The 288,358-nt window shown below is 45.3% G+C and overlaps 2 protein-coding genes and 3 pseudogenes across 6 annotated transcripts; 3 read left to right on the top strand and 2 right to left on the bottom strand.

Moving 5' to 3' along the window:
- Nucleotides 1-36,195: 36,195 nt before the first annotated feature.
- Nucleotides 36,196-48,840, top strand: SDR42E1 (short chain dehydrogenase/reductase family 42E, member 1). 5 transcript variants are annotated; one of them, XM_066349353.1, is made up of 3 exons: nt 36,196-36,252; nt 45,047-45,140; nt 45,681-48,840. In XM_066349353.1, the coding sequence occupies exons 2-3, from the start codon at nt 45,073-45,075 to the stop codon at nt 46,789-46,791; spliced, it is 1,179 nt and encodes a 392-aa protein (XP_066205450.1). In that variant the 5' UTR covers nt 36,196-36,252; nt 45,047-45,072; the 3' UTR covers nt 46,792-48,840. The 5 variants fall into 5 exon arrangements, with proteins under 5 accessions (XP_066205450.1, XP_066205446.1, XP_066205449.1 ...); XM_066349349.1 differs by lacking the exon at nt 36,196-36,252 and adding an exon at nt 36,343-36,443; XM_066349352.1 differs by lacking the exon at nt 36,196-36,252 and adding an exon at nt 36,370-36,388.
- A 6,962-nt stretch (nt 48,841-55,802) lies between these two features.
- LOC136381458 (pre-mRNA-splicing regulator WTAP pseudogene) lies at nt 55,803-58,023 on the bottom strand (annotated as a pseudogene).
- Nucleotides 58,024-79,289: 21,266 nt separating this feature from the next.
- Nucleotides 79,290-82,181, top strand: LOC136380685 (cold shock domain-containing protein E1-like; annotated as a pseudogene).
- A 13,820-nt stretch (nt 82,182-96,001) lies between these two features.
- On the bottom strand, nt 96,002-267,276 carry PLCG2 (phospholipase C gamma 2). The gene is made up of 33 exons (XM_066348717.1): nt 267,149-267,276; nt 256,786-257,022; nt 200,124-200,267; nt 197,568-197,661; nt 196,814-196,861; nt 186,885-186,969; nt 184,806-184,889; nt 179,799-179,842; nt 177,686-177,758; nt 172,021-172,122; nt 170,441-170,559; nt 168,529-168,614; nt 167,002-167,122; nt 166,078-166,246; nt 162,043-162,147; nt 160,544-160,633; nt 159,796-159,971; nt 157,730-157,930; nt 156,063-156,182; nt 152,421-152,601; nt 150,881-150,952; nt 147,315-147,424; nt 144,004-144,100; nt 142,498-142,564; nt 139,969-140,126; nt 134,638-134,740; nt 133,044-133,253; nt 130,416-130,561; nt 129,362-129,476; nt 128,299-128,466; nt 116,579-116,667; nt 97,679-97,863; nt 96,002-96,339 (listed from the first exon to the last, which is right to left on the bottom strand). The coding sequence occupies exons 2-33, from the start codon at nt 256,976-256,978 to the stop codon at nt 96,297-96,299; spliced, it is 3,798 nt and encodes a 1,265-aa protein (XP_066204814.1). The 5' UTR covers nt 256,979-257,022; nt 267,149-267,276; the 3' UTR covers nt 96,002-96,296.
- Nucleotides 267,277-281,875: 14,599 nt separating this feature from the next.
- Nucleotides 281,876-283,056, top strand: LOC136381171 (microtubule-associated protein RP/EB family member 2-like; annotated as a pseudogene).
- The last annotated feature ends 5,302 nt before the right edge of the window (nt 283,057-288,358 follow it).

Below are 288,358 nucleotides of genomic sequence, written 5' to 3'. Positions count from 1 at the left end.
TGATGGTGGCCCTGGCCATGCCTGCTGGCTTTACATTTGGCATAGTCTGTGGCAGGATTCGATACAGATCGGCAAGGAGCCTTTGAGTGGTGGAGTAGAGGACTGGCTAGTGTTAGGGTTCCCCATGGCTGTCCTTTTGGGGATCGTAGGTTGGCTGACTTTTCAGCCATGCGTGAGGAAACTGAGAGCTCTGTGGAAGAGGCTGCCTGGGACCTGCAAACAAAGCAGTGGAAGGAGCTGGAGCAAATGCAAGAGAAACCGATGCTGACCCTGGAGCTGGAGGAAATGCTGGAGGAGGGGGCCAACCAGGTGTTCGAGATTCACCTGGAAATGGAGCAAACGCTGGAGGAGGATTCAGAGGTTCGTGAGTTGCAGCTTGCCCTGGATGTTGCGGAGAGCCAGCAGCGGCAGGAGGCCGGGGCTGAGGCTGAGGCCAGGTCCGGAGCTGCAAGGTCTGCGGAGCAGAAGGTTGCGGCAGCCCAGGGTTCGAGACCAGCAGCGGGAGCTGGTGTTTTCAGTTCCTCTTTGGAGGATAAGGAGAATCGGGCTGGAGTTGTGATCTGCAGTCTCCAGAAGATGGAAGCCCAGCTGGAAGGAGCACCTACTGCGGCCCCGGTAGGTCTGCGATTTTGGGACATATGCTGGACACCATGTGCCTCTCTTTGGGACAGTGTAAGACCTGCCAGGATGGCAGGGATGAGGGGGGTGGCTGACGCCCTACTTGCGTGGACTGATTTCCTGGACTACGACTGGAGTGGGCACTGACTCCTTTGTTGGATGGATTTACGGATTATGATTTTGGACAATGTGAAATACCCTGATGGGGGTGGGGGGTGGCTTTTCTGGAAGCACTCCCCTGCCCCGGGAAGCTTTTCCCGTAGGCCGAGGACATTTTGCACTTTGGGCAAAGTGCTCAGAGACTGGTGAAATGTACCTTTGTAATTGTTGAAACTGTATGATTTTTGCTGTTGTAATCTGTGTAATGTTCTGGTTTCCTTGCACAGGAATGCTGGTGATGTCAATTGTGGGTAGTGAAGTGAGCATAGGGGTGGATTGTTGGGCAGATAAAATGTATTATGCTCACTTTGTTAAAGAGGCCGTTACCCAGGTGATATTAATGTGTGTTGAGAATTCTTGTAGCCTGGGGCTTGGTTTGGGGATTAAGCCTTTCCCACCCCATTTTGATGTGAGGTGGTACAATCCTATCATGCCTCAGAGAAGTGACTTTGTATTAGAGACTTCCCTATTATGTATATTGGATTAAGGGTTTGGATTTCTACACTATAAAATGGAGGCAGAACGGGACTTGCCTCTTGGTTCCTGAGGTTAGCATGAGAGAGCAGAGAGAGTAGAGCCAGCAGCGGAAGGAAGCCACGTGGAGGAGGCCAGGAAAAGCAGCCAAGATGGCGGAGTGCTGAGTGAGATGCCAGTTTGTACAGTTTGTATCTGGGATAAGGAAGGAGATGGGGAACTGAGGAGAATAAGGCTGGTGAGCTAGAAACCTTTGATTCTAGGAAACTCGGATAAGTCAGTGGCTTTGTGAGCACTGAATGTGATTGGGTTTTGGAGCCCAGTGTGTATTTTTTACTTGCCCGCCGGGTGCAAGCTAGGATTAAAGAAAATGGCCTATGTTGGGCGGATAAAATGTATTATGCTCACTTTGTTAAAGATAACACGAGGAGGCAGTCGCCCAGGTGATATTAATGTGTGTTGGGGTGGGCTAGGGGCAAGCAGAATCCTTGTAGCCTTGGTTTTGGGATTAAGCCTGTCCCACCCTTTTTGGTGTGAGGTGGTACAATCCTATCATGCCTCAGAGAAGTGACTTTGTATTGGAGACTTCCCTGTTATGTATATTGGATTAAGGGTTTGGATTTCTACACTATAAAATGGGGACGGAACGAGAGTTTGCGCTCTTGGTTCCTGGGATTAGCGTTAGAGAGCAGAGCAGAGAAAGGCCACGTGGAGGAGGCCAGGAGAAGCAGCCAAGATGGTGGAGTGCTGAGTGAGATGCCAGTTTGTGTAGAGTTTGTATCTGGGATAAGGAAGGAGATGGGGAACTGAGGAGAATAAGGCTGGTGAGCTAGAAACCTTTGATTCAAGGAAACTCGGATAAGTCAGTGGCTTTGTGAGGACTGAATGTGACTGGGTTTTGGAGCCCAGTGTATATTTTTACTTGCCCGCCAGGTACAAGCTAGAATTAAAGACTATGGCTCATCAGTTTTTGGCTCCACTGTTTCTTTACCGACTGTCCGAATCCAATGCGAACCTGCATAGGCCGGGCTGCTGTGATAGTGGCCCTGGCTGTGGTTTCTGGCTTTACAGCCTATCAGTTTTTGGCTCCACTGTTTCTTTACCGACTGTCCGAATCCAATACGAACCTGCATGGGCCAGGCTGCTGTGTTGGTAGCCCTGGCCCTGCCTGCTGGCTTTACATTGGGGTGATGCACTCTCATGAGGAATCCCATCATGCCTCAGATAAGTGATTTTGTATTAGAGATTTCCTTGTTTGTATATTGGATTAAAGGTTTTGACTTCTACACTATAAAGTAGGGCAGACCGGGAGAGCTCTCTCAGTTCCTAAGATTAGCATTAAAGAGAGCAGAGTAAGGCCACATGGAGGAGAGGAGAGGCAGCCAAGATGGTGGAGTGCTGAGTGAGAAGCCAATTCATGTAGAGTTTGGGCAGGGAAAGGGAAGAGAGATTACGTTGTTCAGGGAGAAGAGGGATTATGTTCTAGGAGGAGAGAGCAGAGAAAGGAGAGTAGAGAAAGGTCACATGGAGGAGGCCAGGAGAAGCAGCCAAGATGGTGGAGTGCTGAGGGAGAAGCCAGTTTGTGCAGAGTTTGTGTAGAGAGAAGGAGATGGGAAACGAATATAAATAAGGCTGGTGAGCTAGAAACTTTTGATTCTAGGAAACTTGGATAAGTCAGTGGCTTTGGGAGCCCTGAATGGAAAGGGAAGTGTTTTCCCACTGTGTGTATTTCTTACCCTCTGGGTGCAAGCTAGGATTAAAGCTGATGGCCCACCAGTTCTTGGCTCCATTGTTTCATTGCTGTCTATCCAAATCTAATGCGAACCTGCATGGGCCAGGCGGCTGTGATGGTGGCCGGGGCTACTGGCTTAACAGTAACACCATTATAAAGAGGAAAAGTCATGCTTTCTGTCCTATCCTTTCTTTGGAAAATGGAGGGAAAAAAATATGAAAGTCTCCTGACTTACAAGGACAACTGGATATTTAGTTTTAGTTCTCTGAAAAGATTAAGATTATCTGAAGAACTTCCTTTTCCTTTCAATAAGAGACAAAATTTACATACCACCCTACACTGATTTTAGCTCTTCCTCCCTTCCTGGAATCCTGAGATTAACCTGTACCTCTAGGCAAAGTAAGGGACATAGACACTAAAAGGTTTATGAGTGTATTTTGATATGTAAAATGACATCACCATTTTGTTACCTTGAAAGTTTTAACGTTTTTTTGTAAATCCCCTAGACAAATGTTATAAGCTTGTTAATGATTGTGTCATGCTGTCATGCCCACCCAATCAGTATGTGGTCAAAAGGTATATAACCAGCCTCTGAGATATATTTGGGGCTGCACAATTTGGGTCAGATATGCCCCTTGTTAGTCATATGTGGCCGGCATATTAATAAATCTTCTTTTAATAAAACCCTTCAAAATTCATCTGGACTTGGTGTCTCTATGTAAACCCGTGGAAGTGAGGTACAGGACTTTAAACATCTCCTCTTGCTTTTTCTACCCTAAGCCCTCTGTTGGTCAAATAAGTTTTTAAATATGACATATATATTTGCTCACTTTGGGTGTGGGAGATAGCTGTAAACTGGCAAAGTCGTTATAGCATGTAAGGCTGAGTTTTAAGACTAAGCCTTTCCCACCCTGGGGTGGTACACTCTCATGAGGAATCCCACTATGCCTCAGATAAGTGACTTTGTATCAGCAACTTTCTTGTTTGTATATTGGATTAAAGGGTTTTGATTTCGATACTATAAAGTGGGGCAAACCAGGAGCTTGCTCTCTCTTGGTTCCTGAGATTAGCATTAGAGAGCAGAGAGCAGAAAAAGGCCACATGGAGGAGTGGAGAGGCAGCCAAGATGGCAGAGTGCTGAAAGAAAAGCCAGTTTGTGCAGAAAGAAGGAGATGGGAAACAGAGGTGAATGAGATTGGTGAGGTAGATATCTTTGATTCTAGGAAACTCGGATAAGTCAGTAGCTTTGTGAGCACTGAATGAATGGGTTTTGGAGCCCAGTGTATGTTTTTACTTGCCCGCCGGATGCAGGCTAGGATTAAAGCTAATGGCCCACCAGTTCTTGGCTCCATTGTTTCATTACTGTCTGTCCGAATGTAATGCCAACCCTCATTGGCCAGTTGGCTGTGATGGTGGCCATGGCTACTGGGCTTACACCCTCCCTTTGTTCCACTGTCCCCAGCTTTAATAAATGTACTGTCAAAATGACCTGGACTCATGAAGTCTTTCCTGCACAAAGTCAGGAACCCACACACCACCAGCTGGCCTGAGGTAGCCAGGCTCAAGGCCTGCTCTCCTTCAATTGATGTTCTCAACAATGGTGAGATAATAATTTATACTTCATATTGATTATAAACATCTTCTATGTAAATGGTGGCATATTAGACTTTTCAATGGTGTTGGTGAAATAAGTTTGTAAATATAATATATATGTTTGCTCACTTATAGTTTGCATTGGGTGTGGGAGACAGGCTGTAAGCTGGCAAAGACTTTATAGCCTAAGGCTTAGTTTTAAGACTAAGCTTTTCGGCCCTGGCCGGTTGGCTCAGCAGTAGAGCATCGGCCTGGCGTGCAGGAGTCCTGGGTTCGATTCCCAGCCAGGGCACACAGGAGAAGCACCCATCTGCTTCTCCACCCCTCCCCCTCTCCTTTCTCTCTGTCTCTATCTTCCCCTCCCGCAGCCGAGGCTCCATTGGAGCAAAGATGGCCCGGGTGCTGAGGATGGCTCTGTGGCCTCTGCCTCAGGCGCTAGAATGGCTCTGGATGCAACAGAGCGATGCCCCAGAGGGACAGAACATCGCCCCCTGGTGGGCATGCCAGGTGGATCCTGGTCGGGCGCATGCGGGAGTCTGTCTGACTGCCTCCCCATTTCCAGCTTTGGAAAAATGAAAAAAAAAAAAAAAAAGACTAAGCTTTTCCCCACACCCTTGACTGTTGCATGATATGGGGTGGTGCACTCTTTTTTTTTTTTTTTTTCTTTTTGTGGCAGAGACAGAGAGTGTCAGAGAGAGGGAGAGACAGACAGGAAGGGAGAGAGATGAGAAATATCAATTCTTTGATGTGGTTCCATAGTTGTCCATTGATTTATTTCTCATATGTGCCTTGACCAGGGGCAACAGCAGACCAAGTGACCCCTTGCTCGAGCCAGCGACCTTGGGCTTAAGCTGGTAAGCCTTGCTCAAACCCGATGAGCCCATGCTCAAGCTGGCGACCTCAAGGTCTCAAACCCGGATCCTACACATCCCAGTTCGACGCTCTATTTACTGCACCACCGCCTGGTCAGGCTGGGTGGTGCACTCTTATGAGGAATCCTATTTATGCCTCAGATAACTGACTTTGTATCAGAGACTTCCTTATTTGTATATTGGACTAAAGGTTTTGTCTACACTATAAAATGGGGCAGAGGAGCCCATGCTGGAGGAGAGCAGAGAAAGAGGGGCAGAAAAAGGCCACATGGAGGAGAGGAGATAGGCCAAGATGGCAGAGTGCTAAAGAAGAAGACAGTTAGTGCAGAGCTTGTGCAGAGAGAAGGAGATGGGGGACAGAGGTGAATAAGGCTGGTGAGCTAGAAACCTTTGATTCTAGGAAACTCGGATAAGTCAGTGGCTTTGGGAGCCCTGAATGGAAAGGGAAGTGTTTTCCCACTGTGTGTATTTCTTGCCCGCTGGATGCAAGCTAGGATTAAAGCTAATGACCCATTGGTTTTTGGCTTCGTTGTTCTATTACCATCTGTCTGAATCTAATGTGAACCAGCATGGACCAGGAAGCTGTGATGGTGGCTCTGGCTACTGGCTTTACATTTGGCATAGTCGGCAAAATTCGATACAGATCGGTATGGAGCCACTACCACCTCTGAACAGTGGAGTAGAGGACTGGCTGCTGTTATGGTTCCCCATGGCTGTCCTTTTAGGGACCATAGGCTGGCTGACTGTTACAGCCAGGCATGAGGAAACCGAGAGCTCTGTGGAAGAGGCTGCCTGGCACCTGCAAACCGAGCAGTGGAAGGAGCTAGAGAAAATGTTGGAGAAAGAGATGCCAACTCTGGAGCTGAAGCAAGCACCGGAGGAGGCCGACCAGGTTCACGAGATTCACCTGGAAAAGGAGCAGCCACTGGAGAAGGAATCACAGGTTCGTGAGTTTGCAAATTGCCCTGGACGTTGTAGAAAGCCAGCAGCAGCAGGAGGCCAGGGCTGAGGCTGGGGTCAGGGCTACGAGGCCCGTGGGACAGAAGGCAGCGGCCCGGGCTTCAAGCCCAGCAGTGAGAGCTGATGTTTTCAGTTCCTCTTTGGAGGATGAGGAGAATCAGGCTGGAGTTGCAATTAGCAGTCTCCAGAAGGTGAGGGCCCAGCAGCAAGGAGTACCTACTATGCCCCTAGTAGGTCTGCGATTTGAGGACATGGGGTAGATGCCATCATGCTCTCTGGAGCAGAGATGGAAATGCTGACTGTCACTGCTATGTGTTCCTCCTTGGGACAGTGTAAGACCTGTCAGGACAGCAGGGATGAGGGGGGTGGCTGAGGCCCCATGTGCTTGAACTGATTCCTGGACTATGACTTGAGTGGGCACTGGCTCCTTTGTTGGACGGACTTACAGATTTTGGACAATGTGAAATACCCTGATGGGGGTGGTGGGCGGCTTTGTTGGAGGCCCTCCCCCTACCCCAGGAAGCTTTTTCCATGGCTAGAAAGAAGTCTGAGGACATTTTGCACTTTTGGCAAAGTGCCCCAAGACTGGTGAAATGTATCTTTGTAACTGTTGAAATTGTATGATTTGTCATATGGTCATAATTTGTATAATGTACCTAATTTCCTTGTGCAGGAATACCTGTGCTTTAGATTGTGAAGCGAGCAAAAGACATAGAATGTTGGTCAAATAAGTTTGTAAATATAATATATATGTTTGCTTGTTTATAGTTTGCATTGGGTGTGGGAGACAGGCTGTAAGCTGGCAAAGTCATTATAGCCTAAGGCTTAGTTTTAAGACTAAGCTTTTCCCCACACCCTTGACTGTTGCATGATGTGGGGTGGTGCACTCTTATGAGGAATTGCATTTATGCCTCAGATAAGTGACTTTGATGAGAGACTTCCTTATTTGTATTTTGGATTAAAGATTTTGATTTCTACACTATAAAATGGAGTAGAGGAGAACAGAGAAAGGAGGGAATAAAAAGGCCACATGGAGGAGAGGAGATCAGCCAAGAAGGCAGAGTGCTGAAGGAGAAGCCAGTTAGTGCAGAGTTTGTGCAGAGAAAGGGGGAACAGTGGTGAATAAGGCTGGTGAGCTAGAAACCTTTGATTCTAGGAAACGCGGATAAGTCAGTGGCTTTGGGAGCCCTGAATGCAAAGGGAAGTGTTTTCCCACTGTGTATATTTCTTGCCCATTGGGTAGGATTAAAGTTAATGGCCCACCAGTTCTTGGCTCCGTTGTTTCATTACCATCTGTCCGAATCAAATGCAAACCTGCATGGGCCAGGCGGCTGTGATGGTGGCCGTGGCTACTGGCTTTACAAAGGGTCATCATTATCACAAGAATCATTTTGGTCACAAGAACTCCTGCAATATAATTCTTTCAGTTTCTGTCCCTTCTTCTTGGGACATACAAATTGAGAAATATGAACTAAAGGCAACCAAGGCAAAATTTGGCATGGTTTCTCTTCTGTAGTCATGGCTCCCGGGCTGAAGGTTCACAGAAAAAAACACACTTCATCTGTATTTCCAGAAGGGAGATTAAATCTAGTATTAGTCTATTAGAAATAAGACATTTCAAAATTTGGGAGCACAGCTGAATACTCAAAGTAAATTACACTATAAGCCAGATGTCCCAGAAACATATTTTTCTTTTTTTTCCCCGAAGGAAAAGTTTTAGTTCATAAAGACAACAATGAGAAGAAATTGTCATTACAAAATTGTTCATCATTATTTAAAATGAGCCCATTTGAAAATAATCAAAGATGTGCACAATGATTTATAGAGAAAGTTGTTCATTTCAGTGTTATTTATCATATGCAAAGCATAGAAACATTCTAAATGGCTTACCATAAAGGATTTGTTATATAAATTATAGTACTTTTATTTGATGGAGTGCCATACAATCATTAAAAATCATGTTGTTGAAGAATATTTAATTACTTGAAAAAGTGTTTGCAATATTTTCTGAGCAAGGAGAGCAGGTTAAAAAATAGATTCTATAGTATGATCATATTTTATGTCATTATAACTCAGACATCAGCTAGAACTTCCTAAAACTTTGGGATTCTGATAAAATTGGCTCAGATTTTCAATCCATGGCTTGGAGACATCAAAGCCTTGCCAACATTTTTTTATGAATCTGGGACTTACCTTCCCACAATTTCTTCTGCCTCTTGTCAGTCATCACTTCTGCCTCCCATTTTGAACTCAGTGTGAAATTCAATCCCTCTTTTCTGTTTGCAAAACAAAATTTATAGAGGTAAAGTCAACTTTATCAAAATTCCTCTTAACTTTTATGGTTTGGGGTTGGAGGTAAAAGAAATGAAGCAAAAGGAAGAAGCATTTACATGACAGTAGCAGGGTAAATAGTAACCCAAAAAAGATATGTCCATGTCTTAACTCCATGAACCTGTGAATGTGACATTATTTGGGGAGGAAAAGGAGTATTTGCAGATGTAATTAAGTTAAGAATCTCTAAATAAGATAATCCTTGTAAAGCCAGTAGCCATGGCTACCAACACAGCCTCCTGGCCCATGCAGGTTCGGGTTTGATTTGGACAGACAGTAATGAAACAACAGAGCCAAGAACTGGTGGGCCATTAGCTTTAATCCTAGCTTTCACCCAATGGGCAAGAAATACACAGTGGGAAAACACTTCCCTTTGCATTCAGGGTTCCCAAAGCCACCGACTTATCTGAGTTTCCTAGAATCAAAGGTTTCTAGCTCACCAGCCTTGTTCACCTCTGTTCCCTATCTCCTTCTCTCTGCACTAACTGGCTTCTCCTTAAGCACTCTGCCATCTTAGCTGCTTCTTCTCTCCTCCACGTGGCCTTTCTCTGCTCTACTTCAGCATGGGCTCCTCTGGCCCATTTTATAGTGTAGAAATAAAAACCTTTAAGCCAATATACAAACAAGAAAGTCTCTGATACAAAGTCACTTATCTGAGAGATAATGGGATTCTTCATGAGAGTGCACCACCCCACATCATACAACAGTCAAGGGTGTGGGGAAAAGCTTAGTTTTGAAAATATCTTAGTATTAAAAGGGTGGGAAAGGCTTAGTCTTAAAACTAAGCCTTAGGCTAGAAGGACCCTACATAAGCCTCTCCCTCACACCCAATGCAAACTATAAGTGAGCAAACATATATATCATATATACAAGCTTATTTGACTGACAATCCTGGAATAGGATGGACCCTAAATCCAATGACAGCTATCATTATAAGAGATAAAAGAGAATATAGGCTGGACCTGTGGTGGCGCAGTGGATAAAGCATTGACCTGAAATGCTGAGGTTACCGATTAGAAACCTTGGGCTTGCCTAGTCAAGGTACATATGGGAGTTGATGCTTCCTACACCTACCCACCCCCTCTCTAAAAATAAATAAATAAAATAAAATAAATTAAAAGAGAATATAGAGGAAAACATAATGTAAAGGTCGGGGGGGAGGGGAGATGGAGGCAGAAAATTGAGTTATGATTACAAAGCCAAGGAACACCTGGAGCCACCAGAAGCTGGAAGAGGCAAGAAAAAATACTGTCTTAGAACCTTCAGAAGGAGATGGCTTTGCCACACCCTAGCTTCACACTTCTGGCCTCCACAACTCTGAGAGAATAAATTTCTGTTGTTTGTAGTAATTTTGTTATGGCAGCCCCAAGAAACTAATGCAACCATCAAAGTGCATAGAACAGTAAAAGAAACTCTACTTACTAACAAGGTCCTTTATTTTCTCCCAGCGCTGCCACTATGAAGTTTTGCTGACCTTATTGATGCTTCCTTGAGAGTCTCTCACTCTCTTTCGAACCCCCTCGTCTTCCTCCTTCCATTATTGTCCCATGGACTATAACTTTTCTTCCTCCTAGCCTTCAAAGATATCAGATCACAACTCACTCTAACTCCTATTCCCCAATTTACATGTTCCAAACTTAACTTCACCCACAGCCTTCCCCATCTCAGGGAGCGCAACTTCATCCTTCTAAGAGCACAACATATAAGCATTGAACTACCCTTGACGCTGCCATATGACTCAACCCACATTCAGTCCATGGAGAAATCTTGAGGGCTCTACTTTCAGAATATATTCACTAATTGGCCACTTCATTGCTACTAACCTGGTCCAAGCTACCATCACCTCCCACCTGGATAGCAGCAATAGCTTCCTAATAGATCCTTCTAATTCCATCCTTATAGCCCTACTGTTCACTTTCAACCCAGCATCAGAAAAATCCTTTCATAAACTTAGTCTTACCACATCACCCATTTGCTAAAATCCAAAGACTCTCCATCTCACCCAGTATAAAAGCTAAAATCTTTAAAGGGCTTCAAAGGGGGGTGATCTGACCCCTGTAGCCCTTAAACCACATCTCAGACTTCTATCACCTCATTCACTCCATTCTAGTCACCAGAGCTTTCTAGCTGCTCTTCAAACACTCCAAAGCTGGGCACACACAGCTGCTCTAGCTTTTCCCTTTATCTAGTACATTCTTATCCATTTGCCCAATTCCCCAGCCTCCTATAATTCCTTACTTAAAGGTCTCCTGCTCAATGCACTCTGCTCCCTTTTCTTCCTCTTTAACATTATTTAAATTTTTCCATAAAAATAATCTAAGTAACAAATTCATGGCAACAACAACAACTTCCACAACCATTCTATCTACCAAAAATGAACTAGTTGTCATAAAGTACTTTTATATTTATGTGAACTGAAATATGAAGTCATATTTTTTCTAACAACTGATCGTTAAATATAATTTGAAGCATATGACTCAAAAAGAATAAACATCACTTGATCTGGCTAATTGGTTTGACAGTGTAGACTGACTTGGTGTATAGCCAGTAGCCACAGCCACCATCACAGCCGCCTGGCCCATGCAGGTTCGCATTTGATTCGGACAGACAATAATGAAATAACGGAGCCAAGAACTGGTGGGCCATCATCTTTATCCTAGCTTGTACCCATTGGGCAAGAAATACACACAGTGGGAAAACACTTCCCTTTCCATTCAGGGCTCCCAAAGCCACTGACTTATCTGAGTTTCCTAGAATCAAAGGTTTCTAGCTCACCAGCCTTATTCACCTCTGTTCCCCATCTCTTTCTCCCTGCATAAACTCTGCACAAACTGGCTTCTCCCTCAGCACTCCACCATCTTGGCTGCTTCTTCTCTCTTCCATGTGGCCTTTTTCTGCTCTCTTTGCTCTCTCCTCTAATGCTAATCTCAGGAACAGAGAGAGAGCAAACTCCTGGTCTGCCCCATTTTATAGTATAGAAATTAAAACCTTTAATCCAATATACAAACAAAGAAGTCTCTGATAGAAAGTCACTTAGGGTGAGAAAGGCTTAGTCTTAAAACTAAGCCTTAGGTTATAATGACTTTGCTAGCTTACAGCCTGTCTCCCACACCCAATGCAAACTATAAGTGAGCAAACATATATATCATGTTTACAAATTTATTTGACCAACACTTAGTCATTTATATGAGAAATATTTTCCATAAGTTAAATGAAATAAACCTTCAGTTATAAAGTTGTTTGAAAATATATTTAAGACACATGATAATATTGAAGAAGGTTATCAAAAAATGCATTCACAAGACTGTATTTGTACTAAAATTAACATTTTGATTTACCTAGGTCTCAGTATTCATAAACAAGATGCCTCTGAGTGAGAGAATAACAGCCATTCCACAGGGCCACCCACTGACAGAAAGGAAATCTTTCCCCTGGTATTTTTTTCTCTCTCTTGCTCCACATTGCCAAGACTCTGTGGTCCACATTATGTGTTCAGACCCCCAGTGTGGTAAGGTGCCAGAGAACTGTAAAACTTAGTATTGGCAATGCCATTTTAAAGAGGAAAAGTCAGGCTTTCTGTCTCGTCTTTTCTTTGGAAAATGGAGGGAAAAGGATATGAAAGTCTCCTAATTGCAAGGACAGCTGGGTCATTCAGTTCTAGTTCTCTGAAAGAATTAGGGTTATCTGAAAAATTTCCTTTCCCTTTCTTTCTTTTTCTTTTTTTTTTCCTACAGAGACAGAGAGAGAGTCAGAGAGAGGGATAGATAGGGACAGATAGACAGGAATGGAGAGAGATGAGAAGCATCAATCATTAGTTTTTCATTGCGACACCTTAGTTGTTCATTGATTGATTTCTCATATGTGCCTTGACCGTGAGGCTACAGCAGACTGAGTAACCCCTTGCTCAAGACAGCAACCTTGGGTCCAAGTTGGTGAGCTTTGCTCAAACCAGATGAGCCCGCACTCAAGCTGGCAACATTGGGATCTCAAATGCATCCCAGTCTGACATTCTATCCACTGCGCCACTGCCTGGTCAGGCCTTTCCCTTTCAATAAAAGACAACATTTACATACCACCCTACACTGATTTTAGCTCTCCATCCCTTCCTGGAATCCTGAGATTAACGTGTACCTCTAGGCAAAGGAGGAAAGATAGACACTAAAAGGTTTATGAATGTATTTTAATATGTAAAATAACATCACCATTGTGTTACCTTGAAAGTTTTAACGTTTTTTGTAAATCCCCTAGACAAACGTTATAAGCTTGTTAATAATTGTCATGCCCCCCCAACCTGTATGTGGTCAAACGGTATATAACCAGCCTCTGAGATATATTTGGGGCTGCACGATTTGGGTCAGATATGCCCCATGTTAGTCATATGCAGCTGGCATATTAATAAATCTCCTCCTTTTAATAAAACTCTTCAAAATTCATCTGGACTTGGTGTCTCTGCATAAACCCACAGAAGTGAGGTACAGTACTTTACAACATGAGTGAGGTACAGTACATTACAACATTTGGGGGCTTGTCTGGGATCTGGTATTTCACGTCACCAGGTAGAGACACCTGAATCGGCTGGTCTCTCTGGGGAACTGCCTAACCCCGCTGGAATCTTGAGGAGAGGTGCCACCTGAGACATTTTCAGGACTCCCCGTTTTCCTGTAGGGTTGGACAGTTCTTCAGTAGACACCCCCTACTTCCCAAATTCGATGATTTGGACAATTCAGCAGAGAAATCAAGGAGGTAAGTAAAGCAAATCTTTTGCTTTGCTTTTCTGTTTGGGACTGGTCAATTTGGACTACCACATGGGGATTGGATGCAATCTTACTCATGCAGTAGGCTCTCCAAGACCGACATATTAGTGGAGAGTTTTTTGGTCCTGCCTTGAGCACCTCTGGGAGACATCTGGTTGTACTCTGGAGGGATGATTAGTGGGGATTAGGTCCTGTCTCAAACTCCCAGGGACATTTGTTTATACTCTAGAGGAGCATTAATGGGGACCAAGTTAACCAGGTTAAGTCAGTCTTGCCTCAGACCCTCAGAGATATCTGCTTAGGGAGACAATTAATGGGGACTTCATCCTGCCCAGAACTTCCAGAGACATCTAGTAGTGCTCTCAGAGGGAGACATTAGTGGGGACATTTGGGGGCACTCTCAGGAAGAGACCTGAGTAGGGATTGAGTTAACATCAGTTAACTAAGCACCTGAGAGGAATGATTGGTGTGTGAGTGGAAATCTTTAGTGTCTGAGCCTAAGTTCCAGAAATGCAGCTAGGACCCCTGAGTGATTGGTGTGTGTGAAAATCTCTGGTGCCTGAGCCTAAGCAGTAGAGCACCTGAGAGGAATAATTAGTGTATGAGAGGAAATCTCTGGTTCCTGAGCCTAAGCCCTCTGATCAGTCCTGTCTTGGACTTCTAGGGACACCTTTGTGTTTGTTGAGATCTCATTCTTTGTTTTTAATGTTTCTGTCTAAACTCCCTGAGTCATTGGTGTGTGAGTGGGGAATCTCTGGTGCCTGAGCCTAAGTTCCAAGAACATGGCTAGGAGGGCATCTGATGAGTGATTGATATGTAAGTGACAGTCTCTAGTGCCTGAGCCTAAGTTCCAGGAGCATGGCTAGGAGAGCATCTGATGAGTAATTAATATACAAGTAGAACTCTCTGATGCCTGAGCCTAAGTTCCAGGAACATGGCTAGGAAAGCACCTAATGAGTGATTAGTATGTGAGTGGCAATCTCTGGTGTCTGAGCCTAAACCCTCCCTGCTGGGATGCAGCTGAGCAGGCACCTGAGAGGCCCCTAATGGGGGAACCCCTTCCTTTGTCTATTGAGCTGTGTGAAGTGATCTGTTTTGTCTCTTTGTCAGGCAAATCTCTGGTATAATTTTAATTGGAATAAGTAAAGCGTGCTCATTTAAATTTCTTAATTTGTGATTTGTGTATGTGAAGTCTTTGTTTAATGTCTAACCATATCTTTTTTAAGGCCTGAATTAAGTTCTTGCATGCAAAAATTGGAAATTTCTGGCTTAAAACCAGAGGGCAAAAGTGAAAGGAAATTTGTAAGCTTCATTTGGGGTTAGTGGCTATCTACTGAACCCCACAAAATTAAACTAAAAAATTCATAGAAGTATTGAAAATTCTTAAATGGTGAATTGTCTGTACTGTAGGTTCTCTTTGTTTGTTCAAAAAATCTCTCGTGACATTTCATGGTTTGGGCCTCTCTCTTCAGAGCCACTACATCTCTTTTCTTGGATCCAAGACCTCTGGCTTCAGGGTACTCTGTCAGACTTCTCCCCTGAAGATATTATTCCCTTCTGTTGGCTCCTTCCCCTTGTCTTGTGTAATAATTAATACTTCTATAGTCAAATATCCTTTATTCTGAGTACTAGTTAATTATATGTCTTATCTTTCTTGCTTTTATTGATGTGCTAATTCCTGCCTTCTCCTGGATAGTTTCAATTTTGTAAATCAGCGCCCTAGACATTAAATATGGGAAAAGAAGGCTGGTAAGGTAGAAACCTTTGATTCTAGGAAACCTGAATGAGTCAGTGGTGTTGGGAGCCCTGAATGAAAGGGAAGTGTTTCTCCAGCTTCTGGGGGTGAAGAGCTAGCAAGTAAGTGGTTGGGGGGAGAGAAGAGTGGAAGGCAGGGCCAGGATGTGCTGTGTGCAGAGCAGAGGGGGAAGGGTGCTGGAGTAAGAGTGAGGTGACTGGAGGAAATATAGAATAAAAACTATATAATTTCAGATATTCAGATATCCACCTACTTACCAAAAGAAATTTTACCCATTTGGAAGATACAGGGTGGAAATAGTATTGAAAATTAGAACCTTGCTTTAGAAAAATCTTAGAAAAAGAAAGGAAACAGGCCAGGTAAAAAGGTTTAGAAATTAACAAACCATGGGTGTGGACCATGCTGGTTATCAGTTTCTTGAAATAAATTGCAGCTCCAGAATGAGTAATAGGATCATAAATAACAGGATTATGGGGGGTGGGATTATCAGAGACAAGCCCCTCGGCTGCCTCTCTCCTTCCCGTCCATAGGACACAGGGGTTGCTTTGGCCCTCCATGGGTTGAGATTAATGGCTTATTGCCCTCCACTGGTGTGTAGGAAGTTCTGGAAGGGAAAATAAGTGTAAAATGTACAAGACTAGCACTGGGAGAAGGGTGCCGACCCTCTCCCATGGGGCCGAGGTGGGTATTGGGTCCTCTCCAAGTTTCCCCTACCCTTCCCCAGTTCCTTCATGTGGCATGGTTGTTGTCTGACATGGGACGCATGGAATTCATAGGGAAAACCCACTGTTTTAGCCATAATAGTAGAAAATTGTAAAAGAGAATTTTCAGGAAATTGCAGGGAAATTAATAATCTCATGTGAGCTAAAGCAGCCCACCGTTGGGAAAGTAAATTTATAAAATTTGTATTTCTTAATTTGCTGCTTTTGTTTTGGGAAATAGTATTGGGCAGCTGCTCAGAGCAAGGCACTTGGCTGCAGGTGGCAGATTGGATAAAGTTCCTGCTTGAGACGAACCATTGTTTTGCTAATGACTTTAGGAAAAACAGCAGAAAAAAGAGAAAAAAAAAAGTGGCAGGCTCCTCTCACAGCTCCCAGAGCCTGCTTCCCCTTAGGTACCAGGAATCCCAGGCACCCCAAACCTTATGTTGACTTAATAATATAAAGCATTATAGGTCAAAAAGAGGGTTAGTATCTCTTTGCCAGCTGGGTAGTTACAAAATAGTGAGTGCATTTTGACCATTCCTTATTTTTCTCAGTCAATCAATAGTTCATTGGGGTAGTAGTTTATAATCCTTCTATTGTAAACTATACTAAAACAGTACTAATAATAAGGCATATAGAATTGTATATCCTGCCAAATTCAAAGACTTCTTTTTTGTACAAATGATCCCTTATTGTGTAAAAAGTATTTTCCATGTTAGAAATGTTGTTGGGCAGATAAAATATATTATGCTCACTTTGTTAAAGATGGCACTGCCCACATGGAAGCCTGTTGCCCAGGTGATATTAATGTGTGTTGGGGGAGGGCTGTGGGCAGGCAGGATCCTTGTAGCCTGGGGCTTGGTTTTAGGACTAAGCCTTTCCCACCCCTTTTGATGTGGGGTGGTGCAATCCCATCATGCCTCAGATAAGTGACTTTGTATTAGAGACTTCCCTATTTTGTATATTGGATTAAAGGTTTTGATTTCTGCACTGTAAAGTGAGGCAGACCAGGAGCTTGCTCTCTTGGTTCCTGAGATTAGCATTAGAAGAGAGAGCAAAGAGCAGAGAAAGACCACGTGGAGGAGGATCATCTGGTTTGCGCAAAAGCTCGCCAACTTGGACCCAAGGTCGCTGGCTCGAGCAGGTGGTTACTCGGTCAGCTGAAGGCCCACGGTCAAGGCACATATGAGAAAGCAATCAATGAACAACTAAGGTGTCGCAATGAAAAACTAATGATTGATGCTTCTCATCTCTCCATTCCTGTCTGTCTGTCCCTGACTATCCCTCTCTCTATCTCTGTAAAAAAATAAAAAATAAAAAATAAATAAAATAAATGTTAGGTCACCAAACCCAGAGTGAAAAATATTACTATTAATTAGTTATGAAATATTAGTCATTTCAGTTAATAATTGTAACTAAATCTTTAAAATTTGAGACATAAATGTAATAGAAAATAGTTTAAATCTTTTTTCCCAAATGGCCTATAAAATTAGAAAGCTCAGAATTCCCTTTATCAGGGAAGCCTCAAGCGCTAACAGGATGTTAGACAATTGAGACCACCTCAAGAAAATGTTTCCAGTTACCTAGCTTAAAAAGAATTCTAGCTCCCAAGCAAGTGAGGAAGATTTACGCATTTTCCCTCAGTTTCTGTTAGCCAGGATCAGAAAAAATACTGAGGCAGTCAACTTAGTCTTTACATAGCAATCAGTTCTAGAAATTAGAAAATATATTATAAATTTTTTAAAGGGTAGCATCATCAGCTGCTAAAAATAAATAAGTAAATAAAACTAAGCATTTTGGAAGGGACATTGCTCCTCCCTCAATCACATAACTTTGCCTAGCTCCTAAAATGACTGGTTAGTCAACGACGGGTAAGATTCCTGAAAGAAGGAACAACCTAAGACAGGTGTAAAGCCAGGAGCCAGGGCCGGAGCCACTATCACAGCCGTCCAGCCCATGCAGGTTCGCATTGGATTCGGACAGTCGGTAAAGAAACAACGGAGCCACAAACTGGTGGGCCATAGTCTTTAATTCTAGCTTACACCCGGCGGGCAAGTAAAAAATACACATTGGGCTCCGAAACCCACTCACATTCAGTGCTCACAAAGCTACTGATTTATCCGAGTTTCCTAGAATCAAAGGTTTCTAGCTCACCAGACTTATTCACCTCTGTTCCCCATCTCCTTCCTTCTCCCAGATACAAACTCTGCCCAAACTGGCCTTTCACTCAATACTCTGCCATCTTGGCTGCTTCTCCTGGCCTCCTCCACGTGGCCTTTCTCTGCTATCCTCTGCTCTCTCATGCTAATCTCAGGAACCAAGCAACCAAACTCTGTTCTGTCCCCACTTTATATTGTAGCTTCACAACCTCTAATCCAATATACAAAATAGGGATGTCTCTAGTAGAGTCACTTCTCTGAGGCATGATTGGATTGTACCACCCCACATCAAAAAGGGTGGGAAAGGTTTAATCCCAAAACCAAGCCCCAGGCTACAACGATCCCCAACACACATTAATATCACCTGGGCGATGGCCTCACGTGGGCAACGTCATCTTTAACAAAGTGAGCATAATATATTTTATCTGCCCAACAATAGGCACAGTCGAAAAAAGGGCCATAAAAAGAAGGCTTAAAAACTAACAAAGGTGAGGCTCAGACCCTCACCCCAACAATACAGGTCATCCACTGACCAGGACACCAAAAGTAGGGAGAATCCCTAAGAACTCAGAAAAAACCAAGCGGGGTTTCTAGAAAATTTTAGTAACTTTACTAAAACCCTGATTGCTAAAGGTTTATTCACATCCAATTAGAAAAATATTTTGCCAGCAGGAAAGGAATAATTAAAAAACCAGACTTAGAATCTATTGCAAAAGATATAATATCTGAGTGTTTAGTTTATGTCCAAATAACTACGAAGCAAAGTAAGGAAATTGTAAAAAGAAACAGGGAAAGAGGAACTTTTCCAGGTAAACATTTAAAAATAGACTTTAAGCCTGAACAGGCGGTGGTGCAGTGGATAGAGCATCAAACTGGGATGCAGAGGACCCAAGTTCGAGACTTCGAGGTCGCCAGCTTGAGCATGGGCTCATCTGGTTTGAGCAAAAGCTCACCAGCTTGGACCCAAGGTCGCTGGCTCAAGCAAGGGGTTACTCGGTCTGCTGAAGGCCCGAGGTTGAGGCACATATGAGAAAGCAATCAATGAACAACTAAGGTGTCACAACAAAAAACTAATGATTGATGCTTCTCATCTCTCTCCGTTCCTGTCTGTCTGTCCCTATCTATCCCTCTCTCTGTCTCTGTAAGGAATAAATAAATAAATAAATAAATAATAGACTTTAATAAAATAATTGACAGATGAATAGAAGCTTTTCCTACTGGAAGTGGGGCCACAGAGACAGTTGTTAGAAAATTGCTGTGTGGAATTCTTTCCAGATTTTGCTTGCCCATTAAAATGTTAGGCCTGCATTTGTGTCTAAAATCTCACAGCTAGTAGGAAGGAAACTCAATATTAATTAGAAACTAATTTGAAGTTACATTGTGCCTACAAGCCCCAAAAGTTCAGGACATGTAGAAAACATGAATCAAATCATCAAAACCACTCCTTCCTTAAGTACTTGCAGGGTCTGCAAATTACTCAGCAGGCTGTTCAAACGACTGTCCAAGAGGCACTTCCAGCACTGCCAGGAGATCCGATACATCCTTTTCAGCCTGGGGACTCAGTCCGAGTAAAGAAATACATCACCCAAGGACTGACTCCCATATGGACGGGTCCACACATGGTGATCCTGACCACTCCCACTGCTGACAAGGTAGAAGGCATGCCTGCCTGTGTCCACCATAACCGGTTGAAACCTGCAGTCCCAGCAGAGACACCCTCGTGAACAGCGGAGACTGACTCCACCAACCCTTGTAAGTTAACCCTGAGAAGGACAGCATGCCCTGCTCCAACCACAAACCGGAAGCTGGTTGGTCTACGCACGGTTAATGCATGAAGAAACTCACTGAGGACCTCTTTTAATTAGACTTTGAGGAAGAAAGGAAACTGGGGTAAAAGAAAAGCCAGCTTGGTTGTCACTAAAGCTTACATTTTTTAAGAGTTCTGACTAAAAGGAATTGTATAGTAATAAAAGGTATAGGGTACAGCAATACTTTTTGAAAGAGAAAAAAAGTAAATTGTTATAAAAGCTAGTTATTTCTTGTAAGACCAGTATCCATAGCCACCATCACAGCCGCCTGGCCCATGCAGGTTTGCATTGGATTTGAACAATCGGTAATGAAACAACGGAGCCAAAAGCTGATGGGCCATCATCTTTAATCCTAGCTTGTACCCAGTGGGCAAGTAAAAACACACACTGGGATCCAAAACCCACTTATTCAGTGCTCACAAAGCTACTGACCTTATCCGAGTTTCCTAGAATCAGAGGTTTCTAGCTCACCAGACTTATTCACCTCTGTTCCCCATCTCCTTCCTTCTCCCTGCACAAGCTCTGCACAAACTGACTTCTCACTCAGCACTCCACCATCTTGGCTGCTTCTCCTGGCCTCCTCCACGTGGCCTTTCTCTGCTCTCCTCTTTGCTCTCTCCTCTAATGCTAATCTCAGGAACTGAGAGAGCAAGCTCCTGGTCTGCCCCACATTATAGTGCAGAAATCAAAACCTTTAATCCAATATACAAAATAGGGAAGTCTCTAATACAAAGTCACTTATCTGGGGCATGATGGGATTGTACCACCCCACATCAAAAGGGGTGGGAAAGGCTTAGTCCTAAAACCAAGCCCCAGGCTACAAGGATCCTGCCTGCCCACATCCCGCCCCCAACACACATTAATATCACCTGGGCGACGGCTTTCATGTGGGTAGCACCATCTTTAACAAAGTGAGCATAATATATTTTAGCTGCCTAACATTTCTGAATAATTAAGAAAATTTATAAAAATTAAGAATTTCCTCATGCACCTCATTAAAATGAGTCAAGGATTTGACTCAGGATATAAAACCAGTGGGGAATGTGGTAAGGTGCCAGAGAACTATAAAACTTAGTAGAGTGGTACCTTGAGAAATGAACAGACCAACATACAAATTTTTTTTTTTTTTTTAAGATACGAACTGTGACTCGGTTCGTATTTTTGTTCGAGATCCGAGTGAAATTCTGAGATACAAGTTGTCATATGGGAATGTAAAGCCAGAAGCCAGGGCCACCACTACAGCCGCCCGGCCCATGCAGGTTCACATTGGATTCGGACAGTCGGTAAAGAAACAAAGGAGCCAAAAACTGATGGGCCATTTTCTTTAATTCTAGCTTGCACCCGGCGGGCAAGCAAAAAAAACACACTGGGCTTCGAAACCCATTCACATTCAGTGCTCACAAAGCTACTGATTTATCCGAGTTTCCTAGAATCAAAGGTTTCTAGCTCACCAGACTTATTCACCTCTGTTCCCCATCTCCTTCCTTCTCCCTGCACAAACTCTGCACAAACTGGCTTCTCTCTCAGCACTCTGCCATCTTGGCTGCTTCTCCTGGCCACATGGCCTCTTTCTGCTCTCTCCTCTAATGATAATCTCAGGAACCAAGAGAGCAAGCTCTCGTTCTGCCCCCATTTTATAATGTAGATTCAAAACCATTAATCCAATATACAAAATAGGGAAGTCTCTAATACAGTCACTTCTCTGAGGCATGATGGGATTGTACCACCCCACATCAAAAAGGGTAGGAAAGGCTTAATCCCAAAACCAAGCCCCAGGCTACAACGATCCTGCCTGCCCACAGAGACACACATTAATATCACCTGGGCAACGGCCTCCACGTGGGCAGCGGCGCCATTTTTAACAAAGTGAGCATAATACATTTTATCTGCCCAACAGGGAAGCTGCCACTAGTTGGCACGTTGGCACACCAGTCCAGTATAGGCAGTTTGATATACAAGTTGACTGACTTACGAGCTCGGTTACAGAACGAATTAAATTCTTATCTCAAGGTACCACTGTATTGGCAACGTCATTTTTTTTTTTTTTTTTTTCATTCTTCTGAAGCTGGAAACAGGGAGAGACAGTCAGACAGACTCCCGCATGCGCCCGACCGGGATCCACCCGGCACGCCCACCATGGGGCGACGCTCTGCCCACCAGGGGGTGATGTTCTGCCCATCCTGGGCGTCGCCATGTTGCGACCAGAGCCACTCTAGCGCCTGAGGCAGAGGCCACAGAGCCATCCCCAGCGCCCGGGCCATCTTTGCTCCAATGGAGCCTTGGCTGCGGGAGGGGAAGAGAGAGACAGAGAGGAAAGCGCGGCGGAGGGGTGGAGAAGCAAATGGGCGCTTCTCTTGTGTGCCCTGGCCGGGAATCGAACCCGGGTCCTCCGCACGCTAGGCCGACGCTCTACCGCTGAGCCAACCGGCCAGGGCGGCAACGTCATTTTAAAGAGGAAAAGTCAGGCTTTCTGTCCTGTCCTTTCTTTGGAAAATGGAGGGAGAAGGATATGAAAGTCTCTTGACTTGCAAGGACAACTGGGTCATTTAGTTTTAGCTCTCTGAAAGGATTAAGGTTATCTGAAGAACTTCCTTTCCCTTTCAATAAGAGACAAAGTTTACATACCACCCTACACTGATTTTAACTCTCCCTCCCTTCCTGTAATCCTGAGATTAACCTGTACCTCTAGGCAAAGGAGGGAAGATAGACACTAAAAGATTTATGAATGTATTTTGATATGTAAAATGACATCACTATTGTGTTACCTGAAAGTTTTAATGATTTTTGTAAATCCCCTAGACAAATGTTATAAGCTTGTTAATAATTGTGTCATGCTGTCTGTAAAGCCAGTAGCCGGGGCCGCTATCACAGCTGCCTGGCCCATGCAGGTTCGCATTGGATTCGGACAGTTGGCAAAGAAACAACGGAGCCAAAAACTGATAGGCCATTTTCTTTCATTCTAGCTTGCACCCGGCGGGCAAGTAAAACACACACTGGGCTCCAAAACCCACTCACATTCAGTGCTCACAAAGCCACTGACTTATCCGAGTTTCCTAGAATCAAAGGTTTCTAGCTCACTAGCCTTATTCTCCTCAGTTCCCCATCTCCTTCCTTATCCCAGATACAAACTCTGCACAAACTGGCATCTCACTCAGCACTCCGCCATCTTGGCTGCTTCTCCTGGCCACATGGCCTCTTTCCGCTGCTCTCTGCTCTGCCTACTCTGCTCTCTCATGCTAATCATCCCAGGAACCAAGAGCGCAAGCTCTCCTTCTGCCCCCATTTTATAGTGTAGATTCAAAACCTTTAATCCAATATACAAAATAGGGAAGTCTCTAATACAGTCACTTCTCTGAGGCATGATGGGATTGTACCACCCCACATCAAAAAGGGTAGGAAAGGCTTAATCCCAAAACCAAGCCCCAGGCTACAACGATCCTGCCTGCCCACAGAGACACACATTAATATCACCTGGGCAATGGCCTCCATGTGGGCAGCGGTGCCATCTTTAACAAAGTGAGCATAATACATTTTATCTGCCCAACACTGTCATGCTCCCCCAACCTGTATGCGGTCAAAGAGTATATAACCAGCCTCTGAGATATATTTGGGACTGCACAATTTGGGTCAGATATGCCCTGTGTTAGTCATATGTGGCTGGCATATTAATAAATCTCCTCCTTTTAATAAAGCCCTTCAAGCCTGACCAGGCAGTGACACAGTGGATAGAGCATCAGACTGGGATGTGGAGGACCCAGGTTTGATACCCCGAGGTCACCAGCTGGAGTGCAGGCTCATCTGGTTTGAGCAAGGCTCACCAGCTTGAGCCCAAGTAGAAGCAGAGGAATAGAGAAAGAGAGAATGAGTCCAAGAGACTTTTCCAGGCAAAGTTATACTAATATGAGAATGAAGAAGAAGCAGTGGTGGGATTTAGCAGGTTTGCACCAGTTTGGCAAAACCAAGACCTAATTTTTGGTTGAGTTAGAGGTGAACTGGTTGTTAAAATGGCACTTGTAATCAGGGTTCTCTCTAAGGTGGACACCTGGGCAGCCGCCCAATGTGGAAATCACAAATTTACATTCCTTACTCTTTTTTAACGTTCATCTGCACAACAGCGTATTCTAAGCACCCATAATAATGTTCATTCTTTCCATAGGTGAAAAAAAATTGCAAGTGAAGATACCAATCAAGAAGCAATATGGAAATACCTTAAATAATGGTTTTACTGGTTTTTGTCAGGTATTATTTAATTTTTTTTCATTAATATTTTAAAACTCTTTCTTATAACCTAGTTTTGTGTGCCTCTTCTATTGTTCTTATTGAAGTATCAAATGCATGAAATAATAAACTATCTTTTGATATATCTCTTTTTATACTTAAAATGGCCATCAAGGCAGAGAACCAGTTGTTAAATTATTTGACTCCCACCACTGAGAAGAAGGGAGGCGTCAAAATGTACACAATGCCAGATATTGCTGAAGATAAGAAATCCACTTTGGACATTAGGCTAAAAAAAAACAGATCATCCCCATAAATAAATCCCAGTGGCAAATGTGTATATGTTTGGGAGTCATCAGCTCAGGGTTCAGAGTTGAAACCAAGAGAGCAGAGAGTGAGTCAGAGAAATGAACAGATAAGGACAGACAGATAGGAAGGGAGAGAGATGAAAAAACATCAGTTCTTCGTTGCAGCACCTTAGTTGTTCAATAATTGCTTTCTCATATGTGACTTGACTGGGGGGCTATAGCAGAGCAAGTGACCCCTTGCTCAATCAAGCCAGTGACCTTATGCTCAAGCCAGCAACCTTGGGCTTCAAGCCAGTGAACTTTGAGTTCAAGCCAGTGACCATGGGGTCATATCTATGATCCTATGCTCAAGCCAGTGACCCCATGCTCAAGCTGGTGAGCCTGTGTTCAAGCCGCAACCTTGGAGTTTTGAACCTGGGTCCTCCACATCTCAGTCCAATGCTCTATCCACTGTGCCACTGCCTGAAGAGTTCTTTTAGGTGAAGGATGTAGACAATGCAAGAAAAAAGGCTGAAAGTGGATTTTTTTTTTTTGTATTTTTCTGAAGCTGGAAATGGGGAGAGACAGTCAGACAGACTCCCGCATGCGCCCGACCGGGATCCACCCGGCATGCCCACCAGGGGCGACGCTCTGCCCACCAAAGGGCGATGCTCTGCCCCTCCAGGGGGTCACTCTGCCACGACCAGAGCCACTCTAGCGCCTGGGGCAGAGGCCAAGGAGCCATCCCCAGTGCCCAGGCCATCTTTGCTCCAATGGAGCCTTGGCTGCGGGAGGGGAAGAGAGAGACAGAGAGGAAGGAGGGGGGGTGGAGAAGCAAATGGGCGCTTCTCCTATGTGCCCTGGCTGGGAATCGAACCCAGGTCCCCCGCATGCCAGGCCGACGCTCTACTGCTGAGCCAACCGGCCAGGGCTGAAGGTGGAATTTTGGGTTTTACCCAGTTAGAAACTGGGGATAAAATAAAAATGACCCAAAGAAAGGAAATAGAGGAGGGGCGAAGTAAAAGGAGAAGAACGAGGAGGAAGAAGAAGAGGAAGAGGAGGAGGAGGCAGAGCAGAGCATAAATAGATGAATGCTCATTAAAGGAGAAGGAATTCTACAGGATCCTCAGTAACAGAGACATTCAAATACACAACTAGATAGAAAAGGTTCTTTGTGTTAAGATTAAATTAACCCTTGTAAAACTCATATTCCCCTCACCCAAACATTTTGTAAAGGTAGAGTTAATTTGCTTGCTATTCTCTCTCCTAAAAGCTGCCTGGCCTTCACTTTGAAATGTAGCAAAGCTTGCAGTGGGGACAGACATGACCATTAGGAGAGCTCTTAATCACAATAGTTGTTTGTAAAAGCAGGCTCACAGATTCAGTCCCCCCTCCCCCCAGCTATTCCTGGGAGACTGACCTCTTGGCTATCTTCAGAATTTACCAAGGACATCAAGTCTGTGCTATATCAAAAAACTTGTGTCTCTCTTCTCCCCCAGAGAAGTGCCCGGCAGGGTTCCTTTCTTCCTTTCAATAAAGCCTGTTACTCTGGTCATTTCGGACTCCCATGGATTCCAACATTTGGTGCCGAAACCCGGGACAGGGTACTAACTGCCTGGACGATCCCTCTTTGCCGTCCAAACTTACAACCAGGGAAGCAATGGGCAGTAGCAGCTCATCCTGGGCTTACTCCCTGATTCTGTTTGGACATGTAATTGTAGGTCAATTGCCAGTGGTCTGTCCCTGTCCTGAGCCCCTGCAGGACCAGAGAAAGGTTTTCCAAGACATCACATGGTTCAGACCTTACAGCACAGAAATTGACAACCTCCTTAACTGGATGGGGAACTTGGCTTGGCAAGGTTCTATCCTTGAGTTCTCTCCAGAAGAAGCAATAATTTTCCAATTTCTTTTTCCTTTTTCTCCTCATCACCCCTCACTGTATATTATAAAATTAATAATTGCCTTTCTTTTATATGTAACCACAGAGTTGAGAAATGATAGATATGTGAATTTACCAGGAATTCCAAACTGCCCTCTTGATGTTCTGCTTATTTGTCAGACCTCACCCTTACTGAACTATCACCCCTGAGACAGAGAAATTCCAAGAAACTGGCAAGCCCCCCAAGGAGGAGCATTCCGGACATACCAGAACTTTTGCCTCGGTATCCCCTCAGGCTCTCCCAAACACTATATAATTCACCCCTAGTCTGTAACCGATGCTCTTCTCCCCCAGAGAAGTGCCCGGCAGGGCTCCTTTCTTCCTTTCAATAAAGCCTGTTACTCTGGTAAAAAAAAAAAAAAAAAAAAAAACCCAAGAAAAAAGTTTGTGTCTCTGCAACAGATTCCCTGTGTTTGGTCAGTAACAAAGGCCACAAGAACCCCAATATTCTAATTAAGCTTGCCCAGGGGCACAAATCCTATGTCAGCTAATCCCCCATATCTAACTCCCCCTCTCACAGCCCGGGACTGACACTTGCTGGTCTCAGCCCGCTTGCATGCCTGCATCCAGGTGTTTTAAAATAAAATTTCCCTTTGGAACACACTAGCCTCATGTTTTTGGTTGCTCCTGTGGTTTCTGCCTTTCACTTCGCAAAAAAGGAAAATCCAAACAAATGGTAAATTTTAATATGCCTTACATAACTGAATCCCTAATGAAACACCTGTGCAAGAATTGTATCTAGTACCATATCATGAACTCATAGTATTCACAGCACTACCTTTAGTTTTATAGTTGCTTTTCAAGAAACACCTGAATGTTCCTTACAAACAAGGATGGAGAAATTAAAGCAGATTTATCTCTATACTATGCACAACCAATTCATATTATATTGCACTGCCATGGTCTCTGAGGGAGGAAAACATTTGGGGATGCTGTGGGTTAAGTAAACACCCCCTCATCAATATTGATGTATGAATAATTAGAATGACTAAAATACTCTTGGCATAAAATTACCCTCACAGTTAGAGGAGAGACAAAATGAAGTAATTTGATCATGAAAATTAATACAAGTCAACTCTCAATTTTCAATGCAGCTAATTGAAACCAATTATTATTCATACCGTACTTTCCTGGTTTGTACTTTTTATACTTTCCCTGGGAAAGAGCAAGGTGAGAGGAGAGTCCCAGGGGCAAAGCTGTCATATTGAGATGGTGGAGCAAGAGGATTATGCTTGTTTGTTTGTTTTTAAGGCCGTGGCTCCTAAACTTTTACCTGTATTGATTTTGCCAACTTCCGTGGGCATGTCCGGAGGTGATGGCTCATCCTGTCCTTTCCCACTCAAACAACATTAAAATTACAATATTATCATCAGTGTACATAATATATTTTAATAACAATTTTATTGAGATGTAATTAATATATCATACAATTTACCCATTTAAAGTATACAAATCTATAATTTTCAGTATTCACAGAGTTGTGCAACCATCACCATATTTCATTACCCCATTATCAGTCACTACCCTTTTCACCTGAAACCCCCAAGCCACTGGCAACCACCAGTTTGTCTTCTGTCTCTACAGATTTGCCTATTCAGGACATTTCATTTAAATGAAATCATGTAATGTTAGTTTTTAGTAACTGGCTTCTGAAACTAGCTAATAAAAGTATGTACATATTGTTTTCTAGGCCCATTCATTGTTGTAACATGTATTAGTACCTCATTGATTTTTATGGCTGATTAAACCGGAGTTGTATGGCTATATCACATTTTATTTATCCGTTCATTCATTGGTGGGCATTTGGGTTATTTCTTCTTTGGAGCTATTATTAATAATAGTGCTGTGAACATTCCTGTACTAGTCTTATTGAGATGTAATCTTGAACTTGATCTCTAACAAGAACAGCTAACATTGCCCAGGGGGTGTCTGTGGGAGATGCAGGCATCATCTTATTTCATCATTTCAAGAATCTTCTGTGCAGAGCCATGGTTCAAATATTTATTGCTCCAACTCTTAAATCCATGCTTTTAATCCCCTTGCCATACTTTCTCCAAGTCTAAAGATTAGAAAAGTAAGTCATTCATTACTTCAAGTTAACTACTATACCATAAGTAAGACATTAGTTAAGATACTTCTTAGCTAATCATAGCACATCCTATTTGAAAACCACCACCCCTGAAAGTGTGGCTCCCTAGAGAAATTTCAGGGACTGATGGAGGCCCCTCAAAGTGTATCATGGCACTACTTTCAAATACTGCAGTTCCTCCTTACCACAGTAAAACTCTAAAGAAGCTTCCAGATGCAGTCAAGTGAGTTATTCAGAGAAAGAGGGTATGTCAGAAAAAAGGTGGCATACGGGGATCCAGATCATGAATTCTCCCTTCTGTAGGTGCCTTCCATCTTGCTGCAGTCGACTGGACAGTCCCAACACATGGACATGGTCTTCTCCTTCAGGTAATTAATCTGAGCAGTACAGAGAACACTGTCTCCCTTTTCCTCCCAACATAGAGCTAGCCCTTCAGACATATTACACTCAATCCTGACTATGCTTTTGCCTATTACTTCTTCCACCAAAATGTCTCTCTGGGCAAACTTTTTCACTTTCCATAGGACTCATGTCACAAACCACTTCTTCAATAGATATTTCAGGAGTTGTGCCCAAGGAAATGACTGCAATAGGAGAGACACTGGATAACAACCTCAATATAAAGGATACTAAAAGGCAAAGCATTATGGGATTTTAGTGGCTATCAGATGCTAGTGGTGCCCCACTGCCACCCCCTTCCACTTGCCACATCAATGCCTGCCCACCCAGCTTCCAAGTGCCAGCATCTGTATTGCTTTGCATTGCTCTGCCATGGGAAGACTGGAAGTAGTAGGGAATAAGTACACCTTCATACTAGCACTGTAACATACCCTCAGCAAATAATCAAAGGGTGTTAGTAAGTAAATAGTGAGCTGCCTTGCCTCTCTAGATGCGAAAACTCAGAGAGTTGTTTACACTGAGTTCCAGAGTTTCCCCAGGAGGAGTAAGCTCCAGTTATCCTGGTAAGAGCTGGATTCCTTTTCCTTCCTGTCTTATTTCCCCACTCCCCTTACTGGTGTTTCCTAAGGCCACTTCCCAAAGAAACTACTTTCACTTGACTTCTTGCCTCAAGATCTGCTTTGGGGTAAACTCAATTTAGAATGTAGTGGTTATCTCTTAAAATCCAATCAACAGAATTTCTTACAAAGCTTATTCTGAGTTACATCACCTCCACCTAAGGAGAGGAAGCTCTCCCTCCACATAAAAAGGAAGTATTAATGAAGTTTGCTCTTCATTTCCTGAAGGGGGTTCAAAAGAAGCAGGTCCATAGCAGATGTCTCCTGGAGGAGCCAGTAATCATGGGGGTGAGTGTCTTATATCCTAGTTGTTGCACATCAGTAGGGAGTAGGCAACAGAACAAATTCCTGCTGGATGATGAACACAACCATTGTGGTTGTTGTTCCTAAGACCGTCTTAACTTTCATTGCGTTGCCTCAAACTTGACATGATGCTTGCTGCGCAGCCAGTGTGTGGGATACATGCTATTATTTAATAAAGATATTTTTTTTGCAGGCCAGAAGGAATGCAAAGAATATGACTCATAAGGTGCACAAGACAAGAAACAAATTCTTCTCTAAAGTCTACAGAAGGAACCCGATCTGCCAACATCTTGACTTTAACCCAGAGAAATTTATTTCAGATACATTTCAGTATCTCCTGCCTTTGAAAACATTATTTTGTCTTGGCACATTTTGTTCATCTGTCTTGTATTAGTATAAAGGCTAAGCTGCTATAAAAAGAAGAAGGAGAGAAATAAAGAAAGGAAGAAAGAAAGAAAGAAAGAAAGAAAGAAAGAAAGAAAGAAAGAAAGAAAGAAAGAAAGAAAGGCAAACTTTAAAATCATAGTGTCATGATAAACAAACTTACACATGTGATAAAATTGTAAAGAACAAAATACGTAAAACACATACATACACACAAATGAGTACATGTAAAACTGAGAAAATATGAATATGATCTGTGGCTTGTGATATGAATATGAATATGATTTGTGATTGTGATATACTATAGTTTTGCAAAAGGTTACATGTGACTCTACAATTCTTTTAAATTTTTTAATTAGGCCCTGGTCAGTTTGCTCAGAGGTGTGTGGAAATTTTGGGTTTGATTCCCAGTCAGGACACACAGGAGAAGCAACCATCTGCTTCTCTCCCACCCTCTTCTCTTTCTCATTTTCTCTCTCTCTCTCTCTCTCTCTCTCTCTCCTCCCCCTGCAGCATGGCTCAAATGGTTCAAGCAAGCTGTCCCGGGCACTGAGGATGGCACGTGGTTTTGCCTCAGGTGCTAAAATAGCTTGGTTGCAGAATAACAAAGCAGTGGCCCTAGATGGTCAAAGCATCATCATGTAGGGAGGTTGCTGGGTGGATCCCGGTCAGAGTGCATGCAAGAGTCTGTCTGCATCCCTGCCTCTTGCTTAATTAAAAAATATATATATATATATTTTCATTTTTCTGAAGCTGGAAACGGGGAGAGACAGTCAGACAGACTCCCGCATGCGCCCGACCGGGATCCACCCGGCACGCCCACCATGGGGCGACGCTCTGCCCACCAGGGGGCGATAATCTGCCCATCCTGGGCGTCGCCATGTTGCGACCAGAGCCACTCTAGCGCCTGAGGCAGAGGCCACAGAGCCATCCCCAGCGCCCGGGCCATCTTTGCTCCAATGGAGCCTTGGCTGCGGGAGGGGAAGAGAGAGACAGAGAGGAAAGCGCGGCGGAGGGGTGGAGAAGCAAATGGACGCTTCTCCTATGTGCCCTGGCCGGAATCGAACCCTGGTCCTCCGCACGCTAGGCCGACGCTCCACCGCTGAGCCAACCGGCCAGGGCCCTAATTAAAAAATATTTTTAACTAAAATATATATGATAGCCCTGACCAGTTGGATCATCAGTAGAGTGTCAGCCCAGTGTGTGGATGTCCCAGGTTGATTCCTGGCCAGGGCACACAGGAGAAGCACCCATCTGCTTCTCCATCCTTCTCCTTCCTCTCTCTCTCTCTCTCCTCTCCTCCCGCAGCCAAGGCTCCATTGTAGCAAAAGTTGACCCAGGTGCTGAGGATGGCTCCATGGCCTCTGCCTCAGGCACTAGAATGGATCTGGTTGCAGTGGAGCAACAGGCCAGATGAGCAGAGCATCATCCCTTAGTGGACTTGTTGAGTGGATCCCAGTTGGGAACATGTGGGAGTCTGTCTCTCTGCTTCCCTGCTTCTCACTTCAGAAAAATACAAAAAATAAATAAAAATAAAAAAATAAAATGTATAGGACATAAGTAAGTAATAGTACAGCTAATCTAGTTTGGTGCGTCAATCAGAATATATCACCTCCCAGCTACAATGTTTGGTTGATGATCACATGACCCATGACTGTCCAATCAGACTCTTCCATGGGACTTCTGCTGGAAGTAATAGGAAAAAAAATAGTTGGTCTTAAGGATCCAAGGTATTAGGAAGTCGTTGACTTTAACTTCAGTGAATCTCATCTTGTTGCCACAGTTAGAATACTAGCCAAACAGTAGCAAGGGGAGCTGAGAGCTGGAGAGACCGAGCTCTGATGATGTTTGGGGATCTGAAGCTAAAGCCACCTTTTAAGTTTCCAGTTACAGGAGCCAATCATTTCTTCCTACCTTTGATTTACCTATATTGGGATGGATTTCAATGATTTACAACCCAAAGAGATCAGACTAACATAATTAGTATCCACACTCTTCATTCTATGAAAATAGTAAATAGCAAAAGAGGCAGCAGTAAGCTTTATTATCTCAGCAGGTTCTATGTGTCCTTCTAATAACTCTCCAATGAGAAAGCCTTTGGCCAAGACACTCAAAATAACATTTAGTTTTAATCAGCACTATTTTAACATTTAGTTTCATCAGTACTGAGAAAGGCATGGCTCATAATAATGAGATGTGTCAAAAATTTTAAAAAGAAAAAGCATTGACCCAAATATGATGCTTGATAATTCTGAATCACTGCTATAAATGATTATAAAAGAATGATAAGATGCTTAATTCCTGAATAAATGAAATAGAAACATTCATTTTGTTAATATGTAATGGGGAAACATTTTATCAAATGCACTGTAAGTGATAAATGCTAGTCTCCCTTTCTAAAACAAATCAGTTACTGAAACCATTAACCATGAATTAAATGTAACTCTATTTTTTCTATTTATTTCTCCTTTTTAGTTTTTTCACTAATAGAAGAAAACAGAATTATCCAGAAGATAGAATGGGAGAGTGGAAGGAACATGGAGCATAGAGGGATTTGGAGTCAGAGGCCTTGGCTTTTAATTCCAATTCTGTCCATTTCTAGTTCTCTGACCTTGGGCAAGTCATTTAATTTTGTTTGGCTTTCAGGTGTAGCATAGGATTGCTACAAGCAATCTCTTACCCATCTTAGGAGTTGTAGTAGTGGTAACCACCTTTTAGGGCAATATCTTTCAGCCTTTACTGTGCACTGGAATTGCCTGAAGAATTTCATATTGCGCTAGAATTTTGTAGATTCTTGTTAAGTTTGAAGTGGAACCAGAGATCTGCCTTTCTAATAAGCTCCCAGGTAAGGATGATGCTGCTTCACACTTTTGAGTAGCAGCACTTTTGAATAAGTTTTAGGATGTCCTCCAGGCATGCAATAATTTTCCTTCTCTAGAAACAGCTTCAGTTTATAGTAGCAGTGAACCATTAATAGCTGTTCACGCACCCCCTTGCCATAGCTGACTATAATAGATGTGATTTCTGATATAACCTGGGCCAAAAAATGGTCTCACCCGCAAATCTGTTTTTGAATAGAGGTAAACAGAGATGTAACCTTTAATCACTTGCTCATTCATTCAGTAATTCTTTTAAATTCTCTATGTCAGACACTATAATAAAAGTGGAGATGTACCAGTCAATCAAGCAGGTCTCTACCTTTATGGAGCTTTCACTCTGGTAATATACAAGATAATCTCAGATGGGCTAAGTGTCGCGAAAGGGCTGGAGAATTTCAAAGGTTTCAGAAGACCTGGTTTAAATGGGGATGTTGGGGAAAGCCGAGCTCTTGCCTCCCTTTCTCCAGGAAACTTGGAGGCCACATGTCGAAGAGAATGGCATAACAAATGAAAGAAAACTGGGTCCCTGTGTGATTGTGTAGAGGACAGCCACTCTCCCCACTCTCCCCTTCTCTGAAGACAAAATTGAACTAGGATGAGAGTGAGAAATAAACTTTTATTGTACTAAACCATTGAGATTTCAGGCTTTATCTACATATTACAGAAGCTAGCACTACTTACTGTAAATACAAAAATTGTTCAACTCTTTCTGAAAAAACTGCTTCCTTGTTTTAAAAAAAAACTTAAATTAGCCAGAGCTATTTTTTATTACTTGGAACCCAAAGAACCACAATGAATTTCAAGAGTTCCAGGAGACCTGGTTTAAATGGGGATGTTGGGAAAGCCAAATTCTTCCTTCCCGTTCTACAGGAACCTTGGAGGCCACATTGTAAATTTTTGTAATAATCCAATGAGCCAATAGGTGTGAAATTACTTTGTAAAGAACAAAGTGTACACCAGTGAGGAATTATGACTGTACATACTGTCATGCAGTGTACCCACTCTCTGGACATATTAATGGGAGAATAAAACCAAATAAGCATTGATATATAAACTCACACTGAGGTCAGTATCCTTCTCTGGTCATTTCTATCTTTGATTTCTTGTTCAGACCTTTACTAAATTTCACTAAATTGCAGCAGGAACTAAGGAGGTAATTATAAAGTTTATAATTTTCCTTTAAAACATAGGTACTTAGATTTTGAAAGAGTCCTTGGTGGCACAAGAATATTAACTGTTAAATTTACCACACTTATTTTCATGTGCTCTCATCATGCAATAAATCTGGGCATCTCCTGGAGGAGGTGAAATTCCCAAGGGAAATTGGTCTTCAGTCTTCTGTATTGCATCCTCCATAGAGTCTTTTATTTTTTGACTACTGGTCTCAAGAGCATGTAGCTGGTTCCCCAATTACCTCACTAGCCTTCCTCTTTCTCTCTTCTATCAATAGTTTTTGTGCACAGCCAGAGCTAAAGCTGTTCCTTAAAACTACTTAGTATAGCCATATCTCAGTCTCCTAAAATCTATGGCTGGATTACAGTTGAGGACAAGACAGATGGACAAGATCAGAAAGGCCAATGCTGGGGACTTAGCTTTCCTCCTTTGGTCTTCATTAAAATTTTTTTTAATGTTTTGCCTGACCAGGCAGTGGCACAGTGGATAGAGCGTCGGACTGGGACCCAGAGAACCCAGGTTCAAGACCCCGAGGTCGCCAGCTTAAGTGCAGGCTCATCTGGTTTGAGCAAAAGCTCACCAGCTTGGACCCAAGGTCGCTGGCTCGAGCAAGGGGTTACTCGGTCCACTGGAGGCCTGCGGTCAAGGCACATATGAGAAAGCAATCAAAGAACAACTAAGGTGTCGCAATGCGCAACGAAAAACTAATGATTGATGCTTCTCATCTCTCCGTTCCTGTCTGTCTATCCCTCTCTCTTACTCTCTCTCTGTCTCTGTGTAAAAAATAATAATAATAATAATTTGATTTTTATTGATTTTGAGAGAGAGAGGAAGGGAGAGAGAGAAGGAACATCAATCTGTTCATGTATGTGCCCTGACTGGGGATTAAGCCAGTAACCTCTATGCTTCAGGACGATGCTCTAACCAACCAAGCTATTAGGCCAGGGCATGGCCTTTATTAATTTTTATATTGAGGTGTCCTTGTGACTTTGTGTTCTTAATAGAAGCAGCAGTAAATGACATGTTTTGTATGAGCTTCTTTGATTCTGAATGCAGCAAGAGCAGCATATGAAGTCAAAATCTCCACCCTTTGAACCACCAAAATGAAATCTTCCCAGCCAGGGTTCAATTAGTGTGTGTGTGTGTGTGTGTGTGTGTGTGTGTGTGTTCACGTGTGCACCCTACATGCAACCTTTAAGCAAATTCACAGAGCCTGCAACTTTCCATAGAATCCCACTCCTAATGAGGAGACAAAAGATGGGAGTCTCAGGAAGACCTTTGAAAAAGGATGAAAACCTTCCTGTTTACATGGCTTTTAAGTCTTTAGTTCCTTCAGCAACAAAGGTTAGTCTAGGGCTAGGCCTTCTTGCCTGCTCAGTGACCAGAGTGAAACTGGAAAAAAAAATAGTGAAAATCAGAAACACGGGAAAACATATGGACACACATAAATGTAAAAACTCGGAAATAAATACATAGAAACGTAAAAAGGTAACAGGGAGACTTTAAAAATTTAGGAGTCCCAGGGAGCCTCATCCATCGCCCCTCTGTCGGTCCATCCACTTTCCACCCATCCTTCCATCCAAGCAATCCACACTGACTGAGCTGAGCCCCTATTTATCAGGCATCGTGCTCAGCAAGGGCGAGGGCGGGGGCAAGGGGGGGCGGTAGAGAGAGACACACAGAGGTGGAGGTGGAAGTCTAAAGGCAGAAACTGGAGGTGGGAATATCAGTAGATGTGACTGTAAGGCAGTGGTTCTCAACCTTTCTAATGCTGTGACCCCGCAATACAGTTCCTCATGTTGCGGTGACCCCAAACCAAAAAATAATTTTGGTGGCTACTTCATAACTGTAATTTTGCTACAGTTATGATTCGGAATATAAATACTTGATATGCATTACGTATTTTCCGATGACTTTAGGCGACCCCGCCGGGGTCGCGACCCACAGATTGAGAACCGCTGCTGTAAGGTCTCCCACCAAGTTGAAATATAGGGGTTGGGCACCTCCGGAAGATTCAAGGAACCAACCCGCCACCACAGCACAGGTGAGAGCAGACGAGAAACATGCACATCATAGAGATGCCAAGACCGCCAAGCTTCCTAGAGAGGTCAGGAAGTGGCTCCAAGAGGCCCGTCAGAAGGCTCGGAGGCGCCGAGCTGGGCTGGCCCCGGGCACTTGAGGTCTGTCCTCCCTGGTCTCGTGTAGTTCGCTGTCGCGACGTGGTCTGCCGCCGCTGTGAGTGGGCTGGGGTCGAGAGGACAGCCCCTGCGCGGGGACCCCAGCCGAGCTAGCGGGAGCGCCGCGGCTCCAGCGCGCTCCGGGGGCCGCTGAGGGCGACCCTGGCTGTGCCTGGGCGGCTGGTAGCCCAGGGAGGATGAGCCCCCTGGCAGGTGGTACACAGGCGGTAGTGAGTAACGCTGACGGGGGGCGAGAAAATCCTCCCCTTTTCAGTTCTTCAGGATTCCAAGCAGTCGGGCTCAGCGTGCCTTTCAGGAATGTCTGTATGGCCTGAAACGCTGGCGAGCCGCTGCTGTTCTCTTTTTTTTTCCCTGTTGATTTTTAAAACAGCAGTCCCCCGAGCTCAGAGCTTTCAGCAGGCATCTGTATCTAGCTAGATTTGATTCACATCTTTCGTTTTCATCTCACTTTTTGGGGAAAGATTACCCTCTCTTTATGACTAATAATAGTGGTTTCCCATTTAAAATGGCAGTGTAAGTTTTCCATTTAAAAATAGATGCATTTTTTTCATCCCGATTTGCCAAGGTTGCTGGTTGGATCCCCGGTCAGGGCACATACAAGAATCAATCAAATGCGTAAATAAGTAGAACAACAATTAATGTATCTATCTCTCTATCAAAAATCAATTAATAAATTTTAAATTAAAATGAATGTAGTTCTTGTAAAAAGATTAGTAGATTTAAATAAAACAATAGGTAAGTCATAAGACCAGAAGTACCAGTTGTGACAGAAATTGTGAAAGTACCAAGTGAACAACACTGCATTGTCCCAACCCAGTTGGGAGTGCTGCAGAACTGGCTTCAAACCCTGGGTTCAGCTCAGCCACTTATGTGTGTCATTTGTGGGCCAATTTCTTTTCTTTTTTTTTTTTTCCTTAGATTTTTTTTTCTTCCAGCATTATTGAGCTATAATTGACACATAATGTGTAATTTTAAGCTGTACAATGTGATGTTTTGATATATGCATATATTGTGAAATGATCACAATAAAGTTAGTTAACATCTCCATCACCTCACATAATTAGAATTTTTGTGGGTGATGAGAACTTTTAAAGATCTCTTGGCAACTTTAAATCATGTATTGCTAACTGTAGTCACCAGAATTTATGCTGTTTATATAACTGAAAGTTTGTACCTTTTGATCAACATCTCATCCCTTCATGCCCCCCACCCCACCCACCCTGGTAATTCTACTGTTTCTCTGATCTTAACTTTTTTTAGACTCCACAAATAAGTGATACATAGTGTCTGTCTTTCTCGGTCTTACTTTACTTAGCATAATGCCATCAAGTTCTGTTCATGTCACAAATGGCAGGAATTTCTTCTTTTTATGGCTGAATAATATTCCATTGTGTTTTTTTATTTATCCATTCACCTACTGGTGGACAGTTCGGGACACTTAGGTTGTTTCCATGTCTTGGCTATTATGAATAATGCTGCAGTGAATATAGAGGTGCAGGTATCTTTTTAAGATAGTGATTTCATTTACTTCAGATATATGTATGGGCAAGGTTCTTAACCTTTGAGCCTTTATCCTTGTATCTGAAAAGCTGAGAATAGTTCAGGGTGAGGCAAAAATAGATTTACAGTTGTGAGTATGTGGAGAAGTTTATTCTTGTATTGTTATTTATTAATTATTGTATTATTTTCCGCACAAACAACTGTAAACCGACTTTTGCCCTACCCTGTAATAACTACCTCAGAAGATTGTTCCTGAGGCTGCAGTGGTAAGTCTTTAAACACCCTTTCTACCTCATAAAAAATAATAAATGTAGCTGTAGTTATTGTCGTTTTTATTTTAGCAAGGAGGAAACAGGATCAGAGAGATTCAGTGACTGCCCAGGGTCATCCAGGGGATTGGTGGGAGATCCAAGTCTAGAACCAGATTTTCTCATTTCCAACCTGAGAAGCTTCACCCAGCATCCCCATCACCTCATGGGAGGGGGTGAGCGTCTCCACCCTTCCCCTCCAGGAAACGGAGAGGTCCTGTGAGTTTGCAGAATATGATAGCTGTGAAAGCCCCCACACGACTCAGGTCAGTAAATTTGGGATTAACAAATTAGTACTTGTCTCAGAGGGTTGTTAGGAGCATCAGGAGAACTAACTCATGGAAGGGGCTTAGTACAATGCCTGGCACACAAGTGCTTAATAAATGGCAGCAAGATACTATATACTTGGATATGATGAAATGGCAGACTGAGCTAGAGAGGGAAGTACAAGTGTAGCACTCCTTGCAGATATGGCAGAAAGAGGCATTTGAACAGGTTGCAGAGCACTCGTTCCTTTTGGACTTACTGGTTCTGTGATCTGCCAAATACTCCTTGTCCCTGCAGATATTCCTGCAGAAATGGCCTATGCCTGCATGGACTTTGGAAATCTAATGGGAAATACCAGTTATAAAATTATGTAATTACTTTTGTCATAAGCATTGTAAAGAATTGCAAGAATCTTTTGTGCAATAAATATTTGGGTAAAAAGTTTGAGTGGGTAGCTGGACAAGAAGATTTGGTACACCCAAGGTGACAAGAATTAGACTCTGTCCTGCCACCTTCAAAATAGTATCCTCAAATACTCTTACATTTTATGAATATATCGACTTTCCACTTGATAATTTCCTCCCTTTTTAGTTTTGCAGTTTATATCCCTTTTACCTGCACCAGGGTTACTCTTCTTATCATCTCTAAATACTTCTCGTTTTTATTTTTGTTGACAGAGAGAGGAGAGGGACAGATAGGGACAGATAGGAAGAGAGAGATGAGAAACATCAATTATTTGTTGCAGTACCTTAGTTGTTCATTGATTGCTTTCTCATATGTGCCTTCACTGGGGAGGCTATAGCAAAGCGAGTGACCCTTTGCTCAAGACAGCGACCTTGTGCTCAAGCTGCTGCGCCCTCACTCTACCCGAGTGAGCCCGTGCTAAAGCCGGCGACCTCAGGGTTTCGAACCTGTGTCCTCTTCATCCCAATCCAATGCTCTATCCACTGCGTCACTGCCTGGTCAGACAATAACTACTTCTTCATCTTTGTTGCTTTGACTGCTTTTTGATAAACACAAATAATTTTCAGATCATGGATGGAATTTGAACAGCATTATTTATTTATTTATTTATTTATTTATTTATTTATTTATTTATTGACAGAGACAGAGAGAGGGACAAATAGGGACAGACAGGAAGGAAGAGAGATGAGAAGCATCAATTCTTCATTACTGCACCTTAGTTGTTCATTGATTGCTTTCTCACATGTGCCTTGACCAGGGAGCCACAGCAAAGTGAGTGACCCCTTGCTCAAGTCAGTGACCTTGGGCTCAAGCCAGCGATCTTTGGGGTCATGTTTATGATCCCACATTCAAGTCAGTGACCTCTCACTCAAGCTGGTGAGCCCACGCTCAAGCTGGTGACCTCGAAGTTTTGAACCTGGGTCCTCCATGTCCCAGTCCAACCCTCTATCCACTGTACCACTGCCTGGTCAGGCTGAACAGGATCATTTCTAAGCCCTCTAGAATCGGTGCGACTTCCTACTCTCAATACCTGAGAACACTGTTATCTTTTGCATCTAATTAGTACTCGGGCAGTCATTTAAAACATGCCATCATAGGGTTGAACTACCTGGAATATTTTTATCTTCCTTAAAGTAAATACAGTACATTTTTATTTTATTTATTCATTTTTAGAGAGGAGAGAGAGACAGAGAGAGAGGGAGAGAGAGACAGAGAGAGAGAAGGGGGGAGGAGCTGGAAGCATCAACTCCCATATGTGCCTTGACCAGGCAAGCCCAGGGTTTCGAACCGGCGGCCTCAGCATTCCAGGTCGACGCTTTATCCACTGCGCCACCACAGGTCAGGCAGTACATTTTTATTTTAAAGAAAGCAGTCTTCAGTTTTCCTCTCTGCTCCATACTCTAGTGGCACCTAAATTTGTATATTGCATTGTGATACCAGAGGGTTAGTAACATCTAGAACTCAAGGGATGAAGGAACTTTGTGCATAATCTAAGGTTCTTATTACTGATCCTTAGTATTTAATTAGGTCTTTGTAAATCTGAAGCACTCCTAGTCATTTTTATGAGTTTCTCCTCATAACTTCCCTGTGAGATGTCAACTTTATTACCCTCACTTTATCTTTGTATTATCAAGAGGTCAGACAGGTTTTAAATTTCTTTTTTTTTCCTGTTTGTAATTAAGATTCCTTTTTCTTGATCATGTATTTAACTTGAACCTGTATCACCTGCAGTGACTGCTTGGGTCAGATGTGACCCTTCCCCACCACCTAGAGGAAAGCAATTACAAACACAGCCACGTTTGGGAAGAGCTGTAAAGCAATTGCAATTACAAACGTCAGTCTGAGTGCCCGGCCCCAAGAAGGAATTAGATGAAAACGAATTAATAAAACAGAAGGCACAAAGTATAAAAATATCAGGCAGCTGATTGAAGAAAATACATTCTTTTTAGCCCTTCTGGCTTAGTGTTTATGGAAATTGCTTGTGGTTTTCTGCAGACTGTATTTGCTGCAGTTGTTCTGTGCCTGTTGATGTAGGGAGCCAGCAAGGGAGGAAGCAGCTCCTGTGTGGTACCATTGAAACTGGTAATCTACAATCTAGAAAGGTTTCCCTGACCTGGCAGATAGGCTTCTTTTCATGGCTGTTTGGCCTGCTAAATCAATTTTCCTCACTCCTTGCCTTTCTCTTCTGACCCTCTTGATCAGGTCAGTTATGCAAGTTCTTGCCTCAGATCATTCTAGAATTTGTTGGAAGGTAATGAGGAGTGGCATGAATAGACCTGGCAGGTACTCTGAAGCATTAATAACTTGAACTTGTACATCCCCAGCATGATTAATGTGCACATGAGCCATGATTGACTTGTGGTCTTCTGACTGGGCTGGAATGTGCAGTTTTTAAAACAAAGAATAAATAGAGATTAAGAAAAATTTCTGTTGGAATTTTCTTACTTGGACTTGTTGAGGCCTTTTTCATTTTTGGAATTTCTTATAGTGGAATTCTTGTGGAGAGATTGAGAAGATCTTAAACTTTGTTATCTGGTATCCTATTAACCAAAGTTCTGTTAACCAGACAGAACATTTGTAAAATCTGTGTGTGTTTTCAGTTAGTGACAACACCTTCCTCAGACTTCACCTGGACGCTGCCTGCTGCCGCCTCATTCAGTGAGAGGCTTGCCAGCCCTCATCCCAATTTCAGTGCTCACTCTGGCATTTTGTCCTCAACAGCCCTCTAGCCCAGATCATCAGCACTCCTACATAGACTCTTACCTATTTCCAGGCTCTCCCCAACACAGGGAAATCTTGATCTTTTGCAAAAACCGAGTTAGTATACCAGTTCTGTAAACCTAAAAAGGCTTTTTATTGTCTACACAGAATAGAATTCAGACTCCTCCAATGGTGACTCAAAGCGGTCTTCAAGCTACTAACACAAGGTTACCTTTCCACCCTAACTCACTGGTTGCTCCACCAGCCACCACAGACTTGCCATATTAGTTGCCCAACATCATCAGCCTTCCCTGTTGCTATTTCATTCATTTATGATGTTCCCTCAACCTGTAGTAACACTCTGCCTCACCTCAGCCTGCCTGAGTCTTCCTCTGTCCCATTTCAACTCTAACGCTCACTCGGATGAAGTCTTCGCTGATCTGGCCTTCAGAATCAGTCTCCCTACTCCACCTCAGTGGTTCCAACATGATCACAGCGATCTTATTTTCTCCTTTACGACTTGTACATTAGATATTTGCAACAAAAGACTCTCTCCATCATCATCGCTCCAGGATGTAAGAAATCGGTTTCGTTTAACTTTATGTTTTTATTCCAGAGCTTTATGTGAGATAAATTAAATTAAAATGGCAGCCTTAACTGGCATATATAATAATGACTCTGACACTGCAGGGCCCTGCATGATGTGTGCCCACCGTCATTTTACTACTCTGGATATATTTCACAGTTCACAATCATCCATAAACTCAACAAATATTTGTTGCAGATCTACCATGTTCCAGGTTCTGGTGGGGACACATTAGTGAAAAAGGCCAAAGGTCTGTGTTTTCATGGCATTTACATTCTGTTGGAAGGAGGAAAATAGTTAAACCTTTGAGTAGTGAGTTTTTTTCATGCTCACTGACCCCCAGGAGTGAGTTTTTTTTTTTTTCAAAAAGTGAAATTAGTTCCAGTTACAGTTTTATTAACTTAAAATCATGTTTGTTTGATAACCAATTTACAGAAACAGGAAGAACATACATTTGCCTTTTTTTAATGTTGCCTTACACGTTGTTAAAATAAATCGATTGTACTCTGGATGATCAGGAGGCACGAAGAGGTACATGAACATTCGTACTACTCAAAGGGTTAAAATACAAACAAATCACTTTAGATAGTGAAATGTGCCATGAGGAAAACAAACAGCCTTTGTGGTAAGGGAGACTATTTTAGATGGAGCAACCAAAAAAGCCTCTCTGAGTTGAGTAAATGACACTTGGGCAGACCTAAACATTGAGAAAGATGCAGCCAGGCAATGACACTGAGCTGAAACAGAAAGGGATCTTCAAGGCACAAGTGAGCTCAGTGTCTTTAAGGCAAGAAAGTCCAGGTTGTTGGAGGGTGGAGTACTAAAGGCAAAGAGTGTGAGAAGAAATCAGAATGCCACCAGGTCACGGAGGTGAAGGTGGGAAATCTGGATTAAAAAAATCAATGACTGACGTCTAGGTACTGTGTTTTGAAACAGCATCTGTAACAAAGTCATGCAATTAAATTACGTACTAGAAATGACTACATTTAGTTTTATGGCTACTCCAAATCTAAAAGGGAGTGTTCTATACTCAGAAGATAAGAGAATCATAAGGTCACTGTTAGGTAGATTAAAGTGATGCTGGAACATTCATTTTTCACGACTTCTCTTGTAAGCTGTGGCAATTGTTTAGTCAGACCTTTGGAATCCGTCAGCCATCCCCCACACCATTTTGCTCAGTTTTCCTCATATTTCTCACTCTTCTGCATACCCTCAAGCCATTGAGACAATCACTTGCTGAATCTTGTCCTCAGCTGTCATAACAACTGAGTTCTGCATAAGTGATATGATTAGCTTTCCTGGCAATCTGACCCACTTAGTACACTTCGCCAGAAGAGCCTGTGCTTTTGAGAAGCCCAGTCATGGTCTGTGGGAGTGTAATAGGATCATTGACTCCCCATGCTCTATCCCAGTGGTAGTCAACCTGGTCCCTACCGCCCACTCGTAGGCATTTCAGCTTTCATGGTGGGCAGTAGTGGAGCAACCAAAGTATAAATAAAAAGATAGATCTAACTATAGTAAGTTGTTTTATAAAGATTGATTCTGCCAAACTTAGCAGAAATCCGACATAAAGTACTTGGTAAGTAATTATTATTATATGCTTTAACTTGCTGTAAGTCTGCTTTCTAAATTTTATAAAGTAAAGTTACTTCCCTACTTTATAAATCAGCATTACTGTGGAACCAGTGGACGGTTAGAAAATTTTACTACTAACAGAGATACAGAAGTGGGCGGTAGGTATAAAAAGGTTGACTACCCCTGGTCTAGAGCTTGAAGAAAAGGAAATTGAGAACTGACATTCATGGATTACCTACATTCTCTCAGGCATTTTGCTGGGTGTTTTTATATACTGTCCCATTCAGTCTTCATAAGCTTGTGAGCTTATTATCAGCACCACTTTTTAAAGGCAGCAACATGCTCAGAGGGACTAACTTGTCAAAGTGGGATGGTTCTTGGTTGCTTGCAGTCTCCTGCCTAACCACACCTCTCAGTGTCTCCACTGACTTGAGTGAGTGAGTGTGTGTTCCCAGTGCACCTGAGAACCTTCGTGCCTCCTGCCTGTCCATTTCTTCTTAAGTGCAAAGAGTCGAGTGGCTCACTTTTTGCTTATTCTCTCTTGTTCTTGACAGAATGGAGCCTTAAGAAAATATTTTTATAAGATATAATTTACAATATACAATAATAATTATTTTTATACAGATGTGAGATCCCCATAGGCCTTGACCACATACAGTACTTACAAGATGTCCGGGGGGGGGAGGGGGTAAGGTGAGGAATGTGGTTTCCTAGATGAAAGAAATTTTTGTTCTCTATTTTTTAAATATAGGGTTAATAAAACACTAGTATTAAACCATGCTGCAAGTGTGCTATTTTAAGTAAAAGATGTTAGAAATTGGCTGTAGGGTTCTGTCCTTGATGTTTCTGGTGCATGGGAGAAAACGCTTCTCCCTGCCAAATCTGAATGAATTCTTTTCCAAAAGGCTCTAATTTTTTCCAAGGATTAAGAATAATGCCTTATATTTGGAAAGCGTTCTGTGGTGTCCAAAGCACTCCCAGGTAATTATCTTATTGAACCTTCACACTGTTGTCTGGCAGGCAGGGCAGATATTTCTGGCCTCATAATACATAGGAAGAAATCTGAAGCCCAGGAAGTGAAGAGAAGAGGGACTTGGCTAACTTCACACGGTCGTGACTGGAACCTAGGTCTTAGCTTTTCTTTCCACTAGAGCTGACTGCCTTTTTGTTAACACCGAATTAGGGACAGTCGTATTTGCATTTGGCTCAGTAATAATACTGCATACTTCTTTCTTATAGGTCCAGTTTTCTTTTGACTGCCATATATGGACTCCCAAAAATCTCCGAAGGGAAGTGTCCTCATTACAGGAGGAGCTGGCTATTTTGGTTTCCGGTCAGTGCATCTAAAAAATATGTCCATGGGATTATTTTACTGGTAGTTGCAGAAAAAAAGTATAGTTTTCAACTATGACATTAATACAATATATACTTTTACTTGTTTGTATAATGTTAAGCCAGGAATGAACTATTTTTCCCACCGCTCAGATACTGAAATTGAGAGCTATAGATAAATTCCATGTTAAGAAAAATTCTTATAAAGCCATTTATTTGTAGGGGGGGGGGGGGAGATACTCACATCACCAAAACCAATTTAAAATAATAGGAGTTCTTTTAGTTATGTTGTGAATCATAAATATTTCAAAGGATGGATGGTAGGTCCTAGAATACAGAGGGAAAATGTGCCATGTAGATGCCACCATCACATTGTAATTTAAGTAGATGGGATTATTCTCATTTTTTAATATTTGCATAAGACTTACCCCAATAAGGAATTCACAATAGACCAAGAAGACTTGGTAAATTAGTTTACACACTTTTCCTAGGTATAGCTTAATAGTGATATTATATAATTTTTGCTCTTTTATTATTTCAGCCTAGGCTGTGCCCTGAACCAGAAGGGAGTCCATGTGATTCTGTTTGACATTAGCAGCCCTGCTCAGACCATCCCAGAAGGAATCAGATTTATACATGGAGACATTCGCCACCTCTGGGACGTAGAGAAAGCCTTCCAGGGTGTGGATGTCACTTGTGTGTTCCACATTGCCTCTTATGGAATGTCAGGGCGGGAACAACTGAATCGAACCCTGATCGAAGATGTCAATGTGGGGGGCACAGACAACATCCTCCAGGCTTGCAGGAGGAGAGGGGTGCCAAGATTAGTTTACACGAGCACTTTCAATGTCGTCTTCGGAGGTCAAGTTATCAAAAATGGAGATGAATCTCTGCCTTACCTACCTCTTCACCTCCATCCTGATCACTACTCTAGGACCAAAGCTATTGCAGAGAAGAAGGTGTTGGAAGCCAATGGTACACCCCTGGAAAGCAGCAATGGTGTCTTAAGAACTTGTGCTCTGAGGCCAGCTGGCATCTATGGGCCTGGAGAACAGAGGCACCTTCCCCGAATAGTGAGCTACATTGAGAGGGGCCTGTTCAAGTTTGTGTACGGGGATCCCAAGAGCCTGGTTGAATTTGTCCATGTGGATAACTTGGTGCAGGCTCACATTCTGGCCTCAGAGGCCCTGAAAGCTGACAAAGGCTACATTGCCTCTGGGCAACCCTACTTTATCTCAGATGGCAGACCCGTGAACAACTTTGAGTTCTTCCGGCCTTTGGTTGAGGGCCTGGGCTACCCATTCCCATCCGTTCGCCTACCCTTAACTTTTATCTACTATTTTGCTTTCCTAACAGAGGTGGCCCACTTTGTTCTGGGCCAACTCTATAACTTCCAGCCCTTCCTTACCCGCACAGAAGTTTACAAAACTGGCGTCACACATTACTTTAGCCTAGAGAAGGCCAGGAAGGAGCTAGGTTATGAGGCTCAGCCATTTGACCTCCAGGAAGTAGTAGAATGGTTTAAAGCCCAGGGTCATGGTAGAAGTCCTGGGAGTCGTGACTCTGAGTGTCTTACTTGGGACGAGCTATTGGTCTTACTCTTGGTAATAGTGGTTCTCACATGGCTGTCTTCTGTGATTTTGCCACTGTGAAGGAGGAGTTAAAAATAAGGAGCTGATGATCACACTTGCTGAGATAGTTTTCAGAAAAGACAAGTTTTAAAATATAGATGGATAGATATAACTATCTGGTGCCAAATTTTGGCTTTTCAAATTGCTACTTAAGAATAGATTCTTGGTTAAGTCTTTATTTCTTACCTCTTTGTGCTGATCCTGATGGGAGAAAAAAGATACATATAAATTAGAAAAATTTTTGTGTGTTTCCTCCCTCTTCAGATGGGTGCAATAGAAGTCTTTTTGGAGCCATGGAGATTGGGAATGCCTTACCTGAATTTGTCAGAAGCCAAAAACATATTTATTTTCATTCCACACACTATGCATCTATTTTAAAGGGACTAAAATACACACTGATAGGAGGATGACAAACTACTAACAGGCTTGAAAATGTGTGAAAAACACCAAATTGGGCCAGATCTCTACAGACCTACCCCCTGGGGACATGGTGGCCATTGTAGGGGAGGCATTAGCTATTCTCAACGTATGTCTTAGGAATTAGTTTTTGTGTTTTGTGATAAAAGCACATTATACCAGTGTGACCACATGCTAATGTTTAATGTTTAAACAAACAGACCTTTATCTGACCTAACATTCTTTTGAGGATTAAATTAAGCACAGCATATAAAGTTCCACTTATACTTAAGCCATTATTTTTAATATTATTATATATTTCTTATGAGGGTTTTCTTCCTCGGGGTATTCTGTTTAAAGGGTGCTGTTGCTACTAACCTTTCTGGAATACTTTTATGGTATGCTCTCAGAGTCTGTAACAAATGTGTTTGAATATACCCAGTGTTTTTAAACTTTTGGTCTCTGAGGATAGATTGAAGTTTAGGAAATAGCTAAAAATCTGATGATTAAGGAAGATAATCAAGCTAATGATGCCATTCGTAATTGAAAAACAAAGCATAACTGAAAAACCAATAGACTGGTTTTCTTACTCGGAAGAATTTTGGTTCTCTGAAGGCAATTTCCAGTGACAAATGTTTTGAACAATGGCAGCATTGTCTAGCCACCCACAGGGACTGCCTTGGAAGATATTCAAATTGTACCGTTGCATAGGAACTGAAGTGGAAAGAAGACAGAGAATCTTTACCCATTCCATGATTCTAACTACAGAGAGGACAGTATTAAAACATAAAACATTATAGATTGCTGTGGAGAGTAATGTTAGCATTGTCTTGTAAGTATTTGTAGACAGAGGCTGCTAAATGAACAGTCCCTGGTGAATGCTGCCTGGATGTTTTGGAAGAAGTGCTTGACTTCATACCAGAAAACCTGCAACCCTTAATATTTTGTGTGGCCTTAACCAAGAAACCAAAGCCTCATACCTTAGTTCCCTCATTTGGGAAATGGGAATGACTGTATTTTCCCTTTCTATAAACCCCCCTACCCACCTCACAGGGTTTGTTGTGAGCATAAAATAAGATGTGGTGAGAATACTTTTAATATATAAGTTGCAACAAAAATGTGGTAGTAGTGATTGTTTTTGGTAAAATATTTTTAGAGTCTTCTATCATCAGATGGCTTTTGCTTTTTAGACCGGGGTAACTTGTGTGAGCACCTACAGCATATCTAACACTCCAGGTATTATGGGGCAGGTTTCTCTGCCCTTCACAGTCTCGTAGTCTAGTGATAGCATGGTGTGTCCATATGAGAAGGTCACTGATAGTCCAGATAAGTACAGTAAAGCATTTATCCATTGCCATTGAGAGGTATCACAGACTTCCAAAATGTGTTTTTAATGATGTCCTTCAAAAGAATGATATATATTTCTCAGTTTTCTCAAACCCAGTATACCAAGCATAGCAGAGTATTGCTTTTGTCACCCCCACCACACTCAACAAATATAAACGAAATTCAGGATTATTATTTGGGTTTTGTTGTCATCCAAATATGAGATATTTTACCATTTCACAACGTTTGACATTGTTGTCCAGTCTCTCCTTAAAACAGTTAATTTACTTTTCATAAATTCATACTCTTCTGCTCTTTCTCCTTGTATAAATATTGCTACATAATAAATTACCCCAAGACATATCACCTTAAAGAAACAAACAGTATCTCCTAGTTTCCATGGGTCAGTTATTTGGGTACGGCTTGACTGGGTAACTCTTATTTAGGGTCTCTTGAAGGTCACCTCATGGTGTTGGCTGGCATTGCAGTCATCTGAAAACATGACTAAAGCTAGACAGTTCACTTCCAGGATGGTCATCCACATGGCAGAAAACCTCAGTTCCACACACGTGGGCCTCTCTGTAAGATTGCTTGAATGTCCCCATGACATGGCAACTGGTTTCTCCCAAAGCAGGTGATCCAAGAGCAAGGTAGAACTGCAGTGTCTTTTCTGACTTATCCTGAAAAATCACACACTATCACTCCATAATATACTGGCCACAGAGGTCTGTTCTATTCAGTATGGGAGGGAATTGCCCAGCGGTGTGAATAGCAGAAGATGGGGAATATTGGGGGCCATCTTGGAGTCTGGGCTCGGGCTCCACTCAGAGTCATCCTTCCTTTTCTATGAATGGTAGCCCCTATTTACAGCTACAAAGTTTCTCATTCTGCCTCCAACCAGTAGAATTGGGGCTGGGGGTCCAAAACCCTCTAGATTTTGTGTTGTATCTCTTTCAGTCCAAGTTGGTAGTGTTACTGTGAATATAATTATTTGGAACAATTTATGTGTAAACTATGAGTCTTATTTGCAGTTCACTCCATCAAGTAAAAATTATACCCACAAATTTCTTTGAAATAAGTCTGTCTCTACTTTGGGCTTCTGCTCAGACTGCTGAGGAACAAACAGTACCCTTAAGATTCTTTTTTTTTTTTTTTTACAGAGATAGAGAGAGAGTCAGAGAGAGGGATACACAGACAGGAACAGAGAGATGAGAAGCATCAATCATTTGTTTCTCGTTGCGCATTGCGACACCTTAGTTGTTCATTGATTGCTTCCTCATACGTGTCTTGACCGCGGGCCTTCAGCAGACCGAGTAACTCCTTGCTCGAGCCAGCAACCTTGGGCTCAAGCTGGTGAGCTTTTTTGCTCAAACCAGATGAGCCCGTGCTGAAGCTGGTGACCTCGGGGTCTCGAACCTGGGTCTTTCGCATCCCAGTCCAACGCTCTATCCACTGCGCCACCGCCTGGTCAGGCCCCTTACGATTCTTGTTGTGAGAACAGCTCTCTGAGGTAGTACCTTAGTCTCTCTAAACCTTAAAAGGTTTTCTACCCACAACCTTGGTCATGCACTGTCTTTTCTACACTATATTGGCTTCATACATTATGTTAGCCCTACTGCATGTGGGAGGAGACCACACAAGGCCATGAATATCAGGAGGTGGGGAATCATTGGAGGCCATATTGGAGTCTGCTACCACTCCCTGCATCTCATCAGTTTTCCTATCTCTTCCACTCCCATTTAAAATGGTCAATTTCTTCAGTGCTCAGAGCTAGTTCCCTTTCTAATACCATACCTTTCTCCTAAGTTGTCTTGTCCAAACCCCTGGCTTTAAATTCCTTTTCTAATCCAAGCATATAGTACTAAATTTATAGTTCTATCTCAGATCATTCTTCTGAGTTCCAGACCCATCTGTCCAACTACCTCTGCATCTTCACCTGAATATTTCATGTGCATCTTTCAGTCAACATCCAAAATGGAGATTGCAATCCCTCAACATTCTTACAGGCTTTCTTTCCCTAGTAAATGTCACCAGTACCCATTAAATTTCTCATGCCAGAAATCAAGGATAATCTTTGGTCCCTGCCTCCCCTTAACTTGGTATAACTTTTTTTTTTCTTAGATTTTATTTTATTTTGAGAGAGAGAGAGAGAGAGAAGGAGGGAGGATCAGGAAGCATCAACTCCCGTATGTGCCTTGACCAGGTAAGCCCAGGGATTCAAACTGGCGACCTCAGTATTCCAGGTCAATGCTTTATCCACTGTGCCACCACAGGTCAGGCAATGTGGCACACCTAACCCACCATTAGGCTTATTGATTCTACATGCTGCTCATGCTCCCATTGTACAAGTGTTACCTCTCTCCCCTGGACTCCAATAATAATCACTTTTCTACTTACATTCATTCCTGCCTCTCTTCAATCCATTCTTCACATGCCAAGCAGAGTGACACTATAAAGATGTAAATCTGTCACTTACCCACTCAAAACTCTTCCTAGGTTCACGATGAACATCCTAACATAACCCAAGAGGCTTGCCTGATCTGGCCCCTTGCCTACTGCTCCATGCACATCTCACACCATACTTCTCTGCCCTACTTGCACTGGTTTCTTGTAGATTTGTGAGTTTCAAGTTTCTTACAACCCTGCTCCTTTTTTTTTTTTTTTTGACAGCATAATGTTTATTTCATACTTGAGTCTCTTCTTCTAGAGGCCTTCCCAGATCCCAACAAGTCAGTTTTGGTCCTGCTACAAGTTCTTATAGCGACCTGCTTTTTTTCTGTGGACTTTATCACAACGTTTAATAGTTTGTAAGTATTTGTCTAATGCTTATAAGTTCCATGAGGGCAGGAACTTTGGCTTACTCTGATTCCTTACACAAAACAGAAGTCCAGTGAGTATTTTTTGAATAAATGTTTTTTTTTCCTTTGGCACACAAATAATTTACTGTTTTTTTATTTGTTGAATACTGGAAAAAATAGCCAATCCACTAGAATTGTTTGTAAACTAAGTCAAGACTAAATGATGCGGTTATTTAGCATATGATATGGTGGAGCTATTAAATGCTATAAGATCCAGTGAAGAGGGAGGGATGTAGGCAGAGTGGAAAGTTATTTGTGTTCCCTCCAAACCACAGCTGCAAACTGACCACTTTAACCCTTTGAGTAGTACAAACGTTCATGTACATCCTCGTGCCTCCTGACCATCCAGAGTCCGATCGATTTATTTTAAAAATCTGTAAGGCAACATTTAAAAAAGGCAAATATATGTTCTTGCTTAAATAAATTGGTTATCAAACAAACATGATATTAAGTTAATAAAACTGTAATTGGAACTAATTTCATTTTTTGAAAAACAATTCACTCCCAGGGGGTCAGCGAGCATGAAAAAAAACTCACTACTCAAAGGGTTAAAGAACTCAGTCTATTATCTGAAAGATAATGCCCTCTTTAAGGTCGGGTGATACTGCAGTTAATCTTGTTGGTTCTAGGGTTCCCAGCTGCCATCACCTTCTCTCAACCTTGGATTGAATCTCCAGAACACAGAAAGTTAGTGCATGTGGAAGCATTCCTAGACTCCTGGGCATAAGCCACCCGGCACTGCCACCCCAAGGTGGCACTTCCAAAGAGTAGACAGGCAATTGTCCATTAGCCTGTTGGAGGATAACATTGGACAAAGAACCCTGTAGTGGAACCCAAAGGTAATGCAAAAACTGCTCGTGTCTAAAAGAGAGAACAGACAGACAAAGAACCCAGCAACCCTGTTGAAATCCTTGATTTTCTTAGTGCTGTCCTGGTCATGGGTGTCAGGGGTGCTACGTTAGGAACAGTAGGCCAAATGGCCAATTCTGGCGTAACATTTTCCTAGGCTATAAGTATTTCTCAAGCCTGCAGCAGAGGTTTAAGGAGTCTTTTCAAGAAAAAGTTTTCTTTTCCCCAAGCACCTATCATGGTGATTATGAGAAAGCCAGTATTGCTTTGTCACAGAATTAATAAGCTCTGTGCTCTGGTGCTAATGGCCCCCCTGTTAGCTGGCCTTGGCAGCCAACACCAGTTAGCATCTTAACATTGTCACTGGTTGCTAGCATCCCTTGTTTGAGAGAATGACACTTCACTCCCCCCCCCCTTTTTTAAAGATTTTATTTATTCAATTTTCAGAGAGGAAAGAGAGAGAGAGGGGAGGAGGAGGAAGCATCAACTCCCATATGTGCCTTGACCAGGAAAGCCCAGGGTATCGAACAGGCGACCTCAGCGTTCAGGTCGACGCTTTATCCCACTACGCCACCACAGGTCAGGCTCACTCCCCTTTTTGATGAGAGAAACCCATTCCTAGCTAGCCCTTCCATGGGGCTGACCTCCATCTGCAAGGCCTGGCCAATCAGAAGATGGTCGTGCCTTCTGAGCGCATGCATTGGGATAAAGTGGGCCAATCAGCGTCCTCTTCTCAACTTCGGGTGCGGTTGGTGATGCTCTCACTGTGAGGAGTGCTCCTTCGTAAGGTTAGGCTTTGGGGCTGCCGTGGACTCTCCCAACCCAAAGGAGAGACTGAGTTCTAGTAATCTTGTTTGGGCTCCTGGTAGCAGCCTTGAGTTAAGTACAGCAGAGCCAAGAAACGCAGAGAGAGCAGGGCCTTGAAAACATCACCGGGGCTCTGCCACCCAGTCGTACCCAAGGCTAACTTCATCCTGGATCACCGTGTCATGTGAGTGTCGGTCCATTTTCTTTTCTGCTTCAGGTTTTTTGAATTGGCTTTTTCTCCATGGCTTGGAAAAGTTCCTTGTTTATAGTGTTTACAGACCACTCCTCCGCACAGGTGACCGTACTTTGTGGTTTCCAAAGGTACTCACTCTGCATTCACCTGTGTGTTCTCTTCCTTACGGAGGGGCGGGGCTCTCCTTCAGCCGCATTTGAATTTCTTCCTTCAGAATAGGACTGATTTTCTTTAGAATCATATATATCTGGGTTAGACCTACCTTTAAGCAGCCTCATTCAAACTCTCCCGTTCTGTGGTAAGAAACCTGCTTCACAAAGTGATTTGTTTCCCAGAATTTTGGCGTCCGGTCAGGGTAGGGACCATGTCTGTTTTGTCAACTTCTACAGAGAACACAGAACAGTCTCTCCACCCGCCCAATAAGCTGGTTGGCCGAATACATTTATCAGCCAGGTGATTTTTACCACTGATCTCCCAGCTACCCCTTCCTTTAAGCCTGTATTCCCAGCCCTACCTGAACATAGGAACACCAGAGGCCTAAGGTAAAACACACACACACACTGCTGACACACACACACAGAGATGCCACTGTTAACTCCAGTCATCATGCTATTTATTTTATTTCTAGATTTATTTCAGGTGCTCTCATCACAAAAGAAATAACAGAAATGTTAATCAGCTTGACTGTATAATCATTTCACTTTGTATGTATATCAAATCATGTTGTACACCTTAAATATGTATATACAATTTTTACTTAAAAAAGAAAATCGACTCCAGAGGAGTGATGTTATACAGAAGAGCAGAGTGGGAAGCTCTAGGGATCAGTCCTTCAGCTAAAACCAGTAAACTAGCGTGTGTGCGTGTGTTTGTGTGTGTTTGTGTGTGTTTGTGTGTTCTGAAGGCAGGGGGATGATTAGAACCAACATCTTCAGAACTTTTGATGTTATGTTTACTTTACCACAAAACAAAATATATATTACAGACTCCAAATTCTTCCCCTAGCAGTTCTGATTCAGAAGGCCTGTGTGGGTTGGGCGCCCTCACTCCAAGTGTTTCTTATCTTCTAACAAGGAGGTGAAATGCGGCCAGATACCAAACAGGTGCTGCCTTTGCAACAGCTAAATGAGAGGCTCCAGGTTCTCCCTGGCTCTCTGCTTCCCAATGCTTTGCAACACAGGTGCTCAGGACACTTTTGCTGAATGAATGGGGAGATGGGCCCCACAAAAGGGCCTCCCTCCTTCTTTCTGCAGGCCCACTTATTGTTTGTTGAGTGACAAGCAGAGTCACATCTCAGTGCTGACTTTTCCAGCCTGCCTGAAACCTGCTTCCTTTGGCCAAAGGGCTCCTTTTGAAACCCATTCAGCTGGGCCTGGTTACCCGATCTCTTAACACCCATTAGCCGTTTGCTATTGAAAATCTTACCTGAAATGGAATCAAACAACTCACAGCATCTCCAAACTGGACAAACTCATATGGTATTACCCTTCTGTATGTTAGGTCTCACACGCCAGGAAAGGTATCTTTGTCTGGACCCAAGTAATTATGACTGAGGTAAAATCTAGCTCACTACAAAGAAATGATCCATAACAAAGTGCCCTGGGCAAGTGTCTTTCAGTCAACAGGGGCTTAATCTGCAGTAACTTGCAATGCTTATTTTTAACAGAGCCAGTTAAAACATAGTAATTTAATTCGGCATCACTAAAATGTAGGATTTTAATCCTGACAAATATTCTAGATGTCTTTTTCCCCAGTCCTCCTGGGTTGTCTATTACAGATCTATTGAATAAAAGTAAAATACTTCCTCACCAATATAATGGTGGGCAAAAGTAGGTTTACAGTTATAATACAATAAATAATAATACAAGAATAAAGTCTTTCATGTACTTACAACTGTAAATACAGTTTATTCTTGTATTATTATTTTTAGTGTATTGTCCACATGAACAATTATAAACCTACTTTTGCCCCACCTTCTATATATTTAAAAAAAAATTTTTTCAAGGCACATTTAATTTAATATCAAGAGTGCAATAAAAAGGCCCAAATGCAGTAAAGGAACACATTCTCCCATTAACATTAATGACAGAGTTCTTTCAACAGTTGAAAGGAATAGAGTTATAGTACCTTTCACTACTAAAAAAATACCACAGTGAGTCTCATCACAGCCAATATTCTTATACATTTGAATTGAATGTTTATAATGCTTTAAACAGTTTAAACCTGAAATTTGATACCACACCTTCGTGTTTGTACAGTTCTCAATAAGATTATCTACAGTATTAACAACCAAACAACAAACCATTGATTAAAACCACATTGATTTAAGGCTCATTCAAGGACTATGAATGGTTAAATATATAACCTACTGTATTGATATCTATGATTTGATTTTCTCATACCTATTAAAATTTCTTAGCAAATAAACCCTGGAAGGGAAAATTCACTTCATTTGAGTTCCAACCCAGAGGTTTAATCACAAAGTCCACAGTCTTATCGGCAAAACTGATAGAGTATCTCTTAAGTAACTGTGCTCAAGTTTAAGAGTAATGCATATTCCATTTTTACATTTCACTGAAATTTTACATGTTCAATTCATGATTTTAACTCTGTAGGTCTTTATTCCTCCAAACTGAAGACACAGAAACATTTCTCAAGGGTCTACATGTTCTAGAAGGATTTGTTTTGTTTTGTTTTTTGCAGGTGGCCATTTATTTGGAGCAGTTTGATGTCATAAGGTCTCTGAAGTAAGGAAGGGGAAGAGAAAAAATCTGAAACACAAGGTTCATCTGGTAAGTTTTGCATTAACCATTACAAGTTAAATAGTATAAGAATGTGGCTATTATTATTATTATTATTATTACTCAAAACATCTGAGTCTTGGTGTGGAAACAAGTAGTTGGCTGTCCCACCACAGCTTTCGCATAGTGGGAGAGTCATGGAAGTCTTGGCTGGGGTGTATGATTTGTCTACCTATCGAGTGTAAAATTCCAGGTATTCAGTTCATTTTGGGCTTGTTTCAGTTTGTCTTTAGTATGTTCCAGTTTCCTTTTTAGGAAAAACAAGTTGATCACTGGGTCTACCGTTGTTGATCTCAGCTGGGCAACACTAGGCTGAAGGACTTACTTGCGGTCCTGGATTTGAGTAGTACACGCTGGCATCAGTTGCTCTTTGGTCACATTACTAGGGTGTTTTCCCTGCGTGCAGACTCTTGTTATTGCTGCTGCTTTCATTTTATTTTTCCGGTTCTCTTAAGCCCTTAAGTTATATCATTAGAGTTCAGATCTGTGTATTTGCCCTCAAGGCTTGCACAGATGCTTCATGCTATTTCCATCATAACATTAACTCTTCTCGTGCCATCATTTTGAAATCTGTTCCACTCAGTCAAACCTTTTTGTGAAGAGGTTGCTCACTGGGTTAGTCATCTTGAATTCTCTTCAGACAGAAGCCGAGGTCACACTGGCCACCCAGGCCACTCAACCTGCTGCTGGCCCCCTTTTATTTGCAGGTCTGGCTGCCACAAAATGATGCTGAGGAAGGGAGCGAGGCCACCATTCCTATATTTTAAATTTTTCTTATGAGGATGAGTCGTCTTGTGCTCCAAACCATTCGCTAAGCACTAGTGTCCTGATTAGCAGATATGGATCTGAAATGCTCCCCAGCTTTAAAGAAGAATGATTTGCTGTGTTGCTGGGGCAATCACAACACCCCTGCTTAGTTGTGATCAAGTAACTGCCACTGAGATTTTGCTTCTGAGTTTTTTCAACATTGGGATATGATTGATATTAGCCTGTCACTCTCATTTACTATGTTACTGAAAGGTGATAATTCTTTCTTTTTTAATTTTTTTAATTTTTTAAATGTCTTCTGGTAGATATTTTTTTTCTTTTTAGATTTTATTTATTCATTTTTTTAGAGAGAGGAGACAGAGAGACAGAGAGAGAGAAGGGGGGGCAGAAAGCATCAACTCCCATATGTGCCTTGACCAAGCAAGCCTGAGGTTTCGAACCAGCAACCTCAGCGTTCTAGGTCGACACTTTTACACACTGTGCCACCGCAGGTCAGGCTGAAAAGTGATCATTCTTCTACTACTTGTGTTTACATACTATGTTTGAGGCTTTTTCTTGAGCTCATTTAGTTCTCTAAATGACTTTAAGAAGTAGATATTTGTATTACCAGTTTACACATGTAAAAATGGAGGTTTAGAGAGTTGGAGAATCTTGCTCAAGATCACCCAAAATCATTCTGCTAGGAAGTGGCAAAGCTTGGATTTGAGCCAGTTCCACTGAATGCAGACACCAGACTCTTAACTACCATGTTTGAGGTGGCTTTATGGTTTTCACATAACACTCTCCAAGACCAAACATCACCCAAACTGCATTTGCAGTTAAAATAAACTATTTGTTGCAAAAAAAAAAAAAACCCATGTAACTGTACATAGTGACTTTTGCTGCACAACTTCTAAGTTATATCAAAAGGCAAAGCATTATTTTACCATGTGAACCTGTGTGTGGGGTGAGGTTGGTGTGTGTGTGTGTGTGTGAAAGAGAGAGAGAGAGAGAGAGAGAGAGAGAGAGAGAGAATCCACTAGAATTCAACTTGTTTAAAGTAAGGAGGATGGCGTGTTAGCCCTAATAACCCGTACTACGTTCTCCAAGAACAGTTGGTTTGCTTTTGTACCTATTTGTGTACTGACATTGGTCATATTACACATGTCCTAATTCTCTCTCCCTCAGTTAGCATTCTAAGGCACTATCTTGAGAGCAGAGCTCACCTAATTTTCAGCAGACTGATAATTGCCTCCCCTGCAGTCTCTTGCATCATTCTGAGCAAGGAGCACGGGCCTAATAAAAAATCTGCCAAAGTAATAAAAATGCTAAGTCTAACTTGTAGAAGTATTTTTAAATTATTTTTATTTATTTATTCATTTTAGAGAAGAGAGAGAGAGAGAGAGAGAGAGAGAAGGCAGGGAGGAGCAGTAAGCATCAGCTCCCATATGTGCCTTGACCGGGCAAGCTCGGAGCCCCGAACCGGCAACCCCAGCGTTCCAGGTTGACGCTTGATCCACTGCGCCACCACAGGTCAGGCTGTAGAAGTATTTTTTAGATGTTTGAATTCTCCCACAGAAAGGGAGACTTTCAAAGCACTTCAGAAGTTTCTTTAAACTCTGGGAACACCTTAAACCTTCAGCCCAAGTGGAAAAGAGTTCTTTGGAAGTGGCCGATCATGGTTCCACCCCGTGCTCAAGTCTCATGCTCTTGCTTGCCCTTCCTTATGCAGGATCTGTCGCTTAGCACAGTTTGACTGGGCAAATCTCCCCCTGATCTGCGAAGTGGAGATAATGCATTCCTCACTCATCTTGCAGGGAGATTGTGTGGATGAGAACGCATGGAGGCCCTTTTGTAACCCACAAAGAATGAATACATGTAGGTCCTTAATGGTGTTTCTGCCGGGACAGGCTGAAGGGTTTGGAGGGGAAGCTGGTGTGTCCAGGAAGAAATGTGACACGTGCTAGTGAGTTTGAAGCATTCAGGTGGAATGCTCAGTAAGGAGCAATGTAGGACTGGAGTTTAAATGAGAACTGGTTTTTCAGATAATGATGGCTGTAATGAAAACGTCTCACTGAGTCACAGCTATTTGAGAGGTGCTTGTCTTTTTACTGTGGTTTTAAATACTTCAATTTGAACTCTAAACTGAAAATGGGAGGGCTTTTTTGAAGTTACATGATGCTAGAGGGAAAAAAATTATAATCTTTGCCACTCTACTGTAAATTTGGATATATTTAATCACTCACCTGGTTTGTGTTGATTTTAAACCACACTGGGCTGAAAAGCCAACTCAAAATGACATCTCAGTCAAGCTCTTAATTCTATCCACTCAGAATACTTCTCTTTAGTTTTAAAAGTAACTATTTCAAATAATGCACTTTCCTTGTAAACAGTCAAACATGGCAGATAAGGCCAAAGAGCCCTTTTACCAACATGCCTCAAATTCTGTTTGTGTATATATTTGCATAGAGAATAGGGCTGGAGTGTTTGTTTCTCCCATACTATTGTCTCCTACCCTACATTTCCTTCTGCTACACAGTGCATCATGATGATCTACCAATATTAGTATATAGGTAGATATTAGTGTATCAGTATTCCTTATTTGCTAACGTAGGTATGCAGGTTATATAAATATGGTGACTGTATGTCCCAGTTTGCCCAGGACCATTTATTCTAATTTTTTTTTAAGTGAGAGCAGGGAGGCTGAGACAGACTCCTACATGTACCCCAACCGGGATCTACCTGGCAAGCCCCATACCAGGCGATGCTCTGCCCATCTGGAGCGTCGTTCCATTACTCAGCAACAGAGCTATTTTAGCACCTGAGGTGAGGCCATGGAGCCATCTTCAGCGCCTAGGGCCAACTTTGCTCGAATCAATTGAGTCATGGCTGCAAGAGGGGAAGAAATAAAGTGGGGAAAGGAGGCTGGAGAAGCAGATGGTTGCTTCTCTTGTGTGTCCTGACTGGGAATCAAACCCAGGACTTTCACATACCCGGCTGATATTCTACCACTGAGCCAACTGGCCAGGGCCCCATTCATTCCAATTTTATGCTTACAGTCCCACCCTAATTTTTAATAGTGCCCCTATCACTCTCAAATGTGTCTCATTTGCATAAGTTGTGTATGGTCACCATGTACTGTATATGTACTATTACAATAACATAAAGAATTAAGTAGTGTTCATAATTATGTGTTAGAAGTTACTGTGAAGTGGTTTTGAGAGGGAAATGTCATTTTGTGTATGTTTAGTAGGATCTAGCAGGAAATACTAAATTCTGAGTATGCAGCAATATTTTACCAATACTGAAATATCAGTATCAAAATACCTAGCTAAATTCTTTGTATAAATAAAATAAACCAACAAAATAGAAACAGACTCATAAATAGAGAATAGACTGACAGGTGTCAGAAGGGAGATGTGTCATGGGGCTGGGTTAAAAAGGTGAAGGCATTAAGCAAAAGGAAGGAAGGAGGGAGGGAGGGAGGGAGGGAGGGAGGGAGGGAGGGAGGGAGGGAGGGAGGAAGGAAGGAAGGAAGGAAGGAAGGAAGGAAGGAAGGAAGGAAGGAAGGAAGGAAGGACCCATAAGCATAGACAACAGTATGGTGATTACTATAGGGAAAAGGGGTGGGGGAGGTAGCAGAGGGTGTAGAAATAAATGGTGAGGAAGGAGACAACTTGGGGTGGTGAACACATAATACAATACATAGATGATATAGTATAGAATTGTGTACCTGAAACCTATATAATTTTATTAACAAATGTCACCCCAATAAAGTCAATAGATGATGAGTTTTTAAAATTACCTAGCTAAAGAAAAGAGTTTATGTATATGTGTTTGTCAGTGATCTTATGTAGCTCACAGCAGAACACATGCACTGGTGGAGGAGGAGGTGATCTGACATGTGGGAGCGTAAAAGCAAACACAGAATGCTGGTAACTAAAAAAAGGAAGCCATGATTGAAAGTATATTTGAAGGAACTCCTCTGCAGTACATGCAAAATAAAGCAAATATCAGTCAAAATTGGCCAAGCCATGTGGTAAACAATAATAATACATTGGAATAAACTCTGCCAGTAACCATTGTGTATGTGGAAAAATAAATATTTCAGTAAATATTGGTACAAATTATGCAGCATAATGGTACACTTGAAAGAATTCCAATATCAACCTTGCGGATGCAGTAAAAATAAACTCTCTCATAGAATACTGTATTATTCAAGCAATGAGGAAAACATTGCAATGAATTCAAATGGAACTTGATAGTTCAATAAATATAGCAACCCTTAAGTCCAAAAGGATTTGTAAAATGCATCATAAATGTTTTACTCTTTATTTTCTCAAAACCTAAAAAGCCTGAGTATAGGTAATTCTTTTTATAATTGGCCATCACTGCATTAGCAATAGAGTCAATAATAGCTTCAAACAATGTATTGTCTTGGTATTGTGGTGATTGTTCTAGTAATTCTGCCTGGAACTTGCAAAACAATAAGATACATTGTGGTTGAGCCAGCCCTTAGGAACAGAGGGTTCAGAGCAGCTGGAACCGTGGGCCCTGCCATCCCAAACTGCTCCAGAGGCCTGTAGCTCCCCAGGTGTGGAAAGTACTCTTGTGCTATGTGCACATTGGAACTTTCCTAACTCAAGTTGTCCACCTACCTCTGGTGGTAGTACATCTCTTTCCCCCAGCTCCTGCCAAACTCCCAAAGTCACCGTCATGACTCATTTACCTCCAGGGGTGAAGTCTACAAGCTGGAACATCTCATTCCTGGACTGCCTTTCTGTTCCCCTGCCTGTGCACACATGCTAGGCTGCAACCTGGCTCCAGGGAAAAGCCTCAGCATGTAAACTTGGTGACCCCAGCCTCAATCTTGCCTGGAAGGGTGATACTTTTTTGATACCATGATGGCAAGAAATGTGTTTTCTGTATGATCATCAAATAAGTAGATAAAACGAATTCTTTTTAACAGCTGCATAGTATTCTTTAGTAGAAATACACCACCATTGATTTAACTGTTTCTTTAGTGGTGTTTACTCACTTTTTTCCCTAGTTTTAAACTTTATCAAACAGCACAGCCATGATGCTCTTACACCCATCTCCAAATGGTAGACGCCCAGACGTGGAATTGGAATTTTAATAGTTCTACTGTATCAAACATGCATTTAAAAATTATCTCAAAGTAGCTTAAAGAAATGGGTTTTTTCCATTATGGAGGAAAGTATGGTGGGTCCTCAAAAAACTGCAAATAGAACTACCTTATGACCCAGCAATCCCTCTACTGGGTATATACCCCAAAACCTCAGAAACATTGATACGTGAAGACACATGTAGCCCCATGTTCATTGCAGCACTGTTCACAGTGGCCAAGACATGGAAACAACCAAAAAGCCCTTCAATAGAAGACTGGATAAAGAAGATGTGGCACATATACACTATGGAATACTACTCAGCCATAAGAAATGATGACATCAGATCATTTACAGCAAAATGGTGGGATCTTGATAACATTATATGGAGTGAAATAAGTAAATCAGAAAAAAACAAGAACTACATGATTCCATACATTGGTGGAATATAAAAACGAGACTAAGAGACATGGACAAGAGTGAGGTGGTTACCAGGGGTGGGGGGAGGGAGGACATGGGAGGGAGGGAGGGAGAGAGTTAGGGGGAGGGGGAGGGGCACAGAGAACTAGATAGAGGGAGGCGGAGGACAATCTGACTTTGGGCGAGGGGTATGCAACATAATTTAATGACAAAATAACCTAGACATGTTTTCTTTGAATATATGTACCCTGATTTATTAATGTCATCCCATTATCATTAATAAAAATTTATTAAAAAAAAAAAAAAAAAAAAAGAAATGGGTTTTGTGTTCTCAGGTAATAAGAGGTCCCAAAGTCAACAGATCTGGACAGTGATATCGGGGACTGGGCCCCATCTTCCCACATTCTCATTTTAATGATTCTTACCTGATGGCCCTGAGGTGGCTGCCCTTCTAGGAATCATTATAGGCAAGAAGAAAAGAGACAATAAGCAAGGTCAAAGGGAATTGCCACCTGCTTCTGTTCCTTTTAAAAAGCTTTCCTGAAAACCACCCAGTGATTTCTTCTTATACCCATTGGCCAGAACTTGAGACCCATAGCTACCACTAGACTAAATCCGAAAGGTAGTGAGGGAGCCAGAAGTGGGGGCGGGGGTTGGTCACCTTGTTCATTTGCTTTCTGAACTGGCTGTACCAACCTTCCACCAGAGTTCCTAGCTCCCTCACACCACTGCCAGAGCTTTCTCACATTGAAATGTTTGCCAATCTGATGAGTAAAACTGGAATATCATTTTTAAAAAGGGACACCTTTCTAATTACTAGTAGATAGCGTCTTGTCAGATGCTTGTTAGACCTCTGGGTTTCCCCTCAGGTGAATCGCATGGGCACATGTGTTTCTACTCCTCTCTGTTGCTCATCTTCTATGGACAGATTTGTAGGCTGTAAGACATGGATAGTTTCTCAAAAGCTCGCCTTTGAACTTTGTGTCAGTTGTCTCTCTAACTACATAGTTCTTTTTTGATTGTCATATTTTCTTTTTAAAAATATTTTGTTTCGTTTTTAAAATTACATTCAATATATTGTACTAGTTTCAGGTGTACAGCATAGTGGTTAGACAGTCATATACTTAACAAAGTGTTCCCCTAGTATTTCCAGTACCCACTTGGCACCGTACGGAGTTATTACAACACTATCGACTATATTCCCTAACTATTTTGTAACTGCCAATCTGTACTTCTCAATCCCTTCACCTTTTTAATTACATGGTACTTTAAATTTTGATGTCAAATTAGTTCATCTTTTTGGTTGCTGTTTTTGTTTTATTTTGTTTTTGTTTTTTGATGATTGTATATGAAAGTCTTTTCTGTCCTGAAGAAACAATATTGAATAGTTTCATTTAATAATTTAAAGTTTGGGTTTTTTTTTTTTTACCCTCTTTATGTGATATTTAGTTTTATGAATGATGTAAGCAGTGGTCCCCAACCCCTGGGCCGCGGACTGGTACCGGTCCGTGGGCCATTTGGTACCGGTCTGAAGAGAAAGAATAAATAATTTACATTATTTCCATTTTATTTATATTTAAGTCTGAACAATGTTTTATTTTTAAAAAAATAACCAGATTCCCTCTGTTACATCTGTGTAAGACTCACTCTTGATTGACACTTGTCTCGGTCACGTGATACATTTATCCATCCCACCCTAAAGGCCGATCCGTGAAAATATTTTATGCATTTAACCGGTCCGTGGCCCAAAAAAGGTTGGGGACCACTGATGTAAGGTTCTAACTTGGCATTTTCTAAGCGAACAGGCAATTGCCTCAACATAATTGGATTACTCATCCTCCTACTAAATTCAAATACTTTCCCTCCTCTTTCCCTGCCCTCCTCTTTTTCTCTCATTCCTCTCTCAAGTTGATCTATTTGTATCTTTCACTGTGAAGGTAACATAGTTTCAATTATTAAGGATTTATAAGGTCTTCTACGTTTGCTAGGATGTATGTCCTATCCAATTTTTTCCCCCAAATTGTCAGTCTATTTATAAACATTATCCATCTGACTTTCAGTATCAGCTTATAAAGTTCTATGAAAATCTTGTTTTTTAAACTAGGTTTGCTTTAATAGAATAGTTTAGGGATCATTAACACATACGGATTTGAGATATTTCCTTCACAAACATGGTCTATCTCTCCATTTATTTATTTATTTTATTATTATTTTTTTTTTTTATTTTTCTGAAGTTGGAAACGGGGAGGCAGTCAGACTCCCGCATGCTCCTGACCGGGATCCACCCGGCATGCCCACCAGGGGGCGATGCTCTGCCCATCTGGGGCGTCACTCTGTTGCGACCAGAGCCATTCTAGCGACTGAGGCAGAGGCCACAGAGCCATCCTTAGTGCCCAGGCCAACCTTGCTCCAATGGAGCCTCGGCTGTGGGAGGGGAAGAGAGAGACAGAGAGGAAGGAGAGGGGGAGGGGTGGAGAAGCAGATGGGCGCTTCTCCTGTGTGCCCTGGCCAGGAATTGAACCCGGGACTCCTGCACGCCAGGCCGACGCTCTAGCACTGAGTAAACTGGCCAGGGCCTCTCCATTTATTTTTAAGTGTCCTTTTACTAAGTTTCATAGTTTTGTATATTAAATTTTGAACATTTTTATGTTTATTTTAGAAACTTAAGTTTCTATTTCTGCAATTGTGAAATAGAAAATGAATACTATAATTTACATGAGAACTCAAAGTTCCCCAAAGAGCCAAAACAATCTTGAAAAAGAACAAAGCTGGAGGCCTCACATTTGCTGAATTTAAACCTATTTAAAATCTATAGTAACCAAAACAGTGTGGTATTGGCATAAAGTCAGACATATGGTTCAAGTGAATGGAAGACAGGGCCCAGGACTAAACCCATGCATTAAAGTCAACTGATCTCTGACAAGGGTGCCAAAAAATACACAGGGGCAAAGAATAATCTCTTTAAATTTTTTCTTTTTTTAAAAAAAAAAAATTACAGCCCTGGCCGGTTGGCTCAGCGGTAGAGCGTCGGCCTGGCATGCAGGGGACCCAGGTTCGCTTCCCGGCCTGGCGTGTGGGGGACCCGGGTTTGATTCCCAGCCAGGGCACATAGGAGAAGCGCCCATTTGCTTCTCCACCCCCCCTCCTTCCTCTCTGTCTCTCTCTTCCCCTCCCGCAGCCAAGGCTCCATTGGAGCAAAGATGGCCCGGGCGCTGGGGATGGCTCCTTGGCCTCTGCCCCAGGCGCTAGAGTGGCTCTGGTCGCGGCAGAGCGATGCCCCAGAGGGGCAGAACATCGCCCCCTGGTGGGCAGAGCATCGCCCCCTGGTGGGCAGAGCATCGCCCCTGGTGGGCGTGCCGGGTGGATCCCGGTCGAGCGCATGCGGGAGTCTGTCTGACTGTCTTTCCCCGTTTCCAGCTTCAGAAAAATACAAAAAAAAAAAAAAAAAATTACTGTCGATATTTAATGTAATATTAGTTTCATGTGTATAATGTATTTACATAGCTTATGACGTGATCCCCCAATAAGTCTAGTACCCACCTGGCACAGTACATAGTTATATCAATATTTTTTATAAGATTTCATTTATTGATTTTAGATGACAGAGAGAAAGGTGGGGGGAAAGGGAAGCACCGACTCATAGTAGTTGCTTCTCGTATGTGCCTTGACCAGGCAAGCCTGGGGTTTCAAACTGGTGACCTCAGCATTCCAAGTCAACCCTTGATCCACTGCACCACCACAGGTAAGGCAGCTATACCAATATTACTGACTCTATTCCCTATGCTGTACTTTACATTCCTGTAATGATTTTGTAACTACCAATTTGTACTTCTTAATCCCTTCACCTTTTTCATTCAGTTATCCAACCCCCCTCCCATCTAGAAACCATCAAAATGTTCTCTGTATTTATCAGTCTGTTTGTTCGTTTATTTTGTTTTTTATACTTCACAAATAAGTGAAATCATATGGTGCTTGTCTTTCTCTGTCTGAGTTATTCCACTTAGTGTAATACCCTCTAGGTCTATAGGTCTATCCATGTTGTTGCAAATGGTAAGACTTCATACTTTTTTAATGGGAAAGAATAGTGTCTTCAAACACTAGATATTCACATGCAAAAGAAGAAAATTGGACCCTTATCTTACACTATGCACAAAATTTTACTCAAAATGGATTAAAAATTTAAGCATAAAACCTGGAACTGTAGCACTGGCCGGTTGGCTCAGCGGTAGAGCGTCGGCCTGGCGTGCGGGGGACCTGGGTCGATTCCCGGCCAGGGCACATAGGAGAAGCGCCCATTTGCTTCTCCACCCCCACCCCCTCCTTCCTCTCTGTCTCTCTCTTCTCCTCCCACAGCCAAGGCTCCATTGGAGCAAAGATGGCCCAGGCACTGGGGATGGCTCCTTGGCCTCTGCCCCAGGCGCTAGAGTGGCTCTGGTCCTGGCAGAGCGACGCCCCGGAGGGGCAGAGCATTGCCCCCTGGTGGGCAGAGCGTCGCCCCTGGTGGGCGTGCCAGGTGGATCCCGGTCGGGCGCATGCGGGAGTCTGTCTGACTGTCTCTCCCCGTTTCCAGCTTCAGAAAAAAAAACAAAAAAAAAAAACACCTGGAACTGTAATACTCCATGTAGAAAGCATAGGGCAAACGCTTGACATTGGCCTTGGCAATGATTTATCAGATAAGATATTGAAAGCACAGACGGTGAAAAACGAAAAATAAACAAGTGGGACTACATCAAACTAAAAAGCTTCTACGCAGCAAAGAAAGTGAAAAACAGAGTGAAAAGCAATCTACAGAATGAGAGAAAATATTTGCAAACTATATATCTGATGAAGGGTTGATAAATAAAATAAGGAATTCCTAAAATTTGATGGCAGAAAAGTAAATAACCAGATTTTAAAATGGGCAAAGAACTTGAAATTCATTCTCCCAAGAAGACATACAAATGGCCGACAGGTATAAGAAAAGATACTCAACATCACTAATCATCAGGGAGATGCAAATCAAAACCATGAGGAGGTATCACCTTATACCTGTTAGCATGGCCATTATAGTGTAAAAAAGAAAGCAGGTCTGACCATTGGTGGCACAGTGAATAGAGCATCGACCTGGAACACTGAGGTCCCAGGTTCAAAACCTCGAGGTCACCAGATAGAGCACAGGCTTGCCAGCTTGAGCCCGGAATCATAGACATGATCCCAAGGTCGCTGGCTTGAGCCCAAAGTCTCTGGCTTCAGCAAGGGGTCATTGACTTTGCTTGAGCACCCCCTCCCCGCCATGTCAAGGCACGTATGAGAAGCAATCAATAATAATAATAAAACTAAAGTGAAGCGACTACACGTTGATGCTTCTCACCTCTCTCCTTCCCTACTTCCTGTCTCTCTCTTTAAAAAAAAAAAAAAAAAGCCCTGACCAAATATATATATATTAAATAAATGTTGAAAAGGACATGGAGAAATTTGGACGCTTGTGCACTGTTAGTGAAATGTAAAATGATGCAGCCACGATGAGAATGTTCTTCAAAAAATTAAAAATAGAACTACGATATGACCCAGCAATTCCACTTCTGGATATTTATCCAAAAGAATAAAAATCAGAATCTCAGATATCTGTATTCCCATGTTTATTGAAGCATTATTCACTATTGCCAAGATCTGTGGAAATAATCTAAATATCCATACATGGATGGATAAAGAAAATATGCTGTATATTTAGAAGATTATTCAACCATAAAAAGGAAATCCTGACATGCTACAACATGCATGAAACTTGAGGACTTTATGTGAAGAGAAATAAGCCATTCACAGAGGACAAATACTGAATGACTCCTTTTACTTTAGGTATCCAAAGATCTAAAGTAGTCAGTCATTGAAGCAGAAAGTACAATAGTATGGTGGTTGCTAGGGGCCGAACGAAGGAACAAACAGGAAGGTGTCCAATGGGTAAAGATGAAAAATTTCTAGTAATCTTACAACATTGCACTTATGGTTAAGTTCTGTACTGTACACTTATAAATTTAAGGGGGTGGGTAACAATTTCTTAAATGGGTATAATTTTCTACTAAGAAAATATGAACTGTAGGCTGCAGCTGCCTTGGCTGTGCAGCACTATAGCACCGTGCCGCATACTGCCATCCCAGGTCGAGAATTTATGTGCTGCCGACCTGCCTGCAGCTTTCTGGGTGCTGTGTGACCGCAGATGCCCTGGAATTTCATCTCCCTTCTCACAGTGTGTAGAGCAGCAACTAAAAGCTCTTAGAATGTCTTCTGTTTGTGATCATCAGTCTATGACAAGAGGACTCAACTAGTTCTAGTCTCCACACTGCACCCTTTGTAAGGTCTCAGAAATGTCCCATTTGCCCAGTGACCAGACCAAACTGTTAGTTCAATTATATCCATCTACTAAGAATACTAAAGTTAATAAAGCATTTTAAAACAAAACAAAAATTTAAGAGGGTGGATCTCGTGTTTTTTAACACACACACACACACACACACACACACACACACACACACACACACACACACACTTGTTTTCTCTCTTGAATATTTGGTAGAAGTTGCCTGTAACCTCATCTCAAATTGATGCCACCTAGGGGGCAGATCTTTGGGTGCTATTTCTGCTTCTTTGGTTGTAATTAGATTAGTCAGATTTCTAGTGATTCTTGGACATTTAGTTATTTTTCATTTTAATATACTGCCTGTTTGAGCTAGTCTTTGCATTTTTTTTTTTAGAGAGAGAGAGCAGAGAGAGAGAGAAAGGGAGAGAGAAGGGGGGAGGAGCAGGAAGCATCAATTCCCATATGTACCTTGACCAGGCAAGCCCAGGGTTTTTGGGGGGTTTTTTGTTGTTTGTTTGTTTTTTGTTTTTACAGAGACAGAGAGAGGGACAGGGACAGACAGACAGGAATGAAGAGATGAGAAGCATCAATCATTAATTTTTCTTTGCAGCACCTTAGTTGTTCATTGATTGCTTTCTCATATGTGCCTTGACCGGGGGTCTGTAGCAGACTGAGTGACCCCTTGCTCGAGCCAGCAACCTTGGGCTCAAGCTGGTGAGCTTCGCTCAAACCAGATGAGCCCGTGCACAAGCTGGCAACCTTGGGGTCTCGAACCTGGGTCCTCGGCAACCCAGTCCGATGCTCCATCCACTGCACCACCGCCTGGTCAGGCGTCTTTGCATTTTAAATCTCCTCTAGAGTTATAAAAACTCATTTCTTAAAACTCTTGATACTTTTCATTTGTGCTTTCTTTTCTTTCTCCTTATTTCATTAGCCTTTTTTTTTTTAAAAAAAAAAAAAACCTTTTATCAATTTTACTAGATTTTTAGTTCTCTGCTTCATGAATTTCTTTTATATTTCCCATTTTACTTTTCTTAATTTAAAATTTTTATTTTTAATTTATTGTGCTGACACGGTTTCAAGTGTCCCACTCAATATCACTCCCTCCACACACCACATCCTGTCCCCCATGCCCCACGCAAAGTCTCTTTCCACCCTTTTTCACTCCCTTTGCCCCCGCCCTTCCTCTGCCTTCACCCCCATTTCCCTCTGGTTTTTGCTACCCTGTTGTCTGTATCTGTGTGTTATGTATTTACGGTATAATTTGGCTAATCTCTTCACCTTCTTTGATCCTGTCCTCTCTTCCCTCTGACAGCTCTCCGTCTGTTCCCTGTGACCCTGCCTGTTTCTATTTTGTTTCTCAGTTTATTGTGTGTTCATTGGATTTTGCATACAAGTGAGATCATATGGTTTTTGTCTTTCTCTGCCTGGCTTATTTCACTTAGCATACGAATCTCCAGGTCCTACCAAGCTGTTGCAAAAGAAAAGATTTCCTTCTTTTTAACAGCCTCATACTATTCCATTGTGTAAGCATCATAGCTATTTTATCCACTCACTTGCTGACAGACACCTGGGCTGTTTCCAGATCTTGGCTATTGCGAACAATGCTGCAGTGAGCATGGGAGTCCATATCTTCTTTTGAATCAGTGTTTTGGGATTCTTAGGATAAATTCCTAAAAGTGAGATATCTGGGTCATAATGCAGTTCCATTTTTAATTTTTTGAGGAAATGCCATACTGTTTTACACAGCGGCTGCATGAGTCTGCATTCCCACCAGCAGTGCGGGAGGGTTCCCTTTTCTCCACACCCTCACCAACACTTGTGTGTTTGTTAATGAAAGCCATTCGGCCAGGTGTGAGGTGATACCTCATGCTTTTAATTTGCATTTTTTCTGATGATTAGTGACCTTAAGCATTTTTTCATATGCCTACTGGCCATCTGTATGTCCTCTTTAGAGAAGTGTCTATTCATATCCTTTGTCCATTTTTTAATTGGATTGTCTTTCTGGTGTTGAGTTTTATAAGTTCTTTATAAATTTTGCTTATTAACCCCTCATCAAATGTATCAGTGAATATGTTCTCCCATTGAATGGATTGTCTTTTTATTTTGTCAGTGGTGTCTTTTGCTGTGTAAAACCTTCTTAGTTTGATGTAGTCCCATTAGTTTATTTTGTCCTTTATTTCACTTGCCCATAGAGATATACTGGCAAAAATATTGCTACAAGAGATGTCTGAAAGTCTACTGCCTATGTTTTCTTCTAGGATTTTTATGATTTTGTGACTTACATTTAAGTCTTTTATTCATTTTGAGTTTCTTTTTTGTGAATGGTGTAAGTTGGTAGTCTAGTTTCATTTTTTTGCATGTACCTGTCCAATTTTCCCAATACCATTTATTAAAGAGGCTGTCTTTATTTCATTATTTACTCTTGCCTCCTTTGTCAAATATTAATTGACCATAAAGGAATGGGTTTATTTCTGAATTCTTTGTTCTGTTCCATTGATATGTATGCCTGTTCTTATGCCAGTACCAAGATGTTTTGATTACAATAGCCTTGTAGTATAACTTTATATCAGGAAGTGTGATACCTCCCACTTTGTTCTTCATTTTCAAGATTGCTGAGACTATTTGGGTTCTTTTTTGGCTCCATATAAATTTTTGGAATATTTGTTCTAGATCTGTGAAGTTGTGCTATTGGTATTTTTATAAGAGTTGCATTGAATCTTTAGATTGCTTTGAGTACTGTGGACATTTTAATGATGTTAATTCTTCATATATCCATGAACACAGTATAGGCTTCCACTTTTTTGTAGCTTTCTCGATTTCTTTTTCTGACATCTTATAATTTTCTGAGTACAAGTCTCTTGCCTCCTTGGTTAAATTTATTCCTAGGTACTTAATTTTTTGTTGTTGCAATAGTAAATAGGATTTTTCCTTAATTTCTCTTTCTGACATTTCATTATTGGTGTATAAAAATGCCACTGATTTCTGAATATTAATTTTATATACCGCCACTTTGCCTAATTCATTTATCAGGTCTAGTAGGCCTAGCAGTTTTTTGGCTGAGAATTTAGTGTTTTCTAGGTACATATCATGTCATCAGCAAATAATGACAGTATTATTTCTTCTTTTCCAATTAGAATACCTTTTATTTCTTCTAGTCTGATTGTGGCTAGAACTTCCAGTACTATGTTGAGTAAGAATGGTGAAAGGAGACATCCTGTCTTGTTCCTGATCTTAAGGGATTCCTTGTAATTTTTCATTCATTAAGTATGATGTTGGTTGTCAGTTTATCATATATGGCCTTTATTATGTTGAGGTATGTTTCCTGTATTCCCACTTTGCTCAGAGTTTTGATCTAAATGTGTGCTGGATTTTATAGAATGCTTTTTCTGCATCTATTGATATGATCATGTAATTTTTATTCTTCACTTTGTTTATGTGATAAATCACATTTATTAATTAGAAATATTGTATCAAAAAAAAAAAGAAAGAAATATTGTATCAGCCTTGCCTCCTGGAAAAAAATCCTACTTGATCATGATGTATGGTCTTTTTAATGTATTGCTGGACCTGGTTTGCTAATATTTTGCTGAGAATTTTAGCATCTATGTTCATCAGACATATTGGCCTATAGTTTTGTTTCTTTGTAGTTTCTTAACTTGGTTTTGGAATTAGGATAATGCATGTCATAAAATGAGCTTGGAAGTTTTCTCTCCTCTTGAATTTTTTGGAATAGCTCGAGAAGGATAAGTGTTAGTTCTTCTTTGAATGTTTGGTAAAATTTACCCATGAAGCCATCTGGTCCAGGATTTTTGTGTGCTGACAGTTTTTTAATAGCTGTTTCAATTTCATTTGTTGTAATCAGTCTGCTCAGGTTTTCTGATTCTTCCAGATTCAGTTTTGGAAGATTATGTGTTTTAAGGAATTTTTTTTGTTTTGTTATTTTGTTTTGGCATTTTTCCGAAGTTTTAAGTGGGGAGGCAGTCAGACAGACTCCTGCATGTGCTCAACTGGGATCCACCTGGCATGCCCACCAGGGGGTAATGCTCTGCCCATCTGAGGCATCACTCCACTATAGCTGGAGCCATTGTAGCGCCTGAAGCAAAGGCCATGGAGCCATCCTCAGCACCCAGGCCAACCTCACTCCAATGGAGCCTTGGCTGCAGAAGGGGAAGAGAGAGACAGAGGAAGGAGAGGGGAAAGCGTAGAGAAGCAGATGGATGCTTCTCCTGTGTGCCCTGGCCAGGAATCGAACCTGGGACTTCTACATGCTGGGCTGATGCTCTACTGCTGAGCCAACCGGCCAGGGCCTGTTTTAAGGAATTTATTTCTTTCACCCAGGTTGTCCAAATTTTTGGCATATGATTCTTTACAGTATTTTCTTACAATCTTTTGTATTTCTCTGATGTCAGTTGTTACTTCTCTTTCATTTGTAATTTTATTTGTTTGGGTCCTCTCTCTTGTGATGTGTCTGATTAAAGACTCGTCACTCTTGTTTACCTTTTGAAAGAACCAGCTCTTGCTTTCACTGATATTTTGTTGTTGTTTTTAGCCTCTGTGTCATTTATTTACACTCTGATCTTTATTATTTCCTTCCTTTTACTTCCTCTGGGCTTTGTTCTTTTTCTAGTCCTTTTAGGTGCAGGGCTAGATTGTTTATTGAGATATTTTTTCTTAAGGAATGCCTGTAATGCTGTGAACTTCCCTCTCAGGACTGCTCTCACTGTGTCCCATAGATTTTGGGTTGTTGTATGTTCATTTTTATTTGTTTCAAGGAAATTTTTTATTTCTTTCTTGATCTCATTGTTAACCTATTCATTATTTAACAACATGCTTTTTAGCCCTTAAGTATTTGAATGTTTTTCAATTTTTCTATTGTATTTAATTTCTAGTTTCATGCCATTGTGATCAGAGAAGATACTTGATATGATTTCAATCTTCTTAAATTTATTGAGACTTGTTTTGTGTCCTAACATGTGGCTATCCTATAGAATGTATCATGATCACTTGAAAAGAATGTATATTCTGCTTTGGGATGAACTGTTCTGAAGATATTAATAAAATCCAGTTGATCTTGTGTGTCATGTATGGCCACTGTTTCTTTGTTGATTTTCTGTCTGGAGGATCTATCCATTGATGTTAGTGAGGTGTTAAAATCCCCTATGATGATTGTATTACTGTCAGTCTCTCCCTTTATGTTCATCAAAATCTGGCTTTATATATTTGGGTGCTCCTATATTGAGTGCATAAATATTGACAATGGTTATAATCCCCTTATTGGATTGCTTTCTTTATCATTATGTAATTACCTTCTATGTTCCTTACTTAACCTTTGTTTTAAAGGCTATTTTGTTAGATATAAATTGCTACCCCAGCTGTTGTTTTTTTCATTTTTATTTGCATGTAATATTTTTTCCATCCCTTCACTTTAAGTCTATGTGTATATTTTGTTCTAAGGTGGGTCTCTTATAGACAGTATATATATGGATCTTGTTTTCTTATCCATGCAGGTACCCTATGTCTTTTGATTGGAGCATTTAATCCATTTACATTTTAGGTTATTATTGATATATAGTTATTTATTGCCATTTTATTCTTAAAACCTGTAACCCTCTTTCTCTCAATTCTCAATTTCTTTTTTTCTTTCCTCTTTTTATAGCAGGCCCTTTAACATTTCATTGATATATATAAAGTGAGAGATGGGGAGGCAGACAGACAAACTCCCTCATGTACCTCAACTGGGATCCATCCAGCAATCCCCCTACAGGGTGATGCTCTCGCATTTGGGGCCACTGCTCTGTTGCTCAGCAACGAGCTATTTTAGCACCTGAGATGAGGCTATGGAGCCAACCTCAGTGCCCAGGGCCAACTTGCTCAACCATTCGAGCCATAGCTGTGGGAGGAGGAGGAGAGAGAGAGAGAGAGAGAGAGAGAGAAGGGGAGAGGGAGGGGTGGAGAAGCAGATGGTAGCTTCTCCTGTGTGCCCTGACTGGGAATAAAACTTGGGACTTCCACATGCCAGGCGAACACTACACTGCTGAGCCAACCAGCCAGAGCCCTTTTAACCTTTGTTGCAGTACTGGTTTAGTATTAATGATCTCTTTGAACTTTTTTTTTTCTGTCTGGGAAGCTCTTTATTTCTCCTTCAATTTTAAATGATTGCTTTGCTGGATAAAGTAATAGGTTGTAGGTTCTTGTTTGCATCACTTTGACTATTTCTTGCCTATCCCATCTGGCCTGAAGTATTTCTGATGAGAAGTCCCATGTCAGCATTATGGGGGCTACTTTGTGACTAATTAATTGCATTTCTCTTGCAGCTTTTAGTATTCTTTGTCTCTTAACTTTGACATTTTAATTATGATGTGTCTTGGTGTGGGCCTCTTTGGGTCCATCTTTAATGGGACTCTTTGTGCTTCTTGAATTTGTGTGACATTTTCCTTCATCAAATTAGGGAAGTTTTCAGCTATGAGTTCTTCAAAAAAATTCTTTATCCCTTGTTCATTCTCTTCTCCTTCAGGAACGAATATGACGCAGATATTGTTTCTCTTCAAGTTGTCACAGAGGTCTCTTAGAATTTCCTCAACCTTTTTGAGCCTCTTTTAGCTGCTCTGCTTCTATGCTTACGTTTTTCTTCTAAATTGCTGATTCCATCCTCTGTTTCATCCAACCTGCTATTGGTTCCTTCTAGTGCAGTCTTCATTTTCAGATATTGTATTTGCCATTTCTGACTGGTTCTTTTTTTATGGTTTCAATGTCCTTTTTAGTGCTTACCATCTCTTTGCTTAAGTGCCCATTGTGATCATCCGTTCTTACTCTAAGATCCTTGAGCTTCCTAATAACTATTATTTTAAACTCTGCATCTGATAGTTTGGTTTTTTCCATTTTATTTAATTCCTTTTCTGGGGATTTCTCTTGTTGATTCATTTGGGTCATATTTCTTTGTCCATTTCATTTGTGTATTAGGTAGCTCTGCTCTGACTCCCAAATTTGTTGTGACGTCTCTATGATGAGAGGGGCTCAGTGGTACTAACATCCAGGCCACCTGAGCTTCTTGCTCTAAGAATGTTTCTTGAGAGATAGATTCACTCTCCTATTGTATATGAGTCTTAAACACTGTTGGTCCTTTCATGGGTAGAGTTAACCCTTCAGGCTGGCTGGCTCTAAAGGTCAACTTGATCACATGTATCAGATGCTGTGCAATGTCTGTTCTGTGGAGTATAGTTATTTTCAGCAATGTCTGGTACTTGCTGGATTCCTCCTTTGAGCATGCCACTTGTATGACTAGTTGAATGTAGCATTGGTACAGCCTGCCACCCACTATTGATTGTGTTGGTTCTTGTTTCTCTTGGGTTGATGTCATACTGTGTTCACTGTTTGTGTCTGTGTTTTCTGTGCCTGGGTGTGTGTGGGAGGGACCAACCTGTGTATAAGGATTGACATCCTCCTGCTTAGAGCTGACAAAAGCTCTGTAAAAATGTCCAAGCTCCATAAGATTTGCCTCCACTTTTCAGCTGCTCTACCTCCCTCTTGCAGCTGCCGGGTCTTCCCACAGAGTTGTCTGTAGAAAGACTGTTGTGTGGGCTAAACTGGCCTCACCCCACCAAATCCTCCACAGACTGCAAGCTTGATAAGTTAGGGTAACTGAGGTCAGGATGACAATGTTAGTGGGACCCCCTACTTCAGAGGTCTCTTGGTCAGGAGTTCAGTATAGGGAACATGTACCCTACTCCAGAACATAATCCCCTAGCCACTGCTGGATACTCCAATTCTATTTCTCCCTAGCAAAATGAGCAGCAGGTTCAGGTTGGATGGGGCTAATAGTCCCCTCTACAGAAGTTCTTTCATCTGGGAGCCTCTGGTCTCAGGAAGGAAGATTGAGAGAGTTCCATGGGGGCTGATTGTGACCCCCTCAGAAGGTGGCTAAGCCCCTCAACCAGTCCCAACAATAGGCTCCAAGGAACTCACACTTTATTTATTTATTTATTTATTTATTTATTTATTTATTTATTTATTTTGAGAGAGAGCGTTAACTCATAGTTGCATCACTTTAGTTGTTCAATGATTACTTCTCATATGTGCCTTGACCGGGGGGCTCCAGCTGAGCCAGTGATGCTTTGCTCAAGCCAGCAACCATGAGATCATGTCTATGATCTCATGCTCAAGCTGGTCAGCCTGTGCTCAACCTGGAAGAGCCCATGCTCCAGCCAGTGACCTTGGAGTTTTGAACCTGGGACCTCAGTGTCCCAGGTCAACTCTCTATCCACTGTGCCACTACCATTCAGTCTGAATGTCTCACACTTTGAATGTCTGTGCTTGAAGCCTCTCTCCTTTCCCCCTGTGGAACTTAGCTCAGCATGGCAGGATATCCAGGACTTGGGCAGGCTGACTGTGAGGCTCCACCTTGTCCAGTGCACAAAAGCTGATATGTAGGTGTTGACCACAGGAAGCAGAATTCACCTCAGCTGGTTTTGGTGCCGGCTGAGTTTTCTCCTTGGATATGCTGCTAGTAGGGCATATTGGGTCCTGCTCTGATGTTGTCTGTAGCTGATCACTGGATGTGTTGGTTCTGAGCCTCTTAGAAAACCTGGTGCTGACCAGTGTAAGACACTGCCCATGACTAGCCCTCAGAAACCTTTTTGGAGCTATAAGCAGTCCAGAGTTTGTAGCTGCCTCTGCTGAGTTTAGATGCACATGGAAGGACCAAGCTGTACACCGAGGCTGGCTTTTACCAGCACCAGGCCTAGGGACAAGTCAGCAAAAGACCCAAAGTTTCTTGAAAGCTGCCTCCTACTGACCCTGTCTGCTGGCTGCTCATTGAGCTCAGCCCCTGAAAAAAGAACCTGCGCTGGAGTCTTGAGGCTGTGGAAATTCAGGCATCAAGAAAGATGGTGGGTATGGCTCCCACTCCAGGGCCACAGGTGTTGATGTGTCCTGAATTTTTTCACAGACCTCAGTAGGATGTGGCCTCTGAAACCCAGAGATTTGGTCTGCTCATAGTCCAGATAGTTTCTACTGAATCTCACATGAAGTAGAAGAACCAACCACTTTCTTGGGAAAGTGGAGGGTGGGGGGGGCGCTCTGGCCTCAACAGCAGACAATTAAGTCATTATAGCCCCCAAGACTTTTCAGCCCCCTGCTTCCTAGCCAAGACTGCTTCTGAGCAAGGCCCAATCTCCATAGGTTGGGCAAGAGAGATTCCCGAGGATGGGCAGTTGCTTTCCCCCAGGCTGATGCCACACAGAAAGGACTGCTCCATCCAAGAAAGATGGCGACTGTGTGTGGTATTATATTAGAGAATGACTCAGCACAGAGGTTCCGGTGGCCATCCCCCAGTGTCTCTCCCTGAGGTCGCCAATTTCACACAACTCTAGTCTTCTCAACCCTCCCTCCACCGGAGCCCAGGATGAGTGGCTGTAAATGAGATTTACTGCATTGGCTCTTTAAGAGGGTGCCTCTGCCTCTAAGATTTCCCATCTCTTTCTTGCAGACAGAAACCTCGCCTCTTTTAACAGCCAAATGCTATGTGGGTGCCTCCTCTAGGCTCTGGGGCTCTAGGCAGGGGCACCGGCCTGGGGCTGGGGCCCTCCCCTCTCGGGGTTGCCCTCCCCTCTCGGGGTTGCCCTCCCCTCTCGGGGTGATCCTCCCCACAGTAAGAGTCCCTCCAGACCCTCGTTTCTGGGAGCAGGCAGCAGCCCTTTCTGTGTCTCTGCCTTTCCTACCAGTCTCGATGTGGCTTCTTTTGTGACTCCTTGGTTATAGACTCCTCTTCATTTAGTCCTAAGTTGTTTTATCAGGATGATTGTTTTTAAATTTAGTTATAACTCCAGTTTGGTCCTGGAAGGAAGTGAGGGAAACATCCACCTGCCTACTCTGTTGCCATCTTGGAATCTCCTTTTTTACTTTTTTTTTTAATTTTATTTTATTCATTTTTAGAGAGGAAAGAGAGAGGGAGAGAGAGAGAGAAGGGGGCAGGAGCAGGAAGCATCAACTCCCATATGTGCCTTGACCAGGCAAGCCCAGGGTTTCGAACCAGCGACCTCAGCATTCCCAGGTCGATGCTTTATCCACTGTGCCACCACAGGTCAGGCTCCTTTTTTACTTTTGAGGGTTTTTCCTAGCTTCTAAATTGAAATTTCGGATCAACCCATCCCCTTCCTGTGCATATGCTTGGAGCCCAGAACTCTTGCAAGAGAAGTGAGATTTGTTCCTACATACTGGGCCTGCTGCTTATAGCATCACGGGAGAGGGAGTGCTGAGCTGTTGGGTATGAAGTGTAACAGAACAGATTTTACCACCTGAAACAGCTCCTTGAAGTCCAGATCAGACAAAGAACAAATCTTGGAACAACCAACAAGACTGAAGAAGAGTACACTTAAGTTGAAGACACAACACTTGTTCTGAAACAGAAAGTTTGTGCCTACTTAACATCTTTGAAAGAGCACTTCCCAGTGCTGCTTCTTGTGTTTCCTTTTGTGTGTGTGTGTGTGTGGTAATGTGAGACTGTCCGGTGCAGCAGCAGGTGTATTCTTCACTAGCTTGATTGATAGATAAATTTCTCTCTTATTTTTTTAGTACTAGCAACTTTCATCCTTTGAAAAGTGTGCCAAAAAGGAAGAATCAGCAACTACTACTGAGAGTGCAATATTTGATTATCACTGTAAGATGAGCTTTGATCCAAACCTCCAAAAACAGTGGACACAACGGGATACCCCAACAGTACTTCAGCAGCACTGCGTGAAAATGGGGTTATTGAAAAACTACCAACCTCTTGCGGGTATATTCAGTGTTCAGAATGTCAAGTTAGACTTTTCTTCCACTGTTCACAGGATAGTGGCAACCTGCAGGACTCAAAAGTAGGACGTGATGTTGAATTCAAAGTATCATCTGATCGGTGGATCTGACCAGTGGATCTGACCAGTGGACTGGGAAACCCATTGCTGTTCAACTGGTAAAGATAAAACCAGAAATCCTCCCCGAAGAATGAATGAATGGACAATAAGTGTTTTATCTGATTTAGACCTCTGAAGATGTGAACAGGAACCTTCAGCTGGAAACCAGAGATAAAATAAACTTTGTAACTGATAACAATAGACATACTGGTGCTGCAGGTACTCAAAGCATTAACTATTGAAAGAGAAACAAGCCCACTGTCAGGGAGAAGTTTGTGCCATGAAGGAGGTATTGGGCTTTATTGGAAGAGGTGATGTTGTAAACGAGATAATTCTTTCATTTAGAAACCTTACAGCCTGGAGATGACATGGAATTCACAACCAAGGACAGAAATGGTAAAGAAGTGACAACAGATGTGTCGGGCTATTGCCTCAAGTAACAGTCATTTTTGAAGGTATTAGCATTAAAGGAACTGTAAACAAAGTTATCCCAAAAGTACCCAGTAAAAACCAGAGTGACCCAGGTCACATTAAAGTTGACTTTGTGATTCCTAAAGAACTTCCCTTTGGAGACAAAGATACAAAATCCAATGTGACCCTGTTGGAAGGCGGCCATGTTATGTTTAATATTTCAACAGACCAATGTGACAAATTAGAACAAGCAACCAACATAGACGTTTCTGTCAAATACATTTCAGTTTACTAATGAAGCCAGAGAAATGTGAAATTCTAGATGGGAATTGGCTCTACACTGCAGATTAAGTGGAATTTACTGTGGTTCCTGATATGTCCTTTACTCAAAGAAATCACACTATTAGGATTAAAAAATTTCCCAAGGGCACAGCTTTGTTTCATTCCCATTCAGATCATCACTTTCTGGGCACTGTAGAAAAAGTAGCCACTTTTTCCAATCCTAAAGTCATTAGCCCAAATAAAGGCAAAGCAAAGGAGACTGAAGATGGTATTGCTTATGATGGTTGTCGGGTGAAACTGACTATTGCTTTCAAGCCAAAGATGTGGATGAATCTGCTTCTCCTCAAAATAGAGGATAAGGTAGAATTTAGTATCAGTGACAAACAGAGGCCTGGACAGCAGCTTGCAACCTGTGTGCCACTTTTAGGTCGTAATTCTAACTCCAGAGGCTCTTGGACTATGTGGCAACTCTGAAGGATAATTCTGGGTTTACTGAAACAGCAAATCATGATAAGGAAATCTTTTTCCTTTATGTGAGAGTTCTCTGGTGATGTCAATAGCCTGGAACTGGGGGAGATGGTTGAGTACAGCTTGTTCGAAGGCAGCATAGTCAGTACAGAAAAAGTCAACAAAACATGCTTGGCGAGTGGCATTACTGAAGAAGCTGTCTACTCTCGTCAAGTCATTCACCCCTTGAGTAGTGCTGACCTAACACAGACTGAGTACAAAGGATTGATTGAGATCATGAAGGAAGGGGATATGAAAAACGAGGTCTATCCATTTGGCATAGTTGGAATGGCCAGCAAAGGGCATTGTCTGTGGAAAGAGGAAAGTGTCGAATTCCAATTATGCCTCCTGGGCCAACATTCACAGACTGTGTCCCACAACACCACACCCCTGCATAGAGCCGCTGTGGAGTGTGTGAAAGATCAGTTTGGGCCCTAGTCAGCAGAGAGTCAGCCTGGTGTGTGGATGTCCCAGGTTTGATTTCTGGTCAGGGCACACAGGAGAAGCGACCATCTGCTTCTCTACCTTTACCCTCCCACTTCTCTCTCTCTCTCTCTCTCTCTCTCTCTGTCTCTCCCCCCCACCCCCTGTAGGCATGGCTTGATTGATGGGAATGACTTGACCCTGGACACTGAGGATGGCTCCAAGGCCTCTCCCTCAGGTGCTAAAAATAGCTTGGTTGCTGAGCAGTGGACAAATGCCCCAGATGGGCAGAGCATTGCCCCATAAAGGACTTGTGGGGTGAATCCCAGGTCAGGGTGCATGCCAGAGTGTCTCTCTGCCTCCCCTACTCTCACATAATTAAAAAAGAAAAGATCAGTTCAACTTCATCAACTGTGAAGTAGGAGATAGCAAAAAGCTCTTTTTCCATGTGAAAGGAGTTCAGGATGGCATTGAGCTTCAGGCTGGAGATGAAGTGGAAGTCTTAGTGATTTTTGATCAGTGCACTGGCAAGTGCAGCACTTGTAATATCTGGGGAGTCTGCAAGGGCCCCCAGGCTGTTGCAGCTCCACAACCTAATAGGTTGGTCACTCACTTGAAGAACATCATCCCAGATGGTGCCAGCGCTCCTTGCCTAAGTGTTCTTCGTCCGCCAAGGGGACCAGATAACTCAGTGGGATTTGGTGCAGTGTTGGGCAGATAAAATATATTATGCTCACTTTGTTAAAGATGGCACTGCCCACGTGGAAGCCCGTCGCCCAGGTGATAATATTAGTTGCCCTTCTTGCTTGGGATGGGTGTGATTATGTTAATATGTGTTGGGGGAGGGCTTTCACACCAAAAGATTTTAAAAGGAAAAGAGATCACATTGTTCTGGGGAAGAGTGATTATGTTCTAGGAGAAGCCCATGCTGTAGGAGAGCAGAGAAAGGCCACGTGGGGTAGGCCAGGAGAAGCAGCCAAGATGGTGGAGTGCTGAGGGAGAAGCCAGTTAGTGCAGAGTTTGTGCAGAGAGAAGGAGATGGAGAACAGAGGTGAATAAGGCTGGTTAGGTAGGAACCTTTGATTCTAGGAAACTTGGACAAGTCAGTGGCTTTGGGAGCCCTGAATGGAAAGGGAAGTGTTTTTCCCACTGTGTGTATTTCTTGCCCACCGGGTGCAAGCTAGGATTAAAGCTAATGGCCCACCAGTTCTTGGCTCCGTTGTTTCATTACCAACTGTCCAAATCAAATGCAAACCTGCATGGGCCAGGCGACTGTGATGGTGGGCGTGGCTACTGGCTTTACATGCAGAAAGAAAAATGCATCAGGCTGCTGTCACTGACTAACCACATCCACAAAGCATATCATTAGTCTACTGTGATCAAGTTGGGGCGCATTCTGGTGAAGCATTCTGAAAATCTCCTTCTTCATCCCTTCCCAAAATCTGGAATACTTATTATATTGTGCTGTTACATCAGTTTTAACACCTCCCTCCTATTATGTTTACAAAAATAAAGAAATTTAAGAAAAACAAAATAAAAGTTCAGATCATTTATTTTAACTTTTTGTTTTTATAATAAATGCACTTAAACTCTAATTTTTTTTTTCTGAGCAGAAGTTTTATCCCTTCTCTTTAACCTAAAAAACCATTTTAGATATAGGTTTTAAAGTTTTCAAGTATAAGCACTTTAGGGGGATATCTGTTTGTGACTTCCATGAGGCAGTGAATATGGACTTGTATTAGAGCAATTAAAATAGTCCTTCACCGAAAACCTTGGCCCCGCGGCTTGGTGTACAGTCAATATTTGTCAGTGTGCTGTGCCTCAACCAAGAGGAAGGCTCTGGGAACAAAGTTCAGTGTGTGTTAGTAGGAGCATGTGTGTGCATTTGACTGAAACTGTGGCTTACTTTTGTTATTCAGATTCTCTGTCCTTATGATATGTTAACCTAAACACAAAGGCCAAAGTGAGAGGTCATGAGCATTTATCTGAGATTTTAAAAAAGAGAGAGTCATTTGGGAAGCACTGATTCACACAGAAACTCAAATACCTAGTGTTCTTATTAGGAAACAAAGGCAAGGCGTATTGATGAGAAACAGAAGGAAACAATTTCATCAATAGAGGGAAGATATTTCCATAAGCTAACATAGTGATGTTAATTCTAAAAATGTTTTTAATGGTAACCATCAGTCCAGTAGTCACAATATCTGCTTCCTTTGTTATCTTTGCAAACAGTTGTTTGGGACATAATGTTGTTTTAGGCCCAGTCCAAAGGTTATTTTGCCTTGTTTTAACATTCCAAAGGTTTGAGGCATAAGATGTGCAGGGCAGTTTCTCTGACATAGCAGCTCCAACTCTGTTTTCAAGTGGCTCCATTTTTCTCCTCCTCCTCCTTTTCCTCCTCCTCCTTCTTTCTTCTTCTTCTTCTTCTTCTTCTTCTTTCACATTGCAAGGCAGTTTCTCTGACATAGCAGCTCCAACTCTGTTTTCAAGTGGCTCCATTTTTCTCCTCCTCCTCCTTCTTCTTCTTCTTCTTCTTCATCTTCTTCTTCTTTCTTTTTTCACATTGCTGCCTCCTTGAACTATAGTTTTCTGAAAGAGGACTCTTGGCCTCTAAGTCTAATTTTGAACTTGTTGATTTTGTTCCCGAGCCTGCTTTCTGCTTTTCAAAACTATGCTGAAAGAAGCATAAAAGTTTGTGGCTGTTACAATTTTTGGTGCAATGTTCTCGTTATCGATGTAAGACATTAATTACCTTTCCTACCTACCTTGCTTTGTGTTTTGTCTATTAACAATGCTACACCAGCTTTATGTGTATTAGAATTTACCTGGTACATTTTTTTTAATACAACTTTCTTTTTCTTTCCTTCCTGTTTTTGAAAGTAAAATTGAAAAAAAAAAATAGGAAAATGAAAATAATAGCATTTTCTCTATGCGGATACTGCTAGTTCCTCACATGCTGTACTGTTTCTTTTAGTTTCAGTCTCTTTAGTCTCTCTCCCTCCGAGTCCCTGCCTCCCACCCACACCTCTCCCTTTTTCTTATTCACTAATTATTCTTCAGTTTGGGTTTCACCCTAGGAAACAGAAAGCTTGAATGTGCCTAAATGGCACATTCTTGGTAGAGGAAGCCTGCTTTTATATTCGTGCCAAGCACAGCGACACTTCCAATACTTAAAAAAGAAATAAAACAGCCTGACCTGTGGGGCACAGTGGATTAAGTGTGACCTGGAACACTGAGGTCAGCGGTTCAGAACCCCAAGGTCTCTGGCTCTGAACCTGGGATCGTCAGGGCAGGGTGGCTGGCTTGAGCCGGGGATCATCCCCACGATCTCAGAGCTCGCCAGCTTGAGCCCAAAGGTCGCTGGCATGAAAAGCCCAAGGTTACTTGCTTGAGCAAGGAGACACTGTCACAACCTCACTCAGGGCACACAGGAGAAGCTCAATGTACAACTAAAGTGAAAGCAACCATGAGTTGATGTTTCTCACTGTCCCCCTTCCTGTCTCTTTCTCTCACACTCTCTCAAAAAACAAATAAAACATAGAGCAGAGCTAAAACTACCTTTCCCTGTCTCAGTCACATCACCTTCATCTTCCCCACTGACTCAGTCTTTACCAAAATGTTCCTTTCAGCCCATTTTTTTTAAACATTCTCAGTCTTTATTAGTTGAGTTAGAACACATGATTTTTTTTTCTTTTTTTACAGGGACAGAGAGAGAGTCAGAGAGAGGGATAGATAGGGACAGACAGGAACTGAGAGAGAGATAAGAAGCATCAATCATCAGTTTTTCATTTTTTTGACACTTTAGTTGTTCATTGATTGCTTTCTCATATGTGCCTTGACCGCGGGCCTTCAGTAGACCGAGTAACCCCTTGCTCGAGCCAGCGACCTTGGGTCCAAGCTGGTGAGCTTTTTGCTCAAGCCAGTTGAGCCCATGCTCAAGCTGGCAACCTCAGGGTCTCGAACCTGGGTCCTCCGCATCCCAGTCCGACGCTCTATCCACTGCGCCACTGCCTGGTTAGGTTCAGTCCATTTTTATACTTATCTAACTGTATGTCTGTTTCAAGCAATATTGTTTTGCATGTATTTTTTTTAAATGTGTGTAAGTGGCATCACTAAATATGCGTTGTTCTGCATTTTGCTTTTCTCAAACAATTTAAGTGTATCCATGTTCTAGATATGTGCTGGGCTCTGTATCTTTTCACTTCTTTATACTATTCCATCTTACAAATCTCTTATGTTTTTCTAATGCCCTTCTGCTAATTTATATTCTATTTTTTTCCTTTGGTACATTTGTGTATGTCCAGCTTCTTTCATTCAAACTTGTGCTTGTAAGATCCATCCATGTTATTAAAAGTTGGTATAGCTCAGTCATTAGTCATTGCTATATATGCTCCATTGTAAAAACACACAATTTACCCATTCTGCAGTAGATGGACAGTAGGACTCTTCTCATTTGCCTATTCTGAGTAACAATACTGTAGACACCCTTGTACACATGTGTTGCGCGCATGTATGCTTTCTATTAGGTATATACTTAGAAGTAAAATTGCTGGGTCATAGGATATGCATATGATTAACTTCAACAGAGTGTAAAATACGTCTTTACAATGTAGTTTTGGACCAATTTACACAACCAGTGTGCCAGTTGCTTTGTAATCTTGCCAACAGCAGTATTGTTAGGCTTCTTAGTTTTTTACCACTTTAATAAGTGTGTAGTTGTTCCAGTACAGCCCGAGCTCTCCGTCAATCAGACATCCTCAATTCGACTTCCCCGTGCAGTGGGACACTCCTGCTTAACAGCAGGGCTGGCAGCCTCTTCGAGACTACTCTTGAGGCGGCTATGAGGATGCTACTTATTGGTACTGAGACCAATTGCCACTGGAGGAAAGACACAACCAACACACAAGTTAGTTGCAAGAATCACACAGGCAGTTTATTACTCACAAATCCTTTTGGCGTGCCTGGGTACAGCTTAAAGGGCCCCATTGGCTTGCTCCTCTCTGCTGTCCTTGGTCAGAGTGGCGTGGAGACAGTCCACATTCAACACTGGAGTCTGGGCAACTTACGCAGCAGGTGGACCCCTTAGCTTTAGTACCTTTTCTGGTTTATGCCTTCTAACAGGTGTTAATCTGTGGGATTATCACATCAAACCACTTTTTTGGGAGTTCCTAACAGGAAGCCCTTTTTTATGTTAATCTATAGAATTGTCACATCAAGCCACTTTTTATCTATATATAACTTCACACACATACTAACTGGTCCCTGTGCAAAAGGCATAGTCTGCCTATCATATCTGTACACACTAGATTAGTTCCCACCCAGAGAGCGTATCCTTATTCACTTGCTTTAATGGCTTCTAATATTACATTCTAACTTATCTCTATATATCTTCTATATACTTCATTTCTATATATTTAATTACTATAACATTATATTACTGTAACAGTAGTGATATCTCATTGTGTGTTTTTTTATTTTTCCATTGATTTAAGAGAGGAAGAGAGAAAGAGAGAGAGAAGCATCAATTTGTTGTTCTACTTAGTTATTCCATTTAGTTGTATATACATTGATTGCTTCTTGTATGTGCCCTGACCAGGGTAGAGCCCATGACTTCTGGTGCTCCAGGATGACACTTTATCCACTGAGCCACCCAGCCAGGGCTTCTCATTGTGGTTTTAATTTACATGTTCTCTTCCGAATGAATGAGCATTTTTTAATATGCTTAGTCATTTGGATATACTCTTGTGAGGTGTTTTCATGAAATATGCCCATTTTTTCCTAATGGATTATTTTTGTTGACTTGAAAGAATGAAATCATATTTGATTGAGGTCAGATACAGTATTGCCAATATCTTCCTCCATCCTTTGGCTTGCTTGCCTTTTCACATTTTTTTTTTTTTTTTTTTGAACAGAGAGACAGGAAGGGAGAGAGATGAGAAGCATCAATTCTTCATTGCAGCACCTTAGTTGTTCATTGATTGCTTTCTCATATGTGCCTTAACTAGGGGGTTTCAGCCAAGCCAGTGACCCCTTGCTCAAGCCAGAGACCTTGGGCTTCACGCCAGTGATGATGGGGTCATGTCCATGACCCCATGTTCAAGCCAGTGAGCCTGCACTCAAGCCAGCAACCTCGGGGTTTCAAACCTGGGTCCTCAGCATCCCAGACCGATGCTCACTGCTTGGTCAGGCTCACTCTTCTAATTGTATCTTTTAATAGACGCCAATGTGACTTTAGTGGTAGCTAATTTAGCAGTCTTCCTTTGCTGTTTTGTTTAAGCAAGTTTTCCCTACTCCAAAGTTATGAATACCTTTTATGAGTATTATTTTATCTTTTGCATTTTGACCTATAAACTACTGGAGTTGATTTTTTTTTTTTTTTTTTTTTTTTACAGAGACAGAGAGAGTTAGAGAGAGGGATAGACAGGGACACAGACAGACAGGAACGGAAAGATAAGAAGCATCAATCATTAGTTTCTCGTTGCGCATTGCAACACCTTAGTTTTTCATTGATTGCTTTCTCATATGTGCCTTGACCACGGGCCTTCAGCAGACCGAGCAACCCCTTGCTTGAGCCAGCAACCTTGGGTCCAAGCTGGTGAGCTTTGCTCAAACCAGATGAGCCTGTGCTCAAGCTGGCGACCTCAGGGTCTCGAACCTGGGTCCTTGGCATCCCAGTCCGATGCTCTATCCACTGCGCCACCGCCTGGTCAGGCTGGAGTTAATTTTTGAGTGTGGTATAAGGTAGGCATCAGGTTTCCAGTCCATCTGTGATGTGAAATAAATTTGCTTAGTAGACACAAAACTGGCAAAACTAGTCAATATCCTGGGGCAATGATCAATTGAATCTTCACTAGATACAATTTGCATTTCTATGGACAAGAATTTTATGAATGACGCAAACAATAAAAGATATAGAATCAGATAATATCAACAGCTGATAGCCTATATACTATTGTCCTTTGGATTTGCCTTTGAATCACTTGTAACATTTTATTTATTTATTTATAGTCATTGAGAGGGACAGATAGGGACAGATATAAAGGGAGAGAGATGAGAAGCATCAGTTCTTTGTTGGGGCACCTTAGTTGTTCATTGATTGCCTTCTCATATGTGCCTTGACCGTGGGGCTACAGCAGGGCGAGTGACCCCTCGCTCAAGCCAGCAACCTTTGGGCTCAAGCCAGAGACCATGGTGTCATGTCTATGATCCCATGCTCAAGTTGGTGACCTCAGGGTTTCGAACCTGGGTCTGTAGTGTCCCAGTCTGATGCTCTATCCACTGGGCCATGCTCTAGTCAGGCAGTTGTAACATTTTATTGGTTCCCTTGTTAATTAATGCGTTAAATACATTTTTTTTTTTTGTATTTTTCTGAAGCTGGAAACGGGGAGAGACAGTCAGACAGACTCCCGCATGTGCCCGACCAGGATCCACCCGGCACGCCCACCAGGGGCGACACTCTGCCCACCAGGGGGCGATGTTCTGCCCCTCCGGGGCTTCACTCTGCCGCGACCAGAGCCACTCTAGTTCCTGGGGCAGAGGCCAAGGAGCCATCCCCAGTGCCCGGGCCATCTTTGCTCCAATGGAGCCTTGGCTGCAGGAGGGGAAGAGAGAGACAGAGAGGAAGGGGGGGGGTGGAGAAGCAAATGGGTGCTTCTCCTATGTGCCCTGGCCGGGAATCGAACCCGGGTCCCCCGCATGCCAGGCCAATGCTCTACCGCTGAGCCAACCGGCCAGGGCAAATACACTTTTTTAATATGTGTCCTTTTGTATCTTCATGAGTTATGTCATCCACTTAGAAACTATCTTTTAGCTGTTCTAATTCCTTCTTTGCTTTTTACCATTTGCTGTTCATCTTCTTTTTTTGTTGTTGCTATTTTTCCATAGTGAGAAGTGGGGGAAGGCAGATAGACTCCCACATGAGCCCAACAGGGATCCACCCGGCATGCCCACCAGGGGGCGATGCTCAACCCCTCTGGGGCATAGCTCCGCTGCAACGGAGCCCTTCTAGCACCTGAGGTGGAGGCCATGGTGCTATCCTCAGCACCCAGGCTAACTTTGCTCCAATGGAGCCTTGGATACGGGAGGGGAAGAGAGAGACAGAGAGAAAGCAGAGGGGAAATGGTGGAGAAGAAGATGGGTGCATCTCCTGTGTGCCCTGACCGGGAATCGAACCCCAGTCTTTCATATGCTGGGCTGACGCTCTACCGCTGAACCAACTGGCCAGGCCCTTTGCTGTTCATCTTCTAATGCAGGAGTTTATAGTAGGCTGTTTTTAAATTTCTGGATCAGGACGATTAACCCAATCATCAGTGGCTGAGGGCAGGGCAGTCATAGTGACACAAGGTGGTTTCCTGTGTACTAGGGATGGTTGGCAAGAAAACACAGTGATTGACAGTTCTAACATGCCCTGTCACTTAGCTGAGAAATACAGGCCTTGAATAATAACCTGATTGCTTCTCAAGCACCATTCTTCCCATGTTTAATTCAATGATGAATTAAACAGTGGTCATGTATTAATTTTGTAAATTTGGGTTTCTACAAAGGATGAGTCTTTGCTGAATGTAGGGTAGACCTGTAAGCTACAGAAAAGTGTAATAGGATAGAGAAAAAACATGTTTTTTTAACAACTGAAAAAAAAGTGTCTTGATCTTGGGGACAGTTAGCAGTGATTCCTGAGTCTGCTGTTCCCAATTCTCTCTCTCTCTCTCTCTCTTTCTTTCTCTTTCTTTCTTTCTTTCTTTTTTACAGAGACAGAGAGAGAGGGACAGACAGGGACAGACAGACAGGAACGGAGAGAGATGAGAAGCATCAATCATCAGTTTTTCGTTGCGACACCTTAGTTGTTCATTGATTGCTTTCCCATATGTGCCTTGACCGTGGGCCTTCAGCAGACTAAGTAACCCCTTGCTCGAGCCAGCGACCTCAGGTCCAAGCTGGTGAGCCTTGCTCAAACTAGATGGGCCCGCGCTCAAGCTGGCAACCTCGGGTCTCGAACCTGGATCCTCCTCATCCCAGTCCGACACTCTATCCACTGCGCCACCGCCTGGTCAGGCTGCTGTTCCCAATTCTTAAACATGTCCCCTTAACTTGTAGTTCCTCCATGCACAACACCTTTGCTCCTTTTTCTTTTGGTATTTAATATAAAAACTGAAGCAGAAGACCCAAAATTTCCTCCTTTCCAAGTGTAAGGTATTTTTCCCCGCCGAGAAGGAAGGAAGAGGGCTGGAGCCGCAAAGTGTGGAATAATAAACGGCTTTATTGAGTACAGAGCGCACACTCCGCCCAGCAAGGTTCCCTGGCCCCGAGGAAAGAAACATGGAGGCTAGGGAAGTTGCAAAGATTAAACCGAGTGGCAGATATTTAAAGGGTCCCTCTAGGGAGGTGGAGCTACTATGACGTGGTGAAATTTCACTGGCTGGCAGACGATCGCTTCTTTCCAAATGGTTCCTGGGAAGCTTCCTTTGGCGGGCTTGATTGTGGGCGGTCCTAGCCAAAGTGGGCGGGTCTGAGTTCCCCACGTGACCATGCCCCATTATCCACCGACCTTACACCAAGCATCAGTGAATACTGGCTTAGAAAAAGGTATTATGGATATTTCTTCAGGCAACAGGGAACCCGCCTAGCTTACCCTGCCAGTTGACTGAAGAGGAACTGACCACCATACTCAGGCACTGTGCATGCCTGCTGAGCGCGGAGTTTAAAGACCAGGATGGATGGGGAGATGGTAAAAGGGAGGGAGACAACCTGATAATCACAAATATCCCAAGCTCAAAGAATCATGGGACAGCTTTTTCAGGACAGTGTTCTGTTCACCTGCAAACCTTAAGTTTCTGCCACAGACTTAAAAACTGATAAAGATTTACTCAGTAACAGGGTCTACACCACACTCAATGGAGGGAACAACAGGCCTTACAGAATCATGATGGTCAGAACATGATCTTACACCAATCATTGGAACTGATAGGAGAGAAAAACACATTTAAAAAAGAATGATAACTGTACCTACCTCATGGCTGAAGTATTTCTTTATTTTATACAGTGGGAACAAAAAATGAATAGCTTTTAAAAAGAAAAAAGAAACAGTTCTGCACAGATGGTTGCATTCATTCAGACCAAATTTTTACTTTTAAAAAATGGGATACAGCCATTTAATCTTCACATGAACAATGCCAACATCTGTGTGACTCATAAACATAATTTTCTATGTACACACAAGCACACACTATTTATATAAAAAATAAATTAAGCTTTAATAATGAAACACAAGTTTACAAATGCAGCTTTTTAAAGCCAAATGGAAAAAAAATGGAAATTTCTGATAGGCAGGATCACTGAGGAATAGCTCTTCAAGTTGAAGATACTTTGAAAATTAAAAACCTGAGACAAATCAATGAGTATTTTTCAGATGCCAATTTTGTAATTCTGTATATTTCTTAATCTAATTATTAACTTTTTATTGGCTAGAATATGGCTTTTAGGGTTGCCTCCAAAAAGTTAAACATCATACAAGTTGAAAGTTAAGTTACATTCCTTTTAAGAGTTAAAAGTATTAAGGTCCCTTTCAACCATCCTTCTTGCTTCCAGATACAACTCATCATTTAGTGACCCTCACTGATCAACTTAAAATTTTATGTTCAGATACCCATTAAGTGAAGTTTTTATTTTTGTCTAAAAATTTTCATCATAAATCATTATAAAGGATATAAATGCTAGCATATTGTAGCTATTGCATCTTTAAATAAAACTGCTACATTCCTTTTTAAATTTAGCCAAAAGGCTCCAATAAACCCAATACTTATTTGATAGGCACTGTCATCCTTTCAAAAATTACATAAAGAAAGCAATTTTTAATAGAAAATGCTACATTTTTCCTTTTACTCCTTGAATTGGTATTTTTAATCTACTTCCCCCTCAAATTTTTAGCTTATTTTTTGTCCTTTTACTGCTTAATTATAGATCTGTAACAAAATTATATAATATCCTATAATCATAAGGCTCTATGTATTTAAATTTTTCTTCTAGACTGAACTTGATCAATAAATATAGTACAGGTTTTAATAAGTTATTAAACAGTCAAATTCATTGGCAATGTATCACTCAATGAGATGAGGGAGCCCCCCCCCTCAAAATTATTTCATCTCGCCATAGATTAATATTATCTTTGTTAATGGCCATGGCACAGCATCAATCTCGTTCTCCTTTTAAATTTTCTATATGAAAGTGCTGATCATCCTTGTGTACACAGATAAGAAGATGGGAACAGAAGGAGTTTTGTGATAGCAGGATAACTGAATTCTTCTAACGCCTTTGAAAGTACATGCTAAAATATTCAGGAATCTTGGGTGCGCCTTCAATTTTGTTGAAAGCAAAGAATTGGGAACCACCAGACTTGCAAAAGGATTATACCCTGCTGTTAAGACGCTTTCCCGGTCTAAATACCAATATTTTCCATTTTACACCTTGAGTCATGCTCTACACTATGACTGAAGGTGGGGAAAGATACGTTTTCTCTTATGAGGGAGAGAAGGGCATTTTCTCAGGAGCTGATTCTTAAAGTGTACAATAGAAAGGTGAAGATCTGAAAATGGATCCTCTCAAACTATTTGAGCCTGTGTATTCCTTGGAATGCTCTGCTAGACTGCTAGGGGTGGGCTGGCCCAGTCTAAAGGCCATTGGCCTCTGTGACCTACCTTTAGATTTGATTTAACTAGGGTCACAGGGCATATACAGTCGGCTTTGAACAACACAGATTTCAACTGCACAGGGCCACTTACATGTGGATTTCTACCCATAAATTCTGTAAATGTATTTTCTCTTCCTTATGATTTTCTTAATATTTTATCAAACTTCCTTTATTGTAAGGATACAGCATATAATTCATATGACATCCAAAAATGTTAACTATGTGATTGGTAAGGCTTCTGGTCAACAGTAGTGCTGTTAGTTAAATTTGGGGGGAGTAAAAAGTTATATGCAGATTTTTGACTGCACAGTGGGGAGAGGGGTCAGTGCTCCTAACCCCTTTGTTAAAAGATTCAACTGTAAATTACTAGATTATGTTGCCTGGCTGCCTTATTAGAGCAGCAAGTCTTCAAATATATTCCACTGTCATTAGTCCCATGAGATATTTCATGGCAGAAGAATCCATGAGATCAAATTTGGGAAATGTGATATTCTTCACCCCTCTTAACTGTGCACATTAGAATATCTAAATTTCACCCAAAAAAAAAATTATTTAACTTGTAGAACCTAAATTTTCCAAACTCAGATGATCTAACCAGACTCCCCCTTTTATTTTTCCATGTAATAGCTGATGCCTCAATATTATCCTTAGGGAAGTAATGAACAAAAACAATTTAAAACATACACAGTCATGGTTTGGGTCCATCAGTGCTGCTGCCATATTTCAGGATGTTCCCATCACTATTCTGCTTGCTCTGAATTAACTGCACTTAACACATGGCTGTTACACCATAATCTCAGCTATACATTTTATAGAAAGTAGGTTTTGTGGCATCGGGCAGATTCTGGAGAGGGTAATGAAGTCATCTGTACCCTTTACTTTCCCTTTCTTTCCTGAGAAATTCCCACCATCACCAAGAATTAGATTCATGTGTTACCCTATTAAGAGACTGTAGCGGCCAAAGCAAATACGCTCTAGTGGTGGATTTGAGTTACTGTAACACCTAGGAGGAGAAGACAGTTTTAGAGGGTTCTTCCCAGCACCATTTAGAGCAGGGGTCCCCAAACTTTTTACACAGGGGGCCAGTTCACTGTCCCTCAGACCACTGGAGGGCCGGACTATAAAAAAACTATGAACAAATCCCTGTGCACACTGCACATATTTTATTTTAAAGTAAACAAACAAAACGGGAACAAATACAATATTTAAAATAAAGAACAAGTAAATTTAAATCAACAAACTGACCAGCATTTCAATGGGAACTATGCTCCTCTCACTGACCACCAATGAAAGAGGTGCCCCTTCCGGAAGTGCGGTGGGGGCCGGATAAATGGCTTCAGGGGGCCGCATGCTGCCCGCAGGCTGTAGTTTGGGGACCCCTGATTTAGAGTACATGCCCCTTCCCCTGCCTGTGCTTTCTCTACACATGTGGCTGGGTGTGGCAGGTGAAAGATGCTTCACTCCTGCTTTCAGTGACACCACTTCTCAATTTCTTTGATATGGTAGCAGAACATCCATTTTTAAACAAAGGAGATCCAGGCCTTACTTATGCTTTTGGCTTTAAAATGGAGTGAAGTGGGAAGGTTCATGTCTTTTACTCACTCCTGAGCTGAAAACAGAGATCATGACAGCAAAATGTGAGCTCCCCTGTGTGGAGGTAACAATGGAGCTGTTGGGGGGGGGGCGGGGGGCGGGGTGCAGTAAGCAGGCTCCAGTGGCAAATAGGACACTGGCTACGGAATCTGTAAATTCCTATCCTGCAGCCTAAAGCTCGGTGCCTTTTTCATCCAACTGTTCCCAAAAGTTCTTTCAAACATTTGCCATCTCTCATGAGAAATAGTCTTCCTTCATAATAAAATAGCAAGTCCCAATTCAAGGAGTAACTAAAATAATGTCACAAAATAAGAGTCCCTCCTTGGTCAGACCCTTATGACCTATTCTCCTGGCTTTCTAGAAGGTAAAATGCATATCTTTTAATTGCATATGAATACGGAAGTTCCCTAAGACTAGCAACCATGGCCTTTTTATTTAAATTTTTTTGTTTAACATTGTACCCCAAAATCTTGGCGTAGTGCTTGCTGTATGGTGGTACTCAAGAAATTTTTGTGGAATGAAGGGATAAGGTTTGTGATCAGAGAGAGCCTGGCTGGTAGTGATTACTCATCAGCAATATATGCAGACTAAGCCCAGGATAACTAGAGGGGGGCTTGAATGGGGTTCTAGGACCCGGTTCCATCCGGTTAAAGCCACCACTCTTACTGCTTGCTCGTTTCTTCCTCCCCATCACACTCTTTTCACAGTTACACCTTTTTTCTTCTAAACTGATTCTCAATTCACTCTGAGTAAGCTGTGACTCTACTGACCACTCCCTGGACCATTATCCTCATCTTTAAAAAGCCTTGTTAAACCATCACACTGTACAAATCATTAAATTGTATCTCAAAGTGCAGAACAGTGTTATCTTGTCCTAGGTGGGTCTGTCACTTCGAGGTGGCTGCCACTGAGATTTTCTGTAGCTTTCTAATGCTTAAGCCACAAGGCTTAGCTTGCTGCTACAGAAAACTAAGTAATCCAGAGAAATCCCCCTCCCCCATGGAGCCTAATGTGCATCCCCTCTTTAATCAGTAAACTGACCTCCTGTCTGTGGAAGCCACAGACCCAGAGCCTCCCCCATGGTTACGTAGCCAGCTTAGGCGTGGGCAGAGCAGGGCTGAGGAAGAAGCCGGCTGAGCCTTCAGTGGGTCTCTGGCTTCTAAAAGGCCTTGTAAATCAAAGAAGCTGCAAGGTTTCCACCTCCCACCCTCAATAACTCCAGTCACAAAGCAAGTTTCTACCATTAGCTAGAAATTGTCTTAATGAACAGAGATTCCACAAACTCGGGTACTGTAGCAGGTTTGTCTAGCCACCTAGCCAACCAGTGGAAGTTGACTTGCATTGAGCTGAGCCCGCTGAGCTGGGGCAGGGAGGCTGGGCAGCTGGGCATCAGGGACAGGGCTCCTCTCTGGGCCCTGGTATCTGATGGCCTTAATTGTAGAATCGTTTGCGTTTTTGTTAAAATCCTTCTCAGAAGCTAATTTATTCCTTCCTTTGCGGGATCATCTTCCATGGAAGTCAATTACTGGGGCGGAAAAAGAATCCTACTCACGGTGCAGGTCGTGCACAGAAGGTTTAACTGTTCGAGATTTTCACGGCTTTTATTCAATGAGGTTTGAAATACAAGAGGCCAAAAATGAGGAACGTAATTTTGGGATCCTCTATAAAGAATTATAAATTAAATTGTCCAAGATGAAAAACTTAGGAGGATATCACCCCAACTCATGCTGACTGGGTCTTCTTCAGAGATGTTATCTTGATGGTAGACTTGAAGAGAGGATGATGCCACAGATTAGCATGATCCCAGGGTCTGAAAACAGCACATTCTTCTACATGCAAACACGCACACACACCAACACCCTTACACATGCACCCTGGCTTCTACGAGTAAAACTTGCTGTTGCTGACTCTCTTCTCCCTTAACCTGAAATAGAACAGATGCACCATTATCCACTAGGCTAAGACATGAGCCGTGTGCTCTGTAATGTTCCTCTGTCCACACATCTGCAGGTCATTCATGGCTGGATGGTCCAGGGCTGAGAGTCATGGAGGTGACCTCCTGGCAAGATATTTAACCTCTCTGAGTCTGTTTCCTCATTGGTCACTGCACTCAAGTCATTGCTACTTGCTAGGCTGAAGTAAAGATGAAATGAGATCAATCTGGGTAAGGAATCAACATGCTGTTTCCCATGGGAGGCTGCTATGGCTGTTTTTTGGGGGGATAGTGCTTTGTTGAGCAGGACTCCCTGGTATATTGCAGCACTAGGCATACCTGATTGCGTGTCCCCCCCATTTATATGTCTGTGGCATAATCTAAAGCATCCCGGGGCGGGGGGGATTCTGCCCTGATTTAGAACCACCAGACTAGCCCATTCTTGGAACTCAATAGGGACTTTTTAAAAAAGTAATGGTCTGGCCCTGGCTGGCTGGCTCATTGATAGAGTGTTGGCCCTGCATGCAGACATCCCAGGTTCAATCCCCGGTCAGGGCACACAGGAGAAGCGACCCTCTGCCCCCTCCTCTCTTTCCCTCTCACAGCCAGTGGCTCGATTGGTTCGAGCGTCAGCCCCAGATGGGGGTTGTTAGGTGGATCCTGGTCGGAGTGCATGCAGGAATCTGTCTTCCCTCCTCTCACTTAAAAAAAAATGTAGTGGTCATTGTTTCTTTTTCATTATTATATTGAAGTGTCCTTCTAAAGCTGGAAACGGGGAGAGACAGTCAGACAGACTCCCGCATGCACCCGACCGGGATCCACCCGGCACGCCCACCAGGGGGCGACGCTCTGCCCCTCCGGGGCATCGTTCTGCTGCGACCAGAGCCACTCTAGCTCCTGGGGCAGAGGCCAAGGAGCCATCCCCAGTGCCCGGGCCATCTTTGCTCCAATGGAGCCTTGGCTGCGGGAGGGGAAGAGAGAGACAGAGAGGAAGGAGGGGGGGTGGAGAAGCAAATGGGTGCTTCTCCTATGTGCCCTGGCCGGGAATCGAACCCAGGTCCCCCGCACGTCAGGCCGACGCTCTACCGCTGAGCCAACCGGCCAGGGCGTGTCCTTCTAGTGATGACAGTTCAACTTAGGGAAGGTGCAGCTACCTCAGATATTACTATAATGTCATTTATCGAGCAACGAGTGCTAAAATCAAGGGTATTACTCAAAGGATTTCTAAAGATGGAGGTACCTTCCCAAAGACTGGCCCCAGGTGCCCAATGTCACTGTGCTTAGAGGAGCAAGACCTGAAGGTCTTCAGGTGGGGAAGGGGCTGACCTACCTCCGGTTGCACTTCTCCTGGTACAGCTGGAGCTGGTTCTCATTGACATTGAACTCTCTAACAAGGGCATCCCGGTTGGCATTGCGCAAGTTCTGGTGTGTGTCATAGAGAAAGAGCTGGTTGTTCAGCTCTTCTTGCCGCCTCCGCAGCTGGCGACAGGAGGAGTACAGCTCCTCTTCGCTCTCCTGGAGAGGAGACAAGAGAACAACCATGCAGTGACATTGTCTTCCAGTCTGAATTTCCACTGGTCTACACAACCTTTGGGCTCTTATCCAATGCAAAGGGTCTATGCAGCTCTGTGCACAAAGTGGAACACAGAGGCGAGGGAGAGAACAGCCTAATATGAGGACAGAAAGGTAAGCAGGAGCCTGCAGATCATAAGACAGGGGTAGTCAACCTTTTTATACCTATCGCCCACTTTTGTATCTCTGTTAGTAGTAAAATTTTCTAACCGCCCACCAGTTCCACAGTAATGCTGATTTATAAAGTAGGGAAGTAACTTTACTTTATAAAATTTAGAAAGCAGAGTTACAGCAAGCTAAAGCATATAATAATAATTACTTACCAAGTACTTTATGCCAGATTTTCGCTAAGTTTGGCAGAATAAATCTTTATAAAACAACTTACTATAGTTAAATCTATCTTTTTATTTATACTTTGGTTGCTCTGCTACCGCCCACCATGAAAGCTGGAACGCCCACTAGTGGGTGGTAGGGACCAGGTTGGCTACCACTGATTTAAGATCTAGTAAAGGACCTTATTAAAAGGTAAGGTAATATTACAACATGGATGAACCTTGAAAACATTATGCCAAGGGGAAGAAACCAGTTCCAGAAGACCACAAACCATGATTCCATTTATATGAAATACCTAGAACAGGCAAATTCACAGACAAAGTAGATTAGTGGTTGCCTGGGTTGGGGATGGAGTGAGTGGAGACAACTAATGAGCAGGAGTTCCTTTTGGGGGTGATGAAAGTGTTCTAAAATTGATCATGGGGATGGCAGAACAGCTCTGTGAGTATACTAAAAACCACTGAATTACACACTTTAAATGGGTGAATTGTATAGTATATGAATTATATCTCAATAAGGTTGTACCCCCTCCCCACAAAAAGCCAAGGTAACACAGGCTATGCCCCCAGAGATGGGCAAGTGTCTTGATTCCAGCTAGTAATGATGTCTTGCTCTTCACCACCACCACCTCCAGGCACATGACCCAAACCAGGGCAATCAGAAGCATCCATGGGACTTTGGCTGGTGCTCTTGGTAAAAAGATAGTTTCTTTTCTTGAGGCTCGGCCAACAGAGTGATGAATGTTTCCAATTGCCAGTGGCCCCTTTTTATCATAGAGAGAAAGTTGGGAATGAAGCCAAAAGAGGGAGACAGAGCCACTGGGAGCACCTGGGCGCAGCCATGACTGCACTAAGCACTACCCCTAAACCGCACAGTTGTCTGAGCCAAAGTACAGTGTGTCTGTAAAGTCATGGTGCACTTCTGACCGGTCACAGGAAAGCAACAGAAGATGATAGAAATGTGAAATCTGCACCAAATAAAAGGAAAACTCTCCTAGTTTCATACCTATTCAGTGCAGTTCGATGTGGGCTCACGCACAGACTTTTTAGGGCTCCTTAGGTAGCTATCCCGTATAGCCTCTACAGACTCGTCACTGACTGATGGCCTACCAGAATGGGGTTTCTCCACCAAACTGCCGGTTTCCTTCAACTGCTTATCCTACTGAGTAATGTTATTCCTATGTGGTGGCACTTCGTTATAAACGCGCCGATATTCACGTTGCACTTTGGTCACGGATTCGAATTTAGCAAGCCACAGAACACACTGAACTTTCCTCTGTACTGTCCACATCTCGACTGGCATGGCCGTGGGCTGCTCCACTGTATACAGGGTGTTACATCATCATCTGCGCATGCGCACATGCTGCCACATCATCCTACAGAAACTGGGAGGGTTTTCCTTTTATTTGGTGCAGATTTCACATTTCTATCATCTTTTGTTGCTTTCCTGTGACCGGTCAAAAGTGCACCATGACTTTACGGACACACTGTATTCCCTCTATTATGCTAAGAGAAAAACTTATCAGGATAAGGAGCTTGGGTTTCAGCACAGGAAGGGGAGAATGTTTTTAAGATTGCTGACTATAAGGTATTATTAAAGTATACTCAGCAAACATTTTAAGGTCAATTTTAAAAAAAAATTTAAAAGGGGGTAGTCATATCCTGGAACTCCTACGGGTCTACCATATCATGCTTCTTACTTAAAAAAAAAAAAAAAATTACATTTCTTTTGAATGCTGATGAACAGGAGACACCAAATCTTTTTCGCCTACAAACTACTACCTTCTTTATTAGATCCAGCTAATAACACTTTTGTCTTTTTCCAAATAGCTCCAGATATATGGAAAAGATTTATATAGGCGGATGGGGATCCTCAAAACCCTCAGCAAGATCTTCTGAGCATGGCTTTTAAGATACCTAGAGGCAGAAAAAACCCAATAGAGATCAGGTGAACTACCAGCTTTTAGGATACACCCTTAAAGGCTCCAACGCCCCAAAGGGGTCTCATAGGATGCCATCTGGGTCCTGTTTCAATAGTGGAAAGGAAGGTCATTGAGCTAAAGCCTGCCAGACTGACATGCCTCTGCTGTGAGGAAACAGGGACACTGGAAGGTAGGCTTCCCCCTCGCTCCTCTAAGGGAGGGTTCAGTCTCTTCCAGCCCTGCTCCAGCCACCTATGACCTAACCTTGCCCAGAAAGCTGGGGTTAGCCACTGAAGGCTGAAGGTGCCCAGGGCCGTCGGCCCCATCTACAACACTGTGGACGAGCCTAGGGTATTTCTTCCAAGAAGCAGGTAAACTGATCTCATTTGCACAAGGGCCACTTAACTATGTTTTGCCTGAATAGTCAGGTTTTTTATTCTTCCCTCAAAGATCTCTGTTGTGAGTGTTGATAGTCCTATTTTCTGCTGCTTTGCTTAATATATAGTGTTTCCTTTATCCCTCCTACCTCAATGCCCCACTCATATTTCAGGCTGGGACCTACTCCTAATTTAGAGCTCTCTTTCCCCCTTTTGCCAACTTCTATTATGAATCTACCTTTGCCACCCAGCTTAGTGTATCCCAAGGTTCTCTTTACCATGCCACAGTCGCAGAGCTCCAGGGAAAAGCAACCTGGTCTTATCTCTCCAGGCAAAGGAGAACAGAAACTCCATATCCACGCATGCTGCAAATGGCTTTTCCAGTCTACCTGAATCATTACCAGCTAGAAGCAGCGGTCATTGGGACTTGGACATGAGCTGCAAAGTATAGAATAGTGACAACAATTCCAGTGCCATGAGGACTTTTCCTGGATGTGGACTTTTCCTGGACTCCTGCTCCCTGTGACAGCTCCTAACAGACTGAACTGTGGTTGGGTTGCATTTTTCAGGAATTTGACATGGTGATGGGGCCAACTTGGACTTGGTGAACATGTTAAGGACACTACTGTTTTATGGATTCTTGCTGTATTGGCCAAGAGTTTGCTTAGAGGCTTTTAATCACTGTAAAAAAAAAATAGAAGACTGGATAAAGAAGATGGGGGACATATACACCATGGTATACTATTCAGCTAGAAGAAATGATGACATCGGATCACTTACAGCAGAATGGTGGAATCTTGATAACATTATGCGGAGTGAAATAAGTGAATCAGAAAAAAACAAGAACTGCAGGATTCCATACATTGGTGGGACATAAAAATGAGACTAAGAGACATGGACAGGCGTGGGGAGGTTACGGGGGGTGGGGGGAGGGGAGGAGGGAGAGGGGGAGGGGGAGGGGTACAAAGAAAACTGGATAGAGGGTGACGGAGGACAATCTCTCTTTGGGTGATGGGTATGCAACAGAACTAAGTGACAAGATAACCTGGAGATGTTTTTTTTTTAATATATGTACCCTGATTTATTGATGTCACCCCATTAAAATAAAAATTTATTTATAAAAAAAAAAAAGATTGCTGACTATAATTGTGTAAAGAATGGCTGCTCAGGAGGCCAGTCTGTTGGCTGCTACCACTGATGGGAGAGTTCAGTGAGAGACTCCAGTGTTATAAAATCGTGTATCAAAGTGTACAAATGAACTTTTGTCATTTATCTTTACAAAAATGGAGTTAGACCACATCTTGCTGAGCAAATTTTTTTTCCACCTTAATGACTTAAACCATCACGGACAGTTACGGGTAGTAACAGGTAGAACTCTGACTGGAGAGTCTGGACAGCCATGGTGAAGGTTATTCTGGCCACTCGCAAAGGTGCAAAGGAGTAAAAAGACAATTTTCTTTGCACAAGGGGTGGAGGTAAAATTGACAGTCCTTGGTGACTGATTCATGTATTGAGGGAGGCATTGGGAAGAGTCAGTAATGACTTTGCTTAAATGTAGACCCTTTCTCAAGGAGACCAGGCTTCCTCCCTATTAAGAATAAAGCAAAGTTGGCCCTGGCTGGTAGGCTCAGTGATAGAGCATAGGCCCAACGTGTAGATGTCCTGGGTTTGATTCCTGGTTAGGACACACAGGAGAAGTGCCCACCTGCTTCTCTCTCTCTTCTCCTCCTGCAGCCATGGCTCAATTGGAGCAAGTTGGCCCTGGGCACTGAGGATGGCTCCATGGCCTCTGCCTTGGGCACTAAGAAGAGCTTGGTTGCTAAGCAACAAAGCAATGCCTCAGATGGGCAGAGCATCACCCCCTAGTGGGCTTGCCGGGTGGATCCTGGTCGGGGTGCATGCAGGAGTCTGTCTCTGCCTTCCCTCCTCTCACTAAAAAAATAATAATAATAATAAATAAAAGAACAAAGCAAAGCAAAACAAACACCCCATTTAAGTATTAACCCTGTACTACAAATGGTCTCTTTTCTCCACCTGGATGAAAGCAACTTCTGATGCTTTCATTTACGTAATGATTATTGGTTGTTTAGGTTAAGTTCAAAGTCTACCTTTATTACTAATGCTTCTATAACTAAAGCCCTTTGTCTCTTTTTCTGAAGCCCAAAGCTTATATATGTTATGAATGCCTTAGTATTCCACATATATAAAAACATATAAAAATACATATATAGCACAGCAGGGCCTTGAATAATGTTGTTTCATTCAACATTCTTTTGTTATCATGGCGATGAGAAAAAAAAGTCAATTCCAGCCACGGCTACTGTCTGTGTGGAGTGTGCACGGTCTCCCCATGTCTGTGTGGGTTTCTCCGGGCACTCTAGTTTCCTCCCACACCCCAAAGAAGTGCACGTGAGATGAACCGGCGTGTCTACGTTGTTCCTGGCTGAGGGAGTATGGTGTGGCTGTGAGTGGGCCCTGAGCTGGAAGGGCGTCCTGTCCAGCTGCTGGGACAGGCTCAGGCCACCCGTGACCCTGAAGTGGAATAAGAGGACTGGGAAAGAGTTATATTACTTGATTTTATTAATTTTTCTCAACTGTACGTCTAGCTCACATTTACTTCAATGTTCAACATTAGTAGTGTTTTAGGGGTCATTATTTAGAAGTTTGGTGATGTTTTTGTGACCAGAAATATTCTGTAGGAACTTAACTCTTGTTTTATCAATTAGCCTGTGATAAAATTGGTTTTGTTATAGTTTTGTTTAATGTTGCAGTTTCCAAGAACCTATTAATGACGTTAAGTGAGAATTTACTCTACCTAGTTTAACGAATAACTAAAGCAAACAGCTATGAAGCCTCCACCAAGTCAAGAAATAGAGCACTGTCCACTCTAAGCTCCCCTCCCAATCAAGACACCCTCCCTTCCTCTCAGGATTTTGAAACAATTATTACCCAGTTTTCTTTTAAGTCTGAGTTTTCACACAAAAAGTACCGTATTTTTTGCTCCTTAAGACGCACCTGACCATAAGACACACCTAAGGTTTTAAGGAGAAAAATAAGAAAAAATAATATTCTGAACCAAATGGTGTGTTAAAATGTTTAATAAAATACTGTATTTTTTGCTCCATAAGACACATGGGCTTTTTCACCTCCACTTTGTGGGGGGGGGTGGGAGTGTGTCTTATGGAGCAAAAAATACGGTAGTTTTTTTTTTTTTCCTAGTCTTTAGTTATTTGTTTTCTAATATATTTTACTGATTTCTTTGCTCATCATGCTTTTTACATTATAGTCTCTCTTGCTTAAGAGTGTTCTGGTTGTTCTTTTAACAAAGGTATATTAGTACTAAATTATCTGCCCTTGTATGTCTGAAAATAACTTTCTTTTGCCCTCACTCTTTAACGGTAATTATTGGGATACAGAATGTCTAGACTTATAGCTTGTGTCTTAAACAATTCTGAAGATACTCCCATAGTCTTTAGGCTGCTATTGCGGTAGGTGGGAGTGTAACTGCCATTGATCAATCCTCTGTAGGTAATCTGTCTTTTCTCTTTTTATTCTTAAATACTTTTCTTTCTCTTGGTTCTGCCAATTCAGCTCAATATACTGTGTCTACACATGGATCTGTGTTTCTTTAGAGTAGACTACTGTGTGTATAGTTGCAGTACTCGTGTCTCTTCAGGGCTGGAAAATTCTCAGTCATCAACATCTCAAATAGTTTATGTTGAAGTTTCTCCTCCTACCATCCATCTTTTTTTATTTTTTTAACTTTTTTTTTCTTTTTCTTTTTCTTTTTCTTTTTTACAGAGAGAAAGAGAGTCAGAGAGAGGGATAGACAGGGACAGAAAGACAGGAATGAAGAGATGAGAAGCATCAATCATTAGTTTTTCGTTGCACGTTGCAACACCTTAGCTGTTCATTGATTGCTTTCTTATATGTGCCTTGACTGTGTGCCTTCAGCAAACCGAGTAACCCTGTGCTCGAGCCAGTGACCTAGAGCTCAAGCTGGTGAGCTTTTGCTCAAACCAGATGAGCTGGGCTCAAGCTGGTGACCTCAGGGTCTCGAACCTGGGTCTTCCCCATCCCAGTTCGACGCTCTATCCACTGCGCCACTGCCTGGTCAGACCATCCATTTTTTTAAACTCTTATTTTTCATATTTGTATCTTGTCTTGCTGTGTTCAAAGCAAATTCTCCAAAACAATCTTCACATTTACTAATTCTTTCCTGAATTATATCCTTCCTGGAATTCCCCACATACTAAGCTTTAAAGCAATTTTTTTCATAATTTTTCAAATTTTATTTCCAGGATTTCTAATTGGACCTTTCATTCCCACATGTTCTTGATTAATAGTAAGAAGGGTTATTCTTTTAAAATACTACTCATTGCGTTCCCTCTGGAAAAATAAAACTTTATTTCAAAGGTGTTTTCAGATTCACTGGAGTGAATTCTGTTGCTTTTACATTTGTTAACTATAGGGGCACTGTTTTCTTTGAGTGCTGTAAAATTTTAACGTGCAAGCTCATCTTGGATGGGAAGGTGGATTCTTTGGATCTGTAGGTTAGTATCTATCTGGTTTTCTGAATGTTGTAAATGGGAGAGGAGGTCTCCCAATGGCAGGGTCAGCTCAGTGTGTGGGTGGTGGCCTGGGACTCTGGGTGCTCAGAAATATTATAGATCACAGCCTGTACCCCGGATGCAGGGCTGGGTCCCAGTTCTTTAAGCAAGCAGCTGACCATGGTCTGAGTCCTGGACACTTGCCAAATCTTTTTCTGGAAAGCGTTTCAGAAAAGCAAAGCCCACCTTGCCCTGAATCTTCTATCTGTACACAGCCTCAGTGCCCACTGCATTCACCACAGCAATGAAATAAATGAATTAAGTATATCCAAACACAGCCTGACCAGGCAGTGGCGCAGTGGATAGAGCATCAGACTGGGATATAGAGGACCCAGGGTCGAGACCCCGAGGTCACCAGCTTGAGCGCGGGCTCATCTAGTGTGAGCAAAGCTCACCAGCTTGGACCCAAGGTCACTGGCTCCAGCAAGGGGTTACTCAGTCTGCTGAAGGCCCGTGGTTATGAGAGGGCAATCAATGAACAACTATGGTGTCACAATGAAAAATTGATGATTGATGCTTCTCATCTCTCTCCGTTCCTGTCCGTCTGTCCCTATCTATCCCTCTCTCTGACTCTGTAAAAAAAAATAAAATAAAATAAGAAAATGAATAGAAGTTTAAGGAAAGCAGACTGAACCAGTACAGAGAAACATGGAAATGATTGAATTAGATAACCAAAATATAAAAATGTAGAATAAGTGCAAGAGCTGGGTTGTTTTCTGAGAAAAACACAAACAGAATCAAGAATATAGATAATCCAGTCTCTAACCTAGAAATGCATGAAAGCCCAAGTAAGACATAAGCATAGGTCTACACTACAGATAAAAGGGAATGGACAGAGCCAGGGCAGGTGCAGAGGATAAAGTGTTGAAATACAATGCTGAGATCACCGGTTTGAAACCCTGGGCTTGTACAACAAACAATCAAAGAGCAACTAATCAATGAGAAGCAACTAGGAGTTGATACTTCTTGAGCCTAGCCCCCTCCTCTCTCTGTAAAATCAATAAGTAAAATCTTAAAAAGAAATGAAAGGGACCTGTAAAATCAATAAAAACCAAGATGATAATGGAAAGAATGAATATATGTATTCATATTTACTTACTATAAGGCTCTATCTCCAATATATATAATAGATATATATGTATTTCCTATTATAGAAAATTATCCCATGAGAAAAAAATTGAAGAGACTAATTTTATTCCAGAACAAAATGAAAAAAATTTATAACCAGGCCCCGAATTTCACAAACACTATCTTTTTATTTGTTTGTTTATTCAGTGAGAGGAGGGGAGGCAGAGACAGACTCCCATATGCGTCCCGACCAGTATCCACCCAGCAAGCCCACTAGCGGGCTATGCTCTGCCCATCTGAGGCATTGCTCTATTACTTAGCAACTGAGCTCTTCTTAGTGCTTGAGGAGGAGGCCATGGAGCCATCCTCAGTGCCCAGGGCCAACTCGCTCCAATTGAGCCATGGCTGCAGGAGGGGAAGAGAGAGAGAAGAAAGAAGCTAGAAGGGAAGGGGTGGAGAAGCAGATGGGCACTTCTGTGTGCCTTAACTGGGAATCAAACCTGGGACATCCACACTCCAGGCCAATGCTCTATCACTGAGCCAACCGGCCAGGGCCACACAAACAGTATCTTTAAGATCTAGTCCATGTAGGTAGCAGTGAACTCCAGTTCTAATTAAAATGTGCCATAGCCCTGAGAAAGAAAGTCTCCAAGTAATTTTAATGAAGCCAGTATAACAAAACCTGACCAAAAACTACAGACTGAACACTCAGCGAAACGAGTGCAAAAACCCTAAATAAAATATTAATGAATATATTATAGAAGCACATTAAACAATACAATCCGATATTTCGCTGGGGAATTATTTTTTCTGCTCTCTTATGATGACTGTTTCATACTCCTGGCTCTCCCCAAACCTCCCCAACCTCAGCTGATGGCCTTGCTTCCTGTATCGCATAGAACAGTGGTCCCCAACCCCCGGGCCGCGGACCGGTACTGATCCGTGGGCCATTTGGTACCGGTCCACAGAGAAAGAATAACTTATATTATTTCTGTTTTATTTATATTTAAGTCTGAACGATGTTTTATTTTTTTAAAAATGACCAGATTCCCTCTGCTACATCCGTCTAAGTCTCACTCTTGACGCTTGTCTCGGTCACGTGATACATTTATCCGTCCCACCCTAAAGGCCGGTCCGTGAAAATATTTTCTGACATTAAACTGGTCCGTGGCCCAATAAAGGTTGGGGACCACTGGCATAGAACATAGAAGAAATTACATGGGAAATCTGCCTCTCCCAGGAACCCAGTACCAAAGCCCCCTGGGGTCCCATCTCCTTTCCTACTCTGTTCTTCATTCCTGTGCGTACCCTCCCTTCCTTACTAACTCATCCCCATTAGCAGCATGCCAATACACCTTAGAAAGCTCTCCTTTTATCCCACACCCCCTCCAGCTACTGACCCAGCTCTTGTCACCTTCATAGCAAATGTCCTTGAATAACTCAGATGCTCCCCATCAATGTGTCATCTACTCCCACTCGCAGTCTCCATTTTAATTTCAGTTTTTAAGGCTTAGGTGTGCACAGAGTTGAAAGATTCAAGAAGTACCAGAGGGGTTATTACCAAAACCCCAGCTATCTCTTTGTTCACCATCCCCCACCCCTCATTGCCCCTGCTCCCCCCAACTGATAGTTGTTTCTTTTGATTACTGACAGTTCTAAAAAAAATGTTTATGCTACATATTCTTGGTTTTTCAGTTTTTAGGTATTATCTTCAGAGAAAGATTTGGTTATTTCCCCCACATACCCTCTTATCTTCCCTCATGGAGATACGTCCATTTGGGGTTAAATCAATTTATGTTTACATTTTGATTTCAGTGTTATTCCCACTTGTATCTTCTGTACCCCTTGTTTTAAATAGATGTATATACATATTTAATATATAATATATAAATGGAGAACATATCTGACAATAAATTGTACTTGGCCTGTACCAAAATCATCCCGGAGTTCTATACCTTGAGTTTTTTCAGTTCTTATCCCCACCTGATGGTTTTTCCTTCAGTATTTTATGATGAAATTTTAAACTTACAAAAAAGTTTCAACAGAATAATGAGTTCTCACAGACGCGACACCGACAAGGTGCCCCAGGGTGAACGTCCTGCACAACCAGAGTACAATGACCCAAACCAAGAAATCAACACTGGCACAACACCATTCAGTAAACTACAGATTTTATCTGGTTCTCACTGGTTCTTCTACCCGTGTCCTTTTCTGCTCCTATACCTAGTCCAGGACCCCACGCTGCATTTCGTTCCCATGTCTCCTTGGAGTCCCCCTATCTGTGGCATTTCCTGCGTCTTCTCCTCTGTTATGACCTTGACGCTTTCGTCGAGTGCCGGTCAGTGATTTTGTATACTGTCCCACGATTTGGGTTTGCCGGCTGTATTCTCAGAATTTGTTTGAGGTTCTGCACTTTCGGCAAGAAAGGCACAGAGGTGCTGTACCCTGCTCAGGAGGTACGGCTTATCGCTGGCAGTAATGTTGATCATTTGGCTAAGATGATGTGTACCGGGTTAATCCCCTAGAAAGCTATTTTTCTCTTTCCAATGAATTAAATTTCTTAAAGAAAGTCACTCTGAGACTATACAAATATCCTGTTACTCCTCAAACTTTAGCTCACTAATTTTAGCATCCGCTGGTAGATCTTACCTGTAGCAATCACTTATGCTGGTGTTCCGTTAGTGCTTTTTTTATGTCTCTCATTTGTTTTACATTTATTTATTGGGATTCTTCTGTAAGAAAGAGGTATCCCTTCTCTCTCATTTAATTATTAAATATTCCCATGTCCATGAGTGAGTAGTTTTATTTGATGGGTTATATAACCCAATATCATTATTTTGTTGCACAAATCGTTCCGACTTCGGCCATCGGGAACTCTTTCAGGGTGGTGGTCATACCCTTCGGCGTGTCCCCCCTCCTTTTCCAGCCCTTCTTTACTTACTGGGACTTCAAGATAATCCAGACTCATTCTATCTTTCACCTGTCTCAACTCTGGAATCAACCACTTATTTACAGAGCTCTGATTACTTTTAGTGGAGAATGATAGTTAGCAAAATCTAGGTGTGTAGGTGTGACCATTGCTCCTGGGGTGTCACTGGCTCTAGGCCCTCTCAGCCAGCAGAGCCAGAGTATGTATGTATGCACAGTAACTGATGCAAACACACATTTGCTTCTGTATGTCTCTGTTTTTTTTTAAACTTAATTTATACTGATACCTAATTCCAATCAAACATTACTTTTTTTTTTTTTTTTTTGTATTTTTCTGAAGTTGGAAACGGGGAGGCAGTCAGACAGACTCCCGCATGCGCCCAACCGGGATCCACCTGGCACGCCCACCAGGGGGCGATGCTCCGCCCATCTGGGGTGCAGCTCTGTCGCAGCCAGAGCCATTCTAGCGCCTGAGGCAGAGGCCATAGAGCCATCCTCAGCGCCTGAGCCAACTTTGCTCCAATGGAGCCTTGGCTGCGGGAGGGGAAGAGAGAGACAGAGAGGAAGGAGAGGGAGAGGGGTGGAGAAGCAGATGGGCGCCTCTCCTGTGTGCCCTGGCCAGGACTCAAACCCGGGACTCCTGCATGCCAGGCTGATGCTCTATCACTGAGCCAATGGGCCAGGGCCTCAAACATTACTTTTTGAAGGGTTGGTATATATTTCTACTTGTTCAGGTGTTGCTATATAAGCCCTGCATCTTTCTTATTTAAATTTTTCCTGTGTTGTTATAGTTTTTCTCAATATTATAAATGAGATTTCTCATCTGCCCCCGCCTCCCATCCCATATTTCCAATTGTTATTCCTAGAATACAGTAGTTAGGCTTAATAAATATAAGACAAGCAATAATCAGTCTCCTTAAAATTAGTCTCTGTATTTGCAAATATATAATCATAATTGCTGAATAGAGTTTTACCTTCTCATCACAATTTGTACTGATTATTTCATTTAACTGGATACATTTGTGGCATCTAGTAGTTCATGCTTTTTCTCACTAAATGTGTTGCTAATTGTGCCGGCATTAAACTAGAAGAACAATATATTACAACCAAGTAGTTTATTATAATAATGTGAGGATCAGAATAAACTACTTGGTTGTTATATATTGTTCTAGTAAATAGCTGGAAATGACTTGCTCATTTTTTCTTTTTTTTTTTAGAATTTTAACATCTGTATTCATAAGTGGCACTGGCCTATGATGCCACTTATGAATGCAGTATGAGGGGGAGGAGAGACAGCATACTATCTTTTTCCAATTTTGATATGAAAGTTATATAGCTTCAAGACATTAACTGGAGCATTGCCATTTTTCTATTGAAGTCAATGGATTAAACTTGGAATTATGTTCTTTGAATCTGAGTAGAACACAGCTATAAAACCATCTAGATCTGACACCCATTTTATCTGATAGGTGTTTTATGACCCTTCAAATGTTTCCTGTAGGACTTCGTAAGTTTTATACTGCTTCTTGAAACAATTTTAGCTCATTTACATGTTTCAAGGCAGTCACCCATTTGCCCTCATTTTTCAAACTTATTTATCATCTCATTATTTGGAGTTCAGGCCTCTTTTCAATTTTGACTCTTGTATGTTTTTGCTTTTACCTTGTTCCTTGATTATGCAGGCAAAGAGTTTATTTAATTGGTCTTTTCAGTGAATCAGCCATTCTTTTTCTTCTATTCTCTTTGTTTTATGTTTCATTCAGTTGGCTTTTATCTCTATTTTGTTCCTACTAGTTTGAGTATTTATAAAATTTTTAAGGTGGATGCTTCGTGCTTTAAAGCAAGATGTTTTAAGTCTAGTTTCCGAGGCTGAAATGGACAAGTCTGATGTTAGATTTGACTTTCTTTGTAGATAATTTAGTTTGTTGAGAAGTTCAGGGTTTTTTAAATTTATCTGTGGAATTCAAAACTTTTACTAAAATTCACCTGAGTGGGTGGGTGGGTTTTCCATTCATCCCTTTGGGAATGAAGTGAGCCTCTCAGGCAGCAAACTGGAGAAAATCCCCTCCGTTAACTGTTTCGTGATTAGCTCCTCAGCTATCTGTTCTGCTCTGTCCTTTGGAACACGTTTGCATGTTAGGTCGTTTGCGTCTGTCCTCTGAGCTTACCCTTTCCTTTGTGACTCCCATCTCCTGGTGCTGGCACTCTCGCTTGTGAAACATCTCTTTCACGTTATCTTTCAACTCACTAATGGGAATGTCTTCATTCATGTGCTGAATCTTTAAGTTCAAGAAATCAGCTTTTTGTTTCATATTCCAGAGTCTCTTTCAGCTCTCTCCTTGGAAATCCTTGAGAGCTCTTTCGGCTGACGAGATAAGAGTCTCATTGGATGTTTCCAACGTCTCGACTTCACCTGTCAGCCACCAGTACCAGGCATCCAGTTTTATGACTCTGTGCCATTTCTTTTCCTCACCACGTGCTCATAGTTTTGTCTGTCCAGTCGTCATGTCAACTTGTTGGGTCTTAGTGCCGGCAGGGCAGTTTCTGCTCTTAGAGATGGACACTGGGAAAAACTGGCAAACTTTTACTGTTTATGTACAAGGAGGATCTTTCTCTGTGCCCTCTGGGTTTCCCTAACTGTAAGGAAGTCTTCCCCAACCTAAAAATTCAGGACCAGCTCAGCTCCAGAGTGCACCTCCCCTTCCCTGTCCTCTAGGACTCCGGAATGCACACTGTAGCCTCTCTGCAGGGGACTCCCACGCGTCTTGTGACTGAGCGCTCACTGGGAACCATAGCATCCTGGTCTTTCCACTAGGTCACTCGGCCCCTTGCATCTCAGCTCCCACCCAGTGCAAAGCTAACACCGTTCACCCCAGGACCAGCACCCTCTCTCATCTTTTTTTTAATTTTCTTATTTATTTTTTTTGAATTATTTTTATTTATTCATTTTAGAGAAGAGAGACGGAGAGAGAAACAGAGACAGAGACAGAGAGAGAAGGGGGAGGAGCAGCAAGCATCAACTCCCATACGTGCCTTGACTGGGCAAGCCCAGGGTTTTGAACCGGCGACCTCAGTGTTCCAGGTCGACACTTTATCCACTGCGCCACCACAGGTCAGGCCAGCACCCTCTCAAACACACCCTCCAGGTACTGCCAGCCTGCTCCTCGATGATGATTAGAATAGAATATTCAGGTTTCCATACTTTGTCCTGTCCCGTGTTTCTGAATCTTCCAAGTGTAGACCAGTTGTGTGGAGGCCCTTTTCAATGAACGGCAAGACTGGGTATAGTACATCAACTGAAAAGAATCTATTTACTTTCAGAGAACAATTCAACAAGTATCTAAAAATATATGGTCTATTATTCCATTACTAAAAATCTAGCCTCAGGAAATATTTTTAATCAAAAAATGTTATATAAAGACTTTAATTATTTATAAAGAAAAAAAAACTACAAACAGCCTAACTGTCCATCCGTGAGAGAATGGCTGAATGAATTAAGGATCAATGGCTTGGAAAATCATACAGTGACATAGAAAAAATGCTTACTGTCGTCTGTGAAGTGGATAAAGGGTGAGCATTCATATGTACTAGAAGGCTCTATGAATATATCGTATGCAAAAAATTACCAGGCAAAGGAAATATACCAAAATGCTGTCCGTGCTTATATACAGGTTATTTGTGGGAATTTTTTCAAATCCCTCCTTCCTTTCTTTTCCTGCTTCAAATTAAATACAGTAGGTAATAAAAGATACTAAAAATACTCTTTGTAAACCGCACAGACAGCGGAGTCAAGGACTGAGAATTGATAAAGTAATTTGTGACGTGTAAATAAATGGCTTCTTCAGAAAGGGCCTAAAGTGCTTATTGACAGTGTTCTGGGGTTTTAAACTCTATCTCAGCAAATGTTTTATGAGTAAACTCCATCTCGGCCCTCACTGGATCAATCATTTGCTCAGATAAATCTCTCGTGAAGCTGTTTACCAGGGTCTCTCCCTGCATCACGGAGGATGCGGTGATAAATAAGGGAAGGTTTGACCTTGGGCAACAAGAAAGCCCAGGTCTATGGAACACAGCCCTGCTCGGCTTCCCAGAAACTCCTTATCGCAGCGTGGGGCAGAGACACCAGCGGCACCTGTGGCTTAGAACCAGGTGACAGATGTGGAATTTCATAAAAGCTCGGAAACCAGCAGCTAGAATGGAATTTGCACATACTCGGATGACTTCGCCTCCAGAATTCCTTCACAGAGAAGCACCGTGAGAGTCATGGGTCTGCCTGGAATCAACACCACGCCCCCGCCCCTCCGCCACTCTCCGCTGGCATCCCCAACGGCTCCCAGGAAGTCAAGTCTGCATAAACACACTTTCTTTTAAATATAGTAACTTTCTCTGATGCCAGTGGTGCCTAATTGTTTGTTATTTATAATGTTTCTGAGTTGGTCACAACAGCTTTACACAGCAGTGTCTAGAGGAATGCTGTCTGGCCGCCACCTGAGACCACTTTTACCACTTCATTTCCCATGAAATGTCTGCAAAGGGGTTTTATGCACAGGGAGAGGAAGTATTGGTTCCTCCCCTACTTATTCCAGGCTTGTGCTGAAAGCCCCGGTGTTACAGTTTTACCATCCTGCTCAGTGAATTGATCCCACCAATTCCACAACTGGGAACTGATCCTAAGGAATTAATTCAGAATTATAGGAGGAAAAGAATAACCACATGAAGGTGTTCATGGGGACCGTATCCAGAAATGGATTCCATCTAAAGCATCCCAATTTAGGGGAATGCTTAATCTATGGTTCATCAGCTTGATGGAGAAATCTGTCCATCATTAAATACTAATCAACATTAGGTAATAGGAGGGAAAGTGCTTATAACCGTGCTTTAAAGCAGTGGTTCTTGACCGAGGATGACTTTTGCCACCCAGGGGACAGTTGGCAATGGAGGGAGTTTTGGTTGTTATTCAAGGGGAGGGGGGTTGCTGGCATTTGGTGGGTTGAGGGCAGGGATGCTGCTAAACATCTTACAATGCATTGGTCAGCTCCCTCCGCAAAGGATGATCTGGCCCCAAATGTCAGTAGTGCCAAAAACACTGCTTTAAAGAAAAAATTATATATGTATATACAGGAATTTGTATTATTATCATTATTACACTTTTATAGAAATGTACTGGCCTGGATGTGAAGAGAGAAAATAGACCAAATGCTAGCTTTATCTACTCATCCGTTTCCCCAAATGATAAGACTATACTTTCCATACAATCTGGGCTATTTGTAGGGTTTTACTTAATTTTATTATTACTATTATTTTTAATGAGAGACAGAGGGACAGACAGGAAGGAAGAGAAATAAGCATCAACTCATAGTTGCGGTACCTTAGTTGTTCAGTGACTGCTTCCTCTTATCTGCCTTGACTGAGGGGCTCCAGCAGAGCCAGTGACCCCTTGCTCAAGCCAGCGGACTTTGGGCTCAAGCCAGCAACCATAGGATCATGTTTCTGATCCCACACTCAAGCCGGTGACCCCACACTCGAACCAGTGACCTCGGGGTTTCAAACCTGGGTTCTCAGCATCCCAGGCTGACACTCTATCCACTGCACCACTGTCTGGTCATTGGTGTTTTAAATAATTTATACAAAAGAATATCTCTAGCTTAAGTCTTTTAATGAACTTCTTAAAGACTGCAGATAGTCTTATTAATGATAAACTGACACATGCATAATTTATTCTAAAAGGGGAGAAATTTAAGACGAGCTCCTTCTCAACAAGGACCCACTGGCTGATTCAGTCGCTTGGTAAAGGGAGGAATGTATACAAACTTTCCTGACTGAGCTCTTCTATCATGGGAAGAATCATGAAAGGTGATTTTTTTTGGATCTATAACTCACGGTTCAAGTGAAAGCTATAATTTTAATGTAAACACTACATTTATTTTGACAAGAGTCTAAAGCACAACCATTTAAAAATTGTTTCAAAATAGAAAACTTTCCATCGTCCACCCCCTTACCCCTTTGAGACAAAATTTCACCACCATGAGCTTATTTTTTTATCAACAAAAAGGGATGCCTTTGGCTGCCACTGAGGTTCTAGGGCCCCCAACTAGTGTGCCTTTTAAGTCTCAGCTTCCTGCTTTTAACTGCTTTCTGTGTTATTTTCTGCATCCTCTTTCATCTCGATGCTTCTGAAATGCTTTGGAGTGTAAAACGATCACGGCTGCAAAAACTAAACGTAAGGGAAAACAGCTATGCAGAAAAGCCTAATGTTCTGTCCTCTGAATCGAGTTCATTAATTTTTACTGCATGGACTATGGCTATTAAAAGTAATCCCCACCCCTGCCATCCTCCTTCCCCGTTTCATAGTTCTCAGCTAGAACTGGAACTAGAATTTCATTCCAGAAATTCCCAACTAAGCAACTTCCAGATCACTGTGTAGTTTTTACACCTAAAGAATAACAGTACAGGCTGCGACTTCTCCAGCTGGAGAAGAACAACCAGACCGAAAAAAAACAAGATGTGTATCCAGGGGCACTGACCAAGCCCACAGCAGCCTGATGGCGTCCAGAACCATGGTCTTTCTAGGTTATCCCAAGAGAACTGGACTGACCACAGAAATCCCTCTGCCCATTAAAGGGGCCTGAAAGATCTTGGGAGACTGTACTGGCCACAGATGAGGCCTTGTAAAAACATACGTCAAGTAGATTTCATTCTGTGGGAGAGGCCATCAAGAAGATTCCAAAGCTCCAGAATCACAGTAAAGTACAGTATCTACATCTTCCCCATCAACCCCGAGAACTAAACTACCCGCAGCTTGGAGCTGTATTCTCAGCAACCTATCTCAACCTCTTGCATAATTCAAGGAAACCAAGCCCTTTTTGCTCAATCTACCCTAACTGGTTAATAAAAGGAAGGATTAAATATCTTCAAAGTCTTGGCAAAACAAAAGGACCAGGACCGATAAGGCAGGCTTCTCCCACAAAAGGAGTGCCACTCCCTGTGGGAAGCTGTGGTCTATGAATTTCCCTCCCCATGACAAGGCCTTGATGGGTGCTCTCAGGATTTTAAGGGATTACCAAAGACCAGCAAGTAGAGAGGCACCCAAGAAGGATGAACTTATCTGGAAGAACATGACCTTGCCTGCCTCTTGCTGAAATGAAACCATGAGGAACTTCCAAAGAGTTTCACCCTTTCCAACTACATAGCCTACTCATAGAACCCTACAGCTTTCTCCAAGAAGGATGGATGCTGGGGGGAAAAAAGCCAAGGATCTATGGGGAAATCTGTGGCTGAAAGGAATTCTTTTTTAAAGATGTGGCATGTCTGGCTAGATAATTCTCAATGGGTTTAAGTCCATCAGCCAAGCATGCTCACTGACTGTTTCCACCCCACCAGCAGATGCAGCTCAGGGAATCTCGGGGTGTTTCTCTACTCACCAGGACTGGCCGCAACTCACAGAAAACCAGGAGGGAAGCCAGCTCAATATCTTCACTGTACCCGTTCTTCAGAGGAACAGATCTAAATCCTGCAGCAGAACAGAAAAAAACAAATTCAAAGGCAGGCTATTAATGTCTGACCTTAGCTTTCTTGGGGTACTCAGGACCATGTCTGTCTAGTTCAAGGAGCAGAGAGGTCAGTAGAAGCCAGAGGTCCCATCCTGATGCTTATGGAGAAAGACTCCAGAATGTAGCCAGGACTGAGAGGTCCCTAGAGGAAAGTGAAGTGAAAAATATCTGCCATCTAGGAATGAAAATGACTTGCTCAGAAGAAATTAAAACCCACAGAACATTACACATTGAACGTAGAGTGACTGCAGCTGTGGTTCAATTCCTTAAGTACTCCAGAGGCCAAAGACTCAAAGGAGTAATGAATCCTCACATCCATTTCCTCCACTTAGCCCTTTACAAAGCATAGGACCGGGGAGTGTCTTTAAAGATTTCCAATGGGAGGAAATCTTCCTGTCCCTTGACAGCTCAGAGCAGTATTGATCATCCTCCTCTGAAAGCCATTCTCTATTTACATTTAGGACCTGAGTCTGACAGTCACTAAAATGTTTACTTAAAGGAGGGTTGAGGTAAAGCTGAATTCCTCTGCCACCACCACCCATTAAGTAATATTCAAGGCAACACATCTCAAAGGTTAAGAGTTCGCTTGTTTTAGTTTAGTTTAAAAGAATACACAGCAAAATGAACGTCTGGCTCCCACCCACTCATAATCCCTATTCCTCAAGGAGTCATTGTTAACCGTATCATCCCAAGAGATCTGAGTTTCCCTTAGAATCACAAAGGACCTAAGCAATTCTGAACCTTACATTTTTCATGTAAACATGTAACTTGGGGATTCCCGGTAAGGCTCTAGGTTGACCTGAAAGCTTTCTTTAAGAAATTAAACTTTTAAATTTAAGTTAATATACCATATTATACTATTATATTATCATCAGGTGTACAGTGTAGTGATTTGACATCTTTATACCCTGTGTGATCACCCCACTAATTCTAGTAATCCTGTTACCATGCAAATTTACCACCATATTACTGACTATTGCCCTTTACGATTTTCACCCATTCCCCTCATCATCCTCCCCTCTAGTAACCGTCCCTTTGATCTCTGTTTCTTTTTTTTTTTTTTTTTTTAATTCTCTCAGTGAGTCTCAGTTTACTCATCTGAGGGTTTTATTTTATTTTATTTTTTATTTATTCATTTTAGAGGAGAGAGAGAGAGAGAGAGAGAGAGAGAGAGAAAGGGGGGAGGAGCAGGAAGCATCAACTCCCATACGTGCCTTGACCAGGCAAGCCCAGGGTTTTGAACCGGCGACCTCAGCATTCCAGGTCGACGCTTTATCCACTGCGCCACCACAGGTCAGTGATCTCTGTTTCTATGAGTCTGGCTTTGTTGTTTTTTTTAGATTCCATATATAAATGAAACTATATGGTACTTGTCTTTCTCTATTTCACTTAGCATAATACTCTCAAAATCCATGTTGTCTCAAATGGCAAGATTTCATTCTTCTTTGTTGTATAATATTCCCATGTGTGTGTGTGTGTGTGAGAGAGAGAGAGAGAGAGAGAGAGAGAGAGAAAGAGAGAGATCTGCTTTATCCTTTCATCAGTTGTTGAGCACTTAAGTTGCTTCCACATTTTTGCTACTGTAAATAATGCTGCAACAAATACAGGGATGCATACATCTTTTCTAATTAGTGTTTTTGTTTTCTTTGGGTAAATGCCCAGGAGTGGAATCTTCATACTGTTTTACATACTGGCTGTACCAATTTGCAGTCCCACTCACAGTGCACAAGGATTCCCTTTCTCCACATCCTTGCTAATACATGTTATTTGTTGACTTTTTTAAAACAGCCATTCTGACAGGTATAAAGTGGTATCTCATTGTGGTTTTGATTTGTATTTTCTTGACAGTGATATTGAGCATCTTTTCATGTCCTGTGCCCATTTTTTATTGGATTCTTTTTTTGTTATTGAGTTGTATGAGTTTCTTTCATCTTTTGGATATTAACCCCTTACCAGATAAATCATTTGCAAAAATATCCTCCCATTCACTAGGGCTTGTTTTGTTTTGTTGGTTTTCTTCACTGTGCAGAAGCTTTTTAGTTTGATGAAGTCCCATTTGTTTATTTTTGCATTTGTTTTCCTTGTTTGAGGGGATGTATCTAAACAGATACTGCTCAGACTTATGTCAAAGAATTTACTACCTATCTTTTCTTCTAGGAGGTTTATGGTTATAGTCCTTACATTTAACTTTTTAATCCATTTTGAATTTATTTTTGTATATGGTGTAAGAGTGGTCCCATTACATGTTTTTTTTGCATGTATCTGTCCATTTTTCCCAATGCTACTTGTTGAAGAACTTGTCATTACTCTTATTGTATATTCTTACTATCCTTCTCGATTAGTTGACCAGACAGCAAGGGTTTATTTCTGGGGTTCTCTATTCTGTTCCATTGATCTATGTTTGTTTTTGTGCCAGTATCATAATGTCTTAATCATTATAGCTTTGTAATATAGTTTAAAATCAGGTAGCATGATACCTCCAACTTTGTTGTTTCTCAAGATTGCTTTGGCTATCTGTGGTCTTTCATGGATCCATTTAAGTTTTAGAATATTATTTGTTCTAGTTCTTGAGAAGAATGCCATTGGAATTTTGGTAAGAACTGCATTGGATCTCTAGATTGCTTTGTGTAGTAGGGTCATTTTAATTATATTAATCCTTCTAATCTATGAGCATGGTATGTCCTTCCGTTTATTTGGTCTTTTTCACTTTCTTTAGTGTTTTACATTTTTCAGAGTACAGGTCTTTCACCTTCTTGCTTAAATTTATTCCTATGTATTTTATTCTTTTTGATGCAATTGTATAGAATTGTTAATTTCTCCTTCTGACTGTTCATTATTAGTGTATAGAAATGTGACCAATTTCTGTATATTAATTGAATCCTGCTACTGTACTGAATTCTTTTATTATTTCTATTAATTTTTTGTAGATTCTTTAGGGTTTTCTATATATATACTGCTCACAAAAAGTAGGGGATATTTCAAAATGAATATGGAGCGATAAATATCCCCTAATTTTTGTGAGCAGTAAAGTATCATGTCATCTGCAAACAGTGACAGTTTTACTTTGTTCTTTCCAATAAACTTGTCTTCATTTATTTTTCTTGTCTAATTGCTATGGTTAGGACTTCCCATACTATATTGAATAACAGTGGCAAAAGTGGGCATCCTTGTCTTGTTCCTGATCTTAGAAGAAAACCTTTCATGTTTTGACCATTGAGAATGATATTAGCTGCAGCCTTGTCATATATCGCCTTTATCAAGTTACGGTAAGTTCCATCTATACCCACTTTGTTAAGAGTTTTATCATAAATGGATGTTGAATTTTGTCAAATATTTTTCAGCATCTATTCATGATAAAATCATGAATTTTATCCTTCATATTGTTGATGTGATGAATCACAGTATGTACTTGTTTTGTGGATGTTGAACCACCCTTGCATCCCTGGTATAAACCCACTTGATCATGGTGTATAATCTGTCTAAAGTACTATTAAATTAGGTTTGCTAGTATTTTGTTGAGCCATCTTATCATGGGCTTTTGTTTGTTGGGAGTTTTTTTATTACTGTTTCCATTTCATTGCTAGTATGGTCTATTCACATTCTGTTTCTTCCTGGTTCAGTCTTAGAAGGTTGTTCTAGACTGTCCAATTTGTTGACATATAATTAATCATAGTATTATTATTTTTTTTTTTTAAAGAGACAGAGAGTCAGAGAGAGGGATAGATAGGGACAGACAGATAGGAACGGAGAGAGATGAGAAGCATCAATCATCAGTTTTTTGTTGCGACACCTTAGTTGTTCATTGATTGCTTTCTCATATGTGCCTTGACCATGGGCCTTCAGCAGACCGAGTAACCCCTTGCTTGAGCCAGCAACCTTGGATCCAAGCTGGTGAGCTTTTGCTCAAACCAGATGAGCCCGTGCTCAAGCTGGCGCCCTCGGGGTTTCAAACCTGGGTCTTCCGTATCCCAGTCCAATGCTCTATCCACTGTGCCACCGCCTGGTCAGGCTAATTAATCATAGTATTATTTAATGATCCTTTATACTTCTGTTTTGTTGTCTATAATCTCTTTCCTCTCTGATTTTGTGTTCTTTTTTGCTTGATGAGTATTGCTAGGGACTTGCCAATTTTATTTATCCTTTCAAAGAGCCAGTTCTTATTTTAATTAATTTCTTCTATTTTTCTATTTTACTTATTTCTACTTTGATATTTATTATTTCCTTCCTTCTATTTACTTTGGGTTTTGTTTGTTCCTCTTTTTCTAGTTTCTTTAGGTGGAAATTTAGATTGTTTATTTGAGATTTTTCCTGCTTTTTGAGGTATAGCTAAAAACTTTCTTTTTATAACTGCTTTTGCTGTATCCCATATATTTTGTAAGGTTGCATTTTCATTTTCATTTGTCTCAAGGTAATATTTGATTTCCTTTTTGACTTACTCACTGACCCATTGTTTGTTTAGAAGCATGCTGTTTAATCTCAATGTATCTGTAATTTTTCCATTTTCTTCCTGTAGTGATTTCTAGTTTCATGCCATTGTAGTTCAAAAATTTCCTTGATATTATTTCATTTTTCTTGAATTTATTGAGGCTTGTTTTGTTGCCTCTTAGGTAATCTATCCTGGAAAATGTTCCTTTCATGTGCATTTGAGAAAAATGTGTAATCTATAGTTTTTGGATGAAATGCTCTGTAAATGTCTATCAAATCAAACTGGTCTAATGTAGGATTTAAGGCCATTATTTCTATATGAATTTTCTGTCTGAATGATCTATCCACTGAGGTTAGTGTAGTATTAAAGTCCCCAACCACTAAAGTATTACTATTAATTTCTGCCTTTCTGTCCATTAACACTTGCTTTATATATAATACTTAGGTGCTTCTATGTTGGGTGTGTAGGATTTAAAACTGTCATATCCTCTTCTTGGATTGTTCCCTTTAAAACTAATGTCTTTCTCTGTCTCTTTTTACATTCTTTGTTTTGAAGTCTATTTTGTTGGATATGAATGAGTATTGCTACCCCAGCTTTCTTTTTATTTCTATTTGCATAAAATCTATTTTTCTATCCCTTCACCTTCAGTCTGTGTTTTTCTAACATGAGTCTCTTGTAAGCAGCATGTGGACAGGTCATTTTTTAAAATCCATTCTGCCATTCTATGCCTTTTGATTGGAGCATTTAGTCCATTTACATTAGGAGTAATTATTGATAGGTTTGTGCTTATTGACATTATTTTATTGTTTTTTTGGTTGTTTTTGTTTTTTTGCTGCTCCTTCTCGATCTCTTACCTTTTAATTTGTTGGTTTTAATTGGGTTCCTTTCTCTTAATTTTTTCTGTGTGTTTTGTATGGTTTTGGTTTATAGTTACCATGAGGTTCATATATATTCATATATATCTATAGCAGTCTATTTTCAGCTGATTAGCATTTAAGTTCTATCATATTCTGAAAGCACTACATTTTTATCCCTACCCCCCATACATACTATTTGTCTTGGATGACATTTTATATCTTTTTGTCTAGTGTATCTCCTGATTACTTACTGTAGCTAATTTTGCTACTAACATCTTTTTAACATTCATATTAGCTTTTTAAGTGGTTGATTCATTGTGATTATTGTATATTTACCTCTACTCATGAAAATTTTCTTTCCTGTATTTATTTCTGCATAAAGAAGACCCTTTAACATTCTTATAAGGCCATTTTACTGGTTGTAAACTCCTTTAGTTTTGTTTGGTAAACTATATCTTCCCGTCATTTAAACTATAACCTTATTGGATATAATATTCTAGGTTGTAGATTTATTTTTCTTTTGAAGTTTCATTTATTTTCCTATTACAGTTTATATTCCATTTTTATTCTGTATTAGTTTCAGATGTACAGCATAGTGGTTCGAAAGATTCCTTTCTTTCAGCACTTTAAATATCTCCTCCACTGCCCTCTAGCATGTCAAGGTGCTTTTGAGAAATCAGCTGATAACCTAATAGGGTTTCCCTTTTAATATGATTTGACGTTTCATTCTTGTTGCCTTTAAGATTGCCTCTTTATCCTTAATTTTTGCTTTTTTAATTACAATATGTCTTGGTGTAGGTCTCTGGGTTCACCTTGTTTGGAACTCTCTCTGGTGCCTAGACTTGGATGTCTGTTTTTTTCCCCAGATTAGGATAGTTTGCAGATATATCTTCAAATACTCTTTCTGCCCCTTTCTCTCACTTCTCCTTCTAGAGTCCCTATAGTACAAATGTTAGGGTGCTTGATATTACCTCAGCTCTCTTATACTATCCTCATTTAAAAAAAAAAATTTTTTTTTCACTTTGCTGTTCTGCTTGGATGAGTTCCACTATTTTGTCTTCCAGGTAGCTAATCTACTCTCCTGTATTAACCAGTTGGCTGTCATTCCTTCTAATGGAGTCTTCATTTCAAATATTGTATTCTTTCTCCCTGATGGGTTATTATACTTCCTACCTCTGTTGAGGTGCCCTCCAAGTTCCTCTGTTGCACTCTCCAGTTTGTTGAACTTTCCCATTTCTTTGAATTCTTTATCAGGTGAATTATCTCCATTTCACTGGTGGTTTTTTCTGGAGTTTTTTCTTATTCCCTCATTTGGGGCATATTCTTGTCTCCCCTTTTTGTTTCACTCACTGTTTGTTCTTATTAAGGGGATAGAATAGGTACCCCTCCCTGTCTTGAAAGAATGGTCTTTGTGATTATGTGTGGAATAGTTTTGGCAGTCCAGGTGTAGTTGGGGCTGGCACGTGAGGTACCTTGTGTGTCTCCCTGCCTGAAGGAAAGGGTTCCAGGTGTGGCTGTCCAGGTGGGGCTTCCTTGCCTTTGTAATCTGGGTGAGGCTTGGCTGCTAGGTGCATTCTCAGTGTGCATAACTGTCTGTGATGGAGCTAGGGGCTGGGTGGGGCTGCTTTTCATGCTTGAGTCTCAGTGCCCCACCAGTCCCGCCCCCTCTCCAGGTGGGGCAGGTGTGCGTGCATGCATGGCTGCACTCTTCTGCTCCCTCTCATGAGTACAGTCCCTCCATGCTCAGCCACACCCCTCCAACTCTGCACTGGCAGCTCTGTGTGCATGCCCTGTTACTATAATTGTCCACCCTTAGAGCAGAGTCTGAGTGAGACTAGTCTTCATGCCTGCTTTTCAGTGCCCTACTAACTCTGCTTTCTCCAGGAGGGGCTGCCTTTCATGCACACAGCAGCACCCCACTTACTCTGCAGTGCCCACACTCAGGGCTGCCCTATGCAAAGTTTTGCTAGCTGCACGATTTCTTCTAGCAGGGCAGCCCCACATGCATGGGCAGCAGTAGAGCCTTGGTATCTCTGCACTTTCTCGGGAAGGGACAGTCCTGTATATGGGTACTGTAGTGTTTGGCTGGCTCCACACTCTCTGTAGACAGAGTATTCCTTCTGACAGGTACTGCAGTGTTGTTAGCTCTTCACTCTTTCCAGGTGGGGGAGCCCCTTGTGTGTGCAGCCCAGTGGGTGCACAAAGCAGCACCTTGCTGTACCCCCTGGATCAATCTCCTGGTGGAAGTGCCTCTTGTATGCACACTGTAGTACCTTCCTATCTCTGCTGGATCTAGCTCCAGGAGGGGTAGTTGGGGCCTGTAGCTCTGCCAGCATACCTGGATGGAGCTCCTGCCCACTATCCACAATTAAAGGAAATATAAACAGTGGTGCTCATGGATCCTCCAGTCCCAAGTTGTTTCCTAAGCTCCCAAAGAGCTGTCATGGTACCTTGACCTTCTCTATGTTGTCCCTTTCTATTACTTGTTGTGTAGAAGCTGTTCAATTGTCTCACAGTTGTGTCTCAAGAGAACTGCTCTATATATAGGTGTACATTTGATGTGTTCCTGGGAGGGGGCAGGCTCAGCGTCCACCTACACCACCATCTCGGACCCGCCTCTCCAACTTCTTATTTGCACTGTATCTACTGATTCTCAGGACAAGCAATACTCAAATTAGGGCACTCTCACTTTTCATCATGTTCAACGATGATTCTTATTTCTCTTAGAGAACCTTTTACACTATCAGTTGATTTAGCACCTTTAAATATCAAGTAACTTGCTTTCTACTACTTAAGATGAGAAAATTGGCATGCTTACACAACCCTGTAACTTCCTCCTTTTTCTTTCCCTCATTTGGTAAAACTGTTTTATTTCTACACTGACGTGGTGTATAATATATGTATTCTATTTTATAACCATAATTCTACCACAAAGGGAGGGTTGGTTATATTTTTCTGACATTTATACAGCAAAGCTAAAAGAATTATCACAAGGAACACTTGTTCAACCATTACCTAGATCTCACCATTAACCTTTTACTATACTTGTTTTATCACATTTCTCCACCCATAAATCTATCATATATGTGTATTTATTTCAAAGTGAGATGAAGACATCTGTACACTTCCCCCTGAATATGTCAGCATGCAGCTCATTAACTAGAGCTCAATATTTGTTCCTAGTGTTCTTTTTCTGATATAAAATTCCTGTACAAGGAAATAAATGTACAGGTACTTTTTTTAAACGTTTTCAACACTCCCCACCCTTTTACTTAACTTTTCCATGGATATTCTGGCTGGCTAAATTTTTCTGCTTTTGTTTTCTTCAATATGAACTCATGGGGCCTATAATCCCCAAACTGTGCATGTTTGAACACATCTGCCCTTTAATTTTATGCTTGAGTAACAGTGAGTAGGTATAAAACTCTCAGGTCTTAATCTTTTCCCTGGAGGATTTTGGGGACATTGTTCTCCTTGAATAGTGCTGTAGAGAAGCGTTCTGATCTATTTACCCCTTACACAGGTGATGGGAACTTTGTTGTTGGTTGGTTTGTTTGGTGCTTTTTACCTGGATACCCACAGAATTCTTGCAGTCTAGCCTCAGGGCTCCTCCAACTTTATCGCAGATGGAAACCACCTGTGGAGCTTATTAAGCTGCAGATTCCGACTGGGGAGGTGTGGGCTGGGGCCTAGTCTGTGGACAGTGTGGAAGAAGTCAGTCTAGGTGTTGACTGACTGTCAGAACGGACTGCAGTCTGAGTGTTCCGTGGCTTCTGGGGAGGCTGCCAGGCAGCGTGTGCCTCCAGCTTTGGAGAAGTGGGCTCTGTCTCCCCTGCTGATGTCACCAGCTGCATGCCCCTCCTCTCACTGCCCAGGTCTCACGGTTATGAGCAGCCCTTCATGTAGATTGGGAATTAGGACTGAAAGGTGTTTGCCAGTTTCACCAAAAACAGAGTTTGATTCTGTTTTAATTCTGGTTGGTTTTAGCTGGGCCACAGGGGAAAGGGAGACATCTTTTGAAGTCAGAGGAGGCCTGGCGAGCAGGAAGAACACGGGGTCCGAAGTCAGACATTCCCGGGTTTGGATCCAGCTTTGGTCTTACAGGTGTGTGACCTTGAGCAAGTTAATGAACATCTCTAGGCCCCAAAGTGCTCCTATTTAAAAAGCAAAGATGATAAAACCTCTTTCACAGGATTGCTGTGAGGATTAAAAGAGAAGAGAGTTTCAGGCATCTAACACAATAAATGATGTTTTCCTTCCCGAGCTCCAGCTGGCTTAAAAGCTTAAGCGCATCCCTAATGACAATGGGCAAAGTTTATTTTTGAGTTCAGAAGGCCCCCAATGCCTTATGCACAAAGGGGCTGTTCATTTTCTTTCTTTCCCTCCATGAATATGGATGTGCCAGGCATTGTTAGAAGCTGGAGCGGGAGAAGGTCCTTGCTGAGAATCTCACAGCTGGGGGCAGGGTCACAGTTTTCATCATCCTTGAAGTTTTGTTCTTCATTAAGTCTCCAAGCTAAATCATAGCATTTTCTAGAGGAATCAACACAATTTGATGGCCAGTAAGGGGGGTTCCTCACCTCTGACCTCTCTCCAAGGCGCTGGGAGGGGCTGCTGTGCCCATGTCCCTTAGCCTTCAAGAGGACCTGGGTTAGGAATGGGCCAGCACAGTTACCATAAAAAGAAATCTGTCCTAGGCCTTATTTATTTTAGAAGAGGCGAATCACAAAGTTAAGAACAGCACCTAAATTGCTTGGATTAGCATAGTTTACAGCCATAACCAAGAGGGCTTGCCGAGTACCAGGCCTCTGGGACTCACAAACGAGCGCTTGTTATTCTTATTAAATTAAGAATATTTCTAAAGTGCGAAAAACATCAGGCAGTGTAACGATTTCTCAGGTTCTTGTTTAATCTACTTATTTGCTTAGAAATCCGTTTCCTTGGTAATAAGATGGGCAGCCTCGGTGGAGCTCAGTTTTCTCAAAACGCCATCCAAGAGCCATCTGAGGAGCTTGCTAAACATGTAGGTTCCTAGGTCCCAATGGAATCCACACCTAGGAATGGGCCCAGGAATCTGCATTTCCCAACCGAAGCCCCCAGGGTTAGAAACAATCAGCTGTATGATCTAGGAAAGTTAGAAATGTAGGGCATTTCCGGTTTGTTCCGTGTGTGTGTGTGTGTGTGTGTGTGTGTGTGGCGATAACCGGTAGGAACAGGAGCCAACGTTTCCAAACAACGTCAAGAGAAAAGACTACATTGGTATATAAATCATTAAACTGAGAGGGACTCTTTCCTCTTGAAAAGTGCTTAGAAAACAGGGAAACAGTGACCTCGTGAGGCATCCAGAAGGATCTATAATCTTATGTCTCAAATACCAAAAAGAGGGAGAAAGGGAATTCAACATCACATGAGGGCCTGCTTTGCAAACATTCTAAAATCCAGCAAGAAAGGAAATCAGAGAAACTGTATGCAGGGGTCTCCAAACTTTTTACATAGGGGGCCAGTTCACTGTCCCTCAGACCATTGGAGGGCTGCCAAATACAGTGGTCCTCTCACTGACCACCAATGAAAGAGGTGCCCCTTCCAGAAGTGCAGTGGGGGCTGGATAAATGGCCTCAGGGGGCCACATTGCGGCCCATGGGCCGGGCCATAGTTTGGGGACGCCTGGTACAGGAAGCAGCACCAAGATCATGGGTCCTCAATGGCACCCCTGGCCCCACCCCGGGGGAATTCATCTGGCTTGGAGGAACGGGACTCAGTCTTCTGATGCTTAAAAGCTGGTCATATGACTTTGGCTTGGTCCCAGGCAGACACAAAATGACCCTTCTCGAAGTGTAAGGGGTTTTGTTTTGTTTAGCATGAAAGAAAATCACAACTGAAAAAAAAAATCAACCATCCCAATTGTATAGACAAGGCGGGCCTACAACTGTCAGTCACGCCAGCTACTGAGGGCCTTTTCCTGCCCAGACAGAGAGAGGCCCTGGCAGAGGACAGGCAACAGCTTCTACCCTTTCCAAATGAAATCACACCACAGGGCCAGGTGGAAAAGCAACTAATAGTCCAATTTTGCATGCAGAGACCCGACTGAAGGGCCCAGCCTCCCCTCTCGTCACCTTCCCCTCCCCACCCCCGGCCCTGTGCTAAATGACAGACTACACGTGGGCCGGCTCACAGGACAAGCTCATCTAAGACCCGATTGGTTTTGCAATGACTTCATAAAAACCAGGAAGAAATGTTTTATTTTTTTAAAGCACAGACCAAAGAACACTGCTAGCCCAAACTGAACATTTTAATTAAAAGCCATTTACCTGATTTGATTCCTTTAATGGGGTAAGTAGCATGAGCGAGAAAGTTGGGATCGCTGAACATATCTTCCTCATACACCACGAAGCGCAGAAATGCAAGGTTTGGATCATAAATTTCAAATGTCACCTTCTCCTGTGTTGAAGCCCAAACAGGGCTTAGGCCATTGTCGTCTGGAAGGTAATGAAAGCTTATTAGAGGCCCCTCTCATCCTGCTCCCTTCAAGAAAAACCATCTCTACATTCATCAGCTTTGAATCTCCTTAGCAACCGTGTAAATATGCATCTTTGCCAAGATCTAAGAAACTATGATAGTAATCTCTTTTTTTCCAGTAGCAATCTGGGTAAAGCTATTGTCACAGGCCTGAGTAAGGTGGGGGGAAGGACCCCCACCCATTTATACAGCTCGCATCTCCACCCCCTGGGATGTGGAATAGACAGGAGGCTGCGGCAGTGTGGGAACAGGCAGGCTCGGGAGAGAGAAGGGCGAGAGGGGGCAGGTGGGTTAGGCTGTCTGAAGAGGCAGAGCCGGTGTGGGTTCTGAAATTGTCAGGGGGAAACCAGCTCCTACAGCAAAGCAGGCCGTCAACCTGCCACCCTCCACAAGTGCCAGTTTCACTAGTCAGCATGTTAGTTGTCACTGGCCCACCTTTCAGCAGGGGCAGTGATCCCAGGCCTCAAAAGCCCTCCCTGCCCCAGTTCACGGTTTCTCCCTGGCTTACAATGGACGAACAAGCATGTCTCTAGGCCCATCTGCCCACTGTGGGAAAAGACCCTCCCAGGTGTGGGTCAGGTCATCGCATCCCCTGCCTCTGCTTCTCAGTCTTGGACTAAGGAGAGCGAGCAGGTGGGGGCTGGTGCACAGAGAGCGAGAGCCTTGCCGGCCTGAGTTACAGGCAGCACTGGGTACAAGTCCAACCGTTTCTTTCCCCTCCCTGAACCGTAGTGAGCAAGAGGGATGAAGGAAAAGACCTGGACGGAGCGCATTACCAAGTCCCCAAGGAAGAGCATCCCCAACACGTGGCTCAGCTCGCTTGAAGTGTGAGAAGGATGAACCCAGGCAACTTACTCACAACCGTCGTCTTAAACTTGTTGTTGTCATACTTGGCTCCACATATTTCCACCTCTACAAAGGGACATGCAATACTTCGTCCAAGCTTGGGGAGATGGCGAGCCCCGAGAACCTAGGACACCAAAGGTACGTGCTGGGATTTTCTCAGATCCATCCCAGGAAGAGCTACCAAGTTCTGCGTGGGTGGTCTGGCAGGGAGCTCTGTTTGGGTTATAGCGTCAGACCAGATGAGTTCAAAGCCAGCCTCGATTTCTTCACTGGAGAAGTCATGACCTTTTGAAGTAGATACCACCACTGTTTCCTTCTCGTGGATGAGGAAATGGGGCTGGAAAGTTGGGGTGGATTCTCACAGCTGCTAAGAGGAGCCAGGTTCAGAGTGCCCATGTCATCAGACTGACTCGGTGGACCTCACCGGAGCACAAATACACGGCCACCCAGGCCCAGGTGGGCACCGACAGAGGGAGCATTGAACCCCTTGATTTCCCAGCTCCCAGGAAAGAATGGGGGAGTGTGTGCTTTTAAAGACCTTCTGCTACAAAAGCTTCACTTTTTTTTCTTCCTTAATCTTATGAGAAATGCAAGTTATCTCTCTACTTTGCACAGTTTCTAAAAGAGGGGGGAAAGCAATTCTCAAACAGATACACACATTCTCTGAAGGTTGAGGGATTTTATAAAAGCTTTCACCCTTAAAACTGGCCATTGTGGGGACAAACGCCCCCCTTCATGAAGACCAAATGACCATTTTCCCCACCTGCTTTCTTTCCCTCTTTTTCTAGCCAGAAACTGTGCTCGCTGGGACCTAGGAGATACACTCCTGAACCCTGCAAGAGATGGATTCACACCTTAGTCCTGCAGCTGACACAGGTAAGGTGACCAAGATAGATTTAAGATGTCCCTTTCTCCCCTAGAGTGCAGTGTAATTAAGATCCTCAAACCGTGTCTGGGCGGTGATGATTTAAACAAGATGACAGACGTCACTAGGCACAGGGCTGGGCCTTCCCAATGCTCATGGCCCTGGCTCCCTGGGTGAGGAAGGAGAGTGGGGTTTCACCTTGACAGTCAAGGTCATCAGAATCTTCCTCTGGGACTCGGGTGGCATGGGGTCGTACTTCTCCGTCCTCATGGTCTCCGGCTGCAGGACGTAGCCGGTCCTCCCGTTGAGTGAGAACAAGGCGTGATTCATCTGCATGTATTTATCTGGGAAGGAAAGGGCACTGCTGATGTGCGGCAGGCAGGACAAGGCTGGCCTCCCGGGCCCGGCGGGGCCAGGTGGGGAATGATTTACACAGACTTCCAAAAATAATTTGAGCCAGTTGTTAAAATAGATCTCTAAACTCGAAAAAAAACATGGGTTTGTTTGCTTGTTTTTTTTTTAAAACCATTGAAAACCTATAATATTGGAAGAAAAATATGGGCTTTAAAAATAAAAATCTCAACTATAAAAATCCTAGAAGAAAACACAGGCAGTAAAATCTCAGACATTTCTCATAGCAATATATTTTCAAATATAGCTCTTCGGGCAAGGGAAACGAGAGAAAAGATAAACAAATGGGGCTACATCAAACTACAAAGTTTTGCACAGCAAAAGAAACCATCAACAAAATGAAAAATCAACCCACGGAATGAGAAAACATATTCACCAACACGTCTGGTAAGGGATTAATATCCAAAATTTATAAAGAATTTATACAACTCAACACCAAAAAAAAATAATAATAATTAAAAAACGGCCAAAGGACCTGAATAGACACTTCTCCAAAGAGGACATACAGACAGCCAACAGACATATGAGAAGATGCTCACCCATCACTAATCACTGGAGAAATGCAAATTAAAACCACAATGAGGTATCACCTCACACCATAAAAAGGAAGGAAATCTTACTTTAGCGACGGCATTGATAAACCTGGAGATCATTATGCTGAGTGAAATAAGCCAGTCAGAGAAAGACAAATACCATATGACTTCACTCATATGTGGAATCTAATGAACAAAATGAACTAACAAGCAAAATAGAAATAGACTCACACATAGCTGTGGGGGGTGTTGCAGGTGAGGGAGGTGGAGGGATAGAGCAAAAATAAAACTCATGGACATGTACAACAGTGGTGCTTGCCAGGAATGGGGGTGGGGGCATGGAGGAAGGTAGGGGCATAAATGGTGAGGGACAAAGACTTGATGGGGTGAACATATGATGCGGTGATAGGGTATACAGAGAGATGTGTTGTGGTGTAGAATCGGGCACCTGAAACCTGTATAATTATGTTAACTAATGTCACCCCAATAAAATTCCATATATATATGGAATTGAGTGAGAACAAGGCGTGATTCACACACACACACACACACACACATATATATATATGAAATCTCAGAGCAGGAACACCCTTCTAAGTATGGCACTAAATCTAGAACCATAAAAAAATATATTAAAAACTACTCAAAGCTAAAAATTTCTATGTAGAAAAGAAATTCTATAAAAGTTAAGACATGCTCTGGAAAGAAAAATCCTCTTAACTCAAACAACAGATACATAAATACACACAGAGTTAACCTACTGAGAGAGTTGATGAATGTGGGCTGTAAATACCTTCGCCCCATTAGAAAAGCTGGGTCAGAGGCAAGGAGAGAGAGTTTGCAGAAAAGAAAAAGCAAGTGCTCTCTAAAATACGAGAAAACTGGTTCATGTGACTACTAATAAGGGAAGTTTTCATGGCAATTTTCATCGATCGGATGGGCACAGCTTGCAAATTTGGATACAAGGAGGTGGAAGCTATGCTGGAAGGAGGTATTCAAACGCTTTACTGGTTTGCGTTCCCAACTCACAATCTCCACGGAGGCACGTGGTCGGGTGTCTCAGCTCGGGCACCCCTGAATACGGGTGTCCAGTGGTTGTCCTCAGGGCAACGTTGACCAAAATGCCAGTGCTGTTTGACCCACCCTGCACATCTGACAATTGTCTCACAGATGCATTGCCACATCCGTAAGACAATGCTCACAGAAGATACAGAAGGCAGAGCCATCTGGAAAGGCCAAGGATGGGGAGTAACCTAAATGTGCCTCAGCCGGGGCAGGTTAAATAAATGAGGGTCCCAGCCAGTGGAGTGCAGCGCAGATGTAAAAGCAGTAGAAAGGACACACTGATGAGCAGATCGCGACAGAGGCTTACGTGATAAGAACACTGCGCAACACTGTGATCTGTGTTACTGTTTGTGTAACAATGTTGCACGTTGGTTTTCCCCAGCATGTGAGTATCTCTGTTGGAGAGTCTGAGTATGAAGCCCTCAAAGATGGATGCACCAGGAAAAGGGGACAGTGGTGAAGACAGCCACTGAACACCTTGATCCAGCTGTGCCTGAGGCTGGTGTAACTCAAAAGCATAGGAGTTGCACATGAGCTAATGCATTTCCCTTCCCTCTAAATCCACACCTACTCAGCATCTGTCACTGACATCACAGAACCTGCCAAATGCAAGTGCCCAATGTCAGGTGTGACCATCAGTCCCCTTTAATCACTCTATTCAACTGATGGGCCTCACTCTAGCCTGTTAGTTGAACCAGTTCCTAAGACAAATCACACATTCTGGGACACTGTGTTCCACTGGTGGCCCCAACAGACTGTCCCTGAAATGACAACAGCATCGTCTTAGATTTCCTGGCCACAAGCAGTCCCCCTTTACCTGCAGTCTGGAAATTGAGTGCCACCATTTGGGAGCCGCACAGCCAGAGGCGGAAGGGATCGTAGTTGGAGGAGTCCACTCTCTGTCCCTTCGGGTAAACACGGGTCAGGCCCTTCTGATTGTACCTCAGGAGGTCCATGGGCTTCTGCCTGATGATGCTGTCAGCCTTCGTTTCCACAAAGGAACGGATTTCTCGGAAGTCTGGATTTTCTGCACGCAGAGACAAAGTCACCATTTTTTTTTTTTTCGCTTCATGCATTTTCTTAATGCAAAAGCTTATAAGATAAAACCAGGAATCTCTTTGACAAGGGATGCACGTGGCTCTGATGACACTGCTGTAATAGGGACTGCTATGGGCTCCTGCCCTTCAGGGAGCCCAGCGTTCCCACAGCCTTTTCATCTAGAATTATTGTCATTTTCTTTTTAAAAAAAAATTAGCAGCAGCCGTGCAGAAGAAAACACAAAAGTGGCAGAGTTATAGAAAGAGGGAGGGTGGGGGAACGACCTCAGGGATCAGCAGGTAGGAGGAGCTCTTAGGAGTGGCTTCCTCATCAAAGTTGCTATAGATGCGGATGAGTGAACCAAGCCTCTTGGCAGAGGGAGAACCGACTACCGGCGAGAAGGGCTATGACAAAGGGGGGGGAGAACGAATGGCAGAAAAGGGATGGGAACATGCGAACAATTTTTTGCTCCTTCACATCCAGCTGTGGTGGGACAGCCCATACACCTGCAGAGTGGGGGTGCCCGGGGAACAGCCTCCCAGTGACCATTAACTCTGGGGTTTAGTTCTGTTTTTCTGGTCCTTACTCCTGGAATCAAAATTCTTGAGGTCAAAGATAAGATCTGCTTAAAAGGCTCAAAGAGTGAACAGGATCATTAAAAGACCAAAGAACTGGCTGCTTTGCAGAATTTGGTAGAAGAGCCATTTTTTTTTAATCCTTCTGTGCTGGGGAACGGCCCCCAAAGATATCTTGGTCCTGACCCCGAGAAACTGTGACTGGGTAGCCTTATCTGGCAAAAGGGACTTGATAGTTATGATTAAATGAATGAGCTTGCTATGGGAGATTATGGGCCCTAAATGTAACCACAGGGTCCTTATAACTGGGAGGTATTTTGACTATTATAAGGTAGAATACTTTTTTGACTACATAGAAGGGAAGGCCATGTGACTGAGAGGCAGACTGGAGTGCTGCAGCCACAAACCAAGGGTTGCTGGAAGCCACCAGAAGCTGTAAGAAGCAAGGAATAAATTCTCCCTTGGAGTCTCTGGAGGGAGTGGCTGAAATCTGCCAACAGCTCGATTTCAGACTTCTGGCATCCAAGACTGTGAGAGCATCAATATATGTTGTTTTCAGCCACCAAGTGTGTAGGAACTTGTTATAGTAACAGTAGGAAACTAACCCGCACTCTGAGAGGGTTTTCTCCTAATGACACCAGAAGGTCCTGTGTTACTAGCACCCCGGCCCTGAGGACAAATCCTGTGACAAAGGGGAAGCTCCGCCTAGAGCAGTTCAGAGTGAGCAGAAACCAAACTCACTGTGCCCTGTGACAGTGCCAGTCTGAAAGAGGAGACGAGAGTCAGGGGGGACAGTACCTAAATTGTCTTTGGTCTTGCTGGTTGGTTTGCAGTAGACGACCAGGTCCGAGAGCTCGATGGCGATCGACTGGTTCTTCTCCCAGTATCTCATGTTGTTCTCCTGTTTGGGACCACCTGTCTTTAGTGTCAGCCCTCAAGAAATCCCATCTCCCTAGCTCACGTGGCTTGCCTTCCTCCCCTCTGATTGTCTGCTTCTCCTCCTGCCTGTGTGCTCAGATCTTTACTATGGCTGAATGGTTTTCTGTGCCCTGGCCCCACCTCTCTTTCTTTTTCCTTCCTTCCAAAATGCTTGACCAGGTTGTTTCCACCCAGGATTGGTGTCTGTCTCCACATCACTCTCCTTAACCCTCTGCTCTCAACTTCCTGGCCTATCCTTTCCCCTACAGCCACTGTTACAGTTCATCCAACTCATGACTTCATGTTCTCCTGGGCTCTGTAGACCACAGCATCCTTGGCGTAACTTGCTGTCCCCTCTCCCCACTTCTCCAGGGCTGAGGCAATGTGCACAGTCTCTTCTTGCCTCTGATTTCTCTAAAATGCTCCAGAATTCACATCCCGGGTCCCCTGAACCACAGAAATGACCTCCTGGCTCCTCACCCTGCAAACCGCAGCCTCCTTCCACTGCTGTTCCATCAGATCCCAACTGCTTCTGGACCCTGCCCAGATCATTCCTTCTCCAGGAAGCCTTCCTGCATAGCTCCAGCCACAACTAGGTAGAGGATATTGCTTTCCTCAAATCTTCCAGGGTGCTGTTTCACCCAGGCTTGGCCTTGCTCATCCGTACACTGGCCCTAGTCCGACTGTCCAGCACTGATGCCATTCATCATCAGTACCCAGACCTTGTTTCCCACTGAGACGTGTCCCCTGGGCACAGGGCCCTGTCGGTAACAAGTGATCGAATGACAGGTAGTGAGAGGGACTACATAACAGAGGTAATGACAGCAGGAACTAGAATCAGAGACATGACTTTGAAAGTGACCCTGCAATCGGCAAGTCATAGACTCCGCACCTCGGTTTCCTCACCGGCACAGCGAGGCTAACGTGAGCACGCCACTCCTGGAGACCTGGACAAGGAGGCCTGGGCACTCCTCTAGGCACGTGGCAAACAAGTGGGGGCCAGACTGCTCCAGAAACGTCCCACAGGCAAAGGGTGGAAAAAGTCCACTCTGTAAACAAGCAGATGGAGGTACCCAATTTCTCCTGTAAGAATGCCTTGTGTGCTCACATAAATCCTGGGGCCAAAGTGGACACTGGTCATGACCAGCAAACAAGCCTTTCATATGAGCCGCAGCAATGACCACAGCACCAGAACAAATTTGGATGTGACTGTAAGCCTCCAAAATTTGCTCTACTTCACGTGGGCACAGCTAACTTTCCCCAGTCCTCCCCACGCTCTCTGAACGCAAGCCACAACGGTAAGGCTGGAGGGGCTGCTGTAGGTGGGATGGCCCCACAGTAAGAGGCAAAGGAGATGTCAGCCACTAGTCATCAGCAAAACGCTGCCGTGGAAACAGAAGCCTTACTTATTTTCAGACTTCAGGCGTTTTCTCCTAAGACCTTGCATCAACTTGGCCTTGTATTCCTGGTGATTTCACCACGAGGTTGTCTGGCGACAGAGCAACAACACAGTTCGCCTCTAATGACAACAGAACTGCTTTAAATGGGGGAGGGGATGTCATACCTATGGTGAATTCTGGACCTTTGGCTTCACAATGCACAGAGCAATGACAAGTTATGGGCTTCGCTTTTTTTTTTTTTCAACCTCAGCAGAAGACAGTATCAGTTTAAGATGAAATACCAGTTGCTCCCTCAAAATCTCACAGCAATTACTCTCCATAGCAGCAGATTCTGCCCAGCAGGCCATCTCAGAATATGAAGTCACAACGTATTTCAATGGTCAGGCTTTGGAAACTCACTCTCTAGGCGGGTCTTAGTGACTGGTGTTTTCCCATGGACTAACGGAGTCCACAGATTGTATAGAATCACAGAGCCCCGAGCACTTTCTCAGGGACAGGCACAGCTGTGAGGCCTCGGTGAGGAGGTCCCAGCAGAAAGGCCCGATGGGGCCCCCTTCCTCGTTCCCACACCAGCCCTTCTTACAGCTGTTTGTGCCTCAAGCAAGATTCAGTCAATTCTGCCGACTTCCGTTTTTCTTTACCTTCATATATAGTAAGACTTAAAAAAAAATTTTTTCTCAGAAAATCTTAGCAGATGTAAAAACCAATTAAAGAGGAATATAGATCAAAGACAGAAGAGCAGCCTTGAACAGCTAGGCTAAATTTGAGAACCCTTCATGCAGGAGGAGAGAGAAAGGGGCAGAGAACCTTCAAGCGAAGAGAAGTGGAGAGCCAGGATGCACCAGGCAGAGGGTAGAATTGCCGTGCCCACAGCGCCGTGCGCCCGTCACTCAGCCCACCTGCAGGAGAGGTCTGGGCGCCCACAGCGCCGTGCGCCCGTCACTCAGCCCACCTGCAGGAGAGGTCTGGGTGCCCACAGCGCCGTGCGCCCTCCACTCAGCCCACCTGCAGGAGAGGTCTGGGTGCCCACAGCGCCGTGCGCCCGTCACTCAGCCCACCTGCAGGAGAGGTCTGGGTGCCCACAGCGCCGTGCGCCCTTCACTCACTCAGCCCACCTGCAGGAGAGGTCTGGGTGCCCACAGCGCCGTGCGCCCGTCACTCACTCAGCCCACCTGCAGGAGAGGTCTGGGTGCCCACAGCGCCGTGCGCCCATCACTCAGCCCACCTGCAGGAGAGGTCTGGGTGCCCACAGCGCCGTGCGCCCATCACTCAGCCCACCTGCAGGAGAGGTCTGGGTGCCCACAGCGCCGTGCGCCTTCCACTCAGCCCACCTGCAGGAGAGGTCTGGGTGCCCACAGCGCCGTGCGCCCGTCACTCACTCAGCCCACCTGCAGGAGAGGTCTGGGTGCCCACAGCGCCGTGCGCCCGTCACTCAGCCCCCCTGCAGGAGAGGTCTGGGTGCCCACAGCGCCGTGCGCCCGTCACTCACTCAGCCCACCTGCAGGAGAGGTCTGGGTGCCCACAGCGCCGTGCGCCCGTCACTCAGCCCACCTGCAGGAGAGGTCTGGGTGCCCACAGCGCCGTGCGCCCGTCACTCAGCCCACCTGCAGGAGAGGTCTGGGTGCCCACAGCGCCGTGCGCCCGTCACTCAGCCCCCCTGCAGGAGAGGTCTGGGTGCCCACAGCGCCGTGCGCCCGTCACTCAGCCCCCCTGCAGGAGAGGTCTGGGTGCCCACAGCGCCCTCCACTCAGCCCACCTGCAGGAGAGGTCTGGGTGCCCACAGCGCCCTCCACTCAGCCCCCCTGCAGGAGAGGTCTGGGTGCCCACAGCGCCGTGCGCCCGTCACTCAGCCCACCTGCAGGAGAGGTCTGGGCGCCCACAGCGCCGTGCGCCCGTCACTCAGCCCCCCTGCAGGAGAGGTCTGGGTGCCCACAGCGCCGTGCGCCCGTCACTCAGCCCCCCTGCAGGAGAGGTCTGGGTGCCCACAGCGCCGTGCACCTTCCACTCAGCCCCCCTGCAGGAGAGGTCTGGGTGCCCACAGCGCCGTGCGCCCGTCACTCAGCCCACCTGCAGGAGAGGTCTGGGTGCCCACAGCGCCGTGCGCCCGTCACTCAGCCCCCCTGCAGGAGAGGTCTGGGTGCCCACAGCGCCGTGCGCCCGTCACTCAGCCCACCTGCAGGAGAGGTCTGGGTGCCCACAGCGCCGTGCGCCCGTCACTCACCCCACCTGCAGGAGAGGTCTGGGTGTCCGAGAATCAAGGCTACAGAGAACAGTTGCTCAGGGCTTTCTCACTAGTGTTTTTCTCCATTCTCAGCTTTAGGGGTCCAGAATCACAAATCCTAGAACAAGCTTAGAGGGTCACAAATGGTACCATCCAGTTCATGATGACAGTCATTCAACCAGCAATGAGAACACACCTAGAAGAAGGTAGGGGGAAATGACCTTTCAAATGAACCTCGTGTCGGTGACACACCCCTGTGCCTCGGAGCTGCACTACATTGAAGGCACAGAGGTAAACAAGATGCCCCCACCAGGAAAAGTGGGAACACAGAAACTGCTGGCCACAGATCATCATAGGTGACTGGTGATGGGGCGACAAGCCCTGGGAAGAATGAGGACCCGTATGTGAGGCCTCTTGACTAGATTCTGGGACAAAAAAGATGACAAGCCCTCTCAGGGAGGGTGTTCATTCCACCAGCTCTCTGTACAAAGTCTTCTGAAAAAGAGGACTTCTCTCCAGGGTATTGGAAGGGTGAGACAAGGTGACCAGAGACTGGCCAAGAAGGAAAGACCAGGCTGCTGATGGCTGGCTCCCCAAGTACATTGAAAGAGGAAGACTCATCAGCTATGATCAGAGGTTACGGGCCCAAGAAGTCCTGGGAAAACTTTAAAATTGGTCCTTTGCGAAGACCTGTCTGAGAAGCAAGCAGGTACATGGGCAACCCTAAAGTTCCTTCCCAGCACGATGGCCACAAGAAAGGGCCGATGGCACCTTACCCCTCCCCGTGTCCTCCTGGTATGCTGACAACGTGACGATTAAACACCATCGCGGACTGAGCCCTTGCTGCACGTCAGGCACCAAGCCTGGCGCTTTACACACCTCATCCCCTTTCATCCCCACTTCATCTTTTGAGTTAGGTATTTGGCTCCTTACTTTTAAAACAAGGAAACTGAGGCCCAGGGAAGTTTGGTTACTGGTCCAGAGTCCAGCCCTACCAAGATGCAAACTCCAGTCTGCCTTGTAATGAACCTCCTGTTCTTACTCAGAACCTCACCCTTTTCAAAATGCTTCCGGCCACACGCTGATGCTCCAGTCAGGACAACCCTGGAAAGTTCATGCCCATCTAGAGTGGAAGGTCCTCCACAAGAACACAAACTTCTGGAGGGGAAGGACGGGATCCTGTCGATTCCCGTTCTCCCAGGGCCCACCGCAGGTCCAGGGAGGCGAGCTCCGGGAATGCTCACTGTGGGAGGGAGCCAGCCTGCTCTGAACGATGTTCACCGACAAGAAGACACTCAAAATCATAAACGCAAAACTTTCTTGCTAAGATGTGGCTCCCAAAAAATCAAGAGTCGCTGCACACACTCTGGGCCTTCTGTCGGAACAAACTAGACCCAGCTTCCCAGGGGGACCTCCAAGATCCCTTTCCTCTTCTGAATGATTGTCTGAACCCGCCCCATTGCCTCTCTGAATTGTGTGTGGCCCCTTGGCCTGATCCTCCTGCTGCCTGGACCCACCCTCGTCTCAGCCAAGTGCAGGAGGCCTGAGAATACCCAGGCCCACCTGCGCCCGGGTGGGGAAAGGGCCTACCTTGGTGTCAATCTTCCAGGTGATCTGCCGGATGCCCTGAAACCATTCGAAGAGCTCCTCCACCTTGTCTGTGGCAAACTCCACCGGAGGGTCGCCCTGCTTCTTGGGCTCCAGGATAAAGACGAAAGGCTTCTGGTTTTTCCCGTGTGGAGCTTTCACTTGGGGAGAGAATAACACAAGTCCTGATCAGCCTGTTAAAAAGCCACAGAGGCCAGCCTGACCAGGCCACGAGTGGCGCAGTGGATAGAGCATCGGACTGGGAAGCAGAGGACCCAGGTTCGAAACCCCAAGGTCGCCGGCTTGAGTGCAGGCTCACCAACTTGAGTGTGGGATCATAGACATGACCCCAAGGTCGCTGGCTTGAGCAAGGGGTCACTAGCTCTGCTGTAGCCCCCCATCAAGGCACATATGAGAAAGCAATCAATGAACAACTGAGGTGCCGCAACAAAGAATTGATGCTTCTCATCTCTCTCCCTTCCTGTCTGTCTGTCCCTATCTGTCGCTCCATCAAACAAAGAAAGAAAAGAAAGCCATGGAGGCCAGACTTCACGTTGCCCGAGCCACTTGTCGCGAACCCAGCTGCCACTGCATGGTCAGTGCTAACCGGGACGTCTGCTCTGTACCAGGCAGGGTCTAGACTCTTTACCCAGGCTCCTGCTTAAAGTATGCAGCAGCCTGAGCTGTGTTCTCCCAGAAGACGTGTCCACATCCTGACCCCTGGTACCTGAGAACGTGACGTTAGCTGGAAATAGGGTTTTCATAGGGTTTTTGCAGATGTTCTTAAGGATTTCAGGATGAGATCATCCATGGATTTAGGGTGGCCCCTACATCTAAGAACTAGTGCCCTTAGCAGAGAAAGAAGAGGGAAATTGAAGACACAGACACTGGGGAGAGGGCCATTAAAGGCAGAGATTGGAGGGATGCAGCCACACACCACGGGACACTGAGGACTGTCAGCAGCCACCAGATGCTGGGAGGGAGGAATGGAGTAGATTCTCTATGTGGAGAAAGTGTTTTATAGGTAAGAAAATTAAGGCTGAGAGGAGAAATTATCCACCAAGTAACATTATTCATTAAGATCTTGGAGCTCTTCTATGCCAGGTAATAGTCTATTACACACAGTGTATCTTATTTCATCTTTATCATAACTTCTTGAGGTGCTACTCTTGTCATGCCCATTTTACATGACAGGAAACAGAGACTCACTGAGGGAAAGTGACATACGGAAAGTTACATAGCTAGTCACGGCAAAGCCGAGGCTTGGCTCAGACCTGACTCCGAGCGTCCTGTTCATAACCACTCCCCGCCATGGACCTGTGCTCTGTGGATAGCATGCAGGAGGTGCTACAAAGAGCACACAGTAAGTCTCAGCTCATCCCTTAACTTGCCTGGGGACCTCAGGCAGGGCTTCCAAAGTGCTGACACCAGAAGCAGACAGTTCCTGGCTCTACTGTTATCTGAGGCTCAAGACCAGGCTCTGGCCTCCCCAGCGAAGGTTTTGGAGGGAAGAGACCCAGGCTAATGAACTGATGGACTGCAGGGAGCTGTGGAAACATGGGCGTCTTGCCCAGAATGCTCTTCTCACTGCCTTCAGTCCTTCCATATGGGAGCTGCTGCAGCCCCACTTAAAAGCGGGCATGGTCAAGGCACAGGAAGCCCCGTGCAGTTCACAGCCCTGGCACCAGGGTCTGCGCCTGTGTGCTTGGGGGCCGTGCACTCACGCACCAGCCCCTGCACTGGACTCCAAGGAGGGCAAGCCAGGTTTCCTGATGCCCAGCTGAGCAGCCAGGAAGTAGAGGTTCAGAGAGAAGTGACAGGCCTAGGGTCTCATAGCAACTGAGAGGCAGAGCTGGGCTTAGAACCCGACACTCCCAACCCTGTGCTCCACTGCAGCCAGGCCAACAGCCCAGCTCCTCTTAGAAGATCATGGGAAACCCAAACCGATCCCTGAAATGACAACAACGGGAATAACAACATCTAACATTCGTCTAGCACAGGGGTCCCCAAACTACGGCCCACGGGCCACATGCGGCCCCCTGAGGCCATTTATCTGGCCCCCGCCGCACTTCTGGAAGGGGCACCTCTTTCATAGGTGGTCAGTGGAGGAGTATAGTTCCCAATGAAATACTGGTCAGTTTGTTGATTTAAATTTACTTGTTTGTTATTTTAAATATTGTATTTCTTCCCGTTTTGTTTTTTTACTTTAAAATAAGATATGTGCAGTGTGCATAGGGATTTGTTCATAGTTTTTTTGTAGTCCGGCCCTTCAACGGTCTGAGGGACGGTGAACTGGCCCCCTGTGTAAAAAGTTTGGGGACCCCTGGTCTAGCACTTACTCTGTACCAGGCTCTGCTAGCACTCTACAGATATTAATAGACAGTAACTAGCCTGGCCCAGTACTCAACTTCAGCATCCAAGTCCAGGCTAGAAGGACCCAGCGAGAGCTGCCTTCCCACCTAGGGGCAGTTCTGAGGCCAGAACGTGGAGGATTTGGGTAGGAAACCAGGCTAAGACCATGGGTGCACGTACCAACGTTATAGGCGTTGAGATCCAATATTCCTTTGCAAAGAGACCCTAAGGGATTGTCTTCAATAATCTGTGAAGAAATAAGACATAACTCACGTTAGTCTTAACAGGTATAATCATAAAAGACAACCGGTTTCCAAAGCACCATTTAGCGGAGACACTGCCGGTGGAACTGTTTAAAATGCATTTTCATTACCAGATACGTCCAGGGGGAAAGAGCTAAATAATGAAGCATGTTACTGATAGCGACCGAACAGTGAGCAGGTGCCGGCAGGTTCAGCATCTCATTTCCCAATCCGTAAAAATGTGCCTTGTGGCCGCTACATGAATTCTAGAAAAGGTTTTGAAGCGTTTCTATAGATCTGGTTTTAAAAACATCCCCAAATAATGTTATCCTGACATTATTATGAAATGGGAATATCTGGGCCCTGGCAGGTTGGCTCAGTAGTAGAGCATTGGCCTGGTGTGTGGAAGGCCAGGGTTCGATTCCTGCTCAGGAAACACAGGAGAAGTGACCATCTGCTTCTCCACCCCTCCCCACCTGCCCCCTCCCTCTCTCTCTTGCCCTCCCACAGCCACGGCTCCAATGAGCAAGTTGGCCTTGGGCACTGAGGATGGCTCCATGGCCTCTTCTCAGCCACTAAAATAGCTCGTTTGCCAAGCAACGGAGCAGCGGCAACCCAGATGGGCAGAACATCAGCCCCAAATGGGGGTTGCTGGGTGGAGTCTCTCTCTCTCTGCCTCCCTGCCTCTCACTTGATTAAAAAAAGAGAGAGAGAAAGAAATGGGAATATCTGGCTTCCAAAAGTCAAACCCAGAAACCTTCTGTGACTCTCTATGTCCTATGGGAGCAACACCCACACGCTGTGACCTGACTTTAAGGCTTTCTGGGGTCACTGATCAGCCCTCAGTTCTACCCACCCCCTGCACAGTTGATCCATCCCAGGGTTCAGATTGCCCCAACTCCTCCGAAAACTCCTTGGGCTCAGACAGGAGCCCAAGTACTCAGAACTCGCACCCTCAGTACCGAGTTCATACCCGGTGCAGAGCTGTCACACCACAAGTGGCTGCTCTCTGAGCCTTCTGGGCAAGAGGAGGCAGGGCACAGAAACCTGGTCTGCGATGTCAGCCAGGAAGGCCTCCACTCACCTTCCACTTTGGCCCGCTTGCTTAGTCACACCAGGCACGCTCTGCATGTCTGGCTGGCCAAACTAAATGTTTCATCTGCAAGCTGCTTTAAGCAAAGGACAAATTCCCCGTTTGGCCATTTTCACTCTGGAGGGGTTTCTCCTGCATGTTCAAAGCCTTCCAGCCCAGCACAAGCTGATTAAAACACGGTGGCCTGCGGCAGTGACTTTCACCCACGAGAGCGGGGGGGACAGTCCTGATTTCCACATCACTCCGCTTCAGGGCTCCACAAGGCAGTGTGTGCAAAATGTATCCACCGAGATGGCTCCGTGGACCCCCCAGAGGTCCGGCAGGTCCCTCCCTGCAATGATGGTGACTCACCTGGTTCTCCAGCTCCTCCACGTCAGCCGTTGAAATGTCCTCAACGTAATTGGACGGGAAGTACTGCTGGATCCTGGTTCCGTAGTCTCCTTTCCACCTAGATTAACACAGAGGGCATCAGGACCTTTGCAGGGTGATGTTAACAGGCCATGACTCCTCCTTAGATCCCAGCTGCTGAGGGGTCAGGGGGTAAGAGGCAGCAAGTGACCGAGTGACCAGAGGGGTTGAGATCATGGAGCATTGCAAAGGATTCTCTGCTTTTTTTCTCAGCAATGAGTGTGATTGGGGGAAAATCCTGTTGCCATTTGGTCAAAGATAACCAAGAGTCTTAATGCTTCATGTGGATATCAGAGGCCACACAAGACACCAGCTCTACTGCAGAGCATGCCCAACCCCATTTCAGGGAGCACCGGGAGTTTAGAGACAAGAATGAGATAAAGTTCTGGAGCCAAAGAGCCTGGAATCAAATTCCAGCTCTACCACCAACCATATGGGCATTCTGTGCCCTCTGTAAAATGGGGATAATCCATTTTACAGAGGGCCTCCCTCAGAGGATTTATTGGGACTATATGGGTTAACATGTGCTAAGAGCTTTCAACAGTACCTGTACATTGTAAGTGCTCCACAGTGTTAGTTCTATGTTGTTCAGACCTCCTTCCTACCTCTGTAACAGCACTAATAACAACACAGGACATAATCGAGCTATGTACGTGTCTCAACGCCATTAAACGGTGGCACTTCCAAGATTCTAACCTGAAGTCCAGTGCCTGGGCATTCAGGGCTCCTCCCTCCAATGCCCCTTGTGAGCCACTTTCTGCAACCAGGAGCACTTTCCAGAAGGCATCTCTGACCACACCACACTGACGGCTCCCAAGGCTTTCAGAATCAAGCCCAGACTCTGTAGCCCGGCAATCCATGCCCATGTGGTCTGACCCCAGGGACTCTTGGACTCCATTCAGTCCCTGTCTCTTTATGACTCAAACCTGACATTCATTCCAAACGATCTGTCACCCTTCACTTGTGCCCCTATTATGCTGCCTAGCTTCCATGCCTTGGCCCATGCCCTTCATATCAAGCTTGCTCCTACTAACCATTCAAGACTCAGCTCAGGTGTACCTCTTCCAGGGAGCACTCCCTGACTACCACCTAGGCTGAATGCTCTTCTGTGCTCCCGTGGCAGCAGTCCACACCTTATGTTTAACTTACACATCTATTTTTCCCACTCTGTGAGACCTTTCTCAATCAAATATGTACCCAAGGTGGTGAGAAACACTTCACCATGTGTGTTGACCTGAATAAGCTGAGTAAGAACCAACTTCCCCATAGCCTCATATAAATACAGGATCACCAGCTGTAAGCCATTTCTACCTTTGTTTCTCCAGACCCATCTCAGGCAAAAGCTGCTTGTATTCAGGGTGACTATTTGCCTAGAATTGAGTGATTTGTGCCTGTTATCCAGGTGGGATTATTAACATTCCTGTCACTCACAAATGCATCCCAATTTGAACAAAAATTCTTTGGTCCCCCCAGCTATACTGGAACCAGTTTAGGAAGATGGGGGGGGGGGGTCAGACACAGACATCCAGTAGAGGGCACTAGGGCGCTACTGTCACTGGAGAGAATGAGAAATGGGGGACCTCAGCTGGGTGGTTTAACCAAAGTCCCTCACTAAAGGCCTTTATGCCAGTCTCTTAATTCATCTCAACAGTCTTGGCGATCTGGAGTACTCCACACCGGAGGGATGGAATGGCGTGAGGCTGTTTCACACTCAGAAAAGTGTGTGACTTTCAGCGATCACCTGGGCTCTACCCACAGCTCCATATGTCAGTCACCCGCACAGATAGGACGGGGACCTCAAGAGAGGCAGGCTGCAGATGTACAGCAAGGGGATGCTGGGGCCTGGGGGACACCCAGATCCTGGCTGTGCCACTCCGCAGGAGAGACCTTGGAAAGTCAGACCTCTGTCCCAGGGAGGCAGATGGACAGCACTGTGGTTGGCAGTCTCAAGCTGCCATCTTTCAAGGGGAAGCTCTGGGGGTACCGGTGGGGAAGACAGATGTCAGCAAGGAGGCCAGACAGGGGCTCCAAGCCCAGCCTGTAACAGATAACTTTGCTGTTACTGCCTTTGACTCTGGGGAAACCAAGTGAGAATTGGGCTGGAGAGGAGTTTTCTTAATTAACAAAAGAAAAAAAAAAGACACTTTGAGAAACGTCTGGATCCAGTACATGAGTTAGATTAAGAGTGTGGGCTCTGGAGTCTGAGGGCTTGTCTTCATTTCTCAACCTGTTGTGTGTCCCTGGACAAGTCACCGTACTCTGCACCAGTTTACTTGTCTATAAAATGCACGTACCGACCTTATAGGGTCACCATGTGGATCAAATGAGTTATTTCTGAATAAAGTGTTTAATATAGTGCTTGACACATAGAAGCACTCAATTTGAGCTGCTATACAGATTTCTAGGTCAGGTTCAAGTATCTTGTGGGAAGAAGAGGGACTGATCTTGTGAGGTGCTTGAATTTCTGCCAGTGTTCATGGTTATGAACAAATTCTTACTGCTCGAAGGCAGAAGTCACCCCACAAAACCACCTACCCGAGGACTTATGGCTAGGCAGCAAACTTTTCTTCCCACGTGAAAAGAAGGAAGAACTAATTAAACCCAAGCACACCAGGTACCTTTGGCCTGAAATGTGCCCTCTTCAACCCAGGAGAGGGCCATTGCATAGGGCACAGGACTAAGCCATAGCATAAGAATTTGAATTTAAAGTAATGCACAGGCTTCTACACTGCTCACAAAAATGAGGGGATACTTTATCGCTTCATATTCATTTTGAAATATCCCCTCATTTTTGTGAGCAGTATATAATGGGAAGAGCCTGTGCTGTTTAGTAGCTATACAACTTTAGAAAGCCTCATTCACCCCATCTGTAAAGTGGGGATGATCATAGTCATAACTCCACAGGATGGTAACGAGGATTAGCTTAGACGACATACGAAAGCAATTAGCACAGTGCTTAGCGTACAGTGAGACCTCAATAATGGTAGCTGCTATTACAATTAAAATAATATATATGTGTAAGTTAAACATAAGGTGTGATGTGATATGTTATGCTGTGTGATACAACAGTCATTGTTACTGTTTATCCACTTTTCCAAATAGAGCGTGCATGTATCAAGCCACTTCCCAGAGAAGGTAGAACAGGCCAAAGCCAGCTGAGAACCTAAATAAAAGGGGTCAGAGTTCAGCCAGCATTCAAGTCACTACCCAGTAAGTGACCAGGCAAGTTCATCCACCAAGCGGCTCAGCCTTACCAGCCCCCGGGCTCCTTGGAGACGTTGTGAATGAGGGCGCCACGGCAGAAGCTCAGCTCATCACTCTGTTTGGCTCTGTAGTCATATAGAGCTTTCACAGTTCTCTGGGGCTTTTAGGGAAAACAAAAAAAGAAAAGGTCAGGCCTGCCGAAATGAGCAGAGGGAGGCGTCCACCTTCACTGGCAGCATTTGGTGCTTCTCATTAGAATGGAGTGGGAGGCTTCAGTCCAGGGCTACAGCACCATCTGCTGGCAAACTGCCGCCATTGCAAAGGATCTGTAGCCCTAAAAGGTCAACGGAGTAGGGATGGGGACTGGCCTGGTCAAAGCTGAGGGCACCTCAGAATCACCCCCAAATTGCTCAATTTCCTCAACAAAGAAAGGATATGCCTTTCAGGTTAAGCCACAAGAGCCACCTCTGAAGTCCTCAGTGCCCATACTCAAACCTCCCTTAAGTTCAAACACCACCATTCCTGGCCATCCTGGGCCTCACCAATAATTTATCTAGGCCAGGGGTCCCCTAACTAGACTTCCTGCAGGACAGTGACATTTTGCAAGAGTAACCAAATCACTCTTGAAATTTATCAAAAAATGATCTCTGCATTGGCAGAAATAAATAAGGCAGAACTTATTCAAGACAAAATTTTTCTTCAATGAATTTGCGCTAATGCCTACGTGGCAAGCATAAATCTATAGCAAAATGAACGCCCATGCAGCAAGTATCAATGGGGAAACCTGTGAAACTGTCAGACCTGTTTAGATCAGCAACTCCTCCCTCCCCCAGGAAATGGGAATGGGGTTTTACAAGGAATCCAGTAAAACTGCCCCTTAGAGTGGATACTATGGAGTCAAACATGTGAGTTCCAATTATTGCTCTGTTCCTTACTACTATATAACCTTCAGGCTGTCTCAGCCTCAGCTTCCCATCTGGGAAATGGGAATGAAAACTTTACATGCTTTACAGGGTTGTTGAGAATACTAAGAATGCATGTAAAGACAAAAGATGACAATACGTAGCATTTATCAAGGGTTTGTCAAAACACTACCGCAGGCCTTTTATCTGTACTATCTCCTTTAGTCCTTCCACCCTACCAGATAGGTAGCAGTGTTGTTATGCCCATTTTACCGATGAGGGAACTGGGGTTCAGAAAGATGAAGTGTCCTTGCCCAAGCTCAACTAGCTGGTAGGCAGCTGAGTGCGGAGATGAATCAATTACTGTGAGTTACTTCCATAGTTTGTGATGGTTTCTGAATAATCGATCCAGTCTGGGTTCTGCAAGCCTGCCACTGGAACCTCCAACCAGAGGCTGACCCGGTCTCCTGGCCACCTGCAGGAGGAGCCTGCTCAACCTGCACATCTTGCTTCAAGGGTAGACACAAGAACCGGAGTCACATCTTTCTCCACGAAACTCCATGGGTCACTGCCGGTCTCCGAGGCTACAGCCAGTGGCAGAGGCGGGGTGCCATACAATGGCTTCCACACGGAGCAAGTCTCCAACCTGACAGATGGTCCCTCATGAACTACACAGAAATAAGCACCCCAGTGGATGACCAAGTCGCAGCAGTGCCAAAGGGCTAAGAGCACATGCCTCGCAGCCAGACTGCCTGGGTCCAAATTCCAGCTCCAGACCTTCCTAGCTATGTGACCTCCGCAGTTAAACTTCTGCATACCTCAGTCTCCCTATCGGTACAATGGGCACTAAGACAGTACCTACTGCATGAGGCTGTTGTGAGGATTAATGAGAGCTGTCGAGCTTAGAACAATGCTTGCTGTGTGGTCATTGAGATGTTACCTATTATTATTGATCCAGTCATTCCGGTTCTAAGAACTCATCTAAAAGAAATAGTGCAAAAGATGCCCAAAGCTTCATACAGGAAGAAGTTCATTTTAGGGTTAATTAGAAGAGTGGAGAATAGTAATGACCCAAATGGCCACTGAAGGGTTCACAGCTGAACTGGCACAACCCACCAGAATACCCTACAGCATTGCAAACATGCTTTTCTAAAGTTAAAATTCCAAGCCATGTATTTCATCCAAATTACTTGGCCTACCAGGTTAAACAAAAACATTCATTAAGAAGATTAGCAACGGAGAAGCCCACACGTGATCGAGTGTACAAAGCAGAATAAGAATGACAGGTGCAGGTGGTGGCGACTATAAAATACATGCCAAGACCAGAAGTGACAACACCCAGCAGGCCCGCAGACAGCGACTGCGTCAGGGTGGTGGGGCGAGGACCGGTTATTTTTCTCATTTTCAAAATGGCTGTTTAATTGTTCTATCATTTTTCAATCACAATAATAGTAATAATTTTATTTCGTGGCATTCACCTCAGCTGGGCAACTCGCAGTCAAATTCAAAATGCAATCATGTTTCGCTTGGCTCACGGAGTAGAGAAAGATTTTCTCTACACCTTAATTCAGTGGCTGGGAATTAAAAATGGGGAGAGTTCACATAAAGCATCTAAATCATTGGCTGACCTTGAGAAATTAGGAGACCTGGCCTGCTCTCCGGAAACACCACGGTGGACTGACTGCTCACGGGGACTGGCTGCCCTTGGAGACAGGCGGCGTGTTCCTCAGTTTACCACGGTCTCCACCAGCCCCTGACATCTGGCTGACACGAGGCCAGGTCATTCTCATCACCAAAGTATTTGTCACTTCTAATTTTATTTTATTTATTCATTTTTAGAGAGGAGACAGAGAGGGAGAGAGAGAGAGAAGGGGGAGGAGCAGGAAGCATCAACTCCCATATGTGCCTTGACCAGGCAAGCCCAGGGTTTCGAACCGGCAACCTCAGCATTTCTAGGTCGACGCTTTATCCACTGCGCCACCACAGGTCAGGCGTATTTGTCACTTCTAATAAAAGGTTTTGCTATCGTGCTATGTCCCCTAATGCCATTTTGCACACAGCTCCATTTGATGACAACTTTTCAAGACGTCATTTCTTGCTGAAAGGGATTTGCAATGGCCAAGGATTATAAGTTAAAAAATAAGAAGTCTGTCTCCGGATTTCTAGAGCCCACCAGGAAGGGGCAGCGGGGCCCCTCCCCTTCCTGATCGAGAAGCTTTTACTAATCACGTGCCTGAGAGCCCCCCAAACAGAACATCGCCATCAGTCTACCTCCACAGGCTCAAACAACATCTGAGATGAAACCAGAGCGAGGAGCTGGGGGCTAAGAGCAAAATCCAACCCTCCCTGCACGAAATTACACTACAGCCACGGTGGGAATAGGAGATAGTGTTCGCACCGCGAGGAGGCTAGTGAACCAGATGGAATTCATAAACACCACCAACTCAGTCGACGAGCAGGAAACATCTGAGAAACTTAATTAGAAGATGTGTGGCCCAAAGGTGGTTCAGCAAACCTTAGAATTTTAGCAAGGCAGTCACATTTGGAAGGAGTTTTATTAACCTCTTCCCTAAAACTAGATCTCATAATGTCAATTACCATTTCTTCTTGGTCAAGTTTCCCAAAATGTTCCCCTGCCCTGTTATGACTGGAGTGTGGACTACATGTCAATCTAGAGACCAGGAAATAGTGTGAATTAAAGGTCAGGACTGTACCATAGAAGGATTGATTTCACTGGGATCCACATACATTCTGCTGACGTCATACAGGGAGTTTATATCTCTTTCCTGAAAAAGAACAAAGAAAAATAAATGGAACTGTCCGTGCTCCTAGGATAGCCCGTAACCAGAACAAGAATTTCGGTGACCTTGTGGTTTCCTGCCCTGTGGTAGAAGAGATGACACCTCCCAGTTCACTCATTCCTTGTGGCCAGAGACAGTAAGAAGCTATACAGTTCCCCAAAACTTGGAATCTTTACCCCCAAATTAGAAAGGCCCTATCCTGGCCTACTATGTGCAAGGCACTGTGCTCCTCTGTGAAAACACAAACCCTGAGTGTGCTGGAGCCCGCTGTATGTCTCTTCCGGATCCAGTGTCGGTTGCTTGAAACTGGCCGCCATGGAAGTATTTACACCATGGAAATTGGCAAATGCCACAAACCAGGGCTTCTTTCCACAGAGAACTGGTTAAACATTTCCCACACACACTGAAAAGCCACCCTGCCGTCCCTCTGCCTCTCCTTCACTGGGCTCTAGCCACACCAGCCACCTTTCTATCCCTCAGCGTCACCTCAGGGCTTGTGCCATGGCTGTTCCCCCCACCTAGAGCCAGCTTCCTTCACAGCAGCCACTGCCAATTCACTCCCTCTTCTAGGTTTGGCTCACATGCTAACCCTCTGCAGGCCTTTTTCACCTTACCACCCCAATCTGATGTAACACTCCCCCCCATGGCACCCTCCTGTTTGATTTACTTCCTTGTCATTCACACTGCCTGAAAGCATCTTATTTATGTGACTGTATGTTATCTAGCTCTCCTGCCTAGAACCTAAATTTCCCAGGAGCAGCCTTGTTCCACCATACTCATAGGATCAAGAACAGTCCCTGGCACATGGTAGGTGCACAATAAACCTCTTATTAACAAGTTAATGAATGCACCTAATGGAAACTAAGACAAGGTAAATAGATTAGGTCTCTTTTCTGCTCAGAAACCTCCAATGGCTCTGAATAGAAGCCAGGGTCTTAGAATGGCCCCCTATTAATCCCCATCCTTATTAATCCTTATTAAGTACTACCTCCACACTGGCTCACTCAATTCCAGCCACTCCAGCTTCCTCTCTGCACCTCCAGGCACATCCTCACCTCAGGACCTTTGCACTTGCTGTTCTTCCTCTACATAGCTGCATGACTTACTGCTTCACACTGGCTATGTCTATTCAAATGTCTCCTCCTCAGAGAGATCTTCCCAGACCACCTTTGAGAATTGCAACGCTTTCCACGTCACCCTGATTCTCCAAAGCATCTCGCAATGCTCTGTATATATTTTTTACATTTATCTCATTTATTATCTGTCTCCCCTACCCTAGACATTAAGCAGCAAGAGAGCAGCATCTTTGTCCACGGTATTCAATTTTGTATCCCTGGGACTGGAGCAGTATCAGACACATAGTAAGTGCTCGATAAAGATTTGCTGAATGAACAGATGAATTATAACCTTAGGCAAAATATTCCACCAAATGCCAAGCGAATCAACTGCCTACCATATTGTAGCGCTCCAGGAGCTCGGGCGTGACGGGGTAGCGCAGTTTCATCTTTCGGTAGAGTGCATGCTTCTCATAGTAGCTGACAAGCTCCACCAGACTGTCAAAGTAGGCGGAGGTCCCCAGCACGAAGTGCCGGCCATCCCGGTTGATGCGACAGTGCTTCACCTTGCCCTTGGCCCTGGAGGGGGAAGACCACACGGGGCTGACACGCTGAGATCCTGGCAGCCAGACAACTACTACAATGCCCACCTCTTACAAACAACCTAGTCATCCATCCTTAGGGGACCAGATGATAAACAGGGTGCAATGTGCCTACGGAATACGAAGTTGTGGGTCTTTTCAAAACAGACACAAAGGAGTCTATACCTCAGAAGAAATACTGCCGAGTCACTCAAAAGCTAACTCCTCTTGCCCTTCCCCTCTTCCCCAACAAGACGACTTGACTTTGGGAACATCCAGATCAGGGTTGGCAGACTATGACCCACAGGACAAATCTGGCCCAACCTGCCCTGTTGTTGTAAATAAAGTTTTATTGAAACATAGCCACATTCATTTGTTTATGTACTGCCTGTGGCTGCATCCACTCTATTACGGCAGAGTGGAATAGTTACAACACAGACCATATGGCCCAAAAGGCTTAAGATACTTGTTTTCTGGTCTTTTCTTTTTTTACAGAAACAGAGAGAGACAGAGAGAGGGACAGACAGACAAAGGGAGAAAGACAAGAAGCATCAATTCTTCGTTGTGGCACCTCAGTTGTTCATTGATTGCTTTCTCATATGTGCCTTGCCGGGGGCCTGGGGGGGCTACAGCACAGTAAGTGACCCCTTGTTCAAGCCAGTGATCATGGGGTCATGTCTATCATCCCATGTTAAAGCTGGTAAGCCCGCACTCAAGCTGGCGACCTCAGGGTTTTGAACCAAGTTCCTCTGCGTCCCAGTCCAATGCTCTATCCACTGTGCCACCACCTGGTCAGGCTGGTTTGTGGTCCTTTACAGATAATGCTGCCAGTCTCTATTCTAGAACTCTGGGACTTCATGCCCAAATCTTTAAATCTTATCTAAAAATGCTCCAACTAGTATAACAATGGCATTTCCCCCCTGAAAAAGGAAACAAGCCTTTTATTTCCTCACCCATTTGAAGCAAAAGGTAGAAAATAAAAATCCAAACAGAACAGACTCCTCAGTCTTACTAGCTTTTATCAGCAAAAATAGAAACATTTGGGAAAGTAAATTTTGACCTTAACGTTATAGCCAAGAGCATCTTCTTATTAAAACTGTCTAAGAGCGCCGTTACTAGGGGCAAACTACTCATCTTTTAAAAAATGTTGCACCTTTGAGACATTTTTTATGGTTTTAAAACATACATCCTGCTTAAGCCATTTCTTCAAAGAGCCCTGTTAAAAAAAAGAATGCTAGAAGACTTCTGTTTCAGTAGCTGATTTACAGTGACATTTTAATAAATTTTTTTTTAATACTGCTGAGTAGAAAAACAAGTTGCAGAATTAAACCACAGTATGATCCCACTTGTATTTTTTAAAAATAGAACAGACTACCCACACGCAGAATGGAAAATGTATATATTTTCCACAGGTACATAGCATATGTGTATAAATTTCTTTTTCTCTAAATGAAGATACCAGTTAGAAAACTGCTTTCTGCCAAGACAAGGACTGAGCTGAGGAGGACCACAAGGGGCTTTAGCCTTCATTATAGTGTTTTAATTTTTGAGAAGGGGAATATATTTAATACAATTAAAAATTAAGTTTAAAGCTTTTTACAAAAGTCCCCCTAGGGCAAGACCCTCTGGGCTGTTGAGAACATGGGTCAGGGTCTAGATTCTCCCTCGGTGACCACTCTGAGCCTGCTTCCTCCCCACAGCGCTGGGGACCTGCAGCCTCTGTGTCCCGGAGCGTCAGGTGACCCAGGGTGAGTCCTTTGTGACAAGCCTCGCACCCAGAGGATCCTCAATTAATGAACAGTAAGGAAAATATAACCAAGGTCAAGCCCAAACGAGCTTCCCTGGGCAGCAGAAGGAGATGAGAACCGGGCTGGAGGAGGAACTGGGAATCTCAAACACCCTGGAAAGGGTTTCTACAGGTCAGGGGTCACTGTATCCTGAGGTCTTAGCTTCACCAAGAAGCCCCTCGTCCTACAAGGGGGGCTCCCACCCTTCACACCCAGACAACAACGTCATCGCTGCACAAGGGTCTGAACGCTGACATTCCTCCTCTGCTGTGGAAATCGACCCAGAAGCTCAGTGGATGCTCTCTGAGGCCAGAATGTGCCCGGCACAGGAAAGGTTACCCTACAAATAAATGGGGAGGGGGGTGGAGGGGAGGAAAAGTGCCTCTGGACCAGTGTCCTCCCTCTGCCTGGAGTATATGCCCCCCCACCCCCCAGGGATGCCTACTTCCCAACACCCTGCCTGACCTCTCTCTGTGCTGCTTGTCACACAACATGACAGCAATCGGTTTTTGGACTGCCTTCTCAGAGGCAGCAGTTCTTAACGAGGGACAGTGATGCCCACCCCACACCCTGACCAGAGTGAGTTTGAAAGTGTGTGTGTCTAGGGTAGAAGGTCATTTTTGACAGTTATAATGACTGAGAGCCCCCAACTGGCACACAGGGGTCAAGGCCAGGTGTTTACCCTTCCACATGATGGCAACAGCCTTCTCCTCTCCTCTCCTCCCTTCCCCTCGCCTCCTCTTCAAGACACAACCTGCTGGACTAAGCCTTCCTGATGGAGAAACCGTCCCTGTCGCTGACTGCTTCAGCCAGCCCTTAGGACCGCCTGCTGTGTCCCAGCCCAGGAGAGGTAGCAGAAAACTAGTTAAAAGCAAGAAAAGCCTGAGAGTAATGTAACGTCTGTCATCCCACCAGACCACTGGCCCCATGAGAGCAGGATGGGCGACTTTGATCGCGCCTATATTTCTGGAGCCCAGCACAGGGACACGCACATACCAGGTGCTCACTGAACACTCACCAAAAAGTAAAAACTCTGGCTTTTAGGGTCCATGCAGTCTCATGGAATGGACAGACATAAGTCATGCATCAATCTGGGGACCTCCCATCTTCATCAACATGGTTCCACTCAAGTGCCCCAACCCCACTGCCAGCTCGACAGTGCCCAATCAGCTGCCCAATCAGCACCATGACAACCAGCTCCAGCAGGGCCAGTGGGAGTGCCCACAGGGTTCGTCCTTTCTGCTGGACTCTGCCTTGGCACCCCAAAAGCAAAGCCACCCGAGAACAACGCCATGGGGAGCACCGTGACGCACAGAGCTGGCCTCCTGAGGACCGTCAGGTGGCCGTGTGCCGGTCTGTCGGAGCACCGCAGCTGGGAGCCAGCAAGTCCCACCTCTGTTCGTTGTTTCAGCTACTGAGTCTGGTTTCTGTCACTTGTACCAAAAGCATCATGGTCATAGCTTGTTAAGAATACAGACCATTGCCCAGCACACTGAAAGCACACATTAATGTAGGCTGGTTTTGTTATTATTATTGCCGTCGTTATTGTTGACCCTCTAGGGAGAGAATACTGAGCTAAACCTGCACTTGCAGTTCCCTCTTCGTTCTCCACAGCTGGCCTACCTGAGCCTCCTCCAGAGAGCACACAGCGGGCTCCAGCCCGTGTGCTTACCTGAAGGTGATGGCGTAGGAGTCGCTATCTTCTCGCTTCCGGATAAGGAAGGCGCCGTCCCGGGGAACCCTCATCAGCATGTCCTCCGCTTCTCCGCGGCTCAGCCCGTCGTAGTACCACCTGCAGCACAGTGCCAGGAAAACGGGCAAGTCAGAGCGCCACCCGCAGGAGAGGATGCCTGAACTATGGCCCCAGAAACCTCCATGGAAATCAGTGGGCACCCCCATCACAAACATCTCTAAAGATTGCATTTTTTAAAAGACCACCAAGATATAGCTTGGGTTGAAACACTGATGTAGTGGGTCTGCTTGAAGCACAAGAGAATAAATCAACCAATCTTCACCGCCCATCAGCCCAATTCTGAAGAGCTGGGGTGGGGGGTGGGGGTGAGAATTGGGGGCAGCAGGTAGTGGGGGAAAAAGTCGGTGGGAAGCAGAGAACACAGGGAATAGTGTCTAAGATAGGTTTTTTTGTTTGTTTTTGTTTAGTTGGTCTTTGGTTACTTTTTTTTAAAGATTTATTCATTTTTAGAAAGAGAGGATAAGAGGAGAGAGAGAGAGGAGGAAGCATCAACTCCCATATGTGTTCCCCGAAACCGGGGAAGCTCAGGGTTTCGAACCAACGACCCGAACATTACAGGACGACGCTCTATCCACTGCACCACCACAGGTCAGGCTGGTTACTTTTAAAGATGTGAAATAGAAAATTTTAAAAGGAAATCTATCTGAATATAGACAAGAGAAGTGAAAAATAAAGTTGTTGCAAGTCATATGGCTTTCTCGGAAATGTGCAGTTTAATAGCCTCCTGCTTAAAAATTGTTTGTTTGTTTGTTTGTTTGTTTTGTTCCCAGAATTGGTTAGCCCCTTTGCAAGGCATAACTGATAGTCAGTTTACCAGGTAAAAAATGAAGGGGAAACTTTTATCATTATTTTTGCTTTGTTCACTTTCAGAACAAGCAGGAATGAGCTCTGACAAATAGGAAGACATCACTGGGTCAAAATTAACCTCTGAACGGTAGAGCGTCGGCCTAGCGTGCGGAGGACCCGGGTTCGATTCCCGGCCAGGGCACACAGGAGAAGCACCCATTTGCTTCTCCACCCCTCCGCCGCGCTTTCCTCTCTGTCTCTCTCTTCCCCTCCCGCAGCTGAAGCTCCATCAGAGCAAAGATGGCCCGGGCGCTGGGGATGATGGCTCTGTGGCCTCTGCCTCAGGCGCTAGAGTGGCTCTGGTCGCAACATGGCGACGCCCAGGATGGGCAGAGCATCGCCCCCTGGTGGGCAGAGCGTCGCCCCATGGTGGGCGTGCCAGGTGGATCCCGGTCGGGCGCATGCGGGAGTCTGTCTGGCTGTCTCTCCCTGTTTCCAGATTCAGAAAAATGAAAAAAAAAAAAAAAAAAAAAATTAACCTCTGAAACCTAAGGCCCAGGAGTTCGGGACAATGAAGATAAAGTAGAATAAAGGAAGGGAGAAGAAAGAAATGGGCAGAAGTAAGGGAGAGCAGCTACTTGGAAACTGCGGCCGCCCTGGGCACTTTTAGAGACCCGAGAGGAATCTGGGCCCCAGCACACCCACCAGGCTGGCTATTCTGACTGGTCAACAGTCTGCAGGGGTGTCTGCGCCCAGCTAAACCCACGGATGTGCTGCCCCGAGCGCTCGGGCTCACGTACGGCTTTGATTCGTGGGGGTTGGGGTTGGGCACGGGGTCGGTGAGCCGGAGCTCGAACTCGGCGCAACGCAGGTGATTCTCACGGTAGTGCTGGATGAGGGCGTAGATGCTGGTGAACATGAGGTTGTCAGTCAGGTAGTACTTCATGGTCCCGCCCTCCATGGTGGAGCGGATCCGGCAGTGCTGGACCCGGCCGGACCGCCTGCGGGCAGAGGGACAGCATCAGTGCCAGGCCTGGCCAGCTGGCCTTCCTGCTGCCTACGGGTCAGAGAACACAGGCCGGGGCCAGAACTGCGGCCAGGTGCCCCAAGAGTAGACACTAGGTTTGGCCACACAGGCTTCCCTCTGCTCCTAGAATAGACCCCAGGCTTTAGCACAGCCTGGTCCTTTTTTGGATTCAAGAGCATTCTACCTCCCTCTTCCACCCACTGCCCCCATTTACCTACATAACTTCTACTCTGGAGCCAGACGACCTATGTTCAGATCCTGACTCTGCCATGTATGACCTGTCCTGTCTGAGCATTAACTTAGTGGTCAACCAGGGATAACAATAGCATCCGCCTCATAGAACTGTCCTGAGGCTTAGACGAGATTGCACACAAAACGTGCCTGGAGTGCCGCCTAGCATGTGGTAAGGATGTGTCAGTTAGCAGGAGTATGTGTATGTTGTTATAGTTTTTATCCTTCAAGATTCCATTTAAACACCTCTTCTTTCAGGAAGTCTTCCCTGACCAGCCCCACCCCCACCCCCTGAAATATTATACAGTGTGTCCATAAAGTCATGGTGCACTTTTGACCAGTCACAGGAAAGCAACAAAAGACGATAGAAATGTGAAATCTGCACCAAATGAAAGGAAAACCCTCCCAGTTTCTGTAGGATGATGTGGCAGCATGTGCGCATGCACAGATGATGATGTAACACCATGTATACAGCGGAGCAGCCCACGGCCATGCCAGTCGAGATGTGGACGGTACAGAGGAAAGTTCAGTATGTTCTGTGGCTCGCTAAATTCGAATCCGTGACCAAAGTGCAACGTGAATATCGGCACATTTATAATGAAGCGCCACCACATAGGAATAACATTACTCGGTGGGATAAGCAGTTGAAGGAATCCGGCAGTTTGGTGGAGAAACCCCGTTCTGGTAGGCCATCAGTCAGTGACGAGTCTGTAGAGGCTATACGGGATAGCTACCTAAGGAGCCCTAAAAAATCTGTGCATGAGCCCACATCGAACTGCACTGAATAGGTATGAAACTGGGAGAGTTTTCCTTTTATTTGGTGCAGATTTCACATTTCTATTGTCTTTTGTTGCTTTCCTGTGACCTGTCAAAAGTGCACCATGACTTTACGGACACACTGTAATTAGATCCCTAACAGACTTTCATAACATCTTATACTTTTCTCATTGCACCTATCACAACTAGAATTATGTTTCATTTGTATGATTCCTTTTTCATTGGCCATCTTCCCCACCAGACTAATCTCCATCAGGGCAGAGACCCTGTCTTTCTGATCACTGCTAAGTCACAGTGCCTACCACAGAGCAAGTACTTGATGAATATCTTTTAATGAATGAAGGCACAGATGAGTGAGTGAGTGAAGGTATGAATGAATGAATGCATGAGCTCAGGCCAGCTCCACAAGGCTGCTTTTAGAATCTGTATTTAGAATCTGTATTTCAGAGACAAGGACGGGAAATCCAGGAACGTGAGTGAACTGCCCAGGGTCATATCACCTGATCCAAGGCTGAGATTAGAGGAAGGTGAGTGAGGCACCATTGTTTTAAGTGCAGAGTCAGGTCCTATCTTTATTAACAATGTTGATATATTGTTCATCATGATTTCTTTTGCAGTACTTCTGATTAGTGAAATATCACTAATTTTGATTGCTATGTTTTTAGGGCTTCACCCACCTTACCCAACTGCTGCCCAACAAATTCACCAAATAAGTCTGGGGTTCCGGTCCAAGCCTGCCTGAGTCTGGCCTGAGCTCCCACTACTTGCCACCCAGCCTCCCCTCTGGCTAACTGCAAGAAGGCGGGCACGCCCTGGGCACAGGGCCATTACCAGAAGGACAGGGTGTAGTCATTGGGTGATGTCTCACTGTCCCGCACCAAGAAGGTCCCGTCTTTGCCCCCCATCTCAGAGCAGTATTCCTGCAACAGCTTCTCGGCACTTGTCCTCTTCTCCACCTTCTTATGGAACCACTTCTCCCCAAAATGCAGCTCGGTGGGGGGCGTGTCCTGGGCCACAAAGAGAGGAAGGGTTTCTGAAGACCTGGACCAGACCCCCATATCACCAGACTGGTCCCTCTTTCCATGCTGACTTGGGGGTCTGGACACAGACAGAGGCTGGTCTCAGCCTGCCCTCCCCTCACTCCGAGGTCCCCTGCCTGCTAAATGACTCCAGACAGCCCCCCATCTGTGGTAGCCTTCTGGAATCCTCAGACAAGGGGGACGGGGTTCCCAGCCCAGCCTTCACTCTGTGGCAAAGGAAGTCAGAGCCATACGCCCTGGGAGCTACACTCAAGAAACAGTACAAAGGTGGTCAGCAGCCTGAGGGAAGCAGGCAGGCCATCTGAGGGCCCGGCTAAGGGTACGGCTGGACAAAACATCCAAATGCCCCCACCGTCTTGAGGGAGCACGTGCCATTCAGGCCCTTCAGAGGGCAGGAAAGACCCTTGAAGCTCACTGACTAAGCCAGCCAATCAGAGAAGAGCGAGGGAAGCCCCGGGACCCATAAAGGCAGCTCCCTGGGCTGAGGATGTCCAGGCTGATGGCCATGGGATGAGAGGGGCCATGAGGTCTCCACCCACCTGGGGCAGCTCCTCTTCCACAGTCTGTTCAATGTCATCACTGAAGGACAGCTTGGCGTCGGCGACGGCGCAGTAGTGCCGAGTCCATTTCTAGAAAGGGAAGCCAGCATTAACTTGTCCCCAAAGTCTCTGCCGCCCCGATGCCCAGAGCCCCTGCCTGGCACCATCACCCAGCAGCCCTTGGGGACTTGCTGGGCACTTTCTACAGGCACTCAGGATGGTTTCACAGAACTCCATCCTCACTGAGATATTTCTTTTAAAACATCTACTCATTTGGGGTTCCGCTGGGCACTTTCAGAACTTGTTTGTTCAATGTATCCCAGGGTAGAGGTGCTGTAATATCAAGTTTCTATTTCATATTTAATGCGAAGCCTTTAGGAATGATGGCATTGCTTTTGGATGTCCTCGTGATGGTCTTTTTCTATATCGTTCACTTTTAAGACTTGCAGGATTTCTCAGCCAGTTTGTTTAGAGACCCTTTCTTCACCTTTCAATTGTGACTTAATTCTTTAAAGTTTGACCATTTTATGCCCTGGCTGGTTGGCTCAGTGGTAGAGCATCCGCCTGGCATGCAGGAGTCCTGGGTTCGATTCCCGGCCAGAGCACACACGAGAGGCGCCCATCTGCTTCTCCACCCCTCCCCCCTCTCCTTCCTCTCTGTCTCTCTCTTCCCTTCCCACAGCCAGGGCTCCACTGGAGCAGAGTTTGCCCGGGTGCTGAGGATGGCTCCATGGCCTCTGCCTCAGGTGCTGGAATGGCTCTGGTTGCAACAGAGCGACGCCCCAAGATGGGCAGTGCATCGCCCCCTGGTGAGCATGCTGGGTGGATCCAGGTCAGGCGCATGCGGGAGTCTGTCTGGCTGCCTCCCCGTTTCCAACTTTGAAAAAATGCATTTAAAAATAAAAAGTTTGACCATTTAGATCTTTATTTCTAAGCTGTAAGAATAGACACGTACAAATGTACTCAAATGGATTATTTGCATGCTAGCTTAAAGTATATGAGAAGTGGTGTTAGCACTCAATATGCCTTATCCTCATCAAAACATAAGGCTGCCAGTGGAACTGGTCAGACACCAAGGAAGACACCAAGGCACTAGGACAACTAACTGCCTTGCTGCACCCAGAATTTTCTTGGACAAGAAACAAAACGTTAGCAGGCAAACTGGTGATATTGGAATAAGGCCTATGAGTTAGTTAGAATTGTGCCAGTGTTAACTTCCTGGTTAACATAATTACACTCTGATTATGTAGGATGTTAGCACTTGGGGAATCTGAGTGACGGGTATATTCTTTGTGTGTGTGGGTATAAATAAATAGTAGGTTATGTTGAATACAGAATCACTTCAAAATAAAGTATTAAAAATCAAAAAGAAAAACAAAGTTCCACTGTAATGATAAACTCACTCGGGTCACCATGGGAGTGAGACAGGAATACCCAGCTAGCCCTGCAGCAGGCCTCGGACGCACATGGGACTCTGAGAAGGACTGCGAGAGGCTCACCTGGTCGATGGAGTCCCACATGTACAGCTCGCCCTGTTGCTTGTGCTCGTCCTTCTTGTCCTCCATGTTGACATCCACGTCACCACGGGGGCCCAGCTTCTTATGCTGAGGAGTAAAAACACAGACAGACTGTCTCCCTCTAGAGTCTAGACTCGGGTTTAGCCAGCATCCCTCAGGAGTGTCCTGCCTCAGGGCCTTTGCACTGGCTCCTCCCTCACTACCTTCAGCTCTGCGCTCGGGGTCACCCCCTCAGAGGAACTTGCCTCAACTACCTGATCTGAAACTAGCCCCCACTCCCCTCCTCATCCCTCCACTCTCTAGCCTCTGGTAGTTATTTTCATACCCTTAGTCCTAAGTGTTTCTATGTATCTATCTGTCTTCTATCTTCCCTGCTAGAATATAAGTCCCATGAAGATGATTAAAATGGACCATTAAAAATGGTTAAAAGTTCCCTAGGACTTGGTTTCGTGCCCTGTTGAATCTCCTGTGCTAGCTCAGCGGAGGGTAAGTGTGCAGCAAACATCCGGTGAATCGACGATGCCACCCGCTTGCCTGACCCTCTCCAGCACACAGAGGAAAAGGCGGGGCTCCAGCCAGCCCAGGGGCATGGCGTATGGATGGCACACCGAGGAGGCAGAGGAAGGAGACCTACTCTACCAGCTCTGTGAGCCGGGGCAGCGGCCACACTTCTCTTAGCCTTACATTTCTCGTCTGTAAGACTAACACGATGACAACAGTATGCTCACCTGGGTGACCACTCACCACCCACCTCAACAAGCATTTGTAAATCTCAGGTTGTGGTGACCCAGTCAAGAGAGTTCAGGGTTGGGAGTCTGACCTAGGTTTGAATTCAGGGCCTATAGCCTTACTAGCTGTGTGACCTTGGCCATGTGACAATCTCAGTCTCAATAACTTTCTCTATAAGTAGGGTATAATGACACCCCTGCAGGACCCTGTAAGCTGAGGGGCATATAAGATACCTGTGAACAGCAAAGCATAACAGCAGTGCTCTGTTTTGAACAGCCTTGAATTATTTCTTCAGCAGTAACTGTGTAACCTCAGCTGAGCCACTTAACCTCTAGTCTCTAGACCTTAGCATCCACATCTGTAAAGTAGGCTGGGGACTCGCGTAAGCCTCACAGGGTTATGATGAGGTAGAATGAGAAAATGCTCATGACCACGCCTGGCCCAGTACCAGTGAGTGGCACACATGGACTGTGTCGCAAATGCTATTTCCATCCCCTTCCCCTGAAATAGGAAGGGGAAGCCGTGAAGTATACCAGTGGGGCTAGGGGCACTCTAAAAGGGGCCTCCACACCCTAAAACAAGAGCTTAAAATCACCAAGGAAACACTCTGTTCTGTCCTAACAGAAACAGAGGGAAACAACAGATGAGCTGGGGACAGAGACATACAACGGGGTCCCTAAAGACTCACTGACCAAATGCCTAAGAAGCTGTGGACCCTCCCTGCCTGAGCTGCCTTCACCAGTTGCCTTGCCTTCCATTGGTGTCTCAGTGAAAACTGCCCCAGGACCTTAGTCGCATCCCCCAAATAAGCTAGTGCTTTTAGACTTGAAGGTGACAGCGCCCCTTCATCCTGTTGGGTGCTACTTGTTGATGGGTGACCTCCTGGCACATAAGAATTGTTCCCAGTGTATCTTGGTGACTCAGTGACAAAATCGGCCAAGTAAACACCTATCCATCCTTCCACATCAGCCTGCTAGTGGTCAATAAAATCCATCTTGCTCCTTCCACTAATGGCTGCCCAGCTAGAACTGTACTGGGCTCCCTTGCAGGTGGCGTGGTCGTGTGACTAAGTTCCCGCACACAGAACAGGACAGTCTGGTACCTGTATAATGAACATCCACACGTTTACCAGAAATCTCCAACCATGGACCCCTTTATATTCCCGTCCTATGAGCTGGAGCTCTGTCACACATACCAGGACGGTGCCCTCAGGCAGAGCCTTTACCACTGTGCCATGGACCCCTCTGAAGTCTGGGAATGACTGAGGATCCCTTTCTCAGAATATAGTTCATAATGCATAAGACTAGAAGAGAAACTAATACTGAATACAATTATCAGGATATTAAGTAAAAATATTTGCAATATAATAAAGGTGTGCTTTCTCTATTAATATCTTATATAAAATCTACAGGCAGATCTAATAACAACCACGATTTCAAAGTGGTGACAAGCACAACATTATTCTGAGATATTTATAGTAACTGTAAATGTGATAAGAAAACACCCATGATTTCTGCTGGTGAAATGCCCCAAGTGGCTTGTTGACAATATTCAAATGGATAAAAATGTTAAGTTTTACTTATAAGTTAATAAAAATAAAGAGGCAACATTTTTTTCCTGAAGTTCACATGTCACCCCTCCTGAATTCTATCTGTGGATTCTTTGGGGATCTGTGGAACCCAAGCTGAAAACCCCTTCCCTGGGAGACCATAGAACAAGACCTTGGGTCTCTGGATGGCCTTATGGGCCAGAGCTCAAAGTTTCCAGAACATTCTCCATCAGATGAGGAAGAAAAAAACTCATGTGTTTTAAGCTACTATATATCTGGTCTCTTTATCCTACTAATACTAATGCCACGTGTCACCCCTGTCCATCCCTGACACCCTTGGGCACAGCAATCACTTTTTCTCTCCCCACAGCACTTGGCACACCATCCATTAATGCATTAGTGCATGCAGCCCTTTCTGGGCAAGTGTCCACCTCCAGTCCATCTCCCACACTAGACTAGGAGCTCCTGAGGGCAAGAACAGTGCCTGGGGCACTGGAGCACCCCTAGTACCTTGCATAGGACTTAGAGAGGGGCATGGTGAAGGTATGCCAAAAGAATAAATGAACACGTTAGTATTTATGCAGCACCTGCAGGAATAGGTGCGGTTGTAAAAATGAATGAACATGTTAGTATTTATGCAGCACCTGCAGTGGCACAAGTGTGGTTGTAAGAATGAACAGGTATTCACGCAGCACCTGCAGTGGCACAAGTGTGGTGGTAAGAATGAACAGGTATTCACGCAGCACCCACAGTGGCACAGGTGTGGTGGTAAGAATGAACAGGTATTCACGCAGCACCCGCAGTGACACAGGTACGGTGGTAAGAATGAACAGGTATTCACGCAGCGCCCGCAGTGGCACAGGTGCGGTGGTAAGAATGAACAGGTATTCACGCAGACCCGCAGTGGCACAGGTGCGGTGGTAAGGATGAACAGGTATTCACGCAGCGCCCGCAGTGGCACAGGTGCAGTGGTAAGAATGAACAGGTATTCACACAGCACCCGCAGTGGCACAGGTGCGGTGGTAAGAATGAACAGGTATTCACGCAGCGCCCGCAGTGGCACAGGTGCGGTGGTAAAAAAGAACAAGTATTCACGCAGCGCCCACAGTGGCACAGGTGTGGTGGTAAAAAAGAACAAGTATTCACGCAGCGCCCGCAGTGGCACAGGTGCGGTGGTAAAAAAGAACAGGTATTCACGCAGCACCCACAGTGGCACAGGTGCGTTGGTAAGAATGAACAGGTAGCCTGACCTGTGGTGGCACAGTGGATAAAGCGTCGACCTGGAAATGCTGAGGTCACCGGTTCAAAACCCTGGGCTTGCCTGGTCAAGGCACATATGGGAGCTGATGCTTCCAGCTCCTCCCCCCCTTCTCTCTCTCTGTCTCTCCTTTCTCTCCCTCTGTCTCTCTCTCTCCTCTCTAAAATGAATAAATAAATAAATAAATAAATAAGAATGAACAGGTAATTACGCAGCACCTGCAGTGGCACAGGTGTGGTTGTAAGCACATGCAGACACCCTTTCACATTATGCTCACACAGCACACTAACCACACGGGTTCTATTATTAGCCCACCCCCTCCCAGACCAGTAAGGACACAGACGCACCAAGAGGCTAAAGGACCTTGCCCAGAGTCGCGGAATAGTAAGGAGAGCAGTATGAACTGGGCAGTGGGACCTGGAGCCTGTGCCCTGAACCTCTGGCTCTCCTGAATGAATAACAGCAGCCCGAGGCCACCTACCTTGATGATGATCTTCTCCCGCAGCTGACTGGGCGAGGGCAGCTGGTCAGCACTGGCTTCCGTGGGTTTTATCAGCAGCAGGTCACCAAACACCTCCTTGAACACTCTGGCCATGTAGCGCTGCTGTTCCACGCCGCAGTGCTCCTCGATGGACAGGATCACCGGGAAGCTGCGAGTGACGGGCCAGCTGGCTCAGTGAGGAGGGCAGGCACTTCCTGTGCCCACCTGGCCAAGTGGATGGGGATCCCAGCCACACCTGCCCAGCAGAGGGGCAGGTTGGCTCAGTAAGGGGGAGCACAGGTCACTGAACAGACACATGGTTTCCCAGCGCCATCCTCCTCCAGCCTCTGGAACCAGGGAGTGACTTGTGCTCTTGGCAGTGACTCTGGTCAAGATGGAGCCAAGGCTGCTGTGTTTGTGTTTCTATGTGTGTCTGTGTGTGAGGGAGGGAGGGAATGTGCTTGCCTCTCTGCTCAACCTTAGCTGCCTTTCCCTTAAAGATGAACCACCTGGGACCTGGCCAGTTGGCTCAGCGGTAGCATGTCAGCCTGGTGTGTGGATGTTCCAGGTTCGATTCCTGATCAGGGCACACAAGAGAAGCGCTCATCTGTTTCTCCAACCCTCACCCTCTCCTTTCTCTCTCTCTATCTCTCTCTCTCTCTTTTTCTCTCTCTTCCCCTCCCAGATCCATGGCTCAATTGGTTTGAGTGCATCAGCCCCATGAGCTGAGGATGGCTCCATGGAGCCTCTGCCTCAGGTGCTAAAAATAGCTTGGTTGTGAGGATGGCCCCAGATGGGCAGAGCATTGGCCCAGGTGAATACCAGTTGGGGCACATGTGGGAGTCTGTCTCTCTGTCTTCCCTCCTCTCACTTGGAAAAAAAGAAGAAAAAAAAGATGAACCATCTGGAAATCAGACAACTGACCTTGAGGTGACAAAGGCATGGTCTTTGATGGCCTGCACAACATCATCAAACTTGATCTTGGTGGTCCGTGTCCAGCCGTGGTAGATGATGGGCTTCCCATCGGGCCCGTCCCAGCAGTCCACTGAGGGGGGAAACACACAGCCTCAGTACCTGTCCATCACCCTCCACCTCACAAGTCCACTGATGGCAGACTCGCACCCCCTCACCCTCAGCCATGAGATCAGTCCTGACCCCACGCCAGCTTAGTTACTAGAACATGGGGGGGCCAAACCTATAATTACACCATTATGAAGACAGGTGTTACCTGTGTGCATGTGTTATGGGAAGATTTTGGGTTGTTTAATTAAAGGTCCCTTTGTAATACATTTGTCCAAAAGAAACTATTGTAATTGTCTTCTTAGAAAAAGATAATTTACATTATGTTTTATTATCTGATTTTACTTGTCTAAACTTTAGCTTGCTTTTTCTGCCAGTGGAAGTGAAACGTAGCAATACGAAAATTTATTCTTCAAGGTTCATAGTAAAATATTCAAACATAACTGGGTTATGTAGAAGGTGAACATCCCCTATATCTTCATCCCCAGAGGTAATAAAAGCTGACAGTTTCAAACTTAATTTTTTCACATGTGCTCTTTGCCGAGGGGGAAAGAAAGTATAAACCAGGCAACACTCTGTAGGAATAACTGCCGCTGAAGTTTGACACCATGATGAATTTTTTAAAAATAAAACGGGAGGCTAACTCAGTGGTTTGTGCCTTTTCTCAGCCTAACACAGCTGCGAGTCTCTGGTGGGTGAGTCGGGCCAGGGAGTAAGAAGTGAGGAGACGGGAGGGGCGCATCCAGGTGCCCGGAATGGCCCGTACAGCGGGGTCTGTGAGTAACCTTGACAAGAACGGTCAGGGTGGCATCTATGTCTGGGCCAGCTGCTAAAACTCGAAGGGTATTTACCCGCCTTCCCCTAAAACAAGCCCTGAAGGAAACCAGGGGAGGAAGGACAGAAGGACAGAAAAGCCATCTTTGCTACCGGTCTCCCAGACCTTCCATTGTATCAGGACACTTTCTAGATGGATTTGTGGTCCCAACCTGGGCAGGCTCAACACCACGCCTCGTGTTAGAGACAATTTTCTTCTGGGGAAAGGTCCCTTCTGATGGTGGTCATATCCCTTACCCCAGACACCACGAGCACCTGGTTTCTCTGTGGGCCCGTCCCACCCATCCCCACTCTTCAGCTATGAAACAAAAGAAAGCGTCAGGCTGCGGGCGACAGGGGCCACCTGGATCAGAAAGGGGGCAGGCCCTGCATCCGTGCCTGCCTGCCTGGCAGAGGGGCCGGTGGGCTCCACAAACAGGAGCAGAAGTCACTGAACAGCCACATGGTTTCCCAGCACCAGCCTCCTCCAGGCTCTGGAACCAGAGTGACTTGGCCTCTCGGGCTGTAGGGGGCGCCAACACTCAGTTGAGAACTTAGCAGGGACAATTAGCCTCAACTCGGGGTAGGTGTTCTCTTCACCAAGAAAAAGCTACTCACACTCAATGCAGCGACAGCCCATGCGCAGACAACGGATATACGCCTCCGTGGACGACTCACTCCGCAGCTGGTCACCCGTGAGGTACCTGAAGGAGAGGAGGCAGGCCTGCACCTCTGGGTGTCCGTGGGGAACCTCTCAGCCCAATCCCCCAGAGGCCTGACTTCCTCCTGTCTAGAAGGACCCACGGTTAGGATCTGGGCTGGACATTTGCCATTGTGAGGCCACGCCTTAGACACCCTCCACGACCTCAGGATGTGAACAACAACTATTTTGTTAATCCAAGTGTAGGGCATGAGTTCTTTTGAGGAGAACTGGGTCAAAGGGTGTCAGGTGTGAGATTAACAGCGGATAATAAATTAAGAGCCCTCTCCTAGCTACACCTACCAGCCCTCAGTCTAAACAGGGCAGAGATGGGTCATCCTTTTGGCACCAGGGAGTCGGGCAATGAATAGGTGATCAACAGCTAATGGTGGAATTTACGATGCTGTCAACTATGTCCACCAGACATAAAGGTACATAGTTTTATGCATTCTCCTCCTCACCGTGGTCCCCTTTTTAAGAATTTATGTTCCTTAACTGTCTTCTGGGTTTGGGAGAATTCACCCTGCTAAGACACAATGTCCATGGTGGAGGTAGAGAGAACCATGAAATTAATTTGCTCCTGAAAAAGACGTGACTTTCCAAAAGGCCAGGAGATATGCTCAAGGGCCTGTCGGCACCTGCTGCCTGGAATGACACTTGGGGAACCACCAACTGACAGCACTCCGGGTGCCCATGACCCAAGGCAATTATTGGAACTGGAGTGCAACATCATTTCTCTCTCCCAGTCTATTCTCCTTTTTTACAATCAAGGTAACTGTCCAAATATATAAATTTGAGCATGCTGCTCTCAGGCTTAAAAGCCAGTGGTGGCTCCCACTGCCCCTGCTGTCACTTAAAGGTCCCACTCAAGCTGACCCTGCAGGCCTCCTCTCCTCTCAACCCCCTGCCCTTGGGGATTCTGGAGTATAGTTTTAACAGACCCTTCTCAGTTCCTCCTGCCCCTGGACCTATGCACATACTGTTCCTCTGTCTAAAACCCCTTCCTCACCTCACCACCTGTTCTCTCACCAACTCCTGTCCTCTGTTAAGATTCAAAGGAGGTCTGTTCCCCTTTAAGCCCATGAGAACAGTGATGTCCTGCCCTGGACCATTCACTGCTATATTCCCAGTATCCAGCAAGCACAGGGTAGACAGTAAATATCAGTCCAATCAGTAATTCAGCCTGACCAGGTGGCGGCGCAGTGGATAGAGCATCAGACTGGGATGCGGAGGACCCAGGTTCGAGACCCCAAGGTTGCCAGCTTGAGTGTGGGCTCATCTGGTGTGAACATAAAGCTCACCAGCTTGGACCCAATGTCGCTGGCTTGAGCAAGGGGTTACTCGGTCTGCTGAAGGCCCATGGTCAAGGCACATATGAGAAAGCAATCAATGAACTAAGGTGTCACAACAAAAAACTGATGATTGATGCTTGTCATGTCTCTCCGTTCCTATCTGTCTGTCCCTATCTATCCCTCTCTCTGACTCTCGCTCTATCTCTGAAAAAAAATAAAAAATAAAAATATAAACTTAAAAACAAAACAAACAATCAATAATTCAATTGCTTTGCTGTGACTACTATGAGATGCCCAAACTGTGAAAACCAGCTTTGCTGATTCGTTTTAGGGCCACAGAAAAAGGATGATCCTTATAATCTCAACCGAGAACGAGAGGGGCATTCCCTCACCCCTTCCAGAAGCACTTGTATATTCCGGTGTGAGCATGGCCCTGCACTCTACCTGCTCCCCACAGACTTTACCAAAGCAGCAGACTAGAACACCTGCTGTATCGCCCTTCGTCTGCGACCCGTCCCAGGCTGGGCACAAAACTCACGTGTTATGGGATGAGGAGATCCAGTAATGAGACAAGGGGTTGTTCATGTCCTGCATGTCCACCGCATCATACTTCTCATCCCAAATGCTGTTCTCCCGTGAAAAGAGGTACGTGAGGAACTAGGTGGGGTCACAAACACAGAGACCGGATCGTCAGGATGCAAACAAGGCTGGGAGATGTCTGGTTCTAGCTGGGCTGGCACAGCCCAGGGAGATGGTAGCGCTGCTGCAGTAACTCAACAGACGGTCTCCAGGCCTCCCTGACCCAAGCTGCCACGCAGAAACTCGGACAGCAATGGGCTTGGCTGACACATTTCACTGACCTGCACAGTGTTTTCCTTTTTAACGTGTATCCTAAAATATCTGTTACTTCAAGAAGGTACGCTTCCCATATATAATAAATGTTAAGGCATACAAATACCATCAACATTTGTGAACCCACCAACTTGATAAACAAAACATGAAGAGTATCATAACATTTGATCAACAGGAAATTTCATGTCCCAATTCTTGTGTGACACGGGGTTAACACTCTCCTTCCAGGGGGACCAGAGCTCCCAGTTCTCCCTCAGTCATACCTCCCCCTCCTGCCTCACTCGGGGCCAAGTGCAATCATTTTGACAGTTCACAGGAACCTAAAAACATTTTGAATTTGGTTTGCTCACAATGCACTCCTGGGCCGCAGACGCCTTCTAGTGACACAAGCAAGAAACGCACCCAGGAAACAAAGTCAATAGACAAGGACGAGTAAAAGGGAGATTGGGCCTGACCAGGCAATGGCGCAGTGGATAGAGCGACGGACTGAGATGCCGAGGACCCAGGTTCAAGACCCCAAGGTTGCCAGCTTAAGCACGGGCTCATCTGGCTTGAGCAAAAAGCTCACCAGCTTGGGCCCTGGCCGGTTGGCTCAGTGGTAGAGCGTCAGCCTGGCGTGCAGAAGTCCCGGGTTCAATTCCCAGCCAGGGCACACAGGAGAAGCGCCCATCTGGTTCTCCACCCCTCCCCCTCTCCTTCCTCTCTGTCTTTCTCTTCCCTTCCCCCAGCGAGGCTCCATTGGAGCAAAGATGGCCCGGGCGCTGGGGATGGCTCCTTGGCCTCTGCCCCAAGTGCTAGAGTGGCTCTGGTCCCAACAGAGTGACGCCCTGGAGGGGCAGAGCATTGCCCCCTGGTGGGCAGAGCGTTGCCCCCTGGTGGGCGTGCCGGGTGGATCCCGGTCGGGCGCATGCGGGAGTCTGTCTGACTGTCTCTCCCCGTTTCCAGCTTCAGAAAAATACCAAAATAAAAAAATAAAAAATAAAAAAAAAGCCACCAGCTTGGACCCAAGGTCGCTGGCTCGAGCAAGGGGTTACTCAAGTCTGCTGAAGGCCCATGGTCAAGGCACATATGAGAAAGCAATCAATGAACTAAGGTGTCTCAACGAAAAACTGATGACTGATGCTTCTCATCTCTCTCCATTCTTGTCTGTCTGTCCCTATCTATCCCTCTCTCTGACTCTCTCTCTCTGTCCCTGTAAAAAAAAAAAAAAGGGAAGATTGGAAGAAAACCGGCCTTTGACCCGTGGCTCACAAGGAGCCCACTCACCTCATCGACAAACAAGAAGGGTTCGGCGGTTTCCCTCATGGTGTCGTCGATAAACTTTGTCATCCTCTCACGGACTTTGTTCAGATCCTGAGCCCAAAGCTCCTTAAAATGACAAAGAGAACAAGAAATCACCAAAAAGAGGACCGGCAAAAAAGTTATGTCAGACCATCAGGGTGACTTGCCTGGCTGACCCCGGGCAGGTCACACACGCTCCGCGCCTCCTCACACTACACGGGAGTAATAACAGCCATGCGCAGAGTCTCTGGGGGAGCGCATGATACAAAGTAGCTTGATTGTTTTCCTTTCCAAACCCTAAAACCCCAAGTATTCATCAGGCAAAGGGAGGAAACAGGACTCACAGAATCAACTTTGACTAATGCTCTCTGGGTTCCAAGTATTCTGAAGGCTTTATCTTTAGGAATAATAAAAGCAAATGCATGTGGTTGGATGGGAAGGGTCAGACCAGATTGTATGAAAGAAAGAAAAGTGTGAGGACAAACACAAATGAGGTGGCCGAGAAGTGGCCCTCCCTGGCATGTGGGTACAAATCAACAAAGAGCCCTTCTGTTGATTCTTGCAAATCAATGTGGATAAGGGACACAAAATGGCTAGAAGCCTGGGAAACAGCCAGATCATTTGAATTCAGAGGTGTTAACATCTTTGAATACTAGAACATGAAACTCAAATTGGAGGATACTTCATGCAAAGTATCCCAGAAGTCCCCCAAAGGCCAGGAGCTTCCTCCTTCCTTCTACAAAGCTTCCTCTTAAAAAGCACGGGCACTCAGCTGATACAGCCTGGAACCTGATGACTATCAATCAGAACGCTTCTGCCTAAAGGAGTTGAAAATACAAATAGTCTAGGGCAGGGGTCTCAAACTCGCGGCCCGCCGAACAATTTTGTGCGGCCCGCAGACTAATCCACGAAGTTCAAAATATTTTGGATAAAATTAAGTAAGCCTAGGGGCCTACTTGTATTTTTCATTTCTCTAGCATCCTAGCTAGATATTAGCTTAGTTAACAGCAGTTGTGATGCGAACTACAGTTTCTGGTCGTTTTGTGACACTGAAAAGTGTTGCGTAACAGTTGCCTTTTGTAGACCTAGTGCGGCCCGCCGAACGGCTGTGATCTTGCTCTGTGGCCCACATGCTGAGTTGAGTTTGAGACCCCTGGTCTAGGGGTTAAGAAATGAACCTACTGGGTACGGAGTATTGTTCTTGGCATCTGGATTAATGAGAATAGGACAACGAGGGTACCTGACCAGGCGGTGACGCAGTGGATGGAGCGCTGGACTGGGACACGGAGGACCCAGGCTCGAGACCCCAAGGTCGACAGCTTGAGCGCGGGCTCATCTGGTTTGAGCACAGCTCACCAGCTTGGACCCAAGGTTGCTGGCTTGAGCAAGGAGTCACTCGGTCTGCTAGAGCCCCCCCGGTCAAGACACATATGAGAAAGCAATCAATGAACAACTAAGGTGCGGTAACAAAGAATAGATGCTTCTCATCTCTCTCCCTTCCTGTCTGTCCCTCTCTCTCTGTTACCAAAACAAACAAACAAAAAAACAAACTACAAGGAAAGGAATAATAAATGGTGACGGCAGTCAGCACTGGGCACAGACTGCGTGCCAGGCTCTGTGCTAACTCTTTTTCACAGAGTGGCTTACTGTGAACTCACACAGCCCCAGGAGGTCCACGTTATTCTCGTTATATAAACAGGGAAACTGAGGTGGCAAGTCATTAAATGACTTGACCCAATGTTGAGCTTGAGACCACCATCTCAGGCACATCAGTTCTGGGGTCTTCCTCTGAACCCTCTTTCCATTACAGTGTGGCCCATCCTTCCCAGGGCTGGACTGGGATATATGTAACTAATCCCATAACAGAAATTTAGATTCATTCCAAGTTTCCATTTCTATTGACAATGCTGCCATTATTGCTTTGGGATAAATCCCTAGGAGGGCAATTATTTAATCAAAGTATATAAACCTTTTTTCAAAGTTTTCATTTTAATTGCCTATTACCAAAGTGTTTCTAGAAAGCCAAGTGCTACAGTGATTATTCCATCACCCCAAACAAATGTTCTAGACGATTAGCTCTGCTTCATGCCACTACCCCAGAGCACCAGGCACACGGGACCTTAAGGGTCAGCCAGGCTGATGGCTCAGGGTCCCCATCTTTGACATCACGGCTGCTGTTCCTATCACACTCACACGATGCTCACGGGCTGTCGTGCCCAGGAAGAGCTCTCCTGCACCTTACTCCTGGCCCTCAGTTCTGATCGCAGCCCGGCGAGGGGGCCGGGGGTGGGGGGGAGACCTGTCACTCTCCCCTGTGATAAAATTAAGCAGCATTAGGTGGTGAATTCTGGGATATAAGGCTTGTCCTCAGGAGGTTAGCCATGTAACTGCTGCCAAGGAGAAAATTCAGAGATGTCCTAAATTAAATTACAGCAGATGAGGGTGGAAGGAAGGGACAAGAGAGGTTAATCAGTTAACTGTAGGGCAAAACCAGCAAAAGGCTGCTTGCATTCCTGAGTGCACGCTGAAACCCTGCATTAACTTCCAGGTGGTTATTTCTGCAGTTTGCTAAAGGGGAGAGCCAGGTGCCACCAACCTCCAGGCACCTTCGCTTCTTGTTTGCAGATGCACTTCCCCACTGTTGCCCACTACCAATCCAAGGGGCACCCACCTCTTCCTTCCGGGCTCTGCTCCTGTCCCAGGACTAATTCCGCCTCACTTTCTCCCACCCCCTGTATCAGTAGCCGTGTAAATTCTTCCAAACCAACTTAGGCCTTTCTCCCCCACACTGATTCCATAAAAGAGCCCATCAGCTCCAGGACAGGGGACATCTGCCTCCTCCACCGGCCCAACTGCTGGCCGTGCAGGCTGCACGCCCCAGGACCCAGTCCTTCTCTGGCCAGCTTTTGGCTCAATGCACCCTTTCTTTCAGAAAATCTTTTGGCTATGAATTTTTTTGTCCATTTGTTTGTTTAACACTTCAATAGCCCCCTACAAAAGTGAGTACTGTATTTCCCCACGTATAAGATGCTTCCATGTATAAGACGCACCTTAATTTGGGGGCCCAAAATTTGAAAAAATATGTATTACATAAAGTTATTGAACTTGTTTTATTCATCATAAAATTCATACAACTCATCACTGTCAAAATTCCCATCCATTTGCTTGTCCTCATCCGTGTCTGATGACGAATCACTGTCTTCAACAATAGCGCAAAAACAAGTGGGGGAAAAAGAGGGAAACGCAAGTAAAAAAAAAATCTACAGCCACTGTATAAGATTTACCCAGTGTTTAGACCCCAAATTTTTCCCAAAAAATGTGCGCCTTCTACATGGGGAACTCCGGTAATTCAGTGCAAGGAGGAAGAGCAGGGCAGAAAAGAAAAAGCCAGGCGCCCCTCTCCTGCTTCACTGTCCCCGCAGCTCAGTGCTGAGCACGGCACAGTGCCGAGGGGAACACAGGCATCTCCCCTCATTTTCCTGCCCCTCCGTGGTAGCCCCGGGGTGAGCGAATGAGCCTTCTCTGGATCACTCGTGGTCAGCCCCCACGTGGGGAAAGCGTGACACCTCAATGCCCCCAGTCGCCATTTGTCGCATGACAGTCGCTACCACCATTGCCTGGGCCTTCCGTGTGGCTGCCCTGCACAAAGAGAGTGTGTGTGTGTGTGTGTGTGTGTGTGTGTGTGTGTGTGTGTGTGTGTGTGTGTGTGTGTGGTGTCATACTTTCCTCTACAATCAAAGAAATGTGAACAAGGGCCGTGTATTGCGTGCCATAAAGAAATCTGTGTTAGAGAACTAGATAGAGGGTGACGGAGGACAATCTGACTTTGGGTGATGGGTATGCAACATAATTTAATGACAAGATAACCTAGACATATTTTCTTTGAATATATGTACCCTGATTTATTAATGTCATCCCATTAACATTAATAAAAGTTTATAAAAAAAAAAATCTGTGTTGAGTGTGCAAGGTGTAATAGTGTTATGACTGTTTTAAAAAAGAAGCCCATTTCATAAGAGACACACTAGCTACTTACAAGTGGAACAATACATTGCCTTAATGACGCACAGCAGTTTTGTTTACAATTTTCAACAAAGAAATGAAGAAAGGGAAAAGGGAAAGGAGACCTGGGTGTGGAGATGGAGGGCAGGTGTGATAACACTGGCAAATGTTCAGAATTTTTTCATCGGAGTGATGGGTACACAGTGATTCCATGACAGCCTGGCTACTTTTGTACCTGTTTAAAACTCTCCACAGTGTAAGTTTTTTTTAAAAAAAAACAAAACTATAAATGAACTGAATATCATTATGAACCTAAAAATGCTCTTTAAAAAATGTCTATTAAAAAAACAAAAAATTAAATAGGGAAAATGTCAATGAGACTCCAGTGATGTGAATAAAACACTGATGGAGATGTGTGATTAATTATGCATGTACGTATGTGTACACAAAAAGCAACACAGGGCCCTGGCCGGTTGGCGCAGCGGATAGAGCGTCAAACTGGGATGCCGAGGACCCAGGTTCGAGACCCCGAGGTCGCCAGCTTGAGCGCAGGCTCATCTGGTTTGAGCAAAAGCTCACCAGCTTGGACCCAAGGTCGCTGGCTCAAGCAAGGGGTTACTCAGTCTGCTGAAGGCCCACGGTCAAGGCACATATGAGAAAGCAATCAATGAACAACTAAGGCAGTGGTTCTCAACCTGTGGGTCACGACCCCTGCCGGGGTTGTGACCCACAGGTTGAGAACCACTGAACTAAGGTGTCGCAATGCACAATGAAAAACTAATAATTGATGCTTCTCATTTCTCTGTTCCTGTCTGTCTGTCCCTGTCTATCCCTCTCTCTAACTCTGTCTCTGTAGAAAAACAAACAAACAAACAAAACCACAGTCTTCTCCGACTCCCACAATTCTTAGAGGCAGGGCTCTCAGCCCATTTTTAAAAAGACTGGGGCACAGAAAAGCCCAACTACTACCCGAGATCGCACAGCTAATAAGAGGATCCAAGCTTTATCTCAGTCTAACTCAAGTTTCTCAACTGCGCACTACTAACATTTGGGGCTGGGTAATTCCCTGTTGGGAATGCTGACCTGTGCATTTTAGGATGTTGAGCAGCATCTCTGGTCTCTGCTCACTACATGCCGTAGGCAACCCCCAGTTGTGGCAACTCCAACTGTCTCCACTGGAAAACCACTGCCCAACACAAAACTCCTCTGACTCTACCACCAGCTTGGAGCCTATATGTAAACACTCCAGGAGACTTACTAATGTGTCATTTAAGGATTATTGCTGATATGTCCCCCCCAGAGGACCCGGAAAGACCACCACCTTCGTCACATCCTCCATCAGTCAGAGAAGGCTTCGGGAAGAAGTGCCAATGAAGCTGAGCCAGGAGAAGCAGACGCCAGCCAGGTGAGGACATACCTGCCTGCCTGCCTTGGAGAACTCACTCTTGCCTTTCCTCAATTTGTGCCTTGAAACGGAACTAAGATGAGGCTGTTCTCATTCGAGACTCGAAGACCGCAAAGTGGCATTGGACAGGAAGACTAGAATAGCTTCATGGCTACAGGTGGCCAGGGGAAGGCAGGTGGTGAGAAGGTGACAAACCATCAGGAAGCTCCCCGCAGCAACCCCACCGCCCTTCTGTTCTCTCACCTGCTGCTCATGTACGAGAAACCGCTGGAAGTCATGCAGGTGAACAGCGGAGGCGTCCGGCCGGTCGGTGTTGCTGCCCTCGGGGAAAGAGAGGGTGTTTAGAGAGGGACACACTTCAGTGGTCAAGAGGCCATTCCCGTCAGCAGGCCGCCTGCCACCCAGACACCCTGCCAAGACTCTCCTCGGTATCAGGTGCAGGTGTGTCAACGGGAAGACAAGGGTGACCTAGATGACACTCCTGACTGGAACGATTCAAAGAGAATGTGGGCAGCTTGGAGGCCAAGCCCTGAAACCCGCATCTAGCCGCTCCTGGGTGGTTCTGACGCCGAGGGGCAGGGCGGAGAGAGAGCATGGACGTGCGTGTGCACGGGGCATGCTTAGGTAGGCTGCGTGTGAACAGCACTTAGGGGGAGCTGGAGATGTAACCGAGGCCACATCAAAGCCTCTCTTTAGAGCCACAATCCAGAGTTTGCTGAGCTTCCAAGGGCTCTGAAGCAGGAGTGGGGGCCAGATGAAGCCCCCAGACTCTGGATGCATGGGGAGAATCAGCTGGAACTTGCAAGACTTGGGCCATGGAGCAAGCAGAGGCCTGCTGCTGGGAGCATTCTCCATTTGAGATGAGGAAAGCCATCACCCTGAATAAAGGGAGACGCCACCTCAGCCAGCAGCCTGCAGACAGATGGCCTTGGGGAGAGGACGGTCATGGCTGTCAAAACACCAGACCTCACTGGACACCCTAGTTTCTATGGAAAGTGCATTGCATAGAACAGAGCTGTCCAGGGAAATTCGTACTTGTCCCGATCACTTGCAAGCAGGGTGGCAGTGGGGTCTTTTTTTTAAAATACAGAAGATAAAACATACATTATTAGACCAGTGGTAGTCAACCTGGTCCCTACCACTCACTAGTGGGCATTTCAGCTTTCATGGTGGGCGGTAGCCGAGCAACTAAAGTATAAATAAAAAGATAGATTTAACTATAATAAGTTATTTTATAAAGATTGATTCTGCCAAACAGCGAAAATCCGACATAAAGTACTTGGTAAGTAATTATTATTATATGCTTTAACTTGCTGTAACTCTGCTTTATAAATTTTATAAAGTAAAGTTACTTTCCTACTTTATAAATCACCATTACTGTGGAATTGGTGGGCGGTTAGAAAATTTTACTACTAACAGAGATACAAAAGTGGGCGGTAGGTATAAAATGGTTGACTACCCCTGCATTAGACTTTCTCCCTTTACTAAACACTCAGGGTCCAAAAGTCTATTGTCTTCAATTATGAGTATATTTTTAACCTTCTTTAGTAACAACCAGCCTCCTAAGTTTCCTTCTTATCTAGTATTTCATTAAAATACTAGGTAAACATCAGATTTGGTTTTTTTATATACTCTGAGGTCTTGGGGTTTCTGGTTGAGAAAGTGAAAGGAGGAACAATTGCCAGCATGTCCACACCCATGAGGGCTGGTTCCAGAAAGCAGGCCCAGCTCACTGGGCCACAAACCACGTTCTCGGTGCTATAACTCCATGGAAAACCGTTCTCCGAGGTGGATAGGTGTGGGAAACACTAAGCACTTCACAGATCCCCCACTTGGGGAACTGGCAGCACAGTACAGGCCCTGACAAGTCCTGCAGCACTTACTTTTTATTAATATCACTATTACTATATACAGGTCTTTGCCACACACCATGTAGAACACTTTATATGCTTCTACTCATTTTAATTCCGTTAAACCTGCTTAACCAGGAATTTCCCAGACTTACTTGGCCACTAACATTGTTTTAATTTATGTTTAAAAACAAAATCAAAAGATACTTCAACCATCATGTTCTATGAAGCACAGCCCAGGAATGAAGGTCCTAAAGCAGGCAAGCTTCTTGGCAGAACCTTCTGGGCCAGCCTGCCAACACTCCACAATCTCTGTTGCTACTGTTGATGTCTATCCCTGCCATAGGTCAGCATGGCAATCCCTGGACAAGACTCTGCCATCTTGTCCCCACCCACATAGACGACCCCCCACAGCCAGCTAGCTGGACTGGGAAGACCCTCAAAGGCACCAATATCCGGCACAGCCACCCTGAATGACAGACAGTAACCCAGAAGAGGTGTCTCACCCCAAGATGAACACAGAGGAATCTTTTTTGAATTCGTCAAGAATCTGAAATAGAAAAGAGAAAGAAAACACACACAAGATAAGAAGATTAGACAAGTCAAGCCACATAATGTAAATGGAAATATTTATATTTTGGGAGTCAAAAAATTAACATTATAATTTGTATGACATTAATGCAAACAAAGAGATTTTTTCCCTATTATTATTGTAATTCATGTCACCTGTAAATATTCAAATATAACCAAAACTTACAAAGCAAAAGGTGGACATCTTTCTCATCTCTTTTATAATCTATTCCTGAGAGTCAATCACTCTCAATGTTGCAGGTTTCCTTCTAGGGTTTATGTTCTGGATATCAGTCTAATTATTTCTTATCATACTATATTACTTCAGGTCTCCCAACCTTCTGCTGTTGTTTCAAGCTTTATATATTCTTCTACAAGCTCAAATAGTCCTGCCTCATTATTTTGAAAACCTCCATTGTATTCTACCACATGTATATCATCGATTTTCTGCTAGGATAGCCAGTATAATAAAGAAGGTCTTGTACACATCTGTGCCCACTAGTGCCAGTATTTCTACTGGGTAGATTACTAGCCGGGAAAGTGCCTAGACATGGGGTGTGCACATGAACTTCAACAGGTTCCAGCAACAGGCTCTCAAAACAGCTGTCACCCCACCAGTGAACGCACAAACTCTCTTACATCCTCACTGCTACATTTCAAACCCTTACTATTTCAGAGTATTAGATTAAAATATTTAAGGGAAGGTTTATACAAAAATCATTTAAGAAGAGGGAGTGGATAGGGCATGGATGAAATGTGATGGCCATGAGTTGACTGATCACCATGGAAGCCGGCTGATGGAGACATGGGGGTTTGTGATACTATTATCTCAGCTTGTATATGTTTTCAATGTCCCTTAATACCAAAGTTGAAAAAATTACAACCAGCAGCTGGGCACCAAAGATGGGCAAAGCAGAACTCAAACCCTAGCTGCAGCTTCCTAGCTCCTGACCTCCGGCACGTGACCTCCCTGACCCTCCATTTGTTCATCTGTAAGATGGGGATAGTAACAATACCCCTCTCGCAGGGCTGTAAGAAGAATTAAATATATGTTAAACACTTAGCACAGCACCCAGCACAGAGTTCATACTTAGAAAATGTTCACTAGGATCTATGTTCATAATATTGTTAACACAGCTTGGTTAAATGTATATCCACTCACCAGGGGGAAACACATGGAATTACATTTCTTATCTTCCTGCTGCTGCCAAACTTTTGGAGTTCTGAAGCTTGAAAGCAGCAGCATAAGCAGGTGGTTAGATACAAAGAGGAACAGACAACCTCAAGTTGGAAACCTATAGCTACTAATGAGCAGGAACCCACTCCTTAAATCTAGGTCTGGGGGGGGGGATCATCAATCACCATAAGTAGCCCTGTCTCCCCAAGGAGCCCAAGAAGTCTAGCTGAGCCCTTAAGAGCATACAATAAATAATTTTCTCTGTGCTCTGCTCCCAGGGAGAGCTCAGAAAGCAAATTATATGCTAGCAGTTAGGGGAGGGGCGCTTACCTACCACAAGAGCAGTGTGGTTTCTCAAGCCAGTAACTATCTGCAGTGCTTGGGGCTTCGTTATTCAAATTCCAAGTCACTGAATTAATATATGCAATGGCTAAACTGAATAGTTATACCATCCAATGGGGGAGATCAGAGGCTGCCAACCCAAAAAGTCTTTAGGGCCAAGTAAGCAATATAAATTTGTAGAAAGCTGGAGGAGATTGAGGGATAGGCTAAGGGAATGCACACTTCCTTGACATCACCGTTGGCAACTAGGGACCTAAATAGAGCCAGATCTCAGTTTTTCTTCAAAAGAAGCTAAAAATCTGGATCTTAATATGAAATCTCTCAAGTATTAAATGTAGGCAATTCATTAATAAACAACAACAACAACAAAAAAAAAACATTTAAAACCATTAGGCAAAGTACAACCGACTATAGGTTGAATGTGGCATTCTGGCCACCAGGGGTAACCTCTGGTACAGATGTCTTTTTCCCAAAACTGGGCAATCTAGGATACTCCCAGAGGATTTGGGGATTCTTTGGAAACCTGACTCAAATTTCTTTCTCTTTCTTCTCCCTCCAAACACACATACATTAGCCTTAAAGAGAACCATTCTCAAAAGTGCAGGTTGAAATACACCTTATATGGAATTTTATCACAATGGAGATCACCAACGGATTCACCTGTGCTGGCAGGTGAACTAGCTCTTTCACAAGCCTTATTCGCAAGTTTTACTTGCTACCTGTCCGATGAGACAGCATTCTGAAATTTCAAGGCAACCGATTATAAAAACCGTTATTTGCCAGCACTTATCTTGAATGAATTGAGATTTTCTCAATCCTGGTCAACTGCATAAGAGAGCAATCGTCACTACTCTGGATTTCACAGGGACAGTGCCATCAGAACATTTTAATCATTCCCAAGAACTGACTACGATGAAAGTTAGAGAGTTTAACCTAAGAAGTGTTTTGATCAGCTTTATGCAGACTTATTTTTATTAGGCTTCCATATAAAAAACAGGGGTAGGGGGAGTAGATAGTTTTAAAAAGTTTTATGACCAATAACTTGATTTAAAACCTTCATTTTATAGAGGTGGCTAAGTAAGGAGGAAAAAGATGGCTTTCCCCACAATCACTTGGTCAGTTAGAGGTCAACTTGGGGTTGGAATCCAGGTCTTTCAACTCCCAACACCCTCAATCTTTCTACTCTATCTGGCAAAGCAACAACTATTACATATTATATATATATATATAATATATATGTTATATATCTTTTATATTTTTATATATATTATACATTTTATATATTTTTTATATTTTTAATAATACACACACACACACACACACACATATCACACACACATATATGAGTGAACACACTGCAATGGAATTTTTTACTCTATAAATTAAAGCATTTCTGTCCAAACTGGGCAGATAGAAATGCTTCTCCTGTTTCTCTACCTTAAAAACATCCAAAATCCCATGGTCACTGATCACTTGTCAAAAGGCCTCACCTGCTGGCCAGCATGTAGAAGGCAAGTATTATTACTATCTTCTAACGACTTTCACATTCATTACTTAAAAATGCCTGTACTCTCAACCCCCAATCCCTCGTGCAGTCCTTCCTAGAGCCCAGTGGGGCGGGGATCACCATTCCCATTACACAGATGAGAAGACTGAGCCTGGGAGTGGTCAGTGGCTGGCCGGAGATCACAGAGCTGATGGGAGAAACCAAATAATCCACCCGGCTCCAAGCCCCACCCCCTCTCCACCCCGGCTCCGCTCTGCTTTGGGCCCTCCTTTGCCACCTGCACAGCCAGCAGTCCCAGCCGCAGCTCCCCTTTGTGGCGCACCGCCCACCGGGCCCTGTGCTCCCTGTGTGGCACCAACTGCCCCACCTCTTAAGCTTTAGGCTGTATGGGACATTTTTCATTGCAAATGTCACAAACCAACTGGGAACGAGTCAAAGAAAACTGACCCCGGTAAAGAAAAAAGGCAATTCTTCCCCTCCCCCCCCGCCCCTTTTCCCAAGCCTCTGCGACTGGCGCACACACAAAATCAACACTAAATGTGAGGTGTGTACTCTCCTGTGCTTTCTCCTTGTTCATAAAAACAAGCACAAACGATATGAAGGAGGATTGCTGTATTCTGTTTGGTTTTTTGCAAAATATCGGACCTAGCTCCTCGCATGCATCTGCTGCGGGCCTTCCTCGTGAAACGTCACGAGCACCCGCCCATGGCGGCGGCAGCCCCGCTGACTCAGGCTTCTTTGCCATCAGCGGTGCTGCATGGACGGCCCGCCATCGCTCACCCAGCATGCCTATCCTGGGAGGCATGGTGGATGCTGTCCGGAATTTTGCCCACGGAAGTAATACTGCAGTAAACAATCTGGGGACACAGTCTTAGGCCCCGGGGCCTTCACTTCTCTAAAACAGAGTCCCCAAAATGTCACTGTCAGGCCAAAATGTATTTTAAATTTAAAATGGTGCCTGACCAGGCGGTGACGCAGTGGATAGAGCGTCGGGCTGGGATATGGAGGACCCAGGCTGGAGACCCAGGGGGTCGCTAGCTTGAGCACGAGCTCATCTGGTTTGAGCAAGGCTCACCAGCTTGGACCCAAGGTCACTGGCTCGAGCAAGGGGTCACTCGGTCTGCTGTAGCACCCCCCGGTCAAGGCACATATAAGAAATCAATCAATGAACAACTAAGGAACTGCAACTAAGAATTGATGTTTCTCATCTCTCTCCCTTCTTGTCTGTTTGTCCCTATCTGTTCCTCTCTCTGTCTCTGCCACACACACACACACACACACACACACACAAATTAAAATGGCATATTATCTTTAACCTATATTCTCATTAAAAAATAAATAAAAGTAGGCCTTGGCCAGATAGCTCAGTTGGTTAGCACGTCGCCCCAACACACCACGGTTGCAGGTGTGATCCCAGTCAGGGCACGTACAAGAATCAACCGATGAATGCATAAAAAAGTGGAACAAATCAATGTTTCTGTCTTTTTCCCTTCCTCTTGAAAATCAATAAATTTTAAAAAGGTATAAAAGTATAAAAAGAAGGCACACACACAAAATCCCTCAACCCAGAAATGGTTACTACTAATGATTTGATAAATTTCCTCCCAGAATGAGATAATACAAGTAGAGTTGGCTGAACTTTCTTACTTTAATAGACTCAGATTGAATTCCAATCCGACTTACAGCCATTCACATTCCTTCCATGACTGTACATGAGCCCAATTTCCCACATTTCCCCCATTGCACTCCCATGTTTAAAAAATCCAAACGGGTGGAAATGGTATGTCACTGTCACTCCCACTTTATATTTCTGTGACTAGAAGGGAGACCTCTCTGGTTTTCTTTGGAACCTGCTAACCTGTGAAACACAGGGGAAACAATAACATCATTTGATCATTTGCTTAAGAACCATCTTACCGATTTTTGCTGTTCAAACATAAGTTTTTTATAGAAGAGATGGAGTTGTTCAAAGCTGAGTTCATCCTTGTGCGCGCCTATTTCCTGTAAATATAGAAAGAAAAAAAAAGTGACCACATGATTTTTGGAGTCCACCACAAGAACGCCTCCTCCCTGCTTACAGAAATGGGACGCCTTTTCTACAACATTGGCTACAATCAAACCACCATTCCTCTGAAGCCAAACTGTCCACAAGTTCCCTAATTCATATGCCTAAAGAGCATACCCATGAGGGACCCCACCAGGAAAACCCTTCCCTTGACCCTAAAAAGGGAAGAGTCTCAACCAGAATGCTAAGAGCCATAATGAGAACTTACCCTTTTGGAGGCATTGAAAACACCTCCCAATCTAGACATATTTGTGGAGTATGTACATACAAGTCATTATTATTATTATTATTAGGTGAAAGGAGGGGAGATAGTGAGGCAGGTTCCCGCATGTGCCCTGACTGGGATCCACCCAACAACCCCATCTGTGGACAATTCTTGAGTACCAAGCTATTTTTAGTGCCTGAGGCTGATGTAGGCCAAAGGACCTATCCTCAGCACCTGGGACCATGCTCGAACCAATCAAGCCACTGGTTTCAGGAAGCGAAGAGGGAGAGAAGGGGGAGAGAGAGAAGGAGAGCAGATGGTTGCTTCTCCTGTGTGCCCCAACCAGGAATCAAACCCCAGATCTCCATAGCCAAGTTGACACTCTATCCGTTGAGCCACTGGCCAGGGCCTACAAGTCATTTTTTAAAGTGCAAGAAACCAAGCTGTTAGAACTGAATTCCAATCAAGGCTTGTCTCGTTTTGCTTCATGGCTTTGGGCAACTTATGTGACCCTTTCAAACCCTCAGTTTCTTCATCTGTAAAATAGGAGAAGCACCACTTCCTACCCTCTCTGGACTTCCCTGAAACTGCACTAGATAACATCAAAGTAAGGCCTGCCCAGTACAGGCTTGATGAAGAACAATATTCCAGCTGAGTAGAAATCAACGGTAAATGCGTCTCCTGTCTCTCTTCTCTTCTTTCAATGCCCCCCCTTCTCTGATTTTTGTCTTTTTAATTCAGTTGGAATGTTGGGGGTAAGTCAAAAGATGGGTTAACTCAGGCGTCCCCAAACTGCAGCCCCCTGAGGCCATTTATCTGGCCCCCGCCACACTTCCGGAAGGGGCACCTCTTTCATTTGGTGGTCAGTGAGAGGAGCACTGTATGTGGCAGCCCTCCAACGGTCTGAGGGACAGTGAACTGGCCCCCTGTGTAAAAAGTTTGGGGACCCCTGGCATTGCTACAGAAAACTGAATGAGGTTTTTGGCTGAGGAATCCTGTGACAGGTTACTGTTGACTTGGCCATGTGAGCCCTCCAAGTGGGATTACTGAGAGTCTTGCTGGGTTCCCTGACAAAATTTGGTGTGTCTCTTGGGCCAGACAGAAAGAGTGCCTCACAATATCCAGCCTTACAGCATTTTAAAAAGCCCCCACCTATTCTACCCTACACTCCATCACCCCTGGAGAGACTTTACTTACCCCTGATCTACCAACAGTTTAACTGTACAAGAACATAAACAAATTAAATTATGGGTGGAAGGAGGGGTGGGGGGGGGGGGAGAGTGGGAGGACTGATAGGAAGTAAGGAGAAGGTCAGAAAAGAGCCAACTCGGACAACTACACTATCAGGACTTGCTTACAAAATGCCACATCCCTGGCAACCTACATGAGGAATCTTTCAAAATATTTCCCAAAACAAACATTTGTTCATAGTACTAGAAAGAAAACAGGCTGGCTGCAGGATGGGGAGGGAAAGAGAAAGTTGGGCTGGTGAAAACATTTCAAGTCAAGCAGCTCCGCAAACACGTCTTCATGGAGGACGTCCTCCGCTAGGGCTGAACATGGTCCTAAGACCTTCACATCATCCATCTGTCGGCGGTAAGACAGAGTGGAATCTGGAGGCGAAGGATGTGCTCGGGCACCTCCGCACAGCTGAAAGGCACGTAGTAGCTTCCCAGGAGAGGCGCAAGTAGCCCTGAGTTCATAAAATCACCCAGCTGAGACTTACCACAAACTTATCCTTCAGGAACTTGGCACTGTTCGCTTTGAAGTTGACCAGGGGCAAGATGGTCTTCAACTCCCGGAGGCTGATGCTGCAAGAGAACCCCCATCTCCGTCAACCTTGAGGGGCTGCAACAGCGTAGGTTTGGCTACTCCCGTCAGCTACCAGCTCAGGCAGCCCACCATGACATGACCCATCAGTGGATGTTAAGTGAGCACACGAGAACTGGGTTAAGGTTGGGGTGACACCTTTACGTGCAAGGTTGATCTCCACCCTGCAGGGATGGCCTGGAAGCCGTCGTGTAGGAGATACAGTGTGGGCAGAACACGCTGTGAGATGACCAGATAACCTCTGCAGATAGGAAATGTCACAAAGTTCAAACCAAAGAGAGGTCACTGAGGGCCAGAGAGGGGGAAGTAAGGGGAAGGGCAGAGAAGCACCTACTATGTGCCAGGCTGCCCTGGGTGTCATCCAGTCAATAATGTTACCTAACCCTGCACCGCAGTCAAAACCCCAACACAGTGTGCATTACTGACTGCCGGGGCTCAGAACGGGCAATGTGGGGGAGCGGTTGGGGGTCACTACTCAAGGTCAGAGCTGGGTGGCAGCAGAATCAAAGTCCAAACCCTACAGTCACTTGACCACAGCACAGCGATCTTCAGGAATATATGCCTCCAGGTCTGCCTGTCACCACCACAGCTGACGGCCTCTGGGGAAGCAGCGTGAATGGTGGAGGGTCAGGGGCATGAGATCCAGTACCGTGTGAGCTGCAGAGCTGTGTCCCGCAGAGACAGAGAGGATGGGGGAAGGGGACACTGGTGTGGTCAGAGAAACTGCTGTGTTCTGGAAACGTCAGATTGGTCAGGGACTGTGCGTGGCCAAGGAAGGAAGCCTGCCCAGAAAGTGGGCAGGAAATGACCCAGTTTCCCAACACTGTCAACTTGGCCTCTGCCAGTCCGTCTGGAAGAAAACAGCACATTCGTTATACTCAGCAACTGCCGCTGGAGATGACCAAGTGGGACTCCTGGCCACCTAGTGTCCCCACCTCCAGCTTTATGACCTCTAGTCTAACAGCCTCCCTGCTGTCAGAGATGTTTACCTGCAAGATGCTTCCCAACCCCCCATGACTACCGGTTCAGCACCGAGGGCTTCCCAGAGAGTGCTGAGAGTGACAAAGAGCCTGGCAGGCCAGTGGGGGCTGGCCGAGACCCCTTTCTGACCCAGCGCCTGGCATGCCCAGGGGGGAGCCTGGGGGAGCCTGTGTGTGCCCCGGGGGGGGGGAGCTTGGGCCTGCCGGGGAAGCCTCTCCATGCCCAGGGGGAACCTGCTGTGCCCAGGGGTAGCCTCTGCATGCCCGGGGGTGAGCCTGTACGTGCCCAGGGGAAGCCTGGTGGGGGGAGCCTGGGCGTGCGGGGGAGGGGGAGGAGCCTGGCGTGTGGCCTGTGCGTTCCCAAGGGGAGCCTGTGTGTGCCCGGGGAGAGCCTGTGCATGCCCGGGGAGAGCCTGTGCATGCTTGAGGAGAGCCTGTGCATGACCGGGGAGAGCCTGTGTGTGCCCGGTGAGAGCCTGTGCGTGCCCGGGGAGAGCCTGTGCGTGACCTGGGGAGAGCCTGTGCATGCCTGGGGAGAGCCTGTGCGTGCCCGGGGAGAGCCTGTGCGTGACCTGGGGAGAGCCTGTGCGTGCCTGGGGAGAGCCTGTGCGTGACCTGGGGAGAGCCTGTGCGTGCCCGGGGAGAGCCTGTGTGTGCCCAGGGAGAGCCTGTGCATGCCCGGGGAGAGCCTGTGCGTTCCCAAGGGGAGCCTGTGTGTGCCTGGGGAGAGCCCGTGCGTGCCCGGGGAGAACCCGTGCGTGCCCGGGGAGAGCCTGTGCGTGCCCGGGGAGAGCCTGTGCGTGCCCGGGGAGAGCCTGTGCATGCCTGGGGAGAGCCTGTGCATGACCGGGGAGAGCCTGGCGTGTGGCCTGTGCGTCCCCGGGGGAGCCTGTGTGTGCCCAGGAAGAGCCTGCACTGCCCGGTGGGAGCCTGGGCGTGCCCAGGGAGAGCCTGGCGTGTGGCCTGTGCGTTCCCAGGGGGAGCCTGTGCGTCCCCAGGGGAACCTGTGTGTGCCCAGGGAGAGCCTGCACTGCCCGGTGGGAGCCTGGGTGTGCTCAGGGGGAGCCTGGCAAGGCCAGGATGAAGGGATTGAAGTGGTGGGGGCTGGGGCTGGCGCTGCCAGACGAGGCAGGGGAGGATCTGGCCGAGCTGTTGGCCCAGCGGAGCTCATCCAGAAATCCAGAACTGAGGGAGCGGTCAGAGGCCCCTTGGCAACCCAGAACTTCTAAACAGAGACAGGGTCTAAAAACCTTCCCGTGCTGAAGAATAAAGAGACTGGGAGCTGGGAGCCAATGCAGCTGCCTGGGAGCCAACGGAGCAAACTCAGGATCCAGGGACAGGAGCATCTCGGCACCACAACATCGGAGCCCACCTGCTCACCGGACAGTGAGCTCCTAAGCCCCCAGGTAAAGGGGGGACCAAAGAGCCTCTTTGGGCTCCTGTGCTGGGGCCTCACCACTCTACCCCCCACACACACCTACCTCTTCCTCATCCCCCCACTCTGGGTGTAGGGGTCTGTGCTGCACAGCCTGACCCCGACCTAGGACACTGGTTACCCAGCGGCTACAGAGATGAACCCTCCCTGACGCCCCGAGCCTGGACCAACACCTCCCCCACCCACCCCCGCTTCTCAAAACAATAATGACAATAACATCTGTTAGTGTTTGTAAGAGAAGCCTGGCACCGTCCAAGCACTTTTCACATGCTAACCCAACGAGCCCCCACACCAGCCCACTAGCCCTAGGAGGCAGAAACTATTCTCTCTCTCTTTCACAAATTAGGAAACAAAGGCACAGTGAAATCAACTAATTTGCCCAAACTCATACAACCAGTGTTAGAGCTGAGATTCGAACCCCAGCGCTGCCCAGAACTTTCCACAAGGATGGAAATGTTCCGAATTGGACTGTCCAAAGCAGTAGCCACTGGAAACCTGTGGCTGTGGAGCACTTGAAATATGGCTCATGCAACTAAGGAACTGAATTTTTCATTTCAGTTCATTTTAACCCATTTACATGTAAACAGCCACATGTGACTAGTGGCTAGTGGTCAGTCAGAGAAGCTCTAGAAACGTGCACTGAGCAGAGCCCCTGGACCAGTAGTATCTGGGCACTGATAAGAAATGCAAATTCGCCTGACCAGACAGTGGCATAGTGGATAGAGCATTGGACTGGGACGCGGAGGACCCAGGTTCAAAACCCTGAGGTACCGGCTTGAGTGCGAGCTCATCTGGCTTGAGCATGGGCTCACCAGCTTGAGCGCAGGATCGCTGGCTTGAGCATGGATCATATACATGGATCAAGCCCCATGGTCGCTGGCTTAAAGCCCAAGGTTGCTGGCTTGAGCAAGGGGTCACTCGTTCTGCTGTAGCCCCCACCCCCCAGTCAAGGCACATATGAGAAAGCAGTCAATGAACAACTAAGGCGGCACAACAAAGAATTGATACTTCTCATCTCTCTCCTTTCCTGTCTGTCTGTCCCTATTTGCCCCTCTCTCTGACTCTGGAACTCTGTCTCTGTCGAAAGAAAGAAAGGGAAGAAAGGGAAGAAAGGGAAGAAAGGGAAGGAAGGAAGGAAAGGAAGGAAAGGAAGGAAAGGAAGGAAGGAAGGAAGGAAGGAAGAAATGCAAATTATTAAGCCCTGGCCAGAGTGCCTAGTGAAGCAGAATGTCTGCAGGGGAGGCTGTGCACACCTGTGTCTAACACCCCCCAGGTGCTGAAGCCACAAGTATTAACCCCGTGAAAGCTACTCGTATTCCTGTTGAAGCAGAAAACTAGACCCACACACCTGCCTCCCACCCCTTCACCTTCTGAAGGCTCAACTCAGTCTCCCCCCATCCTTGCTAAGCCAAAGAAACACAGGAGTGCACTGGGGCGTATGCAGATTCCGTGCTATGTGCCAACGGGCCAAGGGCAAAGGGGAAAGGGGAGGGAAATGCCCAGGCCTTGGGGCTGCTGCCCCTTCAGGGGACTCCGGCGCCTGTGAGCCTCACACTGGAGAATGCAATTCCAGGGACCCTCATGGGAGCTGCAGGCCTTTCTCAAGGGTATTTTCACCTTATGCACTGACCTTAGAACCTAATTCCCAGATAAGAGACAACTAAACTCAGGAAGGGGAAGTCTCTGGAAATCTAGCTACGGTTACACTGTTAAAACATTTGCACCTTTGACCCAGTCTCCCAAGGCCTGGAAATGTCAGAGGGAAAGTTTCCAAAACTAGAAGGTTCCGTTTGCCCAAAGTTATGTCTAGGAATAAAAAGGGAGGAATTTCGTTCATCCAACAAACACTATTAAGACCGAACCAGCAAGATCCCTGAGCTCGGGAGCCCAGCCAACATAAGCAACAACAACAAAGAAAAGACATAAGGAAAGCAGACCACGTCTGCCCGACGGGGACCAAGGAATCACAGCACAGAGGCCGAGACTCCTTCAGTGACCCCAAAGTGCTTCCCATGAGGGTCACACATCACAGGTTCACTTCAAACACAATTCTGTGACAACGGGAACATGAAAAACTGGACACAAACTAAATAACAAACAAAAAGCAACTTTTCAAGCCAAACAGCAAATTCCTATTGGTTGAATGATAATGTAACGTTCCTGAAGAGATGCAATGAAATGGAGTTCTTACAGTTTGACATGAGGTGAAAATTGTTCAATCCTTCCCTCCTTTAGTGAGGGTTGGATTTGAGTTCTTCCCAAAGAATGGAGGGTGGGCTAAGTTGGCCAGGTAACCAAGGTTGACGCCACCACTGACAAGCCATGTTGCCATGTTGAATGTATGCTCCTCTTGATATCTGTTAAGTACCTTCACCCCTGTGATCGTCTTCCCCAAGACCCACCACTTCATCCTACCCATAACTCCAGTCTAATTATGACGGAAACAAAGTGATGGACATGCTACAAAACACCTAAGAAGTACTCCTCAAAACTGTCACAGTCATTAAAGATAAGAAAAGACTGAGCCAGTGTCACAGACCAGGCGAGGCCAAGGGAACAGGACAGCTAAGTACATATAATGTGGGGCCCTGGGTTGGATGCCAGAGCAGGAGAAAGACGGGGTGGGGAAAAAATAAAAAGAAGGAGAAAACACTACAAAGAAAGTTTAGAGTTTAGTTAACAGTCGCACACCACCAATGTTGCTTCCTCCGTTTTGACAAATATACTATGATAATACATGATGTGAGCCTCAGGAAAAACTGAGCAAAGGGGGATATGGGAACTCTCTATACTTTACTTTCAATATAAAATTATTCCAAAATTTAAAAATTAAAAAACATCTAAGAACACATATATAGTTATATATTAATATATAAGAGCACTAATATAAGCATTAATATAAGAGCACTAATATAATTATATATTAATAAAGAAAAATGACCAAGGAAGCAAATAAAGTTGTGGAGGGAAGAAATCTACTGAAAAATATATCTAGAATTAACAGTGCTTATCATTTAATATAAAATTTATACAATTTTTTTCTAGTTATCAGCATTTCCAAAATTGTCTATAATGAACAAGAACAACTTTCACCATTAAAAAAAAAAAAGTCCATGCGCAGCTTCAGACCATATCGAAGCACCACCCGACCACCTCCACAAGTGACACACTCAATGGGCACACTCAGCAGCACCCGAGCCCTGCTGATGTAAGTCCCGCTCTGTGGGGTGGGCCCCTGCACAGCTGATCCCCCACAGTAGTCAATAGTCACAGCCAGCCCTTTCAGCTGATCAGCCTGAGGGTAATTCCCTCCCACTCACATGCCAACAGCAATCAAGGCTCAACTACAACAGTAGGGTATACACAGCCCACACACGGGGTGGAGGAAAGGTACACCTGGAATGCCCAGCTTAGGTGACTGGGAAGGCTGTGCCACTGGACCCTACAGAACACCTACTGCATAAGGCTACTCTACCAAGACCGGGAGATGTGGAAGCTCTACCTAATACATAGAAACAGGCCCTAACCAGTTGGCTCAGTGATAGAGCACTGCCCAGCATGTGAAACTCCCAGGTTCAATTCTCGGTCAGGGCACACAGGAGAAGCGCCCATCCGCTTCTCCACCCCTCCCCCTTTTGCTTCCCTCTCTTTTTCTCTCTTTGCCTCCTGCAGCCATGACTCTATTGGAGCAAGCTGGCCCCGGGTGCTGAAGATGGCACCATGGCCTCCACCTCAGGTGCTAGGAAGAGCTTGGTTGCTGAGCAACAAAATGACGCCCCAGATGGGCAGAGCATCACACTCTAGTGGGCTTGCCGGATAGATCCCAGTCAGGGCACATGCAAGAGTCTGTCTCTGTCTCCCCTCCTCTCACTGAATGGAAAAATAAAAAAGAAAGACAAGCACAGGGAGGTTGACAAAATGAGGAGACAAAGAAACATGTCCAAAATGAAATAGAACCTAACTCCAGAGAAATAACTAAACAACATGGAGGAAAGTAATCCACTAGATGCCAAGTTAAAAACACCGGTTCTAAAGGGAAAGAGATTGGTGAAATTATACCCACATAACACAACGTTATAGAGAGCAGAAAAGCAAATCCTGGAGGGAAAGGGGGAGGGCGTTGTGGGGAGTGGGGAGAGGGGGATGTTGTGGGGAACACGGGGGAGGGGGGGATGCATTCGGGGGGACACTAGAATCTATGTAAACACAATAAATTAAAATTTAAAAAAACAAAAAAACACTGGTAACAAGGATGCTCAATGAACTTAGTGAGTGAGACAGACCTTCAACAGCATAAAGGAGGACATGGAAGCCCTAGCCAGCTGACTCAGTAGATAGAGCACCGGCCCAGCGTATGCTGGTTTGGTCTCCGGTCAGGGCACACAGGAGAAGCGACCTTCTGCTTCTCTCCCCGTCTCTCTCCCCTTTCTCTCCCTCTTCCCCTCCCGCAGCAGGTGTGGCTCAATTGGTTTGACCACTGGCCCCGTTGATTTGGGTATCAGCCCCACTTGGGGGTTGCCAGATGGATCCCACTGAGGGCACATGCAGGAGTCTCTTTATCTCTCCTCCTCTCACTAGAAACAAACAAACAAACAAAAAACTAAATAACCATTTTTAGGTCAGCATGGGGAAGAGGAGATTTTTGCTTCTGCCCAGCTTTCAAGAGCACAATTTAAATAAATAAATAAATGGTAATGTCAAGTACTGATGGGTGAGCCTCAAACTCTGGTGCCACACTTGACAAGTTATTTAACTTCTCTTGGCCTCAGTGTCCTCATAAAATGGATGGAAAGGCATCTCACGCACCAGTCTGAGAGCATTCCATCAGCATCTATAGGGATGTCAAGGGCTCGGCACCATGGCGGCTGCAGAGCAAGCGCGCAGCAAATGCCAGTTGCTACCATTTTGTCTCTCGAGCTGTTGAAAATGAAAGCTGGTGCTCAGGCCAAGGAAAACACTGGGGGCTGGGCACTGCCCGAGCAGCACCAGCTTAGAGCTCGCCTCCTGGCGCCTTGAGTCTTTCTTTTGCTTCTGTTGCTCCTTTGTTTTCATTCGGGAAATGCCATCAGTCGTGGGCTACAGGAAAGGTGGGGAAATTGGCAGAACAGAAGTCAGTTGCCCTTTCATTGGCTCCCTGGTCAAAGTTCCTTTTGAGAAACTCCCTCGGGGCCTCATAGAACCACAGGAAAGGTGGGATTTTCCACATGTCGACAAACAGCGGGGCTCTGCCCACCAGACATGAGGCTGGAGAGAGGAAACAGTAAGTAAGCAAGGAACAAGGCATTAAGTCCAAACATAGAGGTCCTCCCCACTGAAGGCTCTCCATTAGCTGATAGAAAGATGGATCTCTGAGAATGACCTGCAAGAATCCATTCTGAGCAAGAGAGCCATTTTCTGACCACAGAAGATGGAGAGGAACTTCACAGGGAAATCGACAACCCCGCACCACCACCGCATGAAGAGAGAGCCCAGGAGGCTCCATCTCTCACCCCTGTGCCAATCTCAACTATGAGTCACCCAAGCCACAGAGAAAGGGAACACTCATAGGAAGCACCACCCCTGGGGCTGAAAGAGACCAGTGTGTACCAACTCCTCCAACGCAGGGACCACATCTGATCCACCTCTGTAACACCCGCGCATGGCCCAGGGTGTGGGACCACACAGTACATACCGGGTGAGAGGAGGACGGTGGGAAAGACAGATGGACAGAGGGACGTGGACTTGGCTGCTGGCTGACCTAGCAACATTACTAAGCTTTTCAGCACTTCATAGCTACTGTTTTCACAGCAGGCCGTCAAGTGTGTGCAGAAAGAGTGTGGAAGGATGCCCAAACTCTGAAATCAGCAAGTGACAGGGGACAGGGGCCTGACACAGAGATGCCTCAGAGGTGGGAAGACTTTCAGGAACAAGAGGAAAGGTTGTAGAAGTCAGTTTTTGCCTCACATATGATACTGACATATCATTTTTTTAAGAGAGAGAGGAAGGGAGAGAGATGAGAAGCATCAACTCGTAGTTGTGTCACTTTAGCTGTTCACTGATTGCTTCTCATATGTGCCTTGACCAGGGGAGAGCCAGCCCAGCCAGTGATCCCTTGCTCAAGCCAGCAACCTTGGGCATCAAGCCAGTGATCTTTGGGTTCAAGTCAGCGACCATGGGATCATGTTGATGATCCCACATTCAGGCTAGAGGAGCTTGCACTCAAGCCAGCAACCTCAAGGTTTCAAACCTGGGTCCTCTATGTCCCACGTCAATGCTCTATCCACCACCACTGGTCAGGCTATACTGGCCTTTCCTAATGGAGGGAAGGAAACACATGTAAAAACTGACAGATGGTCAGATGCAAGGCTTATAATGAGACAAGGATTATAACGTGCTCAGCATAGTGCCTGGCATGCTCAATAAATGGTAGTTTTTATCATTACATTACTAGTAAGAACTGGGTCATCTATAAGAAATAATGGGCAAGAGGATCTTCAGCCTCACCCATAAAGAAAGAAATGCAAATTTAAGCAGAAGTCAGTGGCTGCCTCTCACTCACCAGACCAACAAAAGTCAAAGTCCAGGGATACGGGACGCAAGGAGACAGGAGCTCTCCTGCACCAGGGTAGAAAGATACATCGCTACCACCTCTCTCAACAGGTCAGACCGGAAAACACCTTGCTGCTGGGATTCCTCTTCTAGGACGTCATCCTGCTCATACCCTCCTCACACAAGTTAACAAAAGGTGTCTGGACCCAAAGGCCCTCTTAATAGCATCATTCACAACAATAAAGGACCAGGGACAACTCCATGTCCATCAAGAAGGAACTGATTTCTCACCAATCAGGAAATTATGCCACCTTCATCCAAGGACAAGCCGTGTTGGTTACAAAAATGTCTGGCAGAGAGCATCACGTGTGCTGACAGGGGACTACTCCAAGACGAACCCTTGAGTGACCAGGTTAAGCCCACTGAACTACATGTTATCACGATGCCATCTCTTGTCTGCCCATCCGTGAGAACCAGCGCTATACAACTTGCTTTACTTCTGTATGGTCAATCTCTCCCACCACAAAATAAGGGCAGGTGCCATGGTGAGCCTGTTTCTCCCCAGGACACAGATGGTACACAAATGCGAAGGCAGAAATGATGTGGTCCAAATGCTCTGTGGCAGAGAATCTGTCTCTGCGATGGCCTCAAATTTTCCACTGGAATGAGTCTCCACACAGGGCGATTTTGTTGCCATCCACCACCACCCCCAGCACCCAGCAAGGCGTCTGGCTCATAGTAGGTTAAATCTGACCTCCTAAAGACCTTTCCACAGTACAAAACACACGATCCATCCAACCCCCTTGGAACATTTAAAGAAAGGAATGAAAATCAGAGCCCACCAGGGTCTGGAGCAAACCACAAAATGTGAACAAATCTCACCTGTTTCTTCTGGTTTGATCCACTGAATAAATCTGCTTTCTTAGCCAACTGGGAAGAGGGTTGAGACAAAAGAAAGAGCGAGAGACAGAGTTAGAAAACAGTACCAGTCTGAGTGCTATGGGGCAGCGACATATGGGAACCAGGAAGGGTTTTCCAACTTTCTAACTTGGAAAGCAGCTCCCTCCTTGTGGTCAAAACACGCAGCTGAGCCACGAGGCCCCGTGAGCTCATGGAGGTGGAGGCTGTTTTTCTTTAAGCTGGCGATTCCCTCTGATGGTGTCCGTTAATCCCCAAAAAGCTGGTCAGGAAAATGGTAGAAATCGAAGGGTTCTGGTTTACTGGGGGGGGCAACAATCCACACACCAGTCCCAGTCAGACACTGACCAGATAGTCCTGAGTGGCAGGTGGGAAATTCTGGACCTTGCATCTCACTGCCCTTTGATGAGTCAGCAAACACCTCCTAACTCCTTTAAGAAGGAAGCCTTCTGCCCCCTCCCCCAAAAAAACACAACACCAGCACAGGTTTCTGCCTCAGTTTCAATGCACTTCTCACTCCAACAGGCCAAGGCCCGCCCTCTGAGAGAACCTCTTCTGTGAGACACCGGAGAGTCCACAGCCACTATTGGGCACCCACCGCGTACAGGACACTCAATGAGTCTCCAAGACGAAATGACTCATTTCCTTCGCCCACATTGGCTAAAGGGAGCAGAATAAGTGAATGAGTGGGTGAAGATAAGCAGGCAAAAGCCAATACCTCTCAATGATGGTGGGTGTGGACGCACTCATCACTTCTTGATGTAAGATTTTCAAGCCAGAAAGCCACTTGGTTGCATCTTCCTTAGAGTCAGCTGGAGAGGTGAACAGGAACAGAAATGCTGTGTTACACCCTAGGAAGACCACTGCCTCCCCGCCTCCCCAGCCCCATTCAGATCGTGGGAGAAGCCAATCTGTAGTTTAGCAGGAAGGCACCAAGAAGGCATCTCCTTCCTAACATCGTGGTTCTTGACCTGCTCTTGTCTGAGATGAGGCCACATGCCCATGATGAGCCATCTACAGCCAAGGTGATAAGTAGGCAGTTGTTTAAAAAAGTGTTTTAGCTTTTAACCCTATGCTAATAAGACACAGAGTCTGGAATAACTTGTACCACAATCCTGAGCACCCTCAACATTTCCCGTTTCCAACCAAGGCCAGAGAGGGGGTGGGAAGTAGGTGCTGCTGAGGCCCAGGAGGGCAGCAGCAACAAGCGGTGCTTAAGAGCCTGACATTCCGCTTGTTACTTAACCCCTCTGCGCCTCATTTCCTCATCCGTGAACCAGAGCTAGCAGTGCCAACACCTGGCTGAGTTATTAAACATCTCCTACCCACCGGGTATCTTGTTAGTCCAGACGAGACCATGCCTGCGCTGCTGCTCTCATTCTTCCCGTGTGGATGAGGAGAAAACCAAGGCTAAGGTTCAGAGAGCTGTCCCAGAGCCAGTCAATGAGAAGCTGGGACCTGAATCTAAGTCTGGCCCATCTCTCTGCTGGACTCTGAATTCCAGAGCTCTAGAAGAGGGACCCTGGAGTGGGACAGACGGGTATCCTGGGCTCCGAGTCTTGCTTGGGTTCTCATGGTCTTCCTACCAAGAACAGCAGCGAGGCTCAGGCTCAGCCTGAAGTGGGGCTAAGTGGACACAGCTCAGGAGGTCCACAGTCACAAGTCCCTCCTCTCCTGCCCATCTCTGCCACCCACCCAGCTCATACCGTGCATCCGACACACACTCTTCATTCCCCACACCCAGTTTGCTATTTCCTTCCTCCAGATCCTAGTATATATATATATATTTGCAACACCCTCTCCCTGGACCATCCTCCCTCTCCCCCCCCCAACTCTTACTGATACCTCAAAACCCAGTTTAAAAGTCACCTGCTCTGCAAAGCCTTCCCTGGAATTAGACACTCTGTAGTCTTCAGCACACTATATTATACTTGGACTATAGCTCTTATCACAGGGTACTGTAAGTTCCTATCCACACGTCTGTCTCCCAAAGAGATTATGAACTCCTTAAGGTCAGCAACCGTCTCTTATCCATCTTTACGGCCCCAGTGACTAGCTCAGAGCATATACTCAAAAGATAATGAAAAAAATGAATGACAAATTAAATCAATGACAGCTATTTGAGCCTAACTGAATTGTCCGAACCTTGCTCACGGTTCAAAGCCTCCCCCCACTTTGGTCTACTTTTAATACAACTTATTTTCTCTCTCATTAGTCAGATTGTACAGAGAGCCCTCAGGCAGTAAGTTCTAGAATGGGACCTGAAGGGAGCTCCCAGATTCTGCACCTGAGGAAAGTTCCTGGGCTCCTTCACAGCTCTCCTGGGCTCTTGGAGGCCTCTTGGGCTTTTTGGTGGATTCAAAAAAGAGAATTTGCCTGACCAGGCGGTGGCGCAGTGGATAGAGCATCGGACTGGGATGTGGAGGACCCAGGTTCAAGATCCCAAGGTCGCTAACTTGAGTGTGGACTCATCTGATTTGAGCAAAAAAGCCCACCAGCTTGAACCCAAGGTCGCTGGCTCGAGCAAGGGGTTACTCGGTCTGCTGAAGGCCCGCAGTCAAGGCACATATGAGAAAGCAATCAATGAACAATTAAGGTGTTGCAACGTGCAACAAAAAACTAATGATTGATGTTTCTCATCTCTCTCCATCTCTGTCTATCCCTCTCTCTGACTCACTGTCTCTGTAAAAAATACATAAATAAATAAAAAATTTTTATAAAAGAGAATTTATTGGGTCACGTAAATAGCATGTTCCAGGGCTTCAAGCCCGACTGTTCAAATAGTGCATCAGGGCTCAATCTTTTCTTTCCACATAGCAGGCAACTTGGTCTCTGCTCCTTTAGAAATCTCACCTCCAGATATATGTCTATGCATGTGCATATATGCACACATGCAAGTGTGTGTGTACATGTGTGCATGTGAGTATGCGCATGCTCACTTGTGTGAGACATAAAATTTCAGGACAATTCCTTCAGATCAGTCCTTCAGACCAACCTGCCTTTAGGTCTCAGCATGAGCCAGGCTGGCCCTTAACGTAATCTTACAGCATCTCAGGGAGGCCAGCACTGTGATTCTCCCCATTTCACAGCTGAGCAAACAGCAGCTCAGAAGGGTCAAGCAGCTGGCCCAAAGGCACACAGCTAGCCAGTGGCAGAGATGCCCCCAAACACACACCAATAGGAAGGGTACATGCAAGCATCCTACTATGAAAGAATGTCCTAAGAAGGAAACTGAGGCACAGGGAGGAAGAAAAGCACCCAGACGTGCACCCACCTGCTAAACTGAGTGTGCTGAGGACGAACTGGGTCCCATACAAGATGGTGAAGCAGCAGTCTTCCTTCTGGCGGACTGCTTTAGCACGCTCAAAATCCTTGGAGTTCTTCCCCGGGCGGATTTCCTTTATCTCCATGATATCCACTAAAAGAAAGTTAACACAAACCATTAGAAGCCAGAGCTCACTACCTCTGAGGATGCAGCCGCACACCTACACCCCAGACACACAGCCCAGCACCTTCGTTCCCCAGAACGAACACGAGCTGTCCCACTGCCTCACCCTGCCCAAACTGCGGGATTGTGTGCAAATAAATAAAATGCTTATTGTTTTAAGCCACTAAATACTGTGGTAGTGCCTGACCAGGCGGTGGCGCAGTGGATGGAGCATTGGACTGGGATGCCGAGGACCCAGGTTCAAGACCCCAAGATCTCCAGCTTGAGTGCGGGCTCATCTGGTTTGAGCAAAAGCTCACCAGCTTGGACCCAAGGTCGCTGGCTCGAGCAAGGGGTTACTCGGTCTGCTGAAGGCTCACGGTCAAGGCACATATGGGAGAGCAATCAATGACCAACTAAGGTGTCGCAATACGCAATGAAAAACTAATGATTGATGTTTCTCATCTCTCCGTTCCTATCTGTCTGTCCCTGTCTATCCCTCTCTCTGACTCTCTCTGTCTCTGTAAAAAAAAATAAAATAAATAATAATAATAAATAAATAAATAAATACTGCAGTATTCTACAGCAACAGTAACAGAAACAAAGAGGAAGGTTGACCCTGCCACAGAATGACTGGTGAACTGTGCTCTGTTACAGAGACAAACTTGACTGGTCCCCCCCCCCAGCCACACCCCCCTCCAGCTTTTTTTTTTTTTTGTCAAAAAAGCACCTTTCTCTGGGATGAACCCATCCCACATGCTTCAGATGATGCTGATCCACCCCTCTTAACTTCCCACCACAATAAACCAAAGAAGGGTCCAAGGGTCCTAAGAAGGACAAGCTGCCCACTCCAGCACAGTGATTATCTTAGGCACGAGCACATGGACCAAGCAAGGCCCATCAGAATCCTCCTGGGACTTATTTGGCCAGAGCTATTTGTAAATTTCTCCCACTGCTGCCTGGCTGCTGAACAGGAGTCTGGGGAGCAGAGACCATGTGGTCTGACGTGTAGAATGGAAAGGCTGAGCCCTGGAGCACTATTTGAATGGACCCTTGGGTCCAGGTGGATTTGAAGCCACTCCTGCACTGGAACATGCTACTTACATGACCCAAAAAATTCTCTGTTTTCTCCTAGGTTAGTGCAAAATGAGTTTCTGTCCCTTGCAACCAGAAGAATCCTGTTATATACATCTCAGTGCTTGCACTAAACAAAGGAACAGGAAAGAGAGGTATTCCTGAAAAAGAGAGAGGAGGGAAGACCTCAGCTTGGACCTTGGATCAAGGGAGAAGACAGACGAAGTCTGGAAGGAGAACAGAGGCACGTAGAGTCTGGGCTGGAATAGCAGGAAAGGTGCGTGGTCATCCACAGACAGCAACAGGAGTGTGGGTACAGAGAATGAAATCACAGAAGAGAGGATGGAATGGATTGAGATTTCTGCTCTCTTACCAAGGATTTAGCTAGACTGAAAACACTCTGTGGAACCAGAGTCGTGAAGTGACGTGAGAAGACTTTAAACAGCATCTGCTCTGCGTCCTGGGTGGGATGTTGGTTACACAACTCTCTACGTGTGATAAAATTCTGTAGGACTGTTCACAAGCACAAAAACAAAACACAAAACAAGTGTATGTGAAAAATGGTGAAAACCAATTAAAGTCTGTAGTGTATTTCATAATATTGTAGAGTGTCAATTTCCTGGGTTTGATAACTGTGGTTATGAAAGATGTTAGCACTGGGGGTTAGGCGGGGGAGCTGGGTGAACAGTGCACAGAAACTCTGTGCTATTTTTGCGATGTCGGCAGGAATCTGAAATTGTTTCAAAATTAAAAGTTTTTTTATGAGTTCTTTGTATATTTTGGATATTAGGCCCTTATCTGAGCTGTTGTTCAAAAAGATCATTTCCCATTTAGTTGGCTGTCTGTTTATTTTGTTGTCAGTTTCTCTTGCTGAGCAAAAACTTCTTAGTCTAATGCAGTCCCATTCATTTATCTCTGCCTTCACTTCTCTTGCCTTTGGAGTCAAATTCATAAAATGCTCTTTAAAACCCAGGTCCATGAGTTGAGTACCTATGTCTTCTTCTATGTACTTTATTGTTTCAGGTCTTATATTTAGGTCTTTGATCCATTTTGAATTACATTTAGTACAAGGGGATAAGCTGTAGTCGAGTTTCATTCTTTTGCATGTGGTTTTCCAGTTTTCCCAGCACCATTTGTTGAAGAGGTTTTCTTTTCTCCATTGTGTGTTGTTGACCCCTTTATCGAAAATTATTTGACCATATATATGTGGTTTTATTTCTGGACTTTCTATTCCATTCCATTGGTCTGAGTGTCTATTTTTCTGCCAATACCATGCTGTTTTGATTGTCGTGGCCCTATAATATAGTTTGAAGTCAGGTATTGTAATGCCCCCAGCTTCACTCTTTTTCCTTAGGATTGCTTTGACTATTCAGGGTTTTTTTATAGTTCCATATAAATCTGATGATTTTTTGCTCCATTTCTTTAAAAAATGTCACCAGAATTTTGATGGGAATTGCATTAAATTTATAAATTGCTTTGGGTAATATGGCCATTTTGATTATATTTATTCTTCCTATTCAAGAACAAGGAATATTTTTCCATCTCATTGTATCTTTTTCGATTTGCCTTAACCAGGGGTCCCCAAACTATGGCCCGCGGCCCCCTGAGGCCATTTATCCAACCCCCACCGCACTTCCAGAAGGGGCACCTCTTTCATTGGTGGTCAGTGAGAGGAGCATAGTTCCCATTGAAATACTGGTCAGTTTGTTGATTTAAATTTACTTGTTCTTTATTTCAAATGTTATATTTGTTCCCGTTTTGTTTTTTTACTTTAAAATAAGATATGTGCAGTGTGCATAGGGATTTGTTCATAGTTTTTTTTATAGTCTGGCCCTCCAATGGTCTGAGGGACAGTGAACTGGCCCCCTGTGTAAAAAGTTTGGGGACCCCTGGCCTTAACAATGCATTGTAGTTTTCGTTATATAGGTCCTTTACATTCTTTGTTATGTTTATTCCTAGGTATTTTATTTTTTTGTTACAATGGTGAAGGGGATTTTTTTTTTTAGTTCATTTTCTAATATTTCATTGTTGGCATATAGAAAGGCTATGGACTTTTGTATATTAATTTTGTATCCTGCAACCTTACTGTATTGGTTTATTGTTTCTAGTAATCTTTTTGTGGAGTCTTTAGGGTTTTCAATGTATAGGATCATATCAACTGCAAAAAGTGATACCTTTACTTCTTCTTTTCCGATATGGAGTCTTTAATTTCTTTCTCTTGTCTGATTGCTCTGGCCAGAACTTCTAGCACCACGTTAAATAAGAGTGGAGAGAGTGGACAACCCTGTCTTGTTCCTGATTTAAGGGGAAAGTCCTCAGTTTTATGCCATTTAATATGATGTTGGCTGATGGTTTATCATATATGGCCTTTATCATGTTGAGATATTTTCCTTCTATACCCATTTTGTTGAGTGTCTTAAACATAAAGTTGTGTTATATTTTATCGAATGCCTTTTCTGCATCTATTGATAAGATCATGTGGTTTTTGTTCTTTGTTTTGTTGATATGGTGTATTACCTTAACCATCCTTGAGATTCTGGGATGAATCCAACTTGATCGTGATGTATTATTTTTTTACACTTGATCTTAACCAAAAGGCCGAGAAGTGATGTATTATTTTTTTAATATGTTGTTGTATTTGATTTGCCAGTATTTTGTTTAGTATTTTAGCATCTGTATTCATTAGAGATATTGGTCTGTAGTTTTCTTTTTTTGTGCCGTCCTTGCCAGGTTTCAGTATTAGGGTTATGCTGGCCTCATAAAATGTGTTTGGAAGTATTGCTTCTTCTTCAATTTTTTGGAAGACTTTGAGTAGAATAGGAACCAAGTCTTCTTTGAGTGTTTGATAGAATTCACTAGTAGAACTGTCTGGGCCTGGACTTTTATTTTTGGGGAGGTTTTTAATAGCTTTTTCTATTTCCTCCCTGCTAATTGGTCTGTTTAGGCTTTCTGCTTCTTCATGATTCAGTCTAGGAAGGTTGTATTGTTCTAGGAATTTATGCATTTCTTCTAGATTCTTGAATTTGGTGGCATATAGTTTTTTGTAGTATTCTACAATAATTCTTTGTATATCTATGATGTCTGTGGTGATTTCTCCTCTTTCATTTTGGATTTTGTTTATACGAGCCCTTTCTCTTTTTTCCTTGGTGAGTCTTGCCAAGGGTTTGTCAATTTTGTTGATCTTTTCAAAGAACCAGCTCCTTGTTTTATTAATTTATTTTATTTTATTTTTTTTATTTTTTTATTTTTCCGAAGCTGGAAATGGGGAGGCAGTCAGACAGACTCCTGTGTGCGCCCGACCGGGATCCACCCGGCATGCCCACCAGGTGGCGATGCTTTGCCCCTCTGGGGCATTGCTCTGTTGTGTCCAGAGCCATTCTAGCGCCTGAGGCAGAGGCCACAGAGCCATCCCCAGCACCCGGGCCATCTTTGCTCCAATGGAGCCTCGCTGCGGGAGGGGAAGAGAGAGACGGAGAGGAAGGAGAGGGGGAGGGGTGGAGAAGCAAATGGGTGCCTCTCCTGTGTGCCCTGGCCGAGAATCGAACCCGGGACTCCTGCACGCCAGGCCGACACTCTACCGCTGACCCAACCGGCCAGGGCATTAATTTTTTTCTATAGTTTTTCTGTTCTCTATTTCATTTATTTCTGCTCTGATTTTTATTATTTCCTTTCTTTGGCTGGTTTTCGGTTGTCTTTGTTCTTCTTTTTCTAGTTCCTTGAGGTGTGAAGTTAAGTGGTTTACTTGGGCTCTCTCTTGTTTGTTCATATGGGCCTGAAGTGATATGAACTTTCCTCTTATTACTGCTTTTGCTGCATCCCAGAGATTCTGATATGTTGTATTGTCATTTTCATTTGTCTGTATATATCTTTTGATCTCTGCGCTTATTTCTTCGACCCATTTTTTTAAAGTATGTTGTTTAATTTCCACATTTTTGTGGGGGGGGGGTCCCTCTTTTTTGCAGTTGAATTCTAGTTTCAAGGCTTTATGATCAGAAAATATGCTTGGTACAATTTTGATTTTTCTGAATTTGCTGATGTTATTTTTGTGGCCCAACATATGGTCAATTCTTGAGAATGTTCCATGTACACTAGAGAAAAATTATACTCTGTCACTTTAGGATGAAGTGTCCTGTAGATGTCTATTATATCCAGGTGCTCTAATGTTTCGTTTAAGGCCAATATATCTTTATTGATTTTCTGCTTGGATGAATGATCTAGAACCATCAGCGGTGTATTGAGGTCTCCAAGTATGATTGTTTCTTTGTCAGTTTTTGTTTTTTTAGGTCAATAAGTAGTTGTCTTATATATTTTGGTGCTCCTTGGTTTGGTGCATATATATTAAAGATTGTTAATGTCTTCTTGATTCAGTGTCCCCTTAATCATTATGAAATAACCATTTTTGTCTCTGAGTACTTTTTCTGTCTTGTAGTCAGCATTATTAGATATGAGTATTGCTATACCTGCTTTTTTTTTTTTTTTGGATATTTGCTTGGAGTATTGTTTTCTAGCCTTTCACTTTGCATTTGTTTTTATCCTTGTTGCTTAGATGTGTTTCTTGTAGGCAGCATACAGGTGGATTTTCTTTTTTAATCCATTCTGCTACTCTGTGTCTTTTTATTGGTGAGTTTAATCCATTTACATTTAGTGTAATTATTGGCACTTGTGGGTTCCCTTTTGCCATTTTATAGATTGTTTTCTGTTAGTTTTTTATCTTGTTTGATTCTTTTGTTTTCTATCATTTGTTTTTGTTTGTTTGTATTCCATACTTCTTTCCATTGTTGCTACCTTTTTAAAGTCATGTGCTTCTGTGGTGGTTTTTTTCAAGGGTGGTTACCATTAAGTAATGAAAAGGGTACCTACCATATTCATTGTAGTACCCTATCTTATGAGTGTTTCTGCACTCCATTGTCCTTTGCTACTGTTAATCTCCATCCTCTCCCCTTTTTTTTGTTTTTGTTATCCCAGTTTAATTTTGGTTTTATTGTATTCTTGGTGGAGCTTTTACTTGTGGTTTTGTTTTGTTTTGTTCTTTGTATCTGGTTGGAAAACCCCCTTTAGTATTTCCTGGAGTGGGGGTTTTCTGATGATAAATTCCCTCATCTTTTCTGTATTTGTGAATGTTTTTATTTCTCCGTCATATTTGGAGGATAGCTTTGATGGGTATAGTATTCTTGGCTGAAAGTTCCCCTCTTTCAGGGCTTTAAATATTGGGGTCCACTGTCTTCTAGCTTGTAGAGTTTCTGCTGAGAAATCTGATGATAATCTAATAGGCCTTCCTTTATATGTTGTATTCTTCTTTTCCCTGGCTGCCTTGAGAATTTTTTCTTTGTCATTGGTTTGTGCCAATTTCATTATGATGTGCCTTGGAGTAGGTTTGTTGTGGTTAAGAAAACTCAGTGTTCTGTTTGCTTCTTGAATTTGAGGCTTTAGTTCTTTCCACAGGCTTGGGAAGTTCTCGTCTATTATTTGTTTGAATATATTCTCCATTCCATTTTCTCTCTCTTCTCCCTCTGAGATACCTATTATTCTTATGTTATTCTTTTTGATGGAGTCAAACAATTCCTGTAGGGCTTTCTCATTTTCTTTAATTTTTGAGTCTCTCTCTTCTTCTCTCTGTTGTGCCTGAAGTTGCTTGTCTTCTATGTCACTAATCCTACCTTCTATCTGGCCCGTTCTATTAACTAAGCTTGTTACCTCATTTTTCAGTTCATGAATTGAGTTTTTCATCTCTGTTTGATTTGTTTTTATAGTCTCAATTTCCTTGGTAATATATTCTTTGTGTTCATAGAGTTGTTTTCTGAGCTCCCTAAATTGCCTTTCTGTGTTTTCTTGTATATCTCTGAGTATTTTTAGGATTTCTATTTTAAATTCTCTGTCATTTAGCTCCAAGGTTTCCAATATATTAAATTTTTTCTCCATAGATTTTTTCCACATCTATCTGTGCTACTTCTCTATCTTTTGTATCCATGATATTCTATTTCCTTTTTCTTAATGGCATCTGAGGGTTGTCTTGTTGATAGCACTTTGTTTTCAGTGTGTGGAACTCCCAGGGTAGATTTTTCTGTCTCTGGTTGATGAACTTGTTGAAATTATGGGGAGATTTGTTGGTCACGCTCCTCACGGCACCATTTCTCTGACATCACCTCAATATTAAAAGTTTGTAAAAAACCACTTATAGACTATGGACAGCCCGATTATTGGGAAGGGGGATGGTATCTATAAACCTGGGGCAGGGAGAGGGGCAGGGGGTCCTATCTCCATTCTTCACCCAATCCTGAAACCTGAGAGTCTTTTCTCTTTATCTTCAGTCCACAAAACAAACAAACAAAACACAGCTCCTTTATGAGTTTTGAAATTCATAATCTTCTAGAAGGAAATTAGCATTGCTGATTTAACTGCTTTTTCAATTATCTAAGAACCTTTTGATATTAACATTGTTCTCAGAAATTACTCACTCACCCAGTTTGCTACTGGTCAAGAGTGAACTTCAAGCAAATATTCTTTTTCTTTTTCTATCTAGCCTAACAATGATTATCTAATTAGTATCTTTCCCCATAAAATATCTCTAAGAAGGAATCACCCCATTAGCCTACTGTGAGCTTTTTTCTTTGCAGCAACATTGTAATAAAAATTTGACAGATATATCAAATTTAGATAACTAAAACATTTTTCATATAATGTAACAAAGTCTTTAGGCAATCACCAAGTCTTACCAGCTCCACTTTCTAAATCACTCTTGAATTCCTCAACTTCTATCCATGTCAATGGCCAACGCCACTGCTGTATCTTGCTTGGTGTACTGAAGTAGCCAGAAGTTACCCCAGAGCCATTTTTATGAAATGCAAGCATGCTCTTCTCATTCCTGGGCTTCAAACCTTTGATAGTGTCCCACTGCTGTTGGGACTAAGAACCAAGACCCATGGTTGAGCCCTGCGTGTCCTCACCTGCCATGCTCCAGCCACGCTGGCCCAATCTCAGAACCTTAGCAGATCACATCACAGACATTAGCACATGCTGTTGGCTCTGCTAGGAATGCTCTTAGCCAGGATAGCTCCAAATTCACCCTTCTAGTCTCAGCCCAATCACCACCAAACTCACAGAAAACCTTCCAACACCTTCTAGTATACAGGCCAAGCCCCGCCCCCCACAACGATGACCAGAGGCAAGAGCTTCCTGGTGTGAATCATGGATACAGACCCTTTCTGTAGATGGTGCAGATGGTGCTCCTTTCCTCACCACTGTATCCCTACCCCAAGGAGAGATGGTGATTACTGTGGAGCCTAATAAATAGTTGTCAAAAGAAAAAGGGGACAGAGGGAGATGGGAACATAGGGACAGAATTGGATATGGGACAGAAGGGAAGGGAGACACACACACACACACAGATACCAACAATCAGACACACCGAAACAGGGTAAAAAAGGGACAGAGACTCCAGACATGAACAGAAGACAAGCTACCCAGACAAGGAGAGAGTTGCAAACACACATACACACAGTCAGACAGAGAGAAAAAACACAGGAGACAGAAAGACAATGAAATACAAACAGCCACTCGAATGATGCAAATGGCCCTGGTCATCTATGCACCCTCTTTCACTGCAGTGAAAGTAAACATCCTTTGGAGGCCAGCCCTATCCCAGGTGAGGGTGCAGGCATCCACCTTCCTCAGCCAGGGCTGGTCACCCCTATTATGTCCTCCTGACCATTTCCCTCTTTTTCTCCTCAGATAAGTATTGGCTTACTCATCACACTTCTGAAAAGACTATGCTTCCTCCACTGAATTGCTTTTGCTCCTTTGTCAAAGATCAGTTGACTATATTTGGGTGGGTCTATTTCTGGGCTCTCTCTTCTGTTCCATTTCTATTTGCTAATTGTTTCACTGATATCACACTCTCTTGATAACTACAGCTTTACAGTAAGTCTCAAAGTAGCCTCAGTCCTCTGACTTTGTTCAATACTGTGCTGCCTATTCTGGGCCTTTTGCCTCCCACATAAACTTTAGGATCAGTTTATCATTTTCCACAGAATAACTTGCTGGAATTTTATTGAGATTGTGTTGAATCTATAAATCAAGTTGTAAAGAACTGATATATTGACTATTCCTATCCATGAACATGGGCTAGCTATTTATCATATTTTAACCATTAGCTAGATATTCTGATGGATATACTTGGTCCTGGCCCTCAAGAGTCTTACAGACACATTAGTTGCATCCATGAGGATAAAAATGAAGGCAATAATAATCATGTAAAACTCTTATAGAGCACTCACTACATGCTGAGGACAGTGCTAATGCTTCCCACATCATTGTAGATCGGTTCCCTAGAAGCTGAGACTGAGTGGGACAGGATTCTTGTTAAGGTGCTCAACTGAGGGGTTGGGGGATGCTCAAAAGAGAATGGAGTATGGGATCAGGATGGGGCAGGAGAGGAAAACTAAATTAGACTGTGGTCCCAGAAGGGGACAGTCTTCAACCTGATGGCAGGGGAGCTCTGGAGCATAGATCACAGCTGGGAAGTGAGTTCTCCTGGAGGCTGGGAGGCTGGCCTCTCGTCCTCCTAGCCTTCAGCAGCTGGGCAAGGGGTGCACAGGCCCAGTACAGCGATCTGGGTGGATACCACCACCAACACAGCACCTCTACACTGACTTCTCAATCCTCACAACACTATGAGGCAGGTACAATGATTATCCCTAGTATACAGGTGAGGAAACTGAGGCATGGAGCAATGAAGTGCCTTGACCAAGGTCAAGACCAGGATAACCCCAAACCACCTTTCTACCTGCATCTGGAAAGAACATCCTAGAGCTGGGGTTGCAAACTCACATTCCCATGGGCTTTCTAAGTCAACAGGAGCTTGTGGCTGGTCATTAGCCATGGACCAGGAACCAGCCCACCCGGGTTCACACCCTAGATGGCCTCAGGCAGGGGCTACCCCACGCCATGCTTCCCAGTGACCAGCAGGCAAGTGGGAGAACCAGGATTTGAACCCTTATATTGTTTCTTGTGGTCAAGCAAGTGATTCCGAGAAGCAACATTAGAATATGCAGCCCTTGTCCCACTGTGCTACTCCAGCACATCCGACTCGTGTGCACATGCCCACGCACACACACAAGCTTCCCCCTGTCTACATCAGATCTCATTTAAATGACTTCTCCACGATACTGCCTTTCTTCTCCACCTCCCTGAATTGATGCACCTGTTACTTTTATATCTGTGCTATAAAGTTCTTTACTAGCACCATTTGTATTTATAGGTGTATTTGTTCACGTGTATCTGCTCCCTCCTCTAGGCCCCAGAAGAACAGGGATTGTGTCTATCCCTTCACAACCAGAGCCTCACAGCCACCAACCCCAGAGCCTGGCTCAGAGAAGAAACTCAGAAAATCTGTGGAATAAATGAATTAGGTTTCTTGTGTGTCTTTGTTTGGCTTTCCCCAGAAGCAGACCCTGAGACGAGGGACTTCAGCACAAGCAGTTTGACTGGGAGGTGATCCCAGAAAACAGCAATAAGTGAAGAAGGGAAAAGAGAAAGAAAGGAGCCAAGAAGAGGGTTGCTATGTTATCAAGCTGGTACTCCCATGGGCACCTGGTGCTGAGCTCATCTGCTGTGGGCAGAGGGCTGCTTCAGGGGGCCTTAGCTCCCCAGGCCTCAAGCAGAGGGCTACAGAATTCTCCCTGAGCTGCCTTCAGCTGCAGAAGAGAATGCTACAAGCAATCAGGGTCAGCCCGCAGCAGCCTCTGCTACATCAGGCTATCGATCTCTGTGCCACCCCCACAGGAAACAGGGGTCATTATGTGTGAGCGATCAAACACCCACTATCTCTCTAGGTCAGGCAGAATGGTGATGAACATAGACAAGTCCAGTTATTGTAGAGATTAGCTTTCCTTGGCTCCTCCAGCAGAGCCACTACGGGAGACGGAGTAAGATGGTACTGCCCCCCTACACCCCATATATCCCACAGTCCCAGAGGGATCTCGCATCAAAGGTGGTTCTGGAATTACAGATAACAGTGTGTGCTCTTTCTCTCTTTTTAAATATATCTTTAGATATAATTCATATACCACATAAATTCATCCACTTAAAATGTACAGTTCAATGGCATTCAGTATATTCACAGACTAGTGCAACCACTACCAGTGTCAATGAAAGAACATTTTCATGGCCCTGGCTGGTTGGCTCAGCGGTAGAGCGTTGGCCTGGCATGCAGGAGACCCAAGTTCGATTCCCGGCCAGGGCACACAGGAGAGGCGCCCATTTGCTTCTCCACCCCTCCCCCTCTCCTTCCTTTCTGTCTCTCTCTTCCCCTCCCGCAGCAAGGCTCCATTGGAGCAAAGATGGCCTGGGTGCTGGGGGTGGCTCTGTGGCCTCTGCCTTAGGCGCTAGAATGGCTCTGGATGCAACAGAGCGACACCCCAGATGGGCAGAGCATCGCCCCCTGGTGGGCATGCCAGGTGGATCCCGGTCGGGCGCATGCAGGAGTCTGTCTGACTGCCTCCCCGTTTCCAGCTTCGGAAAAATGAAAAAAAAAAAAAAAAGAACATTTTCATCACCACAAAGATAAACCCACACCCTTTAGCTCTCACTTCCCACTTCTCCCTTAGCCTCACACCAGCCCCTGTATCAGTCAGTGTCTACAGACCTGCCTACTCTGGACATTTCATAGAAATGCAATCATGTAATCACTTAGCATCATGTCTTCAAGGCTCACCCATGCCGTAGCCTGTGCCAGTGCTCCATTCCCTTCTGTGGTCGAATACATCCCACCGTGTGGATAGACACATTTTGTTTATTCAATCAGCCAATGATGGACATCTGGGCTGCTTCCACCTTTTGGCTAGCACGAACAGTGCAGCTATGAACATTCACATACAAGCTTCTGTTTGAACACCTGCTTTCGAGTCTCTTGGGTGTCTCCTAAGAGCAGAAAGCATTCCTCTACTGACTACACCTTCAGGGCTGCAGATATCATGGTGAGGTTCCCAGCCATCACCCTGAGCCAGGGAGGGCACTCATACATAGGTATAAAGTCACCTGCTGAGCATGAGCCTATGGCAGGGGCCTCCATGAGGATAAGGTGGTGGTGGTGCCATCACTGAGCCCTTCACAGCTGTCACCACCACTTCCCAGGCCTTCTGGGTGGGCAGGGGCCAGCTCCATAGGCACTACAGGGCCACCGCCTTGATTACTAGGAGCCCCAAGAAGCAGGAAGAAAATCCCTCACCAGCAGGGTGGTTCTCTATGTTAACTGGCAGTCTGAGGGGCTTGTTGGGCATCTTTGCTGACGTGCCCTGCACTTGACTTTGCATCACTCAAGGTGATGATCCCACCACCCATGAGATGCGGAGCAGTGAGGCGGGTAAGGCCTTCTGCGCTAGACCAGGTTAACCCCAAACCATCTTTCTACCTGCAGCTAGAAAGAACATTCTAGAGCTGGGGTTGCAAACTCACATTCCCAGGGGCTTTCTAAGTCAACAGGAGCTTGTGACTGGTCATTAGTGATGGACTAGAACCAGCTCACCCGGGTTCCCACCCTAGACGGCCTCAGGCAGGGGCTTCCCCACGCCATGCTTCCCGGTGACCAACAGAAACACAAAGTGACCTCTAAGGATCAGATGAGTGTGTGTCTGCATGTGTGTGTGCACGTGTGTATGTTAAAATAGTACCTGGTGATTTTAATAAAGATGTAACTTCTAAACTCTTGTTAGCTCGTGTTTTTAAGATTAATGCAAGTGAACAAAGCTGGACTTCTATGAGGCATAAGGAGAAACAGCCTCTCAACACATCTGTTGTGGGGATTGAAGAGGCAGAACCATATGCACTGATGTGGAAAATACTCCACAATGGCCCGCGTAAGTAAGATCCTGCACGTATGTGCCTGTGTCTGTTCGTGTTTGTGTAACCACATGTATGCACACACTGTACACAGGTGTCCGTTGCTATACAATTTCTCACTATCTGAATATCCACTACAACTTGCAAACACTGTTGACCCAAAATGCACCTCCCAGATCACAGCCTGTTTTAGGACCACGCCTGAACACCCCAGTGAAAACACTGCTGTGTATCAGTGTACAACAGGACAGCAGCATGCTACCAGCCAAGCCAATTACCAGCGTCCAATTTACATGATCTCTTCAGTCTTTTTAACAGACTATTTCATTGTCACATCTATTAAGTTACAAAATAGAGGACAAAAAAAAGCAAATTTCAGAATCAATACCATATAGTAGCCTATGTCCTTTTTTTTTTTTTTTTTAAGATTTTATTTATTCATTATAGAGGGGGAGAGAGAGAGAGAGAGAAGGGGGGAGGAGCAGAAAGCATCAACTCCCATATGTGCCTTGACCAGGCAAGCCCAGGGTTTTGAACCGGCAACCTCAGTGTTTCCAGGTTGACACTTTATCCACTGCGCCACCACAGGTCAGGCCTATGTACTTTTGACAAACATGCCCAGTAACAAGTTCATTAAAGCATCAAATAACTAGGAATTTGTTGCTGTCAATGCAGAAATACTTGATGGGCTGGTTTCTAAGTGTTTAAGGGTGTTATGTAATACTGGGGAAATTGGTTGGGGTGTTTTTGATCAGTTGGTTAATACATTACATGTATTATATCCATGTAACATGATGTAATAATATACTGTTGAGTATCCAAAAAAGATGTTCTCCATCGTTTTCAAGAATGCATTAGGCTCAGTTAAGGATGGATGCCCATGTTTGTACATGTGCAAGCATAAGTGTGAGAAAAAAAGATTACCACCAATTTGACGACAATAGGAATCACAGTGGGAGGTAAGATGGACTAATGGGCAGCAAGGGGGCTTGACCAGCATTGGTTGGAATTTTTGCCAAGAGCACAAATAGTCGTTCAGATGACCAACTTTATTTTCTGAGTAGGCTGCTGTGGCCAGAGCTCAGACCCTGCACTCTGGTGCGGTGGGGCTCAGCAGTTATGTTTCCTGCTTAAAGAAATAAGATAACACAGCCACAGAATACTTCATCTGTGCACAACCCTCCCCGCTTCCAGGAACCACCTTGGTCGTCCCAGGTCCGCTTACCTCCCACTGTCCTCCCCACCAGTGACCTGCAGGCGCACACTTGGGCTTTCAGCTCCCTCCCACACCCTGCCCATCTCCACAGCCCTCTTTGCTGGCTGCCCCCATAACCCTGTTCTTCACACTCCTCTTTTCTCTCCCCTCCCACTCTTGATCTGGGCCCCTCATCATCCGGCCCGGACATCTTTCTACCTTCACACCAGGCACAGGGCCTTTTCCCCAGTTCCCACACTTGGCCTCAAGTGGCACCATCCACCAACAAGCTTAACAAAGTCTCTTCAAGGAGGCTCCAGGCGAATTCAAGGGGAGAAGAGACAGGAAAGCCTTGGGCACCTTCCCACAGGTGGCCCCCTCCTTTCCTACTCCCTATCATTCAATGCCTGCCTAGGCAATCAGCCAGGGAGTGGCTGAGCTCACACTGAGAGCAGGGATGGAGCAGATGGATGCAGTCCCCACCCTGGGAACCACAGAGCCTGGAAGGGAGGACAGGTCCCATCCAAACCAGCACATGAACACGTAAATCTACAACCTCACTAAATAACTCAGAAATTCTGCCTACACTGGGACTTCTCCCCAGCGGGGGGCATGCACCTCGGCTGAGTGCTGAAGGTGGAGCGAACCCGGTGAAGGGGGAGGAGAGCCCTGGAGGACAGCGGCCTTCAAATCCCCCTCCGCTCCACAGTGGCCAGCGGGAGCAATGGTCACCCCTGCTCACTCCTCATCTGCACACTCTGATAACAGCACCTCCTTCACTGAGCTGTTCTGCACCCAAGGTGCAATTACATTAACTAAAAACTCTGTGGTCCCCAGGAGGGCTCAGTCAAGGTTAGTTTAGCTATTGGGATGAATGTTCTTTCGTCCTACCTTTCTCTAACACCTTCACCACCGCTGGTGGTTTCACTTTGTCTCAGTGTTGCTATGTCTTAGTGAACGACCCAGCTTTAAAAACCAAGAGTACTGGGTGATTTCACATACTAGTGAAGTCTGACCTTGAAGCCAGAGAAATAAGTGAGGTTCACAGCAGATCACACAGTTAGAAAAGGGCTAATGGGGGCGAGCAGAAAGAGCCCAAGTTTAGAAGACACTAGCAGACCTGTGCTTCATGTCCAACTCTACCTATCCCAACTATGTGACTTGAGGTGGATTTCTTTATTCTGGCTTTGCCTCTACTTTCTCTTCTGTAAAATGGGGGGATAATATCTATCCCATAAATAAATATATCTGAAAGAACTTGCTAAGATATGATTCTATTAATTTCCGGTATTAAAAATTATTTTAAAGAATAAAGATTGCGGGAGAGGCTACCCTCAACTTTGTTAAAAAAAAAAAAAAATTAACAGTTGAGACTGCATTGACAGTTAGTGGAGAATATTCCAGCCTCACGCTTCCATGTGAAGAGACTCAGAATAACAACACCCATATTATTAAGTAGCCATTACTGTAATGCTTTGTATTCACCCAGAAATGTTTGCTGGACTGTCCTGTGGGTGTTGGAGACTTTTAAGAGATCCTGGAGAAACTGACCAGGCTTCTCTTCCCTCTGGGGACTCCCTCTCCCCATGGGATCTAGGAACTCACAGCCATAGGAAAGTCTGGAAGAAGGAACTGGGTGTGCCCCGCTCAGCCTTCTTGTCCAGTTCTGGTCCAATCTATGCCCCAGGAACCAGAGGCTCTGCCCTGCTCCCTGCTGCTCAGAGGGCTGCTGCCTCTAAGATGCCTGTGGGCAAACAGCAGTGTCAGAGACAGAGCGCGAAAGCCAGAGGCCAGAGGGCCAGGTCAGCCAGACTCTCAAAGCCAATCACCAGAGAGTGGATTTTCTCATCGCCACTTATTACCGGTACTTGTGTCTCAGTTCTCAAATGTTTCACACTCAGGAAGAGAGGAAAAGCATGAACCACATGCTAAAAACTCCAATCACTGACCATCAATGATCCTTCACATCTTACTTGTAAGAGTATCACTTACATTTGATGTTTTCTCCCTCCTGCTGGAAATGAAATGAGGATAATTTTATGCGTGTGATATGGAAGATGACTTTAAATGGTACCCACATTTTGTTATGCCTTAATTGTGATGTATTTTAATGCAAATTAGAAAAAAATACACATCTAAATGGTGAGAGCAACGTTTCTTCATTAAATAAATTTAAGTTAAAAAGAGTGAGTTGCCTGACCAGGCGGTGGGGCAGTGGATGAATCGTCAGACTGAGATGCAGAGGACCCAAGTTCGAGACCCTGAGGTCGCCAGCTTGAGTGCCAGCTCATCTGGCTTGAGCAAAAAAAAAAAAAAAAAAAGCTCACACCAGCTTGGACCCACGGTCACTGGCTCAAGCAAGGGTTTACTTGGTCTGCTGAAGGCCCGCAGTCAAGGCACATATGAGAAAGCAATCAATGAACAACTAAGGTGTCGCAACGAAAAACTGATGATTGATGCTTCTCATCTCTCTCCATTCCTGTCTGTCTGTCCCTATCTATCCCTCTCTCTAACTCTCTCTCTGTCCCTGTTAAAAAAAAAAAAAAAAAAAAAGAGGCCCTGGCTGGTTGGCTCAGTGGTAGAGCGTTGGCCTGGCGTGCACAAGTCCCGGGTTCGATTCCCGGCCAGGGCACACAGGAGAAGCGCCCATCTGCTTCTCCACTCCTCCCCCTCTCCTTCCTCTCTCTCTCTTCCCCTCCCGCAGCGAGGCTCCATTGGAGCAAGGATGGCCCGGGTGCTGGGGATGGCTCCTTGGCCTCTGCCTCAGGCGACAGAGCGATGCCCCATAGGGGCAGAGCATCGTCCCCTGGTGGGCAGAGCGTCGCCCCCTGGTGGACGTGCCGGGTGGATCCCGGTGGGGCGCATGCAGGAGTCTGACTGTCTATCCCCGTTTCCAGCTTCGGAAAAATACAAAACACACACACACACACACACACACACACACACAAAAGAGTTGATCTCAAGATGTGTACTAGATATAAAACAAGTGGTTTGCAGATAAGACAACATTATTAAAACATGAAAGGAAGGACTTACCACGTTATACGCAGCCTTTTAAAACTTTGTTTTGTCTTAAACCAGTTACTGTATATCAGAATTACACAGAAGATGCTCACTACACAAAGACAAAACACAGTTTTCCCCCACCAGACTGACTAGTTTTATTTTTGGGGGTTTTTTTGGAGCCATATATATTTGACACTATTTCTCGAATTTCAGTCATTTGATCATTAACTTTATGAGGTTTACCATATCTGCATAGTGCTGGTACTGGTTGTCTAATATTTTTCTTTAAATCAACTCACCCTTTTCACTTGAATAGACATTTTAAGAATGAGTTTATGCCTTTGGTAAAAATAAAACCTGCACCACCCACCCTATGTAATAGGTATTGTAAAATAAAGTCAGCAGAAATGGGACAGTCTGTCTAAATTCTGCCTAGAAACCGCTGATGTCTAAGGCACAGTCCTCAGCAGGGTTCTGAGCTATAAAGGGAAAGAAGCGATTGTTGGAGTGAGGCCAAGTTAGCCATGCAGGAGTTACAGATGGAGACAGAAGTCAGAGCAGGATTAGGATTCGGAGCGTGGGGAGTGGTCTAGATCTAATCTGGGGAGGGTGGTGATCACATGTGTAAATTTGAGCCTACACTCACCATTTGTGTTTTTTTACCATATGTATATTATATCTACATTATATAAGTAGATATATTATATATACATATGTGTACCATATGTATATTAAAGAAAACGTATGTCTTTCAGAAAGAGACATGTTCAACTTTTAGAAATGGAGGTGGGTTGCTTGACCAGTGGTAGTGCAGTGGATAGAACACTGACCTGGGATGCTGAAGTCCCAGGTTCGAAACCCAGAGGTTTCTGGATTAAGCACCAGGTCATTCGGCTTTAGTGCCAGCTCACCAGCTTGAGTGCAGGGTTGTTGGCCTGAGCATGGGATCATCAACATAATCCCATGGTGGCTGGCTTGAGTAAAAAGGTCCGTGGTTTGAAGCCCAAGGTTGCTGGCTTGAGCCAGGGATCACTGGCTCGGCTGGAGCTCCCCAGTCAAGCAATCAATGAATAATTAAAGTGCCACAACTACGAGTTGATGTTTCTCATCTCTCTCACTTCCTGTCTCTTTCTTTCTTTTTCTCTCTTTAAAAAAAAAAAATGGAGGTGGGTGTGGTTATTAAGAGGCAGCCTGAGGGACCCTTGTGGTGACAGATTCAGGAACCAACACATGTGATAAAATTATATAGAGTACACGTACACACACACACAGCATACACAGCACAGGTAAAACTGAAAAATTGAATAAAACTGGCAGTGGATTAAATTAATGTCAATGTCCTGGCTGTGATATTATACTACAGTTTTATAAGACAATACCACTGAGGGAAAGTGGGTAAAGTGTATATGAATGAGATCTCTCTGTATTATTTCTTACAACTTTATGTGAAATTTACAATTATCTCAAATTTTAAATTAAGAAATACAGAGTATCAAAAAAAGACAACAAGCCTGACCAGGCAGTGGCGCAGTTTATAGAGCATCGTACTGGGATGCAGAGGACCCAGATTCGAGACCCCGAGGTTGCCAGCTTGAGTGCAGGGTCACTGGCTTGAGAGTGGGATCACAGACATGACCCCATGGTCACTGGCTTGAGCCCAAGGTCGCTGGCTTGAGCAAGAGGTCACTTGCTCTGCTGTAGTCTCCTGGTCAAGGCACATATGAGAAAGCAATCAAGGAACGACTGAGGTGCTGCGAGGAAGAATTGATGCTTCTCATCTCTCTCCCTTCTGCCTGTCTGTCCCTATCTCTGTCTCTGTCTCACTAAAAAAAAAAAAAAAAAAAAAAAAAATGCTAGTACCAAACAGATGTTCTCCTTGACATGATCAGAAAGACCATAAAGGACCTGCAAAGGAATACGTTCCCCCCACTGGTTCACATCCCCTGGGCACCATCTGGAAACCATGCTTTGCCACGACACCCGAGGCACAGCCTCCCCTGGGGACGCTGAAGAGAACATTCCTTACTCCCTCCCCATGGGCCACTTCTCCATTCTAGAAACCAACTCCATGCTCTGCTTTCCGCCAGGATCCATACTATTTCTAGCCAGACCAGAAATAGATGCTCATGCTGCCTTCTGATAAGCCAGTCATGGAAACCCAGAGGAAGTGGCATTGCTGGGCCTGGCTCAGGGTCCACCCATTCGCAAAGGACGAAGACATCCGAGAACACAATTTCTACAAATGCCTGCAAGGAACCCGAGCGTTCTCAGCAGCCACAGAGAGCAAACACGAGCCCCTGTTCTAACGACAGCCTCCTATTTCTTCCCACCCTCCCCTGGCGCCAGTCCAGCCCACAGCGCTGCACAGAAACATATGCTCCTTCGCTGAATCTGAGGGTTTGTCCCTTGTTTTTTATAGAAAAAAAAAAAAAAGGTTCTGAGAACACAGGCAATATCTCTACTTTTTTTAAATTTTATTTATTAATTTTAGAGAGGAGAGAGAGAGACAGAGAGAGAGAAGAGAGAGAGACAGGGGGGAGGAGCTGGAAGCATCAACTCCCATATGTGCCTTGACCAGGGTTTCGAACCGGCGACCTCAGCATTTCCATGTCGACGCTTTATCCACTGCACCACCACAGGTCAGGCCAATATCTCTACTTTGACCACATGGGGCAAAGAAAATTCTAGATGTTGAATCCCCCCCCCCCATGGAAAAATGCTAATCCTCTTCTTCCCACCTGAAATCTCCCTCTTGGCTTCAGTGCTCTTAACCAGTACGCAGGTAAGATGAGTTCTTTTCCAAAGAATACCTCCCCGGCTGAGACCTCCCCCGGGCCCAGCCGGTCCTTCCACCCAGGAGCTGCCCTGGAAGGGTCCTGGCCCAGAAACCCTTACAGGCAGCTGTGGCTCGGAGAGTCTATCGCCCATCAACCACGTACCTGGGGTCTATCATCACAGTGGTGCCCTGCAGCCTTACAAGGGGAATGGTCGCTGTTATCACCTCCATTTTGCAAGAAAAGAAACTGAGGCTCCATTGGGTGAGCTGTGGGCTGCGCCCTACCAGTCCGGCCCCAGAGATAGGGCTCTCTGATGCCACCCACACCAGCTCCTATGGAAACTGATCTACCAACCCTGCCAGCAAAAAACATAACGCTGCCAAGGTCAAACCCAGGGCAAAGACACCTGCCTTGGACAGAAAACAGGCCAGACCCTCCTTACGAAATGTGTACTAGGTGCCAGAGCTGACTTCACCATCTCCTGAATCATCCCTCCAACCTTAGGAACAAACCCCCATTTTCCAGAGATGGCTCAGGAAAGTGAGGTCATTCACTCAGGGCCACCTGGCTGAGCCTCGATGCCAAAAACAACAAGGCAGTGACGTGGGGCGTCTCCCAGAGACCCGCAGACAGGCCAGCCCGCCCCTTCCCTCCCCATTTCCACTTTCGAGCAGCTGCTCCCACAACAGCCTCTCAGAAAACCCTGCGTGAGCCGGTTAGATTCTGGCTAAAGGTGGGGGACTTTGTTTGAAGCCAAGTATCCGCAGGTGGAGAAGGGTGCCAAAAGCAGCCAGAGCTCCCCAGTCAGTGTCAGCCCTTAGATAAAACAGTCAGAAATGCCTTTTCAACTTGATAGCCATCAGAACAGGCCTGGGGCTTCCAGACACCTCCCACAGCTGGAGGTCCCTCCCACTTCCCCAGCAGGGACTGGGCCACATAGGCCAGAACACCTGCTCAGGGTCCTCCAGCTGACCAACAGAGCCATGACCAAGGAAAAGGGCTCAGAGGGACGTGGACAGCCTGCAAGAGAAGGTCCTGGTGTCCAGAAGGCCCTCTCAGAGCCCTGGGGTGAACCCAGCACACACCTGCTAATGTCCCCCACCCAGGCCTCTCTCCAAGAGGTAAAGCCCTCATTCCTAAAGGGACGAGTTCATCCTGGGCCTTCACGGACCCCAAGTGTGGCGCCCTCATGTTGCAAGTTTTTCTTGTAGGGAAGGAGCAGGTCCTCCAAGGAGTCCATGAGCAGGAAAGGGCATTCGTCTCAGCTCAAGGCCCAGCTCAAAAGCCCCCTCTTGGTGAGGGCTTCCCTTCCTCTTCTCGACTTCCCCTTTCCTGGCTCTCATCACATTTACAGTAACTATTTATATAATATTTCCCTGTGTTCGCGCGACAGCCCCAGCACCGTGCGAGCTGGGCACCAGACGCCTTCAAACAGTTCCCAGTGGGGATGCCCGGACCTCTGACGCTCACCCTGCTCCCTTACAGCTAACGGGCACCCACAGTCTCCCCCGCCAGACCCAAGGCAGAAAGGAGGGTGGCCTCTGTCTCATTCCTCAGTTTTGCAGAAATGGGGGGTCTGGCCCTCACTACGCTCTCAGTCCACTCAATATCAGACTGTTCGCCAAAGTTCACCTAAAATTATTCTAAAAAAGGAAAAGATATTCCTTTATCGCCTGTTGCTTATTCTGAGGATTATTCCCCCAAACCGGCCACTGTGTGGAGGAGAGGCCAGGAGAGGGATGCCAACAAGGTCCACCACCACGCTTATGACAGCTCATGTCCTCTACGTATTCACAAGGAGTCAGGCGCTGGAGAGGCTTTGCGTGCCATTTCCTCGTTGGAGTTCTATGACACCACCACAATGTGATGACCGTCACTCCCACTGAAGAGACGACTGAAGTTGAATGGCTATAAAGCCCAGAGCGGGTGTCTCTGTGCTCTCAAGCCCAGTGACAGGGCGTGACTGGTCCCAGCAAGACAGCGCCCTGCAGAAGCTGGTCCCTTCTGCTGGGGGCAGAGAAGGGCCACTGCCCCTGCTTTGCCTTTGCAAATGAGTCTTCACTGTGGTTAGCAAGCCAGCCCTTCATTTCCCCACCAGGCTCAGAGTTTTGCAAACTAGGGCTGGGGGTGTGGGGGTGGCAGTTCCTGTTACAGCCAGCTAGAAGGTGAGAATCTTCCTTCCTTTTCAGAGAAGGCAGGATTGGGGCAACAGGGTCCCCCAAGCAATCCAGCCCAGAGACAGGTCCCTCCCAAGTTCCCCTGCACAAGATCCGAGTCCGGTCCGGGAGATATGAATGCTTGTCTGGCTCCATGGTCTGGGGCCGAGATCCATGGCCTGCCTCCCCTTTCCCAGCATCTTCCCACAGCCCACTGACTTCATCCTCAGCCAGCCTGCTCCTAACACCACGGACACCTCTCCAAACAGGACATACCGATGGCCAACAGACATAGGGGAAGAAGCTCAGCGTCACTAATCATCAGAGAATGCAATTTAAAACCACAATAAGATATCACCTCACACCTGTCGGAATGGCCGTCATCAATAAATCAACAAACAAGTGTTGGCAAGGGTGTGGAGAAAAAGGAACCCTCGGACACTGCTGGTACAGCCCCCGTGGACAATAGTATGGCCCTTCCTCAAAAAAAATTAAAAATGGAACTGCCTTATGATCCGGTGACCCCACTTCTGGGAATATATATCCGAAGAAAACCAGAACCCTGATTCGAAAGGATATCTGTACCCCTGTGTTCACTGCCCCATTCCTTACGATAGCCAAGATTTGGAAGCGGCCCAAGTGCCTGACAGTAGATGACTGGATAGACGAAAATTTTGTGGCACATTTACACAATGGAATACTACTCAGCCATAAAAAAAAAAATCTTACATTCTGCAACAGCATGGATGGACCTGGAGAGTATTACGCTAAGTGAAATAAGCCAATCAGAGTAAGACAAATGCTGTATGATCTCACTTATATGTGGAATCTAATAAACAAAATAGAAAGAGACTCATAGATTCAGAAAACAGACTGACAGCTCTTCGAGGGAAGGGAAGTTGGGGGGCAGGGTGAAAAGGGTGAAAGGATTAAGAAAAGAAAACACCTCATAACACAGACAACAGTATGGTGATTACCAGAGGGAGAGGGGGGTGGAGGGAGGTAGGAGATAAGGGGGGGAGGGAGGGTAAATGGTGATGGAAGGAGACTTGACTTGGGGAAGTGAACACAATATAATATTCTGATTATATATTATAGAATTGTACACCTGAGACCTATATAACTTTACTAACCAATGTCACCCCAATGAATTTAATAAAGAATGATTTTTAATTTCTAAAACTTAACACAACAAACGCTCTCTGACCACAGGGCCTTGGCACTTGCCAGGACTCAGAACACGTCTCTTGCAGCACTCACCTTCCCTGTGCCTCAGTGGCCCCGGCACATCTCCAGGCCCAGGCCAAGTTCAAACAAGACCTACACAAACAAACAAGAAACCAAAACGGGTGGGCTAGGTGTAAGGACACTTGGATGACGTGCAGTGTCACCCTGAAAAGAGGCTTCTAGTGATGAACCCCAGGCTCTAGCCTTTCTCAGTTCCTTCTTTTTTAATCCCAAATCTGGAAAAGAGAAGGAATGCAAATTGAGGGGAAGGCAATTCACTTATTGAAATCTTCTGTGCAGCACTTCCTTCCCCAGGCTCTGTGAAAAGGGCTGCCCCATCCGAGCGTCACAGCAGCTTTGGAAGGTGGGTACTATAAAGGCCGGCTTCTGTATGAGGAAACTGAGTCTCAGATGAGTTTTCTAACGCGCATCAGGTCAGGTACCTCCTTAGCGCAGTAGGTAGCATGTCAGTCTCATAACTTGTATAAGGTCACACAAGGGGGTCTTTCCGGGATCCTTGCCTGCCCCAAGAACCCGACAATCAAAACTGTGGCTGATACAAGCAAAGAAGGAGACACCATGTGACAATCAGAATCACGAAAGACCTCAACAATCTAGAACAGACCATAAATCGTGTGCTGGGAACAACATCCGACTGCAGACCAGTTTTGTTAGGTCAAGACCACGTTGTCTATTTGTTTGAATCTGCACTTTTTATAAAGGAGGTTTCACAATAACAACCTATATTTCAGCCACAGATCCACTGACCCTGAACCTGCAGCATGGGGTACGGCCTGCCCACCGTACGCATGGGCTTCCCAGTAACCACAGTTCCCACCAAACCTGGCATCTCACCCACTCTGCAGCCCGTGCTTCTTGTCATTAGTCCCCTAGGCCCAGCGCATTGCTCTTATTTAGATCACCTGTCTGGCCTCCTACAGGGAGTTGAATTTCTGATCATTCATCTAGAACAGAGAAGATGGGATTTTAAAGGTATAAATGCAAAGTCCCAGTCCTGGGTTTGAAAACTTAATTGCAGCCGTACAGAAGCAGCCAGACATTCAAACCCCATCGAGCCCTTCTAACTGGAGCAGACATTAATTCACCAGGCATCTTACCCTGTATCCCACCTAGAGGGTCCCATGAAAAAGTCAGGTGAATCATATTTCAGCATAAGGTCAATGGGGAAATGCATCCGTAGGCCACATGAGCACAGTGATGGAAATCTGGGAGCACGAGGTAATTCCTTATGGGAACTGGGGAGGCTCAACACAGAGGCCAATTCTGGGCGCAGTGCCCTGCTTTCGGTATCTGATCAGTTGTAAACAAAACAAAAACAAAACCAAAACCAGAGTTGCTCAAAACTGTCTCAGGCTGCCATGCAACACATACTAGAAAAAATCATAGCAGAGCTCTTCCAGCCATGTGGCTTCAGCCAAGTCATTCTGTTTATTAAAATTTTTATTGATTGATTGATTTGAGAGAGAGAGGAAGGGAGAGAGGGGGAGGAAAGCAGAGAGAGGGAGATAAGAAGGGAGAGAGGAGGACAGAAAGGAGAAGGAAGGTGAGGAGGAGGAGGAGGAGGAGGAGGAGGAGGAGGAGGAGGAGGAGGGGGAGAGAAAGAGAGAGTGATTTGTTGTTCTGCTTATGTATGCATTCATTGATTCTTTCATGTGCCCTGACCTGGGATCAAATCCACAACCTTGGCACACTGACACAACACTCTAACCAAATGATCTACCTGGCCAGGTCTGCTATTTTTTGAGACTCAGTTTCCCCATCTATAAAATAGGCAGACTCATCAAGAGGCAGAAAGGAGGATTTACAAAGTGCCGTGGGCAGAGGTTAATAAAACCACTTAAGAGGACATAGTAAGTGGCTGCTGCTTTTATGATTTTTTTTAAAGATTTATTGATTTTACAAAGAGTTGGGGGGAGCAAGAAGCATCAACTCACAGTTGCTTCACTTTAGCTGTTGATCACTTGCTTGGCGTACGTGCCTTGACCAGGCAAGCCCAGGGTTTCGAACCGGCGACCTCAGTGTTCTAGGTTGTTCTGTCCACTGCGCCACCACAGGCCAGGCTGCTTTGATTACTTTTAGTGGCTTCTCTATCAACAGCCGCTGTCATTTATTGTGTAATTCTAAGGCTTTTTATATATTAATACCTCTCATTCTAAAACATCCCTATGACATAGGTAGTACTGCTATTCCCATTTCATCAGCAAGGAGACAGAGGCCCTCCAGATGAAGCTACTTGACCTCAAGGTCACACTCATAAGTGCAGAGCTGGATTTGAACCCAGGAAGCCCGCCTTTCACAGTCCACCCTTTTGGTTACAACACTTAACGCCTCCTGCTACCTGAACAAGGAAACAGACTTTATTGAATGTTTTTCTCAGTCAGTTCTTCCATCTCTGCCCCTGGCAGGAGGAAAACATATGTCCTAATAGGAATAAAATCTACCAGGGGAGGTTCAACCTAGCAGGTGAAGGAGGGGTCAGGAGGACTCCAGTTTTCTAGTGTGGGCAGCCGGGGGCGTAGTCACGTACCTCTCACTGAGATGGAGAAGCAAAGAGGAGTCCGTTCTCATGGAGGAGACCTTAACTTTCTAGGTGACACGTTCCATTTTGGACAGGCTGAATCTGAAGGTCTTACTATAGGCCCAGGCGCAAATAACCAAGAAGCGACTGAACATTTCCTGAGTTCCCACTCCCAAGTCCAAAGTCCCCCTCAATGACTTCTGAGAAACACTCCGTAGCCCCCCAGTCTGATCCCACGCCTTTCTCTACCCTACACATATTCTATCTTAGCATCCTCACCTTCGTGTCTGTCCCCCACTGATCTTATGAACACCTGAGGGACAGGATCTCGCTTTATTCAAGTTGGAAACCTCGATGCCCAGGAGGGTGTCTGGCACATGGATAGTGTTCAAGAAATATTTACCAAGGACCCATGAAAGGGATCCCAGACAGAGATGCACATTTGGGAATGTCTGAGTTTCCTATTACTGCGCTAACAAATCACAAACTTAGTGTCTTAAAACAGCCCAAGTTTATTATTTTACAGTTCTGGAGGTCCAAATCCCAAAATGAGTCTCACCAGGCTAAAATCAAGGTGTGGGGATGGCCCTGGCCGGTTGGCTCAGCGGTAGAGTGTCGGCCTGGCGTGCGGGGGGACCCGGGTTCGATTCCCGGCCAGGGCACACAGGAGAAGCGCCCATTTGCTTCTCCACCCCCCCCCCTCCTTCCTGTCTCTCTCTTCCCCTCCCGCAGCCAAGGCTCCATTGGAGTAAAGATGGCCCGGGCGCTGGGGATGGCTCCGTGGCCTCTGCCCCAGACGTTAGAGTGGCTCTGGTCTCGGCAGAGCGACGCCCCGGAGGGGCAGAGCATCACCCCCTGGTGGGCAGAGCGTCGCCCCCTGGTGGGCGAGCCGGGTGGATCCCGGTCGGGCGCATGCGGGAGTCTGTCTGACTGTCTCTCCCCGTTTCCAGCTTCAGGAAAAAAAAAAAAAAATCAAGATGTGGGCAGGGCTGCGTTCCTTCCGGAGGCTCCAGGGAGGATCTGTTTCCTCACCGTTTCCAGCGGCTAAAGGCCGCGTGCATCCTTTGGCTAGTGGAGCCTCCCTCCATCTTTAAAGCCAGAATGCCTCCATCTCTCTCTGACTCAGACCGTACACCTTCTCTCTTCCATCTTTTAAAGACCCCTGTGATGACATGGTGCCCACCCGGACCATCCAGGACAATCTCCCCACTGCAGGCTCCTTAACTTCACCACACCTGCAAAGTCTCTTCTGTCAGGTGAGGCCACAAATTCCCGGGCCTCTTTGGAGGCCGCTATCCTGCCTGCAGAGGATCATCAATAAAAGGGGATGTCATGGCCAGGAAAGGGCCGAGGTCACACATGGCAACCAGTGACATAAACATTATCCTAATCATGGGCATTTTTCAATTCTGAGTCCCAGTGTTATTCCTTAATTATAACAATTATTACTGAATTTTAATGTCCAACACCCCCCCCCTCCGCCCATCCCCTCACAAACGTGGCACAGAAGGAACAGGGAAAGAGGTCCCAAGACAGATCCAAGCAGGGTCCCAACAGAGTCACCAGGCCCTGCTTCTCCACCAGAGACGAGTGGCGGTCTCTAACACATCTCCAGAGGCCACTTGGTGCCAAATCACAATGAAACAATTGTTTTAAAAAATTAAACACCAACACACACCAGCCAGGGAAGAGCCTGGCTGGTGAGCCCCTATGCCCACCCCACCTGGACCCCACTGTGGTGGCCTCACGGCCGCACACAGGAAGCCTGACCTCTGCGAGCACACGGCTTGTTTCTCTTCCTGCTCGAGAGAGCAAGAAAGGAAGCCGCTCTGCAGCAGTTACCCTGGCCACAGGGGCTCACAGCCACCTGACCACAGACTAGGAGGCCCAGAACCAGGTCCCAGGAGAGCCAGAGTACCCCAGGTCCCAAAGACCAGACCAAGACCGTCCATCCAAGTCAGAGGGCAAAAAACATTAAAGTGAACCAAATGCCATCACCTGAGAGGTTACCTTCCTATGAAACTGTAATAAACCTAGTGTGTTGTATAAGCTTCCTATTGCTGCTGTAACATCACCACAAACGTAGTCCCTTAAAGCAACAAAAATTTCATCTCTTTCAGTTCCAAGGTCAAACTCAGTCTTCCTGGGCTGAAATCAAGGTGTGGGCCCTTCTGGAGGCTCCAGAAAGACTCGGTTTCCACGCCATTTTCAGCTTCCAGTGGCCGGCCCTTGGCTCGTGGACCCTTTCTCTACCTTCAAAGGACATCACCTCTGCTTCTGTCATGTCACTACCTCAGCTCACTCTAATCCTCCTGCCTCTTTCTTATAAGGACCCTCATGATTATATTAGACTCACCTGGACAATCCAAGACGATCTCCTATTTCAAGATCCTTAACTTAATAGCATCTGCCAAGTCCCTTTGTCAGATAAAGGGAGCAGAGTCACAGGCTGCAGGATTAGGATGTGAACATTTCTGGGGGCATTATTGATGCCTACCACACATACCTACCTTTCAGCTCCCCCCTCCAGTGATCTGCAAAGGTGGAGGGCATTACTTCAAAGACAGTTCTGAAAGCATCCTCTCAGAAAAGCCAAACTTTACCCCGCCCCTCTTGCCTGCCACACTTAGGAAGCTAATAGAAACTGAGGCACAAGTTCTAAAACAAGGAAAGAGGACAAAATAAAGGGGGGAGGAAGGTACTTGATGTTTACAGCATCCCACCATGTATCAAATGCAGTGCAAGAAGCTTTGTATACACACACAGAGCCTGGTCTCGTCTTTGCCGGTTAACTCAGTAAAACAGGCTCAGAGAGGGGAAGGAACTTGCCCGAGATCACACAGCCTACAAAATGATGGATCTGGGATTCAAACTCAAGCCTGTCTGGCTCTCACTCTGTGCTTCTCAGGGGAAAAAAAACAAAACAAAACAAAACAAAAACTTGGATCTTTTTCATCTCTTTTTCTTTTGGTTCCAAAAAGTCATTCACAGTAAAACCTTCCCTTCGGGGTAGGAAATTATGCAAAGCATTTGCCCCTGCCTCCACTTGCTCTGCGACTTAGCAGAGAAAGAACTATTTTGGGGCTTTGCACTCCAGTGATCCGCTCACTTGGCCTAAAGCTCACCCACCACCCGCTGCTTCTACATTTTTTTTTTCTACAGAGGCCACTTCCGGAGGCTTGAATGAGGCAAGCTGGTGGGTCTGCCCAGCAAGACCGGAGCCAGGTTCAAGGCAGGACATGGGGCAAGAAGTAAGGCCAGCACTGAGCTGATCAGAGCTCCCAAAACAAAACACCCACACCTCTGAACAAAACCTGCCCGTCTCAGGAAAGGCACCAGCTGCCTAGTAGCCTGCCTCAAGGTGCACAGAGTCGAGCTGCAACGAGAGCAGCAGCCACCCCGGCTCCCAAATGTTTTGTGAGGTCTTTTTTAAAAAGATTTTACTTATTGAGTTTTAGAGAGAGCAAAAGGGGAGGGATGGAGCAGGAAGCATCAACTTGTAGTAGCTGCTCCTCATATGTGCCTTGACCGGGCAAGCTCGGGGTTTCAAACCGGCAACCTCAGCGCTCCAGGTCCATGCTCTATCCCCTGCGCCACCACAGGCCAGGTGAGGCTTCCCTTTATACCATTTGCTTCATTCATTCATATTATTCAAACGAGCCCCAAACAGAAAACACCCCCAATGTCTTCCATTAAGTTCTGGGGGTACTTTGTTACACAGCACCGGATGACTGAAACCATTATTTTTACTACCAATAACATCCCTGTTCATTTAACACTTGTGATGATGTGTCAGGCATTCTTCTCATCACACATAGGACCTCAGACTTCACAACAATCCAACAAAATAGATAAGATTTCCCCCCCTCACTCTATAGGAAGGGAAACCAAGGTTCCCAAGGTCAGCCATAGGAGAACAGGTCAACAGACAGAGGCATACTCGGAAGGACTACCACTCCACACAATTTTTTTTTGGGGGGGGGGATTTTTCTGAAGCTGGAAACGGGGAGGCAGTCAGACAGACTCCCGCATGCGCCTGACCAGGATCCACCTGGCACGTCCACCAGGGGGTGATGTTCTGCCCATTTGGGGCGTTGCTCTGTTGCGACCAGAGCTATTCTAGCGCCTGAAGCAGAGGCCAAGGAGCCATCCCCAGCGCCCGGGCCATCTTCGCTCCAATGAAGCCTTGGCTGCGGGAGGGGAAGAGAGAGATAGAGGAAGGAGAGGGGGAGGGGTGGAGAAGCAGATGGGCGCTTCTCCTGTGTGCCCTGGCCAGGAATCAAACCCGGGACTTCCGCACGCCAGGCCAACGCTCTACCACTGAGCCAACCGGCCAGGGCCCACTCCACACAATAGAAAAGAACAGACCGCGAAGACCCACAGCAGCACAGATGAACCTCACGATCATTATGCTGGGCGTAAGATGACAACCACAAATGAGTACACGATTCCATTTATGTCAAGTTCCAAAACAGGCAAAATAGTCCTTGAATGACAGAAAGTAGATCAGGGGTTGCCTGGGGCGGGAGGCAAGGTGCTGACTGCAAAGGGACCCTGGGGTGACAGAGTATTCTTTGCCTTCATCACGCTGATGGTTATCACATGCATACATGGGCCAAAATGTATTGTAATACATACTTAAAATGGGTGCATTTCGTTGATATGTTATACTTCAATAGAGTTTATTTAAAAACGCTTTAAAAATACCAGGCATATCTATCTCCTGGGAGATCATAACCCTTAAAGATAAAAGACACATCTTCATAGCAAAGCCAGCAAATGCAAGCTTGCTTCCAGTGATCTCTGGATGGTAGGTAATGGGATATATTTTTCTTTTGTCTGTGTTTTTCTGTATTTTCCAATGGTTCTACAATGAACCTGTAGTCCTCTTGTAATAGAAAAATGAAACCATAGTCAATGTCATTTTAAAAACTCAATTAGGGTCTAGGCCAGCCTCCCCCAGGGAGCGTGGAAGAGCGCTGGACGAGGAGTCAGGAGGTGTCGCTGGCTTGGCCTCAGGAACCCTACGTGCCTTGGGCCCAATCCTTAGCTTCTCTGAACCTGGCTTTTCTTTGCAAGGGAATCCATATGCCCCCTCCCCCTGCCAACTATGCCCAACGTCTGGCGCTGGAGGGACACAGACCACCTCCACCGCCCCATGCATCCCCAGAAACAGCCCTGTCAACGGGGTCTTGTGCAGCAGCCCAAGCCTTGCCACCCCCCACCCAACTCCAGAGACAGGCAGACCAGGATTCGGATCCCGACTCTGCCTCTCCCTGGCTGTGCGGCCTTGGGCCAGTCGCTGAACCCTTCTGAGCCTCAGTTTCCTTCTCTGTGCATCAGAGAAGGTGCACCCGCCTGAGAGAAGGTGCTGGAACAATGAGATGAAATGACAGTGTTGACTATCCCTAAAGCTCGCACTCAGGGGCCGTATTTGTTATTTTTTTATTCAAAGTCCCCCAGCAAAAGAGGAAAAGATATATATATTTCCTATGAGTTTCCACTAATTTGTAGAAGAGGAATTAAATTTCTCTTACCCACGTTCCATCTTAATACCCTCCTTTATGCCAGGGTGATGGGTCAGGCAGCCCTCGGTTTCCATGGAAACTCATGACAAGGACACCCTCATAAAAGCTATTCCAATCATTTCCTTCTGCTTGTGAGCACCAACCAGGCCTGCCACATCTGATGAAGGCTGTGCCCGATGGTTGGTCCGGGCCTGGCTGTCGTCCAGGCCACCGAGGCCTCCAGAAACACAGCCCTCGCCAGACAGATGGCTCCTAAAGCTCAGAGCGCCAGAGCGCCAGAGCGCCACTTCACTACGGCCGAGGGCATCCCCAGGCCCAGGCTGGGGAAGAAGAGGACTCACCCCTCAGGCAGTGTCTATGGTGCGTGTGGTGTGTGCCAGTCATTGTGCTGCGCACTGGAACAGTGAGTGGAACAAACACAGCCCCCCTCCCAAGGGCTGACAGAGAGACAGGGGCACCAGATGCCCACAGAAATAGTAAGTAATTATAAGTATGACAAAGTCCCACAGAGAAGGGTGTGATGGAATGAGAGAGACTAATGGGGACATTATCCTGAACAGAGAGGCACCAGGTGAGGAGCTGACTGAACCCATAGATTCTCTGAGCCAGAAATACCCTCAGCAACGAGAAAACCAAAGCACAGGGCATGGAAGTGATCAGAACAATTGTGAAAGCTTAGCACACCAGCTCACTGAACCCTTACAACAACCCGGTGAAGTATTGTAATCCTCACTTCACAGATCAGGGACTGTGGGCCCACAGAGAGGAAGTGACTGGGCCCAGGTCACATGGTGGGAAGGAACAGGGGGTAGATGACAGCCAGGTCTATCTTGTCCCCTCCCTCCCAGAATCTGACTTCTCCTTTGAGGTCTTGCTCTCAAACCCAAAGGTTCACTTTATCCCTTTATGTCTCCCCCAAGGAATAGGGACACCAGATGATATGGTCCATGAGGACAGGGAGCTTGTCTCAATTTTCACCCTGGGCCAAGCCTGACATGTCATGTTAACATCAATAAATGTGCTAAGTCCTCCTGCACTGCTGGTGGGAATGCAGACTGGTGCAGCCACTATGGGAAACAGTATGGAGATTCCTCAAAAAATTAAAAATCGAACTGCCTTTTGACTTAGCTATCCCACTTTTAGGAATATACCCCAAGAACACCATAGCACTGTTTCAAAAGGAGAAATGCACCCCCATGTTTATGGCAGCATTGTTCACAATAGCAAAGATCTGGAAACAGCCCAAGTGTCCGTCAGAGGACGAGTGGATTAAAAAGCTTTGGTACATATATACTATGGAATACTACTCAGCCATAAGAAATGATGACATCAGATCATTTACAACAACATGGATGGACCTTGACAACATTATACAGAGTGAAATAAGTAAATCAGAAAAAACTAAGAACTATATGATTTCATACAAAGGTGGAACATAAAAATGAGACTCAGAGACATGGACAAGAGTGTGGAGGTTACGGGGGAGGGGGGAGAGAGGGAGAGGAGGGGCACAAAGAAAACCAGATAGAAGGTGACGGAAGACAATTTGACTTTGGGTGATGGGTATGCAACATAATCAAATGTCAAAATAACCTGGAGATGTTTTCTCTGAACATATGTACTCTGATTTATCAATGTCACCCCATTAAAATTAATAATAAATTTATTTTATTGAATTAAAAAAATAATAATAAATGTGCTAAGTCAAAGGATCACTACGTACCCTCTGATATTTTATATACACATTTGGAGTCTTCTTGAAGGGCAGGTGCAATTTGAAAAATCCTCTTTTACCAGCTGTGTTTACTGAAGCTGTAGTCACACAACAGACAACTGCTAAAGGGCATTCAAAACCGCTCTCACGCCTCTGTGAGGGAGCAGACAGTGACCCTCAAGATGACGATGATGATGAATGACGAGGACGCCATGGTACACTAAAAAGCACAGCCATTACACCTCAAAGCTCCTCCCTCTTCTTGAGTCTGGGCTGGCTTTCTGACCACTGTGACCAATAGGATGAGACAGAAGTGATCTCATGCAATTTCTAGAGCCCAGACCTCAAGAAACCTTGCAGCATCTGCCTCCTGCCTCTCAGAACGTCCCTTTGAGATCTCCACAGGAGGTAGCCGGGCTAGCCAACTGGAGGATGAGAGGCCACGTGAAGAACAGAGGTCCCCAGCCAACAGCCAGCACCGACGGCCAGCCATGTGAGCGAAGCCATCGCGGGACTTCCACGCAAGTGAGGCCAGCACAAGCAGCAGAGGGACTCCCTCGGAACCATGCAAAAATAACAACTCGTTGCTGTTTTAAGCCACTATGTTTTGGGGTAGTTTGTTACACAGCAATAGACAATGGAAACCATTATGATCATTATCCACCGCCACCACCATTCATGTAGCAGTTATTATGTGCCATACATTCTTCTAAAATCATTCGTGTATTACTCACTTAATCCACAGAACCATATGATAAAGGGGAACATTGTCGCCTATTTTAAATAGAAGGGGAATCTAAGGTGTGGAGAGGTGAAGGGACTTATCCCAGGTCACCCACCAGTGAGCACCTGAACTCAGGATGGTTGGCGCAAGCCCACAATCTTAGTCCCCTTCAAACAATGGCTTGCGTTTCTTCAGCCCTTGCTGTGGGTCAGAAATTGAACAAAGCACTTTACGTTAATTCACTAAAATTTGGCCGCAGTCTGTGAGGTAATTAGTTGGATTACCCTCATTTTGCACATGAGGAAAAAACGTCCCAGATACAGAGCCAGAGAGAGAGCACACCAGGGATAGGACAGACAGGGTTGCTCAAGCGTGCTGGTTCTTAACCACTACTCCATACTCATCTACCTGTAACAACATTATGTGCATCTCCCAAACTGATGCGCTCATTCTCATTCTGCAGCCACCAGCCTGTTTGTCTTTTGATCAACACCACCCACTTCTCCCTTGTCAAATACAGAGAGGTCACATCATGTGCCAGCCCACCTCCATGCTTAAGAAGCAGGCCAAAACACCATCCGTGGTCTTCATGCATCTAAAGAACAGAATAACTGGCCCTGGCCGGTTGGCTCAGCGGTAGAGCGTCGGCCTGGTGTGCGGGGGACCCAGGTTCGATTCCCGGCCAGGGCACATAGGAGAAGTGCCCATTTGCTTCTCCACCCCCCTCCCTCCTTCCTCTCTGTCTCTCTCTTCCCCTCCCGCAGCCAAGGCTCCATTGGAGCAAAGATGGCCCAGGCGCTGGGGATGGCTCCTTGGCCTCTGCCCCAGGTGCTAGAGTGGCTCTGGTCGTGGCGGAGCAACGCCCCGGAGGGGCAGAGCATCGCCCCCTGGTGGGCAAAGCGTCGCCCCTGGCGGGCGTGCCGGGTGGATCCCGGTCGGGTGCATGCGGGAGTCTGTCTGTCTTTCCCCGTTTCCAGCTTCAGAAAAAAAAAAAAAAAAAGAACAGAATAACTGAAAAGTCAACTTTATAAGGACCTCATGACGACCCTGTGTGATTCTATGTACAGACAAAAAAGATTGTTATTTTTTCATTGAGATGGTGCTCGTATGTGCTCACGTGCGCTCATGCTTGTACACAGACGCAGTAAGAATAGGGAAATATAGAAGCACGCACATGGGCAGCGTCCACGACTCCTGCCCCAAGTACACTCAGACAGGAGTGCTGGACACCACCCACAGCAGGTCTGAGAAGGTCTGTCCCCAGAGGGTGAAGGCCTGAGTCAGGGCAGACAGTGGCATCCCCTTCCCAACAGCCTGCACCTGCATCTCTGCTTCCCCACCTCCAGCCGCTCGGCTACGGCAGCCCAGTTCTCAGGGCTGCTGGGCTGCCCTGCTCTCCTCACCATCCTCTGGGCGGCATCCTTCTGAGATGAGCTTACGGGTATAATGGGGAGAAAGCAAGTCCAACCACCCCTTAAACCTCTTCTCTGCAGTCCAGCACTGCCTGGGCCGACCCTCAGAACATCTGTAAGACAGGCCAACCCTCAGAACATCTGTAAGACAGGCCAACCCTCAGAACATCTGTAGAGAACACCTTTCCCTTTTAAAAACCACCAGATGGCACTGAAATCAACAATGGAAGGGAACACACAAACACCCAGGCAAGGTGGGTATGCACACACGATCTCTCTCTTTCAAGTTTCCCACCAGAAGGAACATGTAAGGCTTTTCTCTAACCATAATAATAGCTTTTTGTTTTTAGTAGAGGGGAGGTGTTCTACACGCACTCATTTATTCTATCTCCATAACTGCCTAGGAGCATAGGCACTAACATTATTTCCGTTTCACACATGGGGAGACTGAGGGCTAAATGTCACCTCCTCAGAGAGGCCTTTGCTGACCACCCTGATGGGGGCTGTCCCCACCCCTTCATGAGTAAAGACAGGTCACTGTCTCCCCTTTCCCTTTATTAGCCAGCTCTTCCCACCAGCTTACGAAGGACTTTGTCATCGTCGTTTGCCTATATTTACCCAGCATCCAATAATCTAGTGCCTGTCACCTTCTAGGCCCTAAATGGGTAGCTGTGCAGTGGGTACAGGAGCAAAGAAGCCCTGCTCAGAGAAGATCCAGAGCCTGGCTAGAAAAAGGCAGAACTGCCTGATGAGGCAGTGGTACAGTGGCTAGAGCATCAACCCAGGTTTGAAACCCTGAAGTCACTGGCTTGAGCGCGGACTCATTCAGCTTGAGCATGGACTCACCAGCTTGAGCACGGGGTCACTGGCTTGAGCAAGGGAATCATGGACATGACCCCATGGTTGCTGGCTTGAGCCCAAAGGTCACTGGCTTGAAGCCCAAGGTTGCTGGCTTGAGCAAGGGGTCACTCGGTCTGCTATAGCCCCCCCCAATCAAGGCACATATGAGAAAGCAATCACTGAACAACTAAGGAGCCGCAACAAAGAATTGATGTTTCTCATCTCTCTCCCTTCCTGTCTGTCCCTATCTGACCCTCTCTCTGTCTCTGTCACAAAAAAGAAAGAAAAAAAAAGAAGAAGAAAAGAAAAAGGCAGCCTGACCAGGCAGTGGCAAAGTGGATAGAGCATCGGACTGGGATGCCAAGGACCCAGTTTCGAGACCCTGAGGTCACCAGCTTGAACGCGGGCTCATCTGATTTGAGAAAAAAGCTCACTAGCTTGAACCCAAGGTCGCTGGCTCGAGCAAGGGGTTACTCAGTCTGCTGAAGGCCCGTGGTCAAGACACATATGAGAAAACAATCAATGAACAACTAAAGTGTCGCAATATGCAACAAAAACCTAATGATTGATGCTTCTCATCTCTCCGTTCCTGTCTGTCTGTCCCTGTCTATCCCTCTCTCTGACTCTGAAAAAAAGAAAAGAAAAGAAAAAGACAGAACCCAGAACCCAGATGTGGCCCCAGGCCCCCGCATCCCTCCCATGCTAGGTAAACACGCTCTTGGCTCTCTGTTCTGGGACCCATTGTCAGACATCTCTGAACCAGTGCTCCTGGCAGAAATATACAATGAGGTTCCTTCTGAGCCACTGATCACAACATTTCCATCAACTGTGTTTTCTGCATAAAGACACCTTACGTCCTATGTACTGTTAATCCATTAACATTGAACTCAAGGCCAACAGCAAGCAATATGACTCAATGACTGAACAGAGATCTAATACGGGTTCTTTTCTCCATAAGGTACATCACAGCTGAGGAGTACATGGGGGGCATTTTAAACAACAAAATCAACAAGAAGCACCAAAAATGAGAAAGATGCAGCAGTTAACAGTCTGAGAAAAGGACACTTGCTAAGAACATGAGAACAGAACCAAGCAGGCAGCCGGCTGGGGATGTGTGTGTAGGCCTTCAGTTTTTCACTGCTCTAGGCGCATCCACAGACGCCTGCTAAAGAATCAGAAGATTTGGTTTAGGAGTTGAGTAAATTTTAGTGAGCAGGCAAACTTGGCAATGTGGTTTCCACAAATAAAGAGACCAACTGTGGACACTTAAAGCAGCACTCCTGTCGGGCTGCTTGTAGCCACATAATCTGCTCAGCAGACCATGGGTCTCTGCAAAGGAGAGCACATGGAGAGATCGGAAAGGCCAGCCTAGAGATGAACAGAGAATGAGAGGCAGTTCTCGCATCTGCTCCCCAAGGCCCTGGTTCCTTGGGCTTGATTACAGAGCGTTCTTCTCAACCACACGTTCCGCTAAAGTCCGTTTTGCTTCAGCTAGTTTCTGACCCCACACCAGTCAGCAGATGCCGGCTTGTGCTTGGCCGTTGGTGACCGGCCCATCAGACACATTCTCTCTGGAATCAGGACAGGCAACAGAGAAGACTGGGCAATCATCAGCAAGAGGAAAAAGTCACACACCTAAGTCCTGGCACCAACAGCGACAGCATGCACACCCACAGAAAACAGAGACCTCAGTGCAGCCCAATTCTGGCCCACGTGCTTCCTGCCACAGGGCCGAAGTGTTGCCGTCTGACCAAAACGGATGCTGAGCCCGGGATGCACTTGCGAGTCATTCATCCAGGAGTCACTAGAAGGGGTGTGGGGCAGTGGGGCAGGGAGGGCAGCAGCCAGTACACGGTGCTACCAAGCCCACTACCCCTGTGGGCCAATGGGGCTTAAACCACCAGGAAGTCTAGGGCCTAGTGGAGAACACGCCTCTGAGTTGTCCCAACCAAGGGTGAGGGCACTTCGGTACCGACCCACCGGCTCCCATCTGTCCTCAGTCCCCTCCAAAGCCACTAATTCTCCAGGACTGCCCTGCACCAGAGGCCAGCAAAAGCCCTCAGGCACAGTCACAGGTTTTGGCAGAGGTTTGCCACAGAGCTAAGGGCAAGTACCAAGAGTGTCTACAACTGTTTCTGTTCCTTGCCACAAAACCAGCCAGTCCACATCACCCGCGTGCCCGAGGAGACCAAGGGCCAGCCATGCCTACTGCACTCTTCCCCCAGGATCCACAGAGCCCCAGAGCCCACACCCTCACCTTTTCCAAGTCTCTGCTCCAATATCACCTTCTCAGACCCTCACTACCGCCCCTCAGCAATCTATTGTTCTTTCCAATATACATATAATTTACTCAATTACAACACCAGTTGCCAACCTGTGTCGCATATCAGCAGACCTGAGTCTCAACATGTGCCGAAGCTGGTCAGTGCCACCTGGGACAGGCCGAGTTCCAGGAGAGGGTTCCAGTGGGACTACCTAGTAATTTGCAGAAGCACAACTGAAACTTGGTGTTCAGGCCCCGTGGTCTGGGGTCACACCTAAGTCTTTATTTTTTTTGCAAGAGGAGAGGGGGGTACAGACAGAGACAGAGAAGAAGGAAGAGAGATGAGAAGCATCAACTCATAGTTGCACCTTAATTGTTCATTGATTGCTTTCTCATATGTGCCTTGACCAGGGGGCTCCAGCCAAGCCAGTGACCCCTTGCTCACACCAGTGACCTTGGGCTCAAGCCAGGGACCATGGGTCATGTCTATGATCCTACACTCAAACTGGTGACCCTACGCTCAAGCCAAATGAGTCAATGCTCAAGCCAATGACCTCGGGTTTCGAACCTGGGTCCCCAGCATCCTGGGCCGATGCTCTATTGACTGTGCCACCGCCTGGTCAGGCTGGGTCACACTTAAATCTAGGACAGACACCCAAGCAGATGGCAAAGCCAGCAGACATGCACAATACCACATTCTCAGTCTCTGTGGGAAAATAAAGCCACCTGACCTCATGAAGTGGGACATGATTCAGCTGCCACAAGGAGAACACCTTTGCTGCTTAGGGAAGAAGGAAGAATATGGAGGTAACAAAGGAAGTAGGTAATATGAAAAGAGGAAGGAGGTATAGTCTAGAACCATGCTGTTTGATACAGTAGCTATTGATCTGATATGGCTACTGAGCACTCAAAATTGAATTGGTCCAGATCCTGGCCAGTTGGTTCAGCGGTACAATGTCAGCCCGGCGTGTGGAAGTCCCCGGTTCAATTCCTGGTCAGGGCACACAGGAGAAGCGCCCGTCTGCTTCTCCACACTTCCCCCTCTCCTTCTTCTCTATCTCTCTCTTCCCCTCCCTCAGCCAAGGCTCCGTTGGAGCAAAGTTGGCCTGGGCGCTGAGGACCGTTCCATGGCCTCAGCCTCAGGCACTAGAATGGCTCTGGCAGCAACAGAGCAATGCCTCAGATGAGCAGAGCATAAACCCCTAGTGGGCATGCTGGGTGGATCCTGGTGGGGCACATACAGGAGTCTCTCTGACTGCCTCCCGGCTTCTAACTTTGAGGAGAAAAAAATTGAATTTGTTGGGCAGATAAAATATATTATGCTCACTTTGTTAAAGATGGTGCTGCCCATGTGGAGGCCCATTGTCCAGGTGATGATATTGGTTGCCCTTCTTGCTTAGGATGGGTGTGAATATGTTAATGTGTACTGGGGACAGACTGTAAGCAGGCAGGATCCTTAGTTTTAAGACTAAGCCTTTCCCACCCTTTTTGATGTGGAGTGATGCACTCTCATGAGGAATCCCATTATGCCTCAGATAAGTGACTTTGTATCAGAGACTTCCTCGCTTGTATATTGGATTAAAGGTTTTGAATCTACACTATAAAGTGGGGCAGATCCAGGAGCTTGCTCTCTCTCTGTTCCTGAGATTAGCATTAGAGGAGAGAGCAGAGAGGAGAGCAGAGAGAGGCCACCTGGAGGAGGCCAGGAGAAGCAGCCAAGATGGCAGAGTGTTGAGGGAGAAGCCAGTTTGTGCAGAGAGAAAGAGATGGTGAACAGAGGTGAATAAGACTAGTGAGCTACAAACCTTTGATTCTAGGAAACTCGGATAAGTCAGTAGCTTTGTAAGCTCTGAATGAGTGGGTTTTGGAGCCCAGTGTGTGTTTTTACTTGCCCACCAGGTGCAAGCTAGGATTAAAACTAATGGCCCACCAGTTCTTGGTTCCGTTGTTTCATTACCGTCTGTCCGAATCCAATGTGAACCTGCAAGGGCCAGGCGGCTGTGATGGTGGCCATGACTACTGGCTTTACAGAATTGCTCCAAATTGAGACATTCTGTGGGTATCACAGTGTTGGGCAGATAAAATGTATTATGCTCACTTTGTTAAAGAGGCCATCGCCCAGGTGATATTAATGTGTGTTGGAGATCGTTGTAACCTGGGGCTTGGTTTTGGGATTAAGCCTTTCCCACCCTTTTTGCTGTAGGGCGGTACAATCCAATCATGCCTCAGAGAAGTGACTTTGTATTAGAGACTACCCTGTTTTGTATATTGGATTAAAGGTTGTGAAGCTACACTATAAAATGGGGACGGAACGAGAGTTTGGGCTCTTGGTTCCTGAGGTTAGCATGAGAGAGAGGAGAGAGTAGAGCCAGCAGCGGAAGGAGGCCACGTGGAGGAGGCCAGGAGAAGCAGCCAAGATGGCGGAGTGCTGAGTGAGATGCCAGTTTGTGTAGAGTTTGTATCTGGGATAAGGAAGAAGATGGGGAACTGAGGAGAAGAAGGCTGGTGAGCTAGAAACCTTTGATTCTAGGAAACTCGGATAAGTCAGTGGCTTTGTGAGCACTGAGTGTGACTGGGTTTTGGAGCCCAGTGTGTATTTTTACTTGCCCGCCGGGTGCAAGGTAGGATTAAAGGCTATGGCCCATCAGTTTTTGGCTCCGCTGTTTCTTTACCGACTGTCCGAATCCAATGCGAACCTGCATGTGAATGGCCACGATGGCGGCTGCTGGCTTTACACACAGACACACTAGATTTTATTTTTAATTTTTCCATTGATTTGAGAGAGAGAGAAGAAGAGTGAGGAAGAGGAAGAGTTGTTATATTAAGTTGTTCCATTTAGTTGAGCACTCATTGGTTGCTTCTCACGTGTCCTGACAGGGGATAAAACCTGCAACCTGGCGTACTGGGATGACACTATCCACTGAACCACCTGGCCCGCCCCAAATACCCACTGGATTTTAAAGACTCAGGACAAAACCAGGAATTTGAAATCTCCTTAATACTTCTATTGTATACATGTTGAAATAATACTTTGGATATACTAAGTTACACAAAATGTGTTATTAAAATTAATGTCGACCTGTGGTGGTGCAGTGGATAAAGCATCGACCTACAATGCCAAGGTTGCCAGTTTGAAACCGTGGGCTTGCCTGGTCAAGGCACACATGGGAGGGAGTTGATGCTTCCTGCTCCCCCCCACCTCTAAAAATGAATTAAAAAAAAAATCTAAAAAAAAAATATTTAAAAAAATTGTCACCTCTTTTTATCTTTTTTTTTTTTTTTTTTTTTTGTATTTTTCTGAAGCTGGAAACGGGGAGAGACAGTCAGACAGACTCCCGCATGCGCCTGACCGGGATCCACCCGGCACGCCCACCAGGGGCGACGCTCTGCCCACCAGGGGGCGATGCTCTGCCCCTCCGGGGCGTTGCTCTGCCGCGACCAGAGCCACTCTAGCACCTGGGGCAGAGGCCAAGGAGCCATCCCCAGCGCCCGGGCCATCTTTGCTCCAATGGAGCCTTGGCTGCGGGAGGGGAAGAGAGACAGAGAGGAAGGAGGGGGGGTGGAGAAGCAAATGGGCGCTTCTCCTGTGTGCCCTGGCCAGGAATCGAACCCGGGTCCCCCGCACGCCAGGCCGACGCTCTACTGCTGAGCCAACTGGCCAGGGCCGCCTCTTTTTATCTTTTTTAACATAGCAACTAAAAACTTTTAAACTGTACACATGGCTGGCACTGATGGTTCATGCTGTATTTCTTTTGGAAAGCACTGGTCTAGAAGTAGCCCAGTTTGTCTATAGCAGAATGGAGAAGTGGGTGGGGCAGTGTGGGTGGGATGGGGGGGTGGAGGTTCTGCTCAGATCTTTTGCCCACTTTTTAATTGGGTTGCTTGTTTTGTTATTGTTGAGTTTTAAGAATTCTTTTTATATTTTGGATACAAGTCCTTTATCAGCTGTGTGTTTTGCAAATATTTTCTCCAAGCCTGTGGCTTCTCTTTTCAATCTCTTAATCTATGTTTTTATAGCACATGGTGATTGGGGAAAACTCGCCTGATAAAGTCTGGTACCCCTGGGCAAGTCATACGAGCTCACTTAACTCACAGAAAAAGGGCTTAACTCACAGGCATATTGTGATGACTGGAAACCATACGTGAATACCCATATACATGATGAATGGCTGCATATGTGCTTGTAGTGCTCAGCACCAAATGACTCATGGCAAATTCTCAAGAAACGCAACAATTATGAGGTAGCTGGCCACCAAACAGCAGGCAGTGGTGCTTGAGCAGGCAGTTAGGAAGTGAGAGGCATTTCCAGGGCTCTTCGAGAAGATAACTAAGTATGGACACCCTGGACCACTGTATCGAAACTTGAAAGGTTAGGAAATCTGTGCCACACAGCGTCCAGGTGAACTTGACCACTTACTAAGAAAATTGAGACAGCCGGACCACCTGACCTGTGGTGGCGCAGTGGATAAAGCACTGACCTGGAATGCTGAGGTCCCAGGTTCAAAACCCCAAAGTCACCAGCTTGAGCACGGGCTCATCTGGCTTGAGCGCAGGCTCACCAGCTTGAGTGTGGAATCATCAACATAATCCCATGGTTGCCGGCTTGAGCAACAAGTCACTGGCTCAGCTAGAGCCCCCCCAGTCAAGGCACATATGAGAAGCAATCAGTGAACAATAAAAGTGATGCAACTGCAAGTTGATGCTTCTCATCTCTCTCCCTTCCTGTTTCTGTCTCTCTCTAGCTCAAAAAAAAAAAAAAAAAAAAAAAAAGAATAATTAAGACAGGCTACCACCTTCAAGAAAAGGTCCTTTTGCCCCCCAAAAAGCAGACATAATGGGTAAAACTTATGGTTTTAAATTCAAGCCAGGAATCACACATTTCTACTGATCAGTGCCCATGCCCATGTGCTCATGTCAACCTCTCCGGAGCCTCTTCACTCATTTGTCCCACATGAGCACCAAATGGCCATGCTAAGCTCCAGCAAAGTGAAAGCAAGATTGGACCCTGCCCGCAGAAAGCAAATTTCTGATGGAAAAACATGGCATCAACTAAGAAGCATAAATAATGAGTTCTGTGTAAAAGAGAACAATGAGCCATCCGGGAAATGCAAATCAGAACCATAATGAGAGGCAACTTCACCCTGACTGGGACTGGGACGACTATCATCAAAAAAAGATAACAAGTGTTGGCGAGGGTATGGAGAAACTGGAGCCTCATACAATGGTGGTGGACTGTAAAAGGGTGCAGCCACTTCAGAAAACAGTCTTGGCAGTTTCTCAGACAGTCACATGTGACCGAGCAATTCCACTCTTAGGTTTATATCCAAGAGAATAAAAACATTCATACAAAACCTGGCACACAAATGCTCACAGCAGCATTATTCACAAAGTCAAAAAGTAAAAACAACCCAAATGTCGATCAACTGATGAATGAATAAATAAATGTGGTCTATCCACCCAGTGGAATATTATTCAGCCATAAAAAGGAATCAAGTACTTGGCCTGACCTGTGGTGGCACAGTGGATAAAGCGTCGACCTGGAATGCTAAGGTCACTGGTTCAAAACACTGGGCTTGCCCGGTCAAGGCACATATGGGAGTTGATGCTTCCTGCTCCTCCCCTAACCCTCCTCTCTCTCTCTCTATCTCTCATTCTCTCATTCTCTCTCTCTCCCACTCACTCTCCTCTCCACATCTCTAAAATGAATAAATAATAATTTTTTTTGAAACAAAAAGAGTCAGAGAGAGGGACAGATAGGGACAGATATACAGGAAGGGAGGGAGATGAGAAACATCAATTCTTCGTTGTGGCTCCTTAGTTGTTCATTGATTGATTTCTCATATGTACCTTGCCCGGGGGGCTACAAGCAGACCGAGTGACCCCTTGCTCGAGCCAGCGACCTTGGGCTCAAGCTAGTGAGCCTTGCTCAAACCAGATGAGCCCGCACTCAAGCTGGTGACCTTGGGGTCTCAAACCTGGGTACTCCACATCCCAGTCCGATGTTCTATCCACTGTGCCACCACCTGATCAGGCTAAAAAAAAATTTTTTTAAGTAATAAAGTACTGTACTCATACATGCTACAACATGGATGAACCTTAGCGAAACTATATTAGATAAAACAAGTGAGATGCAAAAGGCTACACATTGTATGATTCCATTTATATGAAATATCCAGAATGAGCAAATCTACAGAGACAGAAAGTAGAATTCCTCCTTAAAAAAGAGAGAGAGAGGCCTGACCAGGCAGTGGCGCAGTGGATAGTGTCGAACTGGGACGTGGAAGGACCCAGGTTCAAGACCCCAAGGTCACCAGCTTGAGCGCAGGCTCATCTGGTTTGAGCAAAAGCTCACCAGCTTGGACCCAAGGTTGCTGGCTCCAGCAAGGGGTCACTCGGTCTGCTGAAGGCCCACGGTCAAGGCACATATGAGAAAGCAATCAATGAACAACTAAGGTGTCGCAACGAAAAACTGATAATTGATGCTTCTCATCTCTCTCCGTTCCTGTCTGTCTGTCTCTATCTATCCCTCTCTCTCTCTGTTTCTGTAAAAAAAAGAGAGAGAGAGAGAGAGAGCTCAACAGCACACATTTACTGAGCACCTCCAGGGGTACTCAGTGCCTGGACATACAGAGACAAGATACCACTTGCCTCAAAGAACTTGAGTCCAATCTTTTCATTCCAGACCTAACTCTGGTCAGCAACTTGGTGCAGCCATACATTTTTTGATGACCAAATGGAAGGTCATTAAAAGCCTTGTTCTTAAGAAAAGAAAATGATACTCATTTCATATCCTAGAAGCCAGCTGTTCTACTCACACATGAGCTGAGCAGTCAGATACACTGAACTAAATCCCAGCTGTCAACCTCAGAAAGTTCCCAGGCTTCCCTCCACATCAAGTTTCTCATCAATATCAACTTCACATGTGGGGATGAAATGAGGACAGACCAGCAGCCGCAGGCCCCAGTACGAGCACGCGAGTTCTCCTACCCCCAGCCCAGGTGGCCGTGCTGATGTCACGGTGAAAGCCACAAGTCTTTAGGGGAATCGAGCTCTTGATTTCGAGCCTGGAACAGAATAAACCCGAACCAGGAGGAAAAGAAAGCACAAACTACACTCACAGGACCCTTCATTTGCTGAAGAATCTGGTATCTGTAACAGACGGAAAAGCTGACAGACGCCACCCAGGTGCGAGCAAGGGTGGAGAGTGACAGGAGTCGGTGCAGCTGTCCTGGGGACAACTGAACACTCTGTGCCCTGAGCCCCATGACCCAGCCTTTCCTTCCTCCCAGAAATTCTCTTAGAAACGTATCCTATTGCAATTACCAGGGACGTGCCTAAGAGTTAGCTATGAAAATGTTCCCAGGATCCAAGTTTGACACAGCCAAACAGTAAACTATGTAGTATCCAAAAATAGAAGACTGGTTAAAAAATAAATAAAAATAAGGCAGGAAACTATAGCCATTTCAAAAAATACTTAGAATGGAAAGTTTTTCACAATTGGAAACAACTCTAAGTGTCCACAATCAAAAGGACAGGTGATGGGGTGGCGCAGTGAATAAAGCATCAACCAGGAACGCTGAGATCACAGGTTCAAAACCCCGAGCTTGCCTGCTCAAGACACATATGGGAAGCAACTACTACGAGTTGATGCTTCCCGCTTCTCCCCCCAACCCCATCTAAAAGTCAATAAATAAAGTCTAAAATAAATAAATAATTAAAGGACAGGTGATTTTTTCAAGGTGTACTCTGAGTCTACTAACAACAGTTAAAAACACTACCAATATCGATATGGATACCTCACAAATAATACATTCTATACTAATTACAGAATAAAATATCTAAAATAAATGTAAAAAAGCATATGCATGGGAATAGTAATTATCACATGATACTGATTTCTCTAGGGAAGGAGAGGTTTATATGAGGACAGACTTAGCAATATTTATAAATTTAATTTATTTCTTAAAAACAAAAAAGCCCAAAGCAAATGATTTGTCTAACTTGGTTAGGAGGGCGTATTCATTTCCTGTGGCTGTTATACACATCACTACAAATGCAATGGTTTAGGACAACACAAATGTAGTATCTTATGGTTCTGGAGCTCAAAATCCAAAATGGGTCTCTCACTGGGTTAAAATCAAGTTGTCATCAGTGCTCCATTTCCTTGCCCTGCCCAGCTGCTGCAGGCGGCCAGCAGCCCTTGGCTTATGGACACCTTCCTCCTTCAAAGCCATTGATGCCATCACTCCGACCTCTGCTTCTGTCCTCTCATCTCCTTCTCAGAGTCTGACCCTCCTGTCTCCCTCTTCCACTCATAAGGACCCTTGTGATTACATCGGGCCCAATGAGATACTCCAGAATGACTCCCCATCTCAAGGTCTTTTTTTTTTTTTTTTTTTTTTTTTTTTTTTACAGAGAGAGGGATAGATAGGGACAGACAGACAGGAACGGAGAGAGATGAGAAGCATCAATCATCAGTTTTTCGTGTGACACCTTAGTTGTTCATTGATTGCTTTCTCATATGTGCCTTGACTGCGGGCTTTCAGCAGACCAAGTAACCCCTTGCTCAAGCCAGCGACCTTGGGTCCAAGCTGGTGAGCTTTTGCTCAAACCAGATGAGCCTGCGCTCAAGCTGGTAACCTCGGGGTCTCAAACCTGGGTCCTTCCGCATCCCAGTCCGACGCTCTATCCACTGCGCCACAGCCTGGTCAGGCTAAAGGTCTTTGAACACATCTGCAACGAGCCTTTTACCACTAATGCAAGAGAGTCATAAGTTCTGGAGCTTAGGATACGGACATCTCTGGGGGTTGGGGGGGCACCTTTATTTTGCCTAATACGGAGTATAGAGAAATAACAACAGTTACAACAATAATAATAGCAATAGCAGCTAACCCTTACTGAGTGCTTGGGGATACTTGGAGGCACTACTCTAAGTGTGCTATGTATTAGCTCACCTAATCCTCATAAGAATCCAGTGGGAAGGCACCACCACTGCCCACTTTACAGAGGGGTACATGAGAAGCTAGATAACCTGAGCACAGTCACACACACTGCAAGTGGCAGGGCCAAGACCTGAACCCAGGCAGTCAGACCCTAGAAGACTTGCTCTCAAGTACATGGGTGTTTGTCACCTTGGTCTCTACACCCACATCAATGTCTAACATAATTCACAATAATAATAAAACATGGTCACAATGTAGCACAAAATAAAACGGGTCTACTACCAAAGAGTATTATGAAAGGACTACATTTTGTGAAAATGGATCTAGGTCTTGCAAAAAATTATAAACCAAAAACCAGATCTGGGTGTGCACCAAGCGTTAATACACACTCCCCAGGGAAGAGCGAGTGAAGGGGTGGTTACCCTCACCCAGTTGTAGCTAAAAATGTTTCTACTGATGAATACATGTTACTTCGACAATGAGAAAAAACTAGAAGTTGTTTTAATGAGGGGAAATAAAACAAGGTCAGAGGCCAGCTCAGAACTGCCTAAAACAGGAAATCGGCATAACGTTCACCCTTGGCCACCCCAACCTGGGTCCCCGGTGCCTCCCCAGGGACACAGGTCCTCCTCCCACCAGTCCCCAGGCCAGCATGGGGGTGGGGGTAAGGGGCTGCTCCCATCAGCAGGGGCTGGTGGCAGCAGGCCAGGAGTGGCCTGGACTGGCTGAGCAAGGTAGAGAGGGGACACTTGGCCAGCGGGACCCCTGTCCTGAGACTGGCGACTCCCAGTGAGTCCTGTGGGTCTTATCCTGCCGTGTTTGCTGTCTGCTAGGCTGTGCTCACTCTATCTTTGCTAGTCTCCACCCTACAAATGAGTAAGTTCCCATGTTTTTCTTTGTCAGAACAGAATTCTCTTCACACGGATGCTGCACTCCCCCCCTCCCTCCTCAACCAGCACAGCTCATGTAAGATGAAAGCAGCATCTCACAGCTTCTTCCTAAGGGTGCCTAAGTGGCAGAGGCCTCTTGTGCCCTAAACTGGCATCATCGCCGACTGTTTACAAACTGTCACCACTGCCCTCTTGACACTCCTCCTGCCAAGGCCAGGCCTCCCCCGACTCACAGGAGGGGAAAAGCAAGCTGAGCTGCCTGCCTGCACCTCTTGCTGAAATCCAAAGCTCCTTACCCGCAGTCGGACCCTTTCCCCGTGCCACAGGACAGCAGGAGGAGGAAGCCCCCACACACGTGGGCTACGCCGCCCCTCCGGGTGCCCACAAACGCAGGCTGACGGCCATCGGGCTGGCCAGAGCAGTAGGCACCCTGTCAAGTACATGCTACATGCGCTTACAAACTTCATGTGCCCAAGGTCCTACAGGGTAGCTCTGCTGTCGCCCCATCTCCCAGATGAGTAAACTGAGGCACAAAGAGGCTAAGAGGCTGGATAGATTGCCTAGGGTCATGCAGCCAGTAAGTTCAGGGCCAAGACCAGAACCGTAGTGTATAGTTAAAAAGGAAGTTGTCACAAAGATGTCCTCTCTTTAACCCTAGATACTTCTGTTTCTGGCGAGAAAGGGGGGCAGAGGCGGAGAGGGCAGCCAGGTCCTCTCCCTGGCTCACCCGCTGACTGTGTGCTTGTGAGCATCCATTGTGGGCCAGCCAGGCTAGGGGCTGGGCACCCTCCCTGGGGAGCAGAGCAGACAGGCTCCGAGGTCAGGCACTGCCAGGGGACAGGAAAGTTGCCCCCAGGATCTCTGGCTTCCACTTCAAACAGCACTTAATTCCCTTCCAGGACAAAACACGACCCATCACTTTGCTAGCCTGATATGCAAAAATGCACGCTAAGGTAGATGGGGGCGATGGGGACAATCTTTCCAAAAGGGTGCACCACAGGAGACCTTCTCCCAGCTCCCCCCTCCCCTAGTTCCACAACCAGAAGAGAGCTCACTTACACTGGCCCAGTTCTGCTCAGTGGAAGGTAGGCTATCTTCTACCTTCCGGGACCGTCTCATAAAACCCTCCTAAGGCATCTCCTCCTCTCCCTCTTCCCCCACATGCTCCCTGGACAAGGGTCTGGATGTGGCCTCAGGTGCCTTAGGGGACAGTGATGCCACCAGACAGCAAAGCCCCACCCCCCGACCCCACTGGATCATTACCTGAGTGATAAAGTTGTATCACATCAATAAGTCATGTGTCAGCCTGACCTGTGGTGGCGCAGTGGGAACACTGAGGTCACCGGTTCAAAACCTTGGGCTTGCCCGGTCAAGGCACATATGGGAGTCGAAGCTTCCTGCTCCTCCCCCTTCTCTCTCTCTCTCTCACTCCTCTCTCTCTAAAAAATCAATAAATAAAATATTTTTTTTTAAAAAATAATAAGTCATGTGTCGCTGGAGTCAGCTACTCTAATATAGATGCTTTATAGCCGTGCCCTCTGCCTGGAATACTCTCTCCCCAGAGCTTCCCGCGGCTCTCTCCTTCTCATCCTTCAAGTCTCAACTCAATGGTCCCTTCACAGAGAGGTTTCTCGTACGCCTGCCCTAGTAAAACTGCTCCTCACTGGCTCCTCTTTGTCACAGTGCCCCTTTTCCTTCCTCCCTGACGTCCATCACAATCCAAAATGATTGAGTGATTAACTATCTTTCCTATGAGACCAGAAACTCCTCTTCTAGGGATCGCCACTGTCCTGTTTACCTTATCCCCAGTGACAGCGTAATTCCTGACACACACCAAGTCCCCTTCACATATCTGCGAAATCAACCAAGGAACAAATTCTAAGAACATCAAGTGATTGTCACCCAGGACAGAGGACAATCCTTGAATAACCACAGAAACCAATTCCTCAACTGTCCAGCACACAAGTAGGCCTGTCTCAGGGTCAGGAATAAAAAACAGTTCTATTTTCACACCAGCTCCAACGTGGAGAATACATATCCCACAGGGGGAGCTGGACAGCCCACCGGGTGCAGTAAAGCAAGTCAGTGCAGATGGGAGCGCTCACATTTATCTCATCCTTTCTACAGCGCCATTTCCCTTTATGTTTGATAATGACGACGATCTACGGCCATACCACCCTGAACGCGCCTGATCTCATCTGATCTCGGAAGCTAAGCAGGGTCGGGCCTGGTTAGTACTTGGATGGGATAATGATGACGATGACAATGATGATGACAAGAGCAGCAAGTACTTGAGCCCCTACCTCCTGTGGGCCCAGCCCTGTTGAAAGCAGGTGACATGTAGTACTTCATTTAACCCTTACCCGAGCCTAGGGAGACAGGTTCTTTTATTACCCTCATTTTACAGATGTGGAAATGGTGGCACAAGAGGGGACATGAGTGGTCCAAAGTCGCATCCCAACCACGTGACAGGACTGGCGTGTGAACCCAGGCACATGGGCTCCAGGGTCTACGCTGCTGTAGGCCACAGCTGCACGTCTATCATTGAAATCTAAGTAAGTGCACAGCCACTGGGGACAGTGGCTGCATCTTATTTCTGAAGGATGCTGGGCTGGAGGAACTGGGGACCCCTTTCACAGAGTGGATTTCTTCTTAGGAGATGCCACTGAGAAACATCTCATTTTTACTATTTTGAAGACATTTTGATAAAATAACAACTTTCGAAAATATTCTTTTTATTTTTTTAAACAGATAAGAAGCCTCAGGATGCATTTCAGAACTCGCTGAGATGCAGCACAACCCCATGTCACGCCCGGCTCTGTTCGCCCTCGTCCACGCAGCTGCGTGCATGCATGGTCTGCCCGGGCTCGTCTGCCTCCCCACTCACCGGGCACCTCTAGAGCCTCCTTCCTCATGGTGCCTTCCACACCTGGCACAACGTGTCCCCTGCACGCCTCAGGAATGGCTGCATTTCCCTCCAGTGGGGACTAAATCTGAACAAAGCTGTGATTCTTGGGTCCCCAGCAGGGCGCTTCTCTGTCCCAGGCAGAACTGAAATGTCTCTGAGATGATGTGGAGGAGGAGAAATCGACATAGAACAGAAAGACCATCCGAAGTTAGAACGATAGCAAACTGTAGTTCTGCCCCTTCCTGGCTGTGTGGCCTTGGGCATGTCACCTTGTCACCCCAGGACTCAGTTTCCTCAAAACTAGAGTGGGGATGATTCCTGGCTCTCAAGATCACTGTAATGTTCTATTAGAGGTGACTGCCACCACCACCACCACCACCATCATCATCACCATCATCATCAGACAGGCAAGCCAAGGACCTGATGCCAAGGAAACAGAGCTGCTCTGTTTCTGCGCATTCCTCATTCGTGGGCAGCCACAACTTGGCCAAAACAAGCAGATGGAGAAGTGTAAGTGAAAATTTCAGGATAAAAGTCTATTCAGTAGGGATGGACGCCATCCAAGCCCTTGAACGTGGCTTATCACCTACAGCAACCCAGACTCCACAAGCAGGTGGCACCGAGGTGGCTCCTGGAACACATTCCAGGCCTCAGGAATGAACAAGACTCAAGAGGACCCGGAGGGTTTGTGCCTGGAGTCTGCTCAGCTGGTCCTCCAGGAGGAAAGAAAGACCACAGGAACACTTCCAGAATCCTGAATCACAGACTCTCGGGGAGACGGTGTGGGAAGGGACCTCCCTGCATTCTGCTCCAACTGTGCAACATTTCCCACATATACAAAATATACATATACATAAAAATTAAACCAAGACATTGCACTGACAACAGGAGGCTGGAAACAGGCCCTAAGCCCCCATCCAGGCCCCCGAGTCCCACCCAGGGCCCAGAGGCCAGCTCTCTCAACGTGGTCAGGGCAGCAGTGTGGCTAAGCTCTTTCCCCATCTCTTCACAAACAGCACCAACACAGCCGCCTCACACAGAACTGCAGAGCATGTTCAACAACACAAATGTAGTCACATCGCCCCTCTTCGGTAAACCCTTCAGTGGCTCCCCACTGCACATCAAAGTCCAAACACCTAAGCAAGACTCTGCCACCCACCTGACCAGGCGGTGGCGCAGTGAATAGAGCGTCGGACTGGGATGCCAAGGACCCAGGTTCGAGACCCCGAGGTTGCCAGCTTGAGCGCGGGCTCATCTGGCTTGAGCAAAAGCTCACCAGCTTGGATCCAAGGTCGCTGGTTCGAGCAAGGGGTTACTCGGTCTGCTGAAGGCCCACGGTTAAGGCACATATGAGAAAGCAATCAATGAACAACTAAGGTGTCGCAAATCTCAATGAAAACCTAATGATTGATGCTTCTCATCTCTCCATTCCTGTCTGTCTGTCCCTGTCTATCCCTCTCTCTGACTCTGTCTCTGTAAAAAATAAAATAAAATAAAATAAATTAAAAAATAAAACTTTACTGCAAGAAGAAATAAAGTTTAAAAAAAAAACGAAGACTCTGCCACCCCAGAAAGCTAGATGCCACTGGTTAGCAGGAACAACGGCAACAGTAACGGCAGCAGTGCCCCGGGCTGAACACTACCTTGTCATGCCAAACCCCCGACCTATGTCCTCCTTTATTCATCCCCAGCTATGACTTTGCAGGGTGGACACCAATATTATTCCTATTCTACAGATTAGAGAATTAAAACTCAGAAATCAGATGTAACTTCTGCATGGTCACACAGCAAAGTGCATCGAATGGTGCTGGAAGGCAAGCCGCATGCTGCTGTTCTTAAAGATACAATGTGGGCTCCAGGAGGGTCTGGATCTAATTTAATTACTGCTGTGGGCCCCTGGCTGGTTGGCTCAGTGGTAGAGTGTTGGCCCGGCATGTGGATGTCCCGGATTTGATTCCCAGTCAGGTCACACAGGAGAAGCAACCATCCGCTTCTCCACCCCTCCCCCTCTCGCCCCTCTCACCAAACTATCTCTCTCTCTCTCTCTCTCTCTCTCTCTCTCTCTCTCTCTCTCTTCCCCTCCTGCAGTCATGGTTCAGTTGGAGCAAGTTGGCCTTGGCCACTGAAGATGGCTCCATGACCTCATCTCAGGCACGAAGAAGAGCTTGGTTGCTAAGCAACAAAACAATGCCCCAGATGGGCAGAACATCGCCCCCTAGTGGGCTTGCCGGGTGGATCCCGGTCAGGATTCATGCAGGAGTCTGTCTCTGCCTCCCTTCATCTCACTGAATAAAAGATAAAAATAAAAAATAATTACTGCTGTGTCTCCAGTACCTAGAGCAGTGCCTGGCAGAGCAGGCATTCAAATATGGAATGGTGGAAGGAAAGGTGAAATGGCAGAAGGAAAGATGGATGGATGGATGGATGGATGGAAGGAAGGAAGGAAGGAAGGAAGGAAGGGAGGGAGGGAGGGTAGAAGGAAGGGTGGAAGGAAAGATGAACGAATGGAAGAATGAAAGATGGAGGATGGATGAACGGAGGGATGGACAGATGGATAGATAGATGGACAGACGGACGGACGGATGGATGGATGGATGGACGGACGGACGGACGGACGGATGGATGGATGGATGGGAGGGAGGCTGTAGAACAGTATATATCAAACCAAGCTAATTACCAGGATCCCCTGGGGAGCCTATTAACAACATTACTCCGTCCCAGGTCACCCAGTGAGTGATGGCCATCCTCAGCCACTCCAGGGAGAACTGCTTTTAGTTAACCGACAGGGGAGAACTACAGAACATGGATTTCAGGAGCCAAAATCCTGTCTGGTGCCCCTCAGAGTGAGCTTCAGGAGAAGGTTCCAGTAGCCTATCCTTGTAAAAGCTCCCCAGGTGTTTCTCGTGGCCAGGCTTAGGACCGACAGGTCAAGAAAAGAAAGGACAGTCCACTCTCAGCATGGCACACCTGTATTTACTGCCAGTACCCCTGCAGGCTCCGCCCCACCCCAGCTGCAACAGGTTTCTGGGCCACCTGGAAGGTCGAGTGTGGCCAAAGCAAACAAAATTGGGAGGAAAGTTGGCTGCCTCTACACATTTTCAAAGCAGGGCTTCTGGCTCTGGGCCATCGGAGGCCTCCTTGGCTCTGAAGACAGGAGCAACCTTTTGGAAAGCTGTTTAATCTCACTCATAACAAGAGAAACCACATGGAGAATTACACCAAGCTACCTGAGCCTACCTGTGAAAGGCCACGTTCAGCACCTCATTATAGTATACACATGGGCTTTTATGGGGTGCTGTCAAACTGCCAAAGTCAAAATACCCTTTAACTCGGAAATCACACTCCTAGGAAGCTGTCTTGGGATATACCCGTATGTGCATATAGAAGAATAACGCAAGGATAACCCTCAGGCACTGCTGGTGGGAATGCAGTCACTTGGAAAACAGTCTGGCAGTTCCTCAAATGACTCCACACAGAGTTGCCATATGAACCAGCAGTTACAATCCTAGGGACACCTAAGAGAAATGAAAACAGACATCTGCACAAAAACTTGTACATCCAATGTTCACAGCAGCACTGTTTCTATTCACCAAAAAGTGGAAGCAACCCAAATGTCCACCAATGGATGAATGGATAAACAAACCGTGGAAAAATCCACATGATGGAATATTATTCAGACATAAACAGGAATAAAGCACGGATACACACCACAATATGGACAAACCTTGAAAACAGTTATGCCAAGTGGAAGAAGCCAGAGGCAAAAGGCCACAGTTCTATTGACAGGAAATATCCAGAACAGGGGCATCTAGAGAGGCAGGAAGTAGGTGAGCGGGTTGCGTAGGGCAGGGGAGGAGGATGGGGAATAGAGGGAGAGGGCTAACGGGGTCAGGATTTCTTTGTGAGGTGATGAACACATTCTAAAATTGACTGTGGCTGCACATATCTGAACATACTAAAAACCACTGAATATCTCATTTTAAGTGCTGGATTATACAGTGTGTCAAGGACTGAGCTGTATCTTGGTGAAGCTGCTACCAAAAAAGAAGGAGAATGCAAGTCTAGTTGCTGCTGCTAATAGCAAAAGACTGGAAGCAGTTCAGATGTCCCTCTCTTGGGGATAAACTGTCACCCTGCAGCCAGAATGCTATGTGGCCGTGAAAGGAGATGGCGGATCAATGGGCGGATAACAAACCACCTCCAAAATAATTACTAAATTTCCAGAAAGCAACCAAGGGGCAGAAGTGTATGTCGTAGATCTCCATCTGTGTGTGACCACGACGCACACACCTCACACCAGCACAGAGGGCTTCTGGAAGACAAAGAGCTTGATAATGAGAGTGCCTGTGGAGCACGGGCTGAGGGCTGAGGGCTGAGGGAGAGAGACATTTATTTATGAGTTTTGGGGGGTCTTCCCCCCCAAGTGTACATTTTAATTTTTTAATTAAAAAGTAGTTCATAGGCCCTGGCCGGTTGGCTCAGCGGTAGAGCGTCGGCCTAGCGTGTGGAGGACCCGGGTTCGATTCCCGGCCAGGGCACACAGGGGAAGCGCCCATTTGCTTCTCCACCCCTCCGCCGCACTTTCCTCTCTGTCTCTCTCTTCCCCTCCTGCAGCCAAGGCTCCATTGGAGCAAAGATGGCCCGGGCGCTGAGGATGGCTCTGTGGCCTCTGCCTCAGGCGCTAGAGTGGCTCTGGTCGCAACATGGCGACGCCCAGGATGGGCAGAGCATCGCCCCCTGGTGGGCAGAGCGTCGCCCCATGGTGGGCGTGCCGGGTGGATCCCGGTCGGGCGCATGCGGGAGTCTGTCTGACTGTCTCTCCCTGTTTCCAGCTTCAGAAAAATGAAAAAAAAAAAAAAAAAAAAGTAGTTCATAGAAAATTCAAATTAAAGCAAGTCTCTGCAACTGAAAATTGCTTAAGTCTCCTTACGCTGTTTGTTAAAACACAGTCTTAGAAACTTTAGGAACTGAGCCAATTGCCCAATCTAAGGGTGGTGGGGAAAGAAGACACTTCTACCAGGAACAGAACTTCATTTGAAAGCTCCAGAACATTCTCTGTCCCTATGGAGCTGAAGTAAAGGCCTCCCATGCTGGTGTGCAGTAAAATAAAACAGACATTGATCTGGCTACCATGCTATGAGTTTCCAAACTGTGGCCGATTAGCCCCAAAGAGGGCAGAACAGACTGTGATCGTGCAACAGGAACCAAATGACCCCTGATGCTGTCAGACTGAGGGCACCCCCGCCAGCCCAGGTGAGCCATCTGAAGGTCACTGCCAGATTGGCCAACACAGGCCTCTGTCACATGAAAGAAATTGGCTGAATATCCCCCACCTGCTCTAAACCCCAGCAGAGACCCAGACAAAGTGGCCAAACCTCCCTCTGAAGAAGAACAGAACAAGGTATCAAACCAACAAGCGCAGTGACAAGTAAAGACAGGGAGGTGAGAAGATGCACGGGCCCGCCCAGCAGGTACTCACAGAAGCCCTCGATCTTGTCGGCTGTCTTACTCCAGGCCACCTGCCGTGTCTCCATGATCACCTGGACGGTCCTGCGCTCCGGGGTGGACTTGCGGAAGCTGAACACGGTCATCACTGTGCCCAGTTCCAGGGCTCTCTTGATCTGACTCTTCTCATATTCCGGAAGGGCGTCCACGTTGACCATGGTGGTCATTGTTGGCTGCTCCCGGGAGGAGGAGGAGTGAGGGGACAAGGAGGCTGGAAGGCAGAATAAACCAGTGAGTTGGTTATAGTTAACCGAGGGGGATTGGGTTAACAGGGCTGGGGCTTCAAGAGCCAAAATCCTGTCTCATGCCCATCAAGGTGAGTTTTAGGAGAAGGATCTAATGGCAGCAAGTTGCTGACCACTCAGAGCCCACACAGGACATACAGAGGTTTAAATGGAAGTGGACGTGTGGGCGGAGACCCCTGCCTGACCCCAGTGATCTAACCGTTATCCAGGCTTTGAATAATAACCAAATCACCCCAGCCGGGCCATGAACCCCCCCACTCCACACACACTCTTATGCTATAGAATATTTGAATAGTCAAAGCAGCCCAGGCTGCCTCTCAGCACCCCAACCCTCATCACCAGCATCCCTTTCTATCCTGCCTTGAAATTTCTAACCACCCCTTAAACTTCCTAAATGAACAGAAGGAAAAAACAAAACTCCACAATGTGTCCATAGAGACCTCTGCATGAAAAATGGGGCCAAGAGGACAGAAAACCTCAGGGCCCAGCAGTCTCAAGTTCAATTCCTGGTAAGTGTTCCTGCTGACTGTGTAGGCCTGGACAGGCTGTGTGACCTCTCCAAGCCTCAGAGTCATCCTTTCTAAAGTGGGAGTGTTGGGACAGTTAGAAAGCTTGGAATGCAGTGTCACCAGCCAAGCGCCTCGCATGCTGCTCAGCATCCAGCAGGCGACCTTGAGTGCCACTCATTCCTGCACACAGTTGGTTCGTCAGAGAGGCGCTAGGAACCCAAATCTTGGAGCCATCGTCCAGCCCCTTTCACACAACCACATCCAATCCGTCAGCACACCCGGAATCCAACCTGTCTCGCCCCTTCACGGGTTCGTAGGATCTTATCCTTGGATTATCCCAAGCACCTATGAACACTGGACTCCCTGCTTCTGCCTGCCTCCTACAGACAATTCACAGACCGGTAACCAGAGGAATGCTTTTACAGCAAGAGTGAAATCATATCATTCCTCTCTTCAACCCTGCAGTTCCTCCCTGAGCCCTTGCTCTGCACACTGCCACCCCTAATTCTGCCTCCCAACTGTTCAAACACATGCTGCCTTCCACTCAGAGGGGACTTGAACTGAAGGCTGACTAGCTGCAGACCCTATACCGAGTCACGGAAGACCCCTGGGCCTCATTTTCACACTTGTAAAGGAGGAAAGAGACTATAAGGACCTCCAAAGGTTCTTGTGAGGATTAAATCAGATAGCGTATCTTGGGCCCTTAAAACAATGAAGCCAAGTCAGTGCTCCTGGAATTTAACCACTGCTAAATCTATGGCCCTCATTTGTTCTGCGTATGTTCATATCTCCCCCCCTCCCTTCAAATCCCTTTAGGAGCCCACAGTTGTTACTCTGTAGAGAGGCAGGTGGTCAGCGAGGGCTGCCTGGGCCTCTATGGGGGCTCTGACTCCTCCAGAGTCTCCTGCCAAGATGCTCAAACTTGGGGCCTCAGTTCCTTCTTCTGTAAAATGGGGATAATGGTACCACCCTGAAGGGGTGCTGGAAGGACTGAAAGCTACAGTGTATACACAGCCCCCAGCATTTAGCAGGCCACAGATAATATTAGTCAGTCAACATCTTAATCAAGTGTCAGCTCCATGGTAGGTACTAAGCTAAGGACTAATAAGCAAATGTAGAGAAGTTGAGGTGGGGACCCTCCCAGCCACAGGCACTCTGCAGGTATGCAGGCAGCCAGAGATGAACAAGAGCATGAATTACACCTGTCTGTCCATTTGCGAACAACCCCAGCTCAAGGATTCTGATGGAAAGAAGTCAGCACAGCAGAAGCAACGCTGGGAAGGGAGCACCAAGGGAGCAGTGGGAAGGGTCCCCAAGTCTAGTCTGGCGTAAGGTTGGGAGCTTAGAGGACTCAGAGAACACTTCTAGGACAGAGGGCATCTGAATCCAAACTTTAAAAAAACAAATGAAGCAGGAGGGAACAGCACTCTAGGCAGAAAGGACCAGGCTGTAGCGAAGGCCATGCAGCAGGACTAAGGGGGTGTGCCTAGAAGCCTCCCACCTCTTCAGCCTCCACTCCAGGTCAAGGGGAGGAACAAGGTGCCCAGGGCCAGTCTCACTCAGTAACTGTTTATTGGCCAGCCCCAGGTGCCAGCACCTCACATACCTAGTTCATCTCATTAATCTCAATGAGAAATACAGAAAGTAAAAACAAGTCCTAATAGGTGATGGTCATGCAGACAAGTGGCAGCACAAGGACTGGAACCCTGGTGTGGATCCCATGCCCCTGCTACTTCAGCACCTGCTTTATGGAATTCAGCATCCGTGGCAGAATCTGACCAGATAGTAACTCATTTGGCAGCCCCTGTCCCTCTCTAGCGAGAAGTTAAAAGGACTTGTCCAAGGTTACACAGCTAAAAAGTGGCAGACACAGGATTTGAACATGGTCCTAGCTCTGCAGCTCTTCACCATTCTGACTACGGTGTCCCCCACTTCCAGGTTTCAAGGCCAATGTGCAGGAGGGGGCAAAATAGAAAATGCACACCCTGTCTGCAGACGCGGATTAAGTTCAATTGAGGCCCTGGCCGCAGAAGAAAATATTGGGCCCCTTGCCTGTTGTAAACAGATCAAAGTGGGAAAAGAATATAGCAAAACAGGAATACAGCTTTAAAGAATAAAATGGCAATAAACAACTACATATCAATAATAACCTTAAATGTAAATGGATTAAATGATCCAATCAAAAGACATATGGTAGCTGCTTGGATAAGAAAACAGGACCCGTACATATGCTGTCTACAAGAGACACACCTTAAAACAAAAGATGCACATAGACTGAAGGTAAGAGGATGGAAAAGATATTTCATGCAAATGGAAATGAAAAAAAAGCTGGGGTAGCAATACTTATATCAGACAAAATGGACTTTAAAACCAAGGCTATAGTAAGAGAAAAAGAAGGTCATTACATAACGATAAAGGGAGCAATCCAACAGGAAGATATAACCATCATAAATATCTACGCACCTAATATAGGAGCACCTAAATATATAAAGTGGACTTTGATAGATATAAAGGGCGAGATCAACAGCAATACTATAATAGTAGGAGATTTCAATACCCCAGTAACATCACTAGATAGATCCTCAAGAAAGAAAATTAACAAAGAAACAGCAGACTTAAAGGACACACTAGATCAACTCAACTTAACAGATATCTTTAGAACCTTTCACCCTAAGGCAGCAGAATATACATTCTTTTCAAATGCTCATGGTACATTCTCTAGGATAGACCACATGTTAGGGCACAAAAGTGGTCTCAACAAACTTAAGAAGACTGAAATCATATCAAGCATTTTTTCTGATTACAATGGCATGAAACTAGAAATCAACCACAACAGAAAAACTGAAAAATACTCAAATACATGGAAAGTAAATAGCATGTTATTAAATAACGAATGGGTTAACAATGAAATCAAAGAAGAAATAAAAAAATTCCTAGAAATGAATGATAATGAACATACAACAACTCAAAATTTATGGGACACAGCAAAAGCAGTCCTGAGAGGGAAGTTCATAGCACTACAGGCATTCCTTAAGAAGCTTGAAAAAGCTCCTTCATCTAAAAGAACTAGAAAAAGAACAGCAAGTAAGGCCCAGAGGTAGTAGAAGGAAAAAAATAATAAAGATCAGAGCAGAAATAAATGACATAGAGTCTAAAGAAACAATACAGATGATCAATGAAACCAAGAGCTGGTTCTTTGAAAGAGTAAACAAGATCAATGAACCTTTAACGAGACTCACCAAGAAGAGAGAGGACTCAAATAAAAAAATTAGAAATGAGAATGGAGAAATAACAACTGACACAACAGAAATACAAAATATTGTAAGAAAATACTATGAAGAACTGTATGCCAAAAAATTAAACAACCTAGGTGAAATAGACAAATTCCTCGAAACATATAATCTTCCAAAAATCAATCTGGAAGAATCAGAAAAGCTAAACAGACCGATTACAACAAAAGAGATCGAAACAGATATCAAAAAGCTCCCAAAAAACAAAACCCCTGGGCCCGATGGCTTCACTGGTGAATTCTACCAAATATTCAAAGAAGAACTAACTCCTATCCTTCTCAAGCTATTTCAAAAAATTCAAGAGGAAGGAACACTTCCAAGTTCCTTTTATGAGGTGAGCATAATTCTGATTCCAAAACCAGGCAAAGACAACACAAAGAAAGAAAATTATAGGCCAATATCCCTGATGAATTTAGATGCTAAAATCCTCAAGAATATATTAGCAAACCAGATCCAGCAATACATGAAAAAAATCATACATCATGATCAAGTGGGATTTATTCTGGGGAGGCAAGGATGGTACAACATTGGTAAATCAATTAATGTGATTCACCACATAAACAAAAGGAAGGAGAAAAACTACATGATAATTTCAAGATTCAGAAAAAGCATTTGATAAAATCCAGCACCCATTTATAATCAAAACTCTCAGCAAAGTGGGAATACAGGAAACATACCTCAACATGATAAAGGTCATCTATGACAAACCCACAGCCAACATCATAATTAATGGACAAAAATTAAAAGCAATTCCCCTAAAATCAGGAACAAGGCAGGGGTGCCCCCTTTGACCACTCTTATTCAACATTGTACTGGAAGTCCTAGCTACAGCAATCAGACAAGAAGAAGAAATAAAAGGCATCCAAATTGGAAAAGAAGTATTTAAACTATTATTATTTGCGGATGATATGGTACTGTAAATAGAAAACCCTAAAGTCTCAGTCAAAAACCTACTGGACCTAATAAATGAATTCAGCAAGGTGGCAGGATACAAAATTAATACACAGAAATCAGAGGCATTTTCATACACGAACAATGAACTGTCAGAGAAATTAAGGAAACAATCCCCTTCACTATTGCAACAAAAAAAATAAAGTACCTAGGAGTAAATTTAACCAAGGAGATTAAAGACTTGTACTCAGAAAATTATAAAACATTGATAAAAGAAATCAAGGAAGGCACAAACAAGTGGAAGCATATAGCATGCTCATGGTTAGGAAGAATAAACATAATTAAAATGTCTATATTACCCAAAGCAATTTATAAATTCAATGCAATGTCAATTAAAATACCAATGACATACTTTAAAGATATAGAACACATATTCCAAAAATTTATATGGAACCAAAAAAGAACACAAATAGCCTCAGCAATCTTAAAAAAGAAGAATAAAGTGGGAGGTATCACACTTCCTGATATCAAGTTATACTACAAGGCCATTATACTCAAAACAGCCTGGTACTGGCATAAGAACAGGCATATAGATCAATGGAACAGAACAGAGACCCCAGAAATAAACCCACATCTTTATGGACAATTGATATTTGACAAAGGAGGTAAGAGCATACAATGGAGTAAAGACAGCTTCTTCAACAAATGGTGTTGGGAAAATTGGACAGCTACCTGCAAAAAAAATGAAAGTAGACAATCAACTTACACCATTCATAAAAATAAACTCAAAATGGATAAAGGACTTAAATGTAAATCATGAAACCATAAGCATCCTAGAAGAAAACATAGGCAGTAAGCTCACCGACATCTATCACAGCAATATATTTGCTGATTTATCTCCATGGGCAAGTGAAATAAAAGACAAAATAGCCCTGGCCGGTTGGCTCAGCGGTAGAGCGTCGGCCTAGCGTGCAGAGGACCCGGGTTCAATTCCCGGCCAGGGTACATAGGAGAAGCACCCATTTGCTTCTCCACCCCTCCGCCGCACTTTCCTCTCTGTCTCTCTCTTCCCCTCCCGCAGCCAAGGCTCCATTGGAGCAAAGATGGCCCGGGCGCTGGGGATGGCTCTGTGGCCTCTGCCTCAGGCGCTAGAGTGGCTCTGGTCGCAACATGGCGACGCCCAGGATGGGCAGAGCATCGCCCCCTGATGGGCAGAGCTTCGCCCCATGGTGGGCGTGCCGGGTGGATCCCGGTCGGGCGCATGTGGGAGTCTGTCTGACTGTCTCTCCCTGTTTCCAGCTTCAGAAAAAAAAAAAAAAAAAGATAAAATAAACAAATAAACAAATGGGACTATATCAAACTAAAAAGCTTTTGCACAGCTAAAGACAATATAAACAGAATAAAAAGACAAACCACACAATGGGAGAACATATTCAACAATACATCTGATAAGGAATTAATAACCAAAATTTATAAAGAACTTGTAAAACTCAACACCGGGAAGACAAACAATCCAATCAAAAAATGGGCACAAGAAATGAATAGACACTTCTCCAAAGAGGACATACAGATGGTCAATAGACAGATGAAAAAATGTTCAACATCACTAATCATTAGAGAAATGCAAATTAAAACCACAATGAGATACCACCTCACACCAGTCAGAATGGCGTTCATTAACAAAACAACACATGATAGGTGCTGGCGAGGATGTGGAGAAAGGGGAACCCTCCTGCACTGCTGGCGGGAATGCAGACTGGTGCAGCCACTGTGGAAAACAGTATGGAGATTCCTCAAAAAATTATAAATAGAACTGCCCTTTGACCCAGCCATCCCACTTATAGGAATATATCCCAAGGACACCATATCACTGACTGAAAAAAAGAAATGCACCCCCATGTTTATGGCAGCATTGTTCACAATAGCGAAGATCTGGAAACAGCCCAAGTGTCCATCAGTGGATGAGTGGATTAAAAAGCTGTGGTACATATATACTAGGGAATACTATGGGGCCATAAAAAAGAAGTAAATATTACCTTTTGCAACAATATGGAGGGACCTGAAAACTATTATGTTGGGTGAAATAAGCCAGGCAGAGAAAGAAAAATATCATATAACCTCACTCATTTGCGGAATCCAAGGAATAATGAGAAACGAGGAACGGAATTGAGACAGAGGAGGGATTAAAGGGACCAGAGGAAAAGAGGACAGAGGGAAAGGGGATGATAGGATGGGATAAACCTGAAGGTAAGGGGGGAGGGCGTTATGGAGAGGGGGGCAAGGGAGATGTTGAGGGGAATATGGGGGAGGGGGGATGCATTCAGGGTGACCCTAGAATCTATGTAAACACAATTAATTAAATAAAATATATATATATATAAAAAATTTAAAAAGAAAATATTGGGCCCCTTAAAAAAGAGAGAGAGCGCCAAGGAAAATAAAAATACATGTTAACCATATTTTTAAATAAATAAGAAAATATCATATACTATTAATGTTAAAATTGCACATATGAAAACAAACTTGGAGTCATTAGAAAAAAGTGTAAAGTTGAGGTTTGCAGGGCCCTTCAGAAGTCGGGGCCCAGGGAGTATGCCCAATGCGCCCACCATTAATCCGCCTCTGCCTGTCTGAACACTTCCACCCAGGGGTCCCCAAACTTTTTACACAGAGGGCCAGTTCACTGTCCCTCAGACCCTTGGAGGGCCGCCACATACAGTGCTCCTCTCACTGACCACCAAAGAAAGAGGTGGCCCTTTCGGAAGTGCAGTGGGGGGCCGGATAAATGGCCTCAGGGGGCTGCATGCGGCCCGTGGGGCCGTAGTTTGGGGACGCCTGGAACCCTCCAGTCAGGAGGCACTAGGGCCCTCAGTTCTGATTCTGGCTTTGGGAGGACCTTGGACTTAACCATCCTGGGATTCTGGTTACTTCCAGCTCAGAAGCCCAGTGGAATAACTCAACCATAAACATCAAGTCTCTTGTGCTGCCTCTGGCCAAGAACCAGGAAGAAATCCTCATGGCCACAAGATCCTTGGACTCGACCATCAAAATCCACCCTGGCTTGCAGAGTTGGATGCTCACCAACTAAGGCAAGGAGGTCTCTGAGGCCTTGACCCCAGGGGAGGGCAATAACCATCACAGGCAATTTTCATTTTGCTTCTGCTTTCAAAAAGATGAAATAGCCTTGAAATCTCTTTATTGTTCCTGTTTCTCATCTTGCCTGGGTAACTCTGTAAAATGACTTACGGTATAAATTAGATATACAACAAATATGGCTGAGATTCAATAAGAAGTTTCACCAATTCTACTTTTCACGTCCTTCTCTTTGAAATAAACTTCTGGGATACAAGGACCCAGCACCAGAAAGCAAGGGAGTTTTCTCCTCTTCACAGCTTTCTGCACATACTAGGCCAGTACAGGATATTATACAAAATCCCACGAGACAACTCTCTGTTAAAAATCAGCACAGTCGCATCCCTGAGGTAACCCTCTTTTGTCCAGCCTGAGGGATATTGCTGCAGCACCCAGCACCCACCCTGCAGCATCAGGAGACATGTTTTCATGGGAGGAAACAGGCAGTATCAGTCACTAAGGGTAGAAGTGCGACTTGGCTCAAGTTTTTTTTTTTTTTTAGGGCAACCTGTGAACATCTAGTAAAACATGTATCTGCTTTGATCCAACAATCACATATGTGCAGAAAGAAACATACACAAAGATGTTCATGGAGGCACCACTTGTAACAGAAAGAAAGAAAACCACCCAGGAAACAACTCAACTGCCCCTCAATGGGGGTGGCAGCAGTTGGGAAAGACTGTAAATAAATAATGAAATACACACTTTAGAGAATGCACCATAGCTACTGGAAAGAACAAGGACGATTTAGAAGCGATTTGATCTGGAAAAGTCATGATAGAGAAGAGAAAGAGTTGCAAACCGGTAAGTATAAGATAATTACATTTCTAGAAGGCTGTCCGCTTATAAATCCAGGGAGAGCAGTTACATCTGGGGAATGTGGAAGAGGGGAGAAAGGACGCCTCGACTTATATTAATCCAAGTGGTGGCATAATAGATGAACTTTTCTTTTGCACGTGTGTGTGTGTGTTGTTGTTGTTGTTGTTACTGTTCTCTAAACTAATATCTGTTTTCAAGTTTTCTCACTGGCCGTTTTGCACTGACTTGGGTCCCTGCTCTACCTCTTCCAGAAAAGCCTCAAACGCTCAACGCTCAAGGTCGAGTGGTGGGGAGGGTGAGCAGCGGAAGGGAGACAGCAGCATCATTAGACAATTTCAGCATCAAGGAAGGCTGCAATGGTTATCCTCCCTGAGCCGATACACACGTGGTGCACACACCTTTGTAACAGGGTAAGTGTCTGCAGCTGGCACGAAACCTTCCCTAAAGAACTGCAGCTAAGGTTGATGGCCCAAGCCCCATGCTGTACCAGAGGGTAAAAAAACTAGCCAGGTACCCTTTCCATAGACACAGCCCTGATGTGTAGCCCAGTGTGCAGGGGAAGAGAACTAATGCTCAGAAAGGTTCTTCAAACCTGCCCAGGATCACACAGGTGAAACTGAAATTCAAATTAAGTTTACTGAAAAGGCCACCTGTTTCCCTTGAGCCACGTCAGCCCCCTCTCCCCACCATACTCTCTCAATCTCATTCAAGACTAGGGTGCTAAAGAGTCTCTCCCCAGCCTCCACCAGAGTCGAGGCGCCAAGTCCCAGTCCAAAAGGAACACATCTTTCCCTCGAATTCTTCCCCTATGGGGGTAATGACCTCTTTGGGATTCCAAAACATAACCAGAAAAACGCACAGACGTACACACATAATTATGCATACAATCGCGGGGTGAGAAAGGGGACCATGAATCCCTGAACACTATTCGGGACTCTCTCCTTGGGGGAGGGCTGTACCTTCGTGGTACCGCGCGGCCACCCACCCACCGTCAACCACCTGTGCAATACAGGGAAGTGCCGGCCCGGCCCCGCGCAGGAGACGAGCCCTAGGCACAGAGGTGGCCAAAAACACTGCGAATCTCACGCAGGACCCCGCAGCCACCGGAGCCCTGAACGTCAACGCCAGCGCTTGCCCAGCCCCCCGGACCGCTAGCCACACCGCTTCCTCCGGGTTCCCATTCAAAGCCGGGGCTGCCCCCGAGCACAGACCGGAGAAGTGACTCCATCCTCGCGTGAGGAAGTGGCCGGCGGCCGAGCCCGGACCCCTGCCGTCACCGCCCGTCCGACCCGGGGCACAGCGGGCAGGACCCCGGACGCCGCTCCCCACCTCTGCCCGCGCCCGCTGCGCCCGGGCGCAGGTTCCTCCCGGACGCAGCCCATCGGGCGCGGGCCCCCCGGGCTCAGATCTGCGGGCGCCCACGTGCGCTCCCGTCAGGCCGCGCCACCCACCTGGCCGTGCCCCCGCCGCGGGTCCCAGCTCCCGGTGCCCCGCGCAGCCCCCCGCCGTCCGGGCTGCGGGCACTTCCTAACGCGCACGCCCTCCGACGCCGGCGCTGCTACTTCTGCTTCAGCCGCGGCCGCGCGACACGTGACTCCGCCGGGCCGCCCCCTGCGCCCGGGCCCGCCCCACCCCGGCCCGGCCCGGCCCGCCGCTGTGAGCACCGCCTGGCAGAAGACTCCAGCAAAGAAACCGAGGCAGCGGGAGTGCAAGCGAAGTCACTTGCAAGATAGAGCGAAAACTTCCACGTAGAGCAGTATTTATGGAGCGCCTGTTGCATACACATGCTTTACATACATTTAGTATAATCCACATAATCACCCGGAATTGACTGGTCGTGGCCCTAATTTGAAATGGGCTACACTGGTGTCCGACCACCTCTTACTGTCTGCTGGGGCAAGCCACTTAAATACTCTCACTCATTTTCCCCATCTGTCAGGATCAAAATAGTGCCGGCCCAAATGTTTGCTGTAATGAACGTAGATTACCAGGTAATTGAGCTCCCATTTCCCACTGAGATTTTTATGGCTTACTTCATAAACTTCTTAGCATATAGAGGACTTAGTCAAATACCTGGTGATGGTAGTTGATTCATTTAGCTAGCCATGCCTATTTCAAGCTACATACTGTATGATGTAACATATTCTTTAAGAGAAATATTGCTTTTTTTCCATTCTCTGCTTTCATGAAGCAATGTTATTCAGAGCTTTCTTATGTCTCTTTGATACAAATATCTTTGTGGGGCCTAGAGCCAGTTTTAGGGTCACCTAGAGAGCTATAAGACAGAACACGTTTTACTCCTAAGTTGCTTGAGTTCCATTTTTAAATCTATGAATTTGCTGTGACTGAAAATGTTACATCCAAAGCCACAGGACTTACTCACTGGCTTTAGAAAAATCCATGGATTCATCTTTCACTGCTCCTGTCTCAGGGGTGTACCAGTGGTATTCACCCCAAATCACTCACTGCACTGGTTTTTAAAGAGATCTTGGCCCTGGCCGGTTGGCTCAGTGGTAGAGTGTTGGCCTGGCATGTAGATGTCCTGTGCTCAATTCCCGATCAGGGCACACAGGAGAAGCACCCATCTGCTTCTCTACCCCTCTCCCTCTCACTTCTCTCTTTTCTTCTCCTGCAGCCATGGCTCCATTGAAGCAAAGTTGGCCCCAGGTGCTGAGGATGGTTCCATAGCCTCCGCCTCAGGCACCAAGAGCTCAGAAGGGAGCAATGCCCCAGATGGGCAGAGCATCACCCCCTAGTGGGCTTGCTGGGTGGCTCCTGGTCGGAACTCATGCAGGAGTCTATCTCTGCCTCCACTCCTCTCACTTAAAAAAAAAAAAAAATCTTGAAAAGTCTTATTATTATAACATCAATCACTTAGGCTCATAGGGCCAATTTTCCAAGAATAATGGCTAAATCTGGATTATATTTCTTGACCTTGTTTTTTTAGAACTTCAACTTATATTTCCATTCATCCTTTTAACACTTTTATTTTGATACATTATATAATGCACGTGGTATATTAGTACAACAGTATGCGTGCATAATTTATTATTACGAAGTCTGCACGTATAGGGAAGCATGTTAAATCTCTTGCTGATAAAATGAGACTGAGTGCAAGCAAGAGTTTTGGAGGCCGTGATAGGAAACCTTGGCTCCTCACCTCTCTCTGTCCAGACAGATGCTAATTCTGGCTGGAGTTTTCTTTAGTCCCCTGGGATCAAGCAAGAAAAGAGCATGTAGAATGTGCTTTCATTGAAAAAAAAACTCTTTGAATCTGTGGTCACAAGCCTACTGCATTTTTGGAATTAAAAGTTATAAAAATAAAAACTTACATCAATTATATATTTGTTTTCTTGTATTTATTGTATGTCTTATATACAGATATCTTATATTTATTGTATGTAAGATAATGGTCATAGTAAATAGCAATTTTCTTTTTCCATATTTTTTTTTTTGCCTCATTTTTTATCCTTAGGTGAACAGCTAATGGAATCCAGTGCAATGAGTAGAGTAAGTGTTTGGGACTCCTCATCTCTTTAGTTTACTCAGACTTCAACTTGGTTATTCAAAATAAAATAAAAAGAATAACCCCAGTTGTGGAAAAAACTGAATGCAAAATAGTGTTTCTTTTCCAAAGCTTGATGGGCATTAATGGGAGGCATACAGGCAGGGAGAACTGAGTTTGTAACCAATCCACAGAGATTCACAAATGGGTCAGGAAGTGACCTCAAAGGGTGGAGGTAACTTTCTTTTCCTTTTCATATAAAAAGAAAGAAGGGGGAGGGAGGATAACCGAAGAAAAAACAGTCTTTTTTTTTTTTTTTTGAGAAAATAGTCTTTTAATCAGCATTGTTTTGATTTTCTATCCTCTGTCCCTTACCAGTCCTCAGGTATGCACCTGTTTTTTCCAATAACCCTCTTCCATTGGCTAGTAGCCATGATGCATTGGACCATTAGCCCCTCAGTACCTCAGTTTGACTCTCTGCAAAATGGGTATAAAAACTGTACCTACCTCCCAGGGTAGTTGTAAGGATTAAATGAGACAATGGAGATTTTAAAAAGCATCCCAATTCGACCATAAGGGCTATATTTAATACTGTTATTAAGAAGAATAAGCTTCATGGTGCAGTGTGATGATATGTACTTGGAGAACAGGGAGATCTGGGTTCAAGTCCCAGGTCTTTCACTTCCTTAACTGTGTGACCTTGGGCTTGTCAGTTACCCTCAGTTATCCTCAATGGACCTCCCAATTTCCCCATCCAATCTACCTTTAGGATATCCACAATGGGCAAATCTGTAGAGAGAGAAAGAAAGGTAGCAGTTGCCCAGGACTGGGGGAAGGTGGTGTTGGAAGGAGATCACTAAGGGGGTACAGGGTTTCTCTTTGGAGTGAGAGGAGTGTTCTAAGACTGATTGTAATGAAAATCAAACATCTCTGTGAATATACTAAAAGCCATTGAACTGTATATGGGTGAAATGCGTGGGTTGTAAATTATATCTTAATAAAGCTGTCCAAAAAAAAGAATGCCTACTTAAAGAATTCAGGGTAGGCCCTGGCCAGAGGGCTCAGTTGGTTAGAGCATCATCTGAAGGTACAGAGGTTGCCAGTTTGATCTCTGGTGAGGGCACATGCAGGAACAGATTGGTGTCCTCTCTCTCTCTCTCTCTCTCTCTCTCTCTCTCTCTCTCCCTCTCTCTCTCTCTCTCTCTCTCTAAAATCAATAAAATAAACATTTTTTTAAAATGAATTCAAGGTAATGCACAATACAGCTGTGGACATGTAACAGCATTTCATTATAATGACCATTATTATACTGTGGGCCTTCCAAACCTGGGCCTGTCACCCTGCCCCAGGGGGCCATACCAACCTCTCCCCTCCCCCTTCACAGCCAAAAATGGCCAGAAAACCCCTGAGAGCCTTTGAGGTTGGTTTCCTTTCCCGACATTGTTCAGAGAAGTGCGTGTCCTCTGGGGACAAGCTGAGTCCCAGCTGCTGGCTGGCAGGCCTCTGCAACAGGAAGTACCACCCAGAACTGGCTCCCAGAACTTGTCAGGGTTAGGCCCAGCCTAGCTGCTTGCATAGGAGGTGAACCCCTCTATTTTTTAAAAGTGTTATTAAGGTATAATTGGTTTTATTTTTATAAATAAATTTTTATTAATTTTAATGGGGTGACATCAATAAATCAGAGTATATATATATTCAAAGAAAACATGTCCAGGTTATCTTGTCATTCAATTATGTTGCATACCCATCACCCAAAGTCAGATTGTCCTCTGTCACCTTCTATCTAGTTTTCTTTGTGTCCTTCCCCCTCCCCTTCCCCCCCGTAACCACCACACTATATTTTTAAAAACCCTGCACATATTTAATGCATACAGTGTGATGAGTTTGGACATATGCATAGACCTGTGTTACCATCACCACAGTCAAGGCAATAAACATACCCATCACCTCCAAATATGTCCCTTTGTCACTTTCTGTGCAGTAGTTTGTGTGTACTTAACACACCTAATCCTCGACAAAATTTTTGGTGTACAATATAGTATTGTTAACTACAGGCACAATATTTGTACAGCAGATTGCTAGAATTCCTGTATAACAAACTTTCTACCCATTGAGCACCTCCCTGTTTCCCCCTGCTCCTAGCCCTGGCTACCAGCATTCTGTTCTCTGCTCCTCTAAGTCTAGTTTAGATGCTTCATATGAAAGGAATCATGCAATATTTGTCCTCCTGTGGCAAGCTTCTTTCACTTAGCATAAAGTCCTCCTGAGTCCTCCAAATTCTCACTAGTGGTAGGACTCCCTTCTTTTTAAAGGCTGAATAATATTCCATTGTATGCATATACAACGTTTTTTCTTTATTCATCCATCAATGCACATTTAGGTTGTTTTCTCACCTTGGCTATTGTGAGTAATGCCACAATAACCTGGGGAGTGCGGAAACCTCTTTGCAATCCTGCCTTCAATTCTTTTGGATATACATCCTCAAGTGGGAAGGCTGGATCAGAGAATAGTTCTAGTTTTACTTTTTTCCATAGTGTTTACTGTTTTCCATCGTGGCTGTACCAATTTACATTCTCACCAACAGTGCAGAAGGGTTTCCTTTCTCCACATCTTTACCAACACTTATCTTTTTTTTTAATGTAATAGCCATCCTAACAGGTATGAGGTGATATCTCATTGTGGTTTTGATTTTCATTTCCTTGATAATCAATGCTGTTTATCACCTTTACATGTACCTGTTGGCCATTAGTATGTCTTCTTTGGAGAAGTGTCTATTTAAGCCCTTTGTCCATTTTTATATAGGGTCATGGGGGGGTTGTATGTTTGTTTGTTTTTGCTATTGAGTTGTAGAAGTCTGCTATTTAAACTGAGGCCTGCTCGAAATGGCCTCATGTTTGTAGGCTTCTCAAGCCTTGTATGTATTCCTGCTGGATCTCACTTATTCATTCAACAAACACTTGAGTTTCTGCAAGGGGCCAGGTACTGCTGGGGAGGTAGCAGTGAGGATTAAAGCTCCACCCAGTGAGTATATGTATAGTTGAGAGGGGCACACAAAGGGGCACTAGAGTCAGATGGACCTGGTCTGAATCCCAGCTCTGCCCCTCACTATCTGCGTGGCTCTGCGCAGAATTTCCATCCTATGTGAGGCTCAGTTTCTTCTTCTGCAGATAGGGTTGCTGTGGAGGAGCGAGCCAGCCAGTGCATGTCCAAGTCCTGGGCTCTGTTCCTGGTTAAGGGGGACCCCAGAGCTGACATTCATCGCATTTGTCATCGCATTGTGATGAAGGCACAGCATACGATCCCTGCTGTGCTGAGACGCCTATTGCCACTCGACCTTTCCCAGGCCCTAAGCCTCACGTGAAATCAAGAGACAGTGTAAAGCTAGGAGCAACCGTGTGCAAGGGTGGCTGAGAATGTAGGACAGGGAGACAGACAGGCTCAGGCAAAAGTATGACTTTTGGTTCCGTCACTTACCTATCAGGTGACCACACTGCAGTGATATAGCTTCTCTGACCCTTGGTTTCCCAGGCTGCATGGCTGAAGACAAAAGGCCCTGCCTGTTATGGGGGGAGTATCAGGATGTGTTCAGCTTCCACAAAGAGGCCGCCTAAAGTCTCATTTCACTGGAAGCCCAGTATATCAATAGAACGAAAGATCTTTTCATGTCCCCCACTCCTGACAACCAGACGTCAGGGGAGAAGCCAGAAAGAGGAAACCTTTCCTCCAAAGCCCCTGGCACACTTCCCTCCAGTGTCCTTGACCAGAATTGGGTCATAAGCCCATTGCTGCAGTTACTCTCAAGGGAATAGGATCCCATGGCTGGCTGGACACTGGGGACAGGGTCAGCATCCTCCAAGTCACGTGAGGGTCCCCACGGTATGTGACAAAACAGAGTAGCTGTTACAGGAGGGAGGATAAATGATGTCACGTGGGCAGTCCAAGGGGTTCTGCAGCTGTCCCAGAGCCACATGAGGCAGCCAGCACAGAGAAAGAAATCATCCCAGTGTTCCCTTTGTTCCCACTATAGGCCAGCAAGCCCTCCCTGCTCAGTTCTCTTATTCATTCAACAAACACAGAGTCCTTATTTCATACCAGAACCTGTGTATTAGTGTCTAGGGGCTGTGCGACAAAGTACCACAGACTGGGTGGCTCAACCCAACAGAAGTTTAAGGTATTCCCTCGCAGTTCTGACGGTCAAGGTCTGAACTCACAGTGTTGGCGGGTTGGTTTCTTCTGGAGGCCCTACAGAAGGAGGCCTCTTAGCTTCTGGTGGCTGCTGGTGACCCTCGGTGTTCCTTAGCTTGGAGCTGCATCATGTTAATGTTTGCCTCCATCTTGAAGGGCCTTCTTCCCTGTATCTATATCTCAACCTCCTTCTCTTTTATCTGCTAAGGATTTAGAGCCCACCCTAAATCCAGGATGATTTCATCTTGTGATCCTTAATGCAATTACATCTGCAAAGACCCTATTTCCACCTGACCTGTGGTGGCACAGTGGATAAAATGTTGACTTGGAATGCTGAGGTCACCAGTTCGAGACCCTGGGCTTACCTGGTCAAGGCACATGAGAGAAGCAACTAGGAGTTGATTCTTCCCTCTCCTAACCCCAGCCTTTCTCTCTCTCTTTCTTTCTCTCTCTCTCTCTCTCCTCTCTCTAAAATCACTAAGTAAACAATAAAGTAACAATCCTATTCTAAAAAAATAAAATAAAAAATAAAATAAGACCCTATTTCCAACTAAGATCACGTTCACAGGTACAGGGGGTTAGGATTTAGATCTTTACCAGGAGGTGAGGATGTCACAATTAAACCCACTATATCCTGTATTCGGTAAATAGGGCAGCCTATTTATGGCTTGAGGGGGAGAGAGCAGGAAGAGGTATTAACTACCGCAGAGCCTGACCAGGCGGTGGCGCAGTGAATAGAGCGTCGGACTGGGATGAGGAGGACCCACTTCGATACCCCGAGGTCGCCAGCTTGAACGTGGGCTCATCTGGTTTGAGCAAAAGCTCACCAGCTCGGACCCAAGGTCGCTGGCTCAAGCAAGGGGTTACTCAGTCTGCTGAAGGTCCCCGGTCAAGGCACATATGAGAAAGCAATCAATGAACAACTAAGGTGTCGCAATGCTGTAACAAAAAACTAATGATTGATGCTTCTCATCTCTCCATTCCTGTCTGTCTATCCCTCTCTCTGACTCTCTCTCTGTCTCTGTAAAAAAAAACAAAACTACTGCAGAATAGGGCAGCTGGGTGAGAAGGATAAAGCAAGGGGCTGGGAAGACTTCTCAGAGGAGATGACCTCAAAATTGGGTCTTGCCCTGGCCGGGTAGCTCGGTTGGTTAGAGTGTCATCCTAATATACAAAGGTTTTAGGTCCAACCCCCCATCGAGGCACATACAGGAATAGATTGATGTTTCTGTTTCTCTCTCTCTCTCCTTCTCTCTCTAGCATCAATAAATAAATTTTAAAAACTGGGTCTTAAAGGATGTGCAAGCACTCTCCAAGGTCCCTAGAGAGAGAGAAGCTTTGTTGTATACAGGGCTGTTTGGACAAAGCTGACCAATGCCCTTAGAAGCCAGAACAGCGGTTCCCTTTGATTGGGAGGGAGCAGGAGGAAGAATCTGGGGGCTGTAATGTTCTCGATTCTGATCTGGTGGTTACACGGGGTGGCCTCTTCAGGAAAATATATTAAGCCTTACACCTACAACCTGTGCAACTTTGTATATGTAATATCTCAATTAAAAAAATTAGTATTTTTGCTTAATAGTATTCCACTGTATATAGGCACCACACCTTTAGCCAATCATCTATCGAGGGACACTTTGGTCGTTTCCATTTGACTTTGGGTGATGGGCACACAACATCACGTGACATGGAGATGTACACCTGAAACCTGTGTGTTCCTGTGGACCAATATCACCCATTAAATTTAGCTTCTAAATTTAAAAAAACTAGTATTTTTGAAAAGGTTGTTCCTATGCTAACAGGTTGTCTCTGATTTGTTTTTCTGCTTTCAGTGTTTTCTAAATAGTCTTTACTGAGCATGTCCTAGTGATACTAGAAAACCAAAATGGTCTTAAAATCAAGGGGGGTAACCCTGGCCAGGTATCTCAGTTGGTTAGAGCATCCTGAAACACAAAGGTTTCAGGTTCGATCCCCAGTCAGGGCACACACAGAAACAGATTGGTGTTTCCGTCTCTCTCTCTCTCTCTCTCTCTCTTTTTCTCTCTCTCCCTCCATCCTTCTCTCTAAAATCAATAAATAACTTTTTAAAACAAGTTATTTTAAAACTCAAGGCTGGTATATAGGACAGATAGATGTTCCTGTTTCCCTCTCTCTAAGATCAATAAAATAAACATTTTTAAAAAATGAAAATTTGCTTGCCCTGGCCGGATAGCTCAGTTGATTGTAGCATCATCCCGAAGCACAGAGGTTGCTGGTTCAATCCTCAGTCTGGGCACACACAGGAATAGATCGATGTTCTCTCTCTCTCTCTCTCTCATCAGTAAAATAAACATTAAACAACTAAGGCTGGTAGAGGTCAGGAGACTGGTCACGTTGGAAGATGGTGACGAGAAGTAAGCTGAGGGGAGTCCTGGGAATGTGGGCATGCTCTGTTTCTCAATGGGCTGTTGGCTACATGGCTGTGAAAATTCACTGAACCATCTGCTAACATTAAGTGCACTTTTCTGTATTACGTTATGCATCAATAAATACATTAAAAATACAAGGCAGTTAGCTGAGGAGGGAGGAAGCATTTAAAATCTTGTGGTTTAACAAAATTAGTAGCATTTATTGAATACCTACCTTGCAACAGGATCCTTCATGTAGCAAACACATTTGGTCCTCACAATAAAGTTGGGAATCTCAATTATTTCCATATCTATTTTACAGATTAGGAAACTGAGGCTCAAAAGCATTCAGTGACTCACAGAGATGACCCTCCAGTTGGTGGCAGAGCTGCACTATGAAGCCCAGAGCCTTCTTCAAGATTCGGAGTTACTTCCGCTGCCACAGAGGGCTCCTGTCTCTCTGGGGGCTCTCAGGGAGGTCTAGTGAATCAGAGCCTCAGAGGTGGGGCCTGGGATCTGCGTTTTAACCACTCCCACCTCCACCTGTGATTCTTTTGCAGCCTCTAGTATGGGCAGCAGTGCCTTCTACTGAAACAATGGGGAAAGAAGCACATGGTGAGCCTTCTCAGAAATGAAAAGCATATGGACACTTTGGGCATGGACAGGAAGGTACAAGCCACAAAGATAAGGAGGCTTTGCCTGGTAGATTCCAGAAAGATTGCCTCATAATGAGTTCCTTTGGGAGAGGGGCATCGACTAACTCTCTGCCCATGGAATCCAAGTCACATTCTCCCTGAATGCCAGTTCAATAGATCACACAGTTACTCAGCCCACAGGCATTTACTAAGTACCTACTACATGTAAGTGATTGCTCTAAGCACTGAGGATAAGGAGAGGAAAGATTCGTTTCTATCAGGAGGTCACAGCTGGTGGAAGACACTAGCAGGTAAAAAGATATGACTATAGGCCTGTTAAAATGGCCAAACTAAAATCAGCTGACAGTGCTTAGTGCTGGGAAGATGGGGAGCGCCTGGTGGGAAGGTGTGCCACCTCTTCGGAAAGCAACGGGACAGTTTCTTAAAAAGTTAAACATACAGCCTGACCAGGCAGTGGATAGCGTGTTGGACTGGGATGCGGAGGACCCAGGTTCGAGACCCCGAGATTGCCAGCTGAAGCGGGCTCTCATATGGTTTGAGCAAAAAGCTCACCAGCTTGGACCCAAGGTCGCTGGCTCAAGCAAGGGGTTACTCGGTCTGCTGAAGGCCCATGGTCAAGGCACATATGAGAAAGAAATCAATGAACAACTGAAGTACCACAACGAAAAACTGATGATTGATGCTTCTCATCTCTCTCCGTTCCTGTCTGTCTGTCCCTACCTATCCCTCTGTCTGACTCTCTCTCTGTCTCTGTAAAAAAATAAAAATATTTTTTAAAAAAAGTTAAATATACATTACTGCATGGCCCAGCAACCCCACATCTAGGCACTTACCCAAGGTATATAAAGACATCATATGTCCATGCAAAACTCCGCACACGAATGTTGATAGTAGCTTTATCCATCATCACTGAAAATTGCCAACACCCGGATGTCTCTCACCTAGGGGGTGGATAGACATACCTAGGAGGAGCACTCAGAGATAAAGGGGAACAAACTGTTGATGGGCACAGCACCAAGGAGCAAGCCCAGTGCAGCAGGCTAAGTGAAAGACGCCCAAATCAGAACCTCTGAAAGAATGATGCCATTGACAGGACATCCTGGAAATGGCTAAACCATAGGGACCGAAAGAGATTGCTGGCTGCCAGGGGCTGGGGGTGGGAAGGGGGGTTTGACTGCCAAACAGCATAAAGAAATTGGTGGGGGTGGAACTGTTTAATATTTTGATTGTGGTGAAAATCACATAACTTCGTGCAGTTGTCAAAACTCCTAGAACTGAATACCAAAAAGGACACATTTTACTGAGCGTAAATCCGATTTTACTTAAGAAGTAGATGATTACTATATTGATGTTAAGGCAAAAAGGGTTGAGAGAAAAGGAATAATGCAGGTACAGGCAAAGAGGGTCAGAAAGGCTTCCTAAAGGTGATGATCCTCACACTGAGATTAGAGAAAGGACGAGAGCTGTCAGCTGGATGGGGAGGTGAAGAAGGAGGGCAGGATCTCAGAAGGCAGAAATGGCATGCATGACACACGCTTGGCAGTGACTCATCTCTGCAGCGGGCAGGGTGTCTGCCCCCGGAGGAGTGGCGGGCTCGACTCATGCAGGGCCCGCTGAGTCTTGCAACGGCATTTGATCTTTACCTAGGGGCAATGGGGAGCTACCAAAGATCTCTGAGCAGAAGCAGGACCTGGACAGATTTCTGGTTTGGAACAATCATGTCATGGGCAGAGGGAGAGCAGGATGAGAGAACCAAACTGGAAGCAGGAAGAATGATCCAAGCGTTCTTTCCTATGGTTGTGCACTCTTGGCTGAGACATTCTGCTCCTCAGCAGACATTAACAAAACCCTTGCCATGGGCCAGGCACTGTTATAAAAGCTGGGGGATACAGAAATGGGCCAAAAGTCCCTGTGTGGCTCTTACATTCTAATGGGAAGACAGACCACAAACAAGGAATCACATTAACAAGGTCATTTCAAAAGGGGGGTGGGGAGGTTGAGGGCTTTGATAAAGCAGATGACTACAAAGGGGGAAGTGCGGGAGGGATTTAGATATGGCATCACGAATGCTGAATGCCTCTCGCAGGAGGTGACTTTAGAGTAGGACCCGAGGAGGAAGAGGAGCCAGTGAGGGTCTGGAGAAGGAACAGCTCAGGCAGTTGCAAAACCCCTAGAGAGAAACCTGCCTGCTTTTGAAGGCCACACAGTGGCTGCAGCAGCAGAGTCCCTGCAGTCCCTGCGGTGGGGGCAGTTACACCCTCTCCGAGGTCCCTATTCCCGCTGAGGGACGGGAGCCGCTCTGTTTCCGTGTTTTGGTGAACAATGGTTTATGGCCCTGAGTGTAGAGTTGACTTGAATCCACAAAGGCAGCTTTCCTCTTGGTTGCAAAGGTCACAGCTGTTGCCACTGTAAACAGTGCCCATGTTGACAAAATCAGACCAGCCTCAGAGACTGGGACACGATGGACACACCTGGGAAAACCAGTCTGGATTTTTAAATTAAAAAACTTTTTTTTTTTTTGAAAAATGATCCAAGCAAACAGGCATATACATCAGTGTCTTGAGAGCTGGCCCTCCCCAACTCTCTCCTGGCCCGTCACCTCCCTCAGCCACACAGCATAGTGTCTGCAGGGGACGTTCTCTCACAGATCAGACCTTTGCAACAAGTCTGAATTAAGCTGCCAACCAGCCATCTAGATCACCAATTTGTATTGGGCCAAATGTCACTGACAAGGTGCATTAGTTCACTGTCACAGCAGCGACAAAGTACCACTAACCGGTTTACTTGAAACAACAAATTCATTCTCTAATAATTCAGGAAGCCAGAAATCCAACAGCAAGGCATCGGCAAGTTGGTTCCTTCCGGAGGCTGTTTCATGCCTTGTTCCATGCTTCCGGAAGCTGCAGCAACCCTTGGCGTCCCTTGGTGTGTACATGCATTACTCCAGCCTGTGCTTCTGATGTCACGTGACATCTCCCTGGGTGTCTCTGTGTCTTCACACCATCTTCCCTCTGTGTTTGTCTGTGTTCCTCTCTTTATAAGAACACCAGTCCTTGGATTTAGGGTCCACCCTAACCCATTTTAATTATATTGTCAAGAACCCTATTTCAAAATATGGTGACATTCTAAGGTTCTGGGTGGACATGAATATGGGGGTGACACTATTCAACCTGGTATGCAAAGGAACAGACAAGATGGAGAAAACTGGGTTAGTCCAGATCTCCAAAAAAAAAAATTGGAATGGCCAGATAGCTCACCTGATGGCTGACAAGTTTACTGCGGGGGTGAAGGTGAGACCCTCCCAGGACATGCTCAGGTAAGAGTGCATGGCGGCTAAACTGCTCTCTGAGGACAGTGAGTCTTCTCAAAAGCCAGCTGTGGGCGACTGTACTTTCCGAGACATCTGTCCATCCCCTTTGCTCTTTCACAATGTGACAGTGACATTTGTCCATTGAGAGGTGGGGTCCATGTTCCTCTTCTTTGAACCTGGCCAATCCTTGTAACTTTTTATAACTGACAGTGTGGCAGAGGGGACAATGCACAACAGCTTCAACCCGGCTTGGGGCACATACCTTGGGAGTCCCAAACTGACTTAAGAAGACCAGCTACCCTTGCCTGGCCTGTGGTGGTGCAGTAGATAAAGCATTAACCTAGAATGCTGAGGTCACCAGTTCAAAACCTGGCTTTGTGCAGTCAAGGTACATATATGAGTTGATACTTATTAATCCACCCTCCCTCTCCTCTCTCTGTAAAATCAATATATCAAAATCTTGAATTAGACCGAGTGGTGGCGCAGTGGATAGGGTGTCAGACTGGGATGTGGAGGACCCAGGTTCAAGACCCCAAGGTCGCCAGCTTGAGCGTGGGTTCATCTGGTTTGGGCAAAGTTCACCAGCTTGGACCCAAGGTCGCTGGCTTGAGCAAGGGGTTACTCAGACTGCTGAAGTCCCACGGTCAAGGCACATATGAGAAAGCAATCAATGAACAACTAAGGTGTCGCAACGAAAAACTGATGATTGATGCTTCTCTCTCTCTCTGTTCCTGTCTGTCTATCCCTATCTGTTCCTCTCTCTGACTCTCTCTCTGTCTCTGTAAAACAAAGAAAATCTTTAATTAAAAAAGACCAGCTACCCTGAACTCACCATGCTGGAAAGACTGCACAGAGAGACTGCACGAAAAGAGAGGTGCCTGGAGAGCCCCAACTGCTCCAGCCCCCTCGAGTCACGTCTTTCCAACCCAAGCACATCTTCTTGCACAAGAGTGAAGAAGCCTTCCAGGTGACTCCGACCTAAGTCAGCACCCACCTGCCACTGCTTAGGAGACCCTGAGCCAGACTGCCCCACCATTCCTGAATTCCAGACCCACAGAAACTATGAGAGATAATCAGTGTATACTGTGCTTTTCAATTTTTTTTAATTTTTATTTATTGATTTTAGCAAGAGAGGAAGGAAGAGAGAGAGAGAGACACACACACACACACACACACACACAGAAGCATTGAGCTGTTCATGTATGCGCTTTGACTGGGGTTTGAACCAGCAACCTCTGTGCTTCAGGACAATGCTCTAACCAACCCAGATAGGGTTGTACTATGGTTTTTAAATCACTAAGTTTGGAAATGATGTTATGCAGCAATAGCTAACCAGTACAAGGTGGTTTGCTTTGTTGAGTGGGGCTTGCAGTTTGGGGCAGAGCAGAATTGTTCAGGCCAACAGAAGAGGGTCAGGACTCTGCCATCTGGACATCTTCCTCTTTGCCCTTTACTAGGACCTCTTCTTTTGCCTCTCCTCTAAATAAAACCTGAAGAAGGATTTTTAAATGTTCACCTGAAGGGACATTGTATGATCAGCCTGTATTCCAGTGTGGCACTCCTTTGCATAGGCTATTCCCACTGTCAGGAGGTCTCTGCTTTCTTACTCTTTCCTCTATGGAATGAATTCTGTTTTAGCCCATTAAGATTCAGCTCGTGATGTTAAGGAGAAGGACAGGACAAATTCTACACACGATGTTATTTAAACTAACAGATGAGTTGAGAATTGCTTTAAAGAAATAATGGAGGCCTGACTTATGGTGGCGCAGTGGATAAAGTGTCAACCTGGAAATGCTGAGGTCGCCGGTTTGAAACTCTGGGCTTGCCTGGTCAAGGCACATATGGGAGTTGATGCTTCCAGCTCCTCCCCTCCTTCTCTCTCTCTCTCTCTCTCCTCTCTCTCTCTCTGTCTCTCTGTCTCTCTCTCTCTCTCTGTCTCTCCCTCTCCTCTCTAAAATGAATAAATAAAAAATAAAATAAAAATTTATAAAGTGTATGTCTTTTTAAAAAAATAATGAAAAAAAAAAAAAAGAAAGAACGGAGGCAGTCCCTCCCGTCTTGATTGAGGTTTGGACGCAGCTCCTGCTTCTAACCTGCAAGGACCCCAGGCTTACAACTTGGCTGAACAAGACTGTAGAATGAAACAGAACAGAGACCAAAAAGCATCCCATTTCTCAGAGGAACAGTTCATCTCGACAGCCAGCAAGAGACTGTGGATGCTCAAGCTGGGGAACAGCAGTCTGTGTATTCTACCTCGATAACCCAAGAGACTATGAGCAGACCTGACATCACTGCGTGGGTTAATGACATAGTATCTTTAAACTACACAAAAGTGGATCAGCTTTGCCAGACCAGGCAGTGGCGCGGTGGATAGAGCATCGGACTGGGATGCAGAGGACCCAGGTTCGGGACCCCGAGGTCGCCAGCTTGAGCGCAGGCTCATCTGGTTTGAGCAAAAGCTCACCAGCTTGGACCCAAGGTCACTGGCTTGAGCAAGGGGTCACTCGGTCTGGTGAAGGCCCATGGTCAAGGCACATATGAGAAAGCAATCAATGAACAACTAAGGTGTTGCAACACGCAATGAAAACCTAATGATTGATGCTCCTCATCTCTCTGTTCCTGTCTGTCTGTCCCTGTCTATCCCTCTCTCTCTCTCTCTCTCTCTGTCTCTGAAAAAAAAAAAAAAAGTGGATCAGCTTTGTTCAGGAGTGGCCTATTGCCAGTTCATGGACATGCTCTTTCCTGCATTAGTTTGAAGAAAGTAAAATTTCAAGCAAAGTTGGATCATGAGTATATTCACAATTTTAAACTTCTGCAAGCATCCTCTAAGTGAATGAATGTTGATAACGTAATTCCAGTGGAGAAACTGGTGAAATGGCATTTCCAAGACAACCTGGATATTATTCAGTGGTTTAAGAAACTCTACGATGCTAGCTATGACGGGAAGGAGTATGACCCCGCAGAAGCTCGGCAAGGGCAAATCGCAAAAAGCTCTTCAGCCAAAAGAGCCTCATCCAGCGGCCCAGCGGCTCAGCGGCCAGATCCGATAAAGATCTGGACACACAGGTCATACAGCTTTAATGAAAAGGTACATTCGTTAAAACTTGCCCTTGAAGGTGTGGAAAAGGAAAGAGATTTCTACTTTGGGAAGTTGAGAGAGATGGAGCTGCTCTCCCAAGAACAGGGGCAGAACGACAACCTGGTACAGTGACTAATGGAAGTCCTCGACGCCTCAGACAAGCCCGAGGGCCACCCGGAGGAGCCCGAAGCAGAGGAACAAGTCCACGAACAGCAGCCCCAGCAGCAGGAAGAGTACTGACCAGTCCTGGCAGCTCTGGACGCTTCCAGTTTGTGTGGGAACTTTTCTTCCGGAGCATTGGAACACGTGTGGCCTCAAGCTCAACAGAAACCAGTTGTTCCCAGTCTGCCGGTAACATCAACGCACTGTCGCATACACACACCAGCCACTGCCCTCGGTCCCCATTTCCTTTGCCAGGACACACAGCAGCCGCCCATGTGGCGGCCTGAGAGGTCATGGAGTCACATACCTTCAACTTCACCACTTGGCTGCGTGAGATTGGTTCTGCTCTTTTTCTTTCTTTCCAGAACAACTTTCCCCACCCCCCTACCGCCACCAACACCCCCTTTTTCTTCTGGCGTGAAACAATGGCAATTTGATATATGGTATTTACATTGGCATTTCTCAACCCAGTGTCACTAGATGTCACACACATTTGTGGTGCTTTGATGTTTGCAAGTCTAACCTCTGAACATAAATTTGGTAAAAAAAATAATAAACTGGAACAAAGGGAAAGAGATACTTGATACGAAAGCCATAATGACAGTGACTTGTTTCATACGGAAAAACGTGGAGTCAGCTTCTCCCTCCGCTCACAACACTGAAGGGAAAGAGAGACCAGATTCAGAACTAGGACTGCAGGGCCCAGCAGCGTTCGTACGTCAGCACATTAGACAACCACACGGTGTGCTGCTGTTGGTGTTTTTCTTGAGTGAATGTCTCTCAGAACTATCTCAACTTCACCCTCTAATGCTTGTCCCCGCCCGCCCACCCCCACCCAGGTGTTCATGCTATTTTCTTTCTCAGGGTCCTCTTTGGTGGGCAGCCACTCTCCCCAAGATGCCATCATCTGTTATCGACAGTCCAGAGGGGTCTGCACAGGTGCAGGTCCTCCCGCCTCCAGTGCGGGGTTCAGTGCCCATCCTGCCACCCGCACTGGGGTGTGCCGCCCGGAGTGCTGGGTTCTGAATCATGCTGCACGCTTGGGAAGGGAAGGCCTTATTAATAGGAGGACAATTCCAAGGAAGCGTCATGGTTTGAAGTCCAGTGTTGACACTGGCGTGGCAGCACAGAATAACCTCTGACTCCCAGCACCTTCTGGGACAAGGAGTTTCCCCTCTTTAACACTGCGGCCTCATCAATGACCTTTGCTAAGCCGTGGCGGTTCATAAACCAAGGACACATTAATGAATTCAAAGCATTCCTTATTTTTTTAACTAAGATGTGCACATTTTCTTAAAATCTTTTCAAATCTTTGCCTCTTCCCCTCCCCCCTTTGTCAGGTGGTCTCCCTTCCTGGATCATTCATTTCCCTTGATTTCTAACTTCAGATTTACCTTCACTTGTTACTTGACTTAGCAGGTGCAACAAAACCAGCAGATGAGCATGCCCACCCCATTTCCCTTGTAACTGAAAAGCTTCAAATAAATTTCTGAATTATGTATCATAAAAAAAAGAAAAAGGAAAAGAAAGAATGGAGACATATGTATACATTTGCCATAACTCTGAAATGCATTAAAATTAAAAGGTCTTAATGATTGGAAACAGACACAGATGGATAGAAATGTAATAAAACACAGTAAATTTTAAAAAAAGAGAGAGAGAGAGAGAAAAACACAGTAAAATGTTTCTGGTAGAATTATAGGTGGTTGTTACATGGAAGTATCCCATACAATTTGTTTTTCTTTAACTACACAGAAAATACAGTGGGCCAGGTTTTCTTCTAAACCTTAACATCTGGGAACCCATTCAATCTTCAGCCCAACCCCATGAGAAAAGTTCTATTGTTTTTCCCATTTTATGAATGAGTAAGCTGGGCATAGCCTGACCTGTGGTGGCACAGTGGATAAAGTGTCAACCTGGAAATGCTGAGGTTGCTGGTTCAAAATCCTGGGCTTGCCTGGTCAAGACACATATGGGAGTTGATGCTTTCTGCTCTTCCCCTCTTCTCTCTCTCTCTCTCTCCCCTCTCTATAATGAATAAATAAAATCTTTATAAAAAAATTTAAAAAAATAAAATACTTTCCTTTAAAAAAAAAAAAAGAGAAAGCTGGGCATAAAGAAGTTCAAATCTAACCTAAGGTCACAAGGCTAGTAAGGGACAGAGGTAGGACTTGAACCCAGGAAGACAGCCCCGACACTGTGCACACCTAACCATTAGAACATGTCACTTCTCACACATGTACTGCTTTTCTCAATCAGAAGAATTATAATTTTATAATTAAAATACACTTAAAGAATGGCTTCTGCCATTCTTTTTGTCTTCCCAGTGAAATCTCCCCTCCAATATCTGGGGCATCCCTGCTCTGAGATCCATGTTGCCAAGGTGGAACTCAGAGCCTTGCTTTCCCAGGCTCCCTTGAAGCGAGGACTTTCCTGTCTGCCCTGTCCATCAGGTGTCCCAGCACCAGGCTGTGTTCGGAAGCTGGGGACTGGAGAAGCAGGTGTCAGAGGGCACTTCACTAGCAAAGGGAGTGGAGTCCAGCAGCCACAGGACCAAAGGCTGAAGCCGTCGAGCCCAAGAGAACGAGGGGCACAGCTCTGCTGGAGCCATCCATGCCTGGTTTTTCTTTGCTTGCACCACGTAGATTCTAGACCTGGGTCTCTGCTGTCCTGGAGAGTCTTCAGGCCACCTAACAGCCTTCAAAAAACTTGTTTTTGCTTACACGGGAATGGGTTCCTGCTCTGCCTCCTACAACTGATAAAGATACATTATCTCTCAGGGTGATTCCTAGCTGTATACAGAAAGCTGCATAGAGACATAGGGCTAAAAGGCTAGAAAGGAGCTGTTGACAACCATTGAGTAGAATGGGTAATATCCTGCAAGTTAAGGGGAAATTGATGTGTACATGTCTTTCCATATAAATTGTCTCTGGAAAAATCACCAAGAGAATGCCAGCAGTGCCTGTCCTTGGGGAGGAGCCTGGACAGCTGGGACTCAGGCCGGAAGACTTACTTTAAACCTTTAGAATTGTTCTTTACACCTAAGTTTTCCTGTTAATAAAATAACTTTTATTGAGTTGATTATAAGGGCAAAGAAAAAGGAAACAGGATTAAATACAAATCTTGGTGGTCTGCAGGTGGCTATTTTCAACCTCTTTATAAATTCCTGCATTTGTCAAATATCTCAGCATGAGGATTGTAAATACTCAAATAACTGGGGAAAATATACAATGAAGAACTACAGTGTGTCCGTAAAGTCATGGTGCACTTTTGACCGGTCACAGGAAACAAACAAAAGACAAAAGAAACGTGAAATCTGCACCAAAAAAAGAAAAGCACTCCCAGTTTCTGTAGGATGATATGGCAGCATGTGTGCATGCGCAGATGATGACGTAACACCGTGTATACAGCGGAGCAGCCCACGGCCATGCCAGTCCAGATGTGGACGGTACAGAGGAAAGTTCAGTGTGTTCTGTGGCTCGCTAAATTGGAATCCATGACCAAAGTGCAATGTGAATATTGGTGCGTTTATAACAAAGCGCCACCACATAGGAATAACATTACTCAGTGGGATAAGCAATTGAAGGAAACCGGCAGCGTGGTGGAGAAACCCCGTTCTGGTAGGCCATCAGTCAGTGACAAGTCTATAAACTCTATACGAGATAGCTACCTAAGGAGCCCTAAAAATTCTGTGCATGAGCCCACTTCAAACTGCACTGAATAGGTATGAACTGGGAGAATTTTCCTTTTATTTGGTGCAGATTTCACATTTCTATCGTCTTTTGTTGCTTTCCTGTGACCAGTCAAAAGTGCACTATGACTTTATGGGCACACTGTAGAGCCCACAGAATGGGAGGAAATATTTGAAAATCATGTATCTGATAAGAGACTTGTATCTAGACTATATAAAGAAGTCTTACAACTCAATAGATGAATAGCCCAATTTAAAAATGGGCAAAAATCCAAACAGATGAACACATGAAAAGATGCTCAGCATCATTAGCCATCTGGGAAATACAAATGGAAATCACATGAGATACCACTTCACACCTACCGGGATGGCAAAGACAAAGACAGACAATAACGCATGTCCTCAGGGTGAAGGGAAAACTGGACCCGCGTGCACTGCTGGTGGGAACGTAAACCGGGGCCACTGCTCGGCCTAGCGTGCGGAGGACCCGGGTTCGATTCCGGCCAGGGCACACAGGAGAAGCGCCCATTTGCTTCTCCACCCCTCCGCCGCGCTTTCCTCTCTGTCTCTCTCTTCCCCTCCCGCAGCCAAGGCTCCATTGGAGCAAAGATGGCCCGGGCCCTGGGGATGGCTCCTTGGCCTCTGCCTCAGGCGCTAGAGTGGCTCTGGTCGCAATATGGCGACGCCCAGGATGGGCAGAGCATCGCCCCCTGGTGGGCAGAGCGTCGCCCCTGGTGGGCGTGCCGGGTGGATCCCGGTCGGGCGCATGCGGGAGTCTGTCTGACTGTCTCTCCCCGTTTCCAGCTTCAGAAATGAAAAAAAAAAAAACAAAAAAAAAAAACAAGGAAACGGGGCCACTGCTTTGGAAAACAATCTGGCGGTTCCTCAGAAGGTCAAACATGGAGTCATCATATGACTCAGCAATTCCACTCCCAAGTGTACACCCAAGAGAATTAAAAACATATGTCCACACAAAAACTTGTACATGAATATTAATAGAAGCATTATTCATAATAGCCAAAAGGTGAAAACAGCCCAGATGCCCATCAACTGATGGGTGCATCAGTGAAACCGGGTCCCTGCGAGCACTGGAATATGGTCAGCAATGACAGGGAATGAGACGCCGACACACACTGCACGCGGAGGACCCTTGAAGATGCGACAGAGAGGAGGCAGTCACAGAAAACCACACAGCGGAGGGTTCCATTGACATGAAATGTCCAGAATAAACAAATCTATAGAGGCAGGAAGTAAACTCGCTATTAAAAGTAGTTGGGGAAAATGGGAAATGGTGAGCGACTGCTTCTTGGGTACGGGGTTTCTGTTGGGAGTGATAACACGGTCTAAAATGGATTGTGGTGATGGTTCCACAATTCTGGGAATAGGCCCAAAACCACTGAATTGTATGAAATGGGTGTACAATGTATAAATTATATTTCAATAAAGCTTTTTTTTAAAAAAAAAAAAAAAACAATTTAAAAAGTAAAAAAAAAAAGAACTGGAGGAAAATGTCAATGACTTTTTTCTGAGACTTCCTCTTTTCTGTGTGTGTGTGTGTGTGTGTGTGTGTGTGTGTGTGTGTGTGTTGTCTCCAGGGCCAGGCACAAAACTGGAGCCCAACAAATGTATGTATATATTGAGTGAACGAATTGTCAGATGACAAGGGCGGGTTGGCTGGCTGGACAGACA

The sequence above is a fragment of the Saccopteryx leptura genome, chromosome 9 (genome assembly GCF_036850995.1).
Source record: "Saccopteryx leptura isolate mSacLep1 chromosome 9, mSacLep1_pri_phased_curated, whole genome shotgun sequence".
In the NCBI taxonomy this organism is placed as follows: Eukaryota; Metazoa; Chordata; class Mammalia; order Chiroptera; family Emballonuridae; genus Saccopteryx; species Saccopteryx leptura.
The sequence above is the reverse complement of the archived record's forward strand: the minus strand, read 5'-3'. Positions and strand labels throughout refer to the sequence as shown.

Excerpts from the sequence above, each read along its gene's own strand:
- SDR42E1 (XM_066349353.1), top strand. The coding sequence starts at position 45,073 with ATGGACTCCCAAAAATCTCCGAAGGGAAGTGTCCTCATTACAGGAGGA. Across the intron at positions 45,141-45,680 it reads GCTGGCTATTTTGGTTTCCG|CCTAGGCTGTGCCCTGAACC; the intron begins GTCAGTGCATCT and ends TTATTATTTCAG.
- PLCG2 (XM_066348717.1), bottom strand. The coding sequence starts at position 256,978 with ATGACCACCATGGTCAACGTGGACGCCCTTCCGGAATATGAGAAGAGT. Across the intron at positions 170,560-172,020 it reads CCTTCTTGTTTGTCGATGAG|TTCCTCACGTACCTCTTTTC; the intron begins GTGAGTGGGCTC and ends GACCCCACCTAG. Across the intron at positions 167,123-168,528 it reads GGGCTGTCGCTGCATTGAGT|TGGACTGCTGGGACGGGCCC; the intron begins GTGAGTAGCTTT and ends TTCCCCCCTCAG.